This window comes from Mirounga angustirostris, unplaced genomic scaffold, assembly GCF_029215605.1.
Source record: "Mirounga angustirostris isolate CCGP_5_RB_7025 unplaced genomic scaffold, mMirAng1.0.hap1 SCAF_7, whole genome shotgun sequence".
In the NCBI taxonomy this organism is placed as follows: Eukaryota; Metazoa; Chordata; class Mammalia; order Carnivora; family Phocidae; genus Mirounga; species Mirounga angustirostris.
The window spans coordinates 146,202,118-146,448,907 of NW_026991715.1; the positions used below are offsets into that span (position 1 = coordinate 146,202,118).

Sequence of the window (246,790 nt, forward strand, 5' to 3'; positions counted from 1 at the left end):
CCCTTGGAGGAGGGGAGGGAGGGAGGCCTGAGGATAGGGATCTGGGCAGAGGCTGCTGTGGGGAGAGAGAGACCAGGAGGACCTGGGAGTGAGGTGGGAAAAGGGAGGAAGGGGCCAATGAAGGACATCCACAGGACTGCATGAAAGGTGGGAGGTATGGGAGAGAGGGAGAGCCGCCTGAGTCATAAACACTTTGGTTTTTCTAGAAAGAATGATTTTGACGTTACAACCCCTGGGGCACACACAGCTGCTAAATGCTTTAACCACCTGTTTCACCCAGCTGAGTTCCCACAGGAAGAGAGCTTCACATGAAAACTCAGAATTTTTAGAGAGGCTTGCAGATTCTTTTGGTTTGGGACAAAGCCTTCACTATCTGTCTCCATCAGGTCGGGGTGTAAGTGCCCATTCTATAATGGGCGCCCATTACATGGAGGGCCCCCCTCGTGGCACACACCACCCAACCCCGGCCCAGCCCCACATTACAAACCCCTCCAGGCTCCTCCTCACTGGCACGTAAGGCCCACCCAAGGGTCAGCAGAAGTGTGAAAAGGAAATTCTTACCTCCAAAGTCATCTTTTTTCCTCCTCCTTTTCTTGTTTCTCTGTTTCGGGGTTTCTTCTCCCTACTCCCCTGTTCTTCTGGAAGAATCTGGAACACTCCAGCTACCCAGTGTTTTCTGCAAGATCTGTTCCCAGTGTTCTCTGCAAGATCTGTTCCCAGTGTTCTCTGCAGGATCTGTTCCCAGTGTTCTCTGCAAGATCTGTTCCCAGTGTTCTCTGCAGGATCTGTTCCCAGTGTTCTGTGCAAGATCTGTTCCCAGTGTTCTCTGCAGGATCTGTCTCTGCAGGACCTGTTCCTCTGCTGGTGTCATTTCTCCCCTAGCAACAAGGTCCTGGGCTCCAGCATAGCCTGGGATTTGCAAAAGCGCCCTTGACTCAAGGTGTCGGAGGAAAAATCATTCCCTAAGGCAGGATGGAGGCTGAAAATCTGGGCTAGGAGCAACACAGGGGCAAGCCAGAACACTTTGAGGGTGCCAACTCCCTTGCTTTGATTTATACTCTACTTCATTACTTACCCTGGGGAGTCAAGGACTGCTAGCACAGAGGCTTTCAGGGAAAGAGCATGATGAATTTGGTGAGGCTGAGTAATCGGGGCAGGTGTGTGGGCGGTTTCCTGACCTTGATATTTGTGCAAGATACTTTTTCTCCCAGGGAAGTCCTCATGTGAGCATCGCTCCTTATTGCCAGAAAGGTGACAGGTTTGGCAGCCTGTGGTGACAGACGGCTTTGTCTGAACTGCACACACAAGGATTATCCTGGTCTTCCTCTGTGCCTCAGCTCCAGAGACCTCCCAGCATCCCGGCTCTAGCTGATAGTTATGCTCAGGTTTGCTCTCTCCTTTTGGGAGTTGGATCCTTTCATAATTCTACAACATTATGAAATGTTTAGACACTAGGACACCTAGGGGAGTTGACACACGATTAGGTAATAATAACGCATTTTAAAATAGCTGATGGGGGCACCTGGGTGGCTCAGTTGGTTAAGCCACTGCCTTCGGCTCAGGTCATGATCCTGGAGTCCCGGGATTGAGTCCCGCATCGGACTCCCTGCTCAGCAGGGAGTCTGCTTCTCCCTCTGACCCTCCCCCTTCTCATGCTCTCTCTCTCTCATTCTCTCTCTCAAATAAATAAAAAAATAAAATAAAATCTTTAAAATAAAAAAAAAAAATAGCTGATGGACTCCCTGTTACTCTTCTGTTAGTTGATGGTTAAAATCCCCATAAAAAACCCAGGATCAGATTTCTCTGAATCGTCTGTAAGTGCTTTCCGATGGTTTTCAAATAAGGATTAACTACATCAAAGCTGGAGTGAAAGCAAGCTTCTAATCCAAAATATATCTTTAGCTTAATTTCATCCAGTTTTAGATCCAAGAGCTAATTTAATTAATATTTATATGAGCTTTAAACATTATTAACAGTAGAGTGGTGCATTGTTATTGTCATGGTCCCCCGATGAATAGTGTCCCTGTGCCCTTCACCGATTTGCAATGTGACTTTCCTGCCCCTTCTTAAATCAAGCAGTAAGACTCATTTCTCCAACTCTGGGGGGCCCAGTAACTTGCTTTGACCTACAGAATGCCGCAGAAAGGACACAGTGCGACCTATAAGACTAGCTTTAAGAGATATTGTAAATTCTCTTGTTAATCTCTTGGAACACTCAGAGTCCAGGGGGAGAGCAAGGGCCAGCTGACTGCCACACTGAGGCCCCAGACATGGGAATGAAACCACCTTAGACTCTAGCCTCAGCTTTTCGACCAGCTGTCTGAACCCGGGGTGGCCAGCAGAAACTTGAGACACCATACACTTAGTGGCTTGAAGTCACTAAATTTTAAGGATGTTTGTAATGCAAGCAAGAGATAACTAATACAAATGGGACCCTAAATGGTGACAGGACGGTGTCCTTTTTCTATGAAAATTGATGTCATCTCTAAAAACAAATGAGAAAGTTTCCCACTTTCCAGAACAGTAAAGGTAGGGTTTCTTCCTTTAAAAAAAAGGAAGCAGAGGGGGCATCTGGGTGGCTCAGTCGTTAAGCACCTGCCTTTGGCTCAGGTCATGATCCCTGGGTCCTGGGATGGAGTCCCCGCATCGAGCCCCGCATCGAGCCCCGCATCAGGCTCCCTGCTAGACAGGAAGCCTGCTTCTCCCGCTCCCCCTGCTTGTGTTCCTGCTCTCGCTATCTCTCTCTCTGTGTCAAATTAACAAATAAAATCTTTAAAAAAAAAAAAAGAAAAAGAAAAAAAGGAAACAGAGTTGTTCAAGAAAGTCTGTGAATTTAGATTTAAATGCCAAAATATAACAATGCTTACCCATTATAAAAAGAAAACTGAGTTGTTTTATTATTTAGACTAAGAGCTAGTTTAGGGAGACAGAAAAAGAAATTGCTAAATGGATCCAGTGATTGCTTGAAAATTGCCATTTTCTCCTTACTGGTGCTTTTGCTAGCTTTCTACCCAAAGGAGTTGGGGCCTGCCGTCCTTTACACTTGGCTTTGAATTGGCAAAACTGTGCTCTCCCTTTCTGCCTCTTTTCGATGCTGACACTTTGTTCCTAGTAGCTCTCACCACACTAGTAGACCCTGGGCTCTCAAATGGCATTACGACCTTTCTCTCTTACAGGGATTTAAATGGAAACTTATCTCCCAATATCAGGGTTTCAGGAAGGACCTCTTTGCTGTTTTGTTGAAAAAGAAACACATCATGATGACTCCTCTCATGGGATTCTCTTGAGATTAAGGAATTTGACACCAGAATTTCTCTGTTCAGCAGAATACTGAGCAACAAATACCCAGAGAAAAAGAGCAAGTTGAGGAATTACTGTTCAGACTTTTGGATATTTGTCTCTTTATGTATTTTGACTTATTTTAGATTTACTTACTATAAAATAGGTATTTGATTTTGGCGCACAGTTCTGTATGCTTTAAATATGTGTAGATATGTGTATCGACCACCAGCATCAGCTCTAAGAACATTGCCATCATCCCTGGAAACTCCCTTGGGTGCCCTTTTGTTGTCAAGCCCTATCCTGAACCGCCCCCCGCACTGCTCCCGGCAACCACAGATCTATTCTTCCTTCCTTCAGTTTTGCTTTTCCAGAATGTCGTATGAATGGAATCATGTAGTATGCAAACTTTTGAGACCAGCTTCTTTCACTCACCCATCCATGTTTTTGGGTGTCTGAATAATTTGTTCCTTTTCATAACATTCCATTGCATAGATATATCACTGTTTGTTGATCAACTTACTCATTGAAAGATGTTTGGGGCAATTATGATTGGAGCTGCTGTAAATGTTTCTTCATTTTATTTATTTAATCTCTGCACACAACGTGGGGCTCGAACTCATGACCCTGAGATCAAGAGTTCCATGCTTCTCTGACTGAGCCAGCCAGGAGCTCCCTGTGTCTCCTCATTTTAATTCATAAAACAGTAATGCTATTTACTTCAAAACTACTTTATCAGCAGAAATATTAAACTGTAGTTTATGATACTTTGATTTTTATTTAGCGTGTTTATTCCAGGGGCACCTGGGTGGCTCAGTGGGTTAAGTGTCCAGCTCTTGGTTTTGGCTCAAGTCATGATGTCCTGGGTGGTGACATCAGCCCCAGGTCAGGCTCTGTGCTCAGCGTGGAGTCTGCTTGAGATTCTCTCTTCCTCTCTCTCTGCCTCTCCTGCTCAGACTCTCTCTGAAATAAATAAATAAATCTTAAAAAAAATAATAAAATGTTTATTCTAGTAATTTTGGGGTGTTAAATGAACATTTCCTTTGTATAATCACTACTACTAAATATCTTTTTATTAGGGGCGCCTGGGTGGCTCAGTCGTTAAGCATCTGCCTTCAGCTTGGGTCGTGATCCCAGGGTCCTGGGATTGAGCCCCGCATCAGGCTCCCTGCTCAGCGGGAAGCCTGCTTCTCCCTCTCCCACTCCCCCTGCTTGTGTTCCCTCTCTCACTGTCTCACTCTCTGTCAAATAAATAAATAAAATCTTTAAAATATATATATATCTTTTTATTAAATAACTACGAAACTTAATATGCACCCACAAATTTTCTTTCTTTCTTTTAAGAGTTTATTTATTTGTTTTATTTTAGAGAGATAGAGAAGGTGCGCGCACGGCTGGGGGGAGGGGCAGAGGGAGAGGGAGAGAGAGAATCTTAAGCAGGCTCCACCCCCAGCGTAGAGCCCCACTTGGGGCTGGGTCCCACATGGCCGAAGCTGAAACCAAGAGTCGGTGGTGCTAGACTGACTGAACCACCCAGGTGCCCCTGCACCCACAAATTTTATTTCATTTTATTTTAATTCCTGTGTAGCTAACATACAGTGTTATGTTAGTTTCAGGTGTATGATCCAGTGACTCAATAGTTTCATACATTACTCAGTGCCCATCAGGATAAGTGTGTTCTTCATCCCCTTTACCTATTTCACCCCTCCCCCACCCACCTCCCCTCTGGGACTATCAGTTTGTTCTCCATAGCTAAGAGTCCATTTTTGGGTTCTCTCTCTCTCTCTCTTTTTTTCCCCTTTTATTCATTTGTTTTGTTTCTTAAATCCCACATATGCATAAAATCATATGGCATTTGTCTTTCTCTGACTTCTTTCACTTAGCATAAAACTCTCCAGCTTGATCCACATTGTTGCAAATATGGTGCCACAAATTTTGAGGATCCAAGGCCAAGTAAGATCAAGTCTACATAATGGATACAAATATAGTGAAATGGTGGTTTGGAGCTGGGCAATTTTACATGTGATCTGAAGATGGGAGAGATATAAATACATTTTTTTTAATTTGATACACTTTGATTGGGCCTAAGAAAGTAATCGATATATTGGCAGCCAGAAATGGACAAAGTATGGCACCGATTTGTTGATATGAGGGTTTGGGCATCCTTGAGGGGCGTTTTGGGGGACAGAAAGAACTGTGCAGGTGTTCACTTTGGCTTTACATTTTAATTTTCAATATACAAAGTTTACAAATCCTAAATTGTTATTCTTTCATTATTAAAGCTTAGGTTACAGATCTCTTTCTTATTATACATCTAGCAAATTTGAGACATTAGTTTATTTTTTAAAATTTATTTTTAATATTTATTTGAGAGAGAGCGAGAGCACGAGCAGGGTGAAGGGCAGAGGGAGAAGCGGGCTCCCTGCTGAGCAGGGAGATGGATATGGGGCTCGATCCCAGAACCCCAGGATCATGACCTCAGCCGAAGGCAGATGTTTAACCAACTGAGCCACCCAGGCGCCCCAAGGCATTAGTTTAAAGAGATCTTTGGATAATACTTGGTCCCATTTACTAACTTAGTTAATTAACCAACTTCAAAAGCTTTTTTTTTTTCTTTTAGTGTAAGCAAGTATAAAGGTATTATAACTGGAATACAGTTGAAATCAGAATTATCCTTCTACAGGGCGCCTGGGTGGCTCAGTTGGTTAAGCGACTGCCTTCAGCTCGGGTTATGATCCTGGAGTCCCGGGATCGAGTCCCATATCGGGCTCCCTGCTCAGTTGGGGGTCTGCTTCTCCCTCTGACTCTCTTCCCTCTCGTGCTCTCTGTCTCTCATTAAAAAGAAAAAAAAAAAGAATTATCCTTCTACAGTAAATCTAAAATTCACAAATGGTGGGGAAAAGATAAACTTCATAAAAAGAAAAACATTAAAGTTTTTTTTTTTCTGAATTCAAAGCTAAAGCATTAGTCATGACTCACACTTTTATAACAACACCCTTAAAATGTTTTTAAATATGTGTCATTTCAACCTTACTGGAATGGTAATAACAGCCGAAATATCGCCAGCCCAAAGCTTTCAGTTCAAGACACTCTAATTCCTCTTGTGATGAGTGCATAAACAGAAAGGACATGCAATGTCTGTGTCTGCTCCCGTGTGCCTCGCCAGCAGAAGAGGACATAATTTTCTGGCTTATTTAAGTTAATCAAATGGGCTACACCCCTAAGTTCACTGAGCCTTTGCACGCACAGTTTTCTTATCATCAAATGCTCAGTTTTTTTCTCTTTGGCTGCCTTATTTCAATTCATTTTTTTTTTAAGTTTAACGTGTACAGTATGATGCTTCGATTTACATACACTGTGAAATGATCACCACAATAGATCTCGTTAACATCCATCACCTCATATAGATAGAATAAAAAGAAGAAGAAAAAAATGTCTCCTGTGGGGAAAACCCTGAGAATCTACTCTCCTACCGCTCCTGCATACCTGGAAAGAGCAGTGTGAACTGAAGACCTCAGGTTGTACATGACATCCCTAGTGCTTATTTCAGGTGTACGATCCAGTGATGTATGAGGGAGGTCATGCCTTTTGACTCCCTTCCTCCAATCCCCCCTCCTCCTCCCACCCTCAGATCTTTTTAGCTGCATTGTAAAATGTAATATAACTGATTTTCTTTTACAGTGTTTTTATTGTTTGAATTAACAATAAAAAGAATTCCTGGGGTCCCTGGCTGGATTAGTTGGTAGAGCATGTGACTCTTGATCTTGGGCCGCACAGTAGGTGTAGAGATTAATTAAAAGTAAAAGAAATCAGGGTGCCTGGGTGGCTCAGGTCATGATCCCAGGACCCTGGGATCGAGCCCAGCATCAGGCTCCCTGCTCAGCAGGAAGCCTGCTTCTCCTTTTCCCACTCCCTCTGCTTGTGTTCCCTCTCTCACTGTGTCTCTCTTTGTCAAATAAATAAATAAATAAATAAATAAATAAATAAATAAATCTTTTAAAAAAAAGATTATTTATTTTAGAGAGAGAGAGAGTATAGGCAGGAGGGGCAGAGGGAGAGAAGAGAGAATCCCAAGTAGACTTCTTGCTGAGCGTGGAGCCCGATGTGGGGCTTGATCCCACAACACTGAGATCACAACCTGAACCAAAGCCAAGAATTGGACACTCAACCGACTGCACCCCCCAGGCACCCCAAAAGTAAAAAAAAATCTTAAAAGAAACAACAAAAAAATCCTGAATACTGAATACTTACAGGAAATCTAACAAACTAAAGTTACAAAGGAAACAAAATTTAAGTTCCCTGAATTGTTTCAACATGGTAAATAAACTTAGTAAGACGTCATCCCCAAATCAAAAGTCAAATTAATGATTTTGTTGCACATTTTAAATTTGGTATGACACAGCTGAGCTTCCAATAGGTCAAATTCTCTTAAGTATCTCAAGAATATCAAATACACATGTATTTGACAAATGTACATATCCTACCTAACATATTTCATCCTAATGTTATATTTTTGAGGGGTGCCTGGCTGGCTCAGTCGGTAGAGTGTGTGACTCTTGATCTCGGGGTTGTGAGTTCGAGCCCCACACTGGGTGTAGACATTACTTAAAAATAAATTAAAGTAAAATACAATGGTTTTTGAGTCTCAAAAAATAGTTTTTGATACTTAATTCTAAATTTTCCGGAACTAAAAGATATCTGTGCACACGATAGGATAGTTAGCAACCCAGCTTACTGAGGCTACTAAAGTCAGGGGCTACAGGCAACTATGAGCCTGAATATTGCAGAGATTCAAGGTGGGTCTTCTTACTGTCTGGCAGTCATGCGGGGAGCCCTGTCTACAGTTGTTCTGTCAGTGATTCCAGAATCTCTAGAAGGTACATTGGTGTGGCCTGAATCCCTATGTTCCAGTTATACATACTGCATTCAAACACCTTGGACCTTAACAGGGATCCTAAAATAATGTAAAATGTCTGTTCCTTTCAACACAAAAGAATTTAAGACTTGTTGGAATCTTGCTTTCTCTTATTTTTTTTTTCCAGACTACACACAATTCCTATAGATATTTAAAATGCTCTCCAATTGAATTCTGTAGATCACACATACATGTACCACAATGTATAAGGTTTATTCCAATGACTGAGGCCTGGAGAGAAGACTGCATGAGCTATGAGGCCCATGCTCTAATACCTGGACCCAGTGTATGTGGCATTGATGAGAAAAAGAGTTTTTGTAGGGGCGCCTGGGTGGCTCAGTCGTTAAGCGTCTGCCTTCGGCTCAGGTCATGATCCCAGGGTCCTGGGATCGAGTCCCCGCATCGGGCTCCCTGCTCGGTGGGAAGCCTGCTTCTCCCTCTCCCACTCCCCCTGCTTGTGTTCCTTCTCTCGCTATATCTCGCTGTCAAATAAATTAAAAAAAAAAAAAAGAGTTTTTGTAGATGTAATTCAGTGAAGGATCCTGAGACCAGCTCTTCCTGGATAATCTGGGCGGGCCCTACATCCCACATTTGTCGTTCTGGGAGGCAGGAGAGAAGAACATAAAACCACAGAGAAGACCATTCAAAGGTGCTGGTGGAGACCGGAGTGAGGCAGCCGCAGGATCAGGACCACCTTGAGCCTCCAGAAGCTACGAGCGCTGGGGAAGGATCCTGCCCTTAGAGGGAGTGCATCCCGGCCAGACTTCTGGTCTCCAGACCTGTGAGAGAAGACAGTTCTGTTATTTTAGGCCACCAAGTTTGTGGCATTTGCTGCGACAGCCCCAGGGAACGAATGCAGGTGTGTTTGGGGCACACCTGGGGGACGCAGGTCTCAGCAGGTGTTATGAAGATTCTTGAGTTTCAAGTACAGAAGCCCAGTGACACGATCTTACTCATAAAAGAGTCACTCATAAAGATAGGTGTACTCTTTCGGAGTACATCATACGGTGTACGGAGTCCGGAGAACTGAAGGTCAAGAAAGAGTCTGGGCTTGAGAAAGGGATGAGAACGAGGACCTGGAACGCTGGCGGGACCCTGTTTATCTTTGTGTCTGCTTCATTGTTGTTGTTGTTGTTTTTCACATTTGCCCTACCTCCATGTAGAATATGGCCTCCCCATAGCTCCTGTATGTGTTACTATTCTAGCCACACAGAGAAACTAGCTAGTCTTCACTCACCCCAAAACCAACTTGGATAGCTCAGGTGCCCCCCCACCCTACTCTGATCCACCATGGTGTTGGGGGGCAAGATTTGCCATCTAAACATGGCTGCCAGGCTCCTATGTCTGTGGATCAGGAGGCTGATTCTTTGAGAAAAGCAGGTGTCCAACGGTGTCTACGTAGCAGCTGTCTTGTTGTGCTGTGTTGTGTCAGTTAGCTACTGCCCCCCCCATGCTGTCTAAAAAACCTAAAATGAAGTACCTGAAAATAACCATTATTTATTTTCACAGATCTACAGGGCAGCTGATCGAGGTTAGGCTTGGCTGGACGGTCCCCTCAGGTTCAGGGGATGACAGCTACCACGGAGAAGCTCTTCTTATGGTGATGGCAGAAGTACAGGGGGTGAGCCCTGAATGGCAAGCACGCTTCAAGCCTTTGCTTGCATCATGTGCGCTAACACCCTATTGGCCAAAACATCATATTACTGAGCCTTGCTTTGGTGGAGTGGGGAAGTGTACTCCTCCTATGGAGGTTAGGTGAGGATTTTTGAACAATAATCTATCACCTGGTACAAGATTTTTAGTAATGGAACTAAATGATCAAACATAATGCCACTCTTAGTGGGACTCCTACCATTATGTACCTCCTGATGTACTAGAACATGAAGTTCTTAAGACAATGTAGCAAGACTCCTGCCAGAAATGTTTGGATTAAACCTCATTAAGCCTTTAAACTTAACTTCCAGTACATAAAAAAAATATAAGGAGGGGTAGGGAGATAAGTTGAATGGATACTGTATCAGTTATCGACTGCTGAGTAACAAATTACCCCCCAAACTGAGCTACTTAAACAACAATGAACAGGATCTCACAGGATGGTGCAAGAGAAAGCAAGGAGAAAGCCAGCTTGGGACCTACTCTCTGAAGGCATAAGCTGTCACTTTCTGAAGGAGACCCAGGAAGAGATACCTGCTATGTGTGGCACTCCCTCTGCTAAACCAGGCAGAGAAGCCACAAGGAACGTATTAGAGACATATGGGGAAAGCAAAACAAATCAGAAATTGGTGTCAAGGAGAAAAATCAATGTCCTTTACAGAAAGCAGAAGTTGCAGGACCTTCAGTGACTTGCTGAGGTAAGGAATAGGGCTGGGGAAGAAGAGCCCCTTCAAACTTGCAGCCCAAGGTTTCAAAGATAACCACCAGAAAGCCTCTATCTGTTAGGCACCAAGGACTCCTGGAGGAAATGGAGGGAGGTCCGGGATCCAACGGAGACGTCAGGATCGTGCCTCTGAAATAAGCCCACATTCGCTACTTTTAGAGTATCCAAAGGGAATCTTACGTGTTTGAATTTGAGGTTAACAACAGAGTGAATAAATTAATTAAACATTAGCTCAACATCCTGTAATAGTTGAATAACTCATTGGCACGAAAACCGTCTCATCCATTCAGTGCCATGCGTTATTCTTACGACTAGGTATTGATTTTAAAATCACAGTCGACTGAAGTACACTTGAAAGAAAGCAGATAAAATCAGAATATGGGAACTTTCTACAGGGTAACAATCTAATGGGGAGACTACTCTAGATTAAAAGAGCATTAAGAGGGGCGCCTGGGTGGCTCAGTCGTTAAGCGTCTGCCTTCAGCTCAGGTCATGGTCCCAGGGTCCTGGGATCCAGCCCCGCGTCGGGCTCCCTGCTCCGCGGGAAGCCTGCTTTTCCCTCTCCCACTCCCCCTGCTTGCGTTCCCTCTCTCGCTGTGTCTCTGTCATATAAATAAACAAAATTTCAAAAAAAAAAATTAAAAACAATAAAAGAGCATTAAAAAAAAGGAAAACCCTCAGGGTGCTCGGTGGCTCAGTCAGTTAAGCATCTGACTCTTGATCTCAGCTCAGGTCTTGAACTTAGGGTCGTGAGTTCAAGTCCCGCATTGGGCTCTATGCTGGGCATGGAGCCTACTTAAGGAAAAAAAAAATTAAAAAAGGAAAAAAGAAAAAAGAAAATCTCAAAACTTGGAAATAGGAAATGCATGACTTACTCTCCTGGCCTTTCAACGTCGTGCTGGGGCACTAACACTCTGGGCAGGGGGGCGGGTACACCTTCAGTTCAGACTGTTTTAAGATTCATTAAGATAGTTGACAATTCTGTGAGGGGAGGGGATAACATGTACAAAACTGAAAGATGCAAATGATTCTTATCCGACAGCAGTTGAGATTAATTTTGTCTGGTAGGGATGCAAATGATTCCTTGTCTGGTTGCAAAGATAATCAGAAATGTTTTGAGGATGTTAACCAGACTTTTAAATACCTAACTTCGCAATCCTTCTCCAGTGCTTTTGTCTCTCAGAGTTTCTCTTAACCACTTTAACCATCCTGCCGCTTCCCTCATTAATGAGTTAATTAAATATTTGATACCTAGTTACTTTGTGCTAATAGGAGACTTGTGGTTTTGCCTTTTTGAAAGTTCTACTTTGAAAAGAGACTTGAAAGACTTAACATGGAATAAAATACGTGGACCTTATTTGGATCCTGTTCTCCAATTAACCAGTTGTAAAGGCATTTTTAGGGAAATGGAGGACATTTACAAAAGGATCTAGGCATTAGATGATTTAAAAAAAACTTGGAGGTGACTACTGTTGGTTTGTTACACATCCCCTAAGAGGGGAGTACACTGCCTCAGGTGGGCCACACGGGGAAGCACCAGGGTCATCCAGGAGGCAGAGGGAGTGACAGGAAAATGTGGGCAAGAGCCTTTACCTCGCTTTCCACAGGAAGAATGGGCAAAGCAGGGAAAGCAAGCTTAAGATTGGCTAGTCTGAATCATTTCGGTGGGCTCTGGGGCACTGGGGCTACCTCTAGTTGTCTGGGACCTGGGGTGATTGGTGCAGGTAGAGAGTGGCCCAGAGTGTGAGAGCCTTAGGAGAGTCCAATAAGGAAGTCCAATAAGGAGTCCAATAAGGAAGGCTCTGGATTGGTTGGCTTGCATATGAAAGGTCTGCACTGTCTTGGCTTAGCCAAGGACAATCTCTCCAGGGTCATCAAGGCTCCGGATGTCAAAGTATCAAGAACAGATGATTAATACACACAGTGATTTTAAATTATTTTTAGTATTTCATACAGTTGCTGAAGGTCGGGATCTGGGAGGGCCTTAGCCAGGCGGTTCTGGCTCTAGCCCTCTTAGGAGGGTTACCATCAGGATGCTGGCCAGAACTGTGGTCATCCGAAACTTGCCTGGGGCTGGAGGGTCTGTGTCCACGATGGCCTGGGCATATGGCATTGGAAAGAACCCTTGGCTCCTTGCTGATTTGGGCCAGCAGTCTCAGTTCGTCATCCTGTGGGCCTCTTGATAGGGCTGCTGGCTTGTCTCAGAGACAGAGAGATACCGAGAAAGAGAGGATGAGGGAAAGGTAAGCCGCACTTATAAAAATAAGTTAACACCAGCGGTATCATTTCTGCTGTGCGCTGTGGGTCATGCAGACTAACTGTGGAGCAATTGTGGGGGCACATGAATCCTGGAAGTGGAGGATGGAGCCAGCCAGCTTGCAGACCACCACAGTCCACCAAAGATTCATATCCTTCTCACATGCAAATTAAGTCAGCCCCTTCCCGAGTGCCCAGAAGTTTCATGCTATTATAGCATCTACTCTATGTCCAGAATCTCACAATATATATCAGGTCTGGGTGTGATTAAATTTCCTTAAATACAGTTCCTCCAGTACAGTTCTTCTGGACAAGCTGTCAGCCCCCCACTCCCTCTGTATTAGTCAGCACTGGCTGCTATAACAAAATACCATAGACCGGGGGCTTAGGAACAACAGACACTTCTTTCTCACAGTCCTGGAGCCTGGGGTGTCCCAGATCAGGGTCCCATGATGGTCAAGCGTTGGTGAGGACTCTCTTCCTGGCCTGGAGCTCGCCGCCTTCTTGATATATCCCCACATGGCAGAGAGAGAGAGAGAGAGAGAGAGAGAGCTAGCTCTCTGATGTCTTCCTGTAAGGATACTAATGCTATCATGAAGACCCCACTCTCATGGCCTCGTCTAAACCTAATTACCTCTAAAGGCTCCATCTCCACATCCCATCACATTGAGGGGTTAGGGTTTCAACGTATGAATTTTGAGGAGACACATTCAGTCCATAATACCCTTCCCCACTGAACACACAATGGGACAGACACAGAAAAACCACCCTAGACGCTCTTGCTCAAAAAGGGAGAAAATGAGAACCAGGAAGAAGTTGCTGCTCTGTGTAGATTCTAGAATCTAGTCAGGGAAATATTGTCAATTCCTTAATTATGTCTCAAGGCTTAGGAGCTATACTCCCAAGGCTTTGGACTCTGCCCTCTGGGTGTTTGGTTCTTCCCTGTGAGTCATCCTTCCTTTTTTATGAAAGGTATCAGGTGTTGGCAGCTGAGTGATATTCTCAGCCTGCCGCCTGCCAGTAAAATTTTGAGGTTCCAAAGGCCCCTTTTTATTTTGTACTGTCTCTTTCCAGTCAGTGTGAGCTGTCGATGTTCCTGTGCATGTCGTTCTCTTAAACACTACGAATTTTCTGTGAATCTCATTAGTACGCGCTCCATTAGACAAAGATGACACCCACAAATGTCTCGGAGATGAGTCCTTCTCCACCTTGGGCTCCTGCCCACAGCTGAGGGTCAGCATGACGACGTGTTCTAGGAGTACTGTCCTTCGACTGACAGGGTCCGTGAGTGTCCTCGCCCAGTCCGGCTCTCTAACAAAACACCGCACACCGTGCAGTTTATAAACAACAGGTAATTCATCCCTCGCGCTTCTGGAGACTGGAAGTCTGAGATCAGGGTGTCAGCATGGTCAGTGAGGGGCCTCCTCCAGGACGCAGACTTCTCCTCACATGGTGGCAGAGGCCGGGCAGCTCTGTGGGGTCTCTTTTGTAAGGACTCTAACCCCATTCAGAGGGCTCTACCCTCATGACCTAATCACCCCAAAGGCCTCCCCTCCTAACACCACTGCCCTGGGGATTAGGATTTCAAAACGTGAATTTGGAGGCGACACAGGTATTCCCACCGCAACACGAGGTACACCTTTAATCTCTTTGGAGGGCCTGTTGTCTGAGAAAGGTACTCTGGGGTCCCTCCCGCCTTCTACCTTTCTGAACTCTCTTCAGAGCGGTTGGACAGGCCCACACTCGGATGTCTGTCTGGACCACAGTGCTTCCAGCCGGGCCCTGCCTCGGAAGCCATTCTTTACTTCTAGCATAATTCACCATCTGGGAAGGCTGAGCATTTTCAAAACCATCCAGCTGTAGCTCCTTTCCGTTTTTATTTATCCCTCTTCCCTCACATCTTCCTGGAAGCCAGTAGAAGAGACCAGGAAGCACTTTCAGCACTCTGGTGCGAAATCTCCTTCTAGATTGTGAGTCCACAGGTGCGCTTCCTTCTGTGCACATGGCTGCAGGCAGCGCAACGCCAAGCCCTCTCTCTCCGGGTTCTAGGAACAGTCACCTCGCTCTCCTGCAAGCTCGTACCTGAACCTTTAGGCACCTTGGCTTTTCTATGACAGCTTCTTCAAGGCACTTCAGGCTTCCTCCAGCACTCTCAGCAAAGCCCGCTGCCCCAGGCCGCACCCACATTGTAGGGTTTGGTAACAACAGCATCCTCCTTGCAGGTAGGTGAATAAATACATTGCGGGGAGTGTGCAGGCAAGATGGCGGCCAAGTAGGAGGGCCCTGGGCTCACCTCTTCCCGCTACAACTAGATCACTATCAAATCATCCTAAATACCCTAGAAATCGACCTGAAAACTGGCAGAACAAACTCCACAAGTCAAGGTAGAGAAGAGGCCATATCAGAGAAAGGGTTTTAAGAACTGCAAGTAAACCATTAGAGGGGGAAAGAAAATTTGGCCTGATTTCATCCCCTGCCCAATCCAGCAGGGTTTCTCTTCTCTGGGGCACCTCACTCCCTGGATGGCCCTTTCACTGAAGCTCAGCCTAGGCTCTGGACTTTACCCCCTATGAGGACAAGTGTTTGTTCAGTACATGGGAAAACACTCAGGGGTCACGCGAATCACTTATTAATGTATCAGTGCCATTTTAACGAAAAGGTTAATTAAAATCCTATTGGGTATTTTTCATGGAAGCTGACGCTAAGACTCCAAAATTAATACAGCATAGTAAAGGGTCAGAAAGAGCCCAGATGATTTTGAAGATGGAGAGAAGAACTTGAGTATCTACCATAAAACTCTGGTAACTAAAGCAACGTGTATGATACCGGCACCCAGAAAATTCGAAAATAAAAAGGATAAAAGCTCCCAAAACAAATGTGGGGTAATATTTATTAAAAAGTATGTATTATATGTGCTGCCGAAGCAAGCACTATTTATTAAAAAGTATGTATTAACTATCTACTGCTATGTAACAATTTGGCCCCAAGCTTAGCAACTCGAAACAACAGAAATTATTATTCTGCAGTGTGTGAGGGTCAGGAATCCGGGAGTGGCTTAGCCAGCTGGCTCTAGTGCATGGTCTCTCAGGAGGTTACCATCAAGATGTTGGCTGGGGTTGTGGTCATCTGCAACTGGACGGGAGCTGGGGGACCCAGGTCTGCAATGGTCCAGGCCCGTGGCTGTCGATCAGGGGCTTTCTTTGCCATATGGGCCTCTCCACAGTACTACTCATGACATGGCAGCCGACTTCCCCCAGAGAGAGTGATCTGAAAGCAGGCACGCGAGAATGCAAGCTGGAAGCCATGATGTCTTTTATAACCTAACACCAGAAGGACACACCATCACTATTTCTGTATTCTCTGACCCTGCCATTTGTGGGAGGAAACTGCATGAGGGTGTGAATTCCCAGAGGCAGGGGAGCATTATGGGTCATCTTGGAGGCTGACTACCACACATTTTTTTAAGGGGCAAAATGTCATGTTGTCCGTAACTTACACACTTGGGCAAAAAAAAAAAAAAAAAAAAAAAATATATATATATATATATATATATATAGATGAAACAAATTTAGAGAAATTTAGGCTTTCTCTCTGGGGGTGACAAGATGGCTGACTGGCTCAAGAATCCTCTCGAAGCACGTTACTTTCTTTTCCACCCAGCCTTCTGACCTGTCTTCACCAGCAATGCCTGCCTGGCCCACAAGACACAGCGCTTTCCCAGCTGGCTACCTACAGCTGCATTCAGGGGGCAGGAACTGAGTCAGCAGCATGGCCCCATAAGTGGTAACAGATGAGTTGGAATATGTTCTCCCTCAGGTATTATTTTGAGATGTTCTGAAACACCCCAGAACTTTTTCTGATTGTGTTCCAAAATTTCTTTAGAGGAACAGTTGCATGGAATACTTTTCGTGACCTTGCCTTCAAGGTCAGTGTTAATCATAGGGTTTTAGTAGAGTCAGCAGTCTTGCTAAGTTTTGCCTTTGCCCCCTTTGTTAATTCAGCTTGGGCTCATTCAGTTCCTGGGTTTTTAGTTCCTTATTTCATAAAGAAAATTAAAACAACTCTGGAAAGATAACCAGCTGTGTCTGCTGAGTCACAGTTCTTTCGTTTATTAAGGAACTCCATGAAATCCTAGTGTCTGCTTACACTTAAGTATTGCTGTAAGACTGTAACTTTTAAACATTTTTTTTTTTAAGAGCCTGGGTTAAAGGTTAACTTGTATGATGAATTTTCCAGAGGAATTTGGAACTAAAATTGGGGAATCTGAAAAACTGCCATTTTGGGTGTTGTAAGAAATTTGGGCATTTTAGGATAGAAACAAAAATTTATGTTTAGGGGCACCTAGGTGGCTCAGTCGGTTAAGCGGCTGCCTTCGGCGCAGGTCTTGATCTCAGGGTCCTAGGACCAAGCCCCTCATCGGGGGTCCCTGCTTGGCAGGAAGCCTTCTTCTCCCTCTCCCACTCCCCCTGCTTGTGCTCTCTCTCTCTCTAGCTGTCAAATAAATAAATAAAATCTTTAAAAAAAAATTATGTTTAAGGCTGCCCCTCAATTTGTTCTTGGTGGTAACACTTTGGTGGCTTCTTGAATAATTTTTCAGATGTGGAAAAAAAAAGAACCAAAACACCTACCCATTATTTTGGAGAAATTCCAAGGCAGTAAAATAATTTGATTACAGATATTTCAGACTGGTATATGAAGGGATCTGTTTGGTGGTAAATCAGTGTATCTCCAGGGGATGACAATGGGGAGGACAGGAAGAGTATCCACCATGGTGTGATGGGCTGGCAATGTGGCCTCTTGGCTAGACTCAGCCATTTTCCCCCAGAAATCCCTTTTCTTGTATGTTTCCAGTTTGATTGAGCTACAAGGGATATTCTAGCCCGAGAATTGTACCTGCCCTCCTCCAGCTGGGCTTTTCTTGCTGAACCCGTAATATAAAACCATGGAAGGTTGACACTAACATGACCTGTACAGATTATCTAGTTCGATTGGGTCCTAAACTGTCCATTATAAGGGTCATCAGGGAAGCTTTTTTGAAATATGAATCCCCCCGTGCCACTTATGAAGATTCTGGTTCAGGAGGTCTGAGCCCAGGACATCTGAATCTCCTTTGCAAGTTTCCTAAGTGGTTTTGAGGATCAGTCAAGTGGGTTTGCTAGTCACTGTGATTCTGGTCTAGTGGTTCTCAAAGTGTGGTCTTTGGACCGGGAGTATCAGCGTCATCACCCCAAATCCCATTGGACATGCAAATTCCTAAGGTGCATCCTGGACCCCGAGAATCAGAGGCTCTGTGGGTGGGGCCCAGCACTCTCTGGTTTCACAAGCCCTCCAGGGGATTTGGATGCTGAAGTTTGAGAACTGTATCTGGTCTCATCCCTCATTTTAGAGTTAAGAAAACTGAATCCAAAGAGAAGGGACATGTCTTTGGGTTAGGGAAAATTGACAGGAATGGGAAGCATTCCTTCATTGAGCTCTGGTGTTTTAAGGGGAGAATACGCACAGCCTCTGTCCTGAGAAACCTCGGGTTACCACATTTGTGTAAACAACGCTTTCCTCCACTAGAAGATGATACTTGACCTGGGCCCATGTTTATAGTACAAAATGCCAAAGGAGTAGTTCTTTAGGAACGTAGATGAGAGAATATCAAAAGAGTTGTAGCTGGGTGGCTCAGTTGGTTAAGCATCTGCCTTGGGCTCAGGTCATGATCCCAGGGTCCTGGGATTGAGCCCTGCATCGGGGTCCCTGCTCAGCTGGGGAGTCTGCTTCTGCCGCTCTCCCTCTGCCGCTCCTCCCTGCTCAGGCTCTCTCTTGCTCATTCTCGCTCTCAAATAAATAAATAAATAAATAAAATCTTAAAAAAAAAAAGAGTTGTAGCCTTCAACAAGCTTCATGGAGAAGAATTCTAAGTGCTGAAGATGATTTGCATAAATATTAAGACAGAGGGCAGCCCTTTCCCCAAGGTGAGAAAGCCACAGGAAGGAGGGGGCAGGGCAAGAAAGAGTCCAGTTCAGTTCAAGTGAAAGGTACAAGTTAAATGATGAGTAGACAGTAGGAAGGATCTGCTAGATCCTTTTAGGAAAATAGGTGGGAAAATGGTAGGAATAAATTGCTTTTGAATACTGTGGCAGAGGCGTATTTCATAATATAGGGCTGGCTCATAAAATTTGAATCTACAGCACATTTTGCCAATTGAGACTGATGGGGAGGCAACTATTTTTTTTTTTAACTTTTAAGTACATGCATAAATTTAACACTGAGCTAGCAAATTGCAGCAAGACAGAGAGTCTTGCGATTATGAACTATCTCATATTAACAACCATGTTATTAAATAAGAAGTTAGTAATGATGCTTGGGAGCTGAATTAGCAGAGAAAAATGACATGTAATTAGTCATATTTAGTCTTTCCATGTAAATGGTGCTTCCAAGATGCTGGAAGGTGCTTAAAAACAGTCTTATAGAAACCATTTTGTGTTTTGATGGAAAACTAGGCTTGTCTAGAGGACACCTTCCAGCCTGATTCTCATCTTTCAATGTCTTGGAGACACTCGACAATTGTGTAAGTTGTAGGTAAATGGTAGACACAAAGACTGTCCTGGGTAACTGCCCTCCTTTCCCATCCCCTGGAAGAAAGCCAGTTTGCCTCCATCTACACTTTCCTTTTAACAATTAATTACTCTATATAAATGTAAATCTATGATTTTTTTGGATTTTTGTTTTGACCGTTTTTTTTTTTTTTAAAGATTTTATTTATTTATCTGAGAGAGAGAATGCGCAGGAGACAGGGGAGGGGCAGATGGAGAGAGAGAGAGAATCTCAAGCAGACTCCACGTTGAGTAGAACCGAATGGGGGTACTTGATCTTACAACCCAGAGATCATGACCTGAGCTGAAATCAAGAGCCCCATGCTTAACAGACTCAGCCAGCCAGGTGCCTCTGAACTGATTTTCACATCTGCCTAGTTTCCTCATTAATTAATGAGGAGCATAAAATCTTCAACACATGTCATTTTTACATGTATGTGAGCATCATGATTCTACCTTTGCCTGAAGATTACCCTTGAACAGTCCAACTGTCTTTCTCACAAACCTTACTCCCGGCGTCTTTTTATTTTACTGATTTGCCATCTCTCTGCAGAAAAGATCCCTGAAGGAAAAAAATCATCCTCAGTCTGGATTCACACATTTTCCGATTAGAAGCATCTAAGTTAATAAGGTTCTATCTGTCGGGTCATAAGATCTGTGGCTAACTTCTTGGGGCCTCAGGAAGCTGTCACGGATCCCACTGTCACTGATATCCCTAACCCGCATTTCTTCCTCTTTTCTTAATCTTTGGAGCCAACGGAATTGGTTAGGACAACTTTAGGTGACCAGACAAAGCCTGGAGGGGGGGGGACGGAGTGGGGGGGGCCAACAATGAATATGTAACAATTTATTTTTAAAAATAGCCTAATCCAGGTTTACAACAGGGAAGTCCCAGATCCGAGGAGCCAAGCACACGTGTACATTTCACAGGCGGGCCGTCTTCCCGCTTCTCGCCTTCCTCCCGCCTCCCCGCCTCCCTCCCTCCCCACCCCTCCCCCGTGCCCTCCAGGCCTCCCCTCCCCACCCCTCCCCCCGCACCCCCCGCGCCTCTCCTCCCCACCCCTCCCCCCGCACCCCCCCGCGCCCTCCAGGCCTCTCCTCCCCACCCCTTCCCCCGCCCCCTCCAGGCCTCCCCTCCCCGCCCCTCCCCCCGCATCCCCCGCGCCTCCCCTCCCCGCCCCTCCCCCCGCACCCCCCGCGCCCTCCAGGCCTCCCCTCCCCACCCCTTCCCCCGCCCCCTCCAGGCCTCTCCTCCCCACCCCTCCCCACCCCTCCCCCGCGCCCTCCAGGCCTCCCCTCCCCACCCCTTCCCCCGCGCCCTCCAGGCCTCCCCTCCCCACCCCTTCCCCCGCCCCCTCCAGGCCTCCCCTCCCCACCCCTTCCCCCGCCCCCTCCAGGCCTCCCCTCCCCACTCCTCCCCCCGCACCCCCCCTCCCCACCCCTCCCCCCTCCCCACCGCCCCCTCCAGGCCTCCCCTCCCCACTCCTCCCCCCGCACCCCCCCTCCCCACCCTTCCCCCCGCACCCCCCGCGCCCTCCAGGCCTCCCCTCCCCACCCCTTCCCCCGCCCCCTCCAGGCCTCCCCTCCCCACCCCTCCCCACCCCTCCCCCCAGGCCCTCCAGGCCTCCCCTGCCCCTCCCCCCTCCCTCCCGCCCGGCCTTCCCGGGAGGCTGGGAATCCGGGGCAGCCACTGGCCGGCGGGCATCCGCCGCCCTCCGTCACCGCGTCCACTTCCGTCCCGGTGGGGAGCGCCTCCTCCCCGCCTGCCCCGACCGTCCCCGGGCTCGGCGGGCTGCCTCGGCGCGGGGAGAGCGCAGGCTTCGGGCGGCGGACAGGTACGTGCGCCGCGCGGGCCCAGGAACGCGCGCAGCTCGGCTGCGCCCTCACTCGCGCGTGGGTCTGCAGGAGGGAGAGCAAGTCGGCCGTGGGCACAGGTCCTGAGCCCATCAAAGCCCGTTTTTCAGAACCTGACTTTTACCAAAGCGGTAGTACGTTGTCGCTGCAGAAAAGCAGCCCTGGCCAGCCCGCTCTGGTGTGTTGTCCTGTGGAAAAACGTAGTTGAAATCAAGCTGTAGTACGGAAGCTCGTATTTATTTTTTCCATTTGTCTGGGACCTTTCTTTCATGCCATTGAGTACCCTTTGTAATTATTGTCCTACAGTTGGACGTTTTGGTTGCGTGGTTTTTACCAATATAAACCTGTGGGAAAAATGAGCATATTTGCATCAAAATGTATCCGAACCAAGTGAGAGTTTGTCCACCAGATATGCAGCAAGCCAATAAAAATTGACACCGAGCTTTTGCAGAGGAAACACAGAGCTGGTTTATTGGTGTGGCGCCACCCGGGAGAATGGGCAGTAATGCTCAAAAGTCCAGAATCCTCTGATGGCTTGCAAATGAGAGCTTTTAAGGGCAAAATTTGGGGAAGGGGTCTCCTGAGAAGGTGGACGCCATTGATTGGAGACCCATGAGGTCATACTAGCAGGTGACCACTTTGTCTGGTGCCCTGGAGGTCTTTTCCGTCGCAGGAGGCTTGGAATCTGGAAAATACCTGTATTCCTTATGTTAGAAATTTAAGCAAGCCTTCTTATCCCTTGAGCCTAGGCCTACGTGTTCCTTGACTGGTCTGGCTGTGCCTGGGGTATATATGACCTCCTGTGTTCATTCTTTCATCTGAACTGATACGATGGACACCAGCTTCAAAAATCTTTATTGGCAGTATTTCCTTAGGATGCCTCCGGGGTCTGGAGAGGAGGCATCGCGACATCCTCGGTGCTGGGTACTTGGTGCGAGTTCCAAGAAAGACCGCTCAGGTCACACACACAGCCATGTGGGTTGGAGGCGATTTAGGTCTACTTGCTGATGGAAAATACAACCTGTTGTTTTCGAAGCCCACTTAAAATAAGGGGGTCAGAAGTGAGCCCCGCAGGTGTCTGGGGAAAGGCTACCCTGGCCTCAGAAGAGCTTAAGAGAAGGCCAGAGGCAGCCATGTGATTGGCATGCTTGCAGGCCAGTGGGTACTCATCACATCTACCTTTCCAATGAATGCTGCCTACGCCTGTACCCGGTGGAAAGTACAAGGATGATTGCTGACAAATAAATATCTGGAGTTGTTCGTGTTTGTAGGATCGTCGACGGTAGACGGCTGAGTAGGGCTGTACAGGCCTGAGCCTTCCCAGCTACAAGATCGAAAATCAGTGGCCAGGCAAGTTTCTGCAGTGTTTACCCAGTAAGGGGAAAACACCAAGCCTTCCTGGTACCTTTCAGCCTTTGTTTTGCTTGCTGATGGTTTCCAAATCTCTGAAGCTTCTAGCAATTTATTCCTTGACTTCGTTGCTGGTTACAGTCCCATCAGCGCCAGTTGCCTTTGCTCGTCGAAATCTGTTTTCTCTGTTTCTGTTAGAGAACATCATTGCATTGGGAAGTCTGACTTCCGAGTTATTTAAATCCTTGAGGGTATGAAAGCAGGAAAACCAGACTCGTGGGACCATGCTTTACCACCCATTCATCGCCTTTTTGGCTTCCAGTGAGAAGATGGGAATGTTGTTCAGTAGCGTTGTTAAAAGGTAATTTTCAGCGAAAAGTAAAATCATGACTCTCATACAGATATAAAAATGAGCACGTGTTGGGGCACCTGGCTGGCTCTGTCGGCAGAGCATGAGACTCTTGACCTTGAGGCTGTGAGTTCGAGCCCCGTGTTGAGTGTAGAGATTACTTAAAAAAAATTTTTTTTTTTAAACGAGCACGTGGTAAGGATTCTATTTTATTCACGAAAGAGGGAACCGGCAGATGTTATAACTGGTTCAAGAGAAAGTCAAGAAGCATAGAGATACATGGGGCAAAGGAATGCCTCAGGAAGGCTTAGGTTAGGAGAGGGGGCAGGACATGTGAGCCCCTTGGAATTGGCAGATCAGAAAGGCACCACTGATCCCCGTGGGTCTTGGCTTGTGATATTGTGGAAGCATTTCGTGTGTGAAGCAGGGCTGTAGGGTGTTGAAGAACAAATCATTCAGTCATGGCATTTGTTAAAGAATGGAAGCAGACCTTATTCAGGAGCATTGGGATATGAGTAGGGACCACTGAAGTGGGGTTTTACAGTGGGTGAGAGAGACTGGGCTCAACTCTGCAAATAACAAAAGAAAAAAAGTGAGAATTTAGAGCCAAGGAGTGGAGTGGGGGGTCAGTGGATGGAAAATGGCTAAGAGGAAGCATCACAGGGAATGGGAGTTCTAGAGAACCGACCTAACTGGGTTCTTGCAGAAGACAAGCCAGTGTGATCAGACCTCACCCGGGGGACAGTGGAGGATGGGGAAACAGATTAGATATGGAGGGTCAGAGATTCTGTGAAACTAACTTAGCAGGATTCTTATTGGAACTGGACATGGCAGAGATGCCATCAGAAACCCAGAAGTCAGGGTCTGTTTGAGAAGAGTTCAGAGGAGCTTGGTGAAGAAGAGTCTTGGTTAAGGGACTGTAAAATGACCTTTGAGGTCATTCACACTTTTGTGGCATCTTGCATGAAGGTCATGGGCGGATCCTGAGCGTTCGTGCTGCTAGTCAGTGTGGCCTCATCAAAGAAGGTCTCTTGTGCAGGGGGCGTGTCTGGGTTATCCTTGGTGCCATGAGGAGGGTTCTGATTTCCAGAGGCTTCACTAGTGGAGACCACAGATCTGAGCTCAAGGTGGCCAGTGAGTGCTGCCAAGCCCACCTGCCAGGAAACAGAAGAGCCCTTCTATTTTTTAAAAAAGATTTTAAGTAATTTCTCCACCCAACGTGGGGCTCAAACTCACAACCCTGAGATCAAGAGTTGCATTCTCTACCGACCGAGCCAGCCAGGCGCCCCAGAAAAGTCCTTCTTGACACATTTTATGAGGCCCCCACCGACACGTCACACCCACAGTCCCATCCCTGTGGTTTCCCCCAATAGGAGGAAACCTTTTGCTCACTGTGACCGACCTCATAATGAATGTCACGCAGAAGAAACTGCATGTTTTTTTGGGAGAGCCTCTGTTATCGGTGGCACACCCTTCTGGGTCGTCCGAGTCTGGTCCCCGTCGTTGTCTTGGCAGCACCACAACTCTTTGTAAGTCGCTGGTAACCAGTAAGTTAGTGAATTCTGTCCCGTCTGGTGGAGAACCAATTGGCTTCCTCCCACCTGTGGAAAAATCTGTTTTCTCTCCTTTTGCAATCTCAACATGCCTTTACTCCGTATACGTTTGTGCTCTTTCCTTCTTCCTTCCAATCAGTTGTTACAGCCGCCTCATTCCCTCCTATTATATGAGTAAAATAAAATCCTTAATGTGTTCATTTAAAAAAAAATCTTAATGAGAGTCATGGCTTTACGTTTTTCTGAAAATTCTCCTTTAACAAATGTGCCATTTGGGGGAGGGGCGGGGCAAAGCCAAAATCCTGAAAGGGATGTACAGAAATTGTATGTCTCCTTGTCAGTAGAGCTGCGTGGGTGTGTTCCCCGAGGCTCTTTCCCCGAGCCTCCGGGGGAGGGGGGTGTAGTCCCTGGAAAATGTCTGCCCGCCCTGTGGCCTTGGCCTAGAACACCCACTGCAATGCTTTGCCACAGATGGGTTTGGCTGGAGTCCAGCCTTCCACACCCAGGCTGTCCTGGGCACTGCCCCCTTGTGCAGAACAGTCCAGATGGTGGCTCTCCTGGCCATAAACATTCCTTCTGAAAAGCGGGTATCAATTGAAGATAAAGTAAAAAGATTCAGGTTCAAGGTTGCTTTGGAATGGCCAGGATATTTTGTGGTCTCCGCAACCCCATAGGACAAGTCAGGTAAGAAATCAGCCTAAGGACATTCAGATTGGCAAGGAAGAAGTCGAAATTTTCATTATATGTAGATGACATGATATTCTACATAGAAAACCCGAAAGAGTCTACCAAAAAATTGCTAGAACTGATACATGAATTCAGCAACATCGCAGGATATAAAATCGATGAACAGAAATCTGTTGCATTCCTATACACCAATAATGAACCAACAGAAACCGAAATCAAGGAATCGATCCCATTCACAACTTCACCAAACCTATAAGATACCTAAGAATAAACTTAACCAAAGAGGTAAAAGATCTATACCCTGAAAACTATAAAATACTTATGAAAGAAATGGAAGAGGACTTAAAGAAATGGAAAAACATTCCATGCTCTTGGACTGGAAGAACAAACATTATTAAAATGTCTATATTACCCAAAGCAATCTACACATTTAAGGCAATCCTTATAAAAATACCACCAGCATTTTTTCTAGAGCTAGAACAAACAGTCCTAAAATTTGTGTGGAACCACAAATAGCCAAAGCAATCCTGAAAAAGAAAAGCAAAACTGGGGACATCATGATTCCAGACTTCAAGCTTTATTACAAAGCTGTAATCATCAAGACAGTATGGTACTGGCACAAAACCAGACACATAGATGAAATAGATCAACGGAACAGAATAAAGAACCCAGAAATGGACCCACAACTATATGGTCAATTAATCTTCGGCAAAGCAGGAAAGAACATCCAATGGAAAAAAGACAGTCTCTTCAACAGATGGTGCTGGGAAAACTGGACAGCAACATGCAGAAGAGTGAAACTGGACCATTTTCTTACACCATACACAAAAATAAATTCGAAATGGATGAAAGACCTAAATGTGAGACAGGAAACCATCAAAATCCTAGAGGAGAACCCAGGCAGCACCCTCTTTGACCTTGGCTGTAGCAGTTTCTTACTAGACATGTCAATGGGGGCAAGGGAAACAAAAGCAAAAATGAACAATGGGAACTTCATCAAGATAAAAAGCTTCTGCACAGAGAAGGAAACAGTCAACAAAACTAAAAGGCAGCCTACGGAATGGGAGAAGATATTTGCAAATGACATATCCGATTAAGGGTTAGTATCCAACATCTATGAAGAACTTAACACCTTAAAAACAATCCAGTTAAGAAAGGAGCAGAAGACATAAATAGACATTTTTCCAAAGAAGACATCCAGATGGCTAACAGACACATGAAAAGATGCTCAACACCACTCATCCTCCGGGAAATACAAATCAAAACCACGATGAGATAGCACCTCACACCTGTCAGAGTGGCTAAAATTAACAACACAGGAGACAACAGGTGTTGGCGAGGATGCAGAGAAAGGGGAACCCTCTTACACTGTTGCTGGGAATGCAAGCTGGTACAGCTACTCTGGAAAACAGTGTGGCAGTTCTTCAGAAAGTTAAAAATAGAACTGCCCTATGATCCAGCAATTGCACTACTAGGTATTTACTCAAAGGATTCTAAAATACACATTCAAAGGAGTACGTGCACCCCAATGTTTGTAGCAGCATTATCAACAATAGCCGAACTATGGAAACAGTTCAAGTGTCCATCAACTGATGAATGGATAAAGAAGAAGTGGTGTATGTGTATGTGTGTGAATAGTACTCAGCCATCAAAAGGAATGAAATCTTGCCATTTGCAGTGACATGGAGGGAGCTAGATAGAGTGTATTACGCTAAGTGAAATAAATTAATCAGAGAAAGACAAATACCATATGATTTCACTCATGCGGAATTTAAGAAACAAAACGTGAATATTTGGGAGGGGGAAAAGAGAGAGAGGGAAACAAATCATGAGAGACTCTTAACTGTGGAGAACAAACAGAGTTGATGGAGGGAGGTGGGTGGGGGATGGGATAGATGGGGGATGGGCATTAAGGAGGGCACTTGCTGTGATGAGCACTGGGTGTTACATATAAATGATGAACCACTGGTCTCTACTCCTGAAACCGATGCTGAACCGTATGTCAACTAAACAGAATTTAAATTAAAAAAAGAAGAACTTAGCCTAAGGAATCAGCTGTCCACAAATAGTGCATTGGACATAAAGTTTGCCGCTGTTGGTGCTGGATTGTTGTGACTTCTCTTACTAATAATAGTTTTATAACTGAGCTTGTGAAAACAAAACCATGAGGAATCGTTTCAAATTTTCTTTGAGCAAATGACTAGCTCTTAATTTGTGTTTCTTTAAAACTTAGTTATTTTCTTTCTAAAATGTTCTGGAAGATACAGGAAATAATATAACAGCCACCCATATTCACGTGACCGGGGCTTAAAAAATGAGAACGTTTTGTCCTTAGTCAAAACCTTCTTAGGAAATAAAATGTAACAAATGCAGTTAAAGCCAGCAGTCTCCACCCTCCCTCCCTCGCCAGTAACCACTGGCTAATGGTGGTGTGTTTATTCCTGTGCGTTCTACTTTTACTACAGTATATTTATTAGTAAAAGAAGCATTATTTTTCTTTTTAGTATTTACTTAGCATCAAAAAGGCCATTGAATTTTTGAATTGCATTATGTTTCTAAGATTTATCGTGTTGGTAAGTGTACATGTAGTTTGTTTATGCGTGTATTTGTTTCGTGCGTCTGCTGTAACAAATATGCCCCAGCTGGGTGACTGAAGACCACAGAAATGTATTCTCACAGTTCTGGGGGCCAGAAGTCCGAAATGAAGGTGTCAGCAGGGCTCTGCTTTCCTGAAACCTACAGAGGGGAATCCTTCCTTGCTTCTTTCCTCGTTTCTGATGGTTGCTGGCAGTCCCTGGTGTTCCTTGGCTTGTAGGAGCCTCACTCCAATCTCTGCCTATGTCTTCACGTGGCTTTCTTCCCCGTGTGTCTCTGTATCTAAATTTCCCTCTTCTTATAAGGATACTAGTTATTGGGCTAGTGGCCACCCTAATCCAGTATGACCTCATCTTAACTTTTTTTTAAAGATTTATTTATTTATTTGAGGGGGGGAGGGTTAGAAGGACAGGGAGAGCATCTCGAGTAGACTTCCCGCTGAGCGCGGAGTCCAGTGCGGGGCTGGATCTCACAACCTCGAGATTATGACCTGAGCCGAAATTGAGGGTCCGATGCTTAACTGACAGAGCCAGCCAGGCACCTCATCTTAACTTGATTCCCTCTGCAAGATCCTATTTCCAAATAAGGGCACCTTCATAGGTTCTGGGAGTTAGGACTTGAACATGTCTTTTTGGGGGACACAGGTCAACCCACAACAATTAATACATCACAATTTATCCTGTGCCCCTCCTGAAAGTCAGATTGCTTCCAGTTACCATCATCACGTCTGTGCCACCAAAAGCACCCCTTCCACATTTGCCACATATGTGCATGAGTGTGCACGCACGCACACACACACACACACAGAGGTGTAAATTTTTCTGGGGAATACACCCACCTGTGGGATTTCTGGGTTGCAGGGTTTCTGCATCTTTGACTTTGCTAGACCTTGTCAGACTACTTTCCAGAGTTTGTATCAGCTCACATTCCTTCCCTTTTCCCTGCGTGGGCACCGACTCTTGGTGCAAACAGACGTTTGCCAGTCTGCAAGATGCAAAATAGTATCTGTGTCATGTAGAAAATAGTACAATTTCTTAAATACCAGTGAGGTTGAATATCTTTTCATAAGTCTATGTGCCATTCAGGTGTACCTTTTTGTGAGTTGCCTGTTCTTATCTTTGGAGCGTTTTTCTCTTGAGTTGTCTTTTTCTTTTTCTTTTTTTTTTTTTAAAGATTTTATTTATTTGACAGAGAGACACAGCGAGAGAGGAAACACAAGCAGGGGGAGTGGGAGAGGGAGAAGCAGGCTCCCCGCAGAGCAGGGAGCCCGATGCGGGGCTCGATCCCAGGACCCTGGGACCATGACCTGAGCCGAAGGCAGACGCTTAATGACTGAGCCACCCAGGCGCCCCTTGAGTTGTCTTTTTCTTGTTGATTTAAAAGAATTTTTTGTTTTTTAAATTTTTTTTAGGAAGATTTTATTAATTTGTTAGAGAACTCGCACACGAGAGAGCACGAACGGTGGGGAGGGTCAGAGGGAGAGGGAGAAGCAGACTCCCCGCAGAGCAGGGAGCCCGATGCGGGGCTCAATCCCAGGACCCTCAGATCATGACCTGAGCTGAAGGCAGATGCTTCACTGACTGAGCCACCCAGGCGCCCCAAGAATTCTTCCTATATCTTATCTAGATGCTAAATCTGCTTTGAGAATGATATCTTGAATAATAATAACTCTTCCCCACCTCCACCACCCCCTGTGCTATTTTGAAGCAAATCCCAGACATGTAGTTGTTTTATCTGTATATACATCAGCATGTAGCCATAAAAGGTAAGGATTGTATACACACACACACACACACACACACACAACCATCACTGTAATAGTATTATCCCCCCTCTACCATTACAGTAATTTCTCAATACCATCAAATATCCAATCAGTTCAATTTCCCCCAGTTGTCTTACAAGTGGTTTTTACAGTTGATTCCTGCTGTGGACGGACTTGTGTCCCCCCCAAAGTTCATGTGTGGAAGCCGTAACCCCCAGCGTGATGGTATTTGGAGGTGGGACCATTGGTGATTAGGTTTAGATGAGGTTGTGAGGGTGGGACCCAGGATGGGATTAGTGCTCTTACAAGAAGAGGCCAGAAAGCTTGTTCTCTCTGTGTGTCGTGTGAGGACACAGCGAGAAGGCAGCTGTTTGCAAGTGAGGGGGAGAGTCCCCGTCACCACCGGACCTTGTGGGCATCCCGATCTGGGACTTCCAGCCTCCAGAACTGGGAGAAATACATTTCTGTCATGTTAGCTGCCCAGCCTGTGCTATTCTGTTACGGAAGCTCGAGCAGACTAATACATACTTAATGAGATTTATTAATCCTTGTCTTCATGGTTTGTGTTTTTTGGGTCTAGTGTAAGAAATGCTGCTTTATGCCAAGATTCAGGAAAATGGTATTCTCTGTTTTCTTCTAACAGATTCCTTTTGCTTTCCTCCTCAGGTTTCTCACCACCTGACAGGGCTGCACAACGGTAGGTGGGGATCCACTGGGATCTGTCTGCTCTCCTGGGTCGCTCAATGTCATATCTTATCCCCTTTATTGGCCATTCTGTCCTCCCGCCGCAGATCCACCGTGCCCTCCTGCCCCCATAAAAACCTCCAGAGCCCGGTCCTGCTCTGTTCCATTTATCTGCCCGCTTCAAACCACCATCCTGCTGCTGGACGTGGCTGGAGGGACACAGCCTCAGGGACCATGTACATTTCCTTGGTCCTTCATTTTCCCACTTGTCCTGTCCCTTCCGACCTCCCCCCTGCTCTCACCCTCACTGTTGGTTCTGCTCTCAGTTCTCTGAGCAGATGCAAGTAGGGAGCATCCACAGCCTCCTGCCCCGACGTCACCCACCCTTCTGCCTTCCCTCCTGGGACCGTGGAGGACCCGTCCTTGCTTTAGGGAAGGTGACCTTCTCCCTGTGCAACCCCGTCCCCTCCCACCTAGCTGTGCCCCTCGATTCCCCTGTGCCCCTCGAACCGTCGGTTTGGTTTGGTTTTGCTTTGTTTTCCTCTGTGAGGTACAAGTCTCATTCCCATACAAATGTGCTGAGATTTCTTCCATTAAAAAATAAAAAGAGGGGCGCCTGGGTGACCCAGTCGGTTAAGCCGCTGCCTTCGGCTCAGGTCATGATCCCAGGGTTCTAGGATCAAGCCCCGCATCGGGCTCCCTGCTCGGCGGGGAGCCTGCTTCTCCCTCTCCCTCTGTCCCTCGCCCCAGCTCGTGCATTCTCTCACTCTCTCTTTCAAATATGTACATAAAATCTTAAAAAATAAATAAATAAAAAGACTTGTTGCCCTATCTTCCCTCCATCTGCTGCTCACTCTCTTTGCTCCAGTTTCTGGCAAAAGCCTTGAAGAGCTTCCGTGTTCGCTCGGTCTGATTCTCTCCTGTCACTCTCTCCAGCCTGCTGCTGTCTTGCCCACCCTGGTCCTCCAGACCTGTTCTTGTGGAGGTCACCCTGACGTCCCCGTTGCTCAGCCCTGTGGCCAACCCTCTGCGTCTCTCAGGGCTTCTTGCAGAATGTCTTGGTCTACACTCTGCCTCCTGGAAACCCTGTCTTCACGTGGCTCCAGGCCCATGACCGGGGGTTCCTCCCCTCTTGCTCGCTGTTTCTTCTCAGACTCACTCTCTGTTTCTTCTCACCTCCCCAAAGCCCTTAATGGTGAAGGCCCCAGGGCTCAGTCTTCCAGATCCTTCTCTTCTTTATCTGCTGTCATTCCCTTCATGATGTCATTCATTCTCAAGGTTTTAAATTCTCATTATTTATAGCATAGTTGAACAACATGGGGGTTAGGGGCGCTGACCTCCGTGCGGTCAGAAATTTGTATCACTTTTGACTCCTCAAAAATGTCACTCTTAATAGCCTACTGTTGACTGGAAGCCTTGCCGGTAACATAAACAGATGATTGACACATATTTTGCGTGTTATACATATTATATACTGTATTCCTACAATGAAGTAAGCTAGAGAAAAGAAAATGCTAAGAAAGTTACAAAAAAGAGAAAATACATTCACAGTCATGGACTGTATTTATGGAAACAAATCCATGCGTAAGTGGACCCATGCAGATAAAACGCGTGTTGTTCAAGGGCCAACCATAGTCGTGGTCGATAAATCACATGGACAGCGGACGAGCAAATCCTGAACCACTGCTCCGAGCCTCCGGTCACAGTTCTGTCAGTTGGTCAGTGCGTCACCCTGTTTTATGTGTGTCTCTGTGTAGAGACGCCTTATTTAATGTAGAGTTGATTCATTGACACTGAACCCACCATCGGCGGCTGTCGCGCACGCCTGAGCCAGGCTTGTCTACTATACGTGTGGTTTTTGGAGGCATATCGTGCCCTTAGGATCACTAGACGGCCCTTCGGCACTGTGCATGGAGTCCATTCGTAAACAACGAAATCGCCAGCCAAAAAGCACAAAAATGCAGAAGATGTGGGATTCAACAGAAAGTGAAAAGGATGCTTGTTTGCAGTGGGAGCTGAATGAGAAGGCAGAGCGTCGCCTTGTTCAACCGTGCGTGTCAGTGACTCAGATCTGTCACTGCTCTGGAAGTCTGTGGATGGTGGCGAAAACACAGCAAGTACCGATTTTGGAGTTGCAAGGAAATTTTGCAACTGGGCAAGTTCACGTGTATAGAATCTGCAAAAAAGAAAAAAAAGAGGCTCCTCGGCTGTATATTGCTGACTTTTCTCAAGTTTGTAGTTTCAGCTTGGACCCCTGCCCTGAACTTGTTTTTTTTAAGATTTATTTATTTATTTATTAGAGAGAGAGAGAGCATGAGAGGGGGGAAGGGCAGAGGGAGAAGCAGACTCCCCGCCGAGCAAGGAGCCCGATGTGGGACTCGATCCCGGGACTCCAGGATCATGACCTGAGCCGAAGGCAGTTGCTTAACCAACTGAGCCACCCAGGCACCTGCCCTGAACTTGTTATGAGCTGTCCGCTCAGCCTGTCCGACAGATGTTTCAGACTTACCGCCCCACATTTAAGACCCGATCTCCTCCAACCTGTTCTTCCTGTGTCTCCCACTTCTCATTTAAAGACACGCTATCCTTTTCCAGTTGCTCGGGCAAAAAACTCTCATCCTCGGGCAAGAAACCCTCATCCTCACTGACTCCTCTTTGCCTGATACCCCCATGAGCCATTTGCCAGCATCCCTGCACATTTTGTCCAGGCCCCAGCTACCCTCGGGCTTTCCCCTCTTCAGGGGGTAGTGTCTTTTGTCCTGGGGTGTGAAAGTCTTGCTCTAAGTAGGTTTGCATTTGCTTCTGCCAGGTGCCCAGGGATTTTGCTGCCCAGGGTCAGTTGTTTGGTTAATTTCACCTTCTAGGTATTCCTACTTTGAGAGGAGAGTGGACATTTTGGAGGATTGGTTTCTTTTTTTCCTCCCTGGGCTTTCTAACCATGGTTCTAGTCCTTGTTGGTAGAGTTTTCTTTTTTTTCTTTTATTGTTGTTTTTTGTTTTTATTTTCCCCACTAAATATAAACCTTTGGGGGTTCCGACACTGCATGGGGTCTCGGTCACAAATCCCCATCTCACGGGGGCTATTAGTGCTTGTTCCTGGGTCTAGCCTGCTCCCCAGCATCGCTGGGCTCCTTCCGTATCTGCTCATGCCACCGTGACCCAGGCTTCAAGTGTCCTTTCCAATCCTAGCTGGGGATTGTTCCCTTTATGAGCTCCACCATTTTAATTTTTATCTGTTGGTTACATTCACTCCGGTATTTCTAGTGTTGGTAGTGGGAATGGATTCCTATTAGCCCCACTCAGAATCACAAGTTACCAGCGATTTCCTCCATGAACACACAGTGAGTATAATTAAAATGAATTCTTTTCTATCCTCTTGATTTTAGTTTATCTGCTGTGTATAATCTTTGGATTTGCACCATTCAGAATATAATGCATGTTTCTCTCTCTTTAGCCCAACTTAGATCTCTCCAATGGCTAACGAGGCTCATCCTTGTCCATGTGACATTGGCCACAGGATAGAGTATGGAGGGATGGGGCGCGAAGTTCAAGTCGAGCACATCCAGGCTTACGTCACCAAGCCCCCCTTCGACACGGGCAAGGCTGTGATCGTCATTCAAGATATATTTGGCTGGCAGCTGCCCAATACCAGATACATGGCTGACCTGATCGCAGGCAATGGATACATGTATGTATGAAGTTCTGTCACTTTCCTTAAATTCATGGAGATTTCTGTGATCTCCTGTTCCCCTCAGGGAAAACAAAACAAAACCCAAAAGCCCTACCTGCCTTCTAAGTTAGGTTACCTACTTCCTCATCTCACTGGGGGCAGGTAAATGGGGAATGTCGCGTGAGCCTAGACACCACCTGGTGTTGGGAGGCAGCCACTGCTCCCAGCCCAGCCCCGGGGCGTCGGCTCCTCCTCGCACTGCCTGGGCCTGTAGACCCATCGGACTTGGAGAGAGTGATTTCCCGATGTGGGATGTGGGGCCTGCCCGGACACAGGTAGAGGACGCCTGGGGCAGACCTCGCCAGCTCTGAAATGGATCTGCTCCTCGGCCCTCGGCACGTCTCAGCCCGGGTCAGGTTTCACAGGCAGGGTGCCCTTGGTTAGCCTGGGCTAAACACACGCTAAACACAAGCGATCATGGTCCTGTCCGAGTTCCCGGGGGTTCCAGAACGGCGCCGTGAGACCTCACTCACCTCCGGAAGGTTCGGCCTTTGCCGGATCGAGTGTCGAGAACACGCCTGCTCCCCACCACGCCAGGTCTGGCAGAGTGTCAGCCATTCTTTCCCTCCAGCCTCAGACCGCCTACGACCCCCCCAGCCCTGAGCGTGGCACACCCCACTTTTCTTTGTTTTCTCAAAAATCTGCAAATCCCAGTGTGCACCTGCCTCGTTTTCCTACAAGAGAAATCGATTTGAAGGTAGCACGCCCCTGTCGCGTGACTCGGCGTTAGCGCAGACTCAGAAGAGGATTTGCACACTTGAGTTTTCACTTTTTCGCGCCCCCAGATGTTGTCTGGAACGGGAGACCACTTAACTTACTAGGGGCAAGCCCAGTGATAAACACAGTAGCCAACCCCGCTTGCCCCGTGGCTCGGCCCGACCCCGTGCAGAGGGCGTCACAGGGATACGTGTCCTTCATCCTTCCAATGACCCCACGAGGCTGGGGCTACCCTGAGGCTTGAAGATGGAGCTTGTAGTCCTGCCCTGCAGCAGGCAGGTTGCGCGGGACTGTGGCTTCCCTAGTCTTACTGTGGGCCCTGTAGTTGGAGGCGGAACATAAACAGTGAGCAGAGGCGCCTGTGATTCACAAAGCTCTCTCCCCGTATCCAACTCCCTTTGCCCTCAAAATAATCCTCTGAGATCGGGCGGTGCTGTCTGTTCATCAGACCAAGAAAATGAGGCTAAAAGTGACTTGGTAAGGCCACAGGGCAGACGGGGCGGTACTGGGACTTGAACTTGGATTCTTCTGACCCAGATTCCAGGGCTCCTTCCACCCTGGCAGGAAGAGCCGGTTCCTCCATCCATGGCGATGGCCTTTATTTTAGGAAGCGAGTCTCCGGCCAGCACAGTGTAGACCCAGCCCCGGGGGTTGACTGGCACGGAGGATGGACATGGACTCGGGGAACTGGCTTGTTTTCTCCCTGCCGCCTGTTTTAGAACCTGCATGAGACCTTTCCCTCTGAGCAGGAGGTTGTGCGCTGTAGGCATCCTGGGCAGAGGCTGGGGAGAACTGCTTGGTCATCGTGACTGGGCATGTGACGCAGGTGGACCCTCTGACCTGGGGCTAATGCAAAAGGCCAGCTGAGCGATGAGGCTCCTCCGGGATGGGGGAGGGGGACCCTGGGGCTCCATCCTGTGCCCTGCTGGATTGCCTTGTCATCTCAGACAGGCTGGGCTCTAAGCGGGCTGCCGGAGGCTGCGCACCTACAGTTGTGAAATCCGAAGTGGCCTGGCCTGGCTCCAGGTGGCCTCTTTGATGCGATCAAGCTTGGCCTTCGTGGTCCCCACTTTCCTTCTCCTGTGAATCAGAATCACCAGCATAGCAAGCTTCTTAATGAATGGAAGCAAAGACCAGCAGCTCCAAAATGAAGAGCAGTGAATGTCCCTATTTGACAGGACCATCGTTCCGGACTTCTTCGTAGGGCAGGAGCCGTGGCACCCTTCTGGGGACTGGTCCACCTTCCCGGAGTGGTTGAAAACAAGAGATGCCAGAAAGATCGATAAGTAAGTTATCACACATGTGTGGCCCCCCGGGGGAGCGGAGGCTGGAGGGAGAAGTGGGTGCGGCTTCACCATTCACACACCTCCCACCCTCCCTCGTGGGGGGACTTCCATGGCCATGGCTAATGCGTAAGGAAACGGGCTTTCATTGAGCACCGTGTGTGGCCTGGAAGGTGGGACACCGGCAAGCCTCCTGCCGCCCAACAGGCTTGTCTGCTTCCCTCTCTGAGAGACTTCATGGGGCTCATGCCAAGGGGATTTTGTGGGTGATGCGATTTCCCTTGACACTGGGGGCTTTCGGGGTCCATAGGGTCCACACTCCTTCCTTCCTGTCCTGGCTGCAGAACCAGTTGAGGCAATGGGCCGAGAAAAGAAGCTGGAGCAGAGTCTAGCCCCATTCCTGCTCAGCTGACTGGGAACCCAAGGGGCCATCCCCTCCCCCAAGCCTAGCCTTGACCCTCCACCTCCCCACGGAGAGACTTTGGGTCTTTACACCAGGCCCATCAGACCACGACTGCTGTCTTGACAGGGTCCAGGGAGCGGTGAGAAGAAAAGGGGGATCCCCCCAGGATTTCAGCTTTTTATTAAATTAGCTCCACCAGCCCAGAAGTAAGGAACAGAGCATTCAGCTGCCGCTCAGACACCCTCTTCTGTCTGGGCTAAGTATGGAGGGGGAAAGGGGCCAGGAGTGCGCTCTGACGCCAAGCTCCTCCCAAGCAAGTAAATGTGAGCCCAGGGCAAAGGAGATTCCCCCAACACCAGCCCTGATTCACCTTGGCCATCTGTCCTTCTGAACACTCTCCTTCCCTGTCACCCTACGGGAGCCTTTGGTTTGATAAGCTGCTCCCCCAGCCGAGGTTGGGGAAACTGCTAAGAATGTGGCCCCCTGCCTGTGACCACATGGTCCTTGGAGTTTTCTGTTCCTTTCTTCTCCCACCGGAGTGCCCTTCGGGGGTGACCCCAGGGCTGCTGGCCCCTCTGTCCCCTGGGCTGGTGGACCCCGGGCAGACCTCCTCACATAGGCCAAAGGGGCCTGGGGCCCTGCCGAATGCCCGCCTGGCTCCTCAGCCCCGTCTCGTGCCCCACACTCACTGGGGCCACCTTCTCTCAGGGGCTTGTGCTGCGGGGTGCCCTGGGAGCTCCCGGCATGGCCGAGCACCTGAGGCTGTGTTAACCAGCAGTCACCTCAGGGGCTTGTGGGCGGGAGGCCAGCCCATCAGCTGTCCGTGGGACATCAGCTGCCTGGTCTTCCTCTGCCCCATCCTGAGGAGTCTCCCTGCAGGGGTATGAAGGCCGGCTTCCTCATCTTCAGTCAGGGGGACCCTCAGTGGCCACCCCAGCTCCAAGCTCCCCAGAGGAGCTGGTAGAGGCCTGTGTGGAGACTGCACCACCAGCTTCTCCCCTGCCCGGCTCTGCGTCCTTCCCTCCCCTTCCTCAGGGTTGGCCCCGAGATTGCTGGGGATAGCCCTCCTGCACACCTACCTTTTCCAAGTCCCTCCCAGGGGACCTGCATTCTTAACTGCAACCCCAAGAAAGAAGGAAGAGCATAGCAATCTTCTGGCCACAATGACTGATTCAAGGGTGGACCTGTGACTGAGCCATAACTATCAGGGCAAGGCATTTAGGGCATTTAGGTCTCATTTTTATTTGAAATGCATGGCTCTCCTCTTCCCCTCTGGAAGAGTACCGCGGGGCTGCTCCAGCACCTGCCAGGGACGATCACTCTGCTTCATGTTCACAGATGGAAGGCAGAACCACACAGCTTTTCTTCAGAAAGCAGCAAAATGTCCTATTCTCCCCAACCCAAGAGAAAAGTAGAAGTAGAAATGGCCAAGGTGAATCAGAGCTGGTGTTGGGGGAACCTCCTTTGCCCTGGGCTCACATTTACTTGCTTGGGAGGAGCTTGGCGTCAGAAATGAAGAGAAAATTAGAAGTAGAAACACAAGAGAACCGCAGAGACTGGGTTGCAAATGTGAAATTCAGCTTCCCGTGTGGGGCTGGGGTTGGGGAGAATAGGACATTTTGCTGCTTTCTGAAGAAAAGCTGTGTGGTTCTGCCTTCCATCTGTGAACATGAAGCAGAGTGATCGTCCCTGGCAGGTGCTGGATCAGGCCCGCGGTACTCTTCCAGAGGGGAAGAGGAGAGCCATGCATTTCAAATAAAAATGAGCCCTAAAACAGAAACACTGGGGCGTCTGGGTGGCCCAGTCGGTTAAACGTCCGACTCTTGATTTCTGCCCAGGTCATGATCTCAGGGTCATGAGATCAAGCCCCATGTTGGGCTCCATGCTTGCTTAAGATTCTCTCTCTCTCACTTTTCCTCTGCACCCCCCCCCGCCCCCGGCCCATGCGCACTCTCTTTCTATCAAAAAACAAAGCAAAACAAAACAAAAAACCAAAACCAAAAATAGAGAGAAACACTAACTTTGAAAGGAGACTGAAATCCTTGTATCTGGTCAAGTGTTTTTTTTGTTTGTAAGTAACAGAAAATCTGTCTTGAACGCTTACTGCTTAAGCAGTCATGGAATTTATTGGTTTACAGAGCTGAAAAGAGGTAGTTTCTGGCTTGAAGCAGGGGTTGGTTCCTAGTGCAGAAACTATCTCCAGGACTTGCCTTCCAACATTTCTCTACCTCATTGTCTGTACACTGGCTCCATTCTCAGGCAGCTTTTGCCTCTGGGTGACAAGATGGCTGCAGCAGCTCCAGCCTTCCAGTGGTCCCTTTTCCAGCAAGCCAGCAAAATTCCCACTTTGCCCTGATAGTTATGGTTCAGTCACAGGTCCCCCCTTGAATCAGTCATTGTGGCCAGAAGATTGCTATGCTCTGATGGTCAGCCTGAGCCACACACTTCACTCCTGGAACCTAGGGCAGAATCTCCCAAGGTATATGAACCAAGCATTGGGGGGTGGGAGGAGAGGTCCATCCAAAGCTAAACCCTGGTGCTCCCAGAAAAGTGGGGAACACATTCAGAGCAACACCAGCGAAGACATGTTCACTTGAGTTAAAGTATTTTTATAGAAATGGCCTCTTCCTTCTTGTCCCCTCCAATTAAGGCAGTTATTCTTAAGATCAAAGCATTCGAGGAAAATTTAAAACCCCAAATGTCAAGAACTATTGCTCTTTCCATGTTATTTTGCAGAATTACTTAATTACTGCTCACATGATGAATATAACTGCTTTGTACGAAGTGGTAGGATACATATATTTAAATGTGCTCAAGGATATGCTATGATCAAAAGGGAAAGGGAGTGCAATAGAATGGCTTTCTTTTACTTTCTTAAATCGTCAACAGCATTTCTTCCTTATCCGATCAAACAGAACGTTCTGGCTGGCCTTGCTTCCCTACCTCCATTTGGGTGTTTTGCTTCTAGTTGAAAATGCACTGAGTTCCAGACAAGCAATTTGCAAAGACAGGGCCACTGTTCTTGGTGCTCTCCTGGCTTACATCGTGCTGGAGGCTTTCCAAGTCCCACTCTGCTCTTTGGGCACAGGAGGAGACAGGCCTTCCAGAGTTGGGATGTTAGCTGCGGGAGTGAATGTGCCAAGTCAGAGAGTTTGGGGAGCTGCCCAGTGGGGCTGGTGTTTGTCAGAGGAGAGCAGGCTGGGGTGCTCGGGGGGGTGGTGGTGGTGGATCTTGGGATCAGGTCTTAGGAGCTGTGCTTTGGCCTTTGGCCTTTATTCGGAGGCTGTGGAAGGCCAGGGGCTCAGCTTTCAGCTGGGATGTGAGCTGGTGTGATTTGTGGTTTGCAAAGAGCCTGCCTGCAGCTCTGTCGGGTGGTTGGAGGAGGCTGTGCTTGGTGGGGAGACCTGTGGGGAGACCCGTGGGGAGACCCGTGGGGAGATGGGCATCACTCCGGCAGCACGTGGTGAGGGCAGAGCTCCAACAGTAAGAATCTCAGAGCCTCGAGGAAGAGCTGCTGCTGAAGCCCCATTACCATCCAGCGGCATAGCACTTGCTGTCCGGCGCACTCCCCGGGGGGGCCTCGAAAAGTACCTCTTGATTGTTTCTTTGCCCGCCGCCCCCTCCCCCGCTTTATTGAGATACAGTTGACACATGAGGTTTTGTAAGTTTAAGGTGTACACTGTTGATTTAACCCGTTTATATATTGCCACCATAGCCTTAGCTAACACCTCTATCCTGCCACATAGTTACTCTTTCTTTCTGGTGGTGAGAACACTTAAGGTCGGCCCTCTTAGCGACCTTCAAGGATAGGATACAGTATTATTAACTGTAGTCCCCTGGTTGCACATTATAACCCCGAACTTGTTAATCTCATAACTGGAAGTTTGTGCCTTGTGTCCAATATTTCCCCATTTCCTCCTGTCCCACCCCTGGGGACCCCTCTACTCTCTGTTTTCTCTGAGGTTGGCTGCTTAGATTCCAATAAGTGATCTGATTCTGTTGATTCTTGAATAACTCTGTTCTAGGGAGGTAGAGGCTGTCTTGAAGTATCTGAAACAGCAGTGTCATGCCCAGAAAATTGGCGCCGTGGGATTCTGCTGGGGTGGAGTGGCCGTCCATCACGTGATGATGAAGTACCCGGAATTCAGGGCAGGGGTGTCCGTCTACGGTAAATCTGCCTTGCGTATTTTACACAGTGGAAATAGGAGGAGTGCTCGACTGACAGCCACAAGCCTCTTCCAAGCTAGCTGTTCCAGGAGCAATACACAGCCCAGTTGTGCAGAGATGAGGACCGTGGCTTTCCAAATCTGAAAGTATTGTAAGGTGCAGGTTCGTAATGTAGTAACCAGAGGATGTCACTGGGATCGAGGAGTCCTGGTCCCCACAGTGTGCTGTTGGGAGGGTCACCTAACCTGAGGGCTCGATTTCTTCACGTAGGGTGAAGGGGATAACATTTATTTCTGTGAGCATGGTTAATATCGAGCACTGTTCTTTATGAGGAACGCCTGTGAGCCTATTTTCCCAAGATACGAGTTATTTTCAACGGCATGCACACACGCACAATATATGTATAAAGAAGGAAGGAAAAGAAAGGAAACATTTTAGCCGAACAGACCACAGGTATCATAGCAATGAAATAAGAACACATGTGTATGAGACATGGCATACTAAGTTCACGATAGAGAAGCAGACCATAAAAATGTTAAAAAAAAGAAAAGACACAGAAGGAAGTTTGGCTTTTTTTCATGATAGGATGTACCGTTATACTAAGGATTCCTATTTGGATTAATGGTTTCTCGATGTGGTGTTTTTGCTTACTTTAAGCATTAAAAAAATCCTTTAAATGCTAACTTACACCAGAGTTACTAAGTTGTCCGTTGCTGTTGGGCACAAGGAGGCTGACTGTCCCCTTGAGTGAAGCCCAGAAGGCTCTCCTGCGCGGGCGCCTCGCCAGCTCCCCCTTCTGGCCGCCGTTGCACACTGCGTGAGCTGACGACCATGACAGGACTGGGGCCATCAAACCGCAGTCCAGCCACGCCACGTGGCCTTGACAGAGTGGGCCAGGGAGCGTGGCCATCCTTCCTGTGGCTCCCTGCCTCCTAGGGAGGGGTTACAGGTGAGGGGAGGCTCTCTGGGCTACTTAGCCTTGTGCTGCCCACAGGACGTGGAAGAAGCAGGAGATGGCCATTATTTTCTTCTTCCTACTGACTTGGACCCTGTCCCTGACCACACCTGAGCCAGGCTCCTCTGTGAGTCCTCTTTCTGAGGAGGCCCCGACTGGGCTCTGTCCTTGGCCCACTGGGGCAGTTCAGTGAGAATCCCCCACTTTGGATGTCTGGCCAAATTCCTCACCCTGTGCCCCCCTGTCCCCCCGTATCTTGTCAGCAAGAATCCTATCATGTCCTCTGGCCAGACTCTGTTCTATGCTGATGTTTCCTCTTAGTAATTTTCCACCCACTGCCTCACACCCTGCTCCTTGGCCATAAATCCCCACTTGTCCTGGTATTCAGGTTGAGCCATCTCTTCCCCTACAGCCAAACCCCAGACTTCTAGAGCGGTAGGGGCCAGGTGCTCCAGATTTGAAAGTTTGTCACTGTTTGTAAATGAAGGCATGTCACACACGGGAGCGGGTTTCAGGCTGCTCCCGTCTGTGTGCGGCCAAGCAGACCGCAAGGTCTAATTCCATTATTTCTGGCCTGACTCCTACCGAAGTGGACAGCAGGGGCCTGACTAGGTAAGTTGCTCTTTGAGACTAATTTTACAGGCCAAGCCACTTCTGTGGAATTGCTAGAAAGGAATAAACTGCTCCCCCGAAGCACGTATTTTACTCTGAAAAATCAAACCAAACCCACAGAGATTTCTGAGGCCCACGCATGGAAATCCTGCCCTGTGTGTCTATGCCCATCTTCCAGGCATCGTCAAGGACTCTGAAGATGTGCACAGTTTAAAGAACCCCACGTTGTTCATTTTTGCCGAAAATGATGCTGTGATTCCTCTTGAACAAGTAAGTTGGCATCTTTCCTCTTATTTATTTATTTTTTTTTAAGATTTATTTATTTAGAGAGAGTGCGTGCTGGTGAGTGGGTGGAGGGGCAGAGGGAGAGGGAGAGAGAATCCTTAAGACGACTGCCTGCTGAGCACTGAGCAGGACCTGGGGCTTGATCTCATGACCCTGAGATCATGACCTGAACCGAAATCAAGAGTCTGATGCTTAACCGACTGAGCCACCCAGATCCCCCTCCTCTTCTCATTTCTGTGTTTAATAACGTGATTTGACCTTTCAGGGAAAATGTCCCAAAGGGTTCATGTGTTCAATATTAAAGTTTTTTTTAAAGATTTTTATTTTATTATTTATTTTGAGAGAGAGACAATGAGAGAGAACACATGAGAGGGGATAGGGTCAGAGGGCAAAGCAGACTCCCTGCCGAGCAGGGACCCCGACGCGGGACTCGATCCAGGGACTCCAGGATCATGACCTGAGCCGAAGGCAGTCGCTTAACCAACTGAGCCACCCAGGCGCCCCTCAATATTAAAGTTTTAAAGGTGACTGGGCGCCTGGGTAGCTCAGTTGGTTAAGTGTCTGCCTTCGGCTCAGGTCATGATCCCAGGGTCCTGGGATCGAGCCCTGCGTCAGGCTCCCTGCTCAGTGGGGAGCCTGCTTCTCCCTCTCCCTCTAATGCTCCCTCTGCTTGTGCTCGCTCTCTCAAATAAATAAAATCTTAAAAAAAGTTTTAAAGGTAGGTGTTACTGGAGACTTACGGACTGTAACCCCCCAAAAGTGTTCCTGGTGTGGTCTGTTTACTGGGCATCGAAGCCGGCCCTGCCTCCCCGTCCTCCCGTGTGTAACCCATGAGTTAAGATAAGGTGTGTGTCATTAAAGACATGGGTCTTTAATGAGCTCAGTCCATGGAGCTTGTAACTCTTGACCTTGGGGTTATGAGTTTGAGCCCCAGGTTGGGGATAGAGTTTACTTTAAAAAAAAAAAGGGTGTGTTAAACCCAGTATGTTGATGATAAGAAAAAAGCAGAAGAAAACTAGTTCAAAAGCAGTCATTTAGAAATTATTGTTGTTATTCATAACTAATATATCATATTAATACAAATGTAAAATAATTTATACTTGAATATATTGAATATTTTGTTATCTATTGAATGATATACAAAAGATATTAATACAGTTTCAAAGAACTGATATTGTATCATTTTTATATTGCTCAGAATCCTCTCCTTTGCCAGAGGTAAGGACTGTGTTACGTATAGAATCAAAAGTAAAAAATTCATAATAGCTACAGAACTTAAGGCACTGACGTTCAATTTCTTTTACGAGCATTCAGAGAGGATTTAGAGAACGGAAAATATGGCTAGATTTTTAAAATCATACTATCGTGAAATCTTTTTGCATCATCAGGTCTCTTTACTGACCCAGAAGTTGAAAAAACACTGCAAAGTGGAATATCAAATTAAAACGTTTTCTGGGCAAACCCATGGCTTCGTGCATCGAAAGAGAGAAGATTGCTCAGCGGAGGACAAGCCCTATATTGACGAGGCAAGAAGAAATTTACTTGAGTGGCTGCACAAATATGTTTAGCTGTGGCCAAGTGTAAACTTCCTCAAGAAAGCTTGCATCCAGAAACGTGCTTTGGGATACTTGGATCATTTAATTTTCACTTTATACAAATCAAGGAATCCTGAAACTCATTATTCCCTCTGAAACATAAATTGGGTAGAAAATGTTAATGCATGATATAATTTAACTTTTAATACATTAAAAAAAAACCCCAAACCAGATCAGTACCTAAAGAATTTGAATGATAGAGTAATATCCTATCAGTAAAAACCTAGGGCTGTTTTATGGACCAGCTCACAGCTCAGGTGTGGACTTCTTGCTTTTTAATTAAGTACATCCTTTAAAATGAGGAGTGTGGCAAAGCCGTGAAGAGCATGAACTGTAAACTCAGATTCAAAGCCCAGCTTAATTGGGCATTTATCTGTCTTAATACAGATGAATCTGTCATGTTCATACATTGCACTATGAGAAATCCTGAGGTTAAGATAGTGTTTCATTGACCTAATTACATCAAGCCAATAAACTTACTTTTTGAATGTGTGGCTTTTTCTAAAAGCTAATGAAGAACGATGGATTACAGTGACGGTCTCCCAGGAAGTGATTTTTCCAAAACGGTGTTTTCTGGGCCCAGGGCCTGGGGCTGCGCCAGAAGTCACTCGTGTTCACTTGGAAGGGGTATGGGGTCAAGTTTCAGTTTTTAGATTTTAATTATATTAAATCCCACGAACAGCTCAGCTCCTCGGGAGCCCCAGCCCCATGCCAGGCACTCAGCGGCCACACGTGGCCTGGGGAAGCCATGTTGGGCAGAGCCAGTCTGTGCCAGGAAAGACTCTTCGTTCTTCTCGCTGCGCCTTGCTGACTTTCCATGAACCCTAGGCTGGACAGTGGTCACTCCCACTGGCCCTTCTGAGTCTGCAGATCCAGAAAGGCCACCTGGCTCCCCTCCCACCCAGGCCTAGGCCCTGCAGGATGTGCCCTCCATCAGGTGGGGGCATGGGGAGGGTGTTTCCGCTTGGCTCCTGGGCTGTTCACCCCCCGGGTGCCATGGCCAACTTGGAACCATTTCCCATCAACCCTGGGCTTCCGAGAGGGAAACCCACGCACTTCTATTCCGGAAGACAGGAACGAGAAGGGTCCCTGTGGCGTCAAGGATCCACAGCCACTCCTTCGTTTCTTCCATGGCTGGGCTTGTGGAGTCTCGCATGACTGATGGTTTTAGTTCTGTGAGGGCGGAGGGGTGACAAGATGGGTCCCTCTGGAGAGGGAGAGAAGAAGGGAGCGGTGATGTGGGCCTCACCCAGGCAGGGATATGGGGAAGAGAGGAGGGATTCCAGAGCAGTTAGAAGAGTCCTGGGAGGACACAGTGAACCGTCTGAGGCCTGCTTAGAGATGATGCAGGTTAGGGAGAGAAGCAGGGCTCTGGGGAAGTTTGGTTTGAGTCCTGTCTGGAAGATCAGGTTTTACTGGGCTGCAAATACCCCAGCTAACAGTGGCTGAGAGAATAACACTGGAGTCTCTCCCACAACACTCCTAATTGGGTCCCAGAGGGGTTCAGGGCCCTGCTGATGTCAGGACATGGGTGGGTGCCTGCCGTTCTGGGCCCTGGCCATGGGCATGGCTGTAGACCTCCTGCTCACAGAACACCAGCCAGGGCAGGAGGGGAGGCCAGTGGCTCTAGTTTTGTTAGGGAGGGAACTCTTTCCCAAGACTACCCCCCACCCCCCACCCCAATCTGGGACTCCCAGCCTCCAGTGGGAACACTGGAGAACAGTGAGAGCAATGTTTAAGCCACGGTCTATGGTATTTTTGTTCTAGGAGCCTGAACTAAGACGGTTATCTACTTAAAGTTTCAGGCTCACTGTATCATTCTTGAGAAGTGTAACCAGTTCAACGTCCTTTCGAGTAACACTGGTGTTCGGTGGTAAGGGGGCTAGATCGGCTGGCCCAACCACCGTGCCTGCCACAAGGATGCGCTCTCCACGCTTTGTCACAGAACGACAGGAAGCTGCGCGCTCTGGGCTGGGAGCTCAGGGTTCCGTGTTCCCATTGCTTCAGCAAGGCCCTCCTCCTTCAGGGAGAGGGGCTTTTTCTTCTTGTGTGGTGCCTGTCACATGTAACACACTAGCTCTCAGCCCTTCCAGAAGCAACTGTACTTGTGAGTGGTTGCCTGTCATTGAAGAGCAGGCCATTTAGCAAACACTGAGTAAACCCAGCCAGTGTCGGAGTTGGGAGCCAGCAGGAAAGTGCTGTCCTGGTCCGGTGTGGGAATCTGGCCTGGGGGCCCGTGCCTTGAGTCACTCTTGGTGTGCACAGATGACAGTCGGCTGGGGCGCAGGGCACCGGGGCTGACCCTGCACTTGGTGAGCAGGCTCTCTGGGACCCGTTTGGCGGTCGGTATTAGGAAAGCTGGCCCGGCAGGAAGGCACCACGTTTGCAAAGTCTCAAGTGTCAGGTGCAGACTTCACAGCTGAAGGCAGCCCAGCAAGTCCCCCTAGCACCCCCGGGGGTCGTGGGTCCCAGTCTCAGCTTGAAGACTCTGGATCTTCTCCATTTGACAGAGACTGGTTTCTTTTGCCCAGTGTCCTAAGGCCTCATTACAGAGCACGGAAGTATTTTGCATTAATGATGGAAAAAAAGGGACACATAACATGTCCCGAAATTTGTTAACTGGAAAGTACAAAAGGTCACGTGTTACCCTGAAGAGGTCCTCACACAAAGCGAAATCAGGTTTGTGAAACGTCTTTATAGGTTTTCCTCTTTGTAGCCTTATTGTTTCTCTCAGCCCCAAACCTGCCAGGACCGTGTGTGAGGCCCAGGTCGGGAGGGAGGAGTGGTTTAGTGGCTCTTCTCAGGCGATCCCGGACCGCTCCAGGGAGACTGGTCCAAAGCAAGCAGCTGCGCTGTCTGCAGGCTGGAATCAGTGCGTTGTGTGGGTCTGTCTGCCGTGACCCCAGACCCGGAACCCAGTAGCACAGACGTCAGGTGGGTCTGTCTGATGTGACCGCAGACCCGGAACCCAGTAGCACAGATTGTAATAATTCTGCAGCACGATACGGTTTAAAATGAAATACACACCAGGTTCTACATGCAGTAGGGTGTTTTTTTTTTTTTTTTTAAAGATTTTATTTATTTATTTGAGAGAGAGAGAATGAGAGACAGAGAGCACAAGAGGGAAGAGGGTCAGAGGGAGAAGCAGACCCCCCGCCGAGCAGGGAGCCCGATGCGGGACTCGATCCCGGGACTCCAGGATCATGACCTGAGCCGAAGGCAGTCGCTCAACCAACTGAGCCACCCAGGCGCCCGGGTGTTTTTTTTTTTTTAAGATGTCATCTATTCATCTGATAGCGTGTTCATGCGAGCACAAGTTGGGGTGAGGGGCAGAGGGAGAAGCAGACTCCAAGCTGAGTGTGGAGCCTGACGTGGGGCTCGATCCCAGGACCCTGAGATCATGACTTGAGCCGAAGGCAGATGCGTAAGCGACTGAACCACCCAGGTGCCCGTGTTCAGCTTTCAGAACAGGACCGTCTAGTCCACAACATACTGCTAGGAATACCAGCATGCACTCCTAAGCCTGTAGTCTCCTTGCTTCGCCAAACCACCAACGCAGCCTGAGAAGAAACGATGATCCAACAGGACTGATCAGCATCTGGGTTCACAGAAGGTAACTCTGAGTCACTGAAGTCAGCGTAGACTGCAACAATTCACTTCATAATTCTGGTTATGGGACTAGTCCCATCAGGATTCCTCTCCCACTGGTGGCACGTAAGTAAACATCCTGATTCTCCAGAAAATGGAATCTAGAGAACCAGACACGGGGCGAAACAGCATGGGGAGGAGGGGCCCCTGGGAGTCAGAGCGCCTGGGTTTTTCCCGGCTCTACTGCTCACTGGCCAGGGGGTGAGAGCAGCACTCAGTCTAGCTCGGACTCTCAGAACAAGGCCTGGGCCACGTTAGCCACTGTCCCTTTAGGAAGGAGACACCGGTCTACCCGTGCATGGTAACGAGACCTTTCCTTCCATTCAACCCATTCTAACCTCCACACATCCTGTCCTGGGGAAAGGAAACCCCAGTGGGGCGCTCAACGAGCCTTCTAAGTTCCTGCAGGTGGTGCAGGAGTCTGGGCCCACGTGGTCTCCTCTGCGCACATGCTGGCCTGTTTGGGGAAGGGCAGGGCCAGGGCAACGCGATGCCCAGGAGCCTACGTGAAGTCTTACCCTGCGCTCGCTATGCGGCTCTCAGCTAGGAGCACTCAGGACACCTTGCAATCTCGTGGTTTCCCACACTCCTCTCTGACGGGTCTCTACATCTATTGAGAGGTGCAGCACTGAAATACATTTCACAGGATCAAGCCCACAATCCACTGAATCTTGAGAACAAACTCAATGTTTGAAGTACCTACAGATAAATAAAGGATTTACTCAAACCCCTTCATTAAGGCAGCATCTGACTGGTACGGTTGGTGTTTCTTGAAGAGAAGACAGCAGTGGTTTAAAGAGGGCTCTTTAATGGAACAAACACGAAAGCCTGCGAGACAGCACCCCACGACCGAGCGTCTTCGAACAAGTACAACCACGGTTACCAAACAGCTACTTTTATTTATCATAATAGCATCCACAGTGTCTGGAAAAGGACACAGTAATAAATAACTGCAGGCGCATCACGAGACATCCCTTTATTCGGTCACAGCAGTGGGTCTTACTACTACATTTTATTCTCAAGTTTTTCCTCATTCTTCAGATTCTCCAGGCTTCCGGATGTCATCAATCTTCAAAATCATTCTAACCATTTGTGTTGCAAGAGAGATCTGTTGCTTTTTGCCAATCAAAGTTTCTATGACATGCTGCTGCTTCATATCTGAAAAACACAGAGATTATCCTAAATATATTCCGTATTAATAACTTGTTCTCATTTACAGAATCACAGTAAAACTTAAATACAAATCGGGAAGAAGCCCACAGTCCCAGTTACACTTCCGGAGGAACAGGACTTCGTTCTCCCGAGGACACTCTGGAACTTGAACCTGGGTGCCCGAAAGCTGGGGGTGGAGGGGACCTCTCTCCAATGACAAGCTCAAGTGCTGGGCGACCAGCTAAAACCTTTCAGAGACATCTCGCCCCACAAAGTATTCACTAATAACATAATTGAGTAAGCCCAAAGTAAGTGAAAAAATCGGACTATACCTGAAATGTAAAATAATTCCAAGAAAGGCCTAAAAATTACATAAATGTCAACAGAACCAGGCCTTCAAGTTAAAAACAAATTCAAGTATTTGACAAGGAGCTGCTCTTCTTAAGATCTGCTGGCTGCGAACAGGACAACCACAGCACAGCTGTCGTTCTAAGTAAAAGCACAAGCCCTCGGGTTCTGTGGCTGGGGAGGGCTGCAGAACTCGGCACGGCCCCGCTAGCACCAAGTCATGAGTTCCGACAAGCTTCCGCTAGGTCACCCTTCAAACCCCAGCAGCTACGGTACTGGAATCGCGGACACAGCCCCAGAATAAACGGAGACCAAAAAGACAATTTCAGAGCTGCTTCCCAGGACACCCAGATCCTACCTGTGTGAAGAAGAAACGTGGGAACAATTTTCTAAAACCAGAAATGGAAGTCATCTTTGGTAGAAAAACAGCACATTATACTTTACGGCTATTAAGATGAGTGCTATGTTGCTAGGACTAGCAGTCTCAGCAACTCCTAAGGTAATCAAACGAAACTTTCCAAAATTCGGGACCTGAATATCTCAAGTGTGTAAGTATTTAAGATACGATGATCTCACACTGTGCACCCAGCATGAAATCACTCGATTTCAACCCGACGCAGCCCCTCCAAGTCGCCACCGCTCCTCACCATTTGTACCCTTGTGCGAACAGTCAATTCCCAGAGCGGGGTTCATCTCCTTCACTTGTCTGGCTCGGACTTCGGTCATAGTCTGGATGGGATTCATGCCGCTGTTTTCAGAGAGAGCCATGGGGATGACCTCCAGCGCATCGGCAAAAGCGCGCATGGCATACTGCTCCAAGGTTGGGCACTGGAAGGGGACAGGGTGACGGTTAGCATGCTTGGTAGAAACAAAAAAACCAGCCAGCAATTTGGAAACGTAACTAAATCGCATACTTCGAAAACCTAACTCATGAAGAATTCTAAGAATAGGCGCTCTTATTTTTAATCTACCAGAATACGTAAATGTCACCACGGGGGTAGGAAAAGGTATACACGTGAGAGAAGTCTCAAATCAGCTCTTACTACTTTATATTTTTAGTTATGATATTCATTTAACTCTGAGCTTCAAATAACATTACAAGACTGGAGAGTGACCGTCAAGGCGGGAATGCCGGGTTTTGGACACCTGCACCTAACGTGTGGGTGAGAATCACAGACCAGACGCTGGTTACCCACGGCTACAATGCTTTGTTCACAGCACCCCCGCTGTGCCCACTGGGGTCCAGAAACCCCGCATGGGCTCTACCTTGTCGGCCTCCTGGCTCACTGCCAGAGCACAAGCGATCTCAGCGGCGCCTCCTCCGTACACCACACGGTTATCGCGGATGAGGTTCCGGATGACACACAGAGCATCGTGAAGGGATCGTTTCGCTTCCTCGATGATCTACGGAAAAAGACAGTTTTGCCTAAATTACTGTTATCACCATGTACCTGTTTTAGAGCCAGCTACCTGGCACCTCTGATTTAATCTAGGGGTTTGCTGGGTACTGGAAATACTAACTCCCCTATTAGAACTCTCTAGGTTAAGAACAAATGGAGAGAACACACGAGAACGTTCGTTGCCAGATGGTTTCTACCTTTACCCTCCCTTTCCTCCCTGTAATGTAGTTACAACCAGGCAGAGGCAGCCAGCGACTCATTCTGGGACCCATGAGGAGCAAGGGAAGGGGTCAAACAATCCAAAACTGACCAAGAAAAACCTCATGAGTCTAACTGATCAGGATGCACTAAATATTTATTCTGAGAGAAGGGAGAGAATACCGGTGGTTATTTACTTGGGTCCCCTACTTTCACTTAAGCAACTCCAAGGCCAGTGTGCCTTGTAGAATTAACAACGGAACATGGTCTTTGATAATTTTACATCACGGTAAGTCACGATTTCTTGAGGAAAATGATTGTTTAAAAAATAGCAATTATATCTCAGTTAAATACATGACAGGCAAAGCCAAACCATATACCAAAAGCAGAAAAAATGCAGGATAAGTAAGTGGATTCTTACCATCTTATTTCCTCCTCTGATAAAAATGGTCACAGCTCTGGAGTTCTTACACTGCTCGATGACCAGCATTTTGTCCTTAGTGGTCCCAAAGGAGATCTCTTTTACAAGACCAGCAAAGCCCAGCTTCTCAGAGGTAAGCTCTGAGAACCGCGGAACGATGCGGCCTCCCGTCGCGATGGCGATCAGCTGGGTGGGGTAGTCAGGAGGAGGAGAGAGACGACTCTGGTGAGCACTGAACTTCCTAAATCAGATCACAGATGAGCCAAGCTCCATCTAGGACTACCCTGTGCACCCAAGTGCTAACCCACACTAGCCCAAAAGGTCAAGGTCAACCCAAAAAGCCGTGTCAATCAGCGTGGTTTGAAGGGCTGGTGTCTTGGTCGGGCCCCATCACCCTGCACACACTCCCCATAGCTCCTGACCGCCTCTCCCGACCAGATCGAGCTCTGAGCAGTGGCCCCTCTCCACGCCCTGGCCGCAGTGAGGACCAGAGGCTGTGCGTCCGGGCACAGACCACATGTGGGATGGCCGTCAGCATGTGGCTGACACGGAAGTGGCTAAGACAGGGCTTCCTGCCTCAGAGACCCAAGCGGGATGACAGATGGAAAGCATTTCTAAAAACCACAGAACACTAGAACTACACAGCTCTGCTGTTCTTTATGACAATATACATTTTTTATAAATAAAAAAAGATTCCAGCACTTTTCTCTCTCCCAGCTCCCCCTCCCCTAATCTACAGAGCTTTGGCACAATGTGGTTACTAAAGGCAAATACTATCAAAGCAACCCCAAGACACACAGGCATCTTAAGCTCACCCCCTGAGTTCCAAGTCTTCACACGGAGCGTCCTACCTCTATTTCAGGTCCTCCTACCCAGCGAACCGCAGGTAGGTTATTCTGAAGAAGTAAATGATTCGCTTCATCGTCGAAGCCCCACTGGCAAATAGCTAGGTTAGCTCCTGTTTCTTTAATCTGGGGAAAAAAAAATGCCACAGTCACGTCAGTGTTCCTTGTGCTCGAAGAAAGACGGGATACACAGTGGGATGTGCATTGAAACAAAGCAGAGAGAAGGAAGGAAACACCCAGGTGTCTTACTTTCTGTCAGGCCCAAATTCCAAACAACAAACAGGTATCAATAGAAATCACCCCATTTTTTTAAAAAAATAATTATTTATTTGAGAGACAGAAACAGAGCTTGCAAGTGCATGCGTAGCGGAGGGACAGAGGGAGAGGGAGAATCCCAAGGGACTCTGAGCTGAGTGCAGAGCCCGACACTGGGCTTGATCCCATGACCCTGAGATCATGACCTCAGCTGCAATAAGCAGCTGGACGCTCAGCTGACTGAACCACCCAGGCACCCCTGGAATCACCTCAGTTTGTAAACTATGCTTTAAGTGTTGGTAATTCACGCTGAACCCCACCACCACAGTGAAATATAACAAAGACGTGTCAACAAGGGTTAGCACTGCCCCAGGACCTGGGGGACAGCTGCCTCGCCACAAATATCCGTAAGGCAAGTTCATGCATTACGTGTCTAACAGAAATAGCATCTTTGACACACATTTCTCTCTACCTGCTTTTCTCACTTGGGTGCACTACCCTCTGTGGATCAGCAGGCTAATTTAGAGGCCCACAGAGGTGATCCTGCCTCCCACCCCTGCAAATGGCTGAGCCACTTGTCCTGGGAAGGCAGCAATGACCAGAACCGTCCTGTGTATCCCGCCCTCGGTGGTCACCTGTGGTTGCTGGGCCGCCTAACACCCACTCTGTCTGCACCTAAACCTCTTGAACCTTACACCACACCAGCTCTCTTTTATTCCATGACCCTCTGGAACTCAAGTCTGTTAACAGCCCACCAATTCTTGAGAACTCCTTCTGGCACATTCCTGCTGTGAACAAACCCTGGCTGTCCCCTGAAGCCAACCTGCCTCAGTATCTCCTCAAACGGCTAGTTTTCCCTCCCATGTGCTCAAAATAGGAGGGGTCCTTCTTGGTCCCCTCAACTGAGGATAACATTCCTCTCTCTGTGCACAACTCTCATTCTGTAGTATGTTAGCATCTAGTCCCATCACATTCCTGGCAACCCACCCATCTACCAACACCATTCAGCCAACTCCCCTGGCCTCTCAGTTCCTGCCCCCTTTTCGCCCAGTGCACCTCAGCTGGCATTTCCACGGCAGTCTCATAGCCCAGATAATGGGTTTTAATTTACAAACTCCTGCCAGCATGCTCCCACCTCTCAGCCTTGCTGTTGCCTGCACATGCCAACCATGTTCCTGCCTCAGGGCCTTTGCATATGCTGCCCACGACCACCTTACCCTCAGCCTGGAATGCTCTTCACCCAGATACATAGCTTTCTCACTTTGCTTAGGTCTCTGGTCACATGTCACCGCCTTAAGGAGACTTTCTCTGACCGGTGTCCTTCACGGAGCCACTACCCACTTTCCCCTTACTCTGCGCCTCAAGAGCAAGAACTCTGCTCTGTTCCCCACTGTATCTCAGGTACATACACCAGTGTCTGGTATATGGTGGGCAGAGACACAGATCACGCGGGAGTAAACGAATCCAACTACTCCTGTGAAGACAGACGTCAAGATGGCTCTGGTCTGTCTGTCGTGGTAAGTGATGCTCATGGAGTGCTGATGCTGTAAATTCTGAAGGAGCCAGTCAGGGTTATGCACACGTAAAATATTATTAACAGCCAGAGAAAAAGGGTTAAGGTGTTGTATAAGCCAAGACCTGGAATTACAATTAGTTACGTTCTAGTTTAATTCCAGTTATTCAGTAACTCTTTCCTCTACAAGTTATATTTAGACGTTTTGAACACCTGCTAAGTTAAATAACAAAGTTGTCCAAACCTTGAACGTACTGGCTTAGGTGTCCAGGAAAGCAAGCACTGTATAATCAGGAGCACAGCTCAAAATAAGCAAGCCAACTCTTTCAAGTACTCCACACGTTACCATTTTAAGACAAGATCAGCTTTCTTTCCTCTTTAAGCCTTTCTGGGCCCTGTGCCCACTTTGATTTCTTCTCACTGAACTTTTACAATTTAAAAGCGAAATAACGTGGCTCATACTGTTAACACGTTATGTGGAACCACACAACGGAGCATCCAGACATTTCAGGTGAGCGCCATGTGTTATTTATCACGTACAAATCTATAGCTAATTAACCGTATTCTTCGAGAGTCTGAATTTTACTAACAATTACAGTGAGACTTACTTGCTGAATCATCTCTTCGAACTTCTCTTTTTCGTATTTCTGAAGGGCTTTATAATCTTCAACAGAAGTCACATCCAGCTTATGCTTGGTCTTTGGTTTTGGTGGTTCAAATGGACACGTAAGGATTGCAATCTTAGCATTTTCTACTTGCTATGGGGAGAGAGAAAACCCTTAAGCTGGTGGATTTAAGAGCGGAAAAAAGCGTCCGAATCTGAAAGGCACAGACTTACTTTTGGCATCTGCGGGTGACTGAAATCCTTGTCCACGATCACGCCCTTGATGAGTTTAGTATCCTCCAGCCGCCCGCCCACTTTGCCCTCCACCTTGATGAGCTCGAAGTCCACGTCTTGGCGCTGCATGTCCGCTACGGTGAGGACGGCATTCACGGCGATCTCGGCCATCTGCCGGTGACAGCTGTTAACCCTGAGGACAACCCCAAACAAACCTTTCACGTTCACAGACAACTACTGTAACCAAAGCACGACACGTGACACAACGTGGTTACTCCGGCGTATTTTGTAAAACCAGTGACGTTCGGAGTCCGTAGCCAGCAGGGCCACCATAACCTGCACTTTCAACAGCCTGGGGTGGGGCTTCCTCACCTGGGCTCCACAGACCCCAAAGAAAACCATACCTGGGACGGGGCAAGAAAGGACACCTTGTCTAAAGGAGGTGTGGCACTTAGTAAAAAGTGAGAGGACTTGACATGGCTGCTACCTTTGCAGGAACTTCCACCAACATCAGTTACGGATTGGGGGGGTGGGGGGCAGAAGTGGTATCTTTTTGGAAACCTTTGAAACCTCTGAACAGATTGCTCAATAAATTTACTTTTGGTTCTGGAAAAACTGCACCCAAACTTAGTACTTGAAACAGTGCCTGAAATCTTGAGTCATTTTGGAGAGAAGATAACCATGAAGCCGTGTTATTAGAGGATCTATGGTATTTTGCTTTATGCTGAATATATCTCGCCACTATTGGTTGTTTTGCACATCTTCTGCGCTAAAGATCTATGATTTTATGAAGACCTGCAAACACAGCAAGGTCAACTTACAAAGCCATGACAATATGAGGTTTGTGCATTTTGACTAAGGGTAACATCTGCCTTCCAGGAGGATAGTACTGTACTTGGGACAGAGACCATCCCTCTAGCCAGTGAGGCTCAGCACCTGGACACCAGGGGGCACCTAGCACAGCACCACCGTAGAGCCTTTCCCTGGGGGTAGAGGGAGCAACAATTTCTCTTGTACCCCCCCGACATCCGAGTCAAGACTCTGCCTTCCTTTTTGCCGAAACTACCACACACACGTTAGAAATTAAAACATTTCTCACACTGATCTTGATTCAAAATAACCAGTGTAATAAAGCACCTCAGGCTAGATTTTTATGCTTCATCATGGCAAGAGCCAGTAAATATTATTGTTCAAATAAGTATGTCCCTTGGCTGAGGCTGCTTTCAGTCTCCGGGGGCGGGACCTGTGTCTCTGAGCCCCCAAGACGTGGCAGCAGGCCTGGTAAATAGCAGGCATTATGAAAACATTGAAAACGCCCAGTGTAAGTCAATTTTAAGACTGTCCCTTCTTACTGAATTAAAATTCTGGACCAGTAACTTGCTTGTTGAATAAATAAAAGTGGAGCCCCTCCCCCTAAATGAGCAAAGCAATGGTGCAAGTGTTTTGAAAATTAACATTCCCCAAGCAGGACCATTTTCTGCTCAATTTCTAACACAGCCTATCCTGCTAAATTAAAGAACAGCATCTCTTACAAATACTGCAGAGAGGATTTAATCCCCAAGCCTGGAACTTCAGTTTCCAACCAGAACAGATGCATGTGGCTATACCTGCATTACAAACAAAGCAAACCAAAGTAACAAAAACAAGAACGCAGCACACAGGATCAGGAGGAGGCTGCTAGCGGCCATCAGAAAGGTGGTCTTTAGCAACAGGCACACCCATGCTGCTTTCTCTGCAAGCGCCAACGGCAGCGCTCTACCGTAAACGTACACTTTGGAGCCCAGCGTGGTCTTTGCGGTCTGAATCAGCGGCTCAGTGTCCTTTATGTCGACGAGGACACTATCGCTGATCTTGTCCAGGTGCTCGATAGCGATGCGGGCAGCCTGTTCATAGCCGTCGGCGATCCTGATCGGGTGAATGCCGCGGTCCAGCAGCTGCTCGGCTTCCTCCAGCAGGGCGCCAGCCAGGACTGCAGACAGGACAGTGCACAACCAGATCAGGAAAACGCGAATGCTTATATGATCACTACCAATCAGATGGGCTACCCTAGAAGTAGTAAGGTTCTGGAATTAACGTAAAAGTATCTTGGAGGTAGAGGTTTATTTTTTTTGTAAGACAACCTCTGGTTTTGCTTTTAGCAAAAACCTGACAGTTCCTCCCCCTCTTATAAATGGTGTTAGCTCTCAGTGATGGACAGAATGTAACTGAAGAACATACCCTGAAAACATTTTTTATAAGGGCAAAAACCTCTTGTGCTTCCCGAGCCAAGAATTTCTTTTCTTTTAGAATTTATTTTATTCGAAGATTTTATTTATTTATTTGAGAGCGAGTGAGAGAGAGATAGATCACAAGCAGGGGGCAGGGGTAGAGGGAGAAGACTCCCCACCGAGCAGGAAGGGGATCATGAGCCCAAGGCACCCAGGTGACCCAGAATTTTTTTATTTTTAAGTAATCTCTACACCCAACATGGGCCTCTAACTTACAACCCCGAGATCAAGAGTTGCCTGCTCTACCAAGTGAGCCAGCCAAGTGCCCCTTCCAGGCCAGGGATTTCTATTCAGTAAAATTTGCTGGGCGATAAGAGGATTTAAGAACTTACGACTTATCCTCCCCACCATCTTCCCTCCCCCTTGTTTTAGCGTCACAAAGAGGAAGAATATTGTTTGTTTTAATACTGCCACACTCCAAGCATATCCATAATAGTGCTTGGTACCCAATAAATATTTGTTCAATAAATGAATTCAAATCTCATCTGCAGAAAAGGTTAACATTAAAACAATTCTTTCCATCTTCCACCTTCCCCAACTTTTTAAGTATTTCAGACCTTCAGGAAAAGTACAAAAATAGTAAAATGAATAGTTTACTAACACCATTTTGTCACATTTGTTTTCTCTACGAAGGCACACATGTAATTCTGTTCAACTACGTGACAATTAGTTGCAAAAATCGTAATATGTCACCCCTAAGTATCTGAGCATCCAGCTCCAAATACAAGGGCATTCTCCTATAGCACTATAATGTAACTGTCATGCTCAGGAAACTTAACGGGGTGCTACTCTGCAATGCGCAATCCACAAATCCTTCCATGTACCCCAAACATCCCTCACAGTTAAACAAAACAAAAACAAAGAAAACAAAAAAGCACCCACATCCAATCAAGAGTTATGCATTACAGCTGCGTGCCATTTCGCTTTGGCTCCCTTGATTTAGAACAGTTTTTGAATGCTCCCCCAACCCCTTCTTGTTCTTCCAGGAAAAGGACTTTTGGGCCTTATATTAAGCCATGTCCTTCAACCTGGATTTGCATGACGGTCTCCTCACAATCTGAATCAGAGTAAACATTCTTGGCAGGTGTGTGTCATTTTAATACTTCTGGAACAGGGCGTTAGAAAGACTATTTTGCTTTCTTACCAACCACCCCCGTGGTCCCATCTCCAATTTCATCATCCTGTGATTTGGACAGCTCCACCATCAGCTTGGCAATCTGGTGATCGACGTCCATCATGCTTAAAATGGTGGCACCGTCATTTGTCACTGTCACGTCGCCATCCTTGTCCACCATCATTTTATCAAGTCCTAGAAAGATGGCAATGTTTATAACGGCATTAGGCAAAAGAACAGAAACAAAATCTGTACCAAAAGTTCTAAAAAAAAAAAATTAGTCTCTTGACCCAATTCCTACTTACAGAACTTATTATAAAACTTTAACATACATAAAAGAATATCTACATGCAAACATCCTTTTAGGTTGGCGAATACAAAGCAAGACGCTGGAAGCAATCTAAAGGGCTAAAGCCAGAGAAATGGGAGGAAAAAAAAGGAGCATCACTAAATGTCGTATTAATCATAAAAAGGGACAACTACGATGTGGAAAATGCTAATGAAATGATATGAAAAGGGAGAAAAAAACCCTGACGTAAAACCATATGCACCTATGATCGTGAACATGTTGAAAGCCCGGAATACACAAAACAAGTTTGTTAGTGGTGGGGACCTAGGATGCCACCTGCCCCACGTCCCAACTTTATAAAAGGGTTGTATCAACTGTCTATAATTGATAACATTCGTCAAAAAACACAGAATGGTAGTCTCTTACCATTTGGTCCAAGTGATGTTCTCATTGTATTTGCTACAGCCTTTGCCGCCATGATATGAGACTGAAAAATGAAACAAACAGAAAAAAACAAATGTTCAAGGGGTGCCTGGGTGGCTCAGTGGTTAAGCGTCTGCCTTCGGCTCAGGTCATGACCCCAGGGCCCTGGGATCAAGGCCCGCTCAGCGGGGAGCTGCTTCTCCCTCTCCCATTCCCCCTGCTTGTGTTCCCTCTGTTGCTGTCTGTCAAATAAATAAATAATATCTTAAAAACAGGAAAGAAACATACAAAATAAGCTCCTTTAAAAAAAATGAAACAAAAACACAAACATTCAAGTTATGTATTTTAATGGTTAAAAGCACACAACTAATGATTATAAAATCTACTTCTAGTTTCTGTTCTCTAGAAGCTTTCACATTTAAGTGGCAACACGCAAATCTAAGTAAGTGTGGTAACCTTTACAACCACCAGCTTTAGTAGACCATTCTCATGTAAAAGCAGCAGAACCTAGTGCTTTAACTCAGCACATCTACGAGGCAGGTTCTCCTACCTGCCCCATTCTACAGCTGAGAGCGTGGGCAGTCTGGCCGGGCAGGCCATGGAAGACCACTTTGCAATGCTAACCTCATACGAAGAGTCCAGATGCACATGTACAGCACCTTGAACTATCACACTACGGTGTACTGCAGAAATGTACCCTTCTCTTCCATGGTCGGGCCAGTACATGGCCTACATGTGAAAAATCACCCTTGTCATGTGCCAAGAGTATCAATAAAGTAATGGAAACTTGCAAGCATCCCTTCCTGTTTGCGCCACAACCAGGCTCATTTTCCCTCCACATGTTCCTTTGCTCCCAGTCTCGCTGTCACCAACCTAACCTGGATCCACAGCACCCTACAGAAATCCAGGGTCTCTTATGTACTCCTACCCTTTAGATTCATCTGACATCCAGCTAACCCATCCATTTTTCTCAAACATGCCATTTGCCAGTCCGCAAACCTTAAATGACTCCCTAGTGCCTCAACACTGAAGTCTGAAAGCTTCAGCGTTTTCTTTAATGCGCTCCGCAACCTGAGAGCTACTTTCCCTTCCAGTGACGCTAGTCCCTGCTTGTTCCCCAAATATGTCCTCTGTTCCTTGAAGCAGTACGGCGCAGAGAAGCTGCTCTGCTCATCAAAATCCCAACTTTCAAAGCAGTTCAAATGCCCATGTTCTGTGAAGCCTTCCCGGTCACTCCATCCGGCAGGTAGGAAAACAGAAACTTCATAGGATCTGTGAAAATGCTGGTCATTAAAATACACATTGAAGGATTTGTCTGTGTAACGGAATTTTTAAAGGATCATCATCACAGATAAGCAGTTCTTAACCAGGGATGATTTTGTCCCTCAGGAGACATCTGGCAAGGCCTGCAGACATCTTTGGTTGTAACAAATGGGGTGGGGGCTGCTACTGGCATGGACGGAGTAGGTAAAGGCCTGGATGCTGCTCAACGTCCTGTACGGGACAGGCCCGCAAACAAAGAACGATCAGGCTCCCCAAATATTAAAATGCCAAAGCTGAGAACTCTGGCTTTAGACCATCGGTTCTGGGGTCAGCCAGAGGTGTGCTTGAATCCTGGCCCCTTTCTTCACTGACAAGCTGCGCCACCTCCCTGAACCATGGTCCCTCCTGAAGTGACCCCACGTAACCCTCATCCTCAGCCTGAGGGAGGTGTACTACCCCCACTGAGAAACGAGGTTCGGAGACGCTGTGCAAACAGTGACGACTGTGTGGCTTCTTCACTTGTTTAAAATACAAAGACGCCAAGTGAACCGAGACACCTCAGCCCTGGAGATGCGATCTCACTTTTAACAAACCCTAAAAAAGTCCGTGTCCTCTCAAAGCTTCCACTGCATTTTGTCAACATCTGTGTTCGGATGACTTTCTCACCTGGACTCCTGCTCCTGGTTTAACTCCTCTGGTCCCTCCTGTCCCCTTTCGTCCACCAGACCCAACTTCCTCAAGTACAGTTCTACCCGAACTGCGGTTCTGCTCAAAACCCCCTTACTGGCTCCCCGCCCTCCCAGGGTTTAGCATCTTGACTGCGAGGCACTGAAGCTTCCACCTTCAGGGAGCTGCTGTTGACTCGAACGAGACTGGGCTCCATCGAAAACCACACTGCTCTTTCCCTCCGCAGTGCGCCATGCGTCTTCCCGCCCAGCTTTTCGCCTTTGCTGTCCCCTCCCCCCCAAGTGCTACCTCTGCCACATTCAGGACAGTGACCCCATCTCTGGTCAAAAGCCACCCTCCACCGTTTATCCGCATCCACACGCTGCCTCGTATTCCTTGCATCATGGTCATGGGTGCCCACCTTCCACTCTGGCGGTGGTATTTTCTTCTCTAAGGGCACACGGTTTTCGTTTTCACGACACCACATCCACCATCACGCCAGGTATAAAGGTGCTGACAAATTAAATACTTCGTAAACGACCAAACCTCTAAGAAGTGACAAAGAAAGGGAGCCTCATCCTTTGGGGCTGTGGCTTGTTCCCCGGCCAGGTGACCAGAGAATACCCCCCCCGCCTCTTCCCGATGGGAACACCGTACGAACGACCAGGGGCCGGAGAAGCCGTCGGAGGCGGGCTCGCAGCCTAGGCACTGAACTGCCCCACCCAACGCTACGGGCGCCAGCAGCTCCACCCCAAACCCCAAACCCCAAACCCCAAACCGGGATTAAAGGCTTCTACGCCGGCCTCGCCCCAGCTCAAGGAGCGGGGTGCAGGCCGGAGACGAGACGGGGTCCCCGACCTTTCCGGGGAGCACATGGCGGAACCGCTCCCAGGCGTGCGCAGGCGCAGAGCCACGGGCTTTGGCCACCCCCTCTCATGCCACCGCCAGCGTCCGTCCTGTTACCTTGAGAGCCTCAAGTCCCATAAGACGAGATTTGCGATCCTGATCCTTGATGATGAGGAAAGGGCGCCCATATTCATCGAAGGCGAGGGTCCCGACCGACGCCATGGTGCAGCAGCAGTGGTTACTTTCCCCCAACCGGTGGACACCGCGCCGGAAGCGAGAACACGCCTTCCGCTCGCGGGAGGACGCAAGAGTGCGCGCATGCGCAGTCCGGGACGCGTGAGACTTATTTTTCACCCGAGACTAGTTTGACGCCAGACAGTACCTTCTGGAATCAGAAGCCTTAGGAAACTTCTATCATCCGGGAAGCTGTGGGGGAGGGTGAAGTTCGAAGACACGGACGGGAAGTTAAAACCCACGAGCCAAGAGTAGATGGGAACTCATTTGCCAGAGCTGTACAATGGGGAGTTTCTGGGTAGTGGGTCCCCGACGAGGAACTCGTTTACTTGCAGCATTACTTTCTCCTTCCGTCCCACCCCCGCGCCGAGAAGATGGTAGAGCCCACTTCCGGACTTCCACCCTTTCCCCTCTCCCCGCCTCCGCCCCCTCCCCCCGCCCGCCCGCCCGCCTCAAGCCGCAGCGGGAAGTCTCGCGATGGAGGGAGGAGGCGGTGAGCCGGCGGGGGTGGAGGGCGGCGGGGTGGCGGGCGCGGGCCGCGTGTGGGGCTGGCGCCTGTTGGGCGTTGCGAGCTCCCGGTCGGCCGGGCAGGAGTGGGAGCCCCCGGTGCACGGGGCGCGGGCCGCTCGCTGGTACCGGCATTTAGCTGCCGGGGCGGTTCCGAGCACTTTGGGGCGAGTAACTCACGGGGTCTGCCTCGCGGTGTTCTGAGCTGTGAGCTGGAGGCACACTGGGTGGGAGTCTTGTAACGCGGCCGCTGACTAGCTGGGTCCTCGGGAAGTGACTCACCGGCTTTGTTCCGCCGTTACCTTGCCTGCAAAAACGTTAGTAGTGACGAGAGCATCTGCCTTGCGCAGCTCCTGCAAGGATGCGGGGAGAACAGTGCCTGGCCCTTAGCAAGTTCTGTTTAAGTGTTTGTTGAAGACATCCCCATTTTGCACAAATAGTCCAGTAACTTGAGCATACAGCTCGTAGGAAGCAAGGTTGCACAGCCCAGCGCAAAGGGTCCCACTCTTAATTCTATCTTGAGAGTACTCTGTCCTCTAAATCCCTCCTGCAGCGTTTGCTTAAGGGCACTGGTCATGACCTAATACTTTATAGGCTTAAATTCGGCCATAGAAAGTGATAAAATACAGTTGATCCTTAAACAATGTGGGGGCTAGGGGTGCCCGCGCAGTCTAAACTTGTAAAGTCAGACCTCCCGTGCAGGCGAAAATGCATGTATAACTGACCCCCCCCCCCCAAAAAAACCTTCGCTAATATGTTGTTGGGAAGCCAGTTACCATATTTTGTTATATGTATTACATACTGTATGCTTACAGTAAAGTAAGCTGGAGAAAAGATGTTATTAAAATCACGAAAGAAAATGTTTACAATAGTGCATAAAAAAAACCACCCATGTTTAAGTGGATCTGTGCAGCTCAAACCGGTGTTGTTCAAGGGTCTACTGTACTGATCCACGGATCTTGAAAACATTACGCTAAGTGAAAGCAGCCAGTTACAAAAGAGCGCACACTATATGATTCCACTCCCATGAAAGTCCAGAATAGGAACTGTAGAGACAGAAAGTAGGTAAGTGGCTGCTTAGGGCTAAGGTGTGAAGGGGGGGTGTGTGTGTGGGGAGTGATAGCTAATAAGGGGTTTCTTCTTGAAATAATGAGAATGTTCTAGAATTGACTGTGGTGATGGTTACACATATCTATGAATATACTAAAATCTTTGGTTTATGTATGTTAAATGGGCACATTGTATGGTATATGAAGCTGTTAAAAATTATGGAGCTCCCCCCGTACCCATAGTACTGAGACTAACAGTAGCAGCTAACAGTCATCACTTACTCTCTCATTTAGAGCACTAAGTGCTTTATATGCATTATTTATTTAACTGTTCCAATAACCCCATGAGGATAGTATTATTTCTGAATTCTACAGGTGGAGAACCTGAGCCTTGGCCAAAACTTATCTAATGTAACACACTAGGTAAGTTCTGTGACTCCAGAACTTTATGACTCAAATCCTTTTAACCACTGTACTGTATAATCGGAATACCCACAGGATAATTTTGCAGAGGCATGGCAGATGGTACTTTGACTTTTTAAGAAACAATAAAATGCATGACTATTTACTATAGCATGTAAATTCCTCCACATGATGCTGAAAGGCATAACTGAAAATGTATTTAAAACTCTTGCTTTCTACCAAACACATCACCTTCCTAATCTTTACTTTTATCTTATTTCTAGCACCAGCAGTAGACTCTTGTTGTTCTTGTTTCTGAGTTGGTTTTCCACTGGGAAACCAGTTTTAAAAATCACTTGAGGGGACCTCAGCTGTCAAGAACAAAGCTCCAGTGTGTGTGAGATGCTGGTAGTTGGCCACTGGCCTTGAGCAGTGACTCACTGCAGAGGACCAGCTTTTCGTGTGTCCTGTGTTCACATCTGTACCTCACAAATTGTAACAGATCACCACATTTCCAAATTGTAACAGACCCCCCCTCCCCCACCCACCGCCCGGCCCATGTCCTAATCTGGAACCTGTGAATATGGTACACAACAGAATTTATAAATGGGATGATGTTAGGGCTTTGAGGTGAGATTATTCTGGCTTGTCCAAGTGGACCCAATGTCCTCACAAAGGGTCCCTATAAAGAAAAGGGAGGCAGGAGAGTCTGAAGAAGGTGTCCTGATGGAAGCAGAGGTTGGGTAATGGGGGGGCCATGGGCTGAGGAGTGTGGGCTGCTTCTAGATGCTGGAAAAGGCAAGCAAATCCATCCCACCTTAGGGCTACCAGAAGGAACCCAGTGCTGCTAACCCATTTCAGACATCTGACCCCCGACTGTATGATGATAAGTGCGTGTTGCTTTAACCCTCTAAGATTTCCCACTGCATCTTTGGGAGAATAATCCAGTGGGCCCTTTGAATGGTTTACTAATTCCTGAAACCATGGATGTTAACATCTTCAAGTGATAAGAATCTGTTGTTCTCCCCCCTCTTACTGTCTTCTGTTTCCTATGATTCCTGTGTTTTGGGCCTTATCTGCTCTACTAGCGTGGGAGCTGCTTGGGGGCAGCCTTGTTCCCTGTGGGGTTCAGCACGTAGCCAGCGGTGGAGGCGGTCAGCGTGTGCCGAGCAGTGTTCTAAGTGCGTTCCTTGCATCCATTCATTTCATCTGCACAGTGACCCTGTAATCCCCATGTTACAGATGAGAAAACCAAAGCTCAGAGATATGAAGGGTCTTACCTTTATCCAGGTGCAGAGTCCAGGTCCTGACCTCCGGGTCCTGCTCTTGCTGTGGTGGGCTCCTCCCTGATCAGTTTCAAAATCATTTTCAAGTCAGTTTCAGTCCCAGGAACTTGAGATCCTCTTAAGAGGATTTTTTTTTTTTAAAGATTTTATTTATTTATTTGAGATAGAATGAGATAGAGCATGAGAGGGAGGAGGGTCAGAGGGAGAAGCAGACTCCCTGCTGAGCAGGGAGCCCGATGCGGGACTCGATCCCGGGACTCCAGGACCATGACCCAAGCCGAAGGCAGTCGCTTAACCAACTGAGCCACCCAGGCGCCCCTTAAGAGGATTTTAAAGGGTAAAACTGAAGAGGAGGATATTTCAGGTATCGTTCATTTCTTTGTTTTGAAGTGACTGGAGTTTGCTTTATTCCATACTGGTGCACTGAAATGATTATTTTATCATTTGTTCTTTTTGGATCTTCTTTAAAAATCTTTTCATTATACCATACTTTTTTTTTTTTTTTTTTTTTTGGTGAAACCTGATTTTGGTCTCTTTGAATTAGTGCAACTGGACTGTAGATACCTGACCAATTTTGATGTGGAATCTCTGCATCTTATTTGAAATAGGGTAGTAATTAGACATTTTAATACTTATTTGTGAAGCTTTGTTCTAAGCCATAAAAATACGGAGTTCATGGTTAATATCGTATTAATGTGTATTTTTATTGAATTCATAAAATACCAAATTGTTTTCTAACGATGACTCCAAAAAAAATTAGTAGCTGGAAAGAAAAGATTTTAGTCAGTCTCCCATTAGAATTGAATCCTTTTCGCCATCTATGAAAAACCTACAGCGAATATCATTCTCAATGGGGAAAAACTGAGAACTTTCCCCCTAAGGTCAGGAACGCGGCCGGGATGTCCACTATCACCACTGCTATTCAACATAGTATTGGAAGTCCTAGCCACAGCAATCAGACAACAAAAAGAAATAAAAGGCATCCCAATCGGCAAAGAAGAAGTCAAACTCTCACTCTTTGCAGATGATATGATACTTTATGTGGAAAACCCCAAAGACTTCACCCCAAAACTGCTAGAACTCATACAGGAATTCAGTAAAGTGGCAGGATATAAAATCAATGCACAGAAATCAGTGGCATTCCTATACACCAACAACAAGACAGAAGAAAGAGAAATTAAGGAGTCGATCCCATTTACAGTTGCATCCAAAACCATAAGATACCTAGGAATAAATCTAACCAAAGAGACAAAGGATCTGTATTCAGAAAACTATAAAATACTCATGAAAGAAATTGAGGAAGATACAAAGAAATGGAAAAACGTTCCATGCTCATGGATTGGAAGAACAAATATTGTGAAGATGTCAATGCTACCCTAGAGCAATCTACACATTCAATGCAATCCCCATCAAAATACCATCCACTTTTTTAAAAGAAATGGAACAAATAATCCTAAAATTTGTATGGAACCAGAAAAGACCCCGCATAGCCAGAGGAATGTTGAAAAAGAAAAGCAAAGCTGGTGGCATCACAGTTCCGGACTTCCAGCTCTATTACAAAGCTGTCATCATCAAGACAGTATGGTATTGGCACAAAAACAGACACATACATCAATGGAACAGAATAGAGAGCCCAGAAATGGACCCTCAACTCTATGGTCAACTCATCTTTGACAAAGCAGGCAAGAATGTCCAATGGAAAAAAGACAGTCTCTTCAACAAATGGTGTTGGGAAAATTGGACAGCCACATGCAGAAGAATGAAACTGGACCATTTACTTACACCACACACAAAAATAGACTCCAAATGGTTGAAAGACCTCAATGTGAGACAGGAGTCCATCAAAATCCTAAAGGAGAACACAGGCAGCAACCTCTTTGACCTCAGCCGAAGCAACTTCTTCCTAGAAACATCACCAAAGGCAAGGGAAGCAAGGGCAAAAATGAACTCTTGGGACTTCATCAAGATAAAAAGCTTTTGCAAAGCAAAGGAAACAGTTAGCAAAACCAAAAGACAACCGACAGAATGGGAGAAGATATTTGCAAATGACATATCAGATAAAGGGCTAGTATCCAAAATCTATAAAGAACTCATCAAACTCAACACCCAAAGAACAAATGATCCAATCACGAAATGGGCAGAAGACATGAACGGACATTTTTCCAAAGAAGACATCCAAATGGCCAACAGACACATGAAAAAGAGCTCAATATTGCTTGGCATCAGGGAAATCCAAATCAAAACCTCAATGAGATACCACCTCACACCAGTCAGAATGGCTAAAATTAACAAGTCAGGAAACGACAGATGTTGGCGGGGATGCGGAGAAAGGGGAACCCTCCTACACTGTTGGTGGGAATGCAAGCTGGTGCAGCCACTCTGGAAAACAGTATGGAGGTTCCGCAAAAAGTTGAAAATAGAGCTACCATATGATCCAGCAATTGCATTATTGGGTATTTACCCCAAAGATACAAAAGTAGGGATCCGAAAGGGTACATGCACCCCGATGTTTATAGCAGCAATGTCCATAATAGCCAAACTGTGGAAAGAGCCAAGATGTCCATCGACAGATGAATGGATAAAGAAGATGTGGTGTATATATACAATGGAATATTATGCAGCCATCAAAAGGAATGAGATCTTGCCATTTGCAATGACGTGGATGGAACTGGAGGGTATTATGTTGAGTGAAATAAGTCAAACAGAGAAAGACATGTATCATATGATCTCACTGATATGAGGAATTCTTAATCGCAGGAAACAAACTGAGGGTTGCTGGAGTGGGGGGTGGGGTGGGAGGGATGGGGTGACTGGGTGATAGACACTGGGGAGGGTATGTGCTCTGGTAAGTGCTGTGAATTGTGCAAGACTGTTGACTCTCAGATCTGTACCTCTGAAACAAATAATGCAATATATGTTAAGAAAAAAAAAAAAAAGAAGAAGGAGATAGCAGGAGGGGAAGAATGAAGGGGGGGAATCGGAGGGGTAGACGAACCATGAGAGACGATGGACTCTGAAAAACAAACTGAGGGTTCTAGAGGGGAGGGGGGTGGGAGGATGGGTTAGCCTGGTGGTGGGTATTGAGGAGGGCACATTCTGCATGGAGCACTGGGTGTTATGCACAAACAATGAATCATGGAACACTACATCTAAAACTAATGATGTAATGTATGGGGATTAACATAAGAATAAAAAAAATGTAAAAAAAAAGAAAAAGAAACAACCTCAAATATCGGGGACTAAAAGTAATAAAAAGAAATTAATCTCTTAAAAAAAATCCTTTTCTCTAAAACACTTTTAGTTGATGGAATTTAGAACTCATGGAATCCTACATTTGTAATTTAGATTGTATTCAGCTAAATCATCCTTCTTTAAACAGTACAAGTTTGTCAATAAGTATTCTAGGAAAAAAAAACTACCGTGGATTTCAGATTTGGTGCGATGTACACATTTCCTGCTTGCTTTCCGTCTAGGTGCACCCCCAGAAATCCTCGAAGAAAGTCACTCAGGATGTGTTCTACCTACAAGTCTCAGAGCCAACAGTTTGAAGAAAAGCAGTTGGGGGTTCCTATTTACTGGGATTATTGGCGGGACGCTGGTGGCCGTGTATGCCGTGGCCACACCATTTCTAACGCCGGCCCTTCGAAAAATTTGTCTGCCTTTTGTACCTGCAACTACAAAGCAGATTGAAAATGTTGTGAAAATGTTGCATTGCAGAAGAGGATCCCTGGTCGATATTGGCAGTGGTGACGGGCGTATTGTGAGTTATGCTAAGACACTTGAAGGTTTCAAACTCGAGGTTTTAAAATTCCTCCTTCGTTTCTTTTTCTTTCTTTCTTTTCTTTTTTTTTTTGTTCCAGGTTTTTATTTAAATTCCAGGTGGTTAACATACAGTGTAATATTGGTTTCAGGAGTAGAATGTAGTGATTCATCACTTCCGTACAACACTCAGTGCTCATCACAAGTGTCCTCCTTAATACCCATCACCTATCTATCCCATCCCAGCTTCACCTTATGAGATTTATGCCAAGACCTGCTAATCTGACAATATAATAAAGTAGTGGTTTCTTCTGTGTGTTCGGCCGAACTCTCAAACCCTCCAGAAGGAATTGGAATTTATTTTTCTCAGATTTATTTTTTCTGAAAGGTGAAAGTGGCTGTGTAGATTTGCCAGGTAAAAAGGAGAAATTAATTGGTAATTATGAAATTTTCCAATAAAAAAACTCAGGCCAGGAGAGGTGGTATAATTAGAGGAAACGTGGAGTCGTGGAGTTTAACATAGATGTTTGCTTCTACGCTTATCTGTGTTTATACATACATCATAATTCCTGCGGGTAATGTAGAGTTTTTGAAAGAGCCAGTGCATCAGCTCTCATTTATCCAAAGATCAGACTTCTAGTGATCTCAGCTCACTGACTCCAGCTGAGAACCTATAAGTAAAGATTCAGGGCCACTGACTGGCCAGTGGGTGTCCGCAGCACGTTCCTCCATGGGCACGGTGGCACCGTCCTTAGGCCCCCAACCAGCGATGACTCGGAAAGTGAGGATAACAGTAGTCAAGCCTCACATTCTGGGAACATTTGGAGACCAGCAGGGGCGTGACTCCTTTCACCACTCCCTGGGTCATGAACCTTGCACCCTCATGGTGACCCGAATGGCCAGGACGAGGTTAAAACATAACTTGTTTGTTTTTAGGAAATCAGGAGGTTTATCTATGAACCAGGAGGAAGTTTTAAAACCCAGTTTTGAATGCTTTACACATCTGAGTAGTATCTTTGTGGTTTCCTTTTGTTCTTAAGGGGGTGACACTATAGGTAAGAGAAATTACTGTGGGCGGGCAGCTCCTTCAGGGATGCTCCCTTGAGTAGTGGTGGCAAGACAGAATGAGCAGAGACCCCAGGACCAGCCCACTGCCCTCACCTTACAGAGGCCGGTGGCCTTCTACAGTTGACTTTATTCTGACTTGTTCCATTTTACTCTTACCTGTTTTCAACTTTGAGTGAACAGTCTTTAAATACTAAGGAAATGTGTAAGCAGTTGCCGGTTCTCGTTGACTGGTCATTTTGATCACAAATTAGAACTAGTTCGCAAAGCATTATCCCATAGCGGCAGATTCATTTTGCCTGCCGCTCTGCCATCACTGATGTAGAGAGAGACGGTGAATTTTCAGCAACTTCTCGTTGGGCTGAGCCAGGGGTTGGCCAATCCAGAAATGCTCTATCCAAAGCAAACCTTACAGTTGTGATGCTCGAGGTGAAATCTCTGACAAAAACATGAACTGAGTTTAAACCAGCATTCTCTTGTCTACAAGCTACATAGTTTTAGAGATCTCTCTTTAGATGGTGTTTTCAACAAAATAAGTGCCTTTTGATTGGACATTTTGTGATTATAGACCATAAATAGGAAGCAGTCATATCATTGGACCACGTTAAGTTGTTTTTCTTTTTTTAAATTAAATTAATTTAAAAATTATAAGTTTATTTTTTAAAATCCAGTATAGTTGACATACAGCGTTATATTAGTTTCAGGTGTACAATATAGTGATTCAACAATTGTGTGCATTACTCGGTGCTCATCATGGTAAGCGTGCTGTCAGTCCCCTTCACCTATTTCCCCTATCCCCCCACCTGCTTCCCCTCTGGTGACCAGTAATTTGTTCTCTATATTCAAGAGTCTGTTTTTTTTGTTTGTTTGTCTCTGTATTTGTTCATTTGTTTTGTTTCTTAAATTCCACATATGAGTGAAATCATACGGTATTTGTCTTTCTTTGACTTATTTCACTTAGCATCGTACCATTCTAGATCCATCCATTTGTTGCAAATGGCAAGCTTTCATTCTTTTTTATGGCTGAGTAATATTCCACTGTGTATATGTGTCTACACCACATCTTCTTTATCCATTCATCTATCAGTGGACACTGAGGCTGCTTCCATGATTTGGCTATTGTAAATAATGCTGCAATAAACATAGAGGTACGTATATTTTTTCAAATTAGTGTTTTCATGTTCTTTGGGTAGATACCCAGTAGTGGAGTGACTGGATCATATGGTAATTCTACTTTTAATTTTTGGGGGAACCTCCGTGCTTTTCCACATTGGCTGCACCGAATTCACATTCCCACCAGTAGTGCATGAGGGTTCCTTTTTCTCCACATCGTCACCGACACTCGTTTCTTGTGTTTTGATTTTAGCCATTCTGACAGGTGTGAGGTGGTATCTCATTGTAGTTCTGATTTGCATTTCCCTGATGATGAATGATGTTAAACATCTTTTCATGTGTTGGTTGGCCATCTGCATGTCTCTTTGGAGAAATGTCTCTTCATGTCTTCCGCCCATTTTTAATTGGATTATTTGTTGTTTTTGGTGTAGGGTTGTGTAAGTTCTTTACATATTTTGGATACTAATCCCTTATAGCATATCATTTGCAGAGATCTTTTCCCATTTAGTAGGTCGATGTTTTTCTTTTTATTTTGAATAAACACTGGTCTCTCTTTGCAGGTGATAGCAGCTGCAAAAGCAGGATTCACAGCCGTTGGTTATGAATTAAACCCCTGGCTAGTTTGGTACTCCAGATACCGTGCTTGGCGAGAGGGAGTGCACGGCTCTGCCAAATTTTATATTTCAGATTTGTGGAAGGTATGTAAGGCAGAGAATGTTCCTAGGAAATGCCAACCAAAACTTTGTAATTTGTAATTAGTATAATTAAAAGCTGAAGAATGTATTAAAAGAAAAACAGTTAAAATACAAGTGTATATTTCAGCATAATGAAATGTGAACACCTTTTAAATTGATAGATTTACAAATCAACTCTTAGAGTAGAAGCTTAAGGTTTCTAGACCTGATAGGTTATGTGAATTCCAAGAATTTGCTCATTTAAGAAAGTTCTCATTTCTCTTTGTTACAAAATGATGAGGGTTTTTTTTTTTATCTCATTTGGAAATCTTATAAATTATAATATAGACATTAACTTGTTAATGTCATTCTTGGTAAATGGTAGACTTTTCTCTGTGTGGCTGCGTGTGTACGTGTGAGTCTACAGAGAGAGATGAGTACAAAAGACAGAATCCACTGACTATGTTGTCACGGTTCTTTCTGGTCTTCATAATGTAAAGATAACTTCCAAGTTTATTTGTACTCTAAAAAAAAGTCCTGTAATTTTGCTTTAGGAATGCACCATAAAATGCTTTTTCTTAAATAAGAATTTCCCATTGTAATGTTGTCATCAGTAGCTTATAAAAATTCACTTGAGTTTTGCTTGCATTGTTTTTTATACCACATATACATAAACGATCTTTCTATAGAGTAAATAAGACTTTTATTGAGCAATAAGAATTTTGACTGGCAAAGCACTTTTCCCCCCAGTTTTTCAACTAAAGATCATTTTATTCCGTTTTTTACTTAGTATTTTAGAGAAGAGGAGGGGGACTAGAATTTTAAGGATGGCTCAACATAAAAGACAGGTGCTTGTCCGATGTCACACGTTCTTGCTGAGTTAGTTTGGCATATGGTGGAGAAGAGTAGAGAGTGTGGATCAGGGCACAGATGGCCCAGAGCACCCGGCGCAGCCACCAGCTGGTCACTGGATGAGTCACTGGCGTTTCCGACAGATGACCCCTGGGTGGGCCCTTCCGGGAGCATCCGTGCGGGTGACAGGAGTGACTTAGGGGAGGTGTTTGGACAACTGCAGTGGATTGAATTAACAGAAGCATAAACATGGCTTCTTCTCGTGAGGTCTTAAAGGTCTTTGTTGAAAACCTACTATTTGACGAAATGGGACATTGCTGCACCCTTTGAAACAAAAGTTAAGCTTGATGTTTGGCCTTTTAAAACTAATCTGTGCATCGTTCCCCCTCTCCTCTAGGTAACTTTTTCGCAGTACTCAAACGTCATTATTTTCGGCGTGCCTCAGATGGTGAGTTCGCGTCCTCCTCCCCCTCGTTGGTTGGCTTTAGGTCTTGTGTAGACCCTCCAGCTGTAACAGGCCACGTCCGTGTGGCCACCTGCCCGTGTGCCCAACAGCAGCGCCCCCAGAGATTTGGGGATGGGGGACATTGGATTTCACTGCACTGGCTTGACACACTACCTTGGGGCCTTAAAAGTTTAATCATAAAAGATTCAGTCATGTCGTTAAAACTTTCGCTGCAGATAAAATTCTCAATGATCTACCTAAGCCCTAAAAACTCCAATCTGGAAACTACTTTATGAGCTCCCGGTGTCTAATGTAGTTGGAGAGTTTTGCGGTTGTTCACTTAACAGCCAGCTGAAGTCACTTGGGAGAGGTAATGGTATGTTCCCTTCGAATTGATCGTTCCTCCGGTTTTGCAGTAAGGCGATTTTCAGGGCGGGCGAGTGTCGACTAGTTGCAGTTGACCTCAGCTGACTGATTTGTATCGAACTTAGATTACATACTTTAAAAAGTGAAAACACCGTGGCATCATGCTGTAAATGGTTCCAAATTTAGCCTTTGGAAAGATGACGAGGATGGGATGCTTTTATTGTAATTGTTGGTTTACAGACCATAGAGAGAAATCCGTTTTGACTTTTCAAGCTCTGTAATTGTAGCTGTAATAATTGTGGCAAAATTGGATGTTTCCTGAAATGCTGCTATATAACTGATATGTATGGTTTATAATATAAAAAAAGGGAAATTTACTTTTTTGTTGTTTTGTTTTCTTAGTCACACCTTTTTGTGTAAGACGGCTCAGTGCTTGAGAAATTTATTCTTACTACGAGGAACTTCAGTACAATGGCACTTTTTATTTTTTTTGTCGATTTAGAAGTGCTGTTGTTACATATTCTCGAAAGTAGCAGGATTCTGTATGTTTGGAATTTTCAGTAAGCCTAAAATTAAGATGAAACGTGGGTGTTCACCCTTTTGCTATAGAAACGAAAAGGGGCGTGATCCCTAGTCATTGACAACAAACTGTTTGGGATCCTAGCACTGCTATGGACTTCGACCGTTGTCCGCTCCTCATGATGTTTGGGCAGCATTTTCAAGGAAATAGATTTGATTTGAATTCCATGCTTTATAAAAAGGGAAAGTTGATGTTTATTGCGATTTCCATGCCATCCTGAGAGGCTGGCCGGTGGTGGCCTGAGGTGTGGGCTTACGAGGTCACAGCAGCTCCGTCCCGGGGGTGGGGGCAGGGGCAGCAGTGACCCGTGGGCTCCAGCTCCTTGTGCATCTTACCATGTTTGAGCATCTTCAGTTTTTGGAGCTGTTCACTCGGGAAATAAGAGTCCTGTTTTTTTGATGAATGCTTTTGCAATTATTGTCCATTTTCCTGTATGCAGAGAAACTTTAAGAACTTGTGGCATCTCACTGTTCCCAAGAGAAAGGGGAGCGGCTGAAAACACGAAGCAGCCACATTCTGTGGGATGAGAGGGATTCAGCCAGCGGGCAGTTTTCCACGCAGGGGGCTAGTTCACGGGACCCCCGGGGCTCGTTCGTGGGTGCAAGGCCCCGCTTTTGACCCTCACCGAGCCTTGCCTATGTGGAGGCGGTGAAGGGGAGGGAAAGTGCTGCCTGGGGGGTCAGGGGGCCAGCTCTGCTCTCCGGAGTCCTGGGAGCCCTGATGGGGCCGTCTTCCAGTGAAACGCACTTGCCTTGTCTGAGCACTGGTCGGCGTGGCAACGTGGCTCCGCAAAGCCCGTGTAGCACCACGTTTCCTGTGGCAGGTGAGCCACATAGAGGCCATGCGGGAGCCAGGAGAAGGCAACTGGAGAGGGAGGAGCCTGGTGTTGTAAATCATCCACCTGCTCCCGATAGCACACCGATGGTTCCTAACAGCTCTTTGCTTTTGTGTATCTAACCCACCAGGGGTGAGGAATCTCATCTGGATCTGGTAAATCCAGCGCCAGCATGGTAAATACCCACATTTAACTCTAGCACATGCTCCTCTTTTCAAAATGTGAAACAGATCAGTCGTGTCCTTGTGTAAAACCCACATGGGACGTCTTGCTGCTTTAAAGCAGTGAAGATAAGGCACGACCTCTCCACCGGGCCCAAGGCCTGGCGTGGAGTGGCCCCTGCCTCCCTCAGCTCTCTGTGTGTCAGCGCTCTGTCCTTCTCTCGGCCCCTGGATCCACAGTGTGAGCTGTGTTCTTCCCTCTGGCTTCAGTCCCCCCAGCTCTGGGCCTAGTTGGTGAACACCTCCTGACCACTCACAGGTCTGGTGTCCTCTCCTCCAGGAAGTCGTCCCTGATTGCTCGGTGAGACAAACCCCAGTGCTCCCGTTTTCTATCCACCGGTGCCTGTTCCTTCTCCGGAGTGAGTCATCGCACATTTCCTTACGTGGTGGCCTCGGCAGGTTTGCTGTGTGCACTGTAATGTATGTTCAAGAGTGAGCTTTCCGTCAGCTCGGCAGCACCAGCACAAAGTAATGACTCCGGAAATACTTGTGAAATGAATGAAACGTACCCAGTAAGGACACTTCCTGGTGGGCTATTCAATTTTGTAACTTCAAGGATTAATTTTAGTTATGAGTCATGTTGTGAATTGATGAACATAAGTATGACCATCATTCTGATAAAGATAAATGATTCATGATGGGATCATGTGTCCTTCGCTTCTTCATTCGACAGGTATTTAGTTGGTGCCACAAAGGGCAAGACTGCGTCCTCATCACTTGGGATACTTTAGTGAATGGAAAAGAGGAACACCCCTGCCCCGAGGTGCCTACATGCTAGTGGGGAGAGCAGATTTTTTTTTTTTTTTTTAAGATTTTATTTATTTATTTGAGAGAGAGAGAGAGAGAGAGAGCACATGAGACAGGGGGAGGGTCAGAGGCAGAAGCAGGCTCCCTGCCGAGCAGGGAGCCTGATGTGGGTCTGGATCCCGAGACTCTAGGATCATGACCTGAGCCGAAGGCAGTCGCTTAACCGACTGAGCCACCCAGGCGCCCGGGGAGAGCAGATCTTAAATGACGTCCCTATATAAAGGGCTCCAGGCTGGCTCAGTCAGCAGAGCATGCGACTCTTGATCTCAGGGTTGTAAGTTCAAGCTCTACATTGGGCATAAAGCTTATTTAAAAAAAAAAAAATCCTAAAAAAATGTTGTCCAACAGGAGGGGTAAGTGCTGTGGGGCGGAGTAAAGCAGGAGAAGGAGGGGCAGAGACAGTGTCCCTGGGAAGGGGACGTGTGGAGGTATGGGGAATGTGCCGGGCAGAGCCATCGCAGAGGCCCCCAGGGATCTGTGCCTCTTAGGTTCCAGCAGCAGCAGGGAGAGGTGACGTCAGAGGGGAGCTAGGGGCCAGGCGTGAAGGATGCCGTGCTGTTGGAATGCAGGAGCCCTGGCGGGTTTGAGCAGAGGAGGGAGGGACCTGCCTGGGTTGTGAAGGACCCCGGGCTGCTGTGTGGAGACCGAGTGTGGGTAGAAGCCGGGAGACAGGTTAGGAGCTCCTGCAGGCAGCTGGTGTGATAGGGTTGTGCCAGTGTGCAGAAGCTGATTGGAAGCGGTCAAGTTCTGCATGCGTCGAGAAGATGCAACCAACAGGATGCGTTGGCATAGCCAGTGTGGGGCGGGCAAGAAAGAGGAACCATTCCTCAAGGATTTTGGTGAGAGCAACTGGAAGTTCGCAGTTGTTGTTACTGAGCTGGGAAAGGTGCGGACAGAGGAGCTGGAGGAGGAGGATCAGGAAGCCTGAGATGTATGTGGAGGTGTGAGGTTGGCAGTGGTGGGTAGAGGGCGTCTGGGGCTCAGGAAGGAGAGGGGCCTGGAGATTGGGCATCAGCTCCCAGAAGGAGTTTAAGCCCAGGAGTGGCTGAGGTTCCCCGGGGAGGGGGCAGAGCTGGTCAAGGCCTGCACTTTGGCCTCTGACAAATGAGGGGCACCCAGCAAAGGACTCGAGAGGAGGAGTTGGGTAGGAGGAATGCCCAGCGGGGGGTGGGGGTTACCCTAGAAGCCAAGTGAAGCCAGTGTTTTGGGGGGAGGGAGCCATCACATGGATCAAGAGCTGCTCATGGGCATGGCTGTTTGGTCTTACATCTTTGAGCTGGTTTCAACTTATGTTTAAAGTTTTGAAGATGTAATTAGAATATGATGAGTTCGTGTCACTTTGAAACCTCTAATTATGTGAATAATTTTGAATTCCATTAGACAGACATGACACATCACTGCCTCTCTGTGCGTGATATCAAGACTCACGTTCATTGCATATTTATGTGTGATTGACTCAGTTAATTTCTTACTATTGAAATAGCTCCTTTCATTTGTGGGTTTATCTTGACTTAGCATATGACAGTCATTGGGAAATAAAAGAAACCGTAAAAGAGAACAGAATAATGATAACATGAATGCGTTTACAATGATCCTTTTGATGAACAAAATTACTGTAAGAAACCTCTGGTATTTTGGAAAAACACATATTGTCTCATTCTTTGCTTATTTAATTTTTCCTTTGAGGAACAAAACTTTTTTTTTTTTGAAGAAATCTTTTATTGGCTGTTAAAAGAGTAGAAATATCCCATCCTTAATGGAATTTATTCTTGGTTATCTTGGTATTAATTGTCATGAAGAATCAAGAGTTTTCATTCACTCTAGCCAGAGGTCACACGGAGGACTTTCACCAGCCACTTTTTAAAGATACAGGTTGGGAATAAAGTCTTCATAGAAGGACTATTGATTTGTTTGTCTTGATTTATTTGGTTAGTTTTAAAGGGATTAGTTTTTGCTCAGATCTTGGTTTCAAGATATCATTTCCCATTTAGAGGAGCCAGGAATGTGTGAGAGGTGTCTGATCTGAGGGCTGAGGAGGGGGATCGATAGAAAAGCCTGGGGCATTTTGTGGAGCACAAATATGAGGAAGTGTTCAGAATATTTGTTGAGGGCGCATCCAATGGAGAGAGAGAGGCCCACTTGAGGAGGCTCCCCAGGGCCACACTGGGATGGTCTGAGCACCAGAAGAAACAAGGATGATGGTGGATTAGAACCCATTGAACAGAATAGGAATCTAGGAGCTCATACTTACAGTGACAGGTACACAGGTAGAAAGAAGGGAGAGCTCTTCCTTGCCCTAGAATGCCCACTGTCAGTTTAGAAGGAATGACAGAATTAGCAAATTTCCACTTTGCAGTCGTACCGTGAAAAATAACTCGGGCCAGAATCATCAAGAATGCTACATCTAGGGCACCTCGGTGGCTTAGTTGGTTAAGCGTCTGCCTTCAACTCAGGTCATGATCCCAGGGTCCTGGGATCGAGCCCCGCATCGGGCTCCCTGCTCGGCGGGAAGCCTGCTTCTCCCTCTCCCACTCCCCCTGCTTGTGTTCCCTCTCTCGCAGTCTCTCTCTCTGTCAAATGAAAAAAAAAAAAAAGCTACATCTAGTGAGGGACAGTTCGTTGAGCAGCAGGATATTTACATCATCTCAAGCTACCTCCGACAAATTATTCATTATAAGGGGAAATTAGTAACTCCACTGTGGAGGCAGCAGATATCACCCTAGCCGGGTGGTGACCATCACTCTCAAAGCAGAAGGTCCCCGTGGGCACCCGACAGTGGGGCCCTGAGAAGCTCACAGCCCCACTTGTGGGGCATTGCCCAAGATGCACGTGCCGAGTTCTCATGAGCAGACGTGAGGAGAATCCAAGTTGAGGACCACTGGTGAATAACTGGCCCGTCTTCCTAAAGATGGTGTCAGCAGAGACAAAGGAAGATGGAGGAACCGTTCCAGATGAAAGTAGACTAAGGAAACATGATAGCTAAATGCAGCATGACCTCATGAGGAAAGTGTCACAAAGGACGTTATTGGGACATTGGGCGCAATTGGAAGGCTATGGGCATTATTATTGGAATACAATCTTAAATTTCCTGAATTTGATGACTGAGCTGGGGCTGTGTCTTAGTATCAAGGAATAAAGGAGTGTATATTCTCAAATGGTTTAGGAAAAATATTCATAGAGGAAGAGGGCAAATCAGATAAAGCAAATACGATCAACAATTAAAAATTGGTGAACCCGGGTGAAGGAAGACAGGAATCCCTTGTTCTATTCTTGTGACTTTTCTATAACTTTGAAATTCTTTGAAAAAAACAAATTAAGAAGTGGAAAAAATAGTTTTAGGAGGTAAAGATGGTAGGATCGGAAGATCAGTTTTTAAGCTGTTGTTAATTTGCTGATATAATACTTGTAGCAGGTAGATTGGTAATAAAAGGATACAAAAGTGATCAATAAGAGGATTTTACTTTGTATAAGTTCTGTTGACTATGAAGAAGTTGTCCGTGCATTATAAATTTTGAAGAATTATGAAATATTTCATTATATTTCAAGTTAGTAGAATGAGTATAGTTTTTCATGGTCTAATTTAGTAGTACCATATTTCACCGAATCTAGATGCTACTAGTTTTAGGATGTACCATGGCTACTGAGAAAAAAATATGGCCAACTATAATTCTAAGACTGTGTCAACTGTAAGATGTATCCTGATTTCTGAGATGTTAAAACGTGGGAAAGTGTGTTAAATAGTTGAGACGAGGTAGATTAAAATGTTAGGTGGGCAGATAATTTAAAGCTGCTTCTCATTTTATTTGTTTCTTTTTAAATAAGAGTATTTTATTTTATTTTTTGCGGGGGAGGGGCAAAGGGAGAGAGAGAGAATCTGAAGCAGACTCCCCGCTGAGGGTGGGGCTCAGTCTTATGACCCTGGGATTGTGACCTGAGCCAAAATCAAGAGTTGGACACTGGGTGCCTGGGTGGCTCAGGCAGTTGAGTGTCTGCTTTTGGCTCGAGTCGTGATCCCGGGGTCCTGGGATCGAGTCCTGTGTTGGGTTCCCTGCTCAGTGGGGAGCCTGCTTCTCCTCCTCCTCCCCGCTTGTGCTCTATCTCACTATTGTTGCTATCTCCGTCTCTCTCTCTCTCTCAAATAAATAAAACCTTTAAAAAAAAATTTGGACACTTGACTGAGCCACGCAGATGCCCCTGTTGTTAATGTCACTTCCGTGTTTTAATGGATCATTTGATAACGTATTTATGCCCCAAAGGGATGTTATTTACAGTTACTGATTTTTTTTTTTTTTAAAGATTTTATTTATTTGAAAGAGAGAGACTGAGAGAAAGAGAGGGCATGAGCGGGGGCAGAGGCAGAGGGTAAGGGAGAAGCAGACTCCCCGCTGAGCAGGGAGCCCGATGCAGGACTCAATCCCAGGACCCCGAGATCGTGACCTGAGCCTAAGGCAGACTCTTCACTGCCTGAGCCACCCAGGCGTCCCTATGGTTCCAAATTTTTGCACAGGTATTTTCAGGCACTCAGCTCCAAAAGAACGTTTGGGCATCTTTTCCTCCGACTCGCTGCTTACTGAAATAATGGCTGTTGTTCCGCACAGATGCTGCAGTTGGAGGAGAAACTCACGCTCGAACTGAAGGATGACGCCAGAGTCATTGCCTGTCGGTTCCCTTTCCCTCGCTGGACCCCAGACCACGTCACTGGGGAGGGGGTGGACACTGTGTGGACCTACGACGTGAGCACTGTGAGAGGCAAGGGGCCCCGAAGACCCGTGTGCTTCCAGCCGAGCATTCAAATGTAGACTTTATTGAGCGCGGTTTCCCAGGTGTTGGTGGGCTTTGATTTTACAGAGACTTCAGCTGTGTCTTCAGCAAAGAGTGTATTTTTCTTCGGTATGGAATGAAAAAGTACTATTACTTTCCTTAACTTCTGGGAAACAAACGGAAGTCAAGAACAGCAGGTAGATTTAAAGTCCCTTTTCATGCTGTATTCAAAAAAGTGGTCTTACTGTCCTTCCATGCGCTCAGAGGTATGAAAATATGAATGAGTGATAGTCGTTTTGATGTGCAGGAACATGTGAACAGCTCCTGACATTATAAAAAATATGATTTAATGCCAGAGATGGAAAAAAACACACTTTTTAAAGAGGGTATGTCTTAACAGATACTTGTAGTTTGCTCTAACTTCATTCATACTTAAGATTTATGGATTTTTGTCTTTCTTTTCTGTACTTGATGGTAAAACTAATTTTCTGAAGGATGTGGGCCCTCATATTTTATAACATTTGTTAGGAATCATTTGTTCCAAGGCTAGTGGATTACTGTATTTTATTGAATCTGAGATATGTATGTGTGTGTAAATGTGTGTGCATAGACGCACGTTTGAACATTTCTGAAATGGTGATGAACCTTCCAGTCAGTGGTGTTTTGTGTCTGTGATCAGTGGTGTTTTGTGTTGTACGTCATGATATCGTTGCACATCAGCCAGCATTGATGGGATCTCAGGTTTGAGGAAATGTGCTCAGGGAAGCTGCACGATAGAGGAGTAGTTGGTAGTAACAATAGTAAAATAAGCCGTCCTGCGCTTGGGATTCAGCCAGCCCTGACGGCAGATCCCTGCCTGGCCCCAGCAGGAGGCCCGGGACCAGGGGCTTGCCCCCCGTGGAGCCTTGCTTTCCCAGCTACCCCGAGGACCCGTTGGGATAATGATACACTGAACAGGGGACTTTTTTGGGTAAACTCACGACACAGAGTCTTCGGTCTGTGAGTGTATTTATTATTTTAGATACTAAAGAAAGTTACGGATTATTTCTGCTAGTCGCTTCTTGACTTTATGAAAGCTGCCATTTATGTAATATTTCTCATTTACGAGAGGAGACTTGACTGATTTAGATAAAGACAAGGAAAACCTTTGAATGTGAGTAGACAAGCTTCATGTATCTGAAAATTAGTATTAAATGGTGCCTCGAATAATCCCTATGCATCATAGGAAAGAAGCGAGCTCCCAAACATACACACCTGTAACCTAAATACCAAACCGTCCTCACAGAGGTTTAATAAGATGAGATGGTTTGCATTTTTAACTGAAATCCTAAAACTATGATCAGCTTAATTGTCATTTAAATGAGCAGCAACTTGGAGACTCATTCATTCCTTCAGCAGATATTTACCGAGTATCTACTGTGTAATAAGCTTTTCCGACTCAATGGTGAATAGACCTGCAAGGCCTCTAATCTTATGGCATGTATATTCTAGAAGAACGAGACAGACAAATACGAGAGTGAATGTTAGTGTGTGTGATGTTCTCTGAAAGAAGTCAACAATGTGACAGTCTTGGGCATTTGTCAGGTGTTTGGCTGCTACTGTCCATCCCTTCCCAGTGGCCCCCGGTTTCTTAGGAATGAATTCTCTCCGATGTGTGTAGTTTGCTGCCTGCCCCTCCATCACTCCCGCCAGCCCTGTAACTCGGACAGGGACCCATCATACCTTCCTGCCGGGCAGGTGTGATGGTAGGGGCAGGGTTTTGTGTTCAGTAAGGATGCATTCAGTAAGTTTCTAGACGCTCCTGGCGGACTTCCGGAGGCATCAGGCTATCTGGAAAGGCATATGTAACTTGCTGTTGTTGGGTTTCTCCTTCAGCTTCCCAAGAATTAGATGATGCCTGGTCCTGCAACCTCAGAATAAAATAGACCATTTCACAGAGGTGTTGAGATTCATGGAGTCTGTCAGATCTTTAATTGGTTTTTTCAGTTGTGCTTTCAAGTATCCCGTAAGTGACCTGTGAGAATATTCTCCTAGAGGTTATCGTGGCTTCTCTGACTGGCTGGTTTCAATGATCAGTTACTGGATTGAGGATATTGATTAAGTTTGTACACGACACAAGGCAAGGAGTGAGAGCTACTACTTTTGATGTCAAAAGTAGGATTCAAAAGTGTCTGCCGGATTGAAATCAGGGATAAGTGCTAACTTGATAAAATTTAAAGTTCAAACAAACAAACAAATAAGAATAGAAATAGAGCTTAGTGGTGACATAGCCGAACAGGAGCTGTTGTGACCAGACCTGGAGGTTCCGTCGACATTCGGCTCAATGACCAGTACATTCCCATCTGCATGCATCTCTCTCTAAGAGGTTGGCCCCAGGGTTGCAACCCCTGCCCTCCCCCGGTGTCCCAGGGGGGCGTCGTCGGACCCTCTGCCGATCCTGGCATTTAGACTCCCTGAAATGCTTAGCTCCACCAAGAGGCTGTGAAACCAAGTTTAAAAGATTTAAGAATGGAGACTCTTTCAGACACACCGTGTTCACCATTGCTGAGAGATGGGGTACACGGTGACAAGCCACAGCCAAACAGAACAGAAAAAAATGCAGGATTCCTGACGTTTCCACCTCGCGGCTGGATACTAGGCCTCTGAAGTTTGCAGGGCCATCTGCTGGGAGCTTTGGGAAAGGTTTTGTTGTGAACAGAAGGAGGTGCTTGAGGAGGGAGCATCCTTCCTGTCTTTGGATGACAGGCTATATAAAGCACCACCAGGGGCAAAGTGAAGATGTGGAGCAGAAAGATGGACAGAGTCCAGGTGTTTGACAAGACCACGGAGTTGCTGAACTGACCCAGAGCCTCCAACTTCAGGACATCTTACATGAGGTGACAAACCCACCTTGTTGCTCTCCCACGGGTGTGGGATGTGCCCTGTGGTGGCCTGGCTGAGGCAGGAGGGTGTGAGGCTCAAATGGGGGGAGGGAGCCTGGCAGTATGGAATGCAGGCGCCCCTGAGCCCGTGCCCCCTGTCTGGAAGGCGCTGCAGGACAAGGCACTCGCTGGCAAGGTCAGAAGCACGTCTGGAGTATTCAAGAGGGACGGAGAGCTCCCACGGGCGGGGGCCCCACTCCCTCCCAGAGTGGCGTTTGGGCAGTTGTACCAACAAGTCAAGAGGGCTCTGAATGTGGACCCAGCCTTCACCAGCGGCAGGAGTCCTCCCAGGTGGGCGTCCTGTTCTTGGGGACATGGGCAGAGCCAAGTAACAGCGGAGCCTCAGCCACATCCCTGCACCCAGGGAGTTTTGTCGGGGGAAAGATGATTCTTCCCAGGATTAGAAAGGAATTCATAAAAGGAAGGGAAGAAAACACTCAGACTGCTCTCTTGGCAGATGGGGCTGCCAAGGGGAGAAGCCATGACGTGGACTGCGCGTTTGTGTCCTTAGGTTGAAATCCTGACCCTCTGTGTGCTCATACGAGGAGGCTGGGCCTTGGAGAGGTGCTTAGGTCCTGAGGCTGGAACCCTCCTGCAGGGGATTAGTGCCCTTACAAGGCGACCTCCGAGAGCCCCGTCCTCCACATGTGAGTGGGAGGACAGCCAGCTGTGGCCCAGGAGGGGGCTTCTCACCGGACACCCAGTGTGTTGTAGCTGGGATCTGAGGCTTCTTAGCTCCATAGCTGAGAGGAACAGATGCTTGTCGTGTGGGCCCCTGGGCTGTGGTGTTCGGTGACCGCAGTCCGAGCTGGTAACCTAATCGGTCCGCACCCAGCGCTATCCAGACTTGTCCCTGCTGTAGTCATCATTTCCCGGGCCCGCATGAGGCACGGAAGTTGCAGGGAGCCAAGCTTCCAGAGGATTCTCCCCAGTGCCAGCTGGGGAGAGCGGGAAACCATCTCCCTGACGTAAAAGTCAGGGCTGGGTGGCTGGGTGGGCTCCCGAAGTTCCCCTGGACCCCCCGTCTGCTTGACCGTCGGGGCCTGTGGTTGGCACCGTCACAGGGGAGGCTTCTTTGGGGGGGATCTCTTCTGTGCCTCCCGGCTCACACGGAGGATGCTTTCAGCACAGTGTGTCTCTAAACCAACACGGGTGGTACAAAAACAGAGCTAGAGGGACAGGAGCTGCTGCATTGACAAGCAGACGTGAATTCTAGATGGTAAAGGGTCTCGAGAGCCTGTCCTACGAGGCACAGTTGTTTCCCCAGGATGAGAGGAGACGTAGAGGAAACAGGACAGGCGTTTCCCAACGTTTGAAGGCTTGCCAAGCAGAAGAAGAGAGGGAAAGTGATAATGAGCATGATGACTGTGACCCAGGAGTTTCCATGCACAGAAAAACCCCGTTCTCATCTTCAGGGAGGAGGCACTGTCTACTGACTGTTTTCATTCTTAACCACAGGGAGATGGGGTCGACTCGCTCGGTCCCGACCAGACCCAGGAGCACGGAGTCTTACTACGCTCGGTTGCTTACCTGCAATTAGACCTGTTCTAACCGGCTCAGAGGCGTAAACTTGGCTCTTGGTGTTGGTGCCAAAGCTCAGTCTGAAGTAGGGTTTTAATAAAGCCGTTTGAAGTTAGAATGCGTTGCCTCTGGACTTAGGGACTTTGTTGTCACTGGAGATGCCACTGCAGAGGGCCGGACAGCCACATGGTGGAGATGTTGTGCAGGGATCCATCCACGAGCAGGTGTGGCGTCTTAACATGACCTGGAATGAGCACGAGTTTTGCAGCCTTAGCGGGACCGCCAGAACCCTGAGAGCAGAACCCAGTGGGTCTGGGAGGCATCAAAGCAGCTGTTAGCAGTGAGGGCATTTCATACAACTCCAGCGGTGCCTGGCCTCCCCCAACAGGAGGCCACGGGCAGCTTTTCACTCTGCTGTACAACCCAGGCATAGCTGACATCTTGAAATCTCAGGGAAGCTGATGGATGACAGTAGGCTTTATCAGAGCTCCAGCCGAGAAGTGGTAACGCTCCGAGGAGAGGGTTGGAGTCTGTTAAACCCCCCGAGGGCTTGGCTGCAGTTGTGTTGCCCAAGTTCTGATGAGAACCAGGAGACTGTTCTTGAATCCGCTGGGAGAAACACATCATGAATGGTGCCTCATCCCCTTCTAAGTGACACCGTCCCACCCATCACCTTTCAAGGGAGCAGCTTTATAAAGACGCAGGCTCTCTGACCCTTCTCCAGTTGATGGGGCCAGAGTCTGGCATCAGAGCCAAAGGCCGAAGAGATGAGATGAGTCCTGCAGATTCCATACATTGGGGAACCAAAAGATCGGGGACATCCAAGTGGAAGTTAAGGTCTTGAAGTTGAGGACAGAGGAGTTTGGAGACCTGGGAGAGGCGAGAGAGTAACAGGTTTCTCTCTGGGTGAAGGGCTCAGTCCCAGGGAGCAGACCACAGTCCTGCGGAGTAGGACTCTGCCATGGGCCTGCCCCCGCCCACCCCAGAGGGCCCAAGAACCGGCAGGAGCAGAGCCAGACTGTGGCCGGCGGAGCCCTCGCGGTCCCTAACATCGCAGCCCGCCTCAGAGGTTTCAGCTGAGTGTCGTGTTCCCTGAACAACTCCATTTATGAAATAGGTTATTTTATGACGAGTGTAAATCGCACTTGTCATGAAGGGTATTAAACACAAGGAGCTTATTATCCCCAAAAATGGGGCAGGCCATATATTTAAATAGAAAAATGGATATTTATATAAATAAGGAAATCTGCCATCTGAATAACACAATAAAGTTTCTGCACTCAAATAGAAAACTTTAGTCATCCGGGATCCTCTCAGGCAGAGTGAAGTGTTCCCGTAATAGTGACACATTATGCTTATATTGGAATTGGCACACTTGTGACCCAATGGACTGACACGAATTGAACATGAACAAAAAAATCATAAAACTTTTATAGGTGAGGGAAATAGGATCTTATTTTTTCTAATTTAATATTATGGTGAGAATATTACCTGAGAAGGACCGATAAAACAACAGCTCATCAATCACAAAGTTTAATGCAAGGATGGAAAGGAGGAATCAAGTAAATTTTCTTCTCTGGAACACTGTGGGGTGAAAAATGGGGCAACGGAATTACCCTTTATGAGAATGAATCCAAACGTCAGGAAAATCCACAAAACCCTGCGTGTGTCCCAAACTTGGTGGATACGCTCGAGGGGTGAGGTCTTGCGGGGTTTGCTGTGAAGATAGCTGGGCAGTGTTGTTCGTGGGGAACGTGATGGTGACAAGGCATTAGGCACGTGCTGGTGCACATGGCGAGCAGTCAGCATTTGGGAGGCAGCTGGAGTTCTCTTCTAGTGATCGTCCCTTCTTGCCCGCTGACATTGACCTGTCCCGGGTACCCGGGACACGTGGAAGAAAAGGCCAGGGGATGAAGGGATAAAGAAGGGACGATACATATTCCCATTTTCAAGGGCATTTGCGTTTTGTTAAGGAGAGCTATGGTATGAATTTGAACTTTCAGTGAGAGTAGAAGATGGATTTGTAATGGAGAAATGTCAGATTCCCTGTTTCCACCTGCCCTGGCCCCAGTCCAAACTACCCAACTGGCATATCCGAGACAGCTCAGAAAGGCAGACTGAGGTCTCCACAAGTTTCTCTTGACCTGAACATGTTAATTAGGAGTAGAAATTCATAGTCCAGACACTACGGTAACGAGGAATAGCTCTCAAGTGTTGACTGTCCTAGGTCTTTTAGATACATTATTTTAGATTCTCCTACTAACCGCAGGGTAGGTATGGTATTTCTCAGTGGGGGAACCTGAGGCATTTCGAGAGTAATTGCTTTGCTAAGGCCCGTGTACTTGTTAGCAAAGAGTGGAGCTGGTATTCGAACCCAGGCCTGTCTGACACACCTAACACCTGTGTGAGCCCCCTCGCACCACCCCCCCGTCACTGCCTAGCCAGAGCATGGGGAAGGGTCTGCTACTCCAAAATCCATACCGTCTACCCAGTAGCTTAGATGTTAGCAACATTGGAATAACTCTGAGGCTTGGGTCCCTGTCTCTTTGAATCAAAATAAATCTTTTTTTGGGAGGCATAGCGTGGTCCTTGAGTTAGAAGCATAAGCCTGAGAAAAGGATAAAGCAGCCAGTTTTTCAGAACTGTCCCCCACTCAGAAACAGGTAGAGGAAGTAATGTCTCCTAAGCAGAACTTTATCACCTGCTTTGTAGGCCCACCTCCCGAAGGTGGGTTATTGCAAACATGTTGTGGCCTGTCTGTGTTGGACAATAAGCAGCTTGTGCAAGTACCCACATCTCCATCATCCTCTGGGGCTGCCCTAACAAAGCAACTCTGTATGCCTCATAGTTTTGGAGACTGGAAGTTCAAGGTGTTGGCAGGATTGGTTTCTTTTTTATTTTTTTTTTAAAGATTCCATTTATTTATTTGACAGCGAGAGAGAGAACACAAGCAGGGGGAGCAGCAGAGGGAGAGGGAGAAGCAGGCTCCTTGCTGAGCAGGGAGCCCGGTGTGGGGCTCGATCCCAGGACCCCGGGATCATGACCTGAGCCGAAGGCAGACGCTTAACCGACGGAGCCACCCAGGTGCCCCATCAGGATTGGTTTCTCCCTAGCTTGCAGGTGGCCGCCCTCTCTGCTCGCTGTGTCCTCACCAGCTTCCCTGATGGCTCTTCCCCTTACAAGGACACCAGCCCTGTTGGATTAGGACCCACCCCAACAGCCTCATTTTAGCTTCATCCCCTCTTTAAAGGCCCTATTTCCAAATGCAGTCCCATTCTGAACACTGAGTAGAACTTTAATACATGAGTTTTGGGCGGGGTGTGGGGAACACAGATCAGTCCATAAGAACATCTTAACAAGGTGACGACAGCCTCGTTTTTGTAAGCACATAATTGGACACAGCCTAAGCGTGTGTGAGCTGAGACTGGTTGAGTGCACGTGGGTGTATCTGTACGGAGCAGCCTGAGGAAAGGCTGTGGCAGAGTGACATGTCCGGACGCCTGTGTGGTTTCCAGCCGAGGTTGGAATTCTGCAGGAATGCGCGTTGAACCCAGCCGGTCTTATGGAAAAAGCCGGGGTAATGGGAGACCACTCAGGATGGTTGCAACCTTGAGATCCGGGCATTAACAGCAACAGTCTTTGGTATCTGGGGAGAGAACTTGGCAGGCAGCTCAGTGTGCTGGAGGCTGCCTGTGGGGATAATAATTTAAAAAAAAACAGCGTGGGAATGCTGGTTTGCGGAAACAACACAGTGTGGATGAGCCCCGGAGGGCTTGTCCCCTGCCGCAAGCCCAGGACTGCAAGGCTGGGGTGCCCCTCTCCGGGGAGGGGCGAGCACTCGTACATTTTCTAAAAATCCAGCTGACAGGCTTCCGTGTTGAGGGTCACTTCTCTTCCTGCGGAAGTTTCCAGTTCTCATAATTCAAAGCTAAGCTCCCCTTGCGGAAAGAACCTCGTAGAAACCAGCAGAGCTTTCAGGTGGTCCTGACTTCATTCCCGATGCAGCCGTGGAATGGGAGTTACTTGGTGTTAATGGTACCAGGTGCTGTAGCAGAGCAGCGTGCTGTCAGGTGTAAACGAGGGGCAGGAGACTGAGATTTGCCACCATTTGTGTAAAAAGGGCATTCACATGCTTACACACGCGTGCTCCCCCCTTCCCCGACTCCCACACATCCCCTGCCGGAAATCATCTGTGAGTGTACGAGAAACTGGTAATAGCTTTTGCCTCTGGGGAGGGTGGGTGGGGCTTGGGATGTGAGGTGAGGGCAAGACCCCTTTGATTATAGATTTAAAAATTTTTTTTTTTTTTTTTTTTTTTTACCATATATAACTTTTAAATGAAACGATAATTCTTTAAAGTTCACATGTACGGGTAGAAGATTAGCTTTGGTTCACATATGAGATGCCACTTTAGAAAGCACATACAGGAGAGGACTGGTCAGTGATGACATGGGACTGAAATATGCTGAGCTGGTGTGACCATGCTGAGCCGGTGTGACCATGCTGAGGGGGTGTGATCATGCTGCTTTGTGGGTGTGACCATGCTGAGCGGGTGTGATTGTGCTGAGCTGGTGTGACCATGCTGAGCCGGTGTGACCATGCTGAGGGGGTGTGATCATGCTGCTTTGTGGGTGTGATTGTGCTGAGCTGGTGTGATCATGCTGAGCGGTTGTGACCATGCTGAGCCGGTGTGACCGTGCTGAGGGGGTGTGATCAGGCTGAGCGGGTGTGATTGTGCTGAGCTGGTGTGACCATGCACAGTGGTGAGTCAGACTCTGGGACACCTGAGTGCTATCATGTTTCAGGGCAAACCCACTGGTATTCAGGGCTAAGCTTTTGTGAAGGTGGGGAACTGAATTCCAGTGACTTGTGTTCCTGGTTAAATATTGTGTGTGTGTGTGTGTGTGTGTGTTTTTCCCCAAGTCTTTTCCCCTTTGTTCCCTGATACCCATCTTTATCATAAAGTTGGAAGAGAGAAGCACATGATTTGTGAGGTTTAGGTCAGCAGCTTGAAGGACCCCAGGGTTAGAAGGGACTGCAGCATAGGGGGTGGTCGAGGCAAGGCTGTGGGCTCGCATGGAGGGTGTGTGAGCAGCTCTGGGGGAGAGCCTCTTCCCCGGGACACCTTCCCCTCTGATCTTCTCTGGCTTCTGTTGGCCATGTCCACCTCGTGCCCCTGGTCTTCTCTCTCACGCTCTTTTTTGCCTTCTCTGGGAGTTTGGAGGTAACTTTTAGAACTGGTTGTGCCCAACACCAAATTGTGATAGCAAGTTAAAAGCCAAGATATGCTCTTTGCTTTTTGTATTGTGTAAAAAAGGACGTACTGGGTAGACTAGCAGGTGACATACACAAACAGCGCTGAATGGAACCTTCAGGTTATTGATTCTAAATAACCATCAACTGCTGCCTGAAACATTTCGTTTTTGGTATGGCCCCCCTGCCTGAGGCCTTTTGGGGACTGGCTGTTCACTCCTAACTCTTAAGGCAGCTCGTCTTACCTTAGGGCACCCTGTTAGAAATGCCTTTTGAATACCTGGCTAAAACCTGGCTCCCTGGCACTTCCCCCGTGGGCCCTTATTTTACCCTTCTGGGGACCACCCTGAACAATTCTAATGCTTCCTCCATGGGAAATCCCAAATCCAGACATTTGGAGGACTCTCTTCCTGTCCTCACTGAATCTTCCATTCTCATGTTTCTTCATATGAAGCAACCCTCCCTAGCCTCGTAACTCTCCTCTTAACACAAGCTAGGTTTTAAGTTATCTTTCTGAAGTGTGGGTTCCGGAGCCATATACAGAGCCAGGTGTGGCCCCACCAGTGCAGAGGGGAACAGACAGCCCCCTTCCTTGCTCTGTGGTTGTCTTCAGACTGACACCTGATACTCGACTCACGTGGAATTTTTACTTATGTTTCTGATAAGTCACCTGTCCTGTACTATATTGTTACATAGACCATGTCAGTGGAGTTTATTTTTTAATTTATTTTTATTTTTTTAAATATTTTTTTTTTATTTGAGAGAGAGATCGAGAGAGAGCATGAGTAGGGGGAGGAGCAGAGGGAGAGGGAGAAGCAGACCCCCTGCTGAGCAGGGAGCCCAGTGCGGGGCTCGATCCCGGTACTCTGGGACCATGACCTGAGCCGAAGGCAGACGTTCAACCGACTGAGCCACCCAGGTGCCCCTGGAGTTATTTTTTAAAAAGATTTATTTATTTGAGACAGAGAGAGAGGGCACGCGCATGAGCAGGAGGGGCAGAGGGAGAGGGAGAGAGAATCCCAAGCAGACTCCATGCTGAGCATGGAGTCCGGTGCAGGGCTCGATCCCATGACCCTGAGATCAATGTCCTGAGTGGATACCAAGAGTTGGATACCTGTCCCACTGCACCATCCAGGTGATCCTGGAGTTTTGTTTTGTTTTTTTGTTTGTTTGTTTGTTTTGACTCAAGGGCATGTTATGTTTTTGAAGCAAGTAAAAAATTTAAATACTTTCCTTTTCAAGTTTTGTTGTGTTAGATTTGCTCCATTGCTACAGGATTTTAAGGGATTTGGGATCCTAATTTAATCATCTAATTATTTGGTTGTCCCTGTGTATTTTATGCCACATACAACTTTAATAACCAGGAAATTAGTGTTCTTATCTACATTATTTGATAGAAAAGCCACAAATTTTGAAAGAGAGTCCTGGGACCTCCCTATCCTATAAACTATATCATTTGCTCTATGGGCCAGCGCTCCCAGGAGGTGATGGTTTATTCATTTGTGCTCTACTCACTGATGCTCTCGATCTGACATGCAAATGAGCATGTAGCCCGATGTCCCCTCCGCGTGGGCTTCATCACTGTGTGCCCGGGTCTTAGGCAGTCCATAAATATTTGTTGAGTAAGTGTGTGAGTGAAGGATGTTGGGGAAGAGTGGACACAGGTCTTACTGAAGGCCAGCTACATTGTTTTCCCTTTATTCCAACCTAGTCACGTTGGTGCACTGGTTAAAAAAAGAAAATCTTCGGGGGGCCTGGGTGGCTCAGTCGGTTAAGCATCTGCCTTCGGCTCAGGTCATGATCCCAGGGTCCTGGGATCGAGCCCCGCGTCGGGCTCCCTGCTCCACGGGAAGTCTGCTTCTTCCTCTCCCACTCCCCCTGCTTGTGTTCCCTCTCTTGCTGTGTCTCTCTCTGTCAAATAAATAAAATCTTAAAAAAAAAAAAAAAAAAAGAAAATCTCCGAATCCATTCCTGGCAATCCATACCGTCTCCTGAAGTCTCTACTTTTTTTTTTTTAGACTCATAGTTTATTACTTGCTTTCCCACATTTTTCTTTCTTCTTTCTTAAAAAAAAGCTTTTTTGCGGTATATCTGAAGTACCACCAAAAAAAACCAAACAAAACCAAAACCCCATAAAAAATCTGGGCATGTTTAGTGTATACAATATGATGAATTTGGACATATGCACAAACCCATGAAACCATCACCACAATCAAGGTAATAAGCATATCCATCACCTCCAAAAGGTTCCTCCTGCTCTTTTGTTTTTGTTTTTTAAGATTTTATTTATTTATTTGAGAGAGAGAATGAGAGAGAGAGAGAGAGAGAGCACATGAGAGGGGGGAGGGTCAAAGGGAGAACCAGGCCCCCCGCCGAGCAGGGAGCCCGATGCGGGACTCGATCCCAGGACTCCAGGACCATGACCTGAGCCGAAGGCAGTCGCTCAACCAACTGAGCCACCCAGGTGCCCCTGCTCTTTTGTTTTTTGATGTTGTTTTGTTTTGGTGTTAAGAACACAACGTGAGATCTACCCTCTTAAAAATTGTGAAGTATATAACTGATTTTTTTTTTTAAGATTTTTTTTATTTATTTGACAGAGAGCACGCGTGCACAGGAAGTAGGGGGCAGAGGGAGAAGCAGGCTCCCCACTGAGCAGGGATCCCCATCCCAGGACCCTGGGATCATGACCTGAGCTGAAGGCAGATGCTTAACCAACTGAGCCACCCAGGCGCCCCTACAACACTGAATTGTTAACTACGAGCACTGTATCGTTTGGCAGATTTCTTGAACTTCTTCACCCTGCATAACTGAAACTTTAGACCCCAGAACAGCAGCTCCTCATGTCCCCCTCCCCCCCGGCACTTAGCGACCCCCATTCTATTCTCTGCTTCTAGGAGTTTGGCTATTTTTGATTCCTCACGGAGGTGGAGTCCTGCAGCCTTTGGCCCTCTGTGACTGGCTTATTTCACTTGGCGTAGCATCCTCCAGGCCCAGCGGTGTTGTCACATGCGGCTGGAACCTTCGCTTCCTTCCTGCGGGGCGTGCATGGACTTTAAAGGCTGGTCTTTCCCTAGGTTAACTAATGCCCACACTTGTGGGTCTGTATTCCCAGAATTGACCTTCCTCCCCTTTCAGGACCTCACTAATGTTGGCGTCCCACTCTGGATCTCTGGCGCTTCTGTTCTATACTATTTCTCCAACATCCCCAATAATAATTTGGGTGTCTCATTTACACAACTTCTCTGTTTTCTGCACACTATTTTATTCTTTTTTTTTCTTTCTTTCTTTTTTTTTTTAAAGATTTTATTTATTTATTTGACAGAGAGAGAGACACAGCGAGAGAGGGAACACAAGCAGGGGGAGTGGGAGAGGGAGAAGCAGGCTTCCCGCAGAGCAGGGAGCCCGATGTGGGGCTCGATCCCAGGACCCTGTGATCATGACCTGAGCCGAAGGCAGACGCTTAATGACTGAGCCACCCACGCGCCCCCACACTATTTTATTCTAACATGAATTCATTTAGAGCAGTTAACTGACAGGGCTATCTCTCTGTAGACTGAAAAAGCCCGAGTTACAATACGTTTTGCTATCCATCCTGTTTTGTTTGTTTTTTTTTAAAACTTCCTTTTGCTTTTTATGACTGGAATTCTAGCAGTGCTAGTTTCTTCTTGAGTAAATTATTCTAAATTTGGAATTTCTAATGAAAAAGTTTCCTCTTAGCAAAAGCACTGATTGAGAGAACATTTCTTTCTACTCACAATTTTTCATTTTTAATATGTCACTTAAAATCTAAGTATTTTGGGGGTGGTGGGTTCCGAAAATAGAACAATGAATTTCACATTTACTGCACATTTCTACTTTTATTTGCAATTTACGAAGTACTTTCCTTTTAATAATTTTTTTTTCCATCTACCAGTTCAGCTGAGCTGGTTATGGTCTTCCTCCCTCTGACTTTCACCTTCATGTTTTTTTCTATCTACTCTCTCTTGCATCTTGGACCCTGTGCTCCTTCTGTCTTGATGGGGGTCTTAGTCTTAGGTTTTTCCTTCCACATTTTTCTTTTTCTTTTTTTAAGACTTTATTTATTAGAGAGAGAGAGAGCATGAGTAGGGGGAGGACCAGAAAGAGTAGCAGACTCCCCGCTGAGCAGGGAGCCCGACGAGGGCCTCAATCCCAGGACCCTGAGACCATGACCTGAGCTGAACGCAGATGCTTAATCAACTGAGCCACCCAGGCATCCCCACATTTTAATTTTTCAGAATATAATTTTTGATTGCAAAATTCATGCCCTAATGGAGCCTCTTGTCATTTTATTTTGTTCTCATTTAACTAGGCATCATCTTGTTTTTTTATGTTTTATTTTGTAGCCTATCTGCTGATGTAGCATCACTTTTGTCTCCAGTAAATGAAAGGAAAACATTTCCGCCCACTTAGTAGTTAGGCAAAGGGAAGGAAAAAAGCTTGAGTGCTCAGCAGTTCTCTGAGATGAGATAAATACGTGATGGATTTGCATTTTATTCTGCTTCACGGTTTGGTTCACTTGTCGGCATTTTGTATGTTCAGTAGTTTGGTGATTATTTGTCCAGGCTTTTACTTGATGCCTTTTAAGACATGAATTTTGATCCTATATAAAGAAAGTTTCCATAAAAACAGAAGGTTTTGATTTTTTTTCAGGCATAAAGAATTACTTTGCTACAGAACACAATGAATTGTGTTGAGATGGATATGAACAAACAAATATTTCAAATTATCCATATGACTGTTGGTCAAATCCTGCAGACGGCTAGCAAACATGAAAATAATTCAGACTGATGATGATGAATGCTTTCCCAGAAGCAAATGAACTATTGCTGGAATTAAAACGAGAAAGAGGATTTTACTGCCCAATTTGTATGTGGAGGGAAATGATGAAGGACAGTGATTTGCTATTTATAGTTTTTTCCCCCACAGCAGGAGAAAGTTTCCAAGTTTCAAAGTGGGTTTGATATATATATTTCTTGCAGACAAACCTTTGTTCAGAAAAACCAATATTCTGGCCTAAGAAAATAGAAATCTCCTCCAAATATTGGCCGATAACGATGACGTATATTAGTACGACGTAGAAATGTTTTAACATCCTATTTTAAGGTGTTAATGGTAGAGGAGGAAAGCTAGAGACTTAAAGAAATTGAGGTAGGATTCACATACAGAAAAATTCACCCTTTTTGGTCCTCAGTGGTGTGAGTTTTGACAAATGACAGTCATGTAACTACCACACGATCAAGCTAGAGAATATAATCCCACTTCCCACAAAATTCCCACCCACTGCACTGTGGTCAGTGCCTCATCCGACTTCTGTTCCCTGGCAACCACTGATCTCTTTCCTGTCCCACAGTCTGCCTTTTCCAGAATGTCACATAGATGGAATCATACAGAATATAACCTCGGTGTCTGGCTTCTTTCACCTAGTGCAACGCATTTGAAATTCATCCCTGTTGTTAGGTGTTTCTTACTTTTCCTTGCTAAATGGGGCTCTGCTGGGTGAATGTACCTGACGTTACCATGCACCAGGAGAGAAACATTTGGATTTTTTCCAGTTTTTGATGGTTATGAATAGAGTCACTATACACATTTGCATACAGGCTTTCTTTTGTGAACACAAATTTTGCTGAAGTGGGCTAAGTCCCTAGGAGTAGGATTGCTGGCTTCTATGTTAACTTTATAAGAGACTGTGGTCTATGACAATTCTCATTGCTCTGCGTTCTCCTTAGCATCTGCTTTTCTCAGTTTTCTTTCCTCTGTTCTAATAGATTTGTCCTGGTTTTTTATTAGGGTATCAGTTTGCATTTTGTGAAGTGTCTCTTTGTAATCTTATTTGCTACCCGTATATCTTCTTTGGTGAAGTGTCTGCTCAAATCTTTTGCCTGTTTTCAAAACTGGGTTGCTTGTTTACTTATTATTGGAATTTGACAGTTCTGTATGTATTTAGGATACAGACCCTTTAACCTACATGCATTTTGTCAGTATTTTCTTTCAACTTGTGGCTTTTCTTTTTCATTCAGTTAAGAGCATCCTTTGCAAAGCAGAAGGTTTTAATTTTGATGAAGTCCATTTTCATTAATCTTTTCTGAATTGTGCTTTGGGGTCATATCTAAAAAATCTTCGCTAAGGTCACAAAGATTTTCTCTTATGTTTACTTTTAGAAGTTTTATAGTTTTAGACTTGTATGTAGGTCTGTGATCCATTTTAGGTTAGATTTTGTTTACGGGGTAAGGTATAGATGAAGGCTTATTTATTTGCATGTGGCTATAATTGTTCCAGCAGCCTCTGTTGGAGGCTGTTCTTTCTTTATAGAGTTGCCATTACATCTGTGTTGAAAATCATTTGACAAAATATATGTGAATCTATTTATTTTTTTAATTAAAAAATTTTAATTCCAGTATAGTTAACACACAGTGTTATATTAGTTTCAGGTGTACAATACAGTGATTTAGCAGTTCTATACATTACTCAGAGCTCAGTCACGACAAGTGCACTCCTTAATACCCATCACCTGTTCCCCCCAATCCCCCCTACCTCCCCACTGGGCACCATCAGTGTGTTCTCCAAGCTCAGAGTCGGTTTCTTGGTTTGTCTTTCTCTCTTTTTTTTCTTTGCTCATTTGTTTTGTTTCTTAAATTCCACATGTGAGTGAAATCATATGGTATGTGTGTTTCTCTGACTGGCTTATTTCCCTTAGCATTATACTGTCTAGATCCATCCATGTCATTGCAAATGGCAAGATTTCATTTTTTAAAAAGATTTTAGGGGCACTTGGGTAACTCAGTTGGTTAAGCATCTGCCTTCGGCTCAGGTCATGACCTCAGGGTCCTGGGATCAAGCACCACATTGGGCTCGCTGCTCAGCAGGGAGTCTGCTTCTCCCTCTCCCTCTGCCCTCCACCACCACCGCCGCCCGCCTCCCCCTGGCTTGTGCTCTTGCTCTTTCTCTCTCAAATGAATAAATAAAATCTTTTTTATTTATTCATTTGAGAGAGAGTGCATGAGCAGGGGGGAGGGGCAGAGGGAGAGGGAGAAGCAGGCTCCCCACTGAGCAGGGAGCCTGATGCGGGGCTTGATCCCAGGACCCTGGGATCATGACCTGAGCCGAAGGCAGAGGCTTAACCCACTGAACCACTCAGGCGCCCCAAGACTTCATTCTTTTTTATGGCTGAGTAATATTCCATTGTATATACCACATGTTTCTTACCCATTCATTGATCAATGGACACTTGGACTGATTCCATAATTTGAGTACTGTAAATAATGATGCAATAAATATATGGGTGCATATATTTTTTTGAATTAGTGTTTTCCTATTTTTTGGGTAAATACTGAATAGTGGAATTACAGGATCTTATGGTAATTCTATTTCTCATTTTTTGAGGAACCTCCATACTGTTTTCCAGCTGTACCAGTTCGCATTCCCACCAACAGTGCATGAAGGGTTCTTTTTTCTCCATACTTTTGCCAACACTTGATTCTTGTGCTTTTGGTTTTAGCCATTCTGACAGGTGTAAATTAATAACTCATTGTAGTTTTGATTTGCATTTCCCTGGTGATGAGTGATTTTGAGCATCTTTTCATTTGTCTGTTGGCCATCTGTATGTATGAGTCTATTTCTTGACTGTGTATTCTGTTCTGCTGGTCTGTGTGTCTATCTTTTCTTCAGTACCATTCAGTCTTAAGTACTAGCTGAAGATAAGTCTGAAAAGTGGGTATGAGTCCTCCAACTTCAGTCTTTTAAAAATTATTTTGGTCATTCCGTTCCTTTGCCTTTCCATGTAAATTTTAGAATCAGCTTGTCAATTTCAACAAAAAGTCTACTGGGATTTTTAAAGGGTTTGCATTAAATATACAGAATATATAAAAATATATATGTATAAAATGATAACCACTAGAAATAATATGCCATCCTTTATAAATACCAAAAGAAATTTAAAAAGTGCAAAAGTGGTGTCATTACTGAGTACTAAACCTATATTCGTGCAAAATTCTCTGTAGTCATAGGGACACTAGATGATGGGTTGGTGAGAACATAGACCTAGCTAGCTCTAAGGATTTTTTTTCTTCTACTTCCTTTATCTTCAAAACATCCTCTCATTTTGACAATTTGAAATCCTTATGAATAACTTTTTAAAAGAGCTTTGTGGGAACCGTTATCTTTTTTTTTTTTTTTTTTAAGATTTATTTATTTATTTTAGAGATAGAGTGTGGAGGGGAGGGACAGAGAGAGAGGGAGAGTGAATCCCAAGCAGACTCCCTGCTGAGCGTAGAGCCGGACGTGGGGCTGGATCCTAGGACCCTGAGATCATGACCTGAGCCAAAATCAAGAGTCAGATGCTCAACCAACTGAGCTACCCAGGGGCCCCTGTTATCTTTCTCATTGTTAGGGTTTTAAGAGAGCATTTCCAATCTTTCTTTACCTTGTTGGAATTACTCATGTAGAAATGTGATTCCAACACAGTGGCCTGTATCAGTTTCAGCACTGCTGTGTTCATACACACTCAGTGTGTTTGGAAAAATCTTTGGTTTAGAGTAGGAATTTTTAGTTCCTAAATGGTAGGGGCCACATGGCTTAATTTGCTCCTTATGCTTGTTTTCTCTCTCACCTGGCCTACTCTTAAAAATGTCTGTAATGTATGGTGACATTTTGTAAGACATTTCTCATTTTCTCTTATTGAAAATATGAAATGGAGATATTAGTACCTGATTTCTTTCTCCCTCCCTTTTCATGACTGAAGAATTCTGAAAAGCTGGCTTCTCATACAAAAGATCTTATAAACATTATAGTTGTAATATATTTTAATTAAGAAATCTATTATGATAACAACTAATAGTTTTTTGTTTTTTTTTAAAGATTTTATTTACTTATTTCACAGAGAGACACAGCGAGAGAGGGAACACAAGCAGGGGGAGTGAGAGAGGGAGAAGCAGGCTTCCTGACGAGCAGGGAGCCCGACGTGGGGCTCGATCCCAGGCCCTTGGGATCATGACCTGAGCCAAAGGCAGACGCCCAATGACTCAGCCACCCAGGCGCCCCAACAACTGATAGATTTGATCATTGTAATTCAAATCCAATATAATCATTACCCTCTCAAATTTATTATGTGTCCGCAGTGTCAGTGCTAAAATGATGTTGAACATAATGGAAATTTGATATTCCTGTGTTTTAAGCCTTCAGGAGCCTCTCTGGTGTTTTCCATTGCCATTTTATAAAGAACAGCAGACTGATCTTTAGATTTGTAGGTCAATTTATACCATCTGAGGTTATGAGATAATTAAGTCATATTTTGTAATTATCTTTTAAGATTGAGTCTTGTTTTAATGAACATTAGATACAGTTATTTCCTTGGCCTGATTGCAATTGTTTTTCCAATATTAAACATACATACACAGTATTTGTGAAAAGGACCATGTGAAATTTTTGATGAATCAATGAATACTAGTTGCAAGTTGCAAAAACTGAAGAATAATTCTCAAAAGTTGAAATATATTAGTCTTAACCATAGCTGGTACTTTATTTAAACTTAATTGATCAAATACTTTGTAAAATGGTAAAACATGTTCAGGAAAGGGAGAAGGTGGGGCATAGTCAATGAATGGATGTGATTTACCTTCTGAAAAAAAATCATTGCAGAGAATTTTATTATAATTATCCCAATAAAAAGGAAGACAGTGATTTTTGATCATTTTATTAGCCATTACTCTACACAAATGATGTGATATTTTTACATCGATACTATATGATACAGAAAAGTAATGATAAAAATTTTTTCTCTAGGGAAAACAGATGTGACAGAGCAAAATATGATTTTTAGTATTTCATCTTAATTGTTATAACTTTTTTATCCTTCTACTTACATGTTTATTAACATTTTCTTCTTTTATTCCCCCAAGTTTTTATTTAAATTCCAGCTAGTTAACATAAGTGCAATATTAGTTTCAGGTATAGAGCTATAACTTTTTATGTCATTTTTTGGACATAATCACATCTTCATGTATCTTAATATTTTATTTTTTTAAAAGATTATTTATTTATGGGGGGGCCAAAGCAAGGGGGAGGAGTAGAGGGAGAAGGAGAGGCAGATTCCCTGCTGAGCAGGGAGCCCGATGTGGGGCTGGGTCCCAGGACCCTGAGATCATGACCTGAGGCAAAGACAGCCACTTAACCAACTGAGCAACCCAGGTGCCCTTCACATATCTTAATATTTTCTCTGATGTTTTTTATTTAAGATTTTCTTTATTCATTTGAGAGAGAGACAGAGACAGACAGAAAGAGCACAAGCAAGGGTAGAGGCCCAGGGAGAGGGAGAAGTAGGCTCCCCACTGAGCTGGGAGCCCAACATGGAGCTCAATCCCAGGACCGGGAGATTATGACCTGAGCCGAAGGCAGACACTCAACCATCTGAGCCACCCAGGTGCCCCCTGCTGCTTTTTTACCTTATTGTTGGAACATTGATTTTTTTTTAAAATTTAAGTGTACAATTGAGTGGTTTTTAGTATATTCACAAAGTTGTGCAATCATCCCCACTATCTGATGTCAGAAGATTTTCTACATCCCAGAAATAACCCACTAGCAGTGACCTCTATCCCCCACTTCCTCAGTCCCTGGAAACCACTAATCTATTCTCTGTCTCCAGGCATTTTTCAATTCTGAATATTTCATCTAACTGGAATCATAGAATCTGGCCTTTTGTGCCTGGCTTCTTTCACTTAGCGTCATGTTTTCATCCATGTTGTAGGATGTAACAGCACTTCATTGCTTTTAGTGGCTGAATAATGTTCCAATGTATGGATATGTCCAATTTTGTTATCCATTCATTAGTTGATGGACATTTGGGTTGTTTCCATTTTGGGCTATTATAAATAGTGCTGCTGTGGACATTCATGTACACGTGTTTGTGAGAACATGTGTTGTCAGTTCTCTTGCTGGGTCATATGGTAATTCTGTGTTTAACTTTTTGAGGAACTGCCAAACTGTATTCCAAAATGGCTGCACAATTTTACATTCTCACCAGTGTGTGAGCATTCCAATTTCTCTATGTCCTCACCAACATTTGTTATTATCCATCTTTTTTGTTTTAGCCATCCCAGTGTGTGTGTGGAGTGATATCACATTGTGGCATTGATTTGCATTTCTCTGATGATGAATGATGTTGAATATCTTTTCATGTACTTAATGGACACTTAGATGTATTCTTTGGAGACATCTATATCCAACTGCTTTGCCCATTTAATACATTGGGTTATATATCCTTTTCTTGTTGAATTGTAAGAGTTCTTTAAGTATTCTGGAAAATAGGCTTTTATCAGATATATGATTTGTAAGTATTTTCTCCCATTCTGTGGGTTGTCTTTTCACTTTCTTGATAGTGTCAAAAGCACAAAAGTGAAGCACGCTTTTAGCTTTGATGAGGTCCAATTTATCTTTTCATTGCTTGTGCTTTTGGTGTCACATCTAAGAAACCATTGCCTCATTCATGGTTGTGCATATTTACTCCTATGTTTTCTTCTTCTTCTTCTTTTTTTTTTTTTAAGATTTTATTTATTTGACAGAGAGAGAGACAGTGAGAGAGGGAGCACAAGCAGGGGGAGTGGGAGAGGGAGAAGCAGGCTTCCCGCGGAGCAGGGAACCTGATGCGGGGCTCGATCCCAGGACTCTGGGATCATGACCTGAGCCGAAGGCAGACGCTCAACGACTGAGCCACCCAGGCGCCCCTCCTGTGTTTTCTTCTAAGAGTAATAGATTTAGCTCTTACATTTGGGTCTTTGATCCATTTAGAATTAAGTTTTGTATATTATATGACATAGAGTTGCAACTTCATTCTTTTGCATGTGGATATCCAGTTGTCCCAGCACCATTTGTTGACTATTCTTTCCCCACTGAATTGTCATGGCACCCTTGTCAAAACTCAGTTGACCAGAAAGGTATGGTTTCATTTCAGGGCTCTCTATTTTATTTTATTTATTGATCTATAAGTCTGTTCTTATGCCAGTACCACAGTCTTGACTGCTGTAGCTTTTTAGTAAGTTCTGAAATCAAGAAGTGCGAGTCTTCCAACTTCCTTCTTTTTCAAGACTGTTTTGGCTAATCAGGGTTCCTTGAATTTCCAAATGAATTTTAGGATCAGCATGTCAGTTTCTGTTAGAAAAAAATGTCAACTGGGATTTTGATAGGCTTTGCACTGAATCTGAAGACCAGTTTGTGGAATATTGTCATCTTAACAATACTACATTCTCCATCATGAAAATGGGATGTTATTCCATTTAGTTAGATCTTCAATTTCTTTCAACAATGTTGTGTAGTTTCCTGCATTCAAATCTTGCTCTTTTTTTGTTAAGCATATTCTTGAGTATTTTATTTTTTATGCTTGTAAATGTAATTTTTTCTTTTTTTTTTTTTAAAGACTTTATTTATTTATTTGACAGAGAGAGACACAGCGAGAGAGGGAACACAAGCAGGGGGAATGGGAGAGGGAGAAGCAGGCTTCCTGTGGAGCAGGGAGCCCGATGTGGGGCTCGATCCCAGGACCCTGGGATCATGACCTGAGCCAAAGGCAGACGCTTAATGACTGAGCCACCCAGGCGCCCCGTAAATGGAATTTTCTTAATTTCCTTTTCAGATTATTCATTGCTGGTGTATAGAAATGCACTTGGTTCTTGTATATTGACCTTGTGCCCTGCAACCTTTCTGAGCTTGTCTATTAACTCTAATAGTGCATTTGTGACTCCCTTAGGATTTTCTTTTCTTTTAAGATTTTATTTATTTGCGAGAGAGAGCACAAGTGGGGTGAGGGTCAGAGGGAGAAGCAGACTCCCAGCTGAGCAGGGAGCCTGATGAGGGACTCAATCCCGGGACTCTGGCATCATGACCTGAGCTGAAGGCAGATGCTTAACAACTGAGCTACCCAGGTGACCCCTTTTCTTTTCTTTTTAAAAATTTTTTATTTATTTACTTGAGAGAGAGAGGGAGAGCATGAGCGGGGGGAGGGGCAGAGGGAGAGGGAGAAGCAAGCTCCCCTCTGAGCAAGGAACCCCACGCGGGACTTGATACCAGGACCTGAGATCATGACCTGAGCCGAAGGCAGATGCTTAACCAACTGAGCCATCCTGGCGCCCTCCTTTAGGATTTTTTTCTTTCTTTCTTTTAAAGATTTTGTTTATTTATTTGACAGAGAGAGACACAGTGAGAGAGGGAACACAAGCAAGGGAGAGTGGGAGATGGAGAAGCAGGCTTCTCGCAGAGCAGGGAGCCCGATGCGGGGCTCGATCCCAGGACCCTGGGATCATGACCTGAGCCGAAGGCAGATGCTTAATGACTGAGCCACCCAGGCGCCCCTAGGATTTTCTTTGCACAAGATCATATAATCCAATCTGGATGCTTTTATTTCTTTTTCTTCTCTAATTGCCCTAGCTAAAACCTCTGGTAGAATGTTGAATAGAAGTGGTAAGAGTAGACATACTTGTCTTGTTTCTGATTTTAGGGGGAAGTTTTCAGTCTTTCAGCATTAAGTATAATGTTATCTGTGGGTTTTTTTGTAGATACCCTTTATCAGGATGAGAAAATCTTCTATGCTGGGGCACCTGGGTGGCTCAGTCAGTTAAGTGGCTGCCTTCGGCTCAGGTCATGATCCCAGGGTTCTGGGATCAAGTCCCAGGTCGGGCTCCTTCCTGAGTGGGGAGCCTGCTTCTCCCTCTCCCACTCCCCCTGCTTGTGCTCTCTCTCTCTCTCTCTTTCTCTCAAATAAATAAAATCTTAAAAAAAAAAACAAAAACGGGCGCCTGAGTGGCTCAGTTGGTTAAGCGACTGCCTTCGGCTCAGGTCATGATCCTGGAGTCCCGGGATCGAGTCCCGCATCAGACTCCCTGCTCGGCGGGGAGTCTGCTTCTCCCTCTGACCCTCCCCCCTCTCGTGCTCTCTGTCTCATTCTCTCTGTCTCAAATAAATAAATAAAATCTTAAAAAAAAAAAAAAAAGAAAATCTTCTATGCTTAGTTTATTGAGTGTTGCTGTGATGAAAGGTATTAGATTTTGCCAAATGCTTTTTCTTCTTTTGAGATGATGATGTGGTCTCTATTTTTAATTCTGTCAGTATGATGTATTACACTGATTGATTTTCTTTTAAAAAAAATTTTTTTTTAAAAGATTTTATTTATTTGACAGAGAGAGACACAATGAGAGAGGGAACACAAGCAGGGGACGTGTGAGAGGGAGAAGCAGGCTTCCCATGGAGCAGGGAGACTGACGTGGGGCTCGATCCTAGGACCCTGGGATCATGACCTGAGCCGAAGGCAGACGCTTAACGACTGAGCCACCCAGGCGCCCCATTTTTCATATATTGAATCAAACTTGCATCCCTGGGATAAATCCCATTTTGGTTATGGTGGATAATTTTTTTATATGCTGCTGGATTCAGTTAGCTAGCATTTTGTTGAGGACTTTTGTGCCTATAGCCATAAGGGATATTGGTCTATAATTTTCTTCTCTTGTGATGTCTTTGTCTGGTTTTTGTATCAGGCTAACACTGGACTCATAGAATGAGTTCTGAAAATGTTGCTTCCTCTTCTATTTTTTGGTAGAGTTTGTGGAAAGATTGATGTTATGTCTTCTTCAAATATTCAGTAGAATTCACTAGTGAAGCCATCTGGTTATCTAATGCTTTTGAAGAAAATAAAATCCATATTTAGTTTTACTTACATCAAGGACCAGTATAGTAATAGTTGGCATCACAGCTTGGTTATCACCTTAATAGTTTGCTTATTTAAATATCTTTAGAAGTAACTCACCTTCCCAAATGAATTGTTAAAAATCCGATCCATCAATAATTGACTAGTTTCAAGATTTATAGCTTAGTTAGACTAAGGAATCATGTTTGATGGACTCAGGTATCTTTTTTTTCTTAAGATTTATTTGTTAGAGAGAGAGAAAGAGGGAGAGAGCAAGCATGAGCAGGGGGAGTGGCAGGCAGAGGGAAAAACAGGCTCCCTGCTGAGCAAGGAGCCCGATGTGGGACCTGATCCCAGGACCCTGGGATCATGACCTGAGCTGAAGGCGGACCCTCAACTGGCCACAGGCATCCCGACTCAGGTATCTTTTAACTGATTAAAACCATTAACTGAACAAGCCCATTTATTCAGTAGACATTTATTGCGTATCTATTATATGTTAGATTTCGAAGAGAAATTTTGACATGAGGATAATGTTCTAATTTGCTGCTGTGGAGAGACTTCGGTTGTAAAATGTACATGGTCAGCTGTATATTGGTAAGACTGGGATTTTCTGGTCATCCAGAATAAGTGTTCATTTGACAGTGAATCTTTTTTAATAATGAATTTGTAAACTGATTTTAATTTGCCTAACTATTATTCTTATTACTGGGGCATTTAATTATTCATTCCTTTTTGAAAACCTGGCCATTGATTTCCTCTTGAGTGTCTCATTATTTGCTAAAATCTAAGACAAAAGATTATTTAAAATTTCTGTTCTTTTCTGAGCTTGTTATATCTGGCATTTTGTTGTTTTAATATTAACTTATGTTAATTAATTATAATTTAACAAAGGTGATTTGACCTCAGGACTTTAATTAATAGCCATTTATTTTTATTTTTTTATTTTTATTTATTTATTTATTTTTTAAGATTTTATCTATTTATTTGACAGAGAGAGACACAGCGAGAGAGGGAACACAAGCAGGGGGAGTGGGAGAGGGAGAAGCAGGCTTCCCGCGGAGCAGGGAGCCCGATGCGGGGCTCGATCCCAGGACCCTGGGATCATGACCTGAGCCGAAGGCAGACGCTTAACGACTGAGCCACCCAGGCGCCCCAATAGCCATTTATTTTTAAAAGAATTGCTATGACATGGATCAAGGAAGATGAACATGAAAATAAGGCCCAAAGAAAACTTGCTAATCTGATACTTTCTTATAGTTCACCTTATTGTCTTCTCTCCTTTAAACAGAGCAAGCTATAAAGAGAGTATTCTTAGGTGAATAAAAGATGTCCTTTCATATCCTTTAAAAAAGTCAACTGATCTCTAAAAAGTTTCACTTTAATAAACCTCAGTTCAGAGAAATCCACAGCATTCCTCAGTCTGAAGGGTATTCTTAGAGGTGGAAAGGAAGGAAATTGTGTTACTGTTTGCAAATGAAAGTCCCTGAGTGAAAAATCTGTAGCAAGATGAATCATCATTCACTCTTCAAGGTCTAATTCTTCCTACTGAGTTTTCTTCTTTGGGCCCAGTGACACATTCAGTGAAGGATCGTGATTTTATACAATTAATTCCACGACTATAAGTACTGAAAAAAGAGAGGTTATTAAAACTCGGGAGACTTCTGAGTTCTAGTAAAACCATTAAGAAGGAACTAATGTGATAATAAAATGAAAAGCAATTCAAAACTTATCAGCCTAATAAAGAATATTACCAAATATCTTACCATAATAAAAATCTTTGAAAATGAAACAAAGGAAAAAAAAAGCCCCACCAGCTCAGATTCACAATCTGTTATGATGGGTTTGGCCCTCATTAAATCAGCCATGATATCTTGAAGAGGATATTTAATTACTGAGTGATTTGTAACCAAATTCACGGGAGAGTTATAGGGGGAATTGCAGGTTTCTTGGCGTCAGCATGGCGCACGCAGAGTCTCGCCACAAACACCGTCTACCCTTTGGTACTCACCTGTCTTTTCTGTGATCCAGTTAGAAGCAGCTCTTTCCCCCACGAGGCAGTGAGTTACACGTTGCGCTGAAACAACACCATTTGGCCAAGAAGCACAAAGTATTTTATCTACGCGAAGGGAGTCTGATGTCGAGAATTGGTTTGTGGCAGATGGCAATGTGTACAAGTGTCCCACCTCCCATTCTCACCGTCCTGGAGGGAAGAGACGATGAAGTGCTCAACCTTGGACGCTAATTCCTCACTACAGAGGAGAGGCCGGCGTCCCCCCGAGCGGACTTGATTATCGCACACACAAAGCTTGCATTTCACAACCATCAGAAATCATGGGACGAGCCACCTAGAACAATTAAAGTAATCAGAATCGCAGAAATCCTAGGCGCTCTCTCCCATTCTGCCTGTCTATTCTCACCCTAACGCCCCTTCTGGGTTTCTCCAGCGCTCTGCCATTCCTGTGGTGTTTCTTTCTCTCTCATCCCCTTTCTTCAAGGCTCTCCTCCTCCCAGTACCCTTAAGTTACTTTCAGACGCCTGGTAGAGTTTTAGGAGTCTCACTGTTTTTGGATTCCTCTCTCTACAGAAACCAGGCTTATACAAGGCGAGCTTTCCCATAATAATCTCCAGTGATTATAAAATTGGAATGGACTTTAAGAAAATGAATCAACTCCCTCATGTTAGGTGAGAGGTCACCAGGAAAGTGATGTGTGTCAAGTCATAAAGAAGTGGCTGAACTGGAATGGGCATGCCAGTGTCCCTGAGCCGGGTTGAGTGCCTGCTAAGTTAATTCACAGTGGGCTGGTGATAAGCAATCCGCGCACATTGTCAGGGCTCTAAGATGTTTGGCAGAGCTCTAGAAAGCCACTGGGCCAATCAGTATGGTGCGTCTCCTTGGAGTATCAATGCAAGTAGGACTTTTATTGGAGAAACATTAAGTGTTGTGTCTCTCAGCTTCCGCTCCCCTTCCGTGTTCAGTGTGGGGTGTTGGGGCTGAGACCGCACATTTCAGCTTTCTTAGCTGCTCCTTTTTAGGCTCTGTCAGGAGGGGGGCTGGAGGGTGGCTGCGAGGCTGGAGAAGCGACCTAGGTTTTCCTGTTTCCTGTGACTGGCCTTCCATCCCTGGGTGTCTGACGGCCCAGGGACAGTTCAGTTCCTTACCTCGCAGCATCACGTATGTAGTAGCAATGGCTGCTTGCCGTTTGCAGTCTTTCCGCATGCCCGGTGTCATGGCTGTCCTTAGAAGCACAGTGCTGGGGCACCTGGGTGGCTCAGACTCTTGATTTCAGCTGGGGTCATGATCTCAGGGTCGTGGGATTGAGCCCTGCGTCGGGCTCTGTGCTCAGCATGGAGTCTACTTGTTCCTCTCCCTCTGCTCCTCCTCCTGCTCTCAAGCTCTCTCTCTCTAAAATAAATAAATAAAATCTTTAAAAAAAAAAAGAAACAGCACTGGCTGTTCGTGTCCTCTCCTCAGAGACCCGGGTCCCCGATGGGGCTCCTCTCCCCTCCTAGAGCTTCATAATCCCAGCCTCATCTCTTTATTCCCCAACCCTAGAGTGTTACGCTGCTTTCTGCATCACGCCTCTGGGAACCTCAGTGTCCCCTGTCTGCGTTTTTAGGTCACCGATGCTTGGTTGTCAACTTCTTTGTTAAATTCTCTGTTAAAATAGTAGGGCATGGTTTCTGTGTCCTGACCAGACCCTGACTGACCCAAGTACTTCAGTCAGTATTTACTATCATATTAAAATAATCATCATATTTATGGAGTAGACCGAAAATTTATTTACATTTAAAAGATAAAACAGAAACAACCTCAAAGGAATTTCACGCCTCTTCAGAAATGCCTCTTGCATTCCCTTCAAAACACCTTTATTGTCTTTTATTAGGGGTACCTTAGTGGGGAAGTTTGAGAAGCATAGGCTTAATGAGTTATTCCTGAGTACATATCAATGCCAGGAGGGAGACTTCTAGAGGTTCATGCCTTCATTTACTTTTTTATTTTTAATTTTTTTTAGAGAAGGGGGGGGAAAGGCTGAGGGAGAGAGAGAATCTTAAGCAGGCTCCATGCTCATTTACTTTTTTATTTTTAATTTTTTTTAGAGAAGGAGGGGGGAAAGGCTAAGGGAGAGAGAGAATCTTAAGCAGGCTCCATGCTCATTTACTTTTTTATTTTTAATTTTTTTTAGAGAGGGAGGGGGGAAAGGCTGAGGGAGAAAGAGAATCTTAAGCAGGCTCCATGCCCAGCTTGGAGTCTGACGTGGGGCTCGATCTCACAACCCCGATATCATGACCTGAGCTGAAATCAAGAGTCGGTCGCTTAACTGACTGAGCCACTCAGGCACCCCTCATGCCTTCATTTAAAGAGATGGAGATGGTGGTTTGGTTGGGAAGATAACTGTTAGCAGCTCTCCACAAATTTTACCTATGAGCAAGTCAGATTGCTTCTTCAGAGATTAAAAGTGCATGGCTTTAAATGGTGCTATTCAATTAATCATCATTCAGTAAAACTGGCAATGGATTGGTATGAGAGCGCTGTTTTCCCGAACTCTATTAAATTCTGATAGAAAGTTTTAGCTCAAGCTGAGTTGCTTATCCCATATGGACTGGGGAGTTCATGCATGAATCAGAGCCTTAACTAGCCTTTGGAGATGGCATAAGTCACACCTTCTGATTCGAGCCAGAACTAAGCTAGCAGCTGTGGTTTGTTCTGTTCACTGATCAGCGAAGCTTCTGTTTCGCATTGGAATACTGTGCATATACTTGGCAGGCTGATGGAGTCTTGTTTGCAACTCCCAGAGGAGACATAGCCACGGAGCATTATCCTTCCTGAGTAAGCTCTCAGTGTTCTTCTCGGAGTAAATAAGGCAAGAGAACAAGAAGAGAGGAAAGTCATTCTTGAGAGTCTGTCAAACATTAAATTGTTCATAATGCAGTTTAGTATCAGGAGATAAATCAGTCTTGCATTTCTAAAGTCACAAACACAATGGTAACTAGACATAAATGGTCTACAGCCTTCTTATAGCCCCGAAGAGAAAATCAGGACATGGAAGTTACACTATGGTCAAAAGCAAAGAAGTCTCCAGTAATAGTCGGGTGAGAGATATGGAATATAGGTTGGGATCAGTGAGATTGTCCCTGGGAGTTTGGAGGTCATGAAATCTAGGTGTAGCTTTCTTCTACTGTTGGCTGAGTAAAATAGCATTAGTATGAATGACAAGGCGGTCTTTATGGGAAAGGAATGCCTGAAGGGCAAACCAAGTGTGGAGAAGAGAAGAAGACCAACCCCATACCTTTGCCTGCTCAATGGTCAGAAGTAGAGAGCAGAAGAAGCTGTGATAGGAGAATTATCTATACAAAATCCCAGGTCGCCGTACGTGATGGGCATGCAGAATATGAGGGTGGCATGCTAGAGTTGTCTCTGTGATGTGCCGTCACCCTGCTCTAGTTAGTCTCAGGTGATTCTTGGGACTTCATGGCTCGTATCCTCTAAAATAGCCAAGCCTAGAGTTAATTCACCTGAGAAATAAAAACTTAGACAAAACGCGGGATAAGTTCACTAACTGAACTGTATTTTTAGAAGCAAAAGCCTTTCCCCGAGTGCAAAACACTCGTTCCATGACATGTTCCTGAGGTCTTTTTGGGCATAGTCTTTTGTCAAGTTTCTTGGACCTTATTCTTACATATCTCAATCTAAAAAAAAAAGAATGTGATAATCATAAGGACATTTTACTGTTATTTTGGTACTCTGCTTTGGTACATGGTAGGATTGAATTGAATTTAGTCATGGCCACGTGACTTGACTTGTTTAATAAAACGTGGGCAGAAGTCTGTAAGAACTTGTGCACCAATTGCTACATTTATCTCTTCCTGCCATAATAGTTCCAGAAGGTGGAGTTGTGGGTCAGACTGTGTCCCTTCATGATGATGATAAGGAGCAGAGCCTCACCAGCTGAATGGACATGTAACATGAGAAAGAATTATTTCTCCTAGCCATGGAAACTGTGGAGTGGTTTCTTACTGTCGCATAATTTAGCTTATTCTGACTGATACAGAAATTGCTACCAGGAGTGTGGTGCTAACATAGCAAGAAAATTATAATTTGTCATTGGCTTGAACAATAAGTTATAGACAGTGAAGAAACTGTTATAAAGCCTGGAAAGATGACAGTCCATGATATTCAGTGGCAAAAAAATTTGGTGAAACTTTGTCCAGCTAACTTGGAAGGCAGACTGTATCCCTAATGAATTTGTAGTTCTAGAGAAAGAGGCAAGAAAACAATATTAGCGATGTTTGTTGTTTTCTTTTGGCTGCATTTAACAATGTATTACAGGAGACAAGGTCATAAAAGAATCAGCTGGATTTTAATCAGGAGTGAAGGGGAAATTTGAGGTTTTGCAATGTTGGAAAGACTGACTCCAAACAGCAGAAGATAAAATTGAGAGAGCCTTTGCTAATAGAAAAATGTTAAATCTGAGTCTTGCAGCAAAGTGCATGATCTCTTTGCCTCCTGTTAAAAACCATTCAGCTGATTATATTTCCTTGGCTATCACTACATTATTAAAGCCTCTGCGTTATTAAAACCTCTTTACTAGACTAAAGATCCAAATAAGGTATGTTTTTCAGGTAACTATGAGCATGACTATTGGCAGATTAAGTTTTCTGGAATCAAATAGATAAGAGGCTGATGTAATTGCAAAAGGTATGCTTTTAAAAGAATCACCAGGTTGAACTACAGGAGACTGTAACTGCTAATGACTGAAAATGATCCCCAGGCCCCAAATATTTGCAGGAAGTGGGCTGAGCAGGCTCAGCCCTCAAGCTAAGCATATTCCCTAATGCCTGCTTCAGAAGTTTTCAAAGAGCGTAAAAGCATACTGTAAAAGGAAACCAGAGGCCACGGAGGATTATGGATAATGAGGCTTCTGGCAGAGAGCGTATTTAGGGACTAATATTCCTCATGCCCATGATAAGCCCCAAGGTATTTGTTTGGGGGATTTCAGAATTGCTGAAGCCCAGTGTCTCTGTGTCTCTTTCCAAACAGACAACAGAATTGTCTGCTCCCTGTTTCTTTGTAGATTGGGCGTGAGAGATGGATAATTTATCTTTTTATTTCATAAGTCTCCAGAACAAGAAGAGCCACATCCAAGCACAGTTTACTCACTGTGTATCATCTCCTGTTATGGACTGAATTGTGTCCCCTGAAATCAAATGTTGAAACCTTAGCCCCCCATGAGACTATACTTAGAGATAGGGCCTTTAAAGAGGTGATTAAGGATAAGTGAGGTCATAAGGGTGGGGCCCCAATCCAATGGGATAAGGCCTCAGGAGAAACCAGTCCTGCTATACCTTGGCCTTCTAGCCTCCAGAACTGTGCAAAACAAACTTTGGTTGTTTAAGCCCCACAGTCTGTGGTATTTTGTTATGCCAGCTCGAGCTGACTAATACAACTCCTGAGGAAGAGACTGCCATGCATCACCCAGAGATACTTGATCCATGGGATGGGACTTCGGAGTTGTCTCTCTTGGGGAGGGAATAAGTGAATTTTGTTGAAGGGAAGAAAACTGAGCTGTTTAGTGACCAGAGAGGTGGATTGCAGTTATCATGAGGACTCTTCAGCTGTGAGGATTGTGTTTCCATGACCCCTTGAAGATAGGCTTTGTCATGTGGCTCACTTGGCCAATGAAATGTGACCAGAAGCTACAGGTGTTTTGTCTAGGCAGACTCCCTTAAGAGCTAATGCACAGTTTGCCATCCGCCCCCTTCCCTCTGCCACAGCATCTGTGATGTTCCAGATGGTAGAGTATCTGTCAACCTGTGTCTCTGAATGCAAATGACACGGGGCAGAGTCCCAGCCAGTCGACAGTAGTCATGAGCAAGGGTGAGAAATAATGTTTACAGCTGTTGAGATTTGGGGATTGTTTATTATTGTGGCATAGCCTATAGTCTTTCTCAACTGATTTAATCAATAATAAGAGAAGGAAAACTTCCAAAGTTTTCACAGAATTGGTATAATGTGGTCAATATATTGGAGTTTGTCCTTCATCAGGTAGAGAAGTAGAGCTGACATCAGAGGATGCCCATCAATCACTGAGCTGTCCTTTGTATTCAAAGGTGATGCTCTTGAATCAGTGTGGGAAGAACATGCTTTAAGCTAATTTGTCAATAGTGGTCATGGATTCTCTTAAAACCACTCAGCTGCCTCTAGTAAGGCAAGGGTTATATGTAATCATTGATCAGAGCAAGCCTGGGCCTCCAGCCCACAATGTCAGTCCCATTCATTTTGAGTTACAGGAAATGGGCATGAACAGTTAGTTGACAGCAAGAAGGCAGAGTCATCAGTGAGTCTTCAGATCATGTTTAGCCTCATCGTGAACCACAAACCAGGAACAAGAAATGGCAACTCACAAATTGCTGAAATTTGTAAAATCAAGGTATGATGACCGAGGAATAGCCATTGTGTACCTTTTTGCATAATGAGATTTACAAGGAATTTAACCCCATGTAATTCCAATAGCTCATTGATAAAGCTCTATGAATGAAGTCTGGTATGTTGTCATAATAGGGAGTTGAGACTAGTTGAAAACATTCTGTGCAATAGAATGCACTAGTATCTGTTGTGTGGTTGGTGTTTGTTGTCCAACAGTACTTCCAAAAGCAGAGAATGTCAAGGGTGTGTGTGTATGTGTGTGTGTGTGTGTGTTGGAGGGAGTCATACTGGATTAGGGCCCACCCTAATGACATCATCTTAACTTGATCATATCTGCAAAGACCCTGTTTCCAAATCAAGTCTCATTTACAAGGGTTGAGGTTAGGACTTGGGCTATCCTTTGAGGGGACATAATTCAACCCATAACAAATGCCCTGTGATACGTCTTTTTCCTGAAGCTTCTTGGAAGTGACTTCTGTCCCTTGCAATGTCACTTGGATAAGCAGGGAAGGCCCCTGAGGCCAAACTCGAGGGCCTAAAACAGAGTGGGAGTGAGGGGAGGAGCACTGACATGAGTTGTAGGGAGGACTGTTTGATTAGGAGCTGAGTTAGCAGAGTGGCTCGAGGAGAGGCGTGCACAGCACATATAAGCTGCCGACGCCACAGTAAGACAGGATGAGAGCTCTTGGGATTCTTGCCTTTGGAAGGCAGAGACCCAGCTCAAAACTGCCTAAGCGAGAAAAGGATTACTGACTCATGTAGCTGGGAAGACGGGAGGTACTACATAGAAAGCAGAATAAAACATAACCATTGGTCATTATGTGGAAATATCAGAAAGAGCCAGGAAATTTCTCATTAGTACTGCTAGAAATTAATAATAGCAGTAATAATACTTAAAAAAACAGGCACCTAAATATATTTGAATATATTGGTGAATGGCCAGTTTTTAAACTTAGGTGACACTAAAATAATTACTTAAATTATATGCAGTATGACAGGGGTCTAAAGAAGGAAGGAAGAACTTTTTGCTGGAATAGAAAAGGTTTCAGGGACGAGTTAAAATATCAGCTACGTTTGTCTGATGAATCATGTGAGATGTTTGTCACAGGTCTGGGGTGTGAATAGTGACTTAAAGCTGGAAGTGTTTGGGCTCATGATGTTGAACTCCAGTGTCAACAGTGTTGTTGGGATTGCAACAGTCACCATTCAATGGAGGGCATCCATTCAGACACCTCCTTTCTAGACAAGAACAGGAATAGTGAGAAACTGAAAGAATGTGGATTTTCTTCCTGAGTTGTCAAGTTGTCCCCTTTTTGTTTATTCTTTTTCAATTAGAAGATATGGAACAGTCACATCAATCTCTAGAATTTATCAACCAAAAGACTGTAGGCACTTCAGCTCAGTAAGATTAAATGCATGGATTTGCAGTTTAAGTAATCCTTTATTAGAATAAGACAAGGATGCACATAAATCTCCATCCAGCTTCTACTTCATCTTTGGGGTTTGAGGGAAAAGTGTTAGATACTGTAAATGCATGTAGGAAGCTCATCTCCAAAAAGGCAAATAGACCTTATTCCAAAGTACCCTAACAAGAAGGAAAGTTCCCTATCTCTATTTTACATTTCAGGAAGAAATAAAGAACAGAAAGAAAGGGAAAGGGAAGAAAGCATGGTGTCCTGTTGATGTCTTGCTGCCATTTTGTAATGATTATGTAATCTTACTAACAACTACTGATTAGTAGTTTTGTGTTTGAACTGTATGTACATGTTAGATCATTCAGGAGTAGAAAGGGTAGATGGAGTAACGTGGCTCTACCTCCCACTCCTGCTTCCCTAAGTTTTCCTCAGAGGTACTCACGGTCACTGGTTCCTTATATATATGCCTGGTGATATTCCTGTATTTTTTTTATTATACAAGTGGGAGCATACAATATAAACTAATTATTTTTCATCTTGGCAATCAGTCTGTATGAAGACATGAAGCACGGTGATTTTGGTGGGAAATGGCATATGGCTGTGTCATGGTATTTTAAATCATCTACCACCAATATACTTTTAGGTTGTTTACAATCTTTTGCTATTAGAAACAATGAATTTTGGGGGTATATACATGGTTTCACATATGATGAGCCTACCTGTAGGATAAATTCCCCAAAGATAAATGTGTAACAGGGATCAGTCAGGGAAACAGAAGCCAGTCTTTGTAAAAGTTCTGGTTAAAGGTTTTCAGGGGACTGAGGGCACACACATCTTTAACACATGCGGGGTGGTGAAGGTCAGGGAGGATGCAAATGGCATCTGGCAGCCGGAAGCCATTGAGTGGGTGGTCCTTCTGAGCTTAGCGAGATTCTTCCGGTTCTCAGCAATCTCTGCAGCTCTCACCAAGGATCTCTGTGTGCAGCGCCATGTGGGTGGTCCTTAGGAGCTTGCCTGGACCTCCAGTCTCCCACTTTCCAGCGTGTCCCTCATCTGCAAGGGCTTCTCCCTGGAGGGACTCAGAACCACCCTGGGAAGGGGTGCTGGGGAGGTAGCCCCCCCACTTTCTTTTAATGATGCCAAAGAGCAAAGAGCTACAGACAATCCAGAGCAAGTGACGTGTGGACAAGTGCTGGGCTGGTGGGCATGTGAACCTGAAATCTTAATTGTTGCTGCCTGGTCCCTGCTCAGAGAGGTCATAGGGATTTACCTCTCTAGCCGAGAGCCTTAAGAAATTTGTAAGGTTGCTTCCTTCCTTAACACTCGTGATAGCACAATGGATGAAACAAAAACTTTATCTTCGTTAAACTGATCATGGAAACGGATATCCTCTTGTAGTTTCCAGTTTGTATTTTGAAATAAAATTGAGGATTTTTCATACTTTTGAAAACCGTTTTTTTTCCCTGTGACTTGTCCGTTCATGTCCTTTGCCCATTTTTATATTATGTTGCTGCACCTTTTACTCATTGATTTATAGGTGCCCTTTGTCAGAGTGCTGTGAACTTACACCAGGGCTGGCATTTTTCTTTTGCTATGCAGAAAATTTTAATGTTGTTTACTCAGATTTAAAAAATCTTTTATTTATAGCTTTTGAATTCTGTGTCATGCATAAAAAGGTCTTCCCTAATTGGAGAACATCAGGGAATTTGCCCGTGTTTTCTTCAACAATATTTACGGATTTTTAAAAATTTACATCTTTGACCCATTTGTAATTTATTCTGGTATGATGAGTGTGATAGGTATCCAGCTTAATATTTCTGCATGAATTAAAGGGAAACAGAGGGTTCTAGGTTAAATTGTATTCTAATGCTTTCCAGAAGTTATAAGTTCCAGACATCCCACCTGGAGGTTCGGGCAGCCCCAGGTCAGGTAGGGCAGGCAGAGGACTGGGGAAGACTTTCCGGGTTGGGGGTTTGCTGGAGGCAGCCTTGAGCTTGGCATCTTCACATCAGGGAGTAAGACCGGCTGCCAAGGAGAGGTTGATAATATGGCAGAGGGAGAAATGAGATCAGTCCAGTAGGAGGGAGTCCTATGGAAGCTTCTCGATATCAGGCCAAGGTGATGAGCATTAGGGGTTTGAGCAGAGAACTGTAATCATTGTGTTTTGGGAAGTTTGGCCTGGTGGTGGGTTGGGGAAGGCAGACGACAGAGTCGGGGAGCCTGAGTGGAGGCCACTGTCACAGCCACAGGCTGAGCGGAACTCGGGGCTCCTTCCTCGAGGCCGGGGTCGGGGAGGCGGGGCGGCTGTTTGAGAGGCAGAGGCACTGCCTGCAGACCAGGGGTAGGTGTCAAGCCAGGACTCTCAGTAGTGTCCCTGGACTCTCAGTAGTGCCCCTGGGAGATCTGGGGACCAGGTGCCCCACTTCTACTCCTGAGTCAGCCCCTGAGAACTTCACATCAGACCACGTGTCCTTGTGGGATCCATGGCTCAGTGATGAGACTTCACGTTTGTTGATGACGTGCCTTGTTGCGGGTGAGTTTTACATGTAGCATCTCATGGAATCCTCGCCTGCTCTCACCCCCATTTCATAGATTAGGAAATTGAGGCTGAAAGAGATTAGCTAGCTTACTTGGGGTCACAGGGATTGAAAATGGTAGATCTGGCTTGGGAAGTGTGTCTTGTCCCCAGAGCTGGAGTGCGTAACCACTCGCAAGTTATGCCTCTGTGACTCAGGCTCAACACACTTTCCCTCTGCTGGGGGTTATGAGCCAAGGGCGAATATTTATGTGCATATATAAACTGTCTCTTACAGTTAAAAATATACCCAGGCATGGGATCTACAAACAAGTGATTCTAGGGGCACCCGGGTGCCTAATTCGGTGAAGCGGCTGCCTTTGGCTCAGGTCATGATCTCGGGGTCCTGGGATGGAGCCCTTGTGGGGCTCCCCGCTCAGTGGGGAGTCTGCTTCTCCCTCTCTGCCCCTCCCCCTGCTCGTGTGCATGCTCTCTCTCTCAAATAAATAAATAAAATCTTTAAAAAAAAAGTGATTCTGAATTGTTGACATACATCCTAGTCTAAGCGGGTCACTGCCTACAGAGAAAGATTCTGAGAGTTTCTTTGGGGAAAACGCTTCCTGTCACCCAAAATACTTCTCCCAGCTTCTCACAGATGCCCCGGATTCCTTTAAGGGAGACAAAGGCTTTCTTTAGAGATAAGGTTTAAAACTAAAGGCTGGGGCCACTGTTGGCTCCTCTTCGTCCTTCATGTTCTCTATAGGGCACATGCAGCAGATAGTTGATGATTTTTTTCTAGAATACAGCAGGAGAAAAGGTGGCCTCTTTTAGAAATGTTTACCCTTCCCCTTCACTTGCTGTTTTTGTGCAGTTATTTGATAAGAAAACCCAGGTTATAGGACTGGCCATGTCTATCTGAAAGGAAGGGAGCCAACAGTCTGTAAGCACTTTTTCAACAAGCTGTTCCTCATCCTTCGCCAGCAGTGGGCTTCCTGGGGTCTGGAAATCAGGACTGGCTACCTGGGCTCGAGGTCCCATGCTTTGAAGGGCTCTGTGCTTGCTTTAACTCTGGCCTGTCGCTTGTTGTCTTCAAACTCTTAATGGCTTTTTGAACAAGGAAAGTTGCCTCTTCATTTTGCGCCGAGTCCCACAAATTACATAGCTCTTCCTGCCTGAAATAATGTGGCAAGCGGTACGTGCGCAGACTTGGGATAGAACACATTATTGACCTCCAGTTACACGGCTGTGTCTTAAGGGTCAGTGATGAAATATCGGAAGCCCAGGTGCGAGGAGCAAATTTGGATAAGGTTCTATATAGGTTGCCACCCTCCATCTTTCTACAGGCACCTCTGACCTTTCTGCTCTCTACCTTGCTAGAACCATCCACAACCCATAATTAAAGCAGAAACGCGGTTATTGAGAGAAATGGGAGAACTAAGCTTGCAGCTAGAGCTTTGGCTCCAAATTCCCAGTTGTTTATCCTCCAACATTCTGTGAGCCTGTCTCCTTGGGGCTCCTAGTATCTTGTCCCCACGGCACTTGCTTGTTGACATTGGTTGGAGAGTCCACAGGTGGGTCCTGTTTCTCCTGACAGCTTGGCACTAAAGACATACTTAGATGAGTGGGTTTTGAAGTTGGTTCATATTAAATCATTTGCAGAAGTCCGGGAGACAGAACATAAAACCAACCTGTACTCGAAGCAGAAGTGTCTCAGCTGCTGCACCCCCTTCCCGCCTACCCACCCTCCCTCCTACTTCTGGGGCCATAGAGTGCAAAGTTTGAAAACTCCTGGCTTAGATCCATGTATGGTCCTCCTGGTGTTTGTTCAAATCTAAGCTTATTTAAATCTGAAGCATTCTAGCTCAAAGAAAATTGAGAGAAGGGGCCAGAGTAGGCTGGCTGTGTCCCTTGGATATTGCAGCTTAGATACCCATCATAGATTCCTCTGTTCTTGAGTATCTACCTTTCCAGTCTTATTATGGTAGCTTCATTTTAGTCTTGCAACAACCCTGTGAAGCGGGGCAGTGGGTAGGTTGATCACACGGATGGGCCACTGAATGGCCCTGCCTGCCCCCTGTAATACAGCTTCCTCCCACTCTGAAGCTGGGCTTGGTCGTTGACTTGTTTTGACCAATGGGATGGAGAAGATGGGAGGTCAGCAGAAGCTTGCAAGTGTTTTGCTTGTGCCTTAGGGTTCTCCAAAGAAATAGAATCAGTAGGATATATATAGATATATAAGCAGAAATTTCTTATAGGAATTGGCTCATATGGTTATGGAGGTTGAGAAGTCCCACAATTTGCCATCAGCAAACTAGAGAAGCAGGAAAGCCAGTGGTGTAATTCTGTTGAAGTCAGAGGGCCTGAGCTTGGTGGGGGTTGTGATGGTGTAAGTCCCAATCTGAGTCTGAAAGACCAAGAACCAAGAGTACCATTGTCCAGGGGCAGGAGAAGATGGATGTCTTAGATCACAGAATTCATCCCTCCTCTGCCTTTTTGTTCCATTCAGGCTCTCAACAGATTGGATGATGCCCACCCGCCATGGTGGGGATGATCTTCTTTCCTTAGCCTACTGATTCAAATGCTAATCTCTTCTGGAGATTCCCTCACAGAAACCTAGAAATAATGTTTTTCTAGCTATCTGGGTATCTCTTAGGCCAGTCAAGTCGACACATACAGTTAACCATCACAATCTATAACAAAAAAGAGCATCCCTTTCCCTATCCTTCCCCACCCCCATCAGCAGATGCTTTCCACCTTTTTTTTTTCTGTTTTCTTACGTTTCTTATCGTCATAATTATAAAGATAATGCTTATACTGCTATTTCTTGAATTTTAGTTTTAGGTTACCATTTTATTACTGTTGAGTTTATATTAAGAAGAATCAGAATTAAGCTTTGTTACACTATCACATAATCCCCACATTTACGTATTTCCCTTCCCCACCTTCAGGGACGGAGAGGTTATATAGTCAGTGTTTTCATTACTTTAGCTATGTCAATCTTGTTTACAGATGAGCCAGATTATATTTTAGTGATTCTGTTTCCTTTCCTGTGCATTTTTGGTTCCTTCAGTTGGGAACTGCAATTTTTCTTCTCCCGTTTTTTGTCTTCCTTCATCACTCTTGACATTATCTTTCTACACGCTCAACCAGCTCTTTCCTCCAACCTTTATTCCAACTTTCCTCAAGGTCAGACCTCTCAGAGCTTGTGCTTTTGGTGGTATATCAAAGAATCATTGCCAAGACCAATGTCAACCGATTTTCTCTTATATTTTCTTCTAGGAGTGTTACAGTTTCAGTTCTTGTGTTCAGATCTTTAAATCCATTTTGAGTTAATTTTTGTGAGTGATGTAATATGGGATTATCCAGTTTTCTCAACACCATTTATTGAAGAGATTGTTTTTTCACCATCTAGTATTCTTGGCTCCCTTGTCAAATGTTAGTTGACTGTATACCTGTGGGTTTATTTCTGGGCTGTGGATTCTGTTCCATTGGTCTATATGTCTATTTTTATGCCAGTACTAAAATGTATTTTTTTGCCATATTGTTTTGATTACTGTAACTTTATAATAAAGTTGGAAATCAGGAGTTGTGATGTCTCTGGCAGTGTTCTTCTTTCTCAAGATTGCTATGGCTATTCAAGGTCTTTTGTGGTTTCATATGAATTTTAGGATTGGTTTTTTCTATTTCTGTGAAAAATGCCATTGGAATTTTGTTGGAGATTGCATTGAGTCTGTGAATCACTATGGGTAGTATAGATATTTTAGCAATATTAATTCTTCTGGTCCACGAACACAGGATATCTTCTATTTATTTGTGTCTTCTTCAGTTTTTTTCATCAAAGTCTTACAGTTTTCAGTGTATAGATCTCTACCTCCTTAGTTAAGTTTATTCCTAGGTACTTTATTGTTTTTGATGCTATTGTAAGTGGAATTGTTTTATTTTTCAAATATTTTGTTGTTAGTGTATAGAAATGCAACTGATTTCTGTATGTTGATTTTGTATCCTGCAGCTTTACTGAATTTGTTTATTAGTTCTCACAGTTTTTTGGTGGAGTCTTTAGGATTACCTCTATGTGAGATCGTATCATCTGCAAACAGAGTAATAGCTGAGTAATAAAGAGGTTTTTCCCATGTGCCCCGAGATCCCGGATTGGTGGTTAATTTTTAAGGATGGAACGCTTAAAAGGTGATCAGGGCCCTGTGTGTATTGATGGGATTGGTTGACCGGCTGGTGAAGGTGCAGGGATACTGCCATTTTGTGGAGAGCCTCCCAGCATCAGTGCCTGTAGATCCTGCCATGTGCCTCCACTTTTCCTGGGATGCACTGATCCTTTTACTGGAGTTTAGGAACCTTACTTCCAAGAATATCATGGATGTCTTCTGATTGTATCCTCACATGGGAGAGAGAAAGAGAGCGTTGGGAGTAGGGTAGAGAGAGGGGAAGCGCCACGTCTTTTCTTGGAAGGGCGCTAATCCCATACCTGAGGGCTCCACCCTCATGACCAAACCTACTCCCCAAGGCCTCACCTTCTAATACCATCACACTGGGGGTGAGGAGTCAACATGTGAACTTTGGGGGACACAGTTCATAACACACAGGAGATGAAGGGTCAGATGTGAACACTTGCTGAACCCCAAGAGCGCTATCCTAGCTCACCCCCCTACTAGTCAGTAAGAGCTTTCCTCTCCTCCTTGCATCTTCTTCCTTCCCGCTTGGCCTGCAGGGGTCAGAAGCTGGGATAGAAGCACAAGCCCGGGAAGAACGCAGAGGCCGTGGCAGCCCCTCTCCTAACTGCAGTGCACAGCCTGACCTGTGGGGGCAGCAGAGAAACCTCAGCTTGGAGCAGTGGTTTGAATTTCGACACTTAAAACGGAAACGGGTATTTAAAATGTGGAATTGATCTTTGGTGATTTGGCCCTTTTTAGATTTTTGTAATCTAACTATGACTAAGACATTTGTGGGGCTGAGTTTTTGTCCAGGACTAGAAGAGGAACTTGCTTACCAGCAGTTTTAAAGCAAAAATGAGATGAAAATGGATGTTAATAAGTTTCTGTTGCTTTATGAGTATATCCCAGATTTTGGGTAGTTCATCCTAAAGGTTACATTTCTCTGAGAATATGTTTATTTTGCCTTTACTTTTGAGGGGATAAAATTCCTGGCTATTTGTTTTTTCAATCATTTCAATGATACTATTCCATTGTCTCCCTACATCGAATGCTGTTGAAGAGAAGTCTGTGTCATTGTAAATATCATCTGTGCTTCTGAATGTCTTGCAAAGGAGGCACTGACAGCCTTTTTTCTGGACTGACCTTTCTATGGAGGTTTTTAGAGCAAACAGCCTGGGAAGATAGAGATGATATTTCCTTCCAGAGCAAGCAGTAGCTTTGCTCAGCGCCATGGAAGTGAGAGATGTGCCTCCCTTGGGGTTTTCAGCACTCTGTCCTCAGAGTGCTGAGACTGTTTTTCCTGTTTGTGGTGGGAGCTGTTTGGAGCCCAGCTTCGTCTTTTTTGGCTTGGAACACAGGAAGTACCATTTAGATAGGAAGTTGAGCAACTTCAAGCAAATCATTGTTTCATGAACTCCTCTTGAGTATTGAACCACTCTTACATAGTAATGTGAATAATCCTGGGCTCACACTTTTTCCCACCGCAATGTGCTATTGATAATTCCCATTGACAACCCTGAGTTTGATTTTAGCTGACATCTTTTGTACTTCTCTCCTCCACATTTATTTCAGAGTACTTATTCTCTCTATATATATTTTTAAAACTTAACTCATCCAGCCTTCCCTTGTTGTACGGTCTCTTGGGATTTTCAGATCAGAGGTGTTGCTATTCCTAAAATTTTACAGGGATCCCAGTCCCATTTAATGCTCCACACACTTTCCTTTTCCCCTTGCTCATGCTAGATGTCCTACATTTCCTGTTTTATGACTTTTCACTTCTTCAGACTGCCCTTTATTGCTGAGAGTTCCACATTGTAATTTGAAAAGCAGAACACTAAAATATCCATATCTGAGTGATCTGCTAACTACTGGGCTGTAATTGTATTCCAAACTGATAGTTCAGCTAAAACTTTAACTATTTTATTCAACTTGAGAGGTATATTTGTAGCCGATTATTCTTGCTTATGGCTTTATACCTAGAGCTTTTATATCACAGTTATATTTTGTACCACATTAGATATTTTCCCATCTATTTGCACAAAGCTAGAGAAAAAATGTTAACAAAGACATAAAAGTCATATGTTAAACCAAGAATATGTTAGAATCAGAAATGATATACTGCATCATCTTTTATTTTTTTCTGAGATTTCTTGCTGGGGAGAAGATTCAGCCCAACAGGGCACCTGGATGGCTCAGTTGGTTGGGCAACTGCCTTCGGCTCAGGTCATGATCCTGGAGTCCCGGGATCGAGTCCCGCATCGGGCTCCCTGCTCGGCAGGGAGTCTGCTTCTCCCTCTGACCCTCCTCCCTCTCATGCTCTCTGTCTCTCATTCTCTCTCTCTCAAATAAATAAATAAAATCTTAAAAAAAAAAAAAAATCAGCCCAAGAATATGATAGCTAATACAGGTGTATCAAAATTTCAAGCCCCTTTGATTACGAAGCTAAAACTTCTCTCCTACTCTGGCTGGAAATGAAAAGGACTCCATGTTTGGATAAGTGACCCAAGGCAGAAAAACAAATACCAACCATAGAGATAAGACATGTCTTGCTTGCTGTGGGTGCTGGATTGGGTGTTCTCCTAGTTAGGGCTGGCCCATCATTTTGGATCCTCTTCCTTCAGTGATTTCCCACAGTACACTTTAATCTAAGGGAGGTTAGGAAACTGTGGGTAGCATGGCAGAGAATTACTGCACCTCTGCCTTTTCCCCACAATGGAAGAGCAGGGCTTCTTAATCTGGGATCCATGGAGCCCCCAGGGGTCCCAGGCAGGCTTTGTGTGCAAGGTGGGGCATAGGTTGTGGTGTATGGATGTAAAGTTTGTCCACATCTTTCATTGCATTCTCAGAGGGGTCCATGATCTTCCAAATGCCAAGAAGAGAAGGGCATGCAACAACGTCTCTCTTTGACTGTTACTTAAGGGCACTTATGTGTGAGGACTATTTTAAGAACTTGGTTGCAAATTATTAGGAATGATTTCAAATGCGCACAAAGTAGGGAGAACAGTAATATGCTCCTCCCTGGACTTATCCAGCTTCAGCAATCCTCCACATTTTGCAAATTGTTTTTAGCCATTGAAATGCAGGGCCTGATGTCATTATCCTAACTACCCTGGGAGGAGGATCCTGTTAATAATCCTGTTCCAGATAAGGATACTGAGGCTTGCAGGGGCTCAGCCACTTGCTGATGGTTGCACAGCTAGTGAGTGGTTGAGTGGGGAGCTGGGATTTGAACCCGGGGCTAGCCAGCTCCACAGGCCCTCCAAGCATGCCACAGGGCTGTCTCTTCTGGAGAATCTTCAGTCCATGCTCTGCATTCCTACTCCTGAGTGCTGTACCAGTCTTCCCCAGACATGCTTTTATTTTGGAAGAAACTGCTGTTTACAGAGGACCTCCTCAGCTTTACACATGGTTTTATTGTATTTTTTTTCCTGCCTGTTTAAAAAAATTTTTTTGGGGGGGGCGCCTGGGTGGCTCAGTCATTAAGCGTCTGCTTCGGCTCAGGTCATGATCTCCAGGTCTTGGGATCGAGCCCTGCATCGGGCTCCCTGCTCGGCGGGGAGTCTGCTTCTCCGTCTCCCTCTGCCTCTCCCCACTGCTCCTACTCTCTCTCTCTCTCTGTCTCAAATGAATAAATTAAAAAAAAGAAAAATAAAAAAATTTTTTTGTTCTGCTTGCTTTTGTTCTAATAAGGACTCTCTGAGAGAAGTATTTTTATTCCCATTTTACAGGTGAGGGAGCCTCATGTTAGCAACTTGACCAAAGTTATGCCAAATAAGTGACGGAGTTGGCACTGTAATCCAGACAGTATCCTCACCTGTCCAGCTTGGACCGGGCTCAAGGCTCAGTTAAACGTGGCATGAGCTTTTGAGAGAAAAAAATGTGTAGAGTGTATTTTCTAGAAGAGAGTTTATATTCACACGATCAGTCATTGGTGACTAGAATTGGCCACGTAGCTGGACATCGGAGTTATTTCAGCAAAGGGGTGAGTGCGAGGCTTAGTGAGTGAGCATCTTGCCTGCCCTTGGGGCGCGGTGGTGTTCTTTCCTATCACATTCTCAATATCCACTGCGGGCTCTCGATTCTCAGCACCAGGCTGGGCCCTTGGGTATCACAGTGTGTGCTCCACAGCTTTGTGAACCTTTTAACAGGGGAAGGAGAGACTTGTTGGAACTTGTGCATTTTATGGCTTTCTCTCACCCCCTTAGCCAGATCTATTTTCTGGAACCGGGAACGCCCTCAGCCATCCTTGACCAGAAGGTATGGTGGCTGTCCTCTTGTGAAGGTAAGCATCCAGGCGAGTGACATCCCAGCATTCAGAAGACACTCCTGTCCTTCAGAGAGCGACTGGCCCAGCTTAATCTGTGTCATCTGACCACATCATCCAACTGTATTACCCTTACGCACAGAGATGAGGGAACAAGGAGAATTCTGCTCCACATGGAGGTCAGTAGGAAAGAAAAAAAACTATAGGGAAAACAGCAGAAGCCAGAACATTATTATGAAAAATGGACCTACCCTTAAATATGTAGTAAATGATTAATTTGCATTTTTGGTATATTATCAGCCCAAATTATTGCTGGAATGTTAAGACACAGTGATGGCTTGGCTAAGTGGTTGATTAGAAATCATCTAATCTCGGGCGCCTGGGTGGCTCAGTCGTTAAGCGTCTGCCTTCGGCTCAGGTCATGGTCCTAAGGTCCTGGGATAGAGCCCTGCATCAGGCTCCCTGCTCAGCGGGAAGCCTGCTTCTCCCTCTCCCACTCCTCCTGCTTGTGTTCCCTCTCTCACTGTGTCTCTGTCAAATAAATTAAAAAAAAAAATCCATCTAATAATAATCTAGGAATAATCTAAACATAATCTAATACATGTACCTATATACTTATATAGGTATAGAAAGCTCTATGGGATACACATCCACCTATTGAGGTTTTTTTTGGGGGGAGGGGCAGATCTTGGATGCTCTCCACTTTCTGCTTCATCCACTTTTTATTATTTATTTTTATTTATTTATTTATTTATTTGAGACAGAGAGAATGAGAGGGAGGAGGGTCAGAGGGAGAAGCAGACTCCCCGCCGAGCAGGGAGCCCGATGCGGGACTCGATCCCGGGACTCCAGGACCATGACCTGAGCCGAAGGCAGTCGCTTAACCGACTGAGCCACCTAGGCGCCCCTTCATCCACTTTTTAAAAATTCATGATGAGCATGCATTATTTCCTATCATCAGAAAAAACCCAGAATACGAAGCACGGATTAGGAGGTGAGATTTCACTTTTTATCGCTGGAGCTCACCTGGGAGGGGGTTGCTGTCAGAATCCCCTGGGGAGTGTTTCAGCAGGGCATGCCTGTCTCCGCCATCCCCACAGGCCCTGTGTCACTGCTTCAGCAGCTCAGGACACGGCCAGGCAGTTAACCCTTGCTGTGACGACGGTCTGTAAGTGGCAGCATGAGCAGGGCCTCACCCACTCTGGACCCCGGTGTGTCGTGCCCGTGTGTAGTCCGTCACTGGGGTGTTCGGGCGCCTTGCTGGGCCTCGAGGCCACCTTCTGCCCATCTCTGACTGGCGCCCAGTAGAGACCTTGCCGGGGAACGTGACGATGCTGGAGGAGAGCAGAGGACCAAATCCCTCTGGGAAGGGACATCAGAGCAGTCTAGGGAGAAGCAAAATTGGTCTTCCTTTAGGGGAGAGAGCAGTCTGTGGAATTAAGCACCCCTCTTTGTACTCCCAGGAGGGAAAGAGTGTTGGATGTGACTTCCTGAAGTTTCAGGAGACTTATGGAAAATTAGGATGGAACGCTGTCCTCGAACCAGGACATTTCTGAAGACAGGATACTTGAGGGATGCTCCAGGCCAACAGGGACGTATCTGGGGGACCCTGTGTCCCCATCTTCCATGTTTAAAGAGAGTTGGAATAGGCAGGTTACTTAGCTGCCCTGTGCCTCGTTTCCCTCATATGGAAAAGTAGGGTAATAATGATTGTTGTGATGATGTGACATCCATTAACACACATGTGTGCCAGCATCTACTAAATGTTAGCTATTACTTCTGTTAAGTCTAGTGGGGGTCATTCGGGCCTGCTCCATGGGAGCCTGAGACCACAGTAGAGGAAATGTTGGTGTTACAGTCACTCCTTGCATAAACCCTGGAGTGCTGACATGCCCCTCTGCCAGCCTCACGGTGTGAAGCAAGTGAGCCCAGGGCTCTGAGCTCTTGGGCCCTGGAGGAAGCTCACTCTGTGTAGGAGATGTTGGCATTTAGGTCCCTTCATGAGAAATTGGAAGGCCATGGGGGGCTCCTGACTCCTTTTGTGTCCTTATATCATGCATGCCCTTGGTACTGCTCAGTGGCTGGTTTCCTGATAAACCACGATGAAAGCAATCTTAAATAAGACCCTGTCCTTATTCTTGCCAGAGTTCAAACCCAGGATAGATGGTGTGGTCAGGATGAGCTTTTGGCGTAGTTAACAAGATTGCAAAGGATGACTGCAAGCTTAACTGGGAAACGGGGAAGGAGGTATTGGGATGGCCTCCTGGAGCCCAGGGCGTTTGGCGGCTCTGAGCGTCCCACCCTGCGAGCATCCTCTGTTGAGGTATTAGGGCGTGTGGTGGTGGGTGGTCTGCCAAGTGGAGGAGCCAGCACGTGGGCATGCAGCCTGTCATCCTCCAGCCTTCACTGGAGGTAGGTGAGGTTGATCTTGAAGATGTCCCAGAGATGAGACCTGGGGGCCTTTGACCACTAGCTCGGTGGGAACAGAGGCCTGTGTGTCTTTGTGTCTTCTCCCCTTCTTATGAGGACACCAGTCATTGGATTTAGAGATTGCCCCCAAATCTGGGATGATTTCATCTTGGGATCCTTAGCTAATGACTTCTATTTAAGAGCCTTTTTTCTAAATAAGGTCACCTTCTGAGTTTTGGGGTAGACATGATTTTTTTTCACTATTTAACCTACTACGTCCTAGATGGCAGAGAGAGGGCAAGGACCGTGAAGTAGAGTTCTCATGGTAGACTTATTGTCATGGGTGTAGCGAGGGATTCCCACCAGCTGTTTCCTCAGGAGACGGATGATGTTGTGGTGGACGGGTGGGCCTAGCCAAACCAGACGTTTTGCAGATCTGTGGGGCTGATGGTCTCAAGAACATGTTTTTGAAAGTGGGTTTCACTGAGATGAGTCCGACTAGGAAAACGTGAAGAACTGCCTTGCAGGTGAGGCCACATAACCGCGACTTCTTCGTAAGTGAAGTTCACAGACCCCAGTGTGCTTAGGAGTCCAAATACTCACTGGTGGATTTGCGTAATTTACCCATTCAAAACGGGTTTACGCTATAACTAATAGCACATGCTCATTTAGTTTTGGGTTATTATTATTTTTTTTTGCAACACCCTGGTATGTCCTAGTAACACTTGTTTGTGTCACTGAGAGCAACGGGACATGGTGGGGCACAAGAGTTGTCCATCTGTATCTTCACAAAGGGGTCGATTGTGGTGGGCCACGGCCAGGCCTACCATAGGCTCAGCGACTCGGAGGACACGGGACAGGGAGCACACAACTAACTGTGTTATAGTCTCTTTATGGCGGTGCTTAGAGCCTTGTCGCTGATGTAGCCCGCAAATGATGAATTCGGGGCTCCAAGCCTCCCTGACCTGGGGGATGGCTCCCTCCCCAAAGGCCGTACTGACTAATAAGTTTTGGAGCTCGTAGGGAAGCCCCAGGGGGTTTTGTTCACATACATGGAACCGTATCTCAGGAATACCTTTGGCACGTTTGCTGTGTCAGTAGGTATACTGAAGTGGACTGAATTCATGCTTTCAATTCTAGTCAGTCTTAATGCCCTGGCCAGACACTGTAGTCTGGCCTAGCTCCCCAGACCATGCCCAGAGCAGTCTCCATGGCTCGGGGGATGGAATAATCTACTTGATTTAAGCAAGTCTGCCAGTCTGAGGGTGGGGCAGGGAGGGTGGAGTCAGTCTCTCTCAACCACAGAGCTGAGTCGTGGAGGGGAGATTTGTAAAGACTTTTGGCATTTTGTACCTCGAACAAAGGGAGATAATGCTGGAGGAGGAAACCGCAGATGACTAATTCATGGATTGATACTTTCCAGATTGTATGTGTACTCCAGATGGCTCGGCCAGATACTTGCTGACTCCAGTGTTTTCATTTCTTTATGATCTTTTTTCCTCGTCACGGGGAGTAAAATTTAATTTTGTTTTTCCTAGAACTGGGAGCAACTCTGGGTAGCTCTGATTCAGAGGTAGAGATGTTGCATTTCGATTATTCAGCCAGTAACAGAGCCATGCTCCGTTGTAGGCACTGGGGATACAAAGATGGGCAGGTCTGTGTTGGTCCAGGTAACATTAGCTGCTGTAACGAAGAGAGCACAAACTACAGGATTGTAATGTATTAGTGATTCTGTAACAGTTCAGGTTGGCGGCGGCTCTGTTCCCTGGGGTCACTCAGGCACTTTTGTGGACAATGGCTCTGCAGTTCTCAACAGGTGGCTTTCAGGGTCGCCCTAATCCTTTGCACTTCTGCCAGCAGGAAGGGGAAAGAATGGGGGGGACACATGTAGGGTTTCAGGAACCAGGCCTACAAGTGGCATGCATCACTTCTGCTCCCATGCCTCTCTTCCAGAAAGTTCTTAGCTGCCCTCTCAGGACATGCTGTTTAACGGGGAAGAACAGCATGTGAACCAAAGGTAGAGGAGGAGTAGGTCTTAAGCAAGTTTTCCTGCCTCACATCCCGCACTTGACAATTCCAAATTGCCTGACACTAAGAGCTGCTCAAAGGGAAGGAACTTTCAGATGGAAGCACATGCCTCCTGTTACATGGAAGAAAACCATATTTCCAATGTTTTATTTCCCCCCTTATAGCTATTTCCAGTAAGCTCTTTCTTTTCTCCTTTTCTTTTCTTCTTTCTTTCTTTTTTTTTGAGAGAGAATCGTAAGGGAGATTTCTATGCCCAGCGTGGAGCCTGACATGGGGCTCGATCTCACAACCCTGAGATCATAACTTGAGCCGAAATCAACAGTTAGACACTTAACCAACTGAGCCGCCCAGGTGCCCCTCCAGTAAGCTCTTTCTTGTTACTAGTGATGCTCTTTCTTTTTTTTTTCTAAGATTTATTTATTTATTTGTCAGAGAGAGTGAGAGAGAGCACAGGAACAGGGGGGCAGGGGAGGGGCAGGCAGAGGGAGAAGCAGGCTCCCCGCGGAGCAAGGAGCTCAATGAGGGACTTGATCCCAGGATCCTGGGATCGTGACCTGAGCCAAAGGCAGACGCCCAACCAACTGAGCCACCCGGGCGCCCCTCTAGTGATGCTCTGAAGTTTTATTTGCCTCATTGCATCTCATGGCCATTCTTAGTCTGTATTCCTTGGGAAAAAACAAGTAAATCCGAACCTTTATTGAAGACTTATAATGTTCCAGGTTCATATCCCTGTTCCCTTCTCAATTTAATTACCACAACACACCTGTAAAGGAGCATTATTACTTTCATCTTACAAATACGGACATTGAGGCACAGAGAACTTAGGAAGCATTGTTAAGATTGTGCACTGGGAGGGATAGAGCTGGTGTTCACCAGGGTCACACTGTTGCTGAACAAGTAAACCTCTAAATTTCAGGGCTCACCATGTAGACATTTGTTTCTTACTCAGTGACAACCCAGTTAGGGGTTCCTAGCTGGTGGGGGGCTTTTGTCCCCAAGTACTTCCTATGGTTCTGCTCTTTTCTAGGACCTTGGATCACTCAACACCCAGTTGGCTTCTACCCAAACTAATGCCTTTTCATTATTCCAGAATCTCATCTCTTCCTATGACTAGTGTGCCATAGATGTGCTTGCCTGTGGTGATTTTTATATTTTATAAAATACATGCCTTGATACACTGTGCCATTAATTGCTTTTTAAAAACAAAGTTTGTTAAACTTCATGTAGATTTTTGTCTCTTAATTTTTTACTTCAAAAAAGAAATAACAGAGAAGCAACACATTTTTCAGGCTCTCAAATATTAGCCTTATAGTTTTCTTTAGCTTCTGTGTAGTAAAACGGCATTTCCTACAGTGTCTGTTTTTTTGCATTGTTCCCCTTCTTATTTCCCACCTTGAGAGCTGGCTTCTGTGGGTGTTTTGACAGATGCCTGGCTCCCACAGGCTCCTGTGGAGGAGGGAGATTTCTTGGCTCCCCATGTTACCGCTCAGACTGTTAACAGTTCCTTCAATGGATGCACCCAAGCCTCCGCAGTCGGGTCACCACTGGGCTCTTCAGGTTTGTTGGCCACAGCTGGCGATGATTCTAGCAATTTCTAAAGCTCTCAGAACCTTGTTTCACATTTAGCTTCTTCTCATGAAAACCCTGGATCGGTTAGGAAAAACAAACAAACAAAAAACAACTTCTACCTAGTTCTGGGATCGAGACTGTGGAAGGGAACGTCTACTGTTTGCCGTTACCAATTCTTTCTTGGTGAGCCACTTTGGGGCCCAAGGTGAGGGGCCCGAGTTCAATAGCCACGAAGGGCGAGCAATGAGAGGGTGCGAGGTAGAGGTAGACCCACCACATAGCGAGCGACTTGCTGCCGGTTGGCTCTACCTCGGACCAGGTCGTTATCCGACTTCTCTGATACCTCCTCCACAAGACCGACATAGTCAGCCACTTGCTTCCAAGAAATACGCCATTGTCCCCGGATGCTGATGAAGTTTGGCTGCTGGATGGGTACGCTGCAGCTGGGCCTTCTGCAGCACTGGAGGGACGCCGGGAAACACCCTAGCCCTTGCACATCTAACGCAGGACCCCTCTTAGAGGCAGACATCCGTGTGGCTAGGGCCTCACCTTTCCGAAAATGGAAGATCGGACATGGGCTGAGCTCCGGGGTGTGACTCCACCCTTCCGACCCGGCTTGGTCTGCGAGTGTACCCCAAGCCCACTGAGAGAGCCTGGCCTCTCCCGCCTGGGGAGAGCTTGGCCTGGGCGCTCTCCCTTGCAAGGCCTTAGGTGTGACAGAGTCCTCCTTGGAAGGCTTACCTCCCCGGGGATTCCCAAAGCTGAACCACTGGGAGGCCCAGATGTGAACAAAAGACATTTGATAGCATGGATGTGAGTGGGAAGCCACGCTTAGCTTCTCAGTTTAGCTTTCTGTTTCTAGTCGTTCTACAGAATACATTTTAAACCATGGTAGTTACTGAATTTCCTAGATAAGAGGTTACTGATTGCAGAACACACAATCTATTTGCTAACAGTATTTGCATGTGCGTGTGGGGAGGAGAGCGAAATCCCATTTAAAATGGACAATTTGACCACAGAACATTGCAAATTTCAGAAACTATCAAATGTGACGGAATGGCAGAACGTTTTAGCTCAAGGAATTATGTTAGAAAAGATTTCCTGCTCCGGACTGGAGCAGGACCTGCTCCTTGGGTAGCTGGGAAGGCATTTTTTCCTCGCAGGTTAGGTATCCCTTTTCCCGGCCGGGGTTTTGGGTCTGAATTACAGGAGGCAGCCTAAAGCAGTGGCTATAGCACCGAGGCTCCCACCTGGCAATTTGTGGCTGTGATTTCTTGCTGTTGTCTGTCCAGCCGCCCACTTGCCAGCACTGAACCCACTGTGAGCCAGCGGACCCCTAGGGAGTGAATTTGCGGGAAGATAAATTCCTCTGTCCCTGCCTACATTTGAATGCTATTGTGGAAACTGAATAGAATACAGATCACCCCCAAATTGAATTCTGTGTACCTGCTCTGCTAAGTAGAAAATTGCATATCGTATATGGTTCTTAGATAGGGCTCTGTCTAGACACAAAACTTGCTTACAGTTTTTAATGTTGTTGGTCATTCAGGCATGTGAAACCCGCTTGCCCCAATCATTTCTGGACCTCAGGCATTTTAGTTTGGAGGAAGTTTTTACTGCCTACTGCCAATCCTGTCCCCGTGCCACCTCCTGATTCTCAAAGGTGCTGTCGTTGCCTCTGGTTCTGCATCCTGACTCGGAACTGCTTGGGCGAAGGGATGGGGTCTCGTCTTTGTAGCAGTGTTGAGCGATGGTGCCGGCATGTAGCTCGTTCAGTGCGTGAGTGCAGGGGGACCTGGCAGGCATGGAAACCTCTAAAGATCCTTCCTCTGTGGTCTTAGCCCTGGAAGGGAGCCCGTTGCCCCCTTATTGTATGTAGGGCATGTGGCTCAGATGTTAACAAGTGTCTGATTGACGCTGACACTGTTTTCTCTTGATACAACTCCTCATTAGGCCCCTTTCCTCGGTCTCCTCTAAGCCCTGGTTCGGGCTGTGGCCCGTGGAGCCTGGACACGTTGCTTGGGCCGCTGTGGCTGGGACGGCCCTGTTCAGCCTTCAGGTGGCTGCACAAGTCAGCCACGCAGGAAGGGCGAGGCCAGTCACCAAGGTGGGTGCGGGGACATTAGCGTTCAATCCAGGAGCACCGCCGGTTGCTGGCAGAGTGGGTGGCTCCAGGCCCCGGATAATTTGGGGATCATCAGGAAGACCAAGGATGGTTCCCCTGCTGGTTTAGCGGCACATCTGTTTTCACCATCAGTGCTTCGCTCCTCTGAGGCTGAAGGCTTTTATTTTCATGAGTCCTAAGTAAATAAAATTCCACGACGGACATGTGTGGGTGGGTGGGGCCTAAACTGAGTGTCAAAGAAATGAAAACACAAAATCTGAAGTTTGTCCTGAGATAGCTTTGTCAAGAGGGGTCTTTTGCTTGTGTTCTGAGACATCTGAAAATGCCCCCTGGGCAAGGCCCTGGGGGTGGGTGGGGCCTGAGCTGTGTGACTGGCAGGGGATGGAACCCCAGACAAGAGGCCCTACCCTTTGATGTTCTCTCTGGGTCTCACGGTTTAGTTTTCAATACTCACTGCTTCCACTAGGGGTGGTTTTTCCCTGGGGATGCTACATGATGGAAATCAGAGGGGACATTTGTGGTTGTGACAGTGACTGGGGGGCTCTGCTAGCATTGAGTGACTAAGGTCTGGGAGCCCGTAGCATCCAGGGCACCTGGGTGGCTCAGTCAGTTAAATGTCTGCCTTTGGCTCAGGTCATGATCCGAGGTCCTGGGATCGAGCCCCTCGTCGGGCTCCGCCTCAGCGGGGAGTCTGCTTCTCCTTCTGCCCCCACCCCCACTGTGTTCTCTCTCTCTCTCAAATAAATAAATAAAATAAAAAAGGAGCACTTAGCATCCTACAGTGTGTGGGCCAGTACTGCCCATTGAAGGATTGCTGTATCCTGTCAGTCTTTCAGATGTCCCATGGGACATTCACATGGTGAAAATACTCTAACTCTGTTTTCCATATGGGTAGGTGTGATGTGCCCTAAATTTTCCAGGAAGGCAGCCACCATGTATCTCTTACTGCTTGCAGCTTTACTGGGATTTACCACCTCTGTTCACCTGCCTCTGTGGCTGCTGTGTCCTTGATGATGCTAAGAATAGCAGCAAGCATTGACTCCTGCATGACACCCTCTAGGGTTGTGTTCTCTGAACATTTCTGTCTTGAAGTATATGTACATTTATCACAAATCTATTTTTTCCCTTTTGTCACCATTAGGACATTGTGTTGAGTATTTTAAAAATTGTGTTAGGTTACACACATGCACACACACACATTTTAGCCATCTTAACCATTTTATTTTTGTTTATTTTTTAAGATTTTATTTATTTGAGAGAGAGAGAGAGTGGGGTGGGGAGGAGCAGAGGAAGAGGGACAAGCAGACTCCACGCTGAGTGTGGAGCCTGACGCAGGGCTCGATCCCAGGACCCTGAGATCATGACCTGAGCCGAAATCAAGTCCATTGCCCAACTAACTGAGTCACCCAGGAGCCCCCATCTTAACCATTTTAAAGTGTACAGCTCAGTAGTATTAAGTATATTTGCATTGTTGTGAAGTAGATCTCCAGAACTTGTCCATCTTGTAAATCTGAAACTATACCCATTGAACAACAACTCCCCATTCTTCCCGTCCCCCAGTCCTTGGCAACCACTATTCTACTTTATATGTCTATGAATTTGACTATTTTAGATACTTCATATAATTGGAATCCTACAGAATTTGTCATTTTGTGAGTGGCTTATTTCACTTAGCGTAACGTCCTCAAGGGTCATCCATGTTGTAGAATTGGACAGGACTTCCTTCCTTTTTAAGGTGGGATAACATTCCATTGCACATCTAGACCACCTGTTGCTTATCCATTCATCCCCCAGTGGACATTTGGGTCGCTTCACCTCTTGGCTATTTTGAATGATGCTGCTATGAACATGGGTGTACAGGTATCTCTGAGACCCTGCCTTCAATTCCTTCAGACTTTTTCTCAGAAGTAGGACCACTGGATCATATGGTAGTTCCGTATTTAATTTTTTAAGGAACCTCCATATTGTTTTCCTCAGTGGCTGCATGATTGTACATTGTCACCAACAGTGCGTGAGGGTTGCAGTTTCTCCATACCCTCGCCAACACTTGTTATTTTCTGGGTTTTTGTGTTTTTTGTGGGTTTTTTTTTGACGGTAGTTATCCTGGTGAGTGTTGTTTTAGGTTATATTTTGCATGAACTCTATCTCCACATATAAAGGGGTAGACATAAAATATTTGTTATAACAGGTTGACAGTAACAGCTCTCGTGTCTTCATGTTCTTAACAGTCATGTCAACATACTATCTTTTTCTTAAATTTTATTTTATTATCTTTTTATTGAAATATAGTTGACATACAATGTTGCATTAGTTTTGAGTGCACAACATAGTAATTTGACAAGTTTATATGTTATGCTATGTTCACAAGCATAGCTATCATCTGTCACCATACAACACAATTATAAGACCATTGACTATATTCCCTGTGTTGTACCTTTTATTCCCATTACTTATTCATTCCATACCTGGAAACCTGTATCTCCTATTCTCCTTCACCCATTTTGCCCGTTCCTTACTCTCTTCCCCTCTGTTCTCTGCATTTATGGGTGTGTTTCTGCTTTTTTGTTTATTTTGTTTTTTAGATTCCACATACAAATGAAATCACATGTTATTTATCTTTCTCTGTCTAACTTAACTTCACTTAGCATAATACCCTCTAGGTCCATCCATGTTGTTGCAAATGGCAAGGTCTCATTCTTTTTATGTCTGAGTAATAGTCCACGTTGTATATATACACCACATCTTTATCCATTTGTCTATCGATGGACACTTGGATTGCTTTCATGTCTTCACCATTGTAAATAATGCTGCAGTAAACATAGGGATGCCTATCTTTTGATTGAGTGTTTTTGTTTTCTTTGGGTAGGTACCCAGAAGTGGAATTACTGGATCATACGGTATTTCTGTTTTTAAAATTTTTTGAGGAACCTCCATGCTGTTTTTCACAGTGGCTACACCAAATTTACATTCCCACCAGCGATACACAAGGGTTCCCTTTTCTCCACATCCTTGCCAAAACTTGTTATTTCTTGTCTTTTTGGTACTGGCCGTTCCGACTAGTGTGAGGTGGTATCTCATTGTGGTTTTGATTTGCATTTCCCTGTTGATTGATGATGTCGGACACCTTTTCATTTGCCTGTTGGCCATCTGTAATCTTCTTCATCAACATATTATTCTTTGTTAGAAAGCAACCTCTCCCTTCTTTCTCTCTAGCAATGCTCTGCTTTTCCCATACCTGGCCCTTAGAGCAGCTTTACCCAGCACAGCCTCCATGGTTTTCCTTTGTTCTGTGTGGAATTGTTTTTTTTTAAGTATATTTTTTCCCCTTTGCAGTAATTAGTGATCTCTTTCTATTAAGTAGGAGAATAGAACAGCTGTTTTGGCATCGAACACATGAACATTATATACAATGAGTGTTAATGAGTACTATTTCCATGACTGAGCTAGAGTGAATTTCCTGGTGGACAGGAATAAATCTGGACCCCTGGAAACCACAGTTGGGGTTCTGGGGCTTTTACCTGTTGTGGACTTGTTGGCCATATAAGTTATGACAACACAACACCAACACAGAGCTTTCTACCAATGTCGAAAGTAATGTCATCATTTGGTGAGTTAAGAAGTCAGAGCATTGTACCAATGTCGAAAGTAATGTCATCATTTGGTGAGTTAAGAAGTCAGAGCATTGTTGGGTCACCTGGCGGGCTCAGTCGGTGGAGCCTGCAGCTCTTGACCTTGGAGTTGTGGGTTTGAGCTCACATTGAGTGTGGAGATTACTTAAAAAAAAAAAAAAAAAGGTAGAGCATTGTGAGGTGAGGATGGGAAGTGACAGGACTTTCTGTTGTTGGACAGACATAGAAGCAAGCCTGCTTGACCTTTTTGTCCCAGGACTGCCATCCTGGGGTGCACCCAGGGAAGCCCGTTTTGCATTAGCCCCGGGCTCATTCTGAAGTTTTCTCTTCTCCCCTTGGATGTCTCCTCTGTGTACAAACATGGAAAGCCATTACAGGAAACTGAGCTGGGATACATTTAGTAGCTGATGTTTCCTTAATAACCTTCAGTATCAGTCCCCAAAAGAAATTTTTCTTTAACGTGCCAGGGACCAAAAATATATATAAAAGAAAATCATTACAGTATTTCACTTGAGATTGTGCAGATAATGACAAGTTCTCTCTCTCTCTTTTTTTTGTAGTATTTATGGCTATTCAATTAAACTGCCACCAAACAACAGTGAACCCACCACCATTTCCGAGTGCGCTGTCTTAGTGTTTGTAGCTCACCATATGTTTGAAGTATGACATAATCCTTATGGAGCACATTCAATTTGTTGCTTCCCAACTTCAACGGAAGCAGTTAAGTCTGTCTCCTTTTAGACAAATTGTTAATGAAAAGGTAGCTGAACAATCATCTTCTTGTAATATGCAATTCCGTCTCCTTAAATACAGGAGCCTGACAGACCCATTCAGCAGTTAGTACTTTCTCTATACAACTGAACTCTGTCTGACCCTCTGAAACTAACAACTGGAGCAAAAAGAGAGAAAGAGGGGGAAAGGCAGCTAACAATAAATACCTGTAACAGGTATAATCCTAAAAATTGAGTGGACAGTATATTTTACTTTACTGTTTTCGGATAATGTATGAATAATTGTCTTCTGCTGCCAAGTTCATTTTTATCGATTTTAAAGTATTTCATGATGTTGGTGCAATGTTTGGAGAATGGTGGGACTGTCTGAAAGGTTCAGAATTTAGAGTCCTGAGCTCTCCTCTCTTTTAGTGCTGGGTCAGGGCTGCTGCTGAGGGCACAGACACACCATGACTCCCTTCCCAGAGAGTGATGAAGGCGGAAACAAAAGGACTGGCCATTTGTCCAGGCAAGCACGTGTTTTTATTTTATAATTGCTTTTACTTTTTATCAATTTCCTCAAGAATTTCTTCAATAGAAAGACCGCGTATATCTCATTTTTAAATACAAATAAACTACTCTTGCAGTGTAGGGCATAGTGCAGAACAGTGACAGCACAGGGTCCACTCTGTGCTGCCCTCTACCCAGATTATCTGCGTACTCACCACTGGAGGGCGGATGTGCACTGACGATCACCCCCATTTGGTAGATGTAGACATGTGGGTCAGAGAGGTTAATTAACTTGCCTCATCACCCAGTAATATTGTGATGGAGACAACTTTTGCACTCAGGAAAGCAGACTCTGGAGTAGCAACACTGAACTCCTACACGATGCCGCATGTCAGCTGAAGATTGCTTTTTATAGTAAAGCCTCATCAATTCAGACTAATTTGGAGATTTGGGGGAGACGCAGTCTGAATGACAGGATGTTTGAAAAAAAAATGCAATCTAATACCTCCAAAGAGATGGTAGATAGAGTAAATTAAATGAGGGTTTTAAACTTAGGGAAGCAGTTTTAAAGATCTCAATTTTCAATAAAGGAAAATGGTCTTTAAAATAATGAAGTATTTTAGGGGTGCCTGGGTGGCGCAGTCGGTTAAGCATCCGACTCTAGATTTCGGCTCAGGTCGTGATCTCAGGATGGAGAGATGGAGCCTTGCGACGGGCTCTGCGCTCAGCGCAGAGTCTGCTTGAGGTTCTCTCCCTCTGCACCTTCCCCTGCTCACGCTTTCTCTCAAATAAATAAATCTTTAAAAAAAGTAATAAAGTATTTTATTTTAAGGTCTTGCATTCATGATTCTAATCCCCATTTTTTCACGCACAAATGTAAACTATTTATGAATGGACTAAACAAACATCTGCAGTGCAGGCCATGTCAGTGCCTTGGGCAGGTGGCAACTTTGAGAGTGTAGACTCCAAGCTCAGGTCTGGGTTCATGGGCTTACTCCATTGCTTGATAACTATTTGGCCTTGGGCAGATTTCTTTATTCCTCAAGCCTCTGTTCCCCATCTATAAATGATTCTGACAATGGAACCAACTCTCTAGAGCCGAGGACTGGATACACTAGATGTGGATTAGATGGACAAACAGGTACTCAGACCCTCGCTTGGTGCGTGGAGCAGAGGAGGAGCTCGGCTGGTGTGAACCGCTATCCCGAGCACACAGAAGTGAGGACCCAGGACTTACAGAACAGGTGGGAGACAAAGGTCCTTCAACTACCTTCCTGAGTGAATCTAATGTGTGTGACAGCATGGGAAGTCGGGAGTCCACTCCCAGATGGCCTCATGAAAGCGCTGGGCCCCATTGCGTTGGCCCTAGGGAACACTGAACATTCTCAAAGCTGGGGAGATCGGGTAGGATTTAGGGAGTGTGATTTGGTGGAGAGAGACCTTGGCAGGAGGGGAACGAAGGGAAAGGAGATAGGAGGACAGGTGCTCACTGGGCCTCGTCCAGCATGACAAATGGCGGTCTGGTGGACCCCCAGCCTGTTCCCACTACATCAGGAGACCACGGAGCTCAGGGGGGCTGCTTCCATGTCACCAGGCAATAACCTCCTGCTAAGTTTTGTCCTGCCTTACTCTGAGAGAATGCCATGGCCACACTGAACAAGAGCTTCAGGCCACATGACACTTGTATTTCTCATTGTGAATTGTTAAGTCTGGGTCTAGTTTTTTTTTTTTTTAATGTGACTAAATGACTTTATTGACTTATCAACCTGGGTTCCCCTTTTTGAGTTCCCTTATTTTTTTTTATTATTATTATATTCCATTAGCCAACATATATCATTGCCTTGTTAGCAAGAGTCAGCATCCCAACTCCACACCCTCTGACACTCTGCACAGACAAGGCTCTAGGCTGCCCAGCCTAAGGCCAGCCCAGACCATGGGGAATTCACCAGGGTGGGTACTCCCTGAAGGCTTTCCTGGTGGCCAAGCTGGCCTTCCCTTGGTCATACCCCATTGTGCCCAGCATGCCTTTTCTTCAGGTACTGTGCAAGTTACTAAAGGCATCCCTGTGTCTCAGACTTTTCTCTGGAATTTCAGTCTCCTGTTTCCACTTGCCCTTTAGGTGCCCATCCTCAGCTGAGCTCATTCCACTCACAACCTGTTTGATAAAGCAAACCTCAGGTCCTTCCTCACCCTGCGACAGGCCCTGGCACCTCCTCTCTTCACTTATGAGCTGCCTTGTATCCCATTTGGAGAAGGCCTGTGGCCATGATGTGTTCTCCTGGCTTTAGTCCCTTGTCAATAACACTTGACTTTCATTGGCTTTACCTCCCGACGTTCCTTAAGATCTCTAACCTGGTCTCCTTCTTTGGGGTCTCAGCTTTCGTGTTCTCTGGCAAGGCCATTACTCCAGGGTTGTGTTCTCCCCACCCCTTCCCTGGGACCCATGCTGATTCCACACCTGTAGCCTCATCTGGCTCAATTTGACCTTGGGAGCTCTCCAATGGATGTTCAAAGTCATGTTTAAAGTAAAAATTATTCTGACCCCTCTCCCCGCCTCGAGAATTGACATTCTCGAATTTTAAAAAATGGCATGGTCTTTTGTTTCTTGGCTCAAGGTCAAAATCTTTTGGGCATTTGTTTCTCTGGTCTTCCTCACATTTGGATGCCAAGCCCTTGGTGAGTCCTCTTCTTAAATGTCACTCAAAGCCAGCCACTGGTCTCTGTCAGTGCCTTCATTCAGAACTTGGGGTTTGTCCCTCAGTACTGTGATGGCCTTTTAGCTAATCTTGCCTCCGCTCTTTCTTTTTTTGCCTCTTTTCTTTGTTCCTGCAAAGAAACAAGACCAACGACCAGCCAGCCAACAAAACCAATATGACCTCTTTGGTGGCCCTCAGTTGCTTGTAAGATGACCTCTTGGCTTCACACTGAAGAACGTCCATCATCTGGCCTTCACTTTTCAGCAGTTCACCCTGTCTCACAGTTGAGCCACACCAGCTGTCGCCATGCCCCTGTTTCCTAGGAAAGTCATGTATTTGTGTGTTTTTTTTTCAAATGCGCTTCTGTACTTTTACACCAATTGGAGATGCCATCTCTCGCGCCCCCTCCCAGTGTTTGCCAGTTGAGCTCATGTTCACAAAGGTGTGGTTTCCGTGGGTGATGGCAGATGTTCCGTTCCCTGTGTGCTCATGGCGACTAGAACGCACCAGGGTTCACCCTGTACTGTCACACTTGTCTTCCCGTCAGCCTAAGGCAGACTCTGCGCTGCCGGAGGGTAGGGCCTGTGCGTGGCTGTATTTGCACCTGTGCTCAGAGCTGTGCACGGCCCCCACAGCCATTTGTGAGTGTGTGAGCCAGGAGTGGGGAAGGAAGGACGGGAGGAAGGAAGGCAGGGGGGAAGGAAGGAGGAAGGAAGGCAGGAGGGAAGGAAGGAGAAAGGAAGGGGGAAGGAAGGAGGAAGGAAGGAAGGAGCAGTGTCACGGAAATGGAATGGAAGTGGGGAAGGAAGGACAGGAGGAAGGAAGGCAGGAGAGAAGGAAGGAGGAAGGAGGAAGGAAGGCAGGAGGGAAGGAGAAAGGAAGGAGGAAGGAAGGAAGGAGGGAGCAGTGTCATGGAAATGGAATGGAAGTGGGGAAGGAAGGACGGGAGGAAGGAAGGCAGGAGGGGAGGAAGGAGGAGGAGGAAGGAAGGAGGAAGGAGGGAGGGAAGGAGGAAGGGAGGAAGGATGGAGGAAGGAAGGAGGGAAGGAGGAAGGATGGAGGAAGGAGGGAGGGAAGGAGGAAGGGAGGAAGGATGGAGGAAGGGAGGAAGGAAGGAGGGAGGGAAGGAGGAAGGGAGGAAGGAAGGAGGAAGGAGGGAGGGGAGGAGGAAGGGAGGAAGGAAGGAGGAAGGAGGGAGGGAAGGAGGAAGGGAGGAAGGAAGGAGGAAGGAGGGAGGGAAGGAGGAAGGGAGGAAGGAAGGAAGGAAGGAGCAGTGTCACGGAAATGGAATGGGTGGCCATATACCGTGGCTGGGGACATTAAGAGATCGAAAGAACAACTACAGTCAGTGAGCTGTAACAGCTCAGAACTTTGTGTTCAACTTTTATGTGCCATAGAACTCTGTCCTGTTGCCAACAATTTTTGGAAAAGCCACAGCCCTAATGCTTAAACACATTGCTGTAATTCGACTCTCCATAAAGTGGTCATTAAATTGTGTTTTGAGGCTGGGAAGTGCGCATCAGTGACATGCTTAACTGTAGCCGCGGCGAAACAGGAATCTAGACCTATCTGTATGCAAATACAATGCTTCAAGTTCATTATTGTTATTAGGGAATGGAAATACATCCAGAGCAGAAATAACAGTATATTTCCCTCTGCCTATGTTGTGTTTTTGTCAGTGGGGCTTCTGAAGGACTATGAATTTCCTAACCCATTAGAATGAGCGATTTTATATCCTAATGTGAAATTAAAGGAATTTAAGGATCTGCCTAGGAGATACACTTGTTTAAACCTATATTAATGTCTCTACTGGTTATGTTGGCTAGGTTGGTGGTATATTATTAGAAAAGAAAATGGCCCAGCCATGTGTATACTTTCTAAATCTCAATGTACTTATTTTCTGACAAGGAAAAGAGCTGATTTTCTTCTTTCCCATCCAAAATATAAGACGTGGGGACAACATAACTATTCTTAAATGCAGAGCATACCATCAATCCTTTGAAAATCCTATTTGAAAAGGAATCTCATTCCTATTATTTCATTCTGCCTTTTCCTTCTCATGTACATTCTTGGCTTCTTCCAGCTCTCATGTTTGAGGTCATTAATTTCTTTTTAAAAATTTTTTTATTAAGTTTTTAATTTTAATTCCAGTATAGTTAACATACAGTGTTATATTAGTTTGAGGTGTACAGTATAGTGATTCCTCAGTTCTGTACATTACTCAGTGCTCATCATGGTAGGTGTTCTGTTAATCCCCATCACCTGTTTCACCCAGCCCCCACTCACTGCCCCACTGGTCACCATCAGTGTGTCCTCTATAGTTAAGAGTCTGTTTCTTGGTTTCTCTCTCTCTGTCTCTTTTTTTTTCCTTTGTTCATTTGTCTTGTTAAATTCCACATATGAGTGAAATCATATGGTATTTGTCTTTCTGTGACTGATTTATTTCACTTAGCATAATACTCTCTAGCTCCATCCATGTCACTGCAAATGGCAAGATTTAATTCTTTTTTATGGTTGAGTAATATTCCATTGTATATATATATATGTATACATATATGTATATACACACATCACATATATATACATATATATACACACATACACCATATATATATATATATATATACATACACACACACACACCCCACATTTTCTTTTTTAAAAAAATAATTTATCTGAGAGAGAGAGAATGAGAGAGATAGCACAAGTGGGGAGAGGAAGACTCCCTGCTGAGCGGGGAGCCCGACGCGGGGCTCAATCCCAGGACCCTGGGATCATGACCTGAGCTGAAGGCAGACGCTTAACTGACTGAGCCACCCAGGCAGCCCCACACCATATCTTCTTTATCCATTCATCAGTCGATAGATATTTAGGTTGCTTCCATAGTTTGGTTATTGTAAATAATGTTGCAGTAAACATAGGGGTGCATGTATCCTTTCGAATTAGTGTTTTTGCATTCTTTGGGTAAATGTCCAGTAGTGGAGTTGTGGGATCGTATGGTGCTTCTATTTCTAACTTCTTGAAGGCTCCACAGTGGCTATATCAGTTTGCATTCCCACTAACAGTTAATTTCTTTTCTGCATCCCCACGCTGTGGTACTTACCAGGGTGTCCCCTAGGTTGTGTGATCCCAGGCAAATATTCCTTTGTGGCCCCTGTCCTTATTACTAATGTGATTGAAAAATGTGTTTTAAAATGTATGGGCCTATTGAGGTGTATTGATTTATCAATGAAGATTTAGAATAATGGGTAGAAAAGAGATACACATTTATTTCCCGGTCAGCGTACCTAATGGTTCTTCCCTCCAGACACCATCTTTCCCTGATTATCTTTATTGCCAAAGGCACCATTCCCTGAAAATTCCAGATCTCCTACCCTGTTACTCATAACAGCATGGCTCTTTGGAACCGACGTGTGTTGCGATGGTACAGCGTATCCTGCCTCCGTTGTTCCCCAGTCCACTGACCGCAGCCTGGCTACATACTTACGACGCTATGTTCCAGGGACCCTCTCACAAAGCTGGTCATTGTGCTTCGTCGATGATGACCACAGATACAAACCTTACCCAGAGGATGCTGTAAAACTTGAATGGTAATTTACTTCTGGTCATATTAAATGTACTAATTTTCTAGCATGCGGATAGAACAGCATGTCTTCCAACCATGTCCTGAACTCTTCAGACACTCATCACTGCATTCCTAGGATGGGATCTCTGTGTCAGTTCCACCCAGGGGTGGGGTGAGAAGAGCAGCCCATTGGCGCAGAGGATCCATCCCGCATCCTGCAGGGCTTACATGGACGCAGGAAAGTATAGCTATCAAGGATTCTCACTCTATTTACTGTCACTTCTGTAAACATGTCAATCTCAAGTCTTGCAGATTGCCTTCTGGAGTTATCCCATAGACAACCCATTAGGTATTCTCAAAGAACTGAGAACCTTGACAAATCCTGAATTGTCCAAGAACCCTAATAGTCTGTAAAAATAGCATACGTATGTCCCAGCCATGGTGCGTGTGCACATGTGTGTATGTGAATTACTGTAAGTGCTTGGCCATTCTCAAGATTTTCTGCAGCCATTTGTGAAGTGTAGCTTGCTGTTGATTTTATTTTTCCTTCGTGAAAAAATACTGATGAAAGACTTAGAAATTTTAAAAAGGGATGTTGATGGTGGGGGAAGCTGTGCGTGTGTGCGTATATGGGAATGCTCCGTACTTTCTGCTCAATTTTGCTGTGAACCCCAAAATGCTCCAAAACATTTATTTAAGAGGAAAAAAATAACATGAAAAAGAAAGACTGACCCAGAAGAGTACTATGTCACTACATTGATTGGAGGTGGGAGTGGACATTGAAAAAGCTCCATGGTGTTATGGGGCAGTAGTCTGGAAGGCCCTGGGAGGAGACGGGTTAGCCATCCCTTAGGACTGCCTGCCTTGTCATGGAGCCTGCAGCAGAGTTGGTGTGGCCCTCCTCTATGCCAGGGTAAAAGGACTCCTGCCTCCACCCCAGCTGCCCCTGGGTGGTGTGGATTACAGGCTGCACTGTGGTGGAAACACAGATCAGTAAGAGTCAGTTCATAGACTTGCACAGTCGGTTCAAGTTCAGATAGACAACCTTAAAGTTTCTGCTTTCTTTATGACTCTATTGTACTTGCTTCTGAGACTCAGACAGGGTTCATGATGCATTCTGAAGGTGGGCCCTGCTCCAGTGGGCAGCTAGAGAGCGGCGTGCAGGGGGCAGGCCCGCTGCACATGCTCTCAGGGTGGTCTTTCAGACCACAGGGTCTATGAAAAGGATGTGTTTTCTTGGGCCTCTGCGTCACTTCACTCTTCTCCACCAGCAGTTAAAATGCCCGAGGCTGATACCAGCACCATTGGGTCTATCCAGAGGTCCCCTCCTACCCTTGGATCCTGCTTTTCTGATTGGCCTGGCCTCTCTTGCTCCTCTGGCATCATCATCAACACAAAGCTGCTCTGTACAGTTGTGCAGGTTGTGCATTGCACGATGGTACCCTTTCCCAGGGGGCACCACTCACATCACAGACATTGAGGATTTGTGTAGTTTACAAAAGTTTTCCAGCAGGTGGCAGTAAATGTCTTGTTCTAACAAAGATTGGTGTATTATGATGATTTTTTTTTTTTTTTTTGATGAAAGTCTCGAAGAAGGGGTCCCTTTGAATAATTTGCAAGAAAGTGCTATATGGGTTAGCAATGCCTTGGACTACATCTGCCCACTGACTCTGCTGACCAACCTTGGCAGCACCTTCATTTTTCCTTACTTGACTTTGGAGACAACACTAGTCCCTTCTTCATCAATGTGTTATGAGGCTGAGATTAGCATGGGAACAGTGCCTGGCACGGAGCAAACACTCCACGTAGTGGGCTGAGTGGGGGCCCCCAAAAGATATGTCCATGTTGTAACCCCAGGAACCTGTGAATATGACCTTATTTGGAAAAAAGATCATTACAGATGTTATTAAGTTGAAGATCTTGAGATGAGATCATCTTGGGTGATCCAGATGGGTCCTAAATCCAGTGCCCCGTAAGAGACAGAAGAGGAAAAAACAGACAGAGAAGACAGCGGTGAGACGAGGCAGAGTTTGGAGTGATGTGGCTGGAAGCTGAGTATCGCGGGGAGCCCCACCCAGGAAGCTGGGGTGGTGGGGCAGGAAGGATCCTACCCTAGAGGAGGGAGCATGGCCCCGCCAACACTTGATTTCAGCCTTCTGGCCTCCAGAACTGGGAGAGAAGAAATTCCTGTTGCTGTAAGCCACCCAGTGCGTGGTAATTCGCTCTGGCAGCCTGAGGAGAGGATACGCTCAGTGCACGTGATCTCGCTGTTACTATTGATGTAATGTTCTTACCATGCACAGAGAGAGAGGTGAATAGCCACAGCATTGAGGAGACCAGAGATGCTGGGATGGACAGAAAGTGTCCCCTGAGATAGTCCAGGGCAGGGTAGGCAACACCTTCTGTAAAGGGCTAGAGGGGAAATGCTTGTCTCAACTGCTCCGCTCTGTGGTCCACGAAAGCAGCTGTGGAGGACATGTGGGCAAGGGGACGGTGGACCCGGCAGGCCCTGGTCTGGGACAGCACCACCCCGAGGGCGGCAGAACTATTTGTTATACTTTCTGCAGTGGGATAGATAAGCACAGAACCAAGAGTGTTTAGAAACTTTTATGGCAATTCATTATGTCTCTTGAGGCTAATAATCAAACATTTAGGTATTTTGTATCTTTCTTTTCCTTTCACTTTTCTAGGAATTTGTTATTGTCAATTTCATGCAAGTGTCCCATTTCGGCTGATGAGACTTTTGAGAAGCTTGGGTGTGTGTAGGACACTCTCCTTCATAAGAAGGCATTGCTTGCCCACAGGGTGCCTCAAGAACCAAGCAGGTCTGGGGGGACTCAGCCCCGTGGGCAGCCCAGAAAGCGGAAAGGCCATTCTCAGCGGTGCCTCCGGCCTGGGGACCTGAGGTGGCCGCATGTAGACTGGACATGGGGGCCTCATCCACAGACCCTGGCCAAGGAGGTGTATTGCTTGACTGAATCCAGCACGCAGAGCAGGGCAGAGGGGTGACCAGTCCGGGCACCTTGAACAGGAGGTGGGGACTGGCTGTGTGTGTGGGAGTCTTGGGGTCCCCCCTAGCTAGAGTCCCCTTGTCCCTGCCCTTTCCCCCCTGTGTGAGGCTTCAATGAAGCTCGTGCTGTAACTGCCTTCCGCAGTGGACGTCAGGGCTCTTGAGAGCAGGGACACGGGTGCCTCACTGTCCTTGGGCCTGGGGCGCCTGCCCTCCACCTGGCTCACAGCAGGTGCTCAATAAATGTTCACGGGAGAAGGACCTAAAGAGCAAACCGGCAAGACAGAGAAATAAAAGGCCTCCAAATTGTAAAGGAAGAAGTAATAAAACTGTCATTCTTTGCAGATGACATGCTATAGAAAACCCTACATTTCCACCAAAAAACTTAGAACTGATGAACAAGTTCCCTAAAGTCGTAGGATACAGAATCAGTATGCAGAAATAAAAAAAAAAAATGATTGGACAAACAGATCTCCTTTGCAATGATGTGTCCTCAGCCTGTGTTTAGGATAGCGGGTCCCGTGGACGGGGAGAGAGGAAGGCTGAGAACACGGGTCCCGGGCTGTGGCAGAGCCACCATCTGCCACCGAGAGCAGGGAAGGTCCTGGAGGCACCGCGTGTCCGTCATCTGGGTCTCCACAGGTTTGGGGCTGGAGGTGTCCCTCAGAGCAAAGACAGGGACTCAGGGCCAGCTGGCAAGAGAATGCAGGAGGGGTGGGAGTGGCCGTCACATGGGCAGGTGGTCAGAGCGAAGTCGGGCTGTGCGGTCATTGCAGGAATTGGGATAGAGGCTTAGCTCAGCTGAACGGTAGCACCAGCCTCATAATTTGCTGGTGAATATGGGCACTTCCGGCAGAGCAAATGTTCAGAGAGGGATGGGCCTGAGCACTGCTGTGCTTTATAGGAGTCAGGAAACCTGGCGGAAGAAAGACTGGTACTGCTGACGTTCCCTGCACCGAATCAGGCCACGCAGCTGCCTGGGGGCCTTTTCTGCCTCCCTCTCCTCCCCGTGGAGGTCCCCCCAACACTTCTTCCTGGTCTCCTGCCCTCCCAGGCCCATTGGAGAACCCATGGGTCTAGGCAGCTCCTGCAGCCCAGGGGAGGGTCGGGGTGGGGCCGGCGGGACAGTGCCTTCCCCCTTACTGGGAGCGAGGGCCAGGATGAACCTTGAGCCCAGGACTATGGGGGCAGTTGTGGATTTGTGACTTCACATAAAACCAGGAAGGGATTTCAGATTGGGGGCAGGGGGACTGGATGCAGATCCCACCAGACCCGGAAGACAGATTACCATGGAACATTCGGAGCAAAACAGAACGTAGAGTCGGGCAACTTTTCTTTTTTAGAACCATCCACTCTTCTGCGTGTGATCTTTTTGGTGTCTGTTATTTACCTTCTTAGGGCAGCTTTAGCTCGTGTAGCAAGTAAAAAGCCACGTTTCCATGGCTGGACCTAGTGGGAGTTGCATTCTGTGCAAGTCCAGTGAAGACTTTCCTGGCTGCCGGGCAAGGCTCACATGGTGACTTGGGGACCCCGGCTCCTTCCTTGGGGGAGTCTGGGGCCATGGCTACCTCTGCATCCAGATGGCGTGGGGACAGCAAAAGGGATGGAGGTGGGCTTCTTACCGTCCATGTGGGTGGCGAAAATTAGGCCCCTTGCCGTCAGCTTCCCCAGAGCTCCAGGGGGGTGTGCCAGGGACCTGCCAGCTCCTGGATTTACTGTCCCAGCGCGGTGGCACAAGGGAGGCAGTGAGTAGGAGAGGCGCTTCTCCAGCAGGGGACCCGGCGTCTGCTAGGGAGTGGGGATGATGCTTAGCTGGTTCAAATGACCCATGTCCGTCACAGGGGCCCAGGCCAGTGAGTCCCCATGGAAGGAGGTGGGTTACAGCCCTGGAGTCAGGGGTGGGGGGATGGCTTCCCTGGTAAGGCAGAGCCATAGGGATACCACAGAGGAGACTGGGGCAGCGGGGGTGGGATGGAGACACAGCCTTGCCTCCCGGGGAAGTCTGGAGAATGTTTTGGAAGGACCTGCCCAGAATGCACTGGACAGTGCTCTGCTCCCCAGGGCACAGATGGCATGGGTGGGCTCGCCCCTGGTCTCGTGGTTGGAGATACCCGTCGTGAGAAATGCCCTGCCCTGGCCACTCAGGGGGCAGCTGACAGGCAGGGCCCGGAGCCTCGCTCTCCTCTGGCCTGCGGGGCCCTTACTTATTCCCACTGGGCAGAGCTGTGGGGTGCCCAGTCTCCGGGTGAGGGACCCTGTGGGCCTACCCAGTGCTTCCTGAAGCCCCTCCCAACACTTGTGAGTTTGTGGCCGCTCTGTCACCTGTTTAGAGATGTGGAAACCGGTTCATAGAGTGATGTAAGCCCCAGGCCTGAAAATATGTTCTGGGAAAGTGTGGGGCGGAGGATGTCTTTCTGTCTGGTTTATGGCTTCCCTCGCCAAGCAGTGCTTCCTCTGCCCTTGGCCTTGCTGAGATTTTTATAACCCGCACTCATTCTGGGTCAGGCAGGGCCCTCTCGGACTCATAGGAGAGAGGACACCAGCCCCACTTTCCGTGTGTGCTGGATCCTTTTGTGCTCGCCTGGATACACCAGTCGTAAGCAAAGACTCCGGTAAATAAATAGTTCAGTTCCCACCGAAATTGCCTATGCTGGAATTTCTGCCTTTAAAAGAAACATGAATAATGACTGGGACAGAGCATTCTTTTATTTGAACCCGGATGAGTTTAACACAGATAGTAGAAATGGGAGAAAGTCCCAGCTGAGTGTATTCTCTGGGTTATAAATTCCTTTTCTCTCTAATGCCTCTGCCTTATCTGGATATTCTCTTGGCTGCACTTTCTTCTTTCATTTCTGTCTTCTTTATTCACTGTGTTCCTTCTTTTCTCGGATTTTACTAGCTCAGCAGCTGCAGGTGAATTGAGCCAAGAATACTTGGTCTGGGTGGCGAAGAAATGTGCTTTGCCTCCGTGGTCCTACTCCCTCTGAGCACACTGGTCCCCTTATGTAACTCTGTCCTTTTGAGAATCTGATCTGCCACAGCTTGGTTAACAAAAAGGCAGTGCATGACGATTTCAAATGACAGGGCTCCTTGGCTTTCCTTGGCTGCCCTTGAAACTGAGCACCTTTCCCAGCTTACCCTCAATGTGTGTTCTTTGGCTGTGTCTGCAGGATACTTCAAAACTTATTATTGTTATTGTTATTATTATTATTTTTCAACAAAAGAGCTGGGTGACTGGATGCATTTTCAAAATAGCGAGTTCCCTTGAAATTCTGTAATGAGCAAGTGGTTTTGTTGCTGGGGCCAGAAATAACAGTGGCTCTGGCAAAATGGAAATGTAACTGCTCACTCACGTTGCTCTCAGAACTCGTACTTGAAAGAAGGGTGTGATATGTGTTCACTGGGGAGAGCTTTGGCCTTCTTCATATGACCTAAACCTACCCTGGATGTTGTAATTGAACTTGAAAACACCTGAGCCTTTGATGTCAGCTGTGCAGAGGGGTGAATAGAGGCCCGATTCGGGAAGATAGGGTCAAGAGGAACCTAGAGAAAGAGGGTAAGGAGGAAAAATATATACTAATGGCAGAGATAAGCCCAGATTTATCAGTTGTGATGATATAAAAATGAAATAAAATCAGGCAGAAACAAAATGACTCCGGGCGCCTGGGTGGCTCAGTTGGTTAAGCGACTGCCTTTGGCTCAGGTCATGATCCTGGAGTCCCAGGATCGAGTCCCACATTGGGCTCCCTGCTCGGCAGGGAGTCTGCTTCTCCCTCTGACCCTCCTCCCTCTCATGCTCTCTGTCTCTCATTCTCTCTCTCTCAAATAAATAAATAAATAAATAAAATCTTTAAAAAAAAAAGACTCCAAAAGTTTTAAAATTAATTTAAAAAGATAATGTAGCAATATACATACAAATAAATTGGAACTCAAGATGGAAGGTATTAAGAAGGACAGAGACAGACATTTCATGTTAATAAAAGTGAAAATGCACCAAGGAGATAGAATCGTTTTAACACTATAGACACTTACTACCACATCTTTGTAATATGTAGAGTAAAATTTCCTAGAATTATAAGGAGAAATTGACAAACCCAGAATGGGAGAGATTTTAACCCACCCATTCTGTAGTGAGCAGAATGGTGGCCCTGAAAATATGTCCATGTCCCAGTCCCTGGAATGTCTGAGTGTTACTTTATTAGAAAAAAGTCTTTGCAGATGTAATTATGTTTGGAGTCTTCAGGTGAGATCATCCTGGATCATCAGGTGGGCCCTACATCACAAGTGTCCTTATAGGAGAGAATCAGAGGGAGACCAGACATACACGGAGAAGGTGATATGGAGCCAGAGGGAGGGATGGGAGTGATGTGGCTGCAAGCCCGGGACGGGACCGCTGCCAGGTACTAGAGGTGGTGCTGGATGGATCTCTCCCAGGGTCTCAGGAAGGAGTGTGGCCCTGCCGACACCTTGATTTCGGGCTTCTGGCCTCCCAAACCTTGAGAGAAGAAATTCCTGTTGGTGTGAGCCACTATGTTTATGGAGATTTGTGATGGCAGCCCCAGGAAATAAATATAATTCTCAAGAATGGACAGATCAAGTAAAAGAATAACTAATAAGAATATCAAGGATTAGAAGAATTTAACTCGACATCCAACCGAGTATATTCATTCTTTTAAAATACATAGGAAAATTCATAAAAATTAACCATGTCCTAGGCAACAAAGAAAAATGCACAGTTTTCCAAGACTGGAGTCATCGAGTCCTATCCTTTCGGGGCAATGCGATGAGTAACCATCAACAAAAGGATAGGCAGGACATTCCCCACATACATTGGGAGATTAAACAGTACCTTCTAAGTAATTCATGTTTTAACAAGAAAATGAAACTGGGAGTTGAAGTACCTAAAGCCAAATGACTTGTAAAAGTTGTACATATAAAGGGGTCCTCACAGGGGAATTTACAGCCAGAAGTACATTTATTAGAAAATAGGAAAGACTGAAAAGAAATTAGCTAAGCTTTCGCCTTGAGAAACTATAAAAGGGAACAAAACACATCTAAAGAAAGTAAAAGGAAGGAGATGAGATAAAAGCAGAAATTAGTGAACCAGAAAGCCAGAAAATCCCCCAGAGTTCATCAGAACCAAGAGCAGGTTCTTCAAAATGATTAATGAAATCGACAAACTTTTGGCAATTGTAATCAATAAGAGAAAGTAACCATAAATAAATCAAGGAAACAGAAAAGGTCTATGGATACATCTGACCCTTAAACACTATTAAATAATTAAATATTTTTATAATACATTAAGAAAGTAGCTGATATTGAAAACTTCTTAATATAAGTAATCAAGTTTGACCCCCAAACAAGTAGAAAACTTGAATAGAGAAACAATCATAAATTAAATGGAAATGATGGAAAAGGATGGATTAGCAAGAAGCACCTAGTCTATATAGTTTAGTGAGTGAGTGCTACAAAATAATTCAAGGGACAGGTAACCCAGATCTGGTGAAATTGTTCCAGAGTGAAGAAAAATATGGAAAGCTAACCAACCCGCTTTATGAAGTTAGTAAAAACCCTATTATTGAACTCCACAAGGAAAGAAGAAGAAAAAAAACCAAAAGACTCATTACACTTATGAATATCCATGCAAAAACTGTAATGAAAATATTAGCAAATTGAATCCTACAGTTTATTAATGGAATAATACATCTGGAGCCAGTAGGTTCGGTTCAGGAAAGAATAGTTATCAGTGTGGCTGTCTTAAATGAACAAAAAAATCCATGATTTTCACAATAGATGCTACCCACCCCCACCTCATCCACCATATAAACACCCAGAAAATGAAGCAAAGGGAACCCCCTGAACTGATAAAGAATATACACCTGACAACTGTAGCAGCCAACATTTTTAATGATAAAACAAGATTAAAATCAAGTCACTGCTCCTCTGTTATATATTTTACCCAAATTTCAAGAAAAGAAATACAACTGGAAAGGAAGAAACAATGTTCGGTGTTATAATTGTTAAATTTGAAACACCAGTGAATCACCTGATAAACAATTAGACTCAATACATTCGTAGGAATGTGGAATGGAAGTTGAACATACAAAGATCAGTAATTTTTCTTATGCTAACAATAACTAATTAGAAATTACGATAGGAAAAAATGATCCTGTTCATAATAACAGTGAAATCTCTTATGTACCTGAGAATGGACCTGTGGCCACCATGCCAGGGGCATAGCTACTGTCCTTCCTCCTTTACTCTAAAAACTGAAATTCATTTGGGTGGGCAATAGCCTCCCGTAAAAACGCTTGCTGTCCCAGCATCCTTTGCAACTCGGGCTGGCCATGTGATGAAGGTCACATGCTCTGAGCAACAGGCAGAATTCCCATGGGAGGGCATTCCTCAACAGATAAGAAGACAACGCCACTTTTTCCTGTTTGCAATACAGACAAGAGGCCGGGACGTGCAGCAGCCTTCTTGTGATCAAAGTGTACAAGTTTTTTGGAAGAGTTTTAGAAGATTAGGTATTAATTCTTCTTTAAATGTTTGGTAGAATTCCCCTGGGAAGCCATCTGGCCCTGGGCTTTTGTTTGTTGGGAGAATTTTTTTTTTTTTTAAGATTTTATTTATTTATTTGACAGAGAGAGACACAGCAAGAGAGGGAATACAAGCTGGGGGAGTGGGAGAGGGAGAAGCAGGCTTCCCGCAGAGCAGGGAGCCTGATGCGGGGCTCGATCCCAGGACCTAGAATCATGACCTGAGCCAAAGGCAAATGCTTAACGACTGAGCCACCCAGGCGCCCCTGTTGGGAGATTTTTGTTGACTGCTTCAATTTCCTTAGTAGTTATAGGTCTGTTCAGGTTTTCTATTTCTTCTTGGTTCAGTTTTGGTAGTTGATACATCTCTAGGAATGCATCCATTTCTTCCAGGTTATCTAATTTGCTGGCATAGAGTTGCTCATAATATGTTCTTATAATTGTTTGTATTTCTTTGGTATTGGTTGTGATCTCTCCTCTTTGATTCATGATTTTGTTGATTTGGGTCATTTCTCTTTTCTTTTTGATAAGTCTGGCCAGGGGTTTATCAATCTTGTTAATTCTTTCAAAGAACCAGCTCCTAGTTTCATTGATCTGTTCTGTTCTTTTGGTTTCTATTTAATTGATTTCTATTCTGATCTTTATTATTTCTCTTCTCCTGCTGGGTTTAGGCTTTGTTTGCTGTTCCAAAAAATAGAAATGGAAGGAAAACTTCCAAACTCGTTTTATGAGGCCACTATTACCTTGGTCCCAAAACCAGACAAAGACCCCATCAAAAAGGAGAATTACAGACCAATATCCTTGATGAACATGGATGCAAAAATTCTCACCAAAATACTAGCCAGTAGGATCCAACAGTACATTAAAAGGATTATTCACCATGACCAAGTGGGATTTATCCCTGGGCTGCAAGTTTGATTCAACATCCGCAAATCAATCAACGTGATACAATACATTAACAAAAGAAAGAACAAGAATCATATGATCCTCTCAATAGATGCAGAAAAAGCATTTGACAAAGTACAGCATCCTTTCTTTTTTTTTTTTTTTTAAGATTTTATTTATTTATTTGCGAGAGAGAGAATGAGAGACAGAGAGCACGAGAGGGAGGAGGGTCAGAGGAAGAAGCAGACTCCCCGCTGAGCAGGGAGCCTGATGCGGGACTCGATCCCGGGACTCCAGGATCATGACCTGAGCCGAAGGCAGTCGCTTAACTGACTGAGCCACCCAGGCACCCTACAGCATCCTTTCTTGATCAAAACTCTTCAGAGAATAGGGATAGAGGGTACACACCTCAATATCATAAAAGCCATCTATGAAAAACCTACAGCGAATATCATTCTCAATGGGGAAAAACTGAGAGCTTTCCCCCTAAGGTCAGGAACGTGGCAGGGATGTCCACTATCACCACTGCTATTGAACATAGTATTAGAAGTCCTAGCCACAGCAATCAGACAACAAAAAGAAATAAAAGGCATCCAAATCGTCGGCGAAGAAGAAGTCAAACTCTCACTGTTTGCAGATGATATGATACTTTATGTGGAAAATCCAAAAGACTCCACCCCAAAAGTGCTAGAACTCATACAGGAGTTCAGTGAAGTGGCAGGATATAAAATCAATGCACAGAAATCAGTGGCATTCCTATACACCAACAACAAGACAGAAGAAAGAGAAATTAAGGAGTTGATCCCATTTACAATTGCACCCAAAACCATAAGATACCTAGGAATAAATCTAACCAAAGACACAAAGGATCTGTACTCAGAAAACTATAAAATACTCATAAAAGAAATTGAGGAAGACACAAAGAAATGGAAAAACGTTCCATGCTCATGGATTGGAAGAACAAATATTATGAAGATGTCAATGCTACCTAGAGCAATCTACACATTCAATGCATCCCCGTCAAAATACCATCCACTTTTTTTAAAAGAAATGGAACAAATAATCCTAAAATTTGTATGGAACCAGAAAAGACCCCGCATAGCCAGAGGAATGTTGAAAAAGAAAAGCAAAGCTGGTGGCATCACAGTTCCGGACTTCCAGCTCTATTACAAAGCTGTCATCATCAAGACAGTATGGTATTGGCACAAAAACAGACACATAGATCAGTGGAACAGAATAGAGAGCCCAGAAATGGACCCTCAACTCTATGGTCAACTCATCTTTGACAAAGCAGGCAAGAATGTCCAATGGAAAAAAGACAGTCTCTTCAACAAATGGTGTTGGGAAAATTGGACAGCCACATGCAGAAGAATGAAACTGGACCATTTCCTTACACCACACACAAAAATAGACTCCAAATGGTTGAAAGACCTCAATGTGAGACAGGAGTCCATCAAAATCCTAAAGGAGAACACAGGCAGCAACCTCTTCGACCTCAGCCGCAGCAACTTCTTCCTAGAAACATCGCCAAAGGCAAGGGAAGCAAGGGCAAAAATGAACTCTTGGGACTTCATCAAGATAAAAAGCTTTAGCACAGCAAAAGAAACAGTCAACAAAACCAAAAGACAACTGACAGAATGGGAGAAGATATTTGCAAATGACATATCAGATAAAGGGCTAGTATCCAAAATCTATGAAGAACTTATTAAACTCAACACCCAAAGAACAAATGATCCAATCAAGAAATGGGCAGAAGATGGGGCGCCTGGGTGGCTCAGTTGGTTGGGCGACTGCCTTCGGCTCAGGTCATGATCCTGGGGTCCCGGGATCGAGTCCCACATCGGGCTCCCTGCTCGGCAGGGAGTCTGCTTCTCCCTCTGACCCTCCTCCCTCTCATGCTCTCTGTCTCTCATTCTCTGTCTCTCAAATAAATAAATAAAATCTTAAAAAAAAAAAAAAGAAATGGGCAGAAGACATGAACGGAACATTTTTGCAAAGAAGACATCCAAATGGCCAACAGACACATGAAAAAGTGCTCAACATCGCTCAGCATCAGGGAAATCCAAATCAAAACCTCAATGAGATACCACCTCACACCAGTCAGAATTGCTAAAATTAACAAGTCAGGAAATGACAGATGTTGGCAGGGATGCAGAGAAAGGGGAACCCTCCTACACTGTTGGTGGGAATGCAAGCTGGTGCAACCACTCTGGAAAACAGTATGGAGGTTCCTTAAAAAGTTGAAAATAGAGCTACCATATGATCCAGCAATTGCATTACTGGGTATTTACCCCAAAGATACAAATGTAGGTATCTGAAGGGGTACGTGCACCCCGATGTTTATAGCAGCAATGTCCATAATAGCCAACTGTGGAAAGAGCCAAGATGTCCATCGATAGATGAATGGATAAAGAAGATGTGGTATATATATACAATGGAATATTATGCAGTCATCAAAAGGAATGAGATCTTGCCATTTGCAATGACGTAGATGGAACTGGAGGGTGTTATGCTGAGTGAAATAAGTCAATCAGAGAAAGACATGTATCATATGACCTCACTGATATGAGGAATTCTTAATCTCAGGAAACAAACTGAGGGTTGCTGGAGTGGGGGGTGGGGTAGGAGGGATGGGGTGGCTGGGTGATAGATATTGGGGAGGGTATGTGCTATGGTGAGCACTGTGAATTGTGCAAGACTGTTGAATCACAGATCTGTACCTCTGAAACAAATAATGCAATATATGTTAAGAAAAAAAAAAAGAAGAAGAAGAAGAAGGTAGCAGGAGGGGAAGAATGAAGGCAGGGAAATCGGAGTGGGAGACGAACCATGAGAGATGATGGACTCTGAAAAACAAACTGAGGGTTCTAGAGGGGAGGGGGGTGGGAGGATGGGTTAGCCTAGCGATGGGTATTAAGGAGGGCATGCTCTGCATGGAGCACTGGGTGTTATATGCAAACAATGAATCATGGAACACTACATCAAAAACTAATGATGTAATGTATGGTGATTAACATAACAATAAAAAAGTGTGCAAGTTTCCTGCTGGGGATGGTGGAAGAAAAAACAGAAGATGCTCTGTTCCTTGGCGGTCTCCTGGGGTAAAGCAGTGGCCCTGACCTGCCTTACCTCAGTTTCTTGGGCAGAGGGGGGCAGCGGCAAGGAGACCACACTCTGACCGGGAGCAGTGAAGCTCACATTCCATGGACTTCCTCCCTGGGCTCCTTTTTCTTAGTCCTGCCATTGGCTGAAGTGTGCTGGTGAGATCCCTTCATCAGAATCACCTGCGTATGGGGCTCCTGGGTGGCTCAGTCGGTTAAGCGTCTGCCTTTGGCTCAGGTTATGATCTTGGGGTCCTGGGATCGAGCCTGTGTTGGGCTGTCTGCTCAGTGGGGAGCCTGCTTCTCCCTCTCCCCCTGCCACTCCCCCTGCTTGTGCTCTCTGTTTCTCTCTCTGTCAAATATATGAATAAAAAAAAATCTTAACAATCATCTGGGTAGGGGACTGGTTAACAACAGACATGGCAGATGCCACCAGACCACTGAATCAGAAGCTTTTTGGCTGGCGGGGGGCGGGGTCAGGGAATCTGCATTTTGACTCCCCTCCCCCATACACTACTTTAGATTCTGGGTGCACTTAGCTGAAGAAATAGTTTCTGGATAAAGATGCTGCTCTAGACCCACTCAGGGCCTGCCTGGAAGAGCTTCAGATGGACAGGTGTGTTAGCCACCTTGGGCTGCCATGACAAAAGACTACCGAGTGGATGGCTTGAACAACAGAAATGTTCTCACAGCTCTGGGGGCTGGAAATTCAAGATCAAGGTTCCAGTGGATTTGGTTCCTTGTGAGAGCTCACTTCCTGGCTTGCAGGCATCCACCTCCTCACCGTGCCCTCATGTGGCCTCTCTTCTGTGAGCACACGTGGGGACAGAGAGCAAGTGAACTCTACAGTCTTCTGTCATAAGGACGCTAATCCCATTGGATCAGGGCCCCACCCTGATGACCTCGTTTAACCTTAATTACTTCCTTAGAGGCCCCATCTCCAAAGACAGCCACACTGGGATTGGGGCTTCAACATATGAATCTTGGAGGGGGGTGGACAGAGACATTCAGTTCATAACAGCAGACCTTGTTGCTGTCCTTTTCAGTGAAGAATGACAGGCAGGCGGCTGTGTTTTGCTTAGTTTGCTGTGATGATCTTGGGAACCACAGGATAGATAGGTGACAACGTGGCCACCCAGGTTAGCCTCTGTACTCTCCATAATAATTCTATGACCCTCCATTCTCTTTATGGCAGTTGTCGCTGGCATTTTCTTAAGTATTCCTCTGCATTTTGTATCTTGTGGCTTAGGAAAGTCTTCTTGATGAATAGAAAGTGCCTAGCAATTACTAACCGAGTAACGGATAGTAAACAGCTTTTCTGCTTTGAGGTTGGTGTGTTAGTTTCCCAGGGTTGTCATAACAAAGGACCATAGACTGGTGGGGAGGGGGCTTAAACGATAGAAAGTTATTGTCTCACAGTTCTGGAGGCCAGAAGTCCACGATCACTGTGTCGGCAGGGCGGTGCACCTGCTCAGACTCCGGGAGCATCCCTCCTTGTCTCTTCCAGCTTCTGCTGGTGACCAGCAATGCTTGGTGTCCCTTGGCTTGCAGCTGCACCATGTCAGTCTCTGCCTTTGTCACCACTGGCTTTCTTCTGATCATCTTCCTTCTGTGCGAATCTCTGTCTGTGTCCAAACTTCCCCTTAGATAAGGACACAGTTCTACTGGATTAGGGCTCACCCTAATGACCTCATCTTCATTTAATCACCTGTAAGGACCTTACTTTCAAATCAGATCGCATTCACAGGTGTGTGTGGGGTGGGGTGGGGCAGGGGTTAGGACTTGAAGATCTCTTTCACGAAGGATGCAATCCAACCCAGCACAGGATGGATTCTTCAGATTACAAGTTACTTCTGTGATTTTGAGTGAATTGCGTCGGGTCTTTCTGGCCAGCCTCGTGATGTTCCGCTGTCTCAGCTGCAGCTTGTCCCCTGGGGGCCTGGGGGACCGTGTCCCACTCTCTCCTGCAGCTGGTGCTGGCACTAGGGTTGTACCTCGGGCCACTCTCCACGGAGCTGTCCAAGACTGAACCAAAGGCGCTGGGCTGTCTCGTGGCACCAAGAGGCTTCCTGAAGTCTGCCCAAGGGACAAGTGAGAAGTCAGGCCCGAAATAAAAGAATGCCAACTTTGGGCCACATTCTCTGATTCTGTAGGTGTCTATCCCTGATAATATAGAAACGTGAGTGAAGATTGGGTCGATTTTTGGGTAATACTGAAAAAAATTCCCACTGTTTACTGGCTGCTGGGGCCACGTTCATGATCTACAATGGATTTTGGTTCAAAAGGAAATTGCCAATTTACCCTACAGGAACTCTGAAAGTGTTATTAAAAAATACTCCAAGCAAGTGTAGCCTCTGGGTTGTGTGTGTGGGTGGGAGAGGTTGGCGGTGGAGAAGGTGAGCCCTGTGAGAACAGAAAGAGAGGAAGTTAGGTGGAAAGCAGCAAGCGAGCTGCCAGAGGGAAAATTCTGGAAGGCCTTGGCTCCCCCTTCATGCCAAGAGAAAGCAGGATGTAGCAACTCCTAGCGGGCCTGTTAATAAGAAGTTGGACACGGTGGAAGCCTGTGTGCTTAAAACTCATTTTATTTGACAGAAAATAAGATGCTGAGAGTCTTAACTTCTGCAAATTTGTCAAGGACTTTTTCAAAATTTGATCTTGGCATATTTGTATTTATTTATTTGTTTATTTTATTTTTTTTAAAGATTTTATTTATTTATTTGACAGAGAAATAGCGAAAGCACAAGTAGGCAGAGCGGCAGGCAGAGGGAGAAGTAGACTCTCCACTGAGCAGGGAGCCCGACGTGGGACTCGATCCCAGGACCCTGGGATCATGACCTGAGCCGAAGGCAGACGCTTAACCGACTGAGCCACCCAGGCGCCCCTATTTGTTTATTTTATTTTATTTTATTTATTTTATTTTATTTTATTTTATTTTTTTAAGATTTTATTTATTTATTTGAGAGAGAGAATGAGATAGAGAGAGCATGAGAGTGGGGAGGGTCAGGGGGAGAAGCAGACTCCCTGCTGAGCAGAGAGCCCGATGTGGGACTCGATCCCAGGACTCCAGGATCATGACCTGAGCCGAAGGCAGTCGCTTAACCAACTGAGCCACCCAGGCGCCCTATTTGTTTATTTTAAAGATTTTATTTTTAAGTAGTCTCCACCCCCAGTGTGGGGCTCGAACTCACAACCCTGAGATCAAGAGCCGCACGCTCCACAGACTGAACCAGCCGGCTTTGTTAATCTGTTTTCATTTGTACTCGAAGGACGCCTTTTTTTTTTTTTTAAAAATCACTTAATCATATGAAGAAGGAAATGTCATGTTGAAGATGTTAATGGATAAGTTTGCCAAAGATTCATAAAAATCCCATTTTACAGTAAATTCCAGAAATTGGGTTCATGACTTTGATGCAACTCATTTTTCAAATCCCACCCACCACTTATGCAATTTAAAACATATGGGATCAAAATCCACTGAAAATACTCATTTGGAGTCTTTTAAACAGATGAGGAAATTCTGTGTTAAGTGTGGAGTTATGAGAGTTTAACAGAGGACATGTCTTGTTTGGGGCGGCTAAGCCATGTTGTACCGGAAGCATTTCCATGTGTCTGTGTTTGGAAGCTCCCCCTATAACATTACTCTCTGGCATACTCCCATTTAATGTGACTCTAACTTTGAAGGGACAGATGGAGCGTCCGTTTCCCCCCCCCCACCGAAGTGTTTGTACGATAGAGGAATACTTAACTAGTTATCTTGAAGAAGTCAAGCCAGTATGGACACCTTACTGTTTTGGTACAAGTTAAGTGTAACCGACCTCTTGTATAGACTTGACAATTCTTGTCAGTACCTTGCCTTCACTCATAAATCCCGGTGAAGTAACAGAATGAGTCGTGGTCCCCCGTTTCAGTTACGTCGTCGTATGCCACTGAAAGGAATAGAATCTGCACCTGTCTGTGATGGGCAGCTTTAACTGTAATACGCCTCCAGAGCCTGAACATGAACCCTCACATGGGGACACCACCATCACGTCCCTGGCGTGCCCCCCCAGGTGACCTTGTGACTGGTTGTGACATGGACCCAGTGGGCCGCCAGTGTTCGTCTGTGTTTCAAATACAGGTTGTGTGGCCTCGAGCAAGTCACTCATTTCCTGGCCTCGGTTCTGTGAAATGAGAACTGTCACGGCTGCAATGCCTCAGGGGGCTACGGAGTGGGTAAAGTGGACTCAGCCAGGAGAAAACGCGTCGTAAGCACATCCTGAATGTGGGGTCTTCGTGGTTCTTTAGAGTTGAGAGAATGGAGCAGAGACAGTGCAGAGAGCTGGGGGGCTGCCTCTCGGTGATGTGGCATTTGACTGGGTTCTAGAGGTGGGACCCTTTAGTGGGTGGGAATTCAGGGCAGGTGGCTTCCTGGTGGTGGAGGCCCAGCGGAAGAAGGAATCCCAGTGGAGGATGCAAGCTGGTTGCAGGCTGTCCAAACCGGGGGTGGGGACGGTGGGCGAGGCTGTGGTCTCAGCAGAGGCTGTGATCACCGGGGAGTGATAGTCCCCGTGCGACCCCAGGCCCTTCTTTCTCCCCCAGTATCCCGGGGCCTCATGCATTTTGGCAGTTGGGTTGAACTCGTCTGTGTCCACAGGTCAGGGGGGATCAGCTCTGCCCCTTCCTCCTTCCCCTTGCACCTTTGGCCTTGCTCTTGTGCTAGTTTGACTTGTCTAGAAGGGCTTGGTTACTTAGAAAGGGATGCTAAATAATGATCTTTGAATTATTAATGATTTCAGCATTTTCTAATTAAAATGCTCATTTTCTCCATGAATTTTAAGGGCACATATATCACAAATACAGACAGAATCTATTTTAATGAATAACATTAAAACACTCGGTTCCAAGTAATGAGGTTATTTCCCTATCTTGGCTGATAGTCCATATTTGATTGATTCATTTATTTATCCATTCACTTACCAAATATTTTTGCCCCCCCCACTACGGGGAAGGTATTAATACAGCTTTGCAAATGTGGCTTCCATAAATTATGTGAAACAAATTCTCTATGCCCGAGTAGCACCCAATTCATCTTACGGAAGATACTCTTTTGGCTGAGTATTTCATGCTAATACGCGATCAGGGAACACCTGCTTTTTGTGAAATAGTGCTGACTATTCCGGAAAACATTCTGGTGGGAAAAGGGAAGTTTCCCAGGGCAGGGCCAGGAGGATCAAAGGGAACAATGAGTTACTTTGTAGAATCAAGTCATTTGATTTTGAGGTTTCCCAGGGCCTGAAAGAATGTCCGAGAGGTGACAGGCAATGTGAGGAAGTCTCAGAGCAGATGGTGTTTTCTAAAGATGGGCCCCATAACATCTCCTGTTGCCCCTGCTCTTCTAGCCAGAGGTGAATCTGTGTCCTTCCTCTGGGCCCTGGGTGGACCTTTGTGATTGCCTCAAAGCTGCTAGAAACATCCAGATGCAGGTCTTTGTGTGGATGTGAGTTTTCAGTTTCTTTGGGTAAATACCAAGGGGCGTGGTTACTGAATCTCATGGCAAAAGTATGTTTTACTTTAAAAGAAATCACCCAGCTGTCTTTCAAAATGCTGTACCATTTTTGCATTCCCTCCGGCAATGAATGAGAGTCCCTGTCGCTCCATGTTCTCGCCAGTGTTTGGTGTCGTCCGTGTTCCTGATTTGTGCCATTCTGATAGCCGTGTAGTGGAAACTGGTTTTTACTCCTTAGTTGGCGGTGGTTTGTGAATGGCAGTAGTGACGGGAGGTGGGGAGTGGGGAAGCTGGTGAAGGGTGTGTGGGTGAGCAGGACACCCCTGTAGGCAGCTGGACATGAGTCCCCCAGGAGTTCTCTGGGAGGCCATGTGTCATTCCCCCTTGGGGCAGGGGCAGGGGAGTTCCTGTTGGGGGGCGTCATGTTGGGAGGGTCCCCCGGGTAGCTCCTCCCCTACCCTGTGCTTTGAGCAAGCTCTCTAGCAGCCAGAGAGGAGCCTGGTCGTGGGGGACGTGGCGCTGGAGGCGGCAGCGCTGGCTTATATGGGACCGTCTCCTGGTCGGGCAGTGGGGTTGGGGTGGGAACCAAGTACATTTCCTGCCAGGCTGCAGGAGCCTGGTCTTGAGTTGCTGCCTGTCCCTACCCACATCCATGATGCTGGGCACAATATTTAAGCTCTGTGTACTGGTTAGAGTCCCCAGGGGTAACAGATGGCATGTTCTGTTAGGATAAATTGAGGAGGTTTTATTTATAAGGCACTTGTTACAAAGGCATGGGAGGTTTCAGGGAAACCATGGCATAATGCAGGGACCAGGGCCAGCAACTGTGGAAAAATTGCCATCCTAGGATGAGGGAAGGGAGAGGTTACTGAAACCCAGAAGGAGGGATTACAGTTGAAGCAAGCCTCCTCGAGAGCATTCTGTGACATTCTGTGGAAGTCTTACCAGTCCAAGTTGTCCTCATTGAGGAACCAGAGAACAAACACCCTGATTCACTGTTGTCTTCCTCCTTCTCCTGCTGTTTTTTATTTTTTAATTTAATTAATTAATTAATTGATTTTAATTAATTAATTATTTATTTATTTTAAAGATTTTATTTATTTATTTGAGACAGAGAGAATGAGAGACAGAGAGCATGAGAGGGAGGAGGGTCAGAGGGAGAAGCAGACTCCCCGCCGAGCAGGGAGCCCGATGTGGGACTCGATCCCGGGACTCCAGGATCATGACCTGAGCCGAAGGCAGTCACCCAACCAACTGAGCCACCCAGGCGCCCTATTTATTTATTTATTTTTAAGTGTTTTATTTATTTATTCATGAGAGTCAGAGAGACAGAGAGAGAGAGAGGCAGAGGCAAAGGGAGAAGCAGGCTCCTCGCCTAGCAGGGAGCCTGATGCGGGACTTGATCCCAGGACCCTGGGATCATGACCCGAGCCGAAGGCAGACGCTTAACCATCTGAGCCACCCAGGCACCCTTATTTTTATTTTTTAAGATTTTATTTATTTGAGAGAGAATGAGAGAAAGAGAGCATAAGAGGGGGGAGGGTCTGAGGGAGAAGCAGACTCCCTGCTGAGCAGGGAGCCCGATGCAGGACTTGATCCTGGGATTCCAGGATCATGACCTGAGTGGAAGGCAGTCGCCTAACCAACTGGGCCACCCAGGTGCCCATCCTACTGGGGTTCTCACTAGCTGAACCCAACTGGAAGCCAGACTTCTCTGGGGACCTGTTCCAGAGTTTCATCAGTTTAGCATCGTGGGGCAGAGACCAGGGTGGAGAAGGATGGAGACAGACCCAGAAGAGCAAATGGAAGGATCTGGGCGAGCATCCATTCCTCTCCTTCTGGATGAGGAGCCCACCTCCCCAGCAGAGGGAATGTGTGAAGTCCCAGCTATTCTCATGTAAGGTGATGTTAATTTGCTCAATATTTCCATGTGAAGCCCATATTGTTAGCCAAGGCTGTGTGCTTCATGTAAGGACAATAGAAATGGGGCCGTCATAAAGAACTAGGACTGTAAACCCAGCTGCTACAACCCCCAACTTGGCAGCCACTCAGGGGGCCTAGAGAGGCAGCTTTTCCCACCACCCAGTGTTTGATGCCCCTGCCATGAGCCAGCCCTGCACTGGATGATTCTTTACCTGGGGAGGTGACCCACACCTTCATTCCTGTAGGATAGAAGATCTTGGTAGTCACCTAGTTCTCTTGAAACTACAAGGTCTGCAGTTTCATGCTGACCAGGAATGTGGGGCAAGGGGGAAAGAAGAGATGCCCCAACAAATCCTCCAGGCTTCACAGTCCTGCTTGAAACCAGCCCCCTCATTTTCCACTGGACCCCGACTCTGGCTATTGGCTCATTGGCATGAGGAGGGCAAGATAGACTCATAGGGGTGGTCTCAGCTTCCTGTTGATCCGTGACCATTTCCTGTTTTGGTCCCGGTTGTGATCATACCCAAGGTTATGGGCATGGGATGCTCAACTTCCAGTTTGTTATTAGCTAGCGCAGTAAGAGGGGCCACTCCTCCCTCCACTCCCTGTTTCCCGGGCCTGTGCTTCTGGCTGCTGGGGGGAGATCACAGCGTATGTTGATCACTGGCTGAATCCTTAAATTTTAAGGTAGACATGTACCCTATAACCTTATAGATGTTTGCTTCCAGCTGGTACTGTAATTGGGCTTTTAGCGCACCATTCCATCATTGTGTCAAGCCAACTGCTTCTGGACAACAGGCATGTGCTAGACACACGGAATGCTTGAGGCATGAGACCATCGAATCACTTCCCTTATTGAAAATGTCCCTTAGCTGATGTTTTGTGGGCTACCAGGGTGCTGGCTCAGGCATTCGGACATTCTGTATATCCACTACTGGTGAAGCTGACAGAAGAGCTGAGGGCAGGGGAAAAAATTCATACTTGGAATATGTGGTACCCTATGAGGACGAGGCATTGTCCCCTCCATAAAGGGAGGAGTCTAAGGTCATGAGCCTGCCAGCAGGGATCCAGCTGGTCCCCCTGGGGATGGTTCCGTAGGGGAAACTCAGTACTGTCCTCTGCTGTTGCAGGTGGGGCACTCAGCAGTGATGGTCACCATATTTATTTATTTATTTATTTATTTTAAAGATTTTATTTATTTATTTGAGAGAGAGTGAGAGAGAGAAAGAGCACAAGAGGGGGGAGCGGGAGAGGGAGAAGCAGACTCCCCGCCGCGCAGGGAGCCCGATGCGGGACTCGATCCCGGGACCCTGGGATCATGACCTGAGCCGAAGGCAGTCGCTTAACCAGCTGAGCCACCCAGGAGCCCGGTCACCATATTTATCTCGGTGAGGGCAGCCATGCTGTTGGGCTGTTGCCTTCATGTGTGGTATCCATCCTGGCCCCATGTCCAGGTTTTCCTGTCCACCTGTTATAGGACGCCTCTTCCACTTGCCCACAAGATAAATGTGGAGTTGGAAAAGTACCATCTTCTAGGCATTAAAGATCAGTTCAGGCCAAAGGCGTCACCCGAGGGGGCAGCTTTGAAGAGCAAGGTGTCTGCATGGTCTCGCAGTGTCGCCCTGCAGACTGCTTGTAATTACAAGGGGCGGGGGGGGGGAAGAGCAACTATGCAGGGGAGAAATTGGGCACTACTTTGACCAGGTGGTAAAAATGAGCATCACCAATGAGGAGCAGGTCTTGGTCTTCCAGGTATGATGCTCCAAGAAGGATGGGGCATCACTCATGGCATTTTTTGTCCCGGAATGGAGTAACCTGAATCCAGCCACGAGGGACCATGAGACAAACCCAACATGAGAAAGAGTCTGTTTTTTAAAAAAATTTATTTATTTGGTTGTGGGGGGAGGAACACGAGTGAGGAGGGGCAGAGGGAGACGGATAGAGAGCATTCTTAAGCAGACTCCCCTTTGAGCGTGGAGCCTGATGCAGGGCTCGATCTCATGACTCTGATATCATGATCTGAGCCAAAATCAAGAGTTGGCCGCTTAACCATCTCAGCCACCCAGGCGCCCCAGGAAGAGTCTATTAAAAGTAAATTGTATTTTTTAATGGTAGGCCTCAGTCCGTTTTTGCTACTATAAAAAAATACCATAAACTAGTGGTTTAGTAAATTTTGCATTAAAACGAGCCACACTGAGTCTGTGGGATGCAGTACGGATATTGGAAGGACTTTTTTCTTTTGGAGTCTTTTATTTTAACCAAAATTCTGACCAAAGCTCTCCCATATAACTACATCTCCATTTGGGCCAACTAATAAGTCATCTAGTGGTTTTAAGTGCTATGTCTGCCCACAGACTCACATTCCACAGCTCCCCAGAATGCTTCAAGTGTCCTTGAACACAGCTCTTCCTAGAGCTGTCCTATGGGCATTGCTTGTATCAAAATACTTTCTTTCAAACGGAAAATCCCAGTAGCTCCAAATCATCATGCAATGAAGCAGGAGAAAATCTGATTTAATATCCATCTCTGCAAACTGAGCACTTAGGTGAGGAAGGCAGGGGCCGAGGAATTCCTTCAGGATGGAGAAGGAAGCCAGCGACCTCAGGCAGCCACGCATCCACGGACAGCAAGGGAGGGAGGAAAGGTCTGGCAAAAGCCAGGATGTCACATGGGATTTCAGGGGAGCGCTCCTGGGGGGCTCTTACCAGTTTAGGAAATGAAGTTATCGAAAGCCCACTCACCCTGCTGTCAATCCCAGCTCCAAATCTTTTTTTTCCCTACCCCTCACCTTCCCCTCTGTACTGGGTTGAATAGCATCCTAACGTCATCTCCACCTTGAGCCTCAGAAGGTGACCTTCTTTGGAAAGAGTGTTTGCAGACGTAATTAGTAGCAATGAGGTCACACCAGAGTGGGGTGGGCTCTAACCCAACGGCTGGTGTCCTGGTAAGAGGAGAGAACAGGGACACAGACACAGAAGGGGGCCACGTGGTGACGGAAGCAGAGAATGGAGGAGTTGCATCTATAAGCCAAGGGACGCAAAGGGTTGCTGGTGAACCAGCAGACGCTAGAAAGGGCAACAAAGGCTTCTTTTCAGAGCCTCTGGGGGGCACATGACCCTGCTGGCACCTTTACCTTGTACTTCTGGCCTCCAGGACCGTGAGAAAAAAAGTTTCTATTGTTTTCAGCAACTCAATTGTAGCCATTTGTTTCAGCAGCCCTAGGAAGACAACACACCCTCTTAGAAGAGCAGTGTAGCTATTTGGGGGCCATTTGAAAGACCAGAAACTTCTTTATCTTCTTGGGTGGCCCAGGGTCTCTCAGCTTGGCCCCGTTTGCACTCACAGGTGAGTTAAATAGCTGAACACAGGCTAGTTTGGCGTTTGAAGCTGTTGAACTGTCAGGCTTATTTCAGAGATGGTGGCTTACTATGTCTTTCGGTTGTCTGAGGGGTCCCTGGAGCTGAGTCTCAACTGGTCTCTGAATTCCATGAGAGAAAGCTTACTCAGGTATTTAATGAAGTTCTTAGCTCTGTGTCTGGTGCTGCGGGGGCTCCCTCCCTTCAGGATGAGGCAGATTTGGATGCTCAGAAATGTAAGACGTGCACAAAGCAAAGGATGGGCTGTCGGGGTGGGCTGGGTGTTCTCTGCTGGGAGGAGGGGAGATCACATTGGGACGGGTTAAGGGGTGGAGAGCCTGGGCGGGCACTGTAGGACATGCTGGAAGAAGTATCCAAGAACTGTCGTCTTCGTATGAGTTTGCAGGATGGGTCAGATGAGGGGGAAGCCTGCAGATAGAGAAAAGGGGAAATCCACCTGGACAGCTTCTTTTCCTGGGTTGTGCTGGGACCGACGGACAGTTCCAGACAGCATCACCACCAAGACAGCCCGAGCTGGTGAAAGGCAAATGGGGCCAGGACCTTGCAGCCCATGGCCCTGAGTCCTAATTCTTGATCCGTCACTTCAGCAAGTCCTGATGACCTTTTTGTGACTTTGTTTTCCACCCCAAAATACCAAATCACCCGCTATCATGCCCAGTTTCAAATGGCGCATAAACGATTGTAAAGTGGGTTGGAAATGTGAATGGCCCAGAATTGATAAACCATGCTTCCCTCGATCACACCAGTCTGGCATTAGCTTTGTGCTGCGAAGCTTCTGACTTTCTTTACTTTCCACTGGCCTCTGAGTATTTGACGGTGAGTAGGTTTTGCTGTCTGTTTTTTTTTTTTTCTTGTATAAACACACGCATGATGTCCTCTATGTGGAAGTAAACGTCCTGGTTTATTTTTCCCTTGCATTTCCTTCCCAGCTCTTTTTCGAGGACCAGATCTCCTATGTCTACTAGCTTTGTGGACGTGATTAGGAGCGTAGCAACGGCAGTATGCATGCACCATGTGATATTTTGCAGAAATCGAGCTCTGCAGAGCTTCTGTAGTTGAGGGAAGGCGTCAAGGTGTGGCGAAACGGACTTGAGATCTGTAGGGCTGGGTCCTGCTTGCCCACCCAGTGTGGCGATTACCATTCGATGGGTATTATGCTCAGGGCCCCAGGGCAGGGTGCCTCATGAAATGTTGTTGCTGTCTTTTGCAGTTCTTTTTGAAAATTGACGTGACGTTCACATAACGAAATTGACCATTTTAAAGCAACAATTTGGTGGCCTTTAGTATATTTACAATGTTGTGCAACCACCACCACCTCCATCTAGGTCCAAAACATTTCCAGTACCCCAAAAGGAAGCCCTCTGCATGAAGCCGTGGCTTCCCTCATGCACCCTCGAGCATCCACCCAATCTGCTTTCCTTCTCTGCGGATTTACCTGTTCTGGACGTTTCATATGAATGGGATTAGACAACCTCTTGGTTCAGGCTTCTTCCATTTACCGTAACATTTTTTTTTTTTTTAAGATTTTATTTATTTATTTGACAGAGAGAGGAGAGAGAGCACAAGCAGGGGAAGTAGCAGAGGGAGAGGAAGAAACAGGCTCCCCGCCAACCAAAGAGCCCGATGCGGGGCTGGATCCCAGGACCCTGGGATCGTGACCTGAGCCGAAGGCGGACACTTAACCGACTGAGCCACCCAGGTGCCCCTGTTTACCGTAACATTTTTGATGTTCATCCATGTTGCAGTGTGTCAGCATGTCATCCCGTTGATGGCCAGATACTCTCCATCTCGTGGCTGTGCCATACTTTGTTTCTGCGTTCATCTGCTCGTGGACATTTGAGCTTTTGTCCGCCTTTGGCTGTAGTGAGTAGTGTTACCATGACTATGTGTGCACATACATGCATTTATTTGAGTACCAGTTTTCAGTTTTGGAGGGTATATCCCTAGAAGTGGAATTGCTGGGTCATATGATAATTTTATGTTTAACTTTTCCCACAGTGGCTGCCCCGTTGTATGCTTCCACCAGCAATGTACAAAGGTACCCACTTTTTAAATTAAAAAACCCCATTTTTTTATTGAAGTATAATTAGCATATAGTGTTATATTAGTTTCGTGTGTACAATGTAGCAATTCAGCAATTCTATAGATTTCTCAGTGCTCATCAGGATAACTGTACTCCTAATTCCCTTCATCTCACCCATCCCCCGCCCACCTCCCCTCTGGCAACCACCAGTTTTTTCTCTGTATTTAAGAGTCTGTTTTTTGCTTTCTCTTTTTTTACTTTGTTTTGTTTCTTAAATTCCACATGTGAGTGAAATCATATGGTATTTGTCCTTTTCTGTCTGACTTATGTCACTTAGTGTTAAACTCTCTAGATCCACCCATCCATGTTGTTGCAAATGGCAGGATTTCATGTGATATATGTAAGTATATGTCACGTTTGCTGTCTTCATTCATCTATCGATGGCCACCTGAGCTGCTTCCATATCTTGGCTATTGTAAATAATGCTGCAATAAACATAGGGGTGCATATATCTTTTCAAATGAGTGTTTTTGCTTTCTTTGGGTCAATACCCAGTAGTGGAATTACTGGATGATGTGGTAATTCTACTTCTAATTTTTTGAGGAACCTCCACACTGCTTTGCAAAGTGGTTGCACCAACTTAACACTCACACCCACAGTGCACAAGGTTCCCTTTTTCTCCACATCCTCACCAACACATTTATTTCTTATGTTTTTGATTCTGGCTGTTCTGACTGGTGTGAGGTCCTATCTTACTGCGGTTTTGATTTGCATTTTTCTTTCTTTTCTTTTTTTTTTTTTTTTAAAGATTTTATTTATTTATTTGACAGAGAGAGATACAGTGAGAGAGGGAACACAAGCAGGGGGAGTGGCAGGCAGAGGGAAAGGGAGAAGCAGGCTCCCTGGTGAGCAGGGAGCCCAATGCGGGGCTCAATCCCAGGACCCTGAGATCATGACCTGAGCCGAAGGCAGACATTTAACCGATTGAGCCACCCAGGGGCCCCTGATGTGTATTTCTCTGATGACTAGTGGTGTTCAGCAGTGTGCACCTTTAGGGAGGCACTTAACTCTCAAGGGTCACACAAGTGCCAACCATGCATTTGAAAGACTCCTGGCAAGTGCCTCCCTCGTCATGTGTCTGTCCCTCTGGGATCAGGCTCAGATCTGTCTGTCCTGGGTTAGGTGCCCACTGCAGACCAGTCCACAAGGACAGGGGTGGGGTCTGTAGGCAAGGGACATCTGCTGTTGGGAATCTGTGCTTGGAGTGAGTGGGAAACATTTTCCGGAATGAAGGAAGAACTTTCTCTGTGGAAGCAGGGAGGATTGGTGGGAAGATTGTCTCTTGAATGGGGGGCAGGTCTTTCACTGCACCTCCAGGCCCTGAACGATCTAAGGCAGGAGACTTTTATTAGCATACCTACTGCAAGGAGGAAAATAGGAAATCTGATTGCATATTGAGAATGTCTCAAGCTTGGACAATTTGCTTAGCAGCATTTCTGTTTTCTATAAAATTGACAAGGTAATTTCCTTGGCTTATGTTATACTGTACTTTGTTACCTTTTTCCACATTGTGGCATGTGCAGAAAATGACAGCATAAATGAAGTAAGTGGAGGCAGCTGCCCATGGCCCGGGTGGAGGTCTGGGCTCTGGCTATTCTGGGTCTGAAGGTGTGCAACCCCACAACCACCTTTAACCTATTTGCCAGATGCCACTGAACCATGGCACCCCGCTTGGGAGACTCTCTTCCAGGGGACAGCTTCAGTGCAAAGTCATTATCTTTATTAAGAAAATGTGCACCAGGGCACGTGGGTGGCTCAGTCAGTGAAGCGTCGGACTCTTGATTTCGGCTCAGGTGGTGATCTCAGGGTCCTGGGATCGAGCCCCACACTGGTCGGTCTCCATGCTCAGCACAGAGTCGATTTGGGATTCTCTCCCTCTCCTTCTGCCCCTCCCCCTGCTCATGCTCTCTCTCTCTCTACAATAAATAAATAAAATGTTAAAAAAAAAAGAAAATCTGCACTTTATGGCAGCCATTGTCTGTTAGTAAGCCAGTAATTCATATACGCAGAGTCCTAAGGAAATGATAACCTGCTTGCACAAAGAAGTGTAATGGCTACATACAACTCTTCATGCTAATCATTCATTCATTCATTCACATTTAGTATTCTCTGCACCCAACATGGTGCCTGAACTCATGACCCTGAGATCAAGAGTCACATGATCTACTGAGCCAGCCAGGCGCTCCCATGCTAATGGGATCCAAACACAAAATACCCTATCGTTTCAATTTCCATTGAGTTCAGTTCACCCAAAGAAGAGTTAACCCGCAGTGGAGAATGCCTCCTCCTTGCTTTGGCTACTTATTACGTCTAAATGGCTTATTAAATGCAGAACGTTTTCCATCTACGCTCACCACAGATGAAAAGATGATTCCTGTGGTTGGATGTAATATCTATTCTTTGGTTTATAGATCCAGAACACTGCAGAGAGTTCCATGGGAGGCCTGACGCTTGTATAATAAATCATAACTAACTGGAAAAGGTTTCAAAGTGCCCCTTGTACTGTTATCTATGCTGCAGAGAAGACTTCTTTGGAAAGTGCACAAGAGGTCTTAATACTCCCTTGTTTTTAGTGAAGGTAGAGGTAGGAGAAGGGGAGTAGCTTAATGCCACCACCCTGTTGCCTCACTTGGACAAAATGAAATATGTTCCCATCATGGAGCAGGGCAGGCTTTGGTCTTTGTTGGTTCTGGGTAAAAGGAGCTAATTGAGGAAGTGAGGGGACAGATGGAAAGTCACTGAGTGTCAGAACTACCAATCATCCCAAACCAAGGAGCTGCTACTCAAAGGCATCGAGGCCATGGGGTGGCTGGAGTGAATAATTGCATGGCAAAGACTAAGGGAAAGGCTACAGAGCTCAAAATAATTTTATAATTTATTATTATATAAAAAGCTAAGAGGCAACTCCTTTCCCTCATCCCCCCATATCCCCAGCGTTGGGAAGAGTACTTGGAACATGGTCAGGGATCAAGAAATACTTGCTGAATGAATAAATGAATGAACCCAAGTGTTTCTCTGCACGCCTTGTCCATATCCTGGGAAGATATCCCCCTATAACAGAGGGCAAAAATCCGACTAGTCAGATACAAGAGTAAAATAGTGTGTTAGAAATATGAAATGTTTTAAAACTTGAGAGAAAGGCACGGGGATGGAAAGTACAGCAAAGGGAATATCAGTCAATAGTAGTGGGAAAGCGCTGTGTGGTGACAGATGGTGGCTACACTTAGGAGCACAGGGTAACATACAGAGTTGTCGAATCACTGTGTTTTATACCTGAAATTCATGTAACATTGTGTGTCAGGCATATTTTTTTTTTAAAGATTTTATTTATTTATTTGAGAGAGAGAGAATGAGAGAGAGCATGAGAGAGAAGAGGGTCAGAGGGAGAAGCAGACTCCCCGCTGAGCAGGGAGCCCGACGTGGGACTCGATCCCGGGACTCCAGGATCATGACCCGAGCCGAAGGCAGTCGCTTAACCAACTGAGCCACCCAGGTGCCCCTGTCAGGCATATTTTAAAAAATTGAGCAACAGACAATGTCGAAAACAAAAGTAATCTAAAAACTACTCAGTGATGTAGGGGAATGAGCACCAGGTTGGGGATTAGGAAACCTGACTTCTATACTACGTGTTTTTCAACTTGATACACACCCCTACGAAGGAAAGACTATTCAGTGCTGGTGTGGGAACCCTTGGTAAGGAAATGGGAAAAAATACCATTGTAGGACATCAAGTCCTACCATACGACTGAATAAATTCCTGCTGTGTTAAAAAGTTAAATGAAAAAGTGATAAAAGTGGTCAGATGTGAGAACATAGAATTGTGTACTTATTGATCTCTTGATGAGAAGAAATTTTTGTCCAAACGTCGTTTGGATTAGTGTGGGTTTTAAGAGCTCTAGAACATTATTTTCTTATTTTTGTTCAAACTTCTTTTGGATCTGTGAGGAAATTATATTTGTAAGATAAACCGGAAAATACACAGGCAATGCACAGACTAATGCCTGTCGTGACCGTGACTAGAGGCTCGCAATTCCAGCGCCCCTCCCCTGCCCCCCTCCCCTGGTCCCCGGGGAGCTAGCAGGAGGTCCCTTTCCAGATTCTCCTGATATAAAAGGTATCACACCTTATAAATTACTCCGAGACTTGTAGTTTTCATTCAGCATTATGCCTTGGAGAACTATCCACTTTAGTACATATTGATCTGCCTTTTTTTTTTTTTTTTAAGTGCTCAACGCAGGATATGAAGACAAATAGGGCAGTACCTTGAAAATCCTGGGGGAATGTGACTTCGTACAAGAATGACAGTAGAGGGCGCCTGGGTGGCTCAGTTGGTTAAGCAACTGCCTTCGGCTCAGGTCATGATCCTGGAGTCCCGGGATTGAGTCCCGCATCGGGCTCCCTGCTCAGCAGGGAGTCTGCTTCTCCCTCTCCCGCTCCCCCCTCTTGTGCTCTCTCTCTCTCTCTCAAATAAATAAATAAAATCTTTAAAAAAAAAAAAAGAATGACAGTAGAATTCTATGCCCAAAGTATCCATCAAGTTGGAGGGACACTTAGAGACGTTTTCAGGTGGGCGTGGGCTCCACGTGTAAGGGGCAAGAGGTCAGCCAAGTGGCTGGGAGTCACAGATGGTGGAAATACCCAAGGCTTGAACTTGCCCGGTCCCCTGATTATGTTACATTTGCTCTGGCTCTTTGTCTGTCTCTCTGTCTCTGTCTCCATCTCTTTCCGTCTCTCTGTCTCCCTCCACTTCTCATATTTCCTGCTTGCTATCCTCTTCAAGACCCTCACCCCTCCTCTGAGGGTCCTCGCCAAGCCCCGCCCCCTCACTTTATTACACAGAGCAGTTCAGTCCTCCTTTTGTCCCCCTGGCCCACCTGGCTCTTTACTTCCCTAAACGGCCCTGTCCCTCTGTGCAGAATTCTCTCCCCACCCCCCACGCGCCTTGTGGCCATTTAACATGGAGTGGGCATTGAAATCCAATAAAAAGTCACTCAGTCGAAAGAAATTCTTGTCTGGGCAAAACTTGCCTTCAGATTTATTTTTTCTACTGTTTTTCTTCCTTCTAACTTATTAAGTCCTGCGTTTTTCTTTAATAATACTTTATGTGGCTTTCCTTTGTGTCCTCCCAACGTTTTCAGTGGGGTTCTTCATTCATTTTATGTTCATTCTTTGTTTTTCTTCTCTTTTTAGTCAATAGAACTGAAGTGTTTTCTGCTGAGCTTTTCTTAGCGCTCTCCTTTGGATTCTTACTGTGACCATTTCATGACAGTTTCTAGAAATTATGTATTTATTTGTCCATTTTCTTTACCTCAAGGAAAGTGTAAGAGCATTTCTCTCTGTCCCAGGTGGATAGGACTTTTGTGTTCTAATTTGATTTTCAGTTTTTAGTTTTATTGCATTGTGATATAGGAAGTGTTCTGCCCTGTCTTTCTGGGGATTTTCTTTTTGGTGCCTCACCGAGTCCAGTTTTTCTGAAACTTTCATGGGCACTTGAACTGAAGGTATTTTCTTTGTTTTTAGGGTGTGTGTGAATGTATGCATGGGTGTATTTCTGTACATATAAAACAGACCTACTTATTAATTATACTACTTAGGTCATCGTCATCTATAATTTATTTTTTGTCTACTTTATGTTCAAGGACAGAGGGAGGTGCACAGAAATTCCGAGCTGTTATCTTTATTATGAGATTATATCATTTAACTTCATAGAGTGCCCATTTTTGTCTTTTTTGTTAATGCTTTGTGGCCTGTAGTCTATCTTGAGTGATGTTAGGATCATAACCCTTGCTCTTTTTTTGTTTGTGGTTGAGTTTTGAAAACCTTTTATTCATAAAGACTGAGACGTCTATGAAATATGTTGGTTTGGGAGTGGCTGTTGTGTGTAGCTTGCAGTTGGGTTTGCTTTGGCCCCCAGTCTCTCTCTCTCTCTTTTTTTTTAAAGATTTATTTATTTATTTGAGAGAGCGAGAATGAGAGAGAGTACATGAGAGGGGGGAGGGTCAGAGGGAGAAGCAGGCTCCTCGCTGACAGGGAGCCCGATGCGGGACTCGATCCCGGGACTCCAGGATCATGACCTGAGCTGAAGGCAGTTGCTTAACCAACTGAGCCACCCAGGTGCCCATGGCCCCCAGTCTCTTCTCTCATTCCCTTCCTTCTCCCATCCTTCCATCATAGATGAGTTGAGCTCATTTACCTCTATTAATGGTAGATGGCATCGATTTTTAGTTTTTCGTATTATTTTACATTACGATTTTAATTTTTATGCTTTTATATAAAGTCATCTACCAGGTGGTCTATTGTCTTTGAAAATCCTTCTGAAGTTTAGGAAGGTTTGCATTATTATTCTAATGGTTGCTTCTATAATTTCATTTAAAATTAACACCCTGGGTCCTCTATTTTTTACACAGTATGTTCCGCTCAACAGAGCAACGATAAAATCACTGTGTGCTTCCCTCCCATACACCCAGTTTTAGTCAATAATACCCATCTGTTTTAGCATGCATCCTTGTAAGATAGATGTATTTATACGTCTACTACGTGATTTGTCAGCTGTTAACGACTTGTTGCTTTTCAGTTCTTATAAATGAGGCAATTGACAAACTTACTCTGCCTTTCACCTTCTTATTCCCTTCTTCTGCCCAGTTTTGTTTTTACATCATTTCTACATTGTCATGGCCTGTGGCATTTACTTCTGCTCTGTGAAACTGGTTCACACGTTTGTTTTGGTCTTATTTTTCAATCAGACAGATCTGGTGCTCACTACTAGGTTCTTTCCCTGTGGTTTTCCTAATCATCTTCTGGTTGGCTGAAGTTTGTTTTCTTATAGCTTTCTCAAGAAGGACTCATGATAACAATGCTCCCTAATTTCTTGCAGTTAAAGAAAAAAGCACGCTTTATACTTGAAGGACAGGTCATACTTTTCCCATCAGTACCTCTAAGATGCTGCTTATCTTTTGGTGATTAATGGTGGATAAATCCAAAGCCAGATTGAGTTCTTTGCCTAGAAATTTTTTTCTTTTTTTAAAATCCAGAAACTTTACTGTGATTAAGTCTTGGCGTTAACCATTCTAGGTCAACTTTTTGTCTGATATACAGTATAATCTTTCAATTGTCCAGATAGCATTCTTTTTTTTATTTCAAGAAAAATTTCATGAATTGTGTCATTAAATATTTGCTTTGTTACATTGCTTTGTGTTTCTTCAGGGATTCCAATGATGTAGGAGTTGAATCTCCTTTACCTGTCTTCCAGATCTATCATTTTCTCTCTAAGAAAAAAAAATCCTTTCTTTAATCTTGTTTTATAATGCTCATATTTCTCATTATTGTTCTCTCTGCTTCTTAGTGAGCTTCCAGAGTTTCTAGACTCATTTTTGCTCCTTCTAATATTTATTCATTTATTCTTTCTTGGAGTATAGCAGCTCATGTTTTATTTCTTTCTGATAAAAATTTTATTTTTCCTATGTTCCCATGTTTCTGATTGTCCTTTATAGAGATAACAGCCACACTGAATATTTTAAAATTCACGGTGAAATACTTAGTTAAAATTTTTATCTGCTCTGTGGCAACATTTTTCTGGTGAGTGTTCTTCATCTTTGATATATTTTGTTGCTCTGTCCACCAGTATTTCCTAGCTCATCTTTGTATTAATGCTGTGCTAATTCCCTTTTTATCACTGATCACTGAATGATCATATTCTCCTTAGTCAGTCTGTAAGCGGTTTCCAGTTTGGGGCCAGTGTATATTGGGACTAATATAGCTTTCCAGAGGCAGGCTGCTTCTTGCAAATATGGTTTTAGTGTGATTCTTTTAAGAAGATTTTAGTTATTTTGGCACACATGAGCAGAAGGAGCAGGAGGGAGAAGCAGGCTCCCAGCTGAGCAAGGAGCCTAACGCAGGACTCCATCCTAGGACCCCTGGGATCATGACCTGAGCCAAAGGCAGATGCTTAACTTACTAAGCCAACCAGGTGTCCACTTCTGGTGTGATTCTTAATGAAGGCTCTTCTGCTCTGTTTCTTTCAGTCAAACAGGATCAAGGCGGGCTTTTGCCCCTGGCTCTGCCCCTGCCCATCATTCACACTCACTGCCTTACGTAGGGGCATGCCTGTTACTAACAAAGTGACAGCCTTTCATCTTCAGGAGGGGCATTCAGTGGCATTTCTGGGCTCTGGCAGCTCCGAGTCCGCTCCATGCTCCCTCTGTTTTTTTTTTTTAACTTCCTTCCACGTGGCTTCTGCTCAATTTCAACTGCATTTCTCAGTCTTTACATAGATCTTCAAGTCCACCAATGATACTTTACTCCCAAGTCTCACTGGGAATGAAATTCCTGTGTTGTGTTGGCAATGCTCTTGTTGTTTGTATCATAGGGGGCAAGGAGGGATGCATACACTTAAATAGCCATGTTCACACTTGAAGTCCATCTATGTTTCCTTAAGCAATCTTTATGATTTCATTTTTGATGTATAACTAAGCCATCAGGCATTTATATTTTTGTAAAATATTAGCTTGAGGTCTGATATATATTTTTTCTAGTTTGAATATCTTTTATTGAATAATCTGATCTTTGCTTCTTGTTTTAAAATGGCATATTTGTCATATGCCATCATCCTCTATTTACTCTTTTTGGGAAGGTTTTTTTTTTTAATGCCTGTTCTTTCAGTTACTATTACCACAATATTTTAATACTGAATATTTATAATGTGCTTTTGTATTTTTTTTTTTCAGAATTTATTTGCTATTTTTGCTGTTCTTCTAGATTTAATACAGTGAAGTATATTTTGAATCTCCAGAATGGGGATACGACATGTATTATTTTCTGTGTTTACTGAAATGTGGAATTCTTTCAATAGTAGAATAAGAATTTCTCTCTTTGAAGCTGGTTCTATAAGGCAGTTTGAGAAATGCTACTCTAGTATTTTAGCAGTAAACACCATGCTTACTGTTGACATCAAGAAAATATCATGGGGCACTTGGGTGGCTCAGTCAGTTAAAGTCTACCTTTGGCTCAGGTCATGATCTTGGGGTCCTGGGATCAAGCCCCTTGTTGGGCTCCCTGCTCAGTGGGGGGCCTGCTTCTCCCTCTCCTCTGCCCCTCCCCCACTCGTGCTCTCTCTCTCTCTCTCTCTCTCTCACTTGTTCTCTGTCTCAAATAAATAAGTAAAATCTTAAAAAACAACAAAAAAGAAAACATCTAACATGTTATATTGGTCTATTCCTGTCTTTCTAAGTTTTTTTTTTGTTTTTGTTTTTTGAGAGAGAGAAAGAGGAGGGGCAGAGGGAAAAGGAGAGACTCTCAAGCGGACCTGATGTGGGACTCGATTGATCTCACGACTCGGAGATCATGACCTGAGCTGAAACCAAGAGTCCAGTGCTTAACTGACTGAGCCACCCAGACGCCCCCATTTTTCTAAATTTTTAAACAGTCAGAAAGGAGATTAAATTTTGCATCCATTGAGAAGAATCATTTCCCTCCCTTGACCTGTTAATATAATGTGTTATGTCCAGAATTTAATTCTCACTGGGAGCCATCTCTACATTTCTATGATAAACCGTATATGTTCAAGAGCACATTATTATTTTACTGTATTTCTAGACTTGATATAATAAGATTTTTGCATCTATCCTTGTGAGATTTAGTTAGTAGTTAACTTTGTCACATTTTGATTTTAGGTGGTTCAGGCTTCTTAAAATAGAATGGAACACTTTTTTTTTTTTTCTCTTCGTTTTTCCCAGACAATTGAAATTCTGTAGAAATGATGAGTTGCTCAAGAGTTTGAAGCCTCTCACTGAGGAGGCCCTGGTGCCCTCCTGTCTCCTTAGGGGCTGTTCTTTGGCATATTATTCATTTTCTTCTGTAGTGTGGAATAATGGACTGCCCAGATCAGAGTGTGCCAATTGCAGTTACTAGAGTGTGAGGAGCTTCTTAACCTTTTTGAACTTCTCTGTCTTTACCTGAAGAAACATGCGTAACAGGACCTACATCACCAGGTTGCTGGGCCGGTGAATGGAGACAATACCAGGAAAGCATTTACCCAAAGAGCCCTTGACACTAGCCAATGCTGGGTAAACATTGGCCATTTTCTTATTATTGATCTATTCAGATTTGCTGCCCCTGTAAGAGTCAATTTTAGTAAATAGAATATGTCTAGATAATTAGCCATTTCATTGAGAGTTAAACATTTATTATCATCTAGTTGTTGATAGTATTTGCTTATAATTAAAAAAAATTTTTTTTCTACATCTGTGGCTCTGATTCCTTTCTAATTTTCAGTAATGGATATTGGTGGGTTTTTTCCCCCTCATTTCTCTTGATTAGCATTGTTTGGGGTTTATTTTATTGGTCTTTTCAAATATTGGATTTGTTTATTGATGCTGTTATTTTTCCTGCCTTCTCTTTCATTATTTTCTGTTTTTGGCTTCATTATATTTTTATTCTTGCTCCCTCTGTTTCACTGTTGTTGATGTTTTTCTAGCTTCTAGAGTACATTACTTATTTCATTGATTTCTGTTTCTTCTTATTTAGCAATAAAAACATGTAAAGTTAGGAATTTCTCTTTAGGTGCTTAACATTTAATTAATATAAAGCAAGAATTGGCAAGATCCAATTCAGGCTATGGATCAAATTCAGCCTGCTGTCTGTTTCTATAAATAAAGTTTTATTGGAACACCTGCCCAGCCAGTCTTTTCTGTTGTGTATGGCTGCTTTCACATTATCATGGCAGAACTGATCAGTGGCAATAGAGATCTATGGCCCACCAAGCCTGCAATATTTACTGTGAGGTGCTTTTCAGAAAACGTTTGCTGATCCCTAATAGGAAGCATTCCATAATTGTTGATATATACTTTTGTCATTTCTTAAAATTTTCCAAATAGTCTGTAATTATACATCCCACAGGTTATCTTGGGAAGCATTTTAATTTCTTTGTGGTTTGAATTTTCTTGTTTGTAGTTTCTTTAAATTTTAGTTTTATTGCATTTGGCCAGAAAATATTGCCTGTACAATTTCTTTTCCTTTCTTTTTTTTTTTTGATTTACTGAGATGTTCTTTTATGGCCTAACAGTATGACTGATTTTTGTAAATGTTCCAAAGACATTGAGAAAGAATGCATATTTTCTTTTCTTTTTAAAGATTTTATTTATTTATTTGACAGAGAGAGACACAGCAAGAGAGGGAATACAAGCAGTGGGAGTGGGAGAGGGAGAAGCAGGCCTCCTGCAGAGCAGGAAGCCCAATGCGGGGCTCGATCCCAGGATCCTGGGATCATGACCTGAGCCGAAGGCAGACGCTTAACGACTGAGCCACCCAGGCGCCCCAGAATGCATATTTTCTATAGAAAACAAAAATTTGATACTTACAGACTTTATTCATTATATTATCTGAATCCTAATTCTTCATCTGCTTCATATCTATATAAAGATTGAGGGCTGAAGATAAAGCTATGGTTGTGTTCTTTGTTTCTTCTTATATTCTGACAGCTCTGGTCTGGCTTATTTTGATACTGTTGTTTACCAGCACGGCAGAAGCACAGCCTGAAAAGCACCTGTTCACTGGGGCTTGTTCTTGTGCTGCTCGGGGAACCCGTGTGGCCACTGCCACAGAGACAAGCCCCAGGCCAGCCTGCCGGTTGAGGAGATACCCGTGGCTCAGTTTCTGTTGTTGCCCCTGTCAGTCCTGCTTGCAGTCAGTCAACCCCAGCTGCAGAGCGCAACAGCTGATCACAAATCCTGAGCGAGCTCAGCTGAGACCCTCAGCAGAGCTGCCCAGTTGAGCCCAACCCAAATTGCCAACCCGCAGAATAGTGCACTAAAGAAAGGGTTGTTGTTTTCGGCTCTGAAGCTCTAGTGTGGTTGGCTGTGTAGCAAAGGTGGACATGTTCATTGTGAATTTTGCCTTTCGTCAATATCAGTAAACACTCTGTGTCCAATGATAAACCTTCCCATGTATTGTAGTTTAACCATACTATCTGTTTTGCTTTCTTTCTTATTTATATATTTTTCTGTATATCTAAGGTATACAACGTGATGATTTATTCTACAGAGACACAGCGAAATGACTACTACAGTCAAGCTCATTATCATGTCATGTCTTCACATAGTTATCTGTGTGTGTGTGTGTGATGAGTGCATCTGAAATCTACAGGGGACAGTCTCTGGGAGCTGAGAGTCTCTGTCCTTCAACCACAAGTAAACTGAATTCTGACAACAGCCAGTGAATTTGGGAGAAAATCCCAAGCCTGAAATGGGATCACAGTCCTGGCTATCTTCTTGGTTTAGCCCAATGTGACTCTGAGCAGAGGACCCAGCTAACCCATGCCAAGATTCCTGAACCATAGAAGTTATGAGATAGTACGTGTGTGTTGTTTCGAGCAACTGTTTGTGGTATTTGTTACACAGCAATAGAAAACAGTTACACCTTTTAAAAATAATGTGCTTATGTTGCTATTTATGGAATTATTAGTTGTAGGCATCATGGATGACTCCTTTCTCTGATGGGTGAAGAGTTCGTTCACTACAATGCTTGATCTCCTCTCCCCATTTGTACCCCATTAGAGTTGTAACAGTGGGCTGCCCAGGCTACTTGATTTCATCTTTGCCCCAAGTATGAGTCTTAACTGGGCTCTGTAGCTCAAGGCCTTCTCAGTTTTACCTCTTACCAGTTGGAGATGAGAAACAGTTCCATTTTCTAACCTGCAAATCCTGGAATTTATGGCCTCTCCAAATGCTCTTTCAATCCTGCTTGTAAAATGGCCATTTCTCTTATGAGCTTATTTCTTTCTTATGGTGCCTTGTCAAAAACAGCCATTAGTGAATATCCAGTGTTACCAGTATTCTGCTTTCCCACTTTGCTAAAGCCACAAATTCATTAGTTACACTCTCAGCCTTCTAGGTTATCATAGGTGATCGTTTTATCAAATGCCTTACCACTGCATAAAAAGCCTTTCCTGGCAGTTTTCTTGCCACCTGTCACTCTGTCCAAAGACCCATGCATGTATTTGGGGTATTATTATGGTAGCACCTCACTGCTGGTGTCAGTCTTTGAATTGTTCAGCTCTTTGACCGTGACAACCAACACCAAAATCAAAGAACCAACCTCGTGGCTTACGGTAACCAAGGTTTATCTCTGCTGGTTGTGGGTCTGCAGTGTGGGTCTCTTCATTCCAGGATCCAGGCCAAAAAGGCAGCCCCTCTCTGAGAGTAAAGTACATAGTGGTTTCATGCAATGAGTCTTAAAACTTTTGCTTGGAAAGGTTGCTTGTCACTTCTGCTCACATTTTATTGGCCAAAAGAAGTCATGTGGCCAAGCTTGTTATCAATGGGTCAGGCATGTGTAATCCCCGCTCAGGGATGGGCAACAAGTATCTGCTCCAGCACCAGAGCCCCTGTTAATAGATTGGGAGATAATTTTTTAAAAAGATTTATTTATTTATTTGAGAGAGAGAGAGTACGTGTGAGCGCACATATGAGTGGGGGGAGGGGCAGAGGTAGAGGGAGACAAGCAGACTCCCTGCTGAGCTGGGAGCCCCACATGGGGCTCCATCCCAGGACCCTGAGATCATGACCTGAGCCAAAATCAAGAGTCAGACTCTTAAGTGACTGAGCCACCCAGGCACCCCAGGGAGACGATATTTTTAAGACACACAACCAAAGAATGGTTAGTTTCTAGAGTATTTAAGGAGCACCTGTAAATCAACAAGAAGAAGGCAGGAAACCAATAGAAATATGGGCAAAGGGAATAAATAAGGAGTTCACAGAGGGGAGAGCTAATGTTTGTAAGCGTATGGAGAGATGCTCAATCTCATTAGCAATCAGAGACATGCAAATTAAACCAAGATATCCATGCAACTGTCAAAAACTGTAAAGTTGGAAAATATCAAGTATTGACCTCAGTGTGGGGAACTCTTTGTGTCCTGCTGGTGAGAATGTAGACTGGGGTGGCTATTCTGGTGAGTAATTTGGGAGGACTACGTGAAAGGGCATGGACAGAGTGAAATGAGGAATGTGTTTTGGATTTGAAAGATCTGTCTTTGTGAGGTTATTATCCCATCATCTTTCCAGTTCCACCTCTCCTTCCTCATTCAGTACTCGAGTGGTGAGCAGTCCCGTCAGACCATAAGATCTGAGAGGGTGGGACCATGTCTGATTTGTACACCATTGTGTCCCCTGCACCTTACACAGTGCTTGGCACAGATAGATATGTAGTGTGTATCTGGTAAATAAATGTATGTTTTAAAAAATTCATTAGAGTGAGTGACTTGCCTCCTCGAGGGCAGGAAAATATGGATTGGCTGGTATATACTTGTATTGCCTGAGTCAGTCCTCCTTTGGGATCTGTTTTGGACTGAGTTGTGACCTTCTGCCCTGTTCTTCCAATTCCGGTGTTAAAGCCCTAATCCCTGATGTGACTGTATTGGGAGATGGGGCTTTGGGGGAGGCAGGTAAGGTTAAATGAGGTTGTAAGGGTGAGCCCCTAATCGAATAGGGCTGGGGTCCTTATAAGAAGAGGAAAAGAAGGGATCCCTCTCTCCATGCACCCACAGAGAAGAGACCAGGTGAGGACACAGGGAGAAGGTGCCGTCACTAAGCCAGGAAGAAAAATCTCACCAGAAACCAGCCCTGAGGGCACCTTATTCTTGGACTTCTAGCCTCTAGAACTGTGAGAAAATAAATTTCTATTGTTTAAGCCCCCCATTCTGTGGCATTTTGTCATGGCAGCCCAGGCAGACTAATACAGAATCCAATTTATCATTTGATATAAACCCTGCATCATTTGGTTTAATTTGCACTTCTATATAGTGATTCATACAAGGGCAGAAAACTATCAAGCTATTCAAGTCTCACCTATTGATCAGAATTTGCTAAAATAGAAATGTATTTTGGGAAGCTTTCTATTTGAGGTGGCTGGGAACTTTGATAATACAGAGTTCACCAAGGAACCTTAAGCAGAAGTTTGAAATGGTTGAATAAATGTAGGGCATGTCGTTCTTTCCAAGCTGATAGGGAGTTTTCAGATCACCTGCTTTTTGTTAGTTTGAGACCTAGTATAGGAGTTGGGTCGTCACGGTGTGAAAACCAGGTTCAGAATGGAGGGTCCACCTGCAAATTTAGGTGGTATGTGAATGCATCCTAAGATGCATTAAGAGAAAATAATGGCCCTACCCACATTGGGAGGCAACTTTACAGTGTTTCCAGTGCTTTTATAAGTATGATTTCAGTTGATCTTCCCAACATGCTAGTAAGGTCACTGGGGCAGGTGGTACTAACCCTGTGCTGATCAGCCTTTGCTGTATAATAATCCACTCTGACTTCTTTATTCTCACGGATGGCTCAGCTGGGTCCTTTGCTCGTCTCAGCAGTGTTTGTGCATGTGGAGTGGGAATGGGTTTGACTTGGCTGGAGAGACTTGGCTGGGACACTTGGCTCTGCTCCACACATCCCTCATCCTCTTCAGGGGGCTTGCCCGGGCATGTCCTTCCCATGGTGATGGCAAAAGCTTAAGAAAGCAAGTGGAAACGCTCAAGGTCTCTTGGCGTAGACCTGGCACTGAGGAACTTTTATTTCTGTTGTATTCTATTGACCAGAGTCACATGGCTGAGTTCAGAGTCAGCATGGGAGAGGATTATCAAGTTACTTGGCAAAAGGTAAGGATACAAGAGGGGTGAGGAATTGGACCATTAATATATCAACTACTGCACCCCACTTTACAAGTACTGAAGCAAAGGCTTAGAGATGAAGTGATGTTTTCAGGGTCTACAGCTGCTTGGTGGTCAACCTAGGATAATACCCCATCTTACCACCCATCTAATGTGTTCTAAAATGACAAATATGACTCACAGGGGAGCAGTGGGTTTGTTATAGTTCTGTTACAGTGCCTGGTGGCAGTGAACACTTGAATAAATCTCTGGAAAATAGATTCAATTTTTTAAAAAGCCTTGGCTGTCAAAATCTGATTTCCTGGTTGAATGAAATGCCTTTGTTGTTCAGATCCTTTGAGTCTAAATTTATTTTACATGAATTTACTTAAGAAATTGATTATAATTCCCTCTCCATTTGGTGCTGCGGGGGGTATAATTGGAAGTTTAAAGAGAAAAGACAAGACAGCTTTAAACTATTCACATACCACCTAAATTTGCAGAAGGGTAAAAAATATAGGAGACTTTGAGGAAACTAGGCTGCATTAGACTCTCTTTGGGTTTAACTAACCTTGGTCTTTTCTAACATCAGTGGTCATTGGGGCTTTTATCCGTTCATTTTGGAAAACAAGTCCAAAGGGTTTTTGCTACTTGTCACTCTTCCCCCCCCCCCCACCATTTTTAGCACCCATTGCCCCAGGAGAAACCCGAGGCTATGCACTGTCTTTGCTACATGCCCTTCAAGATGGAGCCTGTCTGTCTCTGTGTCTCTTGCCGTCAGTGATGGAGATACTGATATGATCAAGTTTCAGTTTGTTGTTGAATGTTTGTCACTCACTCAAAACCTGTTCGAATCTCTACTACAGAGGAATGGCTTTGGGGATTTGGGTTAAATCTTTGGCACCAAAACATCCTGGGCACACAGGATCTTACCTGAGGTAAGCACTCCATTTACAGCTAAGAAAACATTTGGAAATTGTAACTTGAAGGTGAATCTTAACCATTTTTGAGGCTGGACCAGGCTGGGGGAAATCTCTCGTGATAAGGACATCTGTGATGCTCAGATGTTTGGGGTTGAGGCCCCTGAAGAGGTGGCTTTTTCATACAAGGCATCACAGGATAGCAATGACAATGTTGTTGGCTTCTGGATGGTGGGCATCCATGTTGTGTTGGAGAAATGAGTTCTTTTACTCATCAAAGTTCTTTAGTACCAACCATGGCCAATCATCAGCATTTGATTCTAGTGGCCTGTGATTCTACTTGTCCATCTCTGCGTGCTCTTTACATCACCCCTGTTCCTCCAGTAGACTCACCATAGATATAAATGCATGTAGTGGGGGTGAGGGGGGTGTTGTGGCACAGTTCTGCCCATTGCAGCTTGAGTTCTGAGCCTTTTTTCTTCTCCTGTCTTCCCTCCTTAGTCTCTTCCATTTCTGACCCTCCTTTCTGCAGATAGGGGAGCTTTCAGTCTTGTTTCTGTACTTTCCCTCGGGCTTAATGCTTGGCCCATTTTCCTGACCGTGACCCTGCCCCCTCTTGGTAATGACTGTGACCCCTCATACTTACTCTGCTGCCTTTAGCTTCCTTGCATATACACCTTCACCTCAGCCAGCCAGGGGACCCTCCCGATTCCGGGGAGGTGTCCTCATGAGACGCTCCTGTGCCCAGGTCTGCCGAGGGTTAGCTGGATCCCTCTGATCTTCCTTGTGTCCTAAAAGTGTTCTTGTCTAGGAGCCTGTACCTCCAGCATGCATGCTCTATTTCCTGTACGCCCGGTGTCCTGAACGTCTTGACCACACTGCTTTGTGGTGATGTGTCTTCACCACTAGGTGTAAGCTGCTTGATGGTAACAGCTGTCACTTACTGAGTGTCCTTAATGGGCTGTGATGGCTAATTTTATGTGTCAACTTGGCTTGGGCCACCAGTATTTGGTCAAACACGTCTAGATGTTGCCGTGAAAGTATGTTTTAAATGAGATTGACATTTAAATTAGGAGGCTTTGAGGAAAGCAAACTACGTTCCATAGCTTCCGTAATGCAGGTGGGCCTGTCCAGTCAGGCAAAGGCCTTAAGAGGATAAAGACTGACCTCTGCTGCGGAAGACGGAATTCTGCCAGCAGATGGCCTTTGGGCTCAAGCTGTGCCAGTTCTTCTCTGGGTCTCCAGAGAAGGCCCATCAGCCTACCCTGCAGAGTTTGGACTTGTCAGCCCCCACAATCACATGAGCTGATTCCTTGAAATAAAGCAGGTGCTCCCACCCAGCCCACACCCTGTTGATTATGTTTCTTTGGAGGACGCTGACTAATACATGGACCAAGCACTCTAGTAAGGGCAAATATGTATTATCTCATTTAACACTCGCAAGCAGCCTTTTTAGGTGGGTGTTACTATTCCCATTTGATAAAGAGAGTCACAGAAAAGGCAAGGAACTTGTCCGAGGTCACATAGCGCATGGCAGAGAGGGGAAGCAAGCTGGCGCTTGCTTCATGCTAATGCCAATGAGCTTCCCATGACTGGCTTTTCTTTGTCTTGGAATTGTCATGGCTTATCCAGTGCCTGACACCTAGTAGGAGCCTGGTAAAAAAAAATTTTTTAGTGGCTTAGAACAACACAAATTTATTATTGTACAGTTTTTGTGGGTCAGGAGTCTAGAGACAGGCGAGCAAGGTCCTCTCCTCGTGTTTCATCGGCTGAAATCATGGTGTTGGCCACAGCTGCATATTCTCTGAGGCTCAGGATTCTCCCCAGCCTTACTAGCTGTTGGCAGAATCCAGTTCCTTGTGGTTGTAGGACTGAAATCCCCATTGCTTTGAGGGCTTTGGTTGGACGCTGCTCTCTGAGCCCTCTTGCCGACTCATTGGCCCTCCCACAACAGGGCAGTTTACTTCTCCCTTGAGGCCAACAGAGCAGCTCCTCTCCAGTACTTCACCTTCATCTGAAGGGTTCCCCTGATGAAGTCAGGCCCACCCAGCATAATCTGCCTTTTGATTCATTCAAACGCAACTGACCAGTGGCCTTAATTACATCCGCAAAATCGCTTCTTCCGTAAAATGTATCACGATCATGGGCATGATATCCCTTCACACTCACTCAAGGGAAGGGGCATCTACAGGGCATGAGCACCAAAGTGGGAAACTTGGGGCCCATCTTTGAATTCTACCCACCACAGTTACAGACACCAGAACCAGATATGGGAGCATCTCCCAGCAGAAGAGCCTTTCCAAGTTCCTTCAGTCTTTTTGTTTCAGTAACTTGTTAAAACATGACCCTGAAAAGAGGTGAGGAGGAGTTCTGGTTTTCCCTCCTGCCTGTGTGTCAACTCCAACTTCCTGTTTTCACTTGGCAGCATGAGACTAAGGGGCTTGCTATGACTTTGCACCAGCGTGGGTAGAAACAGAGGCCCCCTTGGCCAGGGTGTGCCCTGGGGCTCTCCCTGCCGCGTGTGTCATGTGGGTGGTCACCTTCCTCCAGTTCCTTAGGACTTCCCATTTGTATTTTTAGACACTTAAAAATGATTCCATTAATATATGCACACTGTGGAAAAAATAAACAGGCATAAGAAGAATAATTAGCATAAAGAAGCATAAAGAAAATGAGAATCGCCCTCAACCATGCCACCCGATTTTTAATATTTTGCTTTAGAGCTTTTCAGATTCTTTTCATGCACATTTTAATATATTTTAATATATGCACTTTTATTTTATTTTTTTATTGGTTTCAGAGGTAGAATTTAGTGATTCATCAGTTGCATATAACACCTGTTGGTCATCACATCAAGTGCCCTCCTTAATGCCCATCACCCAGTTACCCCATCCCCCCACCCCCCTCCCCTCCAGCAACCCTCAGTTTGTTTCCTAGAGTTAAGAGTCTCTTAAAGAAGCCTGGTAAATATTTAAGCAAATGAATGAAGCCGCAGATTTCATTCTATTTCGTTACTTCTTTCTCTTACAGAAGAAAAAAAAATTGTAGGTAGCATATGCAATACCTAAGACTTTGTAGTACATGCTCACCTATAAAATCTTGATCACTAAATTGTCGTGTCTTCATCTGGATAAACACGTGGTAAGAAATTGGTTGGAGAAGTCATGTGTTATAATTCAGCTGTGATTTGCTAGCCAGCATGCCTTATGACTGTCTTTAGGATCCTGGGGAGGATTTTACTGGTGCCTTCCATCCCACCTGTGGTGGATACGGTGGACGGGCCCTCAACATCTACTCCAGCTCCTTTCTGGAATGTACCTTCCAGCACTGCAGTCTGGAGGGCTATAGGTTACCTTCCCAGCCTCCCTTGCAGCTCTGGCTGTGAACACGAGTTGGATTCTTGCCCTCGGAGCCTGCTCGCTGAGGCTCAGAGGGCGCCAGTGCAGAGAGCCCCCCCTTCTGCTGCTTGGGTACTGCTGCCAACCGGGAGGGTCCTGGGATGGTGGGGTTGGCCGCAGGAGTGTTTCAGGTGCTTTACTGGCCTCTGGGCGGGGGCTGTGGTGTGAACCTCCCAGCAGTATTTGCGGCTGGCTCACTGTTTCCGTATCACTTGCTCTGAAGGTGGGGGATGTCAGTGTTGTAGCCGGTGCCCCGTGCTTGGAGCAAGAGGAGACACAGCTCCCCGTAGCGAGGTGAGGTGTCCTGGGGCAGACTTTCAGCCCCATCTCTAACTGCGGCACAGCTAGCAGCCCCCGTGGGGGCCAGTTTGGCATCTCGTTGTGGGAATTCCTGCTGGAGGCCCAGCGCCATCGTCCAACCCTTCTGATGATTTTATAGAACCCTAGGTCCCTGTATTAAGTCGCGTTCTGCTTCAAATAGCTAGAGCGGTTTCTGTCCCCTATAAATGAGCGCTGCCCGATGCGGCAGCCTTAGCAGCTGTAGAGAGGTGTAGTTGATCCATTTATTGGCTCATTAGCGGGTTTTCCACTTTGAGCCTCAACGTACAGCTAGAGTCTGTCTGTGGTGATCTGCCACGTTCATTGGAGAGAATGGGTAAAGGAAGGGAGCCCACAAAGAGAAATTTTACCGGTGACCTGAGTTGGAACTGACCTCATCAGAGAGAAAACTGTACCGCATGCTTTCTGGGGCTCTTTTCTCTGACTCTTACTGCTGTTGATTCCTTCTGTCTTGAAATCTTCTCTTCCCTCTATTGCCCGTTTTAGTCCCTGAATGCCGACAGGTTTTCTTTTAAGCCAGTTAACCGGGAGCTCTTTGCTACGTGAATATTTCTACGTAAGCCCCCTGTTGCTTACTTCTGGATACAGAAAAATTATCCCAAAACCCAAATAATGTATTTTTGTCTTGTGCCATTTCATTCGAGGGCAGTGCACATGGAATTTTGCCAACTTTACTCTTGTCACTTGTCAATTAAAGGAGTAGAAAAATCATTTTGGGAATAAGAATGATGTCATAGGTTAGACTCAAAACTGTGAAATTTTATCTCTCGTAGGGACCTTGGTCATCATGTGGAATCTGTCTATCTCCTCACTTTGAGACGAGTCAACTGAAGGCCAGAGAGATGTAGAGGGAAATGCTCACAAGCTCACAAGGTGACTGGTGGCAGAACCGGGCTCTGGGCATGGGGTTACAAGTGCAGGGAATGTTTTTCCCGCCCCATCGTGTGGCTGAACTCACAAAAAAGGCTTTGGTTTATACCTGTTTACTGTGTAGTTGAGTGTGAGCACATAATAAGGGAAAGATGCAATTTTTTTTTTTTTTTACTATCTGTTTTTGCTACATGTACATGTATTAATGGAGATGATTTTCTAAATAGAATCGTGTTTTTGTAATCATAGGAAGTGGCATGTTGGGGTTCTTTTTACACAGGACTGCTACAATGCTAAACACATTTAGTACATAAACATTTGCTAAATATTTAATACAGATGGTTAATTTTTAACCATTGATTTTTGGGGCTGATATTAATTATCATCATTATTTATTTAGAGAGCATTAGAGACATCTAGGATAGTTTAAGAGAAATCAGATGTCACTTTAAAAGGTCAAGGGCAAGTTGGCTCCATTTCCTCTGATTACATTCTGAATGTGCCAGAAGGTATATGTGGAGCTTTGTTATCCAGAGAAAGTATCATTCCAAGGGAGTGACTGCTGAACCCTTAGCAAGCCGCCCATGGTTCAGTTGACTTTGTTGAATTTTTAGAAAATGAGAATTTAATGAATTCCAGATGGGGAGATGATTAGTTCCGCAATGTTTTAAATCTTCTGTACAGAGCATGTAGAACCACACTGTCAGGGTTCTTTGGAGAAACAGAACCAAGAGGGTGTATGTATATATAGAAGGAGATTTATTATAAGGAATTGGCTCATGAGATTACGGAGGCTGACCAGTTCTAGGATCTGAAGTCAGCAAGCCGGAGACCCAGGAGAACCTATGGAGTAGTTCTAGTCTGAAGGTTGGCATGCTTGAGACCCAAAGAGAGAGGATGTTTCAGTTCGAGTCCAAAGGCAGGAAAAGACTGATGTCCTTGCTTGAAGGCAGTCAAGCAGGAAAAGTTTCCCTTATTTGAGGGAGGGTCAGCTTCTTTGCCCTATTCAGGCCTTCAAACTGATTGGATGAGACCCACTCACAGTAGGGAAGGCAACCTGCTTTAATCAGTCTACCAATTCAGATGTTAATTTCATTCAGTAACATTCTCAGAGACGCAATGATGTTTGACCAAATGTCTGCTTACCCTGCAGCCCATTCAAGCTGACACGTAAAGTTACCTATAAGCGCCGTATACAATTGAGAGTTCAGGAAAGGCTTTCTGAGAATATTGAATTTTCCAATGTTGAAATGTTTGGGCAGGTAGGATAACCTTAGCATGGAGTGTCCGAATTCTACCTGCTAATAAGAATGGTGATCTTGGCTTTCTACTCTTTTCCGCTGATGGACGTATGCCAATTCCATTTGTTACATTCAGTCCTGGGTAGGGTGCCATGGGGGATGGCAGAGGACAGGGCCCAGCTCCCAAGGAGTTTTCAGTCCTTTGGGGTGGCCAGACTACTACACATGACCCAGACAAAGAACAATGAAGTGATTACAAGCGGCAGAGAAGGTGTTTTGAGAAAGGGAGAGTGGCCAGCATGGGTGAGTGGTTCTCAAGTCTCAGGCTTCAATGTCTTGAGACAATTGTGATCATCACAAATGGGTAGGGGGGTTCCTGGTATTTAAGGATGCTGTTGACCCTCTGTGATGTACAGGGCAGCCCTCCATAACAAAGAATTGTCTGGCTTAAAATATTAATAGCACTAAGTTGGAGAAACCCTGATTTTGGCTGGAGCAATGAGATCAGGCTTTATGGAGGTGGTGAGGTTTAATTTACTTTTTGATTCATTCATTCCCATACTCGTCGAACATTTATCTAGTGCCTACCATTCTCCAGTGTCTGTCTTGTCCTGAGGCTGTGGTAGGGAACAAAGTAGTTCTGTGGGTATGTGTCCTACTATTTCATGGGAAAAAATAACATTTAGAAAAAAAATCAAGATCAAGTATAATGATTATTAGGATGGGTGCCAAGGGAACACATCACAACAAGATCCATCTTAGTCAGAAGCTCAGGAAAATCCTGCCAGAGGGAAATGTCCTTTAAAATACAGCTCGAAGGGTAAGTGGGAGATGGGAGTGGATGTGTGTAGGAGTTGGAGTGCAGGGAGAGGGGCACCGTTTGAGCCCGTGGAGCAGCTTATGTTCAGGATGGGAGGCGAGGGAGGCAGAGCCTATGTCTGGGAGCACCTTAAGTCGGGCCAAGAGTTCAGGTTGCATCCTAAAGACAATAGGACATATTTAAGACTTTTAAAGTTTTAAAGCAGTAGAGTGCCAGGATGGGATTTAAGTTCTGGCAGGTTAACTCCGGCTACAGTGGGGCCATGAGGGGAGGGAGGAGAGCAAGGATGGCCGCAGGGCAGGTGGGCTAGGTGGGGCCAGACTGGATGGCGGCTCATAGGGCAGGCAGACAGACTTGACCGCTACCGAGGAGGTAGGAGAAAAGGTAGAAGCAAGAGAAGATAATTAAGACATCCCCATTTCTGACCGGGATGAGTGGGTATTTTGGGGTACCATTCTGGAAAGGGGGCATGCCCCTTTGGGAGTAGTTGGAATCATGTGCATGACAACATGGAATGGTGTTGAGTTCAGCTCTGGATACGTAGAGTTTGAGCTTTCGGAGAGGTATTCACCTAGATGTGCAGATTAGCCCCGAGAGCTCTGGGCCCGAGATAGTCATCTGAGTGTCGTCTGGCTGGATGAGACTGTAGAGTGAGGACAGGAGAACAGTGCTCTTAGAAATGGCAACATTTAAGGACAAGAGAAGGTGAGGGGCTTGCAAAGACTCCTAAAGGAGGAACCAGAAGAGTGGAAGCAAAGCCAGAGGACTATGGTGTTGGGGACATAGGGAAGAGCGATTTAGAGAAAAAAGGAGTACTCTGTGCTCTCCCATTGCTTACTGTTGCTCAAGATAAAGCCTCAAACTGCCCATGCCTTTGGGAACACGGTGGTCCCCGGCGATCTTGGCAGAGCAGTCCAGATGGAGCACGGCAGATGGAAGCCAGGCTGGAGTGGATCAAGGAGAAGAGGGGAGCAGAGAGCATCTGCAGAAATGGGTGACACCCATAGCCAGGGGTACGGCATGGGGGCTGCCCCACCGGAAAGGCTGCCTCCTGATGGGGTACCAGAGCGTTCTGATCGTTATCAAACCTGGCTGGAGCTCTGATGGGCATATTTCCCAAATAAAGTGGTAGGGCAGCTGGTTTGGACATGTAGTCCGGGGGGAAAAAAAGGACAGTCTGGGACATGTGGTTGTTAAGGGGAGACCCGTCCCTGGAAGGCTGGTGGTTCATTGATTCGCTTGGTATAGGATCTGAAGCACTGAGAGGACAAGACTATGTCAAGGTCATTTGAAGGTGACGTCAGTAAGGTTTTTCAATACTCATATCTCTGAAATGTAGCTATTTATACCTGTAACCTAATTTGGGGCACTTCTGCAGAAAATTATTAGCTAAAAAGAATAAAATGCATGGAAAGATGAAATTTTCTATACATTTTAGGGAGCGTATGAGTCTTACCTAGCAAGATACTTCCATTAGCACAAAAAATAATGGCCTTTTTCAACAAGGTGACTGTCACAAAGGAAAAATGTAGACAGTCAAATGATTTATTTCCCCATCCGTATTGAGTTTATTCATGGGGAGATTCACCTTGTGAACTAGTAATTTTCAGGGCTAAGAAAAAGCAGCAGGAGGTTTCCTTTTTAGGCAATGCTTTTTTTTCTTTTTTTTTCAGTGGGTTTCTTTTGGCCTAAAAAAATCATCTAAGTCTATGGCTTTGATATCAGGGGAAAGGCTCCTTTCAATTGCTTTAACCTTTATCAAAAAGTGACGTGTTGGGATAAATGTCCTCATGCTGAGAATCGAGGTTTTATCCGATGTCTAAAGTAAGGCAGGCAGAGCAGGATGCAGAGCACTTCCTTAAAGTGGTTTAAGAAAAAGTCAAGATCTCAGACGGAGAGAAAGAACTCCAAGGAAAGGTCAAGTTTAAGACCCATTCTCTAGGCAATTAAACAAGTGAAAAGAGACCTTGCTCTCATGCTAGAGCATGAGAACAGGGGATAGGCACAGGACCAGGAATCCAGGAACCAGCTCAGAGGAAGGGTTCTGGTAGATTCCTTCTTTCCTTTGGGGTGAACAGTGGAGACCAGTGCAGGCAAGGAGGTGTGAGCAGGCACGGGAGTGGATCTGGGTGGCAGGGTTTGCTGTGCGGGAGGTCTGAGAAGTTAGAACTGAACTCATAATTGAGGTCCTTGGGTTTCCCGTTAGAGGCACGCATGATTATGCCCTGTTCTTCCCGCATTGGGTCCTCATAGTGATGCTCACGGGTCTCTGCTCAGGAGAGCAGGTGTCCGGGTCTCCCCTGTTCCTCCAGCTCCTTTGGTTGCTTCCTTGCCACCTCTCCCCTGGCCCTGCACTCACCAGCCTCTGACGTTGGTACCCCTGTGTGGGGTTAGCTGCTCATTTCCTGTCTTGACCCTGATTAGGCTCATATTCTCATTAATTTCTTTTCTTTTTCACGTTCATCTTTTCTCATTCTAGCTCTTTGTGGATTTCCTTACCCATCTCTATCTCCTGGACCCTGACTTTGGTCAGGAATGATTTCTGGATTTTTAGAATTGCTTCTCACAGATCTGTACCTCAAAGTGGCATTGATAATAACACTACATTTCATCCCTTGCAGGTGGCATGTATAATCCAAAAGGACTGTAATCCCACACAGAAGGACCCTCTGTGGGAACTCAGGTGTGCAAGTGGGAGGCAGAGAGGACAGCTTGGGAGCACGGGCTTCATGACCAGTCCCCTACACAGACCATATCCAGAGGGCTTACTGTTCCCCACTTACCCAGGCTTCCTTCCCTGCAGGTAGGCTGGGCCATGGCACTGGCAAGAGGTGTGGGAAGAAGCAGTTACGCCATCCCGTGTGACCCTCTTGTCCTCTCTTCCCTGGCTGTGGCCACCTTTCTGGACATGCTCTAGGTGACGTACACAGCCGCAAGATGGGGGAGCGGCTCTGACCCACTTGAGCAAGGAAACTTTTGTGATGTTAGGCCACCTCAGCGAGTCTGGGTTTTCTTGTCTGGCAGCACTTAGTTCCAACAAGCCTCTTCTCTTTCTTTCTTTTTTTTTTTTTTTTAAAGATTTTATTTATTTATTTGACAGAGACAGAGACAGTGAGAACAGGAACACAAGCAGGGGGAGTGGGAGAGGGAGAAGCAGGCCTCCTGCCGAGCCGGAAGCCCGATGTGGGACTCGATCCCAGGACCCTGGGATCATGACCTGAGCCGGAGGCAGTCGCTTAACCAACTGAGCCACCCAGGCGCCCCCTCTTCTCTTTCAAGATCTTTTCCAAAGTGGTCTGAACAGGGGAAGGGCATTTTCCCTGGGATTGACCGATACATATATTCAGCTCTATCCTCCGGATCAGGATTTGGGATTTGCAAATCTGCATGCGTGACCGTGACGTCTTGGCTTGTGTCCTCCGTGGCATGGGCTTTGGAGGCCGTTGAATGGTCAGACCCCTGGCGCAGTTCTGGGAGCTCTGTGAAGTTCAACAGAAAAACAGTTTGTGTCTCCCGTGAGCTCCTGACCCGAAGGTTCTGGCCCACAGTGTGCCATGTTCCTCAGGCCAACGTTCTTCGTGGACACACACTGGCTGAGTCTCTGGGACCCTCCTTTGTTCTGTGTGCCTTTCGCCTTTTTCCTGAAATGCTGTGCTTTTTCTACATACGTCTCAGTATAATGAAAGCAGGTCAGGATGGAGACTAAGGCAGGGTCTTGGATATAAAGGGGGCACCCAGGGAACTTGGTTTAAGCAAACACCCTGAAAGAGCAGGAAATCCTGAAGCTGGGTTTTGAGGACTACCTACTTTTCTCCTTCCCCACTTTAGGGACCCAGAATTCTGAGACTCCTCTTTGCTTCTCATGGGGATTTTGGACTACACTCATCTTGGGGAAGAGGAAAAGAGCTTCTTTCTTCTTTCCTTTTTATTTTTATTTTTTGGCTTGGTGAATAATTATTGTCTGTATCTGAAAAATCTTCACAGAAAATTGCGGTTTGGTTTATTAGCTCTCAACAGCCTGCTCCTGAGCTCTAAGGAAGCTTGCCTTCTTCTGAGCTACCGAATCTTTCCTCTGGGTAAGAGCCATTTGGGGATGGTTCCCCCTCTTGTTTTTAACTTCTTTCTTAGGCTTCTTCTCATGGACTGGATTCTCTTGCAGCAGTGTGAGCTTTCTTCTATGTCTCCTCCCCCATGTCTGGAGTTACCTTGTTCTTTGTGTATTGAGAGAATTGTTTCTTGTAAGCATCTTTATCTTCCATGAGGCAACGCATATAATCTGCAGTGTTCTGACCCATGATGTGCTTCGATGTCCTTCTGCATTGAATACCTTGCTTTCCCAGTCATAACCAGGGAATCGTTAGGTGCCATGAGGGATAGACAGGCCTCCTTCCACAGGTCCAAAACATTATTCCCAGTCGCAATTCTGGCGAGCTCTGCCTCCAAATACAGTTGGGGGGGGGGAGCGCCTGGGTGGCTCAGTCGGTTAAGCATTTGACTTGGGCTCAGGTCATGATCTTGGGGTCCTGGGATGGAGCCTTGCGTTGGGCTCTGCACTCAGCGGGGAGTCTGCTTCAGGATTCTCTCTCTTCCTCTCCCTCTGCCCCTCCCCACCGCTCATGTGCTCTCCCTTTCAAATATATAAATAAAACAATCCTTAAAGAAAATGGCAGGCGAGGCCACCAGGTTGACCATCAGTGCTGTCCACATCATATTCATCCCCACTCACCTCCGCTTGGCCTTCCTAGATCTCGTCCATGCCAAACCTACCGAGAAGACAGCAGTGGGCCAGTATAATATGCCGCAGCATGACTGGTTAGGCCAGCCTTCACACCATACTTTGGGAGTGCGTGAGCATGAGCTGCACTGACTATCGTGTCTGCTTCTCTAGGGTCATAAGCGATCTGACAGTTGATGTCTCTGTTGGTCACCCGAACTATCATCCTGTATATAGGTGTGCTGGACTTATTTTGATCCTGAATTACCAAGCGTTTCCAAGCATAGTTATCAGTTTTACCCTCTCCTCTTCTAAATTTCACCTCGTATCTCTCTCTCTTTTTTTTAAGATTTTATTTATTTATTTGACAGAGGGAGAGAGACAGCGAGAGAGGGAACATAAGCAGGGGGAGTGGGAGAGGGAGAAACAGGCTCCCTGCTGAGCAGGGAGCCTGATGCAAGGCTCGATCCCAGGACTCCGGGATCATGACCTGAGCTGAAGGCAGACACTTAATGACTGAGCCACCCAGGCGCCCCTCACCTGGTATCTCTTGAAGTGAGCCTTATTCTTGACAACTTTAACAAGACACATCCTGTGGAACAGAGACCGGCGTCCACGCCTCGCCCCTTATTTGGGGTTGGCGGCTTAATATGTAGGGTCAACCAGGGAGAAGCAGTTCTGTGTTGAAATTGTTTTTTGGCCAGTCCATGTTCCCGTGCTGCAACCTTGAATGTGACCTCCTGGCTTTGGGGGGGTTTCTTCTGGTGACTCCATGGGGGGGTGGAGGGAGCTGTCTTTAGCTTTAGGGGCTTCTCTGGAGCTGAGGAAACTTGCCCTATATCTTCCCCCATGAAGCTTATAGGCACAGGCATGGCCAAAACAGACCTACGCCTGTTTGGTCATGTGCATCTCTTGGGTTCTTCTTGATTGATTTGGGTAGCAGCTAAAGAAGTCTGAGGCAGCTCAGGGCCTTGACATTTTGCTTCTTGGTTTTTGTTATAGCAATTCTCAAACCAGTTTCGGTCCCACACAAGACCTTTATTGAAATAGCCTTAATTTGCCAGCAGGTTCCAAAGTGTTCATTAAGCTGTTCTGTGAGCTTAATGAAGTCCCAGCTCCTGCCCCTTAGGTGTTCTGACTCCCCACTGGGCAGAAGGAGGCTTGAGGCAAATGCCAAGGCTGTGGAGGCAAATGCTCTCACCCTGACAGCCAGCATCAGACAAACAAAATCCTCCAGGTCCAAGGCCCTACCATGGGTCGCGGGTGGTTTAGGGCTGTTGTCACACATCTTCCCCAAGGGAAAGCATTCAGGCATCGATGGATTCTTGTACCCTCTTCCTGTAGGATGTTTTAAAAAATATTTCAGCCAATCTGTGTAGCTTGAATACTTTTAATGTCACCATGGAGAGCTTATGTCTAGCAGCCATCATGATGATTTGGTCCCTAATTGCACTTACGGGAGCCATTTTTGATATTATTTGATGACAACTGAAATGCCTGCAGTTACCACCCCCGTGTCTGGGCTTCCTGCACAGAACACCAGCGGTCCACCCGGAGATCTGCTGTCTTGAGCCTGGGGCCTGAGCTCAGAACATCTCTGCTGCCCACTGGATTGGACCCAAAGCAAATGGCAGTCCAGCCAGCGAGAGCCGTGGCCAGCACGGCAGACCTCAGAAGCTGGCTGGGGGTGCCATTGCTCTGGTGATGGCTGGACCTCATTGGACATTCTTGGTCCCAATGATAAGAGGCTAATGCACAATGTCTTGACAGAGGAGCCTCAGTTTCCCACGTATCTAGAGAGGGTCTGTCCAGGTGGGTAGAGGAGGGTTGGAGTTAGGTCATCTCACAGCTGCCCCAGTCTGTGCTCTTGTCCTCTAGCTGTGCCCCCAGATGGCCATCCAGGAGCTGTGAGCAGGGGGCTACTGCAGAGCTGCCTGCACAGGTCTCCCTTCACTGCCTGGACCATACGACTTGGTCTTGGTGTGTCCCCTTGGGGGCTCTCATCCTCCCTGCACCACTCTTAGAGATAGATCCTGAGGAAGTCCTCATTTTTTATGAGCCCCACCTTTCTGCTCTGCCTGATAGCCATTTGTACCAATGCAATTTACAGATGAGTTTGATGAACTTCAGTTCCTTGAAAATTTTCACTTAACACATCATTTATGAGACCAGTATCAGTGCCTGTGGATTGATGGTAGTTGGGGTAGTGTATCAGGGTGGCCGAGCACCCAGGCTCTGGGGTCAGGCAGGTCTGACTCTGGTTTGGCCACTCCTGTGCTGTGTTGAGCCACATATTTGACTTGCCTGTGCTTCTGTTACTTTATCCTAGAAGGCGGATAAGATGGTACTTGCCTCCCAGGATTGTTGGGGGGTTACATGAATTAACCTACGTGACTATCCACTCCCTGGCCAACTAAATTGAATGGATTTATGGTGAGACTTAAATAGTAATCTTTTCTGGAATTCTTTTTGTTGCCCGCATGATTCGGGGCAGAGACTTTCGGGAAGGTGGATGAATGGGAAGAAGGCACTGGAAGTGGCAGCAAGAGACACCTTGTCAAGAAGCACCAAGTGCAGCCATGAATTTTCAAGCCATTGGTGAGTGGCTTGGTTCTCACCATATTTATCTGAGTTTTACTTTGCTAAGTACTGTCCGTCAATTTTTGAATATCTCCGTTATTTGAGGTTGTTCATTCAAGGCAAAATGCTGAAAGTAAAAGTGAAATCAAGGAGAACCCTGGGGCTTTGAAGGCTTTTCTTAACTTCTGGCCATTTTCTGCCTTTAAAAGCACTGACTTTACTTTTACAAGAGTCTGTAGAATAATCTAACAGAAAATGGAAACCAAGAGCACAGTCATTCCCTTAAATATTTTATATTGCATTCGGATGTGCATTTTTCAAAGATCATTTCCTTGACATTTTCTGGGGGTATATGTCTTGGGAAATAAAATAAGTATGTTTGGTTGATGCTCATACCAATTTATTTAGAGCTATAAATAAGATAAAGATGCCTCCTGTCATTTGTACTAGAAAATACAAGGATCAGAGGAATATCTTAGGAGGACAGAGCAAAAGATTAATAAGACCGTTGAGATTGTGCTGAGGTTGGCTAATGCTTTAAGCCAGTTTAGTGGATCCTCATGTGAATTACTCCTAAGAAGAATGGTGATGGAGATCCTATGGCCCAAGCGCAGGCCAGAGATACAGTGCCCCTGGCCACATACTTCATTAGGGGCTGCTGAGTGGCAGAATCCAGATTTCCTAGTTTTTCAATCTGTGCATGTCGTGTATATTCTCTGGGGTTCCCAGATCATTCCAGCTTCCCTGAGGCTGGGAATGACCCTTCACAGGTAAGAAATTTGCATGCAAGGCTCCCAGGAAGGAATAGGAGAGGAACGAACTGGCCGCCTTCTCCCAGGAAGGAATCTGTTCTTACACTGAATTTGTTGACTCATTGCTTTGCTGCTGTGGGAGAGAAGATGGAAGTGGCTTCCCTGGGGGTGGAGGGTGGGGCAGACTGGAATATGCAAGACCCATAGGACGAAGTGTGCAACTTTAGGGGAAGTAAAGGCAGAGGTTAGAAGGCACAGGAGATTGAGAGACGAGGCACAAGTTTGGGTTGGACAGGAAAGGAGGTGGGGAGGCAAAGGGGCCAGGGCAGGGGTCCAAAGGAAGGGAAGATGTTACCTGAGTGTGCGGGAGGGCAGGGCATTGGGTATGATAAAGGAAAGCACTTTGAGAGACAGCGGAGGATGAGTGACTCCACCTGACCCTAAGGGGGTGCTGGTTGTGGGCAGGTGGGGAAGAGAAGGTTCGCTGGTGGGCTGTCCTCTGGCTGTAGTCCCCGATCCCAGGAATTCAGGTTTGAAAATGACAGGAAGCAGTAGGTGATTTTGAAAAATAAACCAAATCAGGGGCACCTGGCTGGCTCTGTCAGTAGAGCATGTGACTCTTGATCTTAGGGTCTTGAGTTTGAGCCCCACATTGGGCCTGGAGCCTACTTAAGAAGAATAAATAAATTCTGAAAAGTTAAAAAAATAAATCAGAAAGGAAATACCTCAGAGGAATATAATCTTCTGAAGAACTCTTTTGTAAATCCTTTTAAAAACCAAAGAATATCCTTTATCATGTAAATGCAGTGAAAATAGTAACTTTTGACTTCAACGATCCTATGAGTTCAAATTTTGTACATTGTTTTCCTGAATTAGGTGAAGTGCAACTCCATTTCTCTTATCCCATCACCAAAATAATGCCATCCTGAAAGAGAAGCAAAGTATGGCGAGAAAAGGGGGAAATAAATATTCAGTAGAAAAAAGAGCACTGCTATCAGGTACTTATTTCGAGTTTTGTCTCAGAACCGAAAGCAAGCTTTTTATTTATTTCTTCTTTTTATTTTTATGTCAGTATGTATAGGGTCCAAGTCACTTCAGAAATTTGGGACATTTTTTATCTGGAATCATTGATATGAGGAAGGATGCAGTGGTGGTAGCTAAGGACTCATGGTGAGACTCATGGGATGGCTGGCAGGTGGCTTTCCAGCTCCTGTCCCCTTCTCTTTCTTGCCCAAGAGAGTCCTTTTAAAATCAGAGCTCAGAGTCTGCTTCAGAATCCTTCTTAACACGACGTTCTTGGGCATTCTTAATTGAATTTGCAATCAGCTGGCACCGAGTTGCCTCCTGGCTTTGAGTGTAGGAGTGGTTCTCATGCCTTAGCAGGCATCAGAGCACCTGGAAGACTTGTTCCATCACAGGAATTGGACCCCACCCCTTCCGATTTAGTAGGTCTGAGGTAGGGCCTGAGAATTGGCTGCTGATGCCACTGGGTGGAGAGAACACTTTCAGGACCGCCATCTTGGATTTTAGAGGAACCATCAATAGGTGGCTGCTTAATGTTCATTTTCACGGGGATCTGATGGGTGAAAAGAGCAGCTGTTTAGAATTTCCTTACATTTTTCTCTCACTTCCTTGTTCTCTGTAGTTCTTCTCTTGATTCCTTAATTAGAATGCTTTACAAACCAATGGCCTTAAGCAAGAAAATGTCATAGTCCAGAATCACTTGCTTTTTGACATTCCAGTGACCATAGCACCTTAGCTGAAATACAAGTTAATGTTTTAGAATATGAAATGAGCAGTTTCTGAGTATAAGAAGAGCTGATGGGTTGACAGAATATACCAAAGAAGAATGTGCTGGAAACTTATGGAAAGTCTCAATTTTCACTCCAGGTCAAGGGTTTGTACCAGTGGTGATGTGGCTGGTGACTGGGAGTTGAGATGATGTTTGAAAGAGTGACAAAGGAGATTGTTGCTGTAACAAAGCACCCCAAAACTGGGTGGCTGTAACAGGAGAAAGGTATTGTGTCGGGAATCAGGAGCCTGGAGTGTGGAGGTCAAGGGTCAGCATGGCTGGTTCTTCCAATGCTGTGGGGGAAACTCTGCCCCCCCCCCACTTCTGGTGGTCTGCTCAGCTTGTGGAAGCATCACCCCTCCTCTGACTCTATTTTTTTTCCAGTTTTATCAAAATATAATTAACATAGAAAATTGTAAGATCTTTGAAGCATACACTGTGATGACTTGATACACATATACATCGAAAGAATTCCCCCCATTGGCTTGATTAACATCTAACATCCAACACCTCCCCTATCTATTTTTTGTGTGAGAGAAACTTAAGTTCTCTCTCTTTTTTTTTTTTTTAAAGATTTTATTTATTTATTTGACAGAGAGAGACACAGCGAGAGAGGGAATACAAGCAGGAGGAGTGGGAAAGGGTGAAGCAGGCTTCCCGCGGAGCAGGGAGCCCGATGCGGGGCTCAATCCCAGGACCCTGGGACCATGACCTGAGCCGAAGGCAGACGCTTAACGACTGAGCCACCCAGGTGCCCCGAAACTTAAGTTCTCTTAAAGCACATTTCACTTATATAGTACAGTGTTGTCAGCTGTAGTCACCACGCGACACGAGACCCTCAGACCTTCTTAGAGCTGGGAGTTTGACCAACCTCTCCCTGTTTCCCCAGCCTCCCAGCCCCTAGCGATCACTTTTGTGCTCTGTTTCTATGAGTCTGACATTTATTTTTTTAGATTCCACATATAAGTGATTCCATGTAGTGTCTGTCTTTCTCGGTCTCTTTGTCTTCACATGGGCTTCTTCCTGTATGCATGTCTGTGTGTCCAAATTTCCCGCTTTTATAAGGACACCAGTAATGGATTAGGGCCCACCCTAATGGCTTCATCTTAACAGTTTACATCTGTAACGACTCTATTTCTAAATAAGGTCACATTCAGAGGTGCTGGGGGCTAGGATCTAAACATATGAATTTTCAAGGGACACAATTCAACCCCTAACAGTGACCCTGAGCTAGTTACTGCTCAAGCTGTCTTCAGGAGGCCTGACCACCATGAGAAGAAGCCTGCAGGGGTGGGGGCTCTAGGCCACCCTCCCCGCCCCCGCCCCCGGCTCTGGCGATTGGCCGAAGATGACACAGAACGTGTCTGGGGACATGTTCGTGACCATAAAATACCCTACTACATGGGAAACCTACACCCCCTTGTGTTCTTGCTTTGTACATTGAATCGTTGACCTCTGAGATTATACCATTGCAAACCGGAAGATCAGTTACTAAGCTTGAAGAAGCACCACTTTTACAAAGGTAGGACCTTATTATAACTGATCCTGCAGTTAAGGAATCCTATTAACCCTCGACTCCCAGACAAAAGCTTGAATCTTCTGGCAGTCATCTGCCAAGGACAGTGCAAGTAGTAAATATGTCAGTGTCCATGTGGCCTCTGATGAGCCGCTCTGGTGTGCGGTGGGCCTGCCAAGGCCGGTTACATGGCTTGTATTTTGATCTGGGGAGCTCTTGCTTAGCTTGATGTGGGGAACATTTCTCTCTATCTGTCAAGAGTATTACCTTGTTCATTAATGTGTCACTAAAATTTAAAATGCCATCTTTCTGCTTCTCAGGTAATTCTTGCAGACAGGTTCAAGGCATATTGTGAAAAGTACGTTTCTCAGCAGAACTAGACCCACAGACCATTGGGGGGATGTGTGCTTGGGTTTTAACTACCTGCCATCCTTGGATAACTAATTTACCTGCAATGGGCTTGCTTCTTTGCAGTTTCCCCTTTGCGAGGCTTTTTGCTTAATTTCCACATCTGGATTCCTGTGTACTCATTCCTTCCACGAGTGACGATTCCTGGGAGGAAAATTGTGTTGCTTTTGTTATTTTAACACCTTTTCTCTGTTGCCATGGTCCTTTGCTCTTTTCCCCTTCCTGGGGTACCATCACCCCTGGGCAGCTAGTACCTGAAGAAACCCCACAGTGGGGCATTAAGGGACATGGCTTGAGATTCAGTGAGAAATGGGGAGTTGTTGACATGTGGCTCTGGTCTTTCTTTTTCCCTCTTTTGTTGGAATATTACTTTCATGTTTCTTAATAGTCTCTTTAAAAGAAATTCGGAAGATAGAGTAAGGACATCTTCTGCAGTCCTTCTATTTCTAATTTTTGTGATGACTTGGTGGGGGGAGGGGGGTTCTAGGTTGGCCCAACTTTTTTTTTTTTAATAAATCCTTTCATCGTATCATTTGGAAGCACGTTGGAAGTTTTGATGAGGAGATGACACACTGTGGAAACAGTGTTTTACAGAAACGACTCCTAAACGTATGCACACATAGGATGGATTTGGACACAAGTCATTCTTTCAGACAAAATGGCACAGAGGATAGCACTCGAGGTTCTTATATCCGGGTATGCTAGTCACAGTCACCTCATCTTGACCTTCTTTGCTTTACTGTTTTGCTTGTTTTTGTAACAATTCTTTTTAGGGGCGCCTGGGTGCCTCAGTCAGTTAAATGTCTGCCTTCGGCTCAGGTCATGATCTCAGGAGAGCCCTGCATCGGGCTCCTTGCTCAGCTCCTTCTCCCTCTGCCTGCTCCCCCTGCTTGTGCACTCTCTCTATCTCTCTCTTCCTCTGACAAAAAAATAAATAAAATCTTTAAAAAAAAAAAAGAATTCTTTTTAGAAGTATCCATAAAAGTGTGGAAATAAACAAGACCAACCCAATGAGAACAAAAACAGGCTCTTGATTCCTGATTTGCTATAGTCAGGGAGTCAGCCACCATGACTTGTGTTTGGCGGAGACTCAAAGGCAACCCACTGAGGAGTGGGAAAGATTTACAGGGAAAATAGGGATGGCTCAGGGTGCCCTGACTGGAGGCCTTGGCCTGGGGAAGCTGGAGTGGGCCACCTGGAGACAAGGCATTCTATGTTGTTAGGGGTGAGCATTTGACTGTTTTGGTTGGTCCTAAGTTGAAAGTGGCAAAAAATTAGCCAGTTATTAATCAAGTCCTGGCCATTTTGGACCGATTGCTACAGAAGTCATTGTTTGGCTTCCTGGATGGGATGGCTATTAAAGATAGTGGTGGACTCCCTACACGTCTGACTTACAAAGAGCAGGCTAGCTTCCTGGGCTGGTTACACAGGTAATGGGTTAGTTTCTTGGGCTGGTTGCTGCAGAGTTCTATTTTTATTTTTATTTTTTTAAATTTTTTTTTTAAGATTTTATTTATTTATTTGACAGAGAGAGAGCAAGAGCAGGAACACAAGTAGCGGGAGTGGGAGAGGGAGAAGCAGGCTTCCTGCTGAGCAGGGAGCCTGATGTGGGACTCGATCCCAGGACGCTGGGATCATGACCTGAGCCGAAGGCAGACGCTTAATGACTGAGCCACCCAGGCGCCCAAGAGTTCTATTTTTATACATATACTCGGGTCATTGTCTGTTTATATATTCAGTCTCTCAAAAGCAGTCATCACAAGCAATCAACACTAGTTGCATGTCAGTTACCTTTATTAAAATACAGCTGGGCCCTATTATCTCTCCTTTTTCCACCAGACCATTTTAGATATAACTGGAGTGAAAGACAATCCACAGAAATTCATACATATTACGTAAGCTTAACAGTGAGATTAGTTCTGGGCCTAGAATTGCATTATGTAAAAGGGATATTTATCAATATATATAAAGTATAATTATCATTCTTAGCGAAATAAGTCAATCAGAGAAAGACAATTACATGATTTCACTCATACGTGAAATTTAAGAAACAAGATAGAGGATCACAGGGGAAGGGAGGGAAAAAATAAAACAAGATGAAATCAGAGAGGGAGCCAAACCATAAGAGACCCTTAATCATAAGAAACAAACAGTTGCTGGAGGGATGTGGGTGGGGGGATGGGGTAACTGGGTGATGGGCATTAAGGAGGGCACATGATGTGATGAGCACTGGGTGTTATACGCAACTGATGAATCACTAAACTTTACCTCTGCAACTAATAATACGCTATATGTTAATTAATTGAATTTAAATTAAAAAAAAGAAATGGAATTTTTTAAAGGGAAAGTATTTAAGATACTAATATACAAATAATTATATAATGATAATTCAGTTGTAAATTAGTTTTGACACCTTTTTTACTCTTCACTATTAATTTAAATACCATTTAATTAACGTCCTCCTCGGGCACTTTGGTTTGAAGAGGACTGACTCACTCGTGTTACTTTAAGTATTTAGGGTTTTCTTGTAGGATATGCAGACACAGGAGCCTGGGAAAGGCCACACCTCACCCTGACAGTAGGCATGTCAGTCCTTCCCTCTTTCTTCCACCCATTGGGCCACTCGCACTCTCTTTTGGGGGCTTATTCGGTATTCAGCCTTTGTAATTTTACGTCACTAGCTCCCGTGCCTCCCCCAGGCCCAGAAGTCCTGGCAAACGTTACACTCTGTAGTGTGTGTTGTGAAAACAGCATGTGTTACATCGTCCAACCATCCAGTTCCATCTCCAGATTGCATCTTACTGTCCTTTGAACTCACCGTCCTCCCCAAGTCCCCTGCTGCTGAGATTCTGGCTCAGGTTGCTGGTCAGCCGGCTGATTGGCTGTCCCTGGGCCAGGTGTTCACTGGCTTGATTGAGTTCTGCCCAGTGGAGGAGTGTGGGAAAGTACATTCAAGGTAATTTCTTCCCTAACTTCCTTGTCCAAAGGGACTATAGATCCCGAGACTTGTGCTAGAATCTGCAACTCAGAAGGAGAGGACACAGCGTCATCCTCAAGCGTGTGGGCTGGATCCAGGAAGAAGAGAAATAAGGATGCCTTTCAGGTCTGGAAAATAAGCAGTGAAGATTCAGGCTCTGTGCTTGATGAGAGCTGGAACCTGGCAAAGGAAGTGATATCCTGCACCTCCATTCCTGTTCTCCGTAAGATGCTCAAAGAAATGACTCTGGATTCTTGCAAACGTGGATAGAAGAATTCTAAAGATTCTTACAAACCTGGAAAGGAGGGCACATGGGCATGTGCATGAAATAGCGAAGAACCTTTAAAAGGGAAATTGCCAGGCTGTTGGCCTTTAAATTAAGGGGCGCTTGGAGTTTTAAGGGGTGGACATTAGAGTTGAGGGACATTTCTTCATTTTGATAAGTGATTATAGACCTTAGATTTGTGATCACTAGGTAATCTCTAGAGAACGACTCCCACGTTCATAGTGGGTTTGTTCTTTCCACCCTTCCTTCATGACAGAGCTCGGCCAAGTCTCAAGAGATCTGACACTTCAGTTCTAGTTCATTCGTGGCACCTTATCGTGGCTGAGCTACTCCACAGAATAGCAACACTTGTGTTTTCCCAACAACTCATCCATATTTAAATCACTCTCTGAAACTTCCCTCAGCATAAGCCTCTCTTCCGTCATTGTAACACACAATTTAAATTTAAATACTAATGTTCTTAGCCAATCATCCTCCTAAGACACATGCAGGATAATTGGTTGCAGGCTATCCTCTTGTGACTTTTGGTAAATTGGGAGAATGCCTTAAAATCAGCCATAGGTGAGCACAGAAATTCCCAGATGGAGTTAGTAAGCTGTTCTCGTCACGTGTGTTCTCTCCCCATTTGAATTGTGCTGCTGGGGGTGCCGGCAGCAGAAAGAAATACGATGTTCAGCTAATGGCTTGAGAAGGGGAGGGAAGGACTCGGGGTTACCTGTGGCTTATCCTATTTTGAGCTGAGCCAAAGGAGATTAATACTGTCACTTGCTTGATTAGCACTGCCACTTGCTGGGCTCTCGACTTCGAAACATATTAATTCCGAGAGAACAGCTCGAATCGCAGTTGTCTTGTCCACGCTTGCGACTAACCTTATAAAATCCCACGGCGGTGGGCTGACTGGAGGTGGGGGCTGAGCCTTGGCAGAGCTTCGGCAAAGCCTGGCTTGTTTTTTGTTATGACAAGGGCTTTCAAAATAATGCTAAATTGCTTAAGATTGGGCCTGCAAAGTAATTGGTGTTTTGTATCTCCCGTGCAAGCCCCCTTTTAGCAAAGAGTTCTAGAGCAAGCTTGCATCCTTAAATCTATTCAGATGTGTACATGCATTTATTCATGTGAGTGTCAGGAAATTTCTTGTTAAGATAACCTTCCTAAGTATATCATTGTGATGTGAATTGGTAATGTGTTCCTATAGTCGGGAGTCGTCTGTGCTTGGGTTTTAAATGCTCAACGCACTGTCTCACTTGGCTGGGAATTATCTAGGGTCAGGTGCTCCGAGGGTCAAAGCATGGATTTCACCACTTACAGGGAAAGTGTTTTTGCACCCCGATCTGCCGATAGACGGAGAGTTCTACATGTCAAGTCTCTACTCCTCGCTCTGCAGATCCACTTCCCTGCGTGTATGGCAGGCGGAGAACCTGGTAGGTCCCTGAGCTCTGGAGCAGACAGAGCCTGAGTTCCAACCCTAGCTCGGGCACCTACCGGGAGCAACAATCTTTTATGTTCAAAAAGCCTTGCGGGGCGAATTGGAGTAAAGTATAAACATTGTCATTGAATAGTACAGTATGAATTTTAAAAACCTTTTGATATCTAGTGCCAAATTTTCCTTTGAAATCTTATGCGAATTTTATCCTCCCACCATGCTTGTTCTGAAATTCATCGGATATTATCATTTAGATAATCCTACCCAGTGTATAGGGAAATTGTTTTGTTATTGTTCTAATGTGTGTTTCTTTGATGACTTGTGAGGTGAAACACATTTCTTTTTCATGTTTATTGCTTTTTGCGGTTTCTTTTTTGTATTGCTCGTGAATGTGTTTCTAGGTCCTCTTGTTCGAGCTCTCCCCTTAATACAATGAAATGATAATATGAATGATAAAGACACTGTACTTCTTTTGGAAGTTATACCAATATTGCCGTAGCTCTTTTTTAAATTTTTTTAAGGATTTTATTTATTTATTTGTCAGAGAGAGAGAGCACAAGCAGGGGGAGCGGCAGGCAGAGGGAGAGGGAGAAGCGAGCTCCCCACTGGGCAAGGAGCCAGATGCGGGGCTCAATTCCAGGACCCTGGGATCATGACCTGAGCTGAAAGCAGACATTTAACCAACTGAGCCATCCAGGTGTCCCAACTGTAGCTCTTCTTTTAAAATGCTGGTTCCAAAATATGTTGCATGGACCTGGTGTCTCTGCACCCCACACTGTGCAAACCTATCCTTTTGCACGCAGGGGTTCTTCTCAGATTCGATTGTTCTCTTTCTGTGCCACAGATATTTTCACAGATGATTCCTTTCTCCTTTTCTTCTTATTTGGTCATCTTATCCAACTCTTCACTGCTTCCTGTTAAAACCACCCTTTCCTGGCCTTCAGCAGATTAGGGTGGTCCAGGCAATTGTTGTCTTCCCCGGCCAAAATCTGGGTGCTCCATTTCCCAGGCAGTCCCGCTCACCAGGGTCAGACTCAGTGTTGGTGTCACAGGGCAGATGGAGAGTGATTTCATTGGGTCTGAGAGGAGGTCCTGGGTGTGGGGAAGCATTTATTCCTTCAGCCATTCAGTAAATATGGTTGAGGGATTGCCACGTTCCAAGCCCTGCTCTAAGTGCTGTGGGTACAGCAGTGAATGGAGTGGGTAAAATCTTGCGTCTCCATCACTGCCACTACCTGAATGTGTAGATATCAGAGGGGGTGCATGCTATGGAGAGGGCTGAGGGTGGGTGCCAGGGTGGGGAGGAGTGTCATGGCTCTGTGTGAGGTGGTCAGGGAAAGCCTCCACGAGAAAATGGGACCTGAGGGAAATGAGGGAAGGAAAGAATGTTCCAGGTAGACGGAGAAATAGGTTCCAAACCTCTGAGTGGGGCACATGCAGGGGACAGCCAGAGAAGACTGAGGAATGGGAGTGGAAGGCTGTGAGGTCAGATGGGGCCCGGGAACCAGACCATGGGAGGCCTTATTGGCCGTTGGATGGCCTCTGGCCTTTACTCTGTCTGAGATGGGACATCAGTGGAGGGTGAGCAAAAGAGCGATGTGACTTCAGTTGATTTTTAAAGAGAAGCCTTGGATTACTGTGCTGAGAATAGATTGTTGAGGGAAAAGGGTCTAGGGTGGAAGCAGGGAGACCAGGTAGGAAGCTACTACACTGATCCAGGCAAAGGATGATGGAGGCTGGGAGCAGGATGGGACAGTGCATGTCGGGGGACGCGGTCAGACTGCTTGGTAGGGCTCAGAGGATTTGCTGCTGGATCGAATGAGGTGTGTAGATTAGTTTGCTAGCGCTGCCATAACAAAGGACCACAAACTGAATTACTTAACATAAATGTATTGTCTCCCCAGTCCGGAGGCTAGAAGTCCAAGATCAAAGTGTCAGCAGGGTTGGTTCCTAATGAGGGATGTGAAGGAGAATCCGTTCCCTGCCTGGATCCTGGCTTCATGTGGTTTGTTGTCAATGTTTGGTGCTCCTTGGCCAAAACCTCACCCCGATCTCCTTTATCTTCACCTGGCTTTCTCTCTGTGTCCAAATTCCCCCATTAATAAGGATACCAGCCATGTAGGATTAGGAGCCTACCCTCCTCCTGTCCTACCTCATCAAACGATCCAGTTTCTAAATAAGATCACACTCTGAGGGGCAGGGGGTTAGGACTTGAACATATGTTTTTATGAGGAAGTGAGATGAGTCACGTTTCAACCCAAGGCTTCCGGTTTGATCAACAGGAAGAATGGAGTTGCACTTCGAGATAGGAAATCTGTGGGAGAAGCAGACCTTGGGAGAAGGATGAGGAATGGGGCCTTGGATGCTGAGTTTGAGGTGCTCCTGAAACAGGTGCTCATTTGGGGCCCTCAGGTCAAGCTCCTCAGCGCCTGGCTTCCATGTGGATCTCCTTGGGCCTGGGGCGTGTGCAGGGCAGGGCCTGGGCTGGAGGCCGGTGCAGGCTGGTCCAGGTGAGCAGCTGCTCTCCCAGTGCGCCAAAAATCACAGCCATTGTCCATGACCACGGTGTGGAGAACAGGCTGGAAAGGACTGCCCTGAGCCAGGGCTGCAGCTGCTGTCCCCTGTGAGCTAAGCAGCTCCGAGAAGACCAGTGACACAGAAGGTTTTTCAGAGTCTTCATTATCCAGCAGCGGGCCACATGTACCCGGCTACACCTGGAATCACTTTAGAATTTGCCGTCCCCTTCCATTCCTTTTCTGTAATCCTGTCGCCACTTCTTTGGTGGGAATCTTCCTTTTCTACAGTATTCTACCATAAGGTCATCTAACAGTTGCCCGGAATTCTGATCTGTTTTCACTGGCAGACAAAACAAGGTAGATGAGATCTCCACGAGTTTACGATTTCTCCTGTTGTGTTGGTGCAAATCAGTAAAAACAGACCTACAACCCTGAGTGTGTCTAGAATGATGGGTCCTGGTTCTAGTTACAGCCCGAAGGCTCTGCTGACCACAAGGTTCCCAAGAGCACTTGTGCATTCCACGACATTTTGGAATTTTCCTATCAATGTTCACTAAATTCATATTCATGTTCTCTCAACTCTGGAATATCTTCCAAATAAAAGCAGAGAGAACTACATATCGCACCAAACATAAAAATTACCACACAGCAGCTCTGTAGTCTTTATCAATGAGTTTGACTGTGGTTTGGCTCACAGATGCCCTCTTTTTAGCATGGATTGCATGCTACCTGATGTGATATGTCCACGTCCCTAATTTGTGTTTTCTGCTGCTGGTACTTTGAGCTCAATCTTGAGTATATGAAATATGAAAGAAGACCTAAATTTAGTGATTTTCTCTGCTTATTCTAACAAAGACCCAACTCACAGGGGTGTTTTTAAAATCCAGCTGTCTTGAGTATTTTATCTTGCCGGACCGTGGGAAGGAACATTTTGACTTGGAAAAGCACAAGGGCTGAATCAGAAAACACTGTGAATTGCTTAGGAACAAATGATTTCCTACATTCCAAAGGAGAAAAGATCACATGAAGTCCAACTTAACCTCTTATGCACAGATTCAAATGTTAATTTTGTCCTTGGGCAATTGGTGGTCATTCCCTCATGGTCCTCAGTGAGAATCCTAAAGAGGATTCTGTATGGCACCGCACCTTGCCAGCACCATGTTACCTTGCTATAACCAAATTCATTGTAGTCTGAACTTGATGGTTATACCAAATATGTTTTTTCTGAGCTCTGTTATGATTTCTAACAATGGCATAGAGGTCTGCATATTCCAACTCCTTTAAGACGTGTTCAAACCCGCACAAGTTTACAGCCCAATATATTGTTGATTTTTGTAAATCTTTCATATATGCTTGAGAAGAATTTGTGTTTCCTATTTTCTGGGTGCAGTATTCTTTATAGGTAGCTTTGATAAATCTTACTGAGTACAGTTTTCAAGTCTGTTATAGCTTAATTATATTATACCCTTGATTAGGCTATTTCATAGATATATTTGACTTAATTGCTAAAAGAACTATGAAAATTTTCCATATGATTGTTGATTTGAATTTTTCTCTTATAGTTCTGGCATTTTGGCTTTGTCTATTTTTTTCAGTTGTGTACAAGTTTCAAATTGTTTTATCTTCCTGGTAAATTAAAATGTTATTTTCACTCCACATTTAGAAATGATTTTTACCTTGGGGTTTACATAGCTAATCATATAAATTCATCTGTGTGTGTGTATCTGTATCTATGTATCTATCTATGAATCATTTTATCTATCTGTCTAATCTATCGTCTACCTAATTTATAAAATACCTAACAGACTGGGGCACCTGGGTGGCTCAGTCAGTTGAGCGTCTGCCTTCAGCTCAGGTCCTGATCTCAGGGTCCTGAGATCGAGCCCCGCATTGGGCTTCCTGCTCAGTGGGGAGTCTGCTTCTGCCCCTCCCTCTGCTCCTCCCCCTGCTTGTTCTCTTTTTCTCTCTCTCTCAAATAAATAAATAAAATCTTAAAAAAAAAATACCCAAGAGTGATACCAGCTTTCTTTTGTTACGATTTTCCTGGCCTCTCTCCTTTCATCCTTTTTCTTTGAACCTTCCCATATTCTTTCATTATATATGTGACTTTTGTAACTATATGCAGTTTGGATATTTTAATCCAATTTGACCATATTTGCCTTTAACACTTAGTCCATTGACATTTTCGTGATATGTATCCGGACTCATATCTACCGTATGCTTTTGTTTTTATTATTTGTTTCTACTTGTTTCTGGCTTTCCCCCCTCATTCCATTTTTCCTTACCACTAGTTTGCAAGTTCTGTACTCCTCCAATTCTTTTAACATTGACCTTTGACATTGTAACATGCACGCTGAAATTAATTCTCTGGCTTCTCTGGCTCCCTCTTTTCCTCCCCCCCTCCCCTTTGGAGAAGTTTAACTTTTTTGCTCTTTCTGAGTACTCTTAAAAGATGTGTTTTTGTTTATTCAGCAGTTTTAGTTGTGTTGATGGGAGTCAGCCAGGGTCTTTTATACTGAGGAAATGCAAATCCTAAATGGATTCTATTTGTTATTTAAAATACAATTTTTATTATTGCATAAAATGCAGTAAAGGAACCTTCTAGGGAGTTAGAAAATGCAGATAAATACAAAGATAAAAACACTTGATTCCTATCATTCAGAGATGAGCACTGTTAATACCTTGCAATATCTTGTTTCATGTGTAGATGGTGGATATCTGTGTGTGCTCTTTAAACCTAAAGCAAAGTCATACTGCCTGGTGCTAAAAAGGAAGGTGGTTGTTTGCAGTTGGTAATTGCCACCTTTCCAAGTCCATCCATTTTATTTTAGCCACAGCCTAGACTCAGGTTTTTCTGATCGTCCTTAAATGTCCATTTCAGCTGGTTTGTTCCAACCTAGGACCTTGCCCCGAGATCCCTGCATCTCCTTCACTTAGGGAAAGCTTCCTCTTTGTTTTCATGACCGTGACCGTGGAGCTGGCCCGGCCAGCTTTCCTGCAAGATGCCCACCTTCTGGGTTTGTCGCATTTGTCTCTCATGGTGTCATGAAAGTCGATCCTCTCTCCCTTCTGTTGCTTACAACAAATGTGCCCGAAGTCACACATTTCTTTATTAGAAGCCATCGCAGGTGATGTCGGGCACCTCACATTGCGCCAGGGCGCTCTATCTGATGACACCATTAGTGAGCTTGGCCACTAGGTTAGGATGGTGTTAGCCTGATGCGTCCAATCAAATCATTGATCTTTCTCCTTGACATTCACAAATAATCTGTGTAGTGCTATTGGCGTGATAGAAATACCCAGTTTACACCAATCATACACCTGGTAATTTTAACATCATTTGAACATCCTTGCCTGGGCTAGTGGCTTCCTCAAGTTTTGCAGAATGCTGATTTCCCAATTCCATTATTCCTTCTCAGTGTTATCCGGCATTCCTCTGTAAAGTGGAGCTTTCCTCCATCAACCAGATAATTGATTTCTCGAAAATACCGTTTTTCCTGGAAAGGCTGGATAAAGGCTTAATTCTTCCATTTTAATTACCGGTTTTCAAAGTAAGTCACAGCAGATTATGACATAAGAAATGTTTCTTGATCTCTCTCTTTTTTACTATTATTAAGGACTTACCTGTGTTCACGGATTCATTGTGCTTCAATATACTCTCATCAATATTTTTTGTTGTTGTTGCTTCAGTTGTCATCACTTTGTACAGCGGAGGCTTCTAGGCCATGTCAAGGCTCAAAGCTAGAAAGTATATTTTACATTTCGTCACAACTAAAGACATCATTCTGCTTCCTCTTGTAAGGACCCACATGATTGCCCTGGATGATATAGGCTAATCTCCCCATCTCAGGATCCTTAACTCGATCACCTCTGCAAAGTAATTTTTTTTTTCCATTTAAGGTAACATGCATAGGTTCCAGGGAGTAAGTTGTGGTTGACTTCTGGAGGGCATTCTTCAACCTACAGCAGTTGTTACCCTAGTTTCGTATTACTTGATCATACAGTGCAAAGTGAACAGCTTTCAGATAACTATACATATATGTTTACAAAGTATAAAGATACTAAGTGAAGCTTAACTTTAATATGTCACTTTTTTTGTCCTTAAAATTAAACCATTAAGGAAGTGACTTGAAAGTGCTGTGTTGCAAACTCACTTGAGATCAATCCTTTCTCTGTGTTTAGGTTTCTTCGTCTCAGTTTGCCTTCAGTTGCAGGGATCCAAAAAAATCAGTCATCTCAAAAAAAAAAAAGAAACTGAGGGTTGCGGAAAGGGAGGTGGGTGGGGGATGCGGTAACTGGGGGATGGGCATTAAGGAGGGCACGTGATGTGATGACCAACAGGTGTTATATGCAACTAATGAATCATTGAACATTACACCAGAAACTAGTGTATTGTATGTTGACTAACTGAATTTAAATTAAAAAATGAAAAAACAATAAAAAAAGGGAAAAATTAGATAATATATTTCATGGTTCCGGGTGTCCTTCACCAGGTCATGAACTGGGGGGCAAAGTCATGTGTACGTCAGCTGGGCCTGAGATTAGAGACAGGATCTTCCCCTCTTTGGACTCGGTGGGTGGTCTGCCTCTGCACAGCTGTGGGGGCTCCTTCCTTCCCCCCCTCACTGTGCTCACCCTCCTTTATGCTCAGCGCCATTTGTTTTCTCCCCTTTCCTTCCTTTCCAGAACTTTTTCCTTCCTTACTTCCTTCTAAACCTTTCTGTCCATTCTCCGGCATGTACTTTCCCCCAGTCTCTCTTCAGCCCCTACTCTACCTAATTTGTATGATTTCTGCCAACATGCTGGGAGTGAGGTGAGAGTGGGTGAGAGAGCATGTGGAACTGGGGTCTTCTACTAGGGTGCCCGTGGTTTATTCACCTTCCAAGTCATTTGGCACTGAGGACAGGAGGGAGTGAGGCCTGTATTGGATCAGTAACCTCAGAAAAAAGCCCCTTTGCTCTGTAAACATATCTGTGTCTGTGCTTTTGTATTTTCTACTGCTTTATTTGTCCTTATGGTTCTGTTAAATATCCGTTGGAGAAACATCAAACTTGAATCAGCTGAATCAAGGAAGAAAGAGTGGAATCCTATGATAGCTGTCTTTCCCTGGTTGACTTATTTTGCTTAGCATAATACCCTCTAGTTCCAACCATGTCATTGCAAATGGTAAGATCTTTTTTTTTTTTTTTTTTGCTGGCTAAGTAATATTCACATATGGAATTTAAGAAATAAAAGAGAGGATCATAGGGGAAGGGAGAGAAAAATAAAATAAGATGGAATCAGAGAGGGAGACAAACTGTTTCTATAGGAAACAAAGTGAGGGTTGCTGGAGGGGAGGGGGGTGGGGGGATGGGGTAACTGGGTGATGGACATTAAGGAGGGCCCATGATGTGATGAGCACTGGATGTTATATGCAACTGATGAATCACTAAACACGAACTCTGAAACTAATTAAAAAAAAAAGGAAAAAAGAGATCCTTCCTTCTAGAGAGGTCAGGATGTCCCTAGAGGCCATGCATGGTCCTTGAATGACCATCTTCTAGCTGCAAAACTCAGTTTGTACGGCTAGGACAAAGGAAGTGAGCAGAAATTTTGAGAGTGAGGCAGCTTGGACAGGAGTGAGAATCTTTAATTTCGGTCTTCGTAACCCAGAGTGTTTCTTTACACTGCTTTTTTGCACACGTGGTACTGAATCTTTTCTTAAAAGCACAGGCAAATGAAGGCAACCTAGAAACGTCTGTGCATCTGAATTTGTTGACTTTGCATCTTGGTTCAACAAACCGAAGTCTTCCTGGGGGATGGAATATAATTCAAACCCTTTTTCTCCAGCTTGTCTTGATTGTATGACTTGGTAAAGGAAATAAGACTACCACAAGGATAGGATAATTTATGTTATGGGAACTCTGGTTATTACAGAGACATTCTTGAAATTACACTGTTGCTGCTTTTAAATATTAATTCCATTTCCTGAAAGAATGAGCTAAAGAATTCAAGCAATTCTAAAGCACATGCAGGGGAAACTAAGTTCCCAAGAAAAGAAATTGCTACAAGGTGAAATATGCAGTTTGACAGCATACATTACGTTGTTGTAAATGCTTCAGACTGTTCAGCATCAAACCGTAGGATGTGTTTTGACAGAGCATAGTAGTTTTGAAGATGTGACAAGTGATTAATGTAGTACTTAGTGGGATAGTTTCTAAGAAATGAATTAGATTTCTTGGATATGGAAGTGGTTGAAGGTGTATATTAACTATTTCAGTTCATCAGGGTGGCATTTATCACATTGGAGCAATGATGGAATAAGATTCATTTTAAAGAGTTTCGAGAATTAAAATTCCAAGATAAGTTTGATTGGAATGGTTTCAGGAATCAAATTATTAGGAACGCATGATCAAAACAAACTGGGGCAGCTGCCTGGGTGACAATAATCTTTAGAGTAATTTCTAAGCCACCCCTTCTTTTTTTAACGTTTTTATTTAAATTCCAGCTAGTTAACATACAGTGTAATATTAGTTTCAGGTGTACAATATAGTGATTCAACACTTCATACAACACCCAGTGCTCATCACGACAAGTGCACCCCTTTATCCCCATCACCTGTTTCACCCATCCTCCCACCCCCCTCCCCTCTGGTCACCATCAGTTTGTTCTCTAGAGTTAAGAGTCTGTTTCTTGGTTTGTCTCTCTCTCTCTTTTTCCCCTTTACTAGTCTGTTTTATATGTTAACTTCCACATATGAGTGAAATCATATGGTATTTGTTTTTCTCTGACTTATTTCTCTTGGCATAATACATTCTAGATCCATCCACGTTGTTGCAACTAGCAAGATTTCATTCTTTTTTATGGCTGAGTAATATTCCATTGTATGTATGTGTGTGTGTGTGTGTATACACATACAGTGGAATGTATATACGTATATATGTATATGTATATATATATGTGTGTGTATATATATATACACATATACATCAGTGGAATGGTATTCTTTATTTTCTTTATCCATTCATCAGTTGATGGCTGTTTGGGCTTTTTCCATAATTTGGCTATTGTAGATAATGCTGCAATAAACATCGGCATGCACGTATCCCTTTGAATTAGTGTTCTTGTATTCTTTGGGTAAATACCTAGTAGGGCAATTGCTGGTTCATAAGGTAGATGTATTTTTAACTTTTGGAGGAACCTCCATACTGTTTTCCACAGTGGCTGCACCATTTTGCATTCCCACCAACAGTGCACGAGGGTTCTCCTTTCTCTGCATCCTCGCCAACACCTGTTGTTTCTTGTGTTGTTGATTTTAGCCATTTTGACAGGCATGAGGTGATATCTCATTGTAGTTTTGATTTGCATTTCCCTGATGATCAGTGATGATGAGCATCTTTTCATGTGTCTGGTGGCTGTCTGTATGTCTTCTTTGGAAAAATGTCTACTCATGTCTTCTGCCCATTTTTAAATTAGATTATTCATTTTTTTGGGTGTTGAGTTTGATAAGTTCTTTATAGATTTAGATACTAACCCTTTATCAGATATGTCACTGGCAAATATCTTCTCCCATTCCATAGGCTGACTTTTAGTTTTGTTGATTGTTTCCTTTGCTGTGCAGAAGCTTTTCATTTTGACATAATCCCAGTAGTTTATGTTTGCTTTTGTTTTCTTTGCCTCAGGAGACCTATCTAGAAAGAAGATGCTATGGCCGATGTCAGAGAAATTACTTCCTGTGCTTTCTTCAAGGACTTTTATGATTTTAGGTCTCACATTTAGGTCTTTAATCCATTTTGAGTTTAATTTTGTGTATGATGGAAGAAAGTGGTCCAGTTTCATTCTTTTGCATGTTGCTGTCCAGTTTTCTCAACACTATTTGCTGAAGAGACCATCTTTTTCCCATTGTATATTCTTTCCTCCTTTGTCAAAGATTATTTGACTATATAGTTGTGGGTTAATTTCTGGATTTTCTGTTCTGTTCTATTGATTTATGTGTTTGTTTTTGTGCCACTGCCATACTGTTTTGATTACTACTGCTTTGTAATATAACTTGAAGTCTGGAATTGTGATACCGCCAGCTTTGCTTTTCTTTTTCAAGGTTTCTTTGGCTATTTGGGGTCTTTTGTGGTTCCATACAAATTTTAGGATTGTTTGTTCTAGTTTTGTGAAAAATGCTGTCAGTGTTTTGATAGGAATTGCATTAAATGTATAGATTGGGTAGTACAGACATTTTCACAATATTTGTTCATCCAATCCATTGACATGGCATGTCTTTCCATTTCTTTGTGTTATTTTCAATTTCTTTCATCAGTGTTTTATAGTTTTCAGAGTATAGGTCTTTCACCTCTTTGGTTAGGTTTATTCCTAGGTATCTTAATACTTTTGGTGCAATTGTAAATGGGATTGATTCCTTAATTTCTTTTTCTGCTGATTCATTATTGGTGTATAAGAATGCAACAGATTTCTGTACATTGATTTTATATCCTGTGACTTTACTGAATTTGTGCATCAGTTCTAGAATTTTTTTGATAGAGTCTTGGGTTTTCTATATAGAGTATCATGTCGTCTGCAGATAGTGAAAGTTTTACTTCTTCCTTGCTGATTTGGATGACTTTGTTTCTTTTTGTTGTCTGATTGCTGAGGCTAGGGCTTCCAGTACTGTGTTGAATAAAAGTGGTGAGAGTGGACATCCCTGCCTTGTTCTTGACCATAGAGGAAAAGCTCTCAGTTTTCCCCTGTTTAGGATGATATTAGCTGTGGGTTTTTCATATATGGCCTTTATTATGTTGAGGTATGTTCCCTCTAAACATACTTTGTTGAGGGTTTTTATCATGAATGGTTGTTGTACTTTGTCAAACGCTTTTTCTGCATCTATTGAAATGATCATATGGTTCTTAACCTTTCTTTTATTGATGTGACATACCATGCTGATTGATTTGTGAATATTGAACCACTCTTGCAATGCAGGAATAAATCCCACTTGATTGGGGTGAGTGATTTTTTTATGTATTGTTAGATTCAGTTTGCTAGTGTTTTGTTGAGCATTTTTGCATCTATGTTCATCAGGGATATTGGCCTGTAGTCCCTTCCTCCCCCTTTGTTTTGTGGTGTCTTTCTCTGGTTTTGGAATCAGGGTGATGCTGGCCTTATAGAATGAATTTGGAAGTTTCCCTTCCGTTTCTATCTTTTTGGAACAGTTTGAGAAGAATAGGTATTAATTCTTCTTTAAATGTTTGGTAGAATTGCCTGTGAAGCCATCTGGTCCTGGACTTTTGTTTGTTGGGAGCTTTTTTATTACTAATTCAATTTCTTTGCTGGTTATTGGTCTGTTCAAATTTTCTGTTTCTTCCTTTTTCAGTTTTGGTAATTTATATGTTTCTAGGAATTTATCCATTTCTTCTAGGTTGTCCAATTTGTTGCCATATAATTTTTCATAATATTCTCTTATAATTGTTTGTATTTCTGTGCTGTTGGTTGTTATTTCTCTTCTCATTTGTGATTTTATTTATTTGGATCCTTTCTCTTTTCTTTTTGAAAAGTCTGGCTAGAGATTTATCTATTTTATTAATTTTTTTCAAAGAACTATCTCCTGGCTTCATTGATCCATTCTTTTTTTTTTTTTTTTTTTAGTTTCTGTATTATTTATTTCTGCTCTAATATTTTTATTTCCTTCTTTCTGCTGGCCTTAGGATAGGATTCATTTGTTTGTTCTTTTTTTTAGCTCCTTTAGGTGTAAGGTTAGGTTGTTTATTTGAGATTTTTCTTTCTTCTTGAGGTAGGTCTGTATTATTATAGACTTCCCTCTTAGGGCCACTTATGCTACATACAAAAGGTTTTGGACTGTTGTGTTTTCATTTCATTTGTTTTCATGTATTTTTCAAATTTCTTCTTTTATTTCCTGGTTGACCCATTCATTGTTTAGTAGAATGTTATTTAACCTCCATGTATTTGTGGTCTTTGTAGATTTTTTCTTGTGGTTGACTTCTGGTTTCATAGCATTGTGTCCAGAAAATAAGCCATTCCTCCCTCTCTCCCTTCCTTCCCTTCCCTTTCCTCCCTCCCTCCCTCCCTCCCTCCCTCCCTTCCTTCCTTCCTTCCTTCCTTCCTCCCTTTTTTAAAGATTGTATTTATTTATTTGAGAGAGAGAGTGTGCACGTGAGCGAGGATGAGCAGGGGAGGTGCAGAGGGAGAGGGAGAAGCAGGCTCCCTTCTGAGCAGGGAGCCTGACATGAGGCTTGATCCCAGGACCCTGGGATCATGACCTGAGCCAAAGGCAGACACTTAACCAACTGAGCCCCCCAGGAGCCCCAAGACACCACTTACTGATGGAAGTCATGCATTCCCCTCATCCCACCATGAGGTCTGTATGGATGCCAACTCCAACAGTCATCGATTAAAGGGTAGTCACTTGACTTGAATCAAAGTGTTTGTAACTTACCTTCCTAGCTACAATAATTGGTCTGGGGGTAGCATTTAACTAGGGTTACATTTGTTCTGGTTTGCTTGGATTTCTCCCATTTCAGAATTGAAAGTCCTAGATATCCTGGGAACCTCCTCAGTCTCAGGAATACTGGACAGTTGGTCATCCAACATTTAACTAAGCTGGCATAGTTTAACTAAGAGTTCTTTCCTGGGGCATTTGGACTGGAAATGGAGTCTTTCTCTTTCTGGCCACAAAACTATGAAGATGGAAGTCCAGAGTATCTGGCAGCTCTGTTTCCAACCTCGGGACTAAGCTCATCTGGGATAGTAAAGTCCACTTGCAGAGACGGAGACAGAGTCCCCAAACCATTTGAGTCCCTGATTCCATCTACCCACCTTTGGCAAGGAAAATGTGCCTAATATGAGCCAATGGACCTCCCCCTTTGCCCAAACTTTTCTAACTGGGCTTCTGTCAATTGCAACCAAAGAATCCAAATGCAATATGTTTGCCCCAGACAAGCTCAGGAGTTTCTAACTTTTAATCTCTTATAATTTTTCCCAGTTTTGTAAAACTTAACAAAAAAAGGTAGAAACATTTTAAATAGTAATTAGAATTTAGGTTGGAAAGGATCTTAGAGGCTTTGAAGGCTGATCTTGCAGTTAGGCAGAATTCCTTTCTACAAAATGCCTGGAACAATTTGGTACACATCACTTTTCTTCTCCTGTTATCAAGCCCAGTTTTATCATAGCTTATAAGGCATCTCACGCCTGATCCATGAATCTAGGGCTTGGTACATAGAGTTATGCTACTCCTGTTAACTGACTTACTGTTGAATGGATGCATGTTTAATTGAACTTAACTCAATTGTAGTGATCCTTTAACTGTAATTTTGTATTTGGAGTTTGGAAGAGAGTTTTAGAGAGTTGTAGAGTCAGATTATTAAGAATAAGGGGAAAATCTTATAACCATAGTTTATCATGAATATTGTGTTATACAGATCAAATAAATTTTGGCCATTTATGTTTTACAATTACTCTTTTAGAAGTTTGAGAATGTGGCTTTATTTTGACATATGATCATGTAGAACGTATAGGAGTGATATCCAAAATTTCTCTTCGGAAAAATAAAATGTTCTGTTGTAACTTGTGTTTTTATGCTTTGGAAAAGAACTGTCTGTTCACTTAGTCAATAAAAATTGACAAAGTGCCTCCCCTGTGCATAGAAGTTTGAGGAGTTAAGAGCCTTCAATCACCTTACCATGTGTCTAGGAAATGGGAGATGTATCATCTGGACCCTTGCAGCTTCAACTAATAAAAAATACTATTCTAACTGTCCTAAACAAAAGTGAGAAGTTTTTTGTTTATATAATGGAAAAGGTGGACCAGGCTCCAAGGCTCTTACATTGTTACTACATCCTAGCTGGTCTTTCCAGTTATGAGCTTTACTTCTTCTGTGTGAATTCTTTCTCAGGACTCTCCTCCATCCCATGGTGGTAAGATGGCTGCTGCAGCCTGAGTCTCCCTTTATTTTTGGTGGGGATGGGGAGGGAAAGAGCATGTGTCTTTCCATGAGCAATTGTCACGAAGTCTCCTTGTTCCTCTTAGTTTTGATTTTCTGTGTGGATTTTTACCTCCAAAAATCAATCACTGTAGCTTGAAGATTGCAATATGCTGATGATAACCTTAGGTTTGGGTTACACCCTTCCTTCTGGAACCAGGCTGAGACCCTCAGAAGATGTGAAGAGGGTTCCCAAAAGGATGAAGGAGGAGGCATGGTTGGTAGATGGAAAAACAATTAACAAACAAACATCTTCTATGAATGATATCTAGCTAAACAGCACTTTAGGCTGTGAAGCCTTTTTACACTTGAGTATAAGTGGTGCTGAAGTTTATGAACATTAAAAAAAAAAAAAAAACTTTGCAAGCATGACTTGCTGGTTCCTATGCTTACACTGTTTCCATGCACTGAGAATCTTGGGGTTTTTAAATCCACTTTAACCTGATGCTGTGGCTCCACAGGAAGCCCCTCCCTGCCTTGCTCCCTCTTGTTGCACAAGCTGGGCCCTCCCTGCCCCAGACCTACCAAGCTAGACTCTGGGAGGAGGAGTTCAGGGAATTTTAAACAAGTGCCCAGGTGATTGAAAGGCAGGTAGAGCTGTGCATGTTGGCTCCTTTTGTCTAGAGAGGTATCCCTCCTCTGTGTCTGGCCTCACCCACCAGCATCACCCACCAGCTCACACATCGCTGTCTTGGGGAAGACCTCTTTGCCTCTCTCAGGGAGACTGAATGGTTGTCCTCTGTAATGCCACCACATTTTGCTCACTTTCGTGTTCCCGCATTTTTATCTTGTGTTTTATATATATATGTATTTTTTTTTAATTAATTTTTTTTTTTTTTAGAGAGAGAGAGTATGTGCACATGCTTGCACAAGCATGGGGAGGGGCAGAGATAGAGGGAGAGAGGAAATCTTAAGCAGGCTCCATGTCCAATGTGGAGCCCAATGTGGGGCTCCATCTCATGACCCTGAGATTGTGACCTGAGCCAAAATCAGGAGCTGAATGCTTAATCGACTGAGCCATCCAGGTGCCCCATATTTACATTTTGTGTGCCAGTTTCCTTAGCAGATTTTGAGGGACTTGTGGCAGGAATCCTGTCTTCTAAGCACTGGATTTTGGGATAGTGGAGAACAGAAGGGATTCTGAAAGCTGAGGGAGTGGTGGGACTTATCATCTCCTGTCCAAGGAGCAGATTCTGCATGCTAGGGTTACCAGAATGGACACAGGCAAAAAGTATTAGAAGTAACATTTCTATTTATTTTTCCATAGAATCTTTTATTACTATTTCTGGGTATGTTTATGAGGTACATCATAGACAGTAAGAAATACATGACTATAATTGATGTGTTTATAAATACACATGTATTGTAAGTGCAGTTTTCAAAAAATTGTAAAAGATGGAATGTAAGATTGAAAACAGTTGGAGACTAGTGGTTTAGATCACTGTTTTCCAATTATTTGGTAACAACAGTCCACCATAAGGACTATGTTTCATATGTGATTCTGCAAGTGGGTGGGTGGGTGTATATCAACTGGAAGAAAAGTTTGAGGAAGTAGCATTGACTAAGGATCCTGTGATGATTTCTGACATTTCCAATTCTGTGCTAATTCATTAAAAATGCTCAGCTCACTTTTAGCTCCCAAAACTGATTTCAACAACCCCTCTCCTAGCGGGTCACATCCAGCAGCTTGGGTTCGTGCAGGTGTGGACAACGCGTTTGCTGCTTGGACAAGGAGGGTTCTTGATTTGGAGTCCTAGTAGTCCTGAGAACCGTGGGTTCAGAGAATGTGTGGTGTCAATTGTGTGAATGGTGAGGGACAGGGAGGAAGGGGGAGGAGAAGGAGAGAGGAAAGGTGTGGAAGGATAGCTGGAAGATCGGTGTTTATTAGACATGAAGCTAGCCAGGTAGGCCTGGGCCTTGGGAGTCGGGTGAGGGACTTTTGGACAAGGTGGACAGCAATCACTCATTAGCACTATTAAGTCCTAGCAGCCTTACTGGAGTCTGTCCCCTGAAAAGTATCAGCATGAGTTTCTGTGGGCCCAGGCTGAGGGCCTTGATTAACTTGAGTTCCAAGCACACATTTTAGGTAAATATCTCCGACTTGCTTTATCCCTGTTTTGGGGGACAATTGTAGATGAATATGGTAATGATTCCACAGGGATGGTTTCCAGCCAACAGCTCCAAGCCTTTAGGACTTTTCCTGGGAAGGCTGTGGGCTTCTGTTTATGCCAGACTTTGATGTCTTCTCCTCTGACCTAGGAATGAGGGGCAACTGAATCCAGACCAAAGTCTGTGTTCGATTTCCTGAAATCAATGCCAAGGTATGACCTGTTTCTGCTTTCCTTATCTATACTTCTTTTTCTTTCCTTGTGATTGCCCCGGAGGGGGCAGAAAGGGAGGTTTCTTTACAAGCTTCGAACAGCTCCCGGATGGCCTGCTCTTCTTTCAGACGCCCCTGTGCTTGGCCACTATCTTATTTACTGGGAAATGCCTGGGTGTTGCAACTTTCCTTTGGAAGCTGTTCTAAGAAAATAGTATTCCATTTTGGGCTTAACTGGGCTATACCTTTTCAGCAGACTTAAAATCATCTTGTAGTAATAATTCTTGCATGGCAAACTGTGTGTGATCTCGAGGCTTTCTGAAATGAAAAGCTTGATGTTTAAAATTAGATGCTATTGATAACCAGCCCCATAAGGCTGGCAAGGGGGTGTTTGAGCGGGGTCTTAATGCCCTAGTTTTCATTAACTAGTCACTGTGGCAAGAGTTTATTAAATCGCAAATCAGAAACTCTTAGTTAAAAGGGCTGGCTGTGATCCAATTAATATATTCATTTAAAATAGTGGGGCCCCAGGCTAGGAGAAAGCACTCACTCAGAAATGTGTGTGTGAGTTCCATCTGGGTCCTAGCTCCTGTGTCTTGATGTTGAACTGGAACATCATTGCCACACTCGGCCAGTGCCCTTGGGCTCACTTTTGAGAGCTTCTCAGAGAAAGGCAGGGAAAGGCAGCATGGGTTTTGCTCTTTTCGTAGTCCTAAGGATTTCCACAATCCCAAGGGTGGAGAGTTTCTTGCCAGTTGACCTTCTGATCAGCCAGGGGAGGTATAAAGTGAGGGTGTATCAATTGTCTTTGACTTTTGAGGAATAAGACAAAGGTGCTTTCTGCTGATGGCTAAAACTAATTACAACACAGGACTGCTGGGCTTTCAGCATCTTAAACAAAGCAATGCCCTGCAGTCTCCTAGGAAATCAAATAGAATCTAAGAGCAAAAGGGGAACCAATGTGGGGGAGCTCCCATTCATGCCCTATGTGTATTTGACTTCTGTAAGTGGGAATTCTGTTCTGAGGACTGATGTATTCCTTCTAATTGTCTTCCTTTGGTGATATAGGACCTGAGGAGGGTGGGGGTGACCATATTCATGCCCTAACCCATTCAAAGCAGGGCTTGGCGTTTCTAAGCATCCCCAGAACAGATCTGATTTGACCATGCATTCATAAGAAAGGGATATTTGGCTCTGGGTTTTCTGGAGAGATGGAGAAGATCATTCTCATCACTGTCTGCACAGCAAAAATGGAATCAGGTTTCTGTTGGACAGCTCTGACCCCTGCCAACATTCTTCTCTGCCTTCCACTCCCCACACACTGTCTGAAGTTCCCCCTCTATTTTCTGGATCGGCTTTGGCTTTGCTGGTGGCTTGCAGGCTCACTCAACAGAGCAGGCGAGGGGGAGCCGAGGGCTGCCATCTGCCCAGCGCTCCTCAGCGTGCCCCTGGTGTGCTGGTCCGTGTCCTTGTTTGGCTGAGTCTGCGTCCCCAACTGCCCTCCTCCTCCCACTGTCCTGTTGCTTGGGTTTCACACTCCAACACCCTTCAGCCCTATAGAACATGGGGCTTATCACTGGCCGTCTGGGCTGTTTCCGGCAAATGCTTGCCTCCTAACCTGAGGATGTGACGATCTGCCTTGTTACCAAGTCAAGGGGGTTCGAGGACCTCCTGAGAACTGGTTCTCAGATGCATGTGAACCTTGTTGGCAGGGCTGCTCTGATCCTGCCCCAGTGAGCCTACGTGTCCCTTTACCTTGTCTGGAGGCCAAGTTTCCCACTTGTATCCCCATCCCATTGGCCAGATCCCTGTTTTATTCCCAGGTTTCCATTTTTGCTATAATAATGCATCCTTTAACCTGGGTCTCCTAAACCTGACATCCTGCTTTGCTCTTGGAAGGCTATTCTAGATTCTTAAACTTCTCCCTGGTATTGGGAGTCCTGAGCCTCCTCCCTGATTCTGATTCTCCCCTTGGATCGCCCAGTATTGCCTTCTCTAGATTACATATGGTGGGCAGAACTCCCTTCTCTCTGCACAAGAGGCCCTCATCCTAATCCCCAGAACCTGTAAAGATGTCAGGTTGCATGGAGAAGGGGAATGGTGGTGGCAGATGGAATTATGGTTACCAATCAGCAGACGGGGAGATGCTTCAGGGGTGGGTGGGCTCAGTGTCAACACAAGGGTGCCTAGAAGGGGCAGAGGGAGGCAGAAGAGGAGGTCAGATGTGACGTGAAAAGGGCTGGCCTCGCCTCTGGTTATGGCTTAGAAGATGCAAGAATGGAACACGAGCTAAGGAACTCAGGTGGCCCTTCGAAGCTGGAAAAGTTGGGGAATGGGCTCTCCCCTTAGAGCCTCCAGAAGGGAACGCAACTCTGCTGACTCCCTGAGTTTAGCCCGGGGAAACCCATTTCAGACTTACGACCTTCACAAGTGTCAGACAGTACACTGGCGTTGTCTTGAGCCACTGGGTGTATGGTGACTCGGTTACAGCAGTCACGGGAAACCCACATACGGTTCTCACTGCCCGCAGGTCCCGTCACCCAGCATCTTCGGCCCCTCCCGATGCTGACCACCTGCCTGGACCACACCTGCTGCTTCACTCTAGCCTGTATTTGGTGAGCACACCGCTAAGTGCCCAACGTGTGCCGGGTGCTGGGTGTCGATTCACTTACCACTGTATTTAACCCGCCTTGTGCCAATACCAGGAACCCTCTAGGTTGTGAGCTGGCCTGAGCCAAGCTGGGTAAATATGGCTATGCCCAGGTGTTTTTTGGTAGGTAACCAGGGAGGCAGACAGGTGTTGTCCCCTTTTCTGCCTGCAGACTGCAGACCTTGCCTTGCAGGTAAAGCTCTCAAAGGGGCCATGAGTGGAATGACCTGCCTTCTTGTGGCATCTCAGTGCATGGGACTCTGGACCAGCCACCTGCTCTTCTAGGCCAGGCGGCTGGCCCTACCTGATTCCTATGCCTCTTTCCTGTATGTGCCTACCGGCCACCAATCTTAAATGCCATTAATTTCACACACACACAACTGAAAGTAATTTACAGCAGGGGCTTGCCCATATATTTGTACACCCATATTCATAGCGACATTATTCACAATAGCCAAAAGGTAGAAACAACCCAGTTGTTCATTAAAGGATGAATGGATAAACAGAATGTGGTCTCTACTTACAGGGAAATATCATTCAGCCTTATGAAGGAAGAAACTCCTGTCACGTGCCACACCATGGCTGGACCTTGTGGACATTATGCTAAGTGAAATAAGCCAGTCACAAAGACAAATGTTGTATGATTCCATTTATATGAGATACTCAGAGTAGTCAAATTTGTAGAAGCAGAACGTAGAATGATGCTGGCCAGGGGCTGGGCAGGGGGAGGAGAAATAGGGGCTAGTGGCTGATGGTACAGAGTTTCAGTTTTGCGAGGTGAAGGTTCTGGATGGAGGTGATGGCTAGATCGCAGTGTGAATGTATCTAATGAACTATACACCTGAAAATGGTTAAAATGGTAAATTTTATGTTATATATATTTGCCACACTAAAACATTTCCTAATGGCTTCTTATTCTAATTACTGAACTCTTTTGGTGTTGTTTTTGATAAGGACATTTTGTATGCATTTAATTAGGCACCGAGACTATAAATGTGTGCAACCACATTACACAGTTAAGGTGTTCTGGAGTCTTCATGTGGAGCTTGCACCTGCTGACATTCTGGGTGGCCAGCTGACCTGAGCCTGGTGCCTTCTTTTCCCTCTCACTGATAACCTAATCTCTAGGTCAACACACTTGTTCAAGGTGTGCCTTGTTCTTTCTGCTGGTTCCTGAGCTCCAAGCTTTCATTCTCAGACACTCAGTACATCTCTTTGGGGAGGTGGTTGTAAATATTACCCAACTACATGAAAATGAAGTTTTCTAAGTCCTGTATTGTGGCTAAATGTTGTCAGCTATGGATGGACAACATAGGCCTTGCAGAGTGTCAGGGGATCATCTAGTCCACAATGAGTTTCAATGGGCCCATTTCAGATGCAATGACTTTCCCCCACTTTTTAAAGTTTTCCAGAAGTTTCTCCCAGTAAGGTTGCATTCTGAAGTTGCAGGAGGACATATCTTTTGGCAGGGGACACCATCTAACCCACTACATCATCTGAACAAAATAGAGAACGCCAATGAAGGAGTTTGGGACAGAGCAGTGAGTTTGGTTTGGGGCATGAAGAATCTGAGGTGTCATTTATGGAATATCTTGGTGGAGATGTGCAGAAGGTATATGAGTTGAGAACTCAGGAGAGTGGTTTGGGTATGATTGTCTATGTTTGGTAGGTGGGAGGAGGTAAGATTATTCAAGGAGAGCATGTACCAGAAAAAGCAGTGGGATGAGACTGCATTATCCAGGAATGCCAACAATTAAGGGGGTGGGGGGAAGAGTCAGGGTCACCAAGGAGACCAAGAAGAGGAGAACCATGAGCCAGGCCTGTTACTAGTAAAAGGGAATAGAGAGTCTCAAGGACAGTCCCCAAGGTCAAGTGTAGCCGTGATACTAAGACAACTGCTGGGTTCTAATGTATCTAGATCGTTGTGTTTGTGTGGACTTGAATTAGGGAGAGCCCTGTCCTTGCTCCTGCCTTTTGCCTGATGTTTGTTTCTGTTTGTTTCTGTAATGACAGTTGTAATATGATAATATGTAATGGACAACACGACGGCCGTGACTAGGAGTGACTTGGCTGTGAGTAGGATGCTCTGAATTCTGGTTGTGGCATTTGAATTTGGGGATAATTACCTTCACTGGGTAGGGCAATATGCTGACTGGATCTCATTCCCCCTTACAAACTTCCGTCTGCTTTCATGCTCCTAATGATCACAATTATAAGGTTGTTTGAGGGTAAAAAGTGATGGGAAACAAAACTGTAGGAAATTAGGTTAAAACGATGTGCAGCTAAAGGCAGAAAAGTGGGAGCCCAATTTTGTGTTACTGTCGGAGTCAGGACTGGTCTGCACGGGCCACTGATCTGACTGTGATGATGTTTCTCATGAAGGCAGTGGTCTGGTGTGCTCTGGGTTAATTAGTCATGGTTTGTTCATGCAGTCCCAAATTAATTGGTAGAGTCTCAAGTGCTTTTGTACATTCAACTCTCAGAATTAAGTAAGTTCATAGTACTTTCTCTTTTCCACTTCTAAAGAACCAGAAATCCCTGTTAATTTTGAAAGGTGGCTCTAAGTATCAAAGACTTTCTGTAAGCCTTTTTTGTTGGCTTTAGGTCTGAGTTTGACTCACCTGGAACTTAATTGAGCAGGATGAGTGTATTAGTTGGAATAGCCTGTGTTTTGCTGCAGTAGGAAACAACCTCAACATCTCAGTGGCTTAACAAAAGAGTTTATGCTCACTCATACTTCATATCCAACATGGTGGGTGGACAGCTGTGCCCATATAGTTGTCAACGGTCCAGGACATTGGAGCTCTACCATTTTTTGGCTCTGCCATCTAGAACACATGGAACTTCAGGTGGCCACAGCAGGGGAAGAGACCGTGGCTCTTTGCTACCCTGGATCCATGCATCCACCAGAAGCTAGTCTCATGGTCCCTTAGCTTCCAAATGCAAGGGCCTGAGATGTGCAATCTTCCATTGGCCAGAGTGGGAGGAGAATGGCATACTGGTGATGGCTGGTAACGTCCATCAGGAGCTGATGTAGAAAGCATCAGTGATATGCACCTTTCAGCACTAGTGTTTGGTCTAATGACTAAATACCCTCATGGCTGGAATACCAACTGGCCTTCCACACCATCACTGGTTTGCCAGAAAATCCTTCCTGGAGAACTACCTAGCTTTGGATATGTGAGTAAATGTTTGCCAGATATGCTTGGGGTACCAAGGAGCCCATGCTACCTTCTGGGGGAACTTCCCACCCCAGAAGATGCAGAAGACATCCCTAGGTAGCACCCCACCCCACCATCTAGTGACTCTCTACCACTGGATGTCTCTGCTTGGGCCAACGAGAGGTAACGTCATTGGCTGATGAGTGACCATTCAGATTCTGTTTCTCATAATTGTAACAAGATGACCCAGAGGCTGTGATTGGGCTGTGAGTCTAGGGAACCAGCTGGCTGGATCCAAGCTATTGTCTCTATACCACAAAGAGTCACAGAAAGCCAGAGTACTTCTGCAAGTGTGTGAGTCTCCTGTCAGTCCTAGTCCTGGGACACATGTCCTGGCAGGGGAGGCTGGTGGCCTGACCACCAAAATGTTGGTCAGGCTTTGATGGCTTACTCTTGCTATATGAAGCATCACCCAAATGATGCCGTGGAGTTGCATTCCCCTCTTCCCTGGGAGTTGGGGTGGGGAAGTGCAAGGAGCAGGGGCACAGAGCCAGAGGTGGCTTAGGTTGGGTCAAGGCCGAGGTGAGGGAGGGAGGGAGCCCAGTCCTGGGTTCTGCCATCTGTTATCTGGACGACAACTGGAGGCAGATGCCCTGTGTCTTAGTCTGTTCATGGTGCTCTAACAAAATCCCACAGCCTGCGTGGCTCAAACAACAGACATTTATCTCTGGCAGTTCTGGGAGCCTGGAAGGTTTGAGGTCAGGGTGTCAGCATAGTCAGGTTCTGCTGAGAACTCTTGTCCTGGCTTACAGATGGCTGCTTGCTTGCTCTGTTTTCACATAGAAAGATAAGGAGTCCAGTTCCTGATTCTCCATAGAAAAGGGCACTAATCCCATCATGGGGCTCTATCTTCATAATCTCCTCTAAACCTAATCACCTCCAAATCCGAAAGCCCCATTTCCAGAAACCACCACTGGGGGCTTACAGCTTCAGCATGATTTTTTTTGGGGGGGTGGGGCGCAGACACAAACCTTCAGTTCATACACTGTGCAAAAGGTTTTAACTGATTCTCCATTGCTGGGCGACCCAGAGGAACGTTTCACCCAGGGTTATACCTACTTTCTGCAGCTGAGCATGCTGGCTTTTTAGGTTGGTGGCCTTGGGAAGGAGAGCTTTCAAGTAACAGAACTGAAGGTCATGTGGGGCTGGGCTTGAGCCAGCCAGGGGCAGCATGCCCAAGAAGGGGAAGAACGCTTATGTGCCTGAGGAGTAGGAGGAGGAACGGGCCTGGAGAGAAGAAGGAAGAGAGGTTGGAAAAACTCACAGCTCTAAGTCATTTCTGGTTCCAAGTTGTGGTTCCTGAGAAAACTTGCTGAACCTCCTATCTGTAAACACCCTTGAATGAATTGTTTAGGTGAGTGTCTGTTCCTTAAAGAAAGGCGGTGGTGAGCATCTTCATTCTTGCAACCAGAATTGTTGCTATACCAGTCACTCATCCAGCAAATGTGTCCTGACCTCTCACTGCATAGGGTCTTCTGCTGCACCCTGGGGATAAAATGGTAAGCAAGACTGGCCCTTGCCGTAGAGGGACCTACTCTAGTCCAGTGGGAATGCACATAAGCAAACAGGGCACAGGAGATGGGGTAGATAGAGGGATGCACTCTCCGCATGCTTCTCAGAGGAGGTTAGGCTTTCAGTGGGGTGTTGTGGATGAGTAGGAGTGTGCTAGCTGGGGCTAGCTGAAAGGGCAGGAGAGTGAGCACTCCAGGCAGAAGGACAAAGGACACAAGGCCATTTGGGCCTCTGTGGTTAACAGTCCCTATTGCAGAAATATCTCGCTCTATTACCTACAATTCATGCTAATAAAACAAGGATCAGTGTTCACCCTGATGCCTGGCGCTGTGGACAGCTCAGTTGTCCTTAATATTATGAACTGTTCTTAATTAAATAGGTTCTTCAGATGATACCTGATGGCCATACTAATTAGGAACTTAAAAAAACATTAGCAGTGAATCACTAGAGATTTCTTTCTGAAAGGCTGGGTTTTAGAAGGACCCAGTAAAGAACACAAATTAAAGCTGTTTTCCCATGTTAAAATGTCAGTCCACCAATTATGGGCATATTCCTTTGGCCTGTGTCTATTGGAAATGTGTGCTAAATATTGTCACATGCTTATGGTCCATTAGTGTATGATTGATCAGATTTTCTTCATTAAAAAATATATATATATTTCCCCCACCCCCCAAATCCTGTACTGTTGCTCATGAAAAAAAATACTAGGATCCTTCTGAGGGACTGTTTTTCCAGTCTTAGTCTCAGCCAGGCAAGGACTTTTGTCACTGCTGTTCCCATTCAGATGCGGTGACAGTTATGGACCACAGAATTGCTGAGGTTAGTACCTGGCCAAGGCCCACTCTGGAATGTTCTGGAATAGGGCCCAGAATCCAATTCTCCATGCTCCCTCTTTGGTCATCTCTCAGTTTTTTCTTATTATTCTGTTGATTTCTTAATTAATAGAAAAGACCTGATTGTTGTTTGTTTGCTTGTTTTTTTTTTTTTTTACAAAACCATTTTTTTTAAAACAAAGAATCTGTTATGAGAAGTCAAATGTGCTAATTGGGATGATGGCTTACTGAAATGTTTTGCTCTTCTTAAAAACCATTGACTTTTAGAACTAGAAGGACCCCTGGGGGTGACCACATTCACCCATGGACAACGGCTCACAGGGAACCTTTCTTCAGAGAGCTGGGTGACGTCAGCACATAGGTAACAGATCCAAGTTTTCAGTTTTCTCAAGTGTGGAATTTAGGGATTAGACTTGATTACCTAAGAGATTTCTAAACCTCTTATTTCCAAACTTCTTTTTTAAAAATTTGAGTATAGTTGAGACATGATGTTGCATTGGCGTCAGGGGTTCAACGTAGTGATTCAGCATCTCTCTGTTTCCTGCTGTGCTTCCTGGAAGCGTAGCTACCGTCTGTCGCCAAGCAACACCGTACAGTACCATTCACAGTATTCCCTGTGTGGTACCTTCTGTTCACGGGACTCGCTTGTTCCATTACTGGAACCCTGTATCTCCCACTCCCCTTCCCCCATTTTGCCCATCCCTCAACTCCCTCCCCTTTGGCAACCATCAATTTATTCTCTGTGTTTGTAGGTCTGATTATGCTTTTCGTTTTGTTTTTTTATTTGTTTTCTTTATTAGATTCCACATATGAATGAAATCATATGGTATTTATCTTTCTCTGACTGACTTATTTCACTTAGCATAATACCCTCTAGGTTCATCCATATTGTCACAAATGTCAAGATCTCGTCCTTTTTTATGGTTGAGTAACATTCCATTTTGTGCGCTTGCACGTGCACGCGTGAATGCCTGGGTACCACATCTTCTTTATCCATTCATCAACTGATGGACGCTTGGGTTTGCTTCCAGGGGTGAACTGATCTTTTTGTTTTTGTTTTTAAAGATTTTTTATTTACTTATTTGAGAGAGAGAATGAGATAGAGAGAGCATGAGAGGGGGGAGGGTCAGAGGGAGAAGCAGATCCCCCGCTGAGCAGGGAGCCCGATGTGGGCTCGATCCCGGGACTCCAGGATCATGACCTGAGCCGAAGGCAGTCGCTTAACCAACTGAGCCACCCAGGCGCCCCAAAGGGGTGAACTTATCTTTTTGAATTAGTGCTTTTGTTGTCTTTGGGTAACAAACTTTTATGAATCTTTACAGTAGGGGAGAGAGAGGGGTTGAGGAATTTGTATGGCTCCTAAAACTTGTATGGCTACGAAAAAGCAGGACCCCCAAGCTCAGTTATAAGTGCAATGTTCTTTCAATATTCTAGGGTGTTAAATAGTTTAAGTGTAAGAGTAAACTTCTATCTAAGGCATTATTTTCATTGTTATTCAAAACACAACTCAAATCAGTATTTGTCACATACAAAGGGCAACATGAGAAAAATGATTTTCTAAAAGGTCCCTGGACAAAGGCTATATTTAGAATACTCATGAGCTCCATTTGCCATGATGAAATCTCTCTTTTTTTTTCTAGTGACCTTCATATTTATAATAGATATGTTTTCAATATTTTAATTTTAGTAGCACAACAATATAAATTAACCCATTTGTTCCTGAACGAGGTGCTGAGATTTCATCACTGGGTAGTGAGTCAACGTATAGCTCACCCGACATGTTTGGGGGGGCACCTGAGGGGAACAGAGCTGACAGGGGGTGGGGGAGTGAGGGGAGACTGGGGCTAGGCAGGCATTGTGTATGTGTGTGGGGGGGTGCGGGTAACTGGGAGCACAATTGGGGATATGAACTTGAATCCAAAGAAGTTGGATTTCTCTATACAGAAAGCTACTAATAATGTGGAGTGTGTGAATATGTGATGAGAGGAGCATGAGTTCAATTTTATTTAAGGTTGACTTCAGGGCACAGACTCAAAGTGTAACCAAGATTTCAGGGTCCATGTTCAACCTGTCCAGACTCCCTTCCAGCCATGCCTCTCTCACCAGATGACGAGTCTGGGGACAAAAAGGCAGTGGCCCCCTTTAGCCCCGACCCTCCTCTCTGACCTCATCCTGGATATCTGAGGTCCCGGAGCTCCCTGTCCAAAACCCCTAATCCTGCTTTCCAGGCCCGAGCTGGTGTCTTCCTTGGGTTTGTCCTGAGTGGCCCATCCCACTCTATGTATGTCTGCAGGCCCCAAGGGTGGCCGAGGTTTGACTGGTTACAGGAATAAGGGATAACTGGAGCTTACATGCGAGGAGAGGAATGTGCGCACTCAGACACATGAGCAGCTTTGAGAAATGAAAGAAATTTTAGACCTGAGCTTGGCCTTCCAGGTCATTTGAAGGTGTGTTTGACAAGGTGGTAGAAGAGTCAATAATGTGCATGTTTGTTGGCTTGATGAATAACTTGTCCACATTTAGATGTAAAGCTCATGGGCCTCCACTCCACTCTTGTCTCGGGCCCTGTGAGTGATGCAGGGGCAGAGGGGCAGGGAGGGCTGATACTCAAAATATTTAAAAGGATAAAGGATCTTGGTCTCTTGCATGTTTTAAACACCTGTTTGTGTGTAAATAACTGATGTGTTCATCACACGTGCTATCAGCTAGCCACTAAATTGATTCTTAAAGACCTCCCCGTCAGCCCATATAGTTTCTCTCCAGACTTCAAAGCCACACAGCCCAGATGTGGCTGCATCCCCCCACGCAGCCTCTGTCTCATCCTGCCCCGTTGGCAGGATGTTACGGGAATGAGTACTGGATGCACCAGGCTGGCTCCCCTGTCCTCTCCCTGCTCCCCTGTTCTTCACTACCATGTCTGCTTCCTGGGAATTTTCCTAAAATTCTGTGCAAGGCGAAGGGAGATAAAAGTTACAGGTGGCCTTGACAATGGGCCAGGACTTGTTCTAAATACTTAATATATTTGGGGACCTGCTACAGAATTTGTGAGTTGCAGATCAAGCGGAAGTACAGGGCCCCGTGTTCAAAAATGATTGGGAATTTCAAGACAATGACAGCAGAGCATTAAACCAAATGGGGGGGGAGTGACTTTTAAGCAGGGTGGGGGTGGGGGTCCCTTGTGATCACACAGACCGCCTATTAACTCGTTAATGCGCGTATGTTCCCATTTTACAGATAGGGATAAGTGTGATCAGGCTAAGTTCTCAGGATTAAAACGGCACTGCTGAGATTGGAACTCAGGTATACTTGGTTGTATACGTGTCTCACTGCCTCCCTAGGGAAGACTGGGGCCTCATACCTACAGCAGACCTTTGTACAACCTCTCTGTGAGAAGGCTGGGCCCTTCCTCCAAGCTTTCTTGTCTGGTGTTGCCAACCACCCCTACCTGTAGCCCCTAAAAAAAAATCACACCTCCATTAAGGAAACAAATCCCGAAAGCCATGACTAAACTGACCCCCCACCCCAGTAACATACTGACCATTTTTTCTGCTGTAATTTAAACATAGTCTCTGGGGAGTCTCCTCCCACCACACACACACACACAAACCAGGAGGCTTAATAAAGTTTTAAGCCAACACAAATCAATCTTGTCTGTCCTGGGAGAGATTTTACTGCTATGAAAATCAGATTTTCCCCATATTGTTATAGTAACAAAATTACCTTTCCCCTAAAACATTCCACTTATTTTTGCCCACTTACTCGCTTTTATTGTTCTTTTCTTCCATTAGCCTAAATCTGTGAATTTTTATTCTAGATTGTTCCAGATTCCAAGGAATCAAGATAAGGAAAAGTCTATTTTAATCGACTTTGATTCAGTTGACGTTTCAATACACTGAACACACAATGAGAGGGTCACTCTGCAGGAATGCCTTTACTTGTTTTGTGAAAATGTACTTACTTTCCAACAAGTTTTGCCAAGAAGTTAATCTTCATGTCAAGACATACTGTTGGGTGAATGAAAAAATGCGACGTCCTGTCCTCTGGGAGGGCGCTTTAGGAACACTCTTCCCAAATACTTGAAGCTGAGCCAGACTGTTACTAGAACAAACAATTGATTAATTTTGCAGCATTCATAACAGAAAACTTGTATGTTAAATGTGTCTTCCTTCTAATGAAGTTAGAGTGCTGGGTAAGTGACTCATTAGAATGATGACCGGATTTCTTGAGGTTTCTTTCCCATGACAAATTACAGGGTAATACGAGTGTCTCTTATGTTTCCAAATCTTCCCCCCAGATCTCCCAGTTCCCATGCTAAAGGGTGTCTGTAAATTGGCTTGAGAGTTGAGGGAATGGAAGAAGGAGCAAGGATAGAAGGAGAAAGGAAATCTCCTCGGAAAAGTTTAAGATAAATTAAGTAGATCTGATTAGTAGAAAAAGACAGCTACATTTCAAGAAGATGTTAAATGTTCTGTACAAATCATTCTATGTTGATTAAACAGTACGCTGTAATTTCTTCTCTAAATTGAATGGGCTACAGTGAAAAAATAGTATTTGGCCCACCCCGAACAATAACTTCCCTCTGAAGACCTTTACTGCAAACTGAGAATTTTAAATTAGATGAAGAAATAACAATGCATGTTGATGCTTAGCAACCGCTATATGTCTGTTAGTAGCAGAATCCAAATGGAGAAGTTTTGGGCCACTTTCAGAAACAAATAAGCTAATTATCTGGGGCAAAATTAAAAGAATTCCCCAAAGCTGAATCTATGCCAATACCGTTTCATTCATATATTTGTACCAGGGAGAGAGCGTCTCATGATTATGAAGGTTCATGCCTTGGTTAATGGCCCTTGAATCAGTTATCCCCTGGGTGTCCGGGAGAAGGGGCTTTGGTTTGGGAGGGGGATGATGGTAACTGGAGGTCAGTCACTGGGTGGGGGCCGGGCTGCAGATGGTGTGTTGTGTCTTCACGGTTGTTTGGTGTTTTTGTGGAAGTAGGTTGCCTCCTGAGAGCAGAGGTGGGCGAAGGCTCTAGTTCCTGCCCTCTGTAACCTCATCGCCAAGTGTCCCCAGTTAAAGCAAGTCTCATAATGCATTCAGCCACCAAACAAGCTTTGTTTAGCAAGGAGCACAAAACCTGTCCTTGGAAGCTCAGAGAAGGCTCCGCTGTCTGTCCTTAGGCTCTCTGAAGGTCAGACCTCACAACAGAATCCTTAGCAATTTCGTGGCATGCCAGACTTACTTAATAAGATTGTAGGCGTGCTGTTATGTAGCTCACCAAACTCTCGTGCCCTGCTCATGCCTGAGCAATGGTGCTGGGAAATATTCCAGCCAATTCACAGATTTGAACAACCCTCATTTCACCAACAAAAAAATTATTTCTAGCAAACCCTCTCGTGGAATCTGGGAGTGGAAGTTGAAGGCTTTGCAATGTGGGCTTCTGAAAAAGGTCTTTCAGATATTAAGGGACTGCCCCCGGAGCATAGATTTCATTCATTCATTTATTTATTTAAATTCAATTAGCCAATATGTAGTACATCATTAGTTTTGGATGTAGTGTTCAGTGAGTCCTCAGAGCACTTGACTCTCCAGCGCATCTTACAGCTTCAGTTTGACTTTGCATGCTATCTCACCTGCGCCGGCCAGATTGCATCAGGACGGGATGCTGTGGGGACCTGAGAAAGCCATGTCGTGTATGGGAATGTGTGAGACTTCACCCACCGAGAGCTTTGTAGCACCCGCAGTTTGAGGTACTGTTTGTCCTCTTAAGTCAGAGCGATTCCCGTTGTGGGATTTTCATAAAAGGGTCTGGTGTGTTTCTAGTTGCAAGCATTTCATTTTTTTTTAAAGATTTATTTTTTAAGTAATGTCTACGCCCCATGTGGGTCTCGAACTTACAACCCTGAGATCAAGAATCACATGCTGTACTGACTGAGCCAGCCAGGCGCCCCACGTTTCATTCTTGAGTTTCTCTATAGAAGACCACCTCCATTCAGATTTGGACTGATGGTAACTGAGCTCCTGCTTGCAGGTTTTTTAAAAAAAATATTTATTTATTTATTTATTTATTTATTTATTTATTTATTTATTTATTTATTAGAGAGAGAGAGAGAGCACAAGCAGGAGGGGCAGAGGGAGAGGGAGAGAGAATCTGATGCAAACTCCACGCTGAGCTCGGAGCCTGATGCAGGGCTCAATCTCAGGACCCTGAGATCACACCTTGAGCCGAAACCAAGAGTCAGATGCCTAACCAACTGCACCACCCAGGCGCCCCATGCCTGGGAGAAATTTGCACCGACCAGCTCCAGGCTCTGTACACTTCCAACCTTGTTTTTTTTCCACTGCCCTCATGTTTGAGGTGTTAGAGATGTAACCGTCTATTCCAGCTGACATAACAAAATACTGCAGACAGGACAGCTGAAGCAGAGACTTCTAATTTTTTTTTTTTAAGATTTTATTTATTTATTTGAGAGAGAGAATGAGAGACAGCACGAGAGGGAAGAGGGTCAGACGGAGAAGCAGACCCCCTGCCGAGCAGGGAGCCCGATGCGGGACTCGATCCCGGGACTCCAGGATCATGACCTGAGCTGAAGGCAGTCGCTTAACCAACTGAGCCACCCAGGCGCCCCGAAGCAGAGACTTTTGTTCTCACAGTCCTGGAGTCCAAGATGAAGGTGTTAGCAGGTTCGGGTTTTTTCCTGCGGCTTCTCTCCTTGATGTGCGGACTGCTGCCTTCTGGCTCTGACCTCACATGGGCTCTTCTGTGTACGAGCATCCTGCTTTCTCTTCCTCTTCTTTTTTTTTTTTTTTAAAGATTTTATTTATTTATTCATGAGAGACAGAGAGAGAGAGAAGCAGAGGGAGAAGCAGGCTCCCAAGGAGCAGGGAGCCCGATGCGGGACTCGATCCCAGGACCCTGGGATCATGACTTGAGCCGAAGGCAGACGCTTAACCATCTGAGCCACTCAGGCGCCCCTCTCTTCCTCTTCTTATGAAGACACCAGTCTTATGGATTAGGGTCCTACCCCATGACCTCATTTAACCTTAATTACCTCCTTGAAGGCCCTTTCTTCAAATACAGTCACACTGGGGCTTGGGATTTCAACCTATGAATTTTGGGGGGGGCGATAAATAATTCAGTCTGTAACGGGGACTGTAGATAATGTTTGGGTTGGAGTGTGGCCTCTGGACCTATGTTTTTATGAGGTAACACGGTGGGTGGCAGGGAAATCCTGGCCACATTCCTCTACTGTGATGATGTGGTTAGACGTGGAAGTGAATCTGAGCCATAGGAACCTCATCAAACCTCATCTACCAACCAGACAACCTGTTTCTCCTATTCAGCTTCCCCTTAACAAGGTCCCCAAGAGACCTGTGGCCACTCTACCCCACCTGACAGGAGGAGAAGCAAGGTGGAGACGAAGCAGAGTAGAAGATCACAATCCCCACCAACACTGGTTGAATATCTTACCTTTGCAAATTTTACTCAAGGAGATACCCTGCTATGGTGCATGCCAGGCCTCGCTAGGGTCTGTGCAGGTGAGGGGTCCCACAGCTTACATTTTATTTGTTTCATGGTAGTCCATCTCTGATGTCAACTATGGAAAATCACAGAACGCATCTGATTTGCCATTTTGATGTCAACTATGGAAAATCGCAGAAGGCATCTGATTTGCCATTCTCCAACCCTCCCCTACAACCATTTGGCTCCGAGGGGTTAAAAAGTATTTTGCTTCATCTGCAGGCATTTCTTCTCAATTGCTAACATCCATCCTGAATGCTTTTTTCTTTTTTTTCAAATTAAACTTTGTATTTTGAGATAACTGTAAATTCACATGCAGTTATATGGGATAATATTGAAAGACCCTGTGCACACTTTACTCAGTTTTTCCCAATGGTGTCGTCTTGCAAAACTACAGTGAGATATCACAGCCAGGATATAGACATGGATGCAGTCAAGACACGGAAAATTTCCATCAGGATCCCTCATATTATTCCGTATAGACATACACACTTCCCTCTCACACTGCCATTCCTTAATCCCTGGCAACCACTAGTCTATTCTTCATTTCTCAGATTTTGTCATTTTGAGAATATTCTATAAATGGGTCATACAGTATGTAATGTTTTAAGGTGGATTTTTTTCCCACTCAGCATAATTCTAGAGTTTCATCCAATTTGTCAGATTCCTCTCCATTGTTTGGAGTCTCCTTAACGTTTGTTTTATATGTAATGTCCAGGGTTTTTTTGTTGTACTTAGCAGAAGGAGTTGGGAAATGTACATCTACTCACTTCTTGGAAGCAGAAATTCGCCCTGAAAGGGTTTGATGCTGGTAGTTTTGATGGCTTGCTCCTGAGAGCAATGATGTAAGGACAGTTGCCTCGCCAGGAGCCAAGTCAGAGGCAGAGCCAGGTGAAAAGATGTGTCTCCGAAGGAAATAGAGTATGTCATGTAGAGTGTGAGGCCGTCTAACCCTGTGAGTATAGACCGTCTAGCAGCTCACCTCCCGATTAGCCATACTTTATGGCTCACCAGAATTCTGGTCTCCTCTCTCCTGTTTCCCACTCTGAAGATATTAAAATCATAAAGATTTTAAACATGGCTAATGTTTCACAAAGCCAATGAGAGGCTGGTGCACACAATTTGTGTCGTAGGGTGGGTTTCCTGAGCAGTGAAGGAGTTGGTCACTCAGGGTGTTTTTTGGGGACCATCCTGGGCACTGACCTCTGTGGGAGAGAGCTGAAGAAAGGGGGAGAGATCAGCTCTGATGAAGTCCCCCCAACAGCTTAGGTCAACTGTGGGCATGACCTTGAGAGTCGTCCAGAGCTGGCCCCAGCTGGCTAGGCCCTTCTGGAAGAGTCTCTGGGTGGGGCCGGTGCGGGAGGGCATGCAGTCAGCCAGGCGGCTCTGTGTAGCTGAGGTGTCCCCGAAGGGTCTGTCCACTGAGGCTGTCTGCCCACAGCACCTGGAGCATCCAGGCAATTCATCCTTTGTCAGAGGGGGCTCTGGGCGGTGCCTCGCAGCGTGCACCATGGCATGTCAATAACGAGATGGGTAGTAAAGGATACATTCTCAAGATTGTTTTACTATTAGGGGTGCATAGTCAAAACTATCCCAGGACTGGTTCCTTCTGTGGGAAAATAATGCGAATATCAAAATTAGCAGTGACTCGTAAGTTCTGATTTCTTGATATGAGTGTTTGGGTCTTTAAAATGGCTTTTTTTTTTCCCCCTAAAAGGGATGGCTTGCATCTATGTGGATTTTTAGATTAGTTTTCAATTTTTTCAAATACAAAAATGCAGAAGTCTTGTTTTCCTTAAGCTTCTAAGTCCCACTTATAAATCTGATTGTTCTTTTTATAAATCCATTGAATTTTAACAATCCTATTCAAGGGTGCTTTTACTAGTGTTCCAGTCGAACAGACAAAACTACCTTAAATAATCAGCCCCCTTTACAACTTGGTTAATTAAATTCCTTTAAACATTTTTACTGCATTTATAAATATAATATATTTGATTTCTCCTATGTAGTTGATGTGATAAATTAAACTTACGGATATCGTAAATCTCAAGTTCTCTTAAGCATCCCAGTGCTATTTACAAACCTAGCCCGATTCTCTTAGCTTAAAATCTCAGGTCTAAAATAAATTGTACATTTTCATGGACTCAGCACATTCACTGGTTCTGATAGACCAAATTATCCCCAAACACTTTACATCCTAGACGTACACAGGTTTTCCCCAGTGTAACACACGAGCATTGATATTCTAACCTGCTGAGAACTGGTTCTTGCAGGCAGGTGATCGAGACTCAATCTGGTTACAGGGAAGAAGGTATGAAGCCAAATCCTCCTTATGGGTATTTATCAAAACAAACTCCTATTATCGAGTCTATGAGCTCAAGTGCCAGTTCTTGTCTCGTGGGTGGTCTAATCACACTGCACAGAAGGTTCACTGAGGAAGATACAACATTACCCGCAGGCCAGACTCCTCCCAACACAGGGGCTGGACACGGGAATCTGACGGCATCAAATGTCAATGGCATCATTTATGGGTTCTTCATCTATCCTGCTCATGAAGCTTGGGGGCTGTTACTGACATATTTTACTAGGTCATACAGCTTTAATACCCCAAATTTTACCAACAAAAGCCCCCTTCTGAGCCTCTCTATATTAGAGAATCTTTGCATGTGGTTGGAGATTTGGGAGGCTGAGGCTCTTGTTGCAGCTGTCCTGGGGGATGGGTTTGCTGGTGAGAACATGGACTGAGGGTTGGGGTTCTCCAGGAGGCCACTGAGTATGCCCAGGGTGTAACTTAAACCAACATATCATAGCATTGCTTTGTGGATGTGAGAGTATTTTAAGATGGATTATACACATCTTAAGATCTTCCAAAGGTTAAATGATATTCAGTGAAAAAGTCATTTTACCATTTGCTGTGGACTGAATTGTGTCTCCCCCACCCCCAATCCATATATTGAAGCCCTAACCGCAAAGGAAATTGTATTAGGAGATGGAGCCTTTGGGATGTAATTAGGTTTAGGTGATGTTATGAACGTAGATTCCTCATGATGGGATTAGAGTTTCTTTTCGCTTTCTCTCCCTCCCACCCCCTTTCTCTTTCCCTTCCCATCACATGTGGACACAGTGAGAAGGCAGGGTGCTCTGCAAGCCGGAAGAAGGTCTTCCACCAGTATCCGACCATGTTGGCACCTTGATCTTGGCCTACCAGCCTCCAGAACTGTGAGAAATAAATTTCTGTTGTTTAAGCCCCCCAGTCTATGGTATTTTGTTATGGCAGCCTGAGCTGAGTAATATACTCTTCTGGGTATATTGGGGTTCTCATCCTAAGCAGAAAGATGTTGCTTCTCTTTAGG

The 246,790-nt window shown here is 45.2% G+C and overlaps 3 protein-coding genes across 8 annotated transcripts; 2 read left to right on the plus strand and 1 right to left on the minus strand.

The window, feature by feature from the left end:
• Positions 1-21,053: 21,053 nt before the first annotated feature.
• On the plus strand, positions 21,054-44,479 carry CMBL (carboxymethylenebutenolidase homolog). Of its 2 annotated transcripts, XM_045863557.3 has the most exons (8): positions 21,054-21,243; positions 30,228-30,258; positions 33,509-33,585; positions 33,699-33,932; positions 35,870-35,977; positions 40,403-40,545; positions 42,290-42,381; positions 43,785-44,479. In XM_045863557.3, exons 4-8 carry the CDS (start codon positions 33,718-33,720, stop codon positions 43,962-43,964), a joined length of 738 nt encoding a protein of 245 aa, XP_045719513.1. In that variant the 5' UTR covers positions 21,054-21,243; positions 30,228-30,258; positions 33,509-33,585; positions 33,699-33,717; the 3' UTR covers positions 43,965-44,479. The 2 variants fall into 2 exon arrangements, with proteins under 2 accessions (XP_045719513.1, XP_045719506.1); XM_045863550.3 differs by lacking the exon at positions 33,509-33,585 and having other exon boundaries at positions 21,055-21,243.
• Positions 44,480-48,518: 4,039 nt separating this feature from the next.
• Positions 48,519-61,811, minus strand: CCT5 (chaperonin containing TCP1 subunit 5). 2 transcript variants are annotated; one of them, XM_045863565.2, is made up of 11 exons: positions 61,595-61,811; positions 58,706-58,766; positions 58,021-58,185; positions 56,380-56,578; positions 54,610-54,802; positions 54,380-54,529; positions 52,010-52,129; positions 51,159-51,344; positions 50,406-50,543; positions 49,787-49,967; positions 48,519-48,797 (listed from the first exon to the last, which is right to left on the minus strand). In XM_045863565.2, exons 1-11 carry the CDS (start codon positions 61,697-61,699, stop codon positions 48,670-48,672), a joined length of 1,626 nt encoding a protein of 541 aa, XP_045719521.1. In that variant the 5' UTR covers positions 61,700-61,811; the 3' UTR covers positions 48,519-48,669. The 2 variants fall into 2 exon arrangements, with proteins under 2 accessions (XP_045719521.1, XP_064452935.1); XM_064596865.1 differs by lacking the exon at positions 61,595-61,811 and adding an exon at positions 61,053-61,113.
• Positions 61,812-62,157: 346 nt separating this feature from the next.
• ATPSCKMT (ATP synthase c subunit lysine N-methyltransferase) lies at positions 62,158-192,487 on the plus strand. Of its 4 annotated transcripts, none has more exons than XM_064596866.1 (5): positions 62,158-62,204; positions 68,429-68,715; positions 71,453-71,590; positions 72,816-72,866; positions 192,302-192,487. In XM_064596866.1, exons 1-5 carry the CDS (start codon positions 62,189-62,191, stop codon positions 192,374-192,376), a joined length of 567 nt encoding a protein of 188 aa, XP_064452936.1. In that variant the 5' UTR covers positions 62,158-62,188; the 3' UTR covers positions 192,377-192,487. The 4 variants fall into 4 exon arrangements, with proteins under 4 accessions (XP_064452936.1, XP_045719529.1, XP_064452937.1 ...); XM_045863573.2 differs by lacking the exon at positions 192,302-192,487 and adding an exon at positions 80,271-90,342; XM_064596867.1 differs by lacking the exon at positions 192,302-192,487 and adding an exon at positions 80,271-80,461 and having other exon boundaries at positions 71,453-71,555.
• The last annotated feature ends 54,303 nt before the right edge of the window (positions 192,488-246,790 follow it).

What these genes read in the sequence shown, in the direction of transcription:
- ATPSCKMT (XM_045863573.2), top strand. An exon ending in GCAGTGGTGACGGGCGTATT is followed by an intron (nt 68,716 to 71,452) that starts GTGAGTTATGCT and finishes CTCTCTTTGCAG; the next exon opens with GTGATAGCAGCTGCAAAAGC. An exon ending in TTTTCGGCGTGCCTCAGATG is followed by an intron (nt 72,867 to 80,270) that starts GTGAGTTCGCGT and finishes TGTTCCGCACAG; the next exon opens with ATGCTGCAGTTGGAGGAGAA.
- CCT5 (XM_045863565.2), bottom strand. Translation starts at nt 61,699, where the DNA reads ATGGCGTCGGTCGGGACCCTCGCCTTCGATGAATATGGGCGCCCTTTC. An exon ending in TGGGACTTGAGGCTCTCAAG is followed by an intron (nt 58,767 to 61,594) that starts GTAACAGGACGG and finishes TTCATTTTTCAG; the next exon opens with TCTCATATCATGGCGGCAAA. An exon ending in AACATCACTTGGACCAAATG is followed by an intron (nt 58,186 to 58,705) that starts GTAAGAGACTAC and finishes CCATCTTTCTAG; the next exon opens with GACTTGATAAAATGATGGTG.
- CMBL (XM_045863557.3), top strand. Translation starts at nt 33,718, where the DNA reads ATGGCTAACGAGGCTCATCCTTGTCCATGTGACATTGGCCACAGGATA. An exon ending in GATGCCAGAAAGATCGATAA is followed by an intron (nt 35,978 to 40,402) that starts GTAAGTTATCAC and finishes ACTCTGTTCTAG; the next exon opens with GGAGGTAGAGGCTGTCTTGA. An exon ending in GGCAGGGGTGTCCGTCTACG is followed by an intron (nt 40,546 to 42,289) that starts GTAAATCTGCCT and finishes CCCATCTTCCAG; the next exon opens with GCATCGTCAAGGACTCTGAA.